This window comes from Meriones unguiculatus, chromosome 15, assembly GCF_030254825.1.
Source record: "Meriones unguiculatus strain TT.TT164.6M chromosome 15, Bangor_MerUng_6.1, whole genome shotgun sequence".
NCBI lineage: Eukaryota > Metazoa > Chordata > Mammalia > Rodentia > Muridae > Meriones > Meriones unguiculatus.
In genome coordinates, this window is record NC_083362.1 from 78142185 (window position 1) to 78383230 (window position 241046).

The window sequence follows — 241046 nt, forward strand, 5'->3', positions numbered from 1 at the left end:
CCAAGGGGAAGGTCTGTCCCTCCCTAATCCTTAGACATCCGCAACACACATCTCACTACTGATCCCAACGTTCTCTGACACATGAACTAAATCAGTTCGTGACCCTGAAGGGAGGATGGGCTTGTGGTCTGCACTGCTAGGCATGATCAGCAAGCAAGCAGTCTCCCTGGAGGTAACTGGGGGCTCCGGAAGAGGCTGGTCTCTCCCTCAGGTCCGCTTCACTCCAGGTCTCCAGGGAAACCGCTTCGGCCAACAGTATCCCTTAGTCCTCACAACAAGCCCTTACTCCTATTTCCAGGGAAACGAGACCTCAGCGTCCTGGTTGCCCCTGGTTGCCACAGCAACCCACATGGGCTTGTTTAGAGTGTGGTCTCCGTAATCAAGGCGGGGTAGCAACTGAAGCAAGTGAATTCAACAGGGCAGAACCAGGGCAGCGGCTCCACGGAGGGAACGCGGGTGTGGGGAGGCCGCAGAGGAAGGTACTGGGCGCTTGAGGCTCAAGGAGCAGACCCGCTGAGGCGTCCAGGCACTGCCTAGCTGAGGTTCTGTGCTCTTGGCCAAGATGAGTTCCACTTCCAGCAATCCCGATGATGGGGACACCGTGGAGCAGTCTCAGCTGGGGCTGGACACCGTGATCCAGGTCAGTGAAGTGGCTGCCCTCTGTGACCCCTGGAGAGCAGGTCCTGAGAACACTTTAGATAGGACGCTGCTGGAGTGCAGGTGCGCCTCCCAGGAGCAGGCTGTACCTGTGCGCATGCTCAGTGTGAACGCGCTTGCCAGAGATGAGCAGCCCAGAAGGCCAGAGCCGGCTCTGGAGCCCTGGGCTTGGAGCCGACCTACCAAAGGCAAAGCAACAGGGGCTCCACTGTTTCAGAGGCCAGGTATGGGAGCAGTTGGGTCTGAGATGGAAGAGGGCTTTCCGTTAAGGGATATCCCCAGTGCCTACGCTGCAAGCTGCAGAGGTTTCATTTCTATCTTTGCGGGACTTACCTGTAAAACAGTACCAATGCAATTAACTCTGCACCCCTCTCCCCATCACCGCCTCCCATTCCTCAAAGCCCACCTACTTACCAGTCTGCTGTCCTTCATCTAAGCCTCCACAGGATGCTTCCCTACACTGTCATCATCCAGCCACTCCAGCCAGGCAGTCCCCAACCCCTGGGGGGTCTCAGTGTACCCCAGATGGACCTTCTGACCCAGGGTGTTCATTAATCAAGCTCTCAGACCCTCAAAGCCATGCTTCAGGGGGTTGACGTGGTCCTAGGTAAACAATGCATCAGGTCCCCTGAAAGGGTTAAGCGCCCAGATGGTGCCAGGTGGCTAAATAACCTGGTAGCATCTTTGTAGGCACACACACCTGCCCACACAGGACAGACCGTGACACAAGCAGTACTAAAGTCGGTTGTCGTGGAGGAAATGGCTCAGTGGGTGGGGACAGTTGCCATCAAGTCTGATGACATGAGTTTGATCTCTGGGAGTCATATGGTGAGGGTCCAACTCCCTAAATTGGTCCTCTGACCTCCACACATACTATACGGCACACACACACCACAAACAAATAAATGTGCTTAAAAGAATAAGTTAGTTGATGCAACAAGACAAGAGAGTGTGGTGGGTGGGGACCCTCTGTGAGCTCTCTACCCAAAGGTGTCTCAGGCTGAGCTGTGAGCACAAGGTTCAAGAAGAGCATCAGCACACCACAGCTCACAAAACACAGGCCAGCCCCCATCTGAGCACACATCACCCTAAAAGGACATGATCAGCTCCTTGGAGGCCTGAGGGTGGAACTGGGAGACTGTGTGTTTGCCAGTGGACTTGAGGTAAAGGCCCAGAATGATGCAAACGTCTCTGGGGAAGGGTGCTGGGGGCCTCTGCATGCAGCTAACCCCACTGTCCCTGGGAAGCTGTCACCTGAAGGTCCTTCAGAGCCTGGTGAGGCTTTTCTGTCTGCCCAGCCGCACCTGCTATTTGCACAGCTCTGATTGAGATCTCTGTGCAATTACATGAGGTGAGCATGCACCAGGCAGGCGCCAGGAGATACCCAGATAGGCCTATCAGACTTGTGGCCAGACTCCAGGGTATATCCAGGTACCCCTCTGGATACATACAGGGAACTGTGGGACCCAGAGAAGGGGCAAGGCTTGAGTGAAAAAGCTACCTACATGGCCAAGAGCATAGGCTTTGACATCAATCTGCTCCCTCTGCCTGGAAGAGCTTTTCAGCATCCCTCTTCCATGGGCCAGATTTCCTTTCCCTTGCCTCATCTGCACACACACACACACACACACACACACACACCAGCCACTGCACAGTGTCCCACAGCACCCAGCCCCAAAGGCCTCTTGAGAGCTAAACCTGAGACAAGGACCAGGCTTGGAAGCCCTGAAAAGCTCGGAAGTCCCTGGAAGAGAACACATTGGCTCAGTGCGTTCAAAGACCCCCTAAAATTACACATGAAGGGGGGAGGCTTACTGTGCATCAGGAAGAGGAGCTTCCTGGATCCTGCAGACCCAGAACTGCAGACCCGAGGCAGAGGGGAAGCGGTATGGGGAGATCTTCCACTATTGACTTGGTTGCTTTTCAAGCTGTTTCTTTTGGGTTAAGTTCTAGTTTCTGGGAACTTGTCCATTATAAATTTTCATATTTGCTGGCAAAAGCTGTTGCTGTGGTTTGGGTGTGGTCTGAATGTGCCCCCAAAGGGTTCACGAGCTGGAAGTCCAGGGGGTAATGGTTATGAAGTGGAAGGCATTTAGGTCATGGGGCACTGGCCCCAGAAGGAATTGATCTGCTTCTCTCTGGCCCCCCATTTCCCTCCAGAATGAGTTGTTATTAAGAAAAAAAAAAGGCAGCAAAACTCCTGAGCTCTCTGACTCCTTCCTTCCATATGCTGTATGCTCTGTTCTCTCATATATTCATCTATCACAATGGCATCTGCCATGTTGGAATATAGCCAGACACCTTTCCAGTACCCAGAAGAGGCACTGTGTCCAGCACAGCCAAATGACCCTCATTTCTATACAAAGCCCAGCCTCACCATAGCAGCAGGACATGAAAAGGCAGTGGCTCATATGCTTCTGTCTTTTTAAGATCACGGGACCTGAAGCAGCGAGAGCAGCGAGCAGTGACCTCTGCCTCCCAGTAAGGTGTCCAGAACTCAAGACCTTCTGTGTAAGCCCAAGAAATGCTTGGACTAAGCCTGAGTGTCACCTGCTCCTTCAGCCCCTTGGCTGGTGGCACGCAGTTGTCATCTTAGTCAGGGTTCTACTGTTGTGATAAAACACCATGATCAGAAACAACTTGGGAAAGAAAGGGTTTATCTCATCTTTGAGTTTGTAGCCCATCATCCAGGGAAGTCGAGGAAGGAACCTGGAGGTGGGACTGATGCAGGGGCCGTGGGGAATGCTCCTTAATGGCTTGCTCGGCCTGCTTTCTTATTCAATCTAGGACCCTGCCCAGGGGTGACCCTGTCCTCAACACACGGCCTCCCCTTCAATCGTTAATCCAGACAGTATCCCACAGATTTGCATACAGGCCAATCTTATAAAGTCATTTAAGATTTCCTCTTCTGATGGCTGGAGAGATGGCTCAGTGGTTAAGAGAACTGTCTGCTCTTCCAGGGGTCCTGAGTTCAATTCCCAACAACCACATGGTGGCTCACAACCATTTATACTGGGATCTGATGCCCTCTTCTGGCATGGAGGTGTACACAAAGATAGAGCACTCATATATAAAAATAAGTAAATCTTTTTTTAAAAATATTTCCTCTTCCCAGGTGTGTCTAGGTTTATGTCAGTTGACAACAACAACAACCAGGGCAATTCCCTTATGTTGTTTTTATATTTAACCAGCTCACATATTTATTTTTCCTTTTCTTTTAACTTGTGGGTTTGTTCATCTGATTAGAAAAATGTGCATGTCTCACTGACGTTCAGCCTTTTTCAATTTTTAATTTGTAATAAGAATAAATAACATAATATTCACTGTTTTCCCCATTTTAAAGTGCAGTTCAGTAGTATTTGTACCATTCTCAGGCATTACCACCATCCAGCCCCAAAATGGTTTCATCTTCTCAAATTGTCATTGTCATTATCTACTAACTCTCCCAGCCCATGGCAGCCATCACCCTTCTATCCCTGTATATCTGATAGTTCTAGGAACCTCTCATGGATGGAACCTATCAGCTTATTTCACTTAGCATAGCAACCTCAAGGTCCTCCCATACTGTAGCGTGGCTAAGTCCTCCTGTGGATGGACTGTTCATCGCTCACCGGGTCATCTCTCCGTGGACCACTAAGCTGCTTCACCACTGTGAGCTGTGCTGCCATCAGCAGGGTGCAGGTCTATCCATCTGGGTCTCTGCTTTCACTTTTGTAGGGTCTGTTCTAGAAGGACTGTGGGATCTAGCTCGAATTCTACATGAATCCTTAAGGAACGGCCAGCTTAGTTTTCTACAGTGGCTCCACCATTTTACATTCCTGCTTTCTTCTGTGTTTAAAGCAAGATGTTAGCTGTAGGAACTGTTTTCACCCACTCAACATCGGATGACAACCAAGTCTTCAACCTTCTGGACCCACCTGTTCTAAGACCAGCTTCCCATGGTTAGTGCTAGGACTCAGCTCAGCCTCACAGCATAAAGCACTACAAACGCCATTATAGGCTGCCCTCTGTCCTCTGCCCTCTGCCCAGCCAGCTAAATCTGAGGTCCCCTCAAGCTTAGTAACCTGCCAGAACGGCTTGCAGCATTCAGGCACCTCTTTCCTGACTTAAAGAACTCATTCGGGAACATCTACAAAGGAGTGATGTCAGGTATGGGGAGGGACACAGAGCTGAAGCACCCTGTTGGGGTACATGCTTGTCCCAGCCCTGCATCTACACCAAGCCCCTCATTGGGGTTTTCATGGGGAACTCCTGAGTAAATATTACTAATTGTAAATATTACTGATTGTCCCCAGGGGCTTAAGTACTAGATCACCAGACATCTTGGGGGTGGGCAGAAAGATCCAGGGCTCTTCTTTTGCCTTTGTCATTCTGGAGCTCCCTGGAGACCCAGCCACCCCTCTCTCATTCCCATTCAAAGTCACTCCTTACTCCAAAGATCAAGGGTACATGATTCCAGGAGTGCAGGCCTACCAAGGACAGGAGCTGACAGTGGTCTGAGCATAGCCTGGCCATAGCGCCAATCACACACCCTTCAGGGAATGACACAGTGACTATCTGTCTCCAGGGCCACATGTCCAGACGCCAGTGTCACTGCACATCCTCTTCCCTGACCTTCTTTATCCATGGTCCAGAGACAGGCTCCAGCCTCCTCAGCAGAACACTCTAAGCCTTGACAAGGGCTTTGCAGGTTTTTTTTCCCCTGTCTAGCCCACCCCCTCTTTCTTCTTCCTCCTCTCTCCTTCCTCCTCCCTCCATGTTCTTTATCCTGGGCCTTTGCTGCACTGATTTGCTTGCCTACCATCTTCCCCAGGAAGACTGTGTGGGTGTCGGGACATAGGAGCAGACAAGACAGACAGCCTCCTCACCCAGCTGAGCGTTTCCTGCCATGAGTCATTTTGTAGTTAATGATTCACACCTTTGGCGGTTCCAGCAAGGCTTTCAATTACTTGCATTGGGAACCTGTCTGAGACTGCTTGTGTGCCAAGCATTGTGCTGTGGGGTGAATGAATGAGTTGCCCCCTTCGCCTCCATCCCTTTCTCCAGCATCTAGCCCATTCATGACTTCAGAAGCTTCTGCCCCAAGGGTAAGGCCCATATCCCAGCTTGGTAGGTACAGTAAGGGGGTGAGGGATATCAATCAAAGCAGCTGGAAAGGCAGCCTGTCAAACACAGTACCAGACATTACCAGGTACAGAGCCCAGCAGGCTTTCCAACCAAACCCTCTCCAGGAGGCCAAAGTGCTCTGAGCCTCCAATTGGGCCTGCTCCTGGCCAGGCCAGTTCACTGAAGGAGGGTCCAACCAGGTACATACGAGGCAGAGGACTATCCAGAGATCTGGAAATCCAGAAAATACCCCCACAAGTGTTTTGGGGCTCAGGATAGAGTCTCAGTCCTAAAACAGACTCTGTCAGCAGACCCAAACTCACCCAGCCCTGGCTTTCCCACACAGTGAGAGAAGGGCAGTTTCCAAGTCAAAGCAAGCTCAAACATCTACTCCTGGAGAGGAGATAGTGCTAAGAAGCCTCAACCCACCTTACCTGCCTCACACAGCGTCACAGGTTCTCTTCCTGTCCCTGAACCCAGCTTCAGCTTAGCCCTCCTGCTTGGTCAGGACCGGCAGCCCTCCTGCAGCGCTGGATAGAGCCACATGAGGGCACTGTTGGAACTCAGCAGCAGGCGTAGCCACCCCTGCACTGCACTGGGATTAGCTCGATGTATCTCTGTACCCCACCCAGCCCTGTCCTATCTGCTGCCTAGGTTGGAACCTGTGAGAGTATACAAGTTACACTGGGCTCTCCTGTTCGATGCCCTCTCCTTCAGAGATTTTCAGCAGAGGTTTGGGGGTCCTGCCCTGCTTGCTGCTGAGTTCTTTATTTAGAAGGCACCAGTGAGTCCTGCCTTTTTCCATGTCTGAAACATCCATGTTCCTTTGTTTGTTTGTTTGTTGTTTGTTTGTTTTTTTCAGTCCATTCTGCTCTCCCCTGGGAACCAGCACCTCGACTTTCCAGTCCACGAGTCTGTGGCTACAGTCATAAGCAAGAGCCAGTGAATAGCTCATGTGCTTTTTGCCGTTCCTGCTTACAGGCCTCCTTTATCTCCGTGCCCCGCCATGCCTGGAAGGGGAGTAGTGGGTTCACCTGCTGGGACCACTTTGGGTACCTGCCTGGCCCCAGCTGTGCGTCAACTCTTAGGCCAAGAAAGGGGGGGTGCTTGCATTCTCTACTCTGTTCCCACTGTTTGAAACAGCGCTGAGAAGCCCCCAAACCCTGCAAGAAGCCCCTTGCAGTGGACACACTTGACTCTTCTCTGCTCAACCTAGACAGCAGCCACGTCCCACAAGCTGGAAAAGGCCATGTACTCCGGAGTCTGGCCTTCAAGTGGTCTCCACCCTTCCTCACCAGCGCTTGTGCTCAGATGCTGCCTGGATTCCCATTCAGGGTGCTCCCCATCTCAGATCTGAAGGACCACGAGTAGAAGGGTTGTGCCTGTGGGGCAGGGTTGGGGGATAGGACAGCGCTCTGCGTTAGAGCCCATCCTTTCCTGGACATGGACCCACACTGGTGAATGGAGCCCCTGGGCTCTGTCTCCCCATCCGCAACAACCACTGCCCCCCTCCATGTATGGGTCAAGATCCAGAATGGGGGAGGATACATACCGCACCCCCAGAGCTCCCTGCTCCCGACAGTCTCCAGGCAAGGGCAAAAGTGCAGTGTGAGGTTCCCCAGCTCCAGAGCACAGAGGGGTCAGTTAACTTCAAGGAAGCCCTGAGCAGTTTCCATTCCCATGGGGCTAGGGCTGGTGGACAGACAACTGGTGCAAGGCCTCTCTCGGGCCCAGTCTCTCTCCTTTTCAGACTTGACCCCCACCCCTCTCTCAGCAACGGCCCCTGGGGCTCTGGAACCCAGGATGGCCTGTAATATCACCCACACTTCATACTTTCCCGGATGGGCAAGGTATGTCCGTGGTGTGTTGATGGCACCGTGGGGAACCCCCCTCAGTTCCCTTAGAAGGGAGCCCTGCTTTGACCCAGAGGGCGAGGTAAAGATGCCAGCCCCCTAGGTGGGCCTCCCTCCACACAACCGCAGAAGAGTGGGCTTCAAAGGTACCCGTTTGGAGTGAGATCTAGAGGCATGGGCTACTCACAGGGGCAGTGGACTCCTCCCTGGGGTCTTTGGCATACGTTGAGCTGAGAAACACATTGCGGGCTATAGGAAGAAACAAACATGGCCCAGCGCATCTGGGTCTTGGGTCTTTTAGGAAAGTGACCATGGAAGTCCCTTTTGCCCAGCTGTGGTGTCCTTCGCACAGTCTGAGGCTCCCTGTAAGAGGCTATCCAGGCTCCCCAATGCCCTGCTAGAACCTTCCCCCAGAGCCAGGCTAGATAGGAAAGATCCTGGCCCTAGAGGTGGTGACCCACCCAGGCTGGGGAGCCACGGGTGGCAGAGCCCGGGGGGAGGGGCAGACGCTGGAAACTCCCCCAACCCACTCCCCACTGACAGCAAACTTAAATATGGGGAAGGAGGCGGTCCCGGGTGGGATCCCAAGGGATGCAAGCCCGGGTCAGCACAGATCTTCTTGCACGGTTAGCAGAGCCCCGCACCCCTCCCCCACTCCATTTGCGTGGAGGCGGGGCGGCCCTCGCTTGCAATCCTCCCTTGCGCGCAGGGGACAGAGGCAGGAGGAGAGGGCCTGCTGCCAGGGACGCGCCCCTCCCGCTCCCCCTCTGCACCCCTCCTGCTCTGGCTGGGCGTCGACCCATCGCAGGCACCCGGCCACAGCTGGAACCTATTACGCCCCCAGCGCCTCTCGGGACGTCCCGGCTAATAAGTGACCCTCTGTAAACGTTAGGAATGAGTCAAGTCTGTGCTGCGCCGCTGCTTTCCCGTTAGCGGGTGGCGCCGCTGATGCTCCGGGGAGAGCAGGGAGGGGAGGCAGGGTCCTTCCGGCCTGGAGGGAACCTCTGAATGGAGCCAGCATCACGTCTTTAATCTGGGGCCCCAGGGTACTTAGTTTCCACCCCACTAGGCCTTAGTTTCCCCCTGTGCAAAACAGGAGGCTCAGGGCTGCAATGGCAGGAGCGGCCCTGGTGGTCTTAGCACCCGAGCCTTCCTGGCCAGAGGGAGGAAGTAGCAAGAAGGGCCTTGCTGCTCAACAGTGGAGCTGCTGCACCCAAGCAAGACTGTTTACCACCCACTCAGAGCAAGGCTGGGAGGTCCTTGGAGGAAAGTGAAGTGAGGGCACCTAACCAAGACCGCCTAGGGCAGTTGAGTGCAAAGCCTTGGAGAAAGCAAGCCTTTCCTCAGCCTGAGGGGCAGATAAACCAGGCCCCGCACTCACTCATGTGCAGCACCTGACCTTTGCAGGACTTCCAGGGACCAGGAAAGGCCCTGTCCAGGGCCATGCAGAATCTGGATATTGGGGTGACTGCAGTCTGGCTAGCTTAAGAGAGGAATCAGGAAGGCACAGTGGCGCATGCCTGTAATCTGGGAGGCAGAGGCAAGCAGATTTCTGTAAGTTGGAGGCCAGCCTGGTCTACAAAGTGAGTCCAGGACAACCAAGGCTACATGGAGAAACCCTGCACCCTCCCCCCTCATCCCCTCCAAAAAAGGAGGAATCAATATATTTAGGTGAAAGCCATGACTTATCTCTACGGAGACATTGAGGATTCAGAGTGGAAAGAGGCCTGGCTACAGTCAGGAGGGTAAGAAAGGTGGGTGCTTGGAGAAGCAGAGACCTGGAGTCAGAGCCAGGAGAGCTCCAGACTAGCAAAGGTCTTCAGTGACAGCTGGGAGATGGGAGACAGGATGGGACTCTAGATGGGAAAAGGATTTGGGGAATCCCACTGTGGAGGGGAGCAGGCAGAACCGCGGCTGTTGCCCTGGAAACCTCTGGGAGTGGGGCCCTGGCATCAGTCACAGGAGTTGTTAAGCCACTGCCTTCAATGCAAACATCCCTCATAGAGGGGGCAGGTGGCTCACTGTGGGCTGTTCTTAATCCTCTCCTATTGTCTGCCCTTTCCATCTCTGGACGTTTCCTGCTGACACGGAACAAGCCTGCCCACAGGACCTGACAAGGTCTTTATATCACGTCCATTCCTTCCCCCAAAACATGTGCCTCCCCCAACAAAATCCTGCAGAGAAGCTGAGACCCTAAAGACCAATGTCTAGGTAGGAAACGTAGGTAGATAAGAAGCCATTTCTGTGATGTGACATTCAGTTTTAGAGACTTTCAACCTGAATTTCCAAAGCCAGAGGCCTATAGCACTAAGCCTTGGGATCCTGAGACTTATGGCTCCAAGCTTTCAAAGTGAGATGCTCGTTGCTTTGGGTGCTTGAGGCAGAGGTCTGGTGCAGTGTCCTCAGTTCTAGGCACCCAGACTTTTTGCCTCTGAAACCCTCAGTAGCTTTTTTTATTTCTTCTGGGCCTTCCGGTCCCCATAGTCTATGCTCTGCCTGTGGCTCTCCACTGAGTTTCAGCTTCTTTGTCACCTTTCTTAATTTCTCAATTTCTGCCTGCAGTCCCTCTCTCTCTCGAACACTTCTGCTTTCACGCCCTGCATTATATAATAGTTCGGAGTGTCAGGTGTCAGGGCTCTTGGCTCCTGGTAACTCTTTGGGACCCTTTAATTCAGCTGCTTCTACTTTTTCTAAGACTCAGAAGCTCGGGTTTTGTCTACAATTCCTGCGGCCAGCCCAGGCTGCCTTACCCGTGACAAAAGCCACAAATGGACACATGGATTGTTCAAAGGAGCTTTTTATTGGGTCTGACGCTGCGACACCCAAGCGATGCACACAAGAGACGGCACTAACCGGAAAAGAGCCACCAGCGAGCTGCTTAGATAACTGGAATATGGCACCACACGTGCCAGCCACAGGCCTCACGCTGCTCCAGCCACAGGCCTCACGCTGCTCCAGCCACAGGCCTCACGCTGCTCTAGCTACAGGCCTCACGCTGCTCTAGCCACAGGCCTCCTCACGCTGCTCTAGCCACAGGCCTCCTCACGCTGCTCTAGCCACAGGCCTCCTCACGCTGCTCTAGCCACAGGCCTCACGCTGCTCTAGCCACAGGCCTCACGCTGCTCTAGCCACAGGCCTCCTCACGCTGCTCTAGCCACAGGCCTCCTCACGCTGCTCTAGCCACAGGCCTCACGCTGCTCTAGCTACAGGCCTCACGCTGCTCTAGCCACAGGCCTCCTCACGCTGCTCTAGCCACAGGCCTCCTCACGCTGCTCTAGCCACAGGCCTCCTCACGCTGCTCTAGCCACAGGCCTCACGCTGCTCCAGCCACAGGCCTCACGCTGCTCCAGCCACAGGCCTCACGCTGCTCTAGCCACAGGCCTCACGCTGCTCTAGCCACAGGCCTCACGCTGCTCTAGCCACAGGCCTCCTCACGCTGATCTAGCCACAGGCCTCACGCTGCTCTAGCCACAGGCCTCACGCTGCTCTAGCCACAGGCCTCACGCTGCTCTAGCCACAGGCCTCACGCTGCTCTAGCCACAGGCCTCACACTGCTCTAGCCACAGGCCTCATGCTGCTCTAGCCACAGGCTTTGTGTTGAGTCACTAGACAGTGCTCAGCCTTTAGAATGTGTGACAATACCCTTATAGTGAGCTTTGTCATCCGGAGTTCACAAGGCTGTCCTGTCCCAAGTGAAGTTTGCCTAAGTCAGAGCAGGTTATCTGGAAGAGCCAACGCTGGAGCAAGGCCCTGTAAAACAGGAATTGCAGCCCCAGCACCCCAGCTTGTGATATTCCCAGCAGGTCCTGGAGATGCTCACGGAATGTTCAAAGCAGCCGGGCCACCATGATAACAGTCCAGTTGGTTGCCAAAAATGGGGCTGGTAGTTTGTCGGGTCTCTGTTCAAGGCAGCCAGGCACAATGGAAGAGTGACTACTAGGGAAATCAAGTCTCCCAAACCCTAACAGCCAAGCTGGTTTGAAGGAAATCATGAGAGCACTTACAACAAAGACTCCATCATCGACATTGGCACTCATAACGTTGGAAGGGGCTTCTTCCCAGTCAGATCCCCTCAGGACAGCCCCCTGATCTGTCTCACCAGGTCCCCAGGATTTCATGCTCACTTTGAGTCTATGTGGTTTTCTCTCCTGACAGCTCACTAGCTCAGGACCCACCAGGAAAGCGCACCACTCTGGGGCAGCCTGAGGGAGACACCTCAGACCTGCTCACAGAACCTAGCCTGCCTCTGATGACCTATGTCATCTTTGGCCTGTCTTGCCCCCCAGGGCCCAACATACCTCTTACAATGGCTGCCCTCTAAGAACAGGGGGTAGATTCACTCCTTTTACACAGAGATTCTGTATTCCTCACCAGGCCTGTGATCACTGGGTGGGGTTTGGGAGCCTCCCCATCTCCACTGTGCAGATGAACCTAACTGGTCCAGGTGGGGCTGTGTGTCTTTCTGTGGACCTGCCTTCCAGGGAGGCTAACATGAAGAGCTGGGATTCAGCCCAGCCTGCTTAGAGTCAGAAAGGGCTAGGAGGTGAGCTGGGATGACCTCAGATAGCTATTTTCTTGATCTCCTCATTTCTGCCCGGGACTGGCACAATCCCCCTCCACAAGTGGGGAAACTAAGGCATGTGGCTTGAGTGAGCAGCCTGGCCCCACTCTGCCATCTCCAAGACTCTCTGCTATGTTGACGTGACTATACGGTGGCTCTGAGCATCGACAACAATGGCTTTGTGTGAGGGGCCTGCAGGAACCAGGGCTCTGGGATGGTTTTTGTTTCCAGAGATTGGAAGACACCATCCTGAGCCCCATGGCCAGCAGGGAGGACCGGGCGCTGACTGTGCGTGGAGAAGGCCAGCAGGCCTTGCCCACCCCTGTGCCAGCCCGCATCCGGGAGATTGTGTCAGGCAGCCTGGCTGAGGAGCCACTCTCAGGTGAGGCGGCTGAGGCTGTTCAGGTACCCAGTGTCCCCCACACATGCTTTACTTGGTAGGGGATTGTCCTGGCCATGAGTAGAGGGGTTTAAAGATGCTTACCAAAGACAATAAGGGTAATGGGGTGCTCAGTAAAAGGAGAGGGAGTGAATTTTTTCCTGGAAGCCCTCTCTCAGTTGTTTGGGTAGGGCCATGGCCTGATCTAATGCTCTGCCCACAGGGCTGGGGGAGCTGCCAGCTGCTGCAACCCATGCGCAGGAGGAGAGTGAGCTTCTGCAAGAGGAGCTGGCCAGGTTGGAGGAGCTGTTGGCCCAGGCAGAGGCCGAGCGGGAGGAGCTGGCCAGCAGGTGTCACATGGTCAGCCAGAGGGTAAGTGTGCCCCTGGTGCCTGACAGCCAGTGTGCATGGCCATGTTAGCAGTCACCTTCCAGGACTGGTGACCATAATCACACCCCAGTCTCTTAGGACACTGGGCAGCAGATGGAGAAACTGAGGCTAGAGGTGAGCAGGTGGAGCAGGAGATGCCACCCTCAGATGTATGTCCCTCATCATGTATGGCCCTAAGCGCCATGTGGAGAAGCCCAGTCAGGGATGACTGTAGCAGAAAGCCACCTGTAACAGTCTTTTAAAAACTACTTTATTGGGGGTGTTTAGGCTTCTACCTAACTTCCACCAACCCCCCCAACCTTAAGTAGGAGAGAGAAAAGGTTAGTGGGGAGGTGGGGCCCAGACCCCTTTACTTCTCCCTGCTAGTTAGGGCCACAGGGTTCTTTCAGGGCTCTGTACCAATCTCTGTCGACCGAAGACTCAGCCAGCAGCCTCCTCCACACCACTGTGCCCCAAGTGTTTCTCTCCATCTGCCTGGTCTAAACCACCACACTGTCTCTAGTCTCTGGTCTCTCCAAACTGCTACATGCCACATGCCAACACCAAATGCCACCACACGCACCCCCCTTTTCTTTCTTGGCTCTCGTACTTATACTCTGAGAGTCTTAGAACATGGCCCTCTCCTTGCTGCACATGGAAGGCCATCACCAGCTGGCAAAGATCACGCCTCATACGTGACAATTAACAGGTGTGAATAAACTATAGCCCAACTAAAATCCCACACCTGGGATTAAAACAAAAGACATACTTACATAACAAAACTGGGTTTACAAAAAACCCAAAACTTCTGTTATTGATGACCCACTGGTCCAGGGCTTTGCCAGTTATAATCACAAAGCCAGCTTCCAAACAGAGGGCAAAACCAGGCAGGACTGGCCCCAGACTCCAGGCAGAGCCTGTGGTGCCAGCCCCTGCCCCACATGTGATACTGCCTTCTCACATGTGATACTGCCTCTGGTCACCAGCCAGGCTGCAGGATGGGAGAATGGAAGGGTGACCTCCGAGGTCTTCAGCCAGAAGTTATTCGGGATGTCTGTGGGCTAGGAAATGCCTTCTCAATGAAGCTAGAGAAACTCAGGCAGAAATTTGAAGGTGTTTTCCAGGCCAGAGCACTTTTCATGCATTATCCTCTCCAAGTCATGAGAGTCTCAGAGGCAGAACTGGACACAACTGGTGTAAGATAAGGGAGAACAGTTCATGCAGTGGGGACCTCTGATCCCCCAGGTTCAACCCCCAGGCCATCTATGGACCCAGCCTGAGCTCTGTGGAGCGGCACAGATGAGGAAACTAAGGCTCAGCTGTGGCCAGTGTTCCTCTAAGGAAGTGGTTCTCAACCTGTGCACATCCCAAACCCCTCAGGGTCACAGATATTCTGTATATCATATTTATATTATGGTTCATAACAGTGGCAAAATTACAGTTATGAAGGAGCAACAAAATAATTTTATGGTCGGAGTCACCACATGAGGAACTGAACTAAAGGGTCACAGCATTGGGAAGGCTGAGAACCACTGCTCTAAGGTCATACAACCACGTCCTGGCCCACATCTGCTCTTCCTATGGCCTCCTGGCCTTGCTTTGCCTATATGAGGGTCCTAGAAGACTTCCTAATACGATCATACCATCCCTAAGGTGCCCACATTCTGGCTCTCTGATGCCCTTTCTGCCATTCTATCCTACATGGGAAATGCTGTTTTCTTTAGCCACCTCCCAAAGAATCCATCTAAGAAAGACCTGAGGAACCCTTACAATGGCTGAGGAGCTCCACAAGCCTGCTCTTCTGAGATCCTCTGCCATGGGGCATTCTGGGGCTAAGGATCTTCCTAGCACAGGGCGGGAGATGCTGGGAATGGACTACAGGGAATAGAAGCCGCAGAAGGCCTTCCAAAGATTAATGGACTAATAAGCTGTGAGTCAGAGCCCAGCTCACAGCCAGCTGGATGAGAGGGCCCAGAGACCCTGGCCCAACTTACTCCCCAGCACACAGGTGGGACAGGGTGAGGGTCTTGGTACCCAGAATGCCCTCCCCAGGTAGCACTGCAATCCTTTATCATTGGAGCCGACTGACCCCAACTGTCACATTGCTGGTGGCTGAGAAGCAGGTCCTTGGCCAATCAGACACTCCTGTATCCCATTCCCATTCCCCCTGTTTGTGCCTTCCTTATAAGACTTCCTCCTTCCCATAACTTCCTAGGCTCGGGTTCACATCCCCCACTGTAGTAATGGCTTAGTGGCTCTGAGCAGTAGGCCTTGGGTGTGTCTTTCTGAATTCCACATTGGCCCCAGCCTTCCTTCCTAACCCCTTGGGATAATGCTCTGTGTTGGTAACAAGGGGACTTGGCACCCATGGTATTATGCTCCTACCTGCTAAGGATGAGGGTTGAGAGGGGAGGTGCAGCTTGGGAAATAGGCCAGGCCAGAGGGGTCCAGATTCATGCCCCATGGAGACATGAAAGAGCCTGCTTTTCAGCTGTCTACCTTGCCTGGTTGTGACTGACATCTGGACGGCCCCAGCCACTGGGGCCACCAGGACCTCCGTTTACTAACCTGTAAACGAAGCATCTCCAGGGACCTCCAGATCCCTGCCTTCTGCTGGGATCACCACTCCCTTAACATTTCCAGGCCCAACAGAATCCAATCATTCACTCATCCAACATGCTTCCCCTTGGTCTCTTCTGTGGGCCACAGGAACTGGACAGAGAGGCGGGTGTGAACAGGATCCTGGGAGGCCCTGTATCCTACCTCTGCCCAGAGTGAGCTTTATGTCAAAGATGTCCCACCTGGCTGAGCAGGCTGAGGTGGACCCGGTGGGCTCACACTCCTTCCTAGCTGCAGGCCCGCCTGGATACCGCTGAGGCCCGGCTTCGGAAGTCAGAGATGGAGCATAGCATGGACTTGGAGGAGGCTCTTAGCCGGCTGGAGGCCTCACAGCAGAGGTGAGGCCCAGTGGGCAGGCTGTTGGGGTGCAGGGGGTGCAGGCATCATCCTGGAGAGGGCAGACCCCGCTATGCCTCACAGCCTTTGCCAAACGACCAATTCTGAGTTACCAGTGAAAACTGGTAGAGGGAGAGGACCCTGGGAAGGAAGGGTCAGTAGCAAGCAGAACTGGCTGCCATTCAGCTCTCCCTTATTTTCCATTGGAGACCACTCCCATTCCTCATATATAATTTCTCAGCTTTCGAGGCCAGGGTGAGTGAGAAGGGAGAGAAAAGGCAGTCTGCAGAGTGTCCCTGTGTCACAAGCCAGGGGACAATACAGACTTGAGAGCTCTCTCATCACTGTGGGGGAGTGGGGCTCTTCCTAGTCTCCTCAGTAGTGATTCCCCTGCATGCAGGAAGCAAAGATATCAGACAGGCTTGAAGCTGCAATGTCCCAGAGTTGGGGTCAGGACACTCAGAAGAGCCCATCTGCAAGTGAGAGCTGGCATCAGAGATAGCCTTGTCCTCTGCCCACACTCCTCAGCATATATTTCCATACCCTGGAAATGGGAGCAGCCATCATGCCTGGAGCATCTGAGGGGGAATCTGCTCACTGCCCCAGGGATAAGTTTGGGCCTATGGGCAGCCTGCCAAGGCACAGCCATTGCCAAGGGCTTCCTGACCCCACCCCCTGAGTGTGATGCCAGGATGTCTGGTCAGGGTGCTGCCTGGCCACCGCTGTTGGTGGGTTACCACAGCCAACCCTGTGCCATTGGCACACACCATACTGGGTACTCTTCTCTGGCTCTCCTTACCACCCTGACCACAACCCCAGAACTTTTGGCTTCTAGCCTCTCTGATGTCAACAGGCCCTTTTGTTCATACTTGGCAAGAATGCACCACACCCCAGTCCCAGAAACAGCCCTAGAGCCTCACTTGAACTGACCTCGCCATCACTAACATCCTGTGGTTGGCTTATCCTCTGGGAATCTGACAGAGGAAGAAAATGCTGAAAAGCATTTTTGAAAACCCATTTTGAGGAGAAGAAGAGCCCCCAGGGAAGTTTGATGCCTACAAAGCTCATCAGGATGGCTGGCATCTCCCACCTAGCTTTCAGAGGTGCCCAGCTCCTGCTGGCCTGCCCCTCCAAGGCTCCCTTAGAGCCTCCTATACCCTGCAAATTTCTTTTTCCTCTTGAAGGTAGAGGAGTGGGTAGTGGTGGGAAAAGTTTGGGAGAAGAGGATTCTCAGGAGGGAAGGATGATGCTGAGCTGGTCCTGGAGGAGTCCTCCTGATGTTGGCTCCACGTGGGTTCATTGCAGGGTGCTCAATGCTGCTTAGGAGCAGAGCTGGGCTGTGCACTGGAGTGGAGGTCAGGGGCCTTGGGCACCATTTAAACCCCTTGGTTTAGGCCCCTGGACTCTCTGTGCCTCTAAGAAGTCAGCACACATCAAGCTGTGGCTTTTGTCCATCTAGGAGCAAGGGCCTTTCCCAAGTGAACACTCTCCTGCGGGGACAACTGGAGCACATGCAAAAGGCCAATGACACACTGGCCAGGGAGCTGGCCATGACAACACACAACTTGCTCCGCCTACAGAGCAAGTTGGAGCTGCGGGAGGTATGTCACTAGTCTGAGAAAGAGGTGTCCACAGCCTGTCCCTACTTCTGCCTGTCTAATTCGGTGACTGCAGCTGGTGGTGGTGGTGGTAGGTGGGCAGCAGGGATCAGGAAGGGGGAAGCTGGCTTCATGCAATCCCTCCTGGTCGAGGCCTCACCATCCATTTTCCTTGGTCACAGCAGCCTATGACATGAGGGATACCTCCATCCCCTCTCCCTTTGAGGAAAGGAGAACAAGACTAGAGGGTTCTTGGGCCTTTGCTGGCTCCGATATGTGACACTGTTGGCCGCACTGAGAGGCTGATCAAAGGATCTGGGTTGCACAGCTGCTCTTAAGCTCCTGGCCAGAGACCACCAGTGACCCACAGACTTGCCCACTCAAGCATCATGGAATGATGTTACAAACCTTAGGAGAGGTCCAGCTCTGGTCTGCTGATATGTTGATGGATGTGGGAACTCACGAGAAGGATGTAGCCTCGGAGAGGTGACACTATACAAATGACGCTAAAGGAAGTCCCTTGACAGCCCTGCTTCAAAGGGGTCTGAATGCATACTCAAGTGTCCTTGCACACTGCAGTGGCAAGATTTGCCCCTCTGAAGCCACCTGAGGAATATGCTCTCCCCATATGAAGGCAGGAGTTAAGGGAGACCTCTGGGTCTGGGTCCACATATGTCCCTTCAAACAAATCCATCCCAGAGAGCTCACTGATGCTCTCTGGAAGGGCAGCCACAGCAGCCCCCTGCCATCTGCCCCCATACCTTCCTGCTTATCCTGCTTAAGGCTTAGCCATCCTCTGTCCTTCCTCATGACTGGACCATGTAACCTTTCAGTTTTAGCTGTTCCCATCTCTCCCTAATGCCAACAAGGTATCTGTGCCAATCTTGCACCATCTCTAGAGCCCAGAATCGTTCTGAGTTGCTGCCCTTCTTTACGCTGAGCTAGGCTACCTTCTTCAGACTCTTATCCTTCTCATCACTATCCCTTCCTACATCTACCTAATCACCTTGGACCCTTCCTCCTTGACTTAAATTACAAACATCAGGGTTTTCATCTTTAGGAGAGTGGATTGAGTCTTTTCTAAATATCCCACTCTCTGGTTGGCGTGTATCCCAAGCAGCTATTCTGTGCTTGGTGCCTCACATCCCACTACCTGCCATTGTCCAAAATCTGATCCCATTATTTCTGCTGACTCCTGATCTCGGTGCATTGTCTCCTTGTGCGGTTGGTGGTCTTTTTAATTCTTTAATAGGCAGCTGGTTGTCTTCCTTTGAACTTTGTGAGAATTCTCTAAAACCTGAGTGAATATAGCATTTTTCTAGAAAACATTTCAACTGCTTTTGATGGGCGCCTGGAGGCTCCACACTGCAGTAGGCTTTCAGTGTGAAAACTCAGACTGTGTGGGTTTAGATTGCAAACTGCAAGACGTTTTATCAAGGTTCCAGGCAAAGGGAAGAGTTGTTTCTTTTTGTTCATCTCTAATATTCTAGACAGGCACTTTATCTCCAAGATCCTGTGTGTGTGTGTGTGTGTCTGTGTGTGTAATGTAGTGTACTGTACACACCTGTATTATGATGTGAGTGGTATGTGTGAGCCTGTGTGTATGATATGGTGTATGGTCTGTGTAAGACTTGTATATGTGAAGGTATAAATGCACAGTGTATATGCGCATGTGTGGGGGTGGGGTATATGCGCATGTGTGGGGGTGGGGTATATGCGCATGTGTGGGGGTGGGGTATATGTGCATGTGGGAGTCTATTGTGAGTGATGGCCAGCTCAGGAGGAGCTGGAGGACCCTCTTCCCCCATGCCTTGTTGGTGTCTCACCTGTGGTCTCACATTCTGAGGGACCCCTGCTGGCCTGCAGCCCCTCCACAACCCACCTGGCCTCCAGCTCACGCAGGCTCCGTTCACTCTGCTGGGCCAGCTCAGCTTTCTGCTCTGCCCGCAGCAGGAGGCTTCTCCGCAGCTCTGCATTTGTGGCCTCCAGTTTCTGTGTCTCTGCCTCCCGAATGCCTGCCTTTGCTCTCAGCTCCTCCATTGCTGTCTCCAGAGCTACTTTCTCCCTGAGAGCAGGAGCAAAGGCAGAGAGGCAGCCTCAAGCCGTGCCTCAGGGGAGGAGCCCCTAAAGCCATCAGGACTTACTGGGGAGGATGATCAGGGGTGAGTGGGTATGGAGCAGTAGGAACAGGGCTGTGTCAGTGTGTGTGTGTGTGTGTGTGTGTGTGTGTGTGTGCTGGCCCTCAGAGGCTTCAAAGGTGGAAGGAGTTCAGGGAGGCACAGGAAGAAGAGCTGGCACTGTGTGACCCGCAGCCTCAGGCCCTAAGTAGCCGACTGAGATGAGGCGGCCACTGTCTGGGTGTGTAAGGATAGGTGAGGGTATGAGCGTATTAGTACAGTGTGTTGGAGTGCAGCGTTTGTATGGGTTGAATCTGTGTGAGTGTGGATATGCATGCCTGTGGCTGTATGTGAATGATGATGTATGAGGGCAGGATGAACGTATAAACATATGTTTGTGGTGTGTCAGAGGTCTTCTTGTTCATCCTCCTGACTGCTCATCTTTGATGTGTTGAGTGGAGCTTTGGGATGTCCACCATGCTTGAGAAGACCCCCACTTGGGCATTGCACAACTCCCCAGAGGAAGCCGAGGCTCCAGTTGCTCCTTTTAGAAAGGAATTGCATGGTGCTGGCTTCCTCACCTGTACCCGGTTCTGGCTGCATCCCTCCCTGCCCCCACTGTGCTAGCCAGCTCAGTCTTGTTAAGAAGAGAAGAAGGTCCAGAATCTCATGCTTCCGTGAGACAGATGCCAAGATGGCGATAGAAATGCCAAGAGCTTCTTGTCTCCCATGTTCTGAGCCCCACTGTTCCCTAAAGGCTTTGGGCACATGTTATGTATCACTCAGCAGTGTCACTTCACCATCACAAGCCTGCTTCTTCCTGCCTGGCCTTCTCTAGGGTTCTATGGGGGTGTTCTTTCTCACCTGGTCTCTTAGCATCTGCAAGGTACAGATCCAGCCCATCTTGTAGAACCCCCTATCATTACACCTCCCACAGCACTGAGGGGACAGAGGAGCAGCCCATCCCCCAGAGGACAGCACCAGTGTCTGGGATATCCTTGCCACTCTGGGGAGACCTCCTTCTCAGCAACCCTCCCCTCTGTGGGACAATACTGTGCCTCCTGGTAGGACTGGGAAACAGTCCTTCCCTGGCCAGCATGGCTTTGTCTCCGTGTGGGGTGGATAGGAGGCTTTGAGACCTACAAGGTGATACAGAGTTCACTTCCAGCCCGTGGGTGGGGTGGTAGGAGAGGAGGGGACATGGTTTGAATAAACACAACCTCTTGCCATCAGACCCGAAGGTTGGGCCTAAGAAAGCCTCGGGACATCCTCCCCGTGTGGAGACAGGCCAAGGCTCTGCAGACACACCTGGCTGAGCTTCGGGCATCCACAGAGAGGTAAGCAGAAATGCCTACCTAGTGGCACCTGAGTGGTAGGACGGGGTTCCTCCTGGGCTGCAGCCTTGCTGGCTCTTGCTGCCCTGTAGGGAGGTGGACAGTTGGGGAGGAGAGGAGGAGGTAGTGAAAAGATAGGAGAGCAGGGCATTGACACTTGTGCAAGAGAGTTTCAGAGTTCCTAGGGTTTCAGGGATCCGTCTAGTCCTTTCTGGTTGCCTCATGGGAATATGTCCTAAGCATTCCCAGTGGACCTCAACATAATTGCATCCCCATTTACACAGGAGGAAATAAAAGACCAGAAGCCAGTGTCTTATTCAGAACTGTCATTTCAGATCAGATCCATCACTGCTCACTCTTCCTTGACTTTATCCTTGCCATTCTATGACATATAAACCAATTTATAGCACACAGTAGGGCTTCTCCTGAAACTGTTCATTGTTCATGTAGCTTGCCTCTCCCTCAGAGATCTGACTTATGGCCTCCTGGGTCCCAAGCTCACAGCAGGGTCATGAGGCTCAGCAAAGGTACTACCTTTGTATTCCAGGAATCTCGCAGAAGTTCAGGCAGATATGACCCGGACCGCCCAGCGCTTGCATGTGGCCTGCCTAAGCCTTGACTCCCACCTGCAGCTGACAGCCAGCAGTGGGACCAGCGACCTGGAACAGAGGCTGAGGGAGCAGACCAGGGAAATGCTGCAGCTGCAGGGCCACTGGGCTGCTGAGAAGGTGGCACTACAAGCCAGGTGTGTCCTGGGCTGTGGCTGGTTAATGTAGGGAGGCCCAAAAGGCATAGGCTTGAAAGGAGTGTGGAGAGAGCTTTTCTAGGTGATTTCACCCAGCATTCTGACATGGACTACAGATCTGAGTTGGAGTGAGAGCATGAACCATGGCAACCAAGCTTGGAATGAGTGTTTTATTCCCAAGATGGTGGGAGTTATCAAAATTCTATAGCAGAGGAGGTGCGCCATCAGGACACACACTAAGGCGCACCCAGGGTATATCCTTGGCACTATAAGGTTGCCATCCAGGGAAGAGTCTTGATGGATCCACACTATCCACAGGGCCCCTCCTCATCACCCTGACCTCTCTCCAGACTTTCAGAGCAGACACTTCTTGTAGACAAGCTCTCCGAGCAGAAGGAACAAGGAGAGAAGGCCATCCTGACACTCAAGGCGGACATCCAGAGACTGGTTTGTGGGGTGGGAAATGAGGTGCTTTGCCATGGGTGCATGTCTGCTTGGCTCAGGGGTCTCTGCCCACAGAAATCCCGGCGCAGCGGTGGCCAGCTGGTGGTGGATGACCTGAGAGATGAGGTTGAAGTGCTGCACCATGTCCTGGCCAGCATCAAGGAGGTATTGCCTGGCCTGGTGTTTTTTCCGGATGCAGAACACCTGTGGGGACCCTGGTTCTAGCTGATCCTCATCCAGAAGGTCCTGTTTAATGGTGTCCCTGTACTTTCTCCTACTCTTTTTTTTTTTTTCTTTGTGACTTGAAGTTGGCCCAGTCAGATGCTGTGTGTCCAGAGTTGGCCTGGAGCAGCAGCATTGAAGCCAGGGAGGTACAGGGCCCACTGAGGAGCCGCCCACGTTCTGTGTCACCTCACCAGCGTATGTCCCCAACACGGACTGGCTCTCCAACCGACCTGGACCCCACCCTGCAGGCTGTGCAGGCAGCTGTAGAGCGGTGGCGGCAGCGGGAGCAGGTGTGAGACCACAGCCCGCAGGGGCACCAGAGCTACAAAGCTTGGCCAACTGGGATGCACTTATGCGGCTTCCACAGGCTGTCCTGGGAGTGTTGGTGGCCAGGTCTTCATGGGGCATTGAGTCCCACAGCCTAGGGAGGGGTTTCAGGTGTCAGGGGCCTTTCTGGGGAAACTGAGGTACTCTCACTGGCTGCTGATACTCACTGTGAGTTTTATTCCCCTGGCAGGAGCTGCGTCTGAAGCTGGAGTCCTCCCAAGAGGAAGCAGCCAGGCTCCGGGAGCAGCTGTCTGGGTACCGGCAAGAACTCCGGACCTCACAAAGGCTTTTGCAAGACAGGGCAAGGGAGCATGAGGCCCTCCTGGGACAGCAAGAGGCCCAAAGGCAGGAGGCACAGCACTGCCAGGCATCTATCCATCTCCTGGAAAGGTGATGGAAGCAGCAGGGCAGGGCAGGGCAGCACAGAGTAGTTATCTGCCATGAGGGAGCAGGAAAAGGTCACATCTCCAGATAAAGCCTTTTGGTGGCCAGGTGCCCTTTAATACGCATCCCCTTGCCTTGATTGAGTAGCTCCTCTCCCTTCTCTGTACCTAAAAGGCAAGACACTGTTTGCCCATACTCTAAGCTCTCTGCTGGGCCAGGCCTATATCCTATCCCCAAAAGCTCTGGCTTCATCCAGGCTCTGTTCTCCTACCACACCTGATCTAGGTTCCTCTCTAGGTGACCTTTCCTACTAGTGACCTTTCACCATGGCCAAAAGAACTCCTACTCCACCCACTCCCCACACACCCTGTGGGTTCCATGGCTCCTTTGCAGCTACCATGGAATTCTGGATACTTTCCACACATGACTCTTTGACCTGGGACTGGAGGGAATTAAGGCCACAGAGTGTATAGGGAATCTATGGGATCTACTGGATTCAGGCTGAGTAAGAGCCAGGTGTCAGTCATGGTTCTGGAAATCTTTCTGAATGATGTGCACAATGCCCCCAGGGAGCAGAGATAGCCATGTCCCCTTTTCCCCCTCATGCCATAGTTAGGGGACAGCCTACATACCCTTTACAGCTCCTCTGAGCAGCCTATAACATATTCTGGATCCTGAAGTACCCAAGATGAGTATGAACCAGTCCTCTCCTGGAGAAACACAGGAAAGGAGATACACAGAGGTGGACAGATCAGGGCAGCCTTGCACAGGGACAGAAATCCAAGGGCAGCAGTGAGAGCCTGAGGAGGCCAGTGGGAAGGCCAGGGTGAGTGGCAGAGTCTAAGTCTTAAGTGGGCCTGTTTGGTAGGCAGAGCCATGTCATAGAAGGACTATGCACATCTCCAAAAACAGAACACAAGAGGCCACATGGGAGACTGACTAGGGATGGCTGTGCACAGGGTAGGAGACATGTGCGGAAGCATCCGGAGCCCTGCGGCCACTGAATAGGGGCTTCAGGACCCACAGAGAGCGTAGACCCAAGTGTTCTAGGGTAGATCAGGTAGACACTGGACAGGGAGGTGTCCCTTCTATGGTGGAAGTTTGCAAGGATAGGGAGGGATTACTTATGTGGCAGAGAAGGATCTGCAAGGGCTACCCATGCCTGGCTGGTGTGGCAGAGAGCTGGGCCCTAAGTACCTGCAAGAGAAGGGGCAGGCTGGTCAAGCCAGACAGTGGCCGCCTCATCTCAGTCAGCTGCGGGTCACACAGAGCCAGCTCTTCTTCCTGTGCCTCCCTGAACTCCTTCCACCTTTGAAGCCTCTGAGGGCCAGCACACACACACACACACACACACACACACACACACACACACTGACACAGCCCTGTTCCTACTGCTCCATACCCACTCACCCCTGATCATCCTCCCCAGTAAGTCCTGATGGCTTTAGGGGCTCCTCCCCTGAGGCACGGCTTGAGGCTGCCTCTCTGCCTTTGCTCCTGCTCTCAGGGAGAAAGTAGCTCTGGAGACAGCAATGGAGGAGCTGAGAGCAAAGGCAGGCATTCGGGAGGCAGAGACACAGAAACTGGAGGCCACAAATGCAGAGCTGCGGAGAAGCCTCCTGCTGCGGGCAGAGCAGAAAGCTGAGCTGGCCCAGCAGAGTGAACGGAGCCTGCGTGAGCTGGAGGCCAGGTGGGTTGTGGAGGGGCTGCAGGCCAGCAGGGGTCCCTCAGAATGTGAGACCACAGGTGAGACACCAACAAGGCATGGGGGAAGAGGGTCCTCCAGCTCCTCCTGAGCTGGCCATCACATAACCCATATACCCACACCTATATTGGCACAATGCCTGGCCCTATGTACACAAACATTCTGGATGTATAACTCATCCAGGCATGTGGCCAGAAGCTGCTCTTCAAGTGGCACCATGCTGCTTGGGGGTTCCCTGGGCTTAAAGGGGTTTGTTAGAATTTTCCTGCATATAAGTTTTGTGGGCTCAGCTCTGAAGAGACTGCCCAATTGTGCCTTCTGATCTGGGGCTGCAGCCAGAGCCGCCTGGAGCAGCTGGAGGAGAAGGTCTCTGGGCTCAAGAAGGAGCTGGCCACATCCCGGGAGGCACTAAGCTCAATGCAGCTGCAGAAGGACATTGTGGAGACTGAGAGGGAGAGCCTGCATGGTGCCCTGGCCCAGGTATGTGCCCAGTACACGTGGTCCTTGCCTCTGGCCTTACTCTCATGGCATGAGCCACTACCAGGACTCCTAGTCACTGCCATTGTGCACCAGCCTCACTCCTGACCTTTGCCCTCCGAACCCTGATAGCTGGATCTGCTCCTAGAGTATCCCGGGCCAGTTACTAGCTCTAGTCAGAATCTTAATCCCACTGGGAAGATTCTGAAGCCTCTCCCAGGCACCAACTCTAGGTGACCACTATGCCTCACAGGCTGAATCTGGCAATGCTGATTTGGAATTGCTGGTGACACGGCTGAAGACTGAGGCAATGGAGCATCAGGACTCACTGGCCAAGATGGCTGCCCTTGTGGATGGGCTTTCCCAGGACAAAGGCAACCTAAACCATATGGTGCTTCAGGTAAATCGAGAGCCAAAGCCTCAGTTTTCTCAAGATGTCACTCAACCTTCTCTGTGGGCTAGTCCTATCCTCCATCTGTCAGATCTCCTTCCTAGGTTGACTGAGACCACCATCCCAAGAGTAGGTGCTCGAGGAGGGATGTAGGACCTAACTAACTGCTAGGTCCTGCTAGGCACGAAGCAGAGGCACAGCATCTGCACAGAAGGCCTACATGAGGTGGCTGGCTTATGAAGACTAGGGGTGTGTGGTCCACAGATTAAATGTCTTCCCACCTGCCCTGCAGCTGGAGCAGGAGCGGGACCAGCTTCGGGCGCAGCAGAAGATACAAGAGCAGGAGCAGGCTGGCATGAGAGAGCAGCTGGCACGGGCAGAGTCGCAGCTAGTGCTCATTCGGGCTGAGCGAAGAAGTCTGCAGGAGACTTGTGGGCACCTGGAACAAAAGCAGAAACAACTAGAAGGGCAGGTGGTCCTGCTTGGACAGGAAAGTGCCCAGCTCCGAGAGCAGGTGGGCCAGGTGAGATCAGGCTGTGGACAGTCACACATCCTGCCTTGCTGTTGGCCATTGTACCTCTGAAGGGGGTTGGAGAGATGGCTTGGTGGATAGAGCGTTGCTTGCACGAGCAGGAGGACGTGAATTGAAATTACCGGGATCTACAGGATGGAGGAGCCACCAGCAGCACATATGATTCCCTGTGGGAACTCCAGTGGGCGGGGACAAGGGGATAGAAAACTTTGGGTCAGGACTATCCCTCATGTTTGGGTTGGGGTTCTGCTTTAGTGAGATTTCTGGACTCTGGTGTCTGCTCAGTGTGTTCACAGTTGAACTCTCCTGATTCTTGCGTGGTTGTTTGGTTCCTGCCTTTTGGCTGTTGCATTTCTTTGGGTTTTGTTTTGTTTTGTGTGTATGTACACATGAACACACACAATGCATGTGCAGCATGTGAGGGTCAAAGGCGACCTTACAATGTCATTCCTCAGTTACTACTCATCTTTTGTTTTCTTTTTTCATTTTTTTTAAATAATTTTAAAGTGTTCAAGTATTTTGCCTGCATACATGTCTGTGCACCACATATGTGCATGTGCCTGTGGAGGCCAGAAGAGGGCATCCTAGAACTAGAGTTACAGTTGTCGGCTGCCATGAGGGTGCTGGGTTTTTAATGTGGGTTCTGGGATTGAGCTCAGAGCCTCATGCCTGCTTGGCAATCACTTTACCCACTGAGCTATCCTCTTCCTCCCCCCACACGCCTACTCCTCCGCCTTCTGGTGAAGAAGGTTCACCCAGTGTGGACTGAGTTGAAACAGTTTGGGTCTTTTACAGTGCGTCTTGTGTGGAAATGTCATACCTCCATTGATATTCATGCATCCTTGTCTCATGTAGGATAGCATGACCTTTCTCCTTTCTCGGGCCTCTATTCTTATCATTTTCCCCATTTTTGCTGAAGTATAATTACTGTGCAGTGTTGGCGAAGGGAAGGCCAATGAGTTTGATCATGGTGTGAACCTATGGATGACCGGTTAAAATAAAGAACGTTTGCCAGTCCAAAAGCCTCCCTCACACCCCATCCCAGTCTTGTCCAAATGCCTAAGGCCCCAGCAGCCTCTGGAGCACTGCTCTGGCTGTGTGGATCTCTTGTACCAAGTTGCTCCTCCCCCTCTCCCCACCAGTCTCTTAGACTCATCCACGTAGTTACATGTGCCATAGCACTTTGCTTTCACACGTAACTACATGCCACAGTAAAGATAAACACAGCTACTTCCTCACTCATGTGTCACCTGTGCTATGCAAGGCTCCTGTAATACACATGGCTCGTAAAAACCTTTGTATACCCACTTGTCACTATCTCGAGCAAAAACACACAAGTGAAATTGTGGGGGTCCTTGTGAAGGAATGTGGTGAATGCCACCATGGCCCTGTCATTTTGCCAGCTGTTCCTTGGCCTTCTCAGCACTTAATACTATGTTTTAATTTTTAAGCTGCTCTCTGTGCAATATTATACGTACTGAGGTTTTAAGTCATGTTTCCAAGGTAACTAGTGATGTCAGCATATTTTCATGCACCTGTTGAATTCATTCATGTCTCTCTCTCTCTCTTTTTTTTTTTTAGGTTTTTGTGTGTTTTGCAAATGTGGATTTTGCATTTTGATTGTGTCTGTGCAGGAATTTTTCATATGTCTGGATACAAGGACTTTGTCAGATGGATGCACTGTGAATGCCTTTTCCCAACTGGTGTCTTGTCTCCATTTTCTTCATAGTATTTTTGCAGAACATAAAACTTTAACTTTGGTGAATTTCTTTTACACTTAATCATTGCTCTGTTTTGTTGTGGTGGACTCCTTGTTTTTGTGAGACAGTAGCCTGAAACTCACTAATTAGCCCTGGCTGACCTCAAACTTGTAGCAATCCTCCTGCCTTAACCCCCCCAACTGCTGGGATTATATGCACAAACCACCATGCCAGGCTTTTCTAAAGTCTTACGCTCAGTATTTCCTAGACCTGCAGTTTCCCCAGCCAGAGGACAAAAAGTTAGCCTTCTGTGTTTTCAAGTGGCTTAATTAAGGCCTCCAATCCATTTCATAGCAGTTTCACATGGATCTCTATGTTACAAAGCAAGTTTTTGTGCACACAGAAGATCTGCTGAGGCAGACGCTCCCTCAGAAAGACTTTGAAATATAGAGTTCAGTTCGCCTCCAGGTGACTCTGCTGTCCACCAGAGTGTGAGAACCACGGTGTGCAGGGTGGAGTGGAAACTAGCGCTCGCTGTCTTTCACCCTAATCTTCGCTAGTCCGGGCCCTGTTTCACAGGGACTCTCATGTTTGGGTTGACTTGCCGAGTGAGTTACTTTCCTGTCACTGTGGCAAAACATCTGGCAGAGATTAATTGTGCTGGTTTGAGTGAGAATATCCCCCCAGGCCCATATATTTGAATTAGTTGTCAGGGAGTGGATCTGTTTGAAAGGATTAGGATTAGGAGGTGTGGCCTGGTTGGAGGACGTTCACCTTGGAGGTGGGCTTTGAGGTTTCAAAAGCCCACACTAGGCCCAGTCTCTCTCTCTCTTTCTCTCTCTCTCTCTCTCTCTCTCTCTCTCTCTCTCTCTCTCTCTCTCTGGATGAGAATGTATCCCTCAGGTACTTCTCTAGTACCATGAGTGCCACATGCTTCTGTCAATGATGATAACAGACTAAGCCTCTGAAACTGTAAGCAAGCTCCCTGTCAAATTCTTTTATAACAGGTGCCATGGTTATAATGTCTCCTGGTCATAATGAAGACTGTTCATTTGAGCTCATGGTTTCAAGGGGGTTCATGTCATGGTCGTTTGGCCCCATGTTTCTAGGCCAGCTTTGAGACAGAATTCTGTGGTGACATAAAACTGTGGAGGAGAAGGAGGAGGGGTGCTGGCAGTTCCCCTCACAGAGGACTAGAAGCAGGGAAAGAATGACAAGAAAGGGACAAGATACCACCAAGAGCCTGTTCCTAGTGACACTTCCTCTGGCTAGGTTCTGCCTCCTAATCTGTCACTCCTGAGCTTCGGTCTGTAGTCTTCAGTCCGTTGCTGACTCGGCTATGACTAGAGCCAAGCTCTCTGTGGACATTGGGGTATTCTTGGTAACTGTGAACCCCTTAGTATCTTCCCAGCCCAAACTACAAAAAGTAAATGTGGTGAGGACATAAGAGGCATCAAATGGCTGTTCCCTGCTCCAGGAGGTCAACTGCTCTAGACCCTTCTGCTTCTGCAACTCCCATGGGCTCCCGGAGGCCTTGTCTAGACCCTGGTGAGGTTACTGGTCGAAGCACTAGACTTCATTCATCTGTGCTGGATCTGTACCTCCTTACAATGTGTCCAGCTCCCTGAACACTTCACAGTACGGCAAGAGTTGCTTCTGAGATTGACAGTTGGCTCCTACCTCGAAACACCCATTTCCATCACACATCCACCAAGATTTCAGAGTGGTCGTCTCCTCTGGAAAGCGCACGCATGAACTTCATTATGTTGGTGCCACCTTTTCTGCTTCCACCTCCACGCCATTCTGTGTGACTCTCATCCTTCCCTGCCTCCCTTGTCCTCAGCAGCCTCATCCCATTTGCTCACTCTCCTTTCTTTGTCACATGGTCCCTCTTTCCTCCCCTAGGTTACATGCAAGAAACAGGCCCTAGAGAAACAGCTGGCACAGAGCCTGCAGGACCAGGAAACCCAGATGGACATTCTGCAAGACTCTCTCCAAGAGAAGAACTCGTTGTCTGAGGAGCGGGCTCAACTACTGGCTAAGCAGGAAGCCCTGGAGAGACATAGCAAGCTTGTGACTAAGGAGGCAGCTGATCTGAGGTACCAGTGCGCCCACTAGTCAGGGCACACCTCTCTTGATCCTGCCTTCAGACAGCCCATGGTGTTATGACTCCAGAAATGCTGCATAGACACAGTGGCCCCTGTCACGGCTGTTACACGTGGTATGGACTGTGTGGAGAGGAAACACTGTGCCTTTGACATGGTTCAGTATTAGATGAGGTGTGTGGGATCACTTTCCTGAAGACGGTGGTTGGGGTGGAGGGGCAACCCTGTCAGACCAGAAACCCAGCTCAGACCAGTAAAAAGAAGATATGCAATTTCTCCCTGAAAAATAGAAGTTCAGTGTGGAGCTCCAGGTTGGCTGTGACTGGAGATGCTACAACTCCAGGGACCCTTTTCCCTCCCTTCAGCTGCTCTAAGATTTTATTCCCAGGAAGACACCCACAGGTAGCAAGAGAGTGCATCTGACATTTCTGCCCAGTGGCTGTTCCCTATTGGAGGCAAGAACAATGGTAGCTTAGGCTGGTCCCATAGCCTCTGCAGAGACCCAGGCTGGCTGGTGCTTTCTCTCCCCAGAGCCCTCTCAGTCATGGAGGGTTTCCTGGAGGATTTCCTCCTGGAACTCCAGAAACTAGGCCCATGAGGAACTAGAAGGACTCAGATTTTCAACTTCTCAGAACTGACCTTTCTGAATAAAAACTGATGCAGATACCCAAATGGCAAGTTTTGGGGAGCCTTCCCATGTGGACAACAGCAGAGGGAGTCCTGAGCCCTGAAAACATATGCTTCCCTGAATATGAGCCTGGTCAGAGCTCTCCACAGGTGGGATCCTGCCCCTACTCTACCCTGGCTCCAGTCTTCACCTCTGGACCCAGAGCCACTGCACATGGCAGCCCTGAAGACCCACCAGACAGTGTACCACGATGGCCTGCTGAAGCCTTGGTGGCAGGGCTGCTGGGGCTTGCCTAAACCATGTCTCTCCATTCATGGAGGGCTGGCTGTCCACACAGTGAGATGGGCAAGTCTCCACCCACACGCCACACTGCAGCTGACCCACTCCCCCACACACCCATGTACCTTCACCTCAGAGCACCAGGCTTCCACTCCTGAGCTCAGTCAAAGTGGAATGCTCTCCAGCCTCCGTGGAAAAAGACACTGAACATACCCTAGGGTTCCCAGGCTGTGAGCAGACACCAGAGTGTCAGAGCCCATGGCCCCCAGGCAAAAGCAGGCCTACTTCTAGGAGGAGGCTTCAGGCATCTCAAAGGAAGGGTGTTCTCCACACACAGCTAAGAACACCTTGGCAGAGGGCATGTTCACCCGTGGGACAGGAATTTTGCAGTGTTAACAAGAGGGACGGGGTATGGTGTAGCGGACAGCGAGGTTTCTAGAGCTTGTAGCCTGGGTCTGTTCCCTCACACATCAGGGGGTCCTGGCAGGTGCTCTTCAAGGCAACACAGGAGCTGTGGTAAAACCTTCATTCTGGCCGAGGGCCATGGCCTCCCCCAGGGGTGGGCTTATTGGCAGCAAGCCAGGCGTTTTCAGTCACACGCATCCCCTTGGAAGTGGGCACTGTTGCGGGCTGCTGCACCTCGCTCCACGTGCTTTCCGAATGGTGACCTATGCACGCAAATCCGCCCAGGCCATCTTCCCACACCACCCGCAGCACTCCAGCTCCGCTGGTGGTTTTGTGGTGACTCCTCCCTCGCCGAGGGCATGATCCCACATAGGTCAGATGCACCACAATGTCTACTTTTCCCCTTTTCTTGGCATTCCAATCAAGTTCAGCTAGCACTGTGTAAAGCTGTGGTGAGCACCCTCTCCTGTCTGTCAGCTGTCTCCAGCGTCGGCACCTGGGTGAGGTCTTGCCAGGTCAAACTCAGCATGCTTATTTCCCCCAACCCAACCTCTCCCACTCCCTTGTGAACTCTAGGCATGGTTGTCTTTAAGTCTTTGTTAATCTGGTGTGTGATTACTGACACTGCCTGGCTGTAGTTCAAATCTCCCTGGCCCAGATCTCTCCTGGTAAGGTAAAGTACATTTCATGTGCTTTTGTCTATTTGATATTTTCTTTGTAACACTTATTTTTCTCATTTTTCTAACTTTGTTAATGATTGGCAGGAACTCTTTGCATATGATGGGTACTTACCCCTATATACTAAAAGCAGATTTTTTTCTTCCAATTCTACCCCTTGTCATCTTCTTCTTCTTCCTCTTCTTCTTCTTCTTCTTCTTCTTCTTCTTCTTCTTCTTCTTCTTCTTTTTCTTAAGTTAGCAGAGTGATGGGTTTCATTATCTGCTCTTTTGTTCCAAGTTGATTTATGGAATTTCTTCTGTGGAAAACTGCCCCTCCCTCCTTTAAGTGTATCCAGATCTGTTGGCCTCTTTATTATTATTATTTTTCCTTCTGGCTTTCATGTCAGGCTAAAGAAGATTAAAATATCCTCTGTGCTTGTTCTATTTTTGCAACTCTGAGTTATTATGCTATGACTTGTTTACTCTGTTTTGTTTCTGGTTTTTGTTTTTGTTTTTTTTTTAATTTGGCTGGAAATGTGTTTTGTGTAGGGTATGATTGATTCTTACATGTTCAAGCTAACGAGACACCTCAGGACCGTGTGGATGATGAGCCTGCTCTCTGATGCTTCTCCACAGGGCTGAGAGGAACTCTCTGGAGAACAGCCTGTTGGAGGCCCAACAGCTGGTGACACAGCTGCAGACCCAGCAGGAACAGCTAGAAGGAGAGACCCATGCCACTCAGCTCGCTCGCCAGGCCTTGCAAGGTGCTGCAGAGGGTGGACTTTCTGGCCCAAGTCACTGTTGGGAGGAACTCAGCCCCTATTGGTGTTGTTCTTGCTTCCTGCATCCTTAGAGGAAGACCCAAGGGCTTTGAACTTGTGTGCTTGTGAGTGATGTGCAGGAAGTTCCCTGCCCATCCTGCTTTGTTGCCAGCTGAGAGTTCAGACATGAGGTGCAGCCACAGGCTCGGTACCCACCCATTCTTGGTAGCCATGCCCCCACTCAACCCACCATGTGCTAGCAGAGCAAGCAGCTACCTCTTAAGTGGGTGATTTCAAGGGACAGAGGGCACTATGGTGACATAGCTGAAACTTCACAGTGGAGATGGAGCGGCTGAAAAGTGACTGGGAGGCCCGAGAGACAAAGCTGCTGTGGGAGCTGGGCCAACTGCGGCAGCAGGCTGCACAGCAGGAGCAGAAGGCACAGCTGGCCTTGGAGCGCCAGGCACTGGCCCACAGAGAGGACCTGGCACAGCTGCAGAGGGAGAAGGTCTGTCCCCAAGGGTCCACGGTCACTTCCCAGTGGTCTGCCATGTCCTCCCAACAAGCAGAGGTAGCAGAGCAGGGAGAGGGACCTGGCTGCTAGTCATAGTTTAGGAGGTCAGGGAAGATCTTGTGCAGTGTAGGGAGGGCAGCTGATGTGTCCTTCTCTTCACAGAAGGACCGGAGCCTGAGGATCCAGTGCCCTGGCTTCAGGGATAGATAGAGACCAAACAGAGTCTGATGCCTTTCAGAGCTGTACCAGTAGTCATAGGCCCTTAGAGGCTTTGTGTGTTATATCTTTTCTTCCACCATCCATCCACCTATTCATCTAGCCACACATTACCCATCCATATAGACATACCTCTATCTATCCATCCAGCCATCCAAACACACATCTATACATTCATCCCTTATCTATATGTATATTCATCTACCTGTTCATCCATCCATATATCTATATACTCATCCATCCATCTGCCCATGCCTCTGGACCAGTGCCACATGGTAGAGATTCAGGAGCAGCTATATTAGTCTGGGATGGCAGATGCTGAGACCCAGAGAGGCCCGTCCCAGCCTCTGCTTGGCAGATCTTGTAGAGAAGAAGGAAGGAGAACTGATGGCTAGGCCACCAACCCCTAGCTCTTTGGGGGTTAGGAGGCTTCACTCAGAGCCTCAAGTGCCTATCAGTCTCTCATTCCCGACCTCACACCCTGTCCTTTGCCTTGGCCAGGACACTCTCAGTTTATCCCTGGCAGAGGAGAAAGAGGTTGCTGTCCAGTGGATGGAACAACAGAAGGAGCTGGTGACAAAAAGCACAGCTGAAAGGGAGGCTCTGAAGGGGGAAATTCAGAGCCTGAAGCAGGAGCGGGATAAGAGCCTCCTCCAGCTGGAGCATGAGATGCAGCAGGTGATGATGGCATTGGAATTGGGATGCTTAGACAGTGCCCTCTCTTCTTGGTCCCAGCACTGAAGCCTCCCCCAAGCAGCTGTATCCTTTCCAGATTGATACAGCTTTGCAAATTACAGGAATCCTGGGGAACAGACATCTACCACCTACTCATCCGTCTATCTACATACCCATCCACTTATCCACATGCCACCCACCCACCCACATCTTTATACATCATCTAACCAGAAACCCCTCTGCACACACATACACATATCTACACATTTATGTGTTTTCTCACACATGCAGCCACCTGCTCATCCAACACATGAATGACCTCCCATTCACTTATCCATCTTCTGCTTGACTATACATCTCTCTATCCATGCTCACAGTCCTCTGCTCACACATGGCCATCCAGAAATAAACCCAGGTACCCATCCACACAGCCGACCATCCACCCGTTAACCTTCCAGCCGTCATTGCTCAGCTTACCTGTCTACCCACTGAGTCCTTCCAACTAGCCAAACGTCCAGCTATCTACCCATGTGCCCAACTATTCAACCATATGTCTGTCTGCTCACTCACCTGACCAGCTGAACACCCCATCATTTGCAGGGTCCAGCCACTAACTCTCACCCAACTTGATAACTGTTCCATCCCACAGGTCCAGGCACTGGATCTAAACGGTCACCCTTGAGCCCAGGCTTCTTCAAGGAACTGGGCCACACTAAAGAATCCACTGCTGAGTGAACTGAGCAAAAAGTTCACATATGCATGCCTGTCATCACAGTGAACAAGGACAATGGCCTCTTCGCACCAATTACAGATTGCAAGGAGAGGACATGGGTGGATGGAAGAGGCAGGGTTTGTCGTCAGAATGTGTTTCTGATTGACTGTCAACATTCTAGCGTACAAACTCTTACGAGCCTATTTGACTGGTAGGAAAGTGAGATGTACACATGTTGATCTCCTGCCCAAAGCTTCACAGTGTATGCTCTGGGCATGGGAGCCATGATTTTTAACTGCACGCCTCTCTGTGTCCTGTGATGGAGGAAGCTGAGGCCTTGCAAGAGGAGCATGGTGTCAGGAAGGAGGCAAGAGCCTGGGATGAGAGCATTCAGGAGGATTTGGGATGCATTTATCTGTGTGTCCACCAGAATCTGTGTGAGCAGAGGAGTCCTGAAGGTCCTACACATTTGGTTCAATTAATGGAAAGCAAGGGCTATTCCAACGCAGGAGTAAAATGAGGCAGTAGTGAGGCTGGAGTCAGGGAGGTTAAGTGAAAGGGTATGGTCTAATAATGTTTACTATAGCTTGTAATTAAAACAGTGGCATATCTAACCTGCTGTCACAACCAATAAAAGACACAGACACCTGATAGATTTTGGAATAGCCTTATCTCGCCTGGAGCAAGGCAGATATTAACCCTCTAAGCTATTCTCATCACTTCCCAGCCCCTTCCAGAACTACCTGTTTCAATCATTTCTATTGGGCTGCTTCCCATTCACAATTCCATAAATACTTGTTTCTTGTTCATCTGGGCCGCTTTCCTCCATCCACGCCAGCCATGTGCTTCTCTCTCCACCTGACCTGTGGTGGCATCTTGTTCCTTCCCCCTATTCTTCCTGTCTTCTTTCTTCCTATAATCCTCCTCCCCTGAAAACCCTCCAACTTCAGCCACACCTACCCCATTAGGCCTTTTAATCAGCCAATCAGGACAGAAAATCAGAAAGGACAGAAGCTGAAGCTGCAACTGTGGAGGATCTAAAGGCACTTGGGACATGGTAGCATCACTCCCATGGGTTTATGAGAAGAGGCTCAGTTGGAAGCAACATGTATGGGGCATAGGCAGTGGTCAAGGCCCCACACAGACCCTCACTGCCAGTGAGACCATCCACCAGGCCACACTGTCTACTCTCATCAGACTGCAGCTTCCTGGTTTCACAAACAGCCCTGAGAAAGGAGATTCGGTGAGAGAGGAGAAAAGGCTAAGAAGAAAGCTTCTGATGGTTTCCCTGGACCCGCAACATGACCACAATAATATTGTGCTTCAATGCTACGAAACAGAAAGCCAGGCATGTGGGCAGTGGTCACCACAGCAGCCAGAGGACTTTCCCTGGCCCTCTGCCTGCACTGCCTGCTGCCCCTTGTGTTAGGCTGTCAACTTGAAGAAGCGTGCTGGGTGGGGAAGATCGTTCATGCCGTTCCTCCTGTAGGAAACTGACTTCAGTCAGCTTTGGGAGACCCCAGGCCAGAAGAGAGAGTCTGCATGAACGGAGCCTCAAAGGCACAAGACAGCTGGCTACAAAGGGCCATTTCCCCTTCATTCTCCATTCTTGTGGTCTGCGGGGCCTCAACTTTGACCTGCTACTTTGCTGCAGTGAAAGCTGCTCTTTGTCCTTCATGAAGATTTGCCTAAAATTTCAACAAGTATTTTCCTGCTGTGCCCATCAGTGAGAACTTTAAGAAGCCTATGGGTGGTTGGAAGGTCCCAAGCCTCAAAGGTCTCATAGGCCAGGGGTGGCCAGGTTCCCAGCATGAGGCAAAACAAAGCAGGCATGGGTTCTGAGAGGAAAAGGATATGTGAGAAGCACAGTTTTTTTTTTTTTAATCGTTCAAAATATCGAGAGTGGGGGAAGGGGGCTTCCTGTCTCACCATCTCTCTTCCTCAGAGACTATTGTCATTCTTAAATTCCTCAACAAGGCAACCCATCCTAGCTGCCATGGGTTAGTGCAAACCCCAAAGGTTAGAGGTACAATGACTGGAAGCTAAGGGGGTGGGGGTGCTCCTCAGCTGCCCCTACTTATGACCAAAGTAGATACAAGTGTAGGAGGTGTTACAAACCTCAACTAGGGATTTGGTAGAAGGTCTGGAACACCAAGGAAGGTGCTGTGCTTGCTGCCATTGTTTTGTCTCAGACATCACAACCAGAACAAGCCAGAGAACCAGTTTGATTTCAGCTTCCAGTTCTCCCAGAGAACCAGTTTGGCTCATCACTCTCCTAGCCTGTCTGTGTTCACCAACCAAGGCTCTCCCTGAGCTGGTATCCAGGGCTCTTGGGGCTTCCCTGCCTGGCAAGATCAGTGATACTGCTGGGATGTGGGCCCCGCCCTGCCCCTCTGGGAGCTGGGCCTCCCTGAGTCACACCCTTAAAGAGACAGGTACCCTTGGGGTTTAGCACTGTTGGTGGCTTCTTCCTGATCACTGTGGGAAGCAACGCTGAGAATGATAGGGAGCTGTGCTACACTGGTCTGCCCGGTGAAGACCAGGATTCTGACCAGGGAAAGGTGGGAGCCACAGGAAGGTTTTCTGAGCACCTGAAGGGACGGTGTAGGATGAAGGGAGGATGTTGCCCAGTAAGAACTCAGGGTCACCCTCTGCCCAGTGGCAGGGGATGCCAATAAAAGCTGGTGAACCTGGCAGGAAACAACAGAAGCATTCTGTTGTGCCTCAGAGGGAGCCTGGCACCTTCGCCTAGCTCCCTTGCTCCCCAGTTCCTTCATGAGCACCCTGTCTTCTCATGTCCAGGCCCTGTCTCTGAAGGATGCTGAGAAAAGCCTGCTGAGCAAGGAGCTCTCTGGAGCTAACAGGGAGCTGGAACGGGCCCGGCAGGAGGCCCAGAGCCAGCAAGCACAAGCTGAGGTGAGACCTGTTAGGAAACGTGCGAATGTGAAGGTTACACGCGGGTCCACAAATCACACCACGAGATCGGTTTAATGGTTAGAAGGAGTTTAGTAGGAGGACAGGAGGAACAGAGAGGAATTTTAGAGCGAAGGAGAAAGAGAGCTGGGGGAACGGACTGCGTTGGATAAATTTGTAGTGAAATGGAAGCAGGAAAGTGGAGATCTCGGGGTGAATTTGGAGAGGAATAGGTACCCAGAAGCTCCAGCGTGCTCGGTAAACTAGCTGGGGTAACCTAATCCGGCCCAATGCACCAATGTTAGGAAACGTGCGAATGTGAAGGTTACACGCGGGTCCACAAATCACACCACGAGATCGGTTCCACGTGGGAGGTTTATTAGGGGAAGGGGGTTACAGAGAGGGAGATAGAGGGAGATAGAGGGAGAGGGAGAGAGAGAGAGAGAGAGGGGGGGGGGAAGAGGAAGAAGAGAGAGAGAAAGGGGAGGGCTCCAGTTCTCTTATAGGGTGACCCAGGGACATGCGCAGATAGTTTCAGGTGACCAGCAGGTGGTCTAGGTGTCTTCACAACTGCCTGCTAACCGGTCTATCAGGTCCCTTGGAGCTGGCCATAGAAGTGCCTGCTTACTGATCCCAACAAGCCCCATTGATAGTTCCTAGCCAAGGACCAGACCACTGCCTGAGCATGTATGGCCAAGCAAGTCCTGGCAGAGCCCCCAGAATAGCCCCTTTCTGTCTGGCCCTGGAAGTAGTGGCCATCTTTGTCTCTTCATGAGTTTTGGGTCCCCCGGTGACTCCCAAGTTTCCTGCTAGAAGAAGCTGCTGTCTCAACAGCAGGAATATCCTAGTGATTATGGCTGTCTCTGCCTGTCTCTGTCTGTGGTGGCTACAGGCACTGAGGCTCTTCTGGCCTGGTGCTCTAGGGAATCAGAGTTGATGAAGACTGACAGGTGGGCCAAGCTGGGCCACACACTGGGTAGCAAAAGCCAGGGGAGGTAGTCCCAGGGCAGACCCACCTTCTGATACACATTGCATGAGCCTTGCCAGCCTGTGCTCAAACTGGTTCTACTAAAGCCCAGTTGCGGGCAGTCATAGAACTATTCCTGCTTACTGTTGGAACAAGAAGCTGAGACTGTCCCTGTGGCCAGCCTTTGGCCCTTGGAGAGCTGTTCTTGCCGTGCACGCGGTCAGTGAGAGCAGAGCATCCACTGGAGTAGGAGCAGGTGTGTGGAGGTGGCAAGCTCTCGGGGAGGGTGCCCTGGAGATGCCGATGCTGATGCAAGGAGCCAAGGGCTGATCCCAGCGCTGTACAACAGGAAAAGTGTGTTAACTAGGTGTGACACTCCCCAACTCCACACGTACTCTGACTGCTCCCATCACAGCCTAAAGGAGTGTCCAGTCCCCGGGAGCCTCCCCTTGCTCCTGTCCCCCCTGCTCTGTCTCCTCTCACCCTTAGCCCCTCACAATGGCTGGACAGCACTTCGCTGGCACAGGCCTGGAGGGGTCCTCAGTCTCTGACTATGCTCTTCTCTGTAAGCTGCACCCTTAACCAGTCTCCACCCTCTGGGCAGGAAAGCATCCTGATACCCTGGCAGCTGCCATCTCCTGCTAACAGACCAGCCTCTGCAGGAGACAACCCTGGCTTCTAGAGCCCTTTCTCATGCTGGCCAAGTCTCCCCCTGGGCTAGGGACCAGGCCTTCCAGCCAGCACAACTCCTCAGGGAGCTCATTAAGGGTTCTTTTGCCACCTCAGCTTAGAAAATGGAAATTAAAACCCGCTGAGAGAGGGGAAGTTTGGCCAAGGAACCCCAGCTGTGGGGTGACATGGCACTGAGCCACTGATGGATGGGGGGGCTCCCTGGCCTGAGTCATCACTGCCTCCAGGAGCTGGTCCCCAAGATTCACAGGGAACCACAGCCTCACTGAGCAAGCAATTTTGGGCCATGTGGGCACAGAGCCACCAACTGGCCATCTTAGGTGACTCCTGCCAATTGAGGTAGAGAACAGGGCCCAAAGGCCAGAGCAAGAGGTGGGGCTGATGGGAGTCTGTATACAGCAATAACCCAGGAGGATGGCCTGCAGAATGGAGGTATGGGGCGAGTTCTCCACACCTGGTGCCTCTCTGAAGCACTGCAGGCTCTGGAGGGGCTCTGGAGCCACCCAGAAAAAGTGGAGAAGAGTCCTAACCAGGGGCTGCACTAGACCTCAGTAGATCAGTCTCAGGATGATCAGAGTAACATCTCTGTCTGTGGACGAGAAACCCAGGAGCTGGTGCCTAGAGGACCTCCATCTCCCTTGGGTGCTCAGCAGACCCCTGGGGAGAGAGAGATAGGCTGTGTCATAACACAGCAGCAGACCTTGGCTGTGCTGAGTCCACAGCACTTTTGCAACTGCAAAGCTAAGTGGTGGCAGCATTCTGCAGATGTGACTGGGGCACTAACGTTTACAGGGAGGTAGATGTCCCGGATTGCCACCCACCCACCGGAAAGGTCAGGAAACAGAGTGCCAGGTGGACAGGACATATATGGTCAGCAGTGCCCAGCCTCCTTCACCTCATCTCTCCACCGGGATTTCAGCCACCTCACCCCACACTGACCCAACACTGATCATAGTGGATGCTGCAGGACTCAGAGCTGGGACTTAGGATGCTCCACCTCCAGCAAGACCTGGGTGACCCAAGTGACCACAAAACTGCACTGGGGTGGAGGCTCAGCTCCAGAGCCATTGCTTGGCCTGGCAGCCCCACATGCTAGTGCCACTGAGGGCAGGACCTGTTCATTTGCTAAGCAGCTGTTCCTGCCCCACCGCTACATAAACATTCCTGGCTGAACAGGACTGTTAGGCAGAAAAGGACACACGAGCTCCCCAACCAGGCCCATTCACTTACCATAGCCTTCTTGCTTGGGAATCCCAGAAGAAGAACAAAGAGATAAGTGCGTGGGCTGCACAGCCCGAGCTCTCTTTCATGTGGAGAGCTTCTTGGGGCATCCTTCCCACATGCTTCATCTCTTGGGCTGGTAGTCAGGCCTCAGACCAGCCTCCCAGAAACCCAGTGTTCTCCACATCCCCAGGCTACCATCACCACCATGACCACAGAGCTGAGAAGCCTCCAGGCCCAGTTTGAGGAGGCCATCTCCACCCACCAGAGAGAAGCTGAAACTCTGAGGGAGAAGCTCCGGGAAATAGCGGCTGAGCGGAGCAGCGTGAGGAGAGAGGTGAAATGGGATCTAGAGGGCAGCGGGGGTGGGTACTGAGGGGATGAGAGAGCAGGAGACTACCCCAGGACCAGGAAGACTCAAACGACTGCCCCATTTGATTTGGCATCTCTCAGAGGGGTGAAATGGCACCTGGCTCCTGACATCTGGGGAAAGCTGGCCATGTCCTAACAGAAGAAGGTATTGTTTCTGGACCAAAGGGATAGGTGTGGTTGGCTTTAAGAGAACTAGACCCAAAGGAGCAAAGCCACTACTGAGAGAAAGCTGGGCTGCTGTAGTTTGCCACAGGTAGATGTTTGAGTCCCAGTCATGGCTACCACTGGTCCTGCCTCACCCCAGGAAGACCACAGAGCACCTCACTTGTGCTTCTGTTGGGGCAGTCAGAGGCTGGCTACCCAGGGAGGCTAGCCACGGATGATTGGTCAGAACCACACGGCCTAGGCTCCGGGGCCTCCTTCACTTCTACACAGTTCCAAGACTGAGAATCAGATGTAGGGAGCTGTCATTGTGCAGGGCTATGGCTTCCTCCCAATGCCTGCCTTCGAGGCCACTGTGGCACAGGAGTCACCTGACGAGCCTCTGGAGAGCCCTCAGGGAAGCTGAGTTTACAGTGCCCAGAGCAGAAAAGCAAGAGAAGTGGGATGGCGGTGGGATTTTCAGGGACAGTCATGGACCCTGATACTCACACAGAGGCTCCAGGAGCCATATGATCACAACAAGGTTGGGGACAGCCTTGGGCGGGGCCAGGAGAGGCCACAGCTAGGCCAGGCAGGGGCCCAGCAGGCCCAGCAGATGGGAAGGTGTTTCTGAGGAGTTCTGACAGGACTTGGGGGTGCCTGGGAGAAGGAAGGGCAGGAGGGTATGTGGATGCAGGATGGAGGGGGGTCAGCCAGAACCCAGGTGGGGCCTGTGGGGACAAAGCGGCCTCACAGCTCCTGGGCTGTGTGCCAAGGCTGGCAGGCAGGGCAGCTGGCCTGGTGTGGTGAGGAGAGGGGCTGGCTCTCCCTCCCCAAGCACACCCTGAGGGGCCGCCAAGAGCCCGGGAGAGGAAGAGAGCATGACTGAACATGACGGGCTGTTTATATTGGCCCCAAAAAGAAAGAGTTCCTTCCAACAGATTTCAAAGTCAGGCCTGGTCAGCGGCCACACGGAGAAGCAAAGTGTGATTTCAAAACTGGGGGCAGAAAGGGAAGAATCTAGGAAGATGAAGGGTGTGAGCCTCACAGCAAGGTCAAATTTCCAGTAAGGAATCCCTCCCCCAGAAAGCGATAAGGGGTGACAGGAGTCTGAAAATGTGGGGGGATAAAGTGGAGAAGAGAAATGATTGCAGAGAGAAGTGAGCAGAAGAGAGCCCCAGGTTGAGTCAGAATTTCCCCACTTTAGACTGGAAGAACTTGCAGGTTCTCACAGACCTTCTTGGGGTTCATACATGTGTACATATGCACACACTTGTAAACCTACATGTTGATGCCTCCCGCTTGTGTGCACATGTAAGATGGCACAGATCTATGAACACAGACACACACTAAGTGATATGTGCATATGTACACCCATGCATTCACACAGGTACACACATGTGCAGGGCTCACATAGGAAAGGACATACAGACACTGAAAAAGATAGACATGTATATGAATAACAAACACCTATCATACATGTGTAAGCAGACATTTGGGTATGCACCAAAGCACATGTGAATACCCTCACATATGCATGCATGCATATATGCACACAGGCCACCCCTCCCCTGCTTGCCTTGCTGCCCTCCTCCCTGCAGAGCTCTGGAGTTGCCTCCCTGCAGGAAATTTCAAAAGAGACTGTTTATACAACTTCTAGTAAAGAAATAATTATTATAATCACATTAAGCGATTTGGCTGTAAAATTCCTGCAAAGGGAATGGATGTCCTGAAGAGGCGGTGGGAGGGGGTGCTGGGCAGTGGGGGAGGAGGTGGCCTGGCAGCAGGGGGGCCCTTCCCCCATTTGTTTTGCTTATTTTCATCTCCCCTACTCCGGGAAATGAGCACAGCTCCTTTTATGATGGACAGGCCCTTTCTCTGGTCCTTGACCTTCTGGGTGGATTCTGCTGAGCTCAGCGGAAAATGCTCTGCACGGTTGTGGCTCCCACATGTGGGGGGTGGGCGGGGAGCGGTGAGGAGGCCCTGGCCCTTCCCAAAAACAGAACAACAATAACAGCGGGCGGACTCTGGAGCCAGGCCGGCCGGGGGCCTGGACAATGTCCCATGAAAACAGCCAGCAAAGAGGGGTTTGCTTTTGGCAAACCAGCCACTCAACATCACTGAGTTCTTGTGGCTTCCTCTCTCAGCATGTCCCTGCTGGCTTCCTCCACCTCCTCCCCAGGGACACTTGAGAGCCAGGATGGAGCCTTCAATGAGGCTTCTAGTCAGAGTTGTAGGTTGGGATTTGGAGGCCTGGGAGTTGAGAGTGACTGCCCCTTCCCCACCCCCTTCCATATAGTACCTGAGTGTCCAGAGATGCCTCATGTTCTAGGGAAGGAATCCAGAGCTGTTACCCCCTGGCAGTATGCAGGCAACATCCCTGTCTGTAGCATGGTGGGGTCCACCTTTGAGCCATGGGCCAGCCAGCAGGAGATGAGAACTTATACCCATGGCCGCTCGCTTTTCCTGGTCAGCCCACAGAGGTACCAAGTGTCCTCCCCCATGTTTGAGGATACCCATGCTCCTGTGGGTTGGCCTTCCTTAAAGACTCCTGCGGTGTTTATGGCCTCCTGCTTCCACAGCAGAGCAGCCTGCCTGAGAGGCCCTGAGTCTGCTGGAGAATCTGGAGGGCACTGGTGCTTGAGATCTGCCTCCCCACATCTCCCACACTGTTAGAAGAGGAGGCTGGAGGGGGTGGTTGAAGTCAGGACTGTATAGTCGCCGACCGGTTACATACATAGTTATCCAAACTGAGTCCTGCCTTAGTGGCTAGGAGGGGCTGTCAACAGTGGAAGCTGATTGGAAGTGTGGACAAAGCCATGCCCCGGCTGTTGACACCACCTCCCTACCCCTGCCACCCCAACCGCATCTCAGAGTTCTATAGAGTGATTATGGGACATAGCTAAGCCAACGGGGGGGGGGGGGTGTCGGGATAAAGGCTATCTGGGCTTCATTCCTCAGGGATTTGCTTTCTCTTTCACCCAGCCAAAGTCAGAATCTTCTGGCTCCTGGAGCAGCTGCCTGAACACCCGTAGTCCACAGTCCCCAACTGGTCACTAGAGCATATTTCTCCCTTAGGCTGAGGAGCTGCAGGCTCAGTTGAACATGGCTCATGAGAGGCTGGCTGAGCTGCATCAAGAGCTTCGGGACAGTGAGGAGAGCTGTGAGGGGCTACGCAGGGAGGCTTTGGAGGCTCGCCGGGCACTACACGATGAGGCTCAAGAGAAGGATATACTGCAACACTCCAACACCAAGCTGAGGGCCACCATCCACAGGGCTGAGCACGAGAAAGCCAGGTGTGACTTTAGAATAATATGGAGGAATTAGCCTATAAAGTAGCTATGGGGAAGCCTGCAGCCCTGCTATTCAACCAGGCCATAGTGAGAGGCAGGGCACGGAGCTAGCCTATGAGCTGGGACAGAGAGACAGTAAAGGCAACCTTTAACTGTCCAGATTTAAATGCCTACAATGAGTGCTAGCCTATGCAGGGAGACCACCTGTTCCTGTCAAGGAGTTCCCACCCAGCAGGCCCTACAAGCTAGGGAACCGAAGTCCCCATGGGTGGCTCCTAGGCTAGGCTGGGCATGGGGTCTCTGAGAGTGGGACAGAGAGTTAAGGAGGTGGTGGTGGGCTGAAGAGGATCTGAGAGGTGAAAGTGGACACGGTCTCACTTCTGGCCACTAAGACTCAGACTGTGAGCCAAAGGTAACAGGAGCCCCCTTCCCCCAGAGGTTATGTCTTAGGGCAGCATGTAGAGGAGAGCAGGTTCCCAGGGTGGTTCCAGGGAGCTCCGGGCCCAGGGTGCAGCCAGCCTGTGGCCTGCTTAGTTTTAAGAGGTCCAAGGAGGAGCAGGAGCAGAAGCTGCTGTTGCTTCAGGAGGCTCAAGTGACAGCTCAGAAGGAAACCCATGAGCTGAGGACCAGGCTGCAGGAGCTAGAACGGGCACAGGGGGATGCCCGCCGGAAACTCCAGGAGTGCCACAGGCAGGTGAGGGGGCCTCCGCCCACCCAGGCTGCCCCTGCCTGGTCCTCCTTCCCTGTTCCCACATCACAGCCATCCTGGGTACCAGTTTCTTACTCCTGCTCTTTTTGTGGCATGACACTGGCCAAAGCCACTTCCTTAGTGAGAGCCATAACTAACTCACAACTGCCTCCCATACTCCTCATCAGTACCCTCATGCAAAGTGGAGCCCCGGGTGTATGTCTGTGGAGTAGGAGAGGTTGGATCCCAAGCCCTCTGCCCAGAAATGAGGTCCCTTGAATATGGACAACTCCTAAAGGAAGGACGTGTGAGAAGAGGCAAGAATAATCAAAGCTGCTGGGTCCCTTAGCACCGCCTCCATGATCCCAGGTAAGAACACTGGAAGCTGAGAACCAGAGGAAGAGGCAGGAAGTGAGTGAGCTGCAAGCCCAGGTCTCTAGGGATGCACAGAAGCAGCGGAGGAACTTGCAGGAGACACTGGAGCTGCAGAGGCATGTAGCTGAGGCCCAGACTTCCCGTGATGGTGTCCAGAAAGAGGTAGGAAAGCTTTTTGTCCCTCTTAGTGGGGACCAGTGAGTTCTGGTCCAAACAGGGTCCAAGACAAAATCTGTGGGCACACCAATGTGGGAGGCAGGAGGCAGTGAATAGGGATCGTGGAAAGAGGCCAGAATGCCCATTTTCTCCTTTTATCCACTGTGCCTGTGATAACCTCACCATGAGTAGCAAGGGGTAGGTGAAAGGGATCTGAGGGCAAGGGGATTGGTTACAGCTGTAAACTCGTAATTTCCCCAGATTTGTTTTAGAAAAGAGCCAAATCTTACCCAGGTGTTGGGCAGAATTCTGGGCAGGAGCCAGATAGGGAAGCCTTAGGACACTGAGTTAATGCCTACTTGCCTGCCCACATCACACATGCCCAACCCCCCCCCCCCCAAATGTCCCCATGTCCTTCACTCACATAGCCCCTACACTGACACTGTTTAGACACAACCAAGACTGTAGTTCAGTGTACTAAAGGTATTGCATGCCACTGGGGACAGAGGGGCCTTTCTGAGCTCAGCAGTCCTTGGCTTTCAGACCCAAACTGCAGCCTAGCTGTCTTCAACACCAGTCATGCCTAGAATGTGGGGGCTTAGCTCCCAAGCCCATGTGACCCGGAATGACCTCAGCCCCACACCTCCTTCTGTGAATAAGGTTATTGTTATGCTGCAGCCACCCAGAAAGGGAGATGAGGCCAGGGCCCCTGCTCTGGCCCAGGGGAAGGAAGCAGGCTGCCCTTCCCTCTCCCCCACAGCCAGTACCTTCCCTGCTCATGCATGCACAAATATGTAGGGTACAGAGATTGTCCCATGGCAAGAAACATAACAAAGCAAACTTTGCTCATGAGCAAGCTCTGCAGAGGCAGATGATGGGGAGTAGCTGAGATGGTTCCTAGCAGGAGAGGGTAGCCAGTCTGTGGCCCTAACGAGCTGAGGCTTTGCAGATGCCATCAGAGCTCTCTGCCGCTGAAGGATACGCTAACATGCTGAGGGGCAGTCCCCACCTGACTTAGGTACACCCACCTGCCAAACACACTAGGAGGCAGATCTAGGGTCCCTTCCATCTATAACCTGTCTTGGGATGATCCTGAGAGTGTTCAAAGGATACACTGAACAGGGTTTTCCCCAACGGCCTGGCTGTACTTTTGGTCAGCCAGCCTAGATGTCAGAAACCTACCCTGGAGCCCCAACACCCTTCCTCCAGGTTGAAGAGCTACAGCATAAGTTGGCCGAAGTAGAGGCAGCGGGGGAGGTGCGAGCAAAGCAGCTGGAGGGGCATCTCTGTGAGAGTCAGAGGGCTGAGCAGACCCTGCGGGCAGAGCTACGCAGAATCACCAGGAAGTTACAACAGGCCAGCAGCCGGGCTGACAGCCTTCAGACCAGCCTGGATAGTGCCTGTAGCCGAGTTCGAACCCTGGAGCAGGAGCTGGCCCAGGCTGAGGGCACTAGGCGCGATGCGGAGGCACAGCTGGGCCAGCTGTGCTCCACGCTTCGCAGCGGCCTGGGGCTCTGGCATGTGGCCTCTCCAGAGCGGCCCCACTCTCCCATGACAGGTCAGTGTTTTCTGCTCTCTTCTGTTCCCAACCTGAGTCTCCCCACCTCTCCCTAGGCCTCACAGCCCACATAATAAAGAGGCTGGACCAGTCCTAACACCTCTGGCAGGAGCCGCAGAAAGAGAAGCTAGGGGTTACCTATGTGTCTGTCCCTACCCACGGTCCCTCAGCTCTCCCCTCCTGCAGGCAGCCCCCAGACTTGCCCTGGATGGCAAAGGGCCAGTTCACCTACTAGATCCTACTCTCCAGCCCGATGGCCCTCACCTGTACAGGGAGACCCTGACTCAGCAATCATAGACACAGCCTCTGTAAGGGATGCCCTGAGGGACTTGGTGCAAAAGCTTCAGGAAGCCCAGCAGGAGCGGGTAAGACGGGACTGGGGTCTTCCACACCCACATGGGCATATACCCCCAGGGACTCTGGGAGGCAGGGAGGGACTTCGTCACTCACTCCACTGCCGTTCACCTGTCTGGCCTTTCCCAGGCCTGCTGAGACCCTGGAAAGCACCTTGTGGTCAGTTTTCAGACTGCCCTGTGGTGATAAACACCAGGAGTGCCACCACCTCTCAAACCCAATTGCCTCGCATGGTGCAGGGCCACCCTGTTCTTCAGAGTAGGCAGCAAATGCCCTGGAGCTCGCCCTGCTGAGGCAATCCAGAGTCTGAGAGCACTGCAGTAGACACCTGGCCAGGACAGCTGAGTGCTCCCCACAATCTCTCATGTGGGGACACTCTCCCTATGGCTACTCACTGAAGCCCCTGGTCTTAGGACTCCACCAGGGACACATTGGCTGTCCCCTTAGGATTCCCTGGGTAACAGGTGAACTTGGAACAGGCAGATAATCACAGAGTCCACAGGGGTTGTCCACCTCTCCTCTTTGAGCTCCCTCTTCCCCCACTGCTAGACCTGGGGGCAGGTTTCTCAGTTCTAATCCTTAGCTGGTGTTCCAGCCTCCTATGGCACCCCTGGATGCTCCCCACGCTATGCCCATGCCCCAAATCTAGGTTCTTCGGCCCCTGCTCTTTCTCAAGCATGTCCTCCCAAGCTAGTGTGTAAGCTCAGCCACCCACCCTAGCTGGCCTTCCCTGTAGCTTGTGGTCCATCTCGTCTCACTATTCTGCCCCATATGCTATGGGCTAGAGCAGGAGCTGCCTGCCTGGTCTCCCAGCTCACCAGTAAATGTCTTGCCCCCTCCCTCTTGTCTGCCAGACCACCCTGCTGAGTTCCTTCTTTCTGCCTAGGACAACTCTCGCATCCAGGTGGACAGCTTGAGCATCCAGCTGAGCGAGGCAGAGAGTGAGCACGTCCGCCTCCAGAGCCTCGTCGTGCAGCTACGGAAGGACGTAGCAGAGGCGGAAAAAGGTGAATCTTCCTAGGAGGGAGCCCTTCCATGTCTCTTTCCTGACCACTTTTAGTGTACGGCCCTGGGAGGGCTCTGGGGTTGGCCTGGGGCTGTGCCCAATCCCCAGGATGGCTCGGTGCCACCTTTCTTTGTCTTCCCATTAGAGGGGTGGACTCCAGAGACCTCTGGGGCCTGCTGAACCTGGCCACCCCCACTTCCTGCAGTTCCACCTCGGGCCAACTGCAGCTGTTCCCTCTACTGGGCAGCCTCCCTTCCAGAAAGGCACATGACTCCCCTCAGAAAGGCCCTTTGCTTGGTTCTTCCCCAGTATTTTAAACTTACTCCCTCCACCCACCAACTAAAAAGGCAGTGTGGTGGGGGGAGGGCAGAGTCTAGAAAAGAAGGGAAAGATGATGGGCAGAGGAAACAGGGCAGATACAGGAAGCAGTGATCCAGGTCAGAGGTCAATGCCGGGACCACTCCCCCACTTCTACTGAGATGGGGAGCCTCTCCCATTCCTGTACCCAGGTGACACTGGTCTCTGCTCACTGAGTCTACTTGCAGCCTGTGAACTGGGAAGGGGCAGTTGCAAAGTGACAGTTACCCCATAGATCTGCCAATCTTGGGAGCCTCAAGCAACACTGCTTGCCCTGCAGGCCAGCGCAGGGCAGAGAGTGCAATGCACAGTGCCCAGGCAGCTCGGGTGCTGCAGAAGGAGGCACTCCAGCGGCTGGAGGCAGAGCACCTTGCGAGCACACGAGCCGCAGGCCAGGAGAGGCGGAGGCTGCAGGTAGGACTCCTGGAAGGTCGCTACAGACAAACTAGATAGTCATCAGAACCTGGGCCTTGGGCCCATCCCCCACAGGGTTATCTTTGAGGTGGTCCTCGACCTTATTTTACAGATTGGTGAAACTGAGAGCTGACAAGGGGCAGAGCTAGGGCTGGATTCCAGCCCTCCAGGTCCACCCACCCATCTGAGGCCCCACCGGCAGGCACAGAGAGGCCATGCCTACCTCTTAGATCCTCACAAGGCACTTCGCTGTTGCTTCTGGCCAGCTTTTCATTCTGTGTCACTCAGACATGAGAGGCTTTGCATGGGACCCATGTATATGTTCCTATGTTGGGTACTGTGGATAGCTGCTGGAGATTCAATTTTAGGTGAGGACATGGGGCCTAGAAGCCCTAGAGAGGGTGCAGCCAGGCTGTAGGACAGGACCTGGGTCTGGCCTCCCTCGGCCTTCTCAATATGGAACTCTACCACAGGCCACAGGTGAAGTAATTCAGGGGGTGCTGAGTTTCCCTTTGGCAGAGGCAGGACTCCAGAGGACAGCTGAGGCCTTCCCAAATGTTCCAGGCAGACCCAGATGTGCAGGGAAGAGCATGCCCATCTGGAAGTCCTCCCCTAAACATCAAGAAGACAGGGTCCCTTGTGCCTATTACTGGAAGGATAAGGTTTGCAGCCATGGGTGGGAATGGTGTGATGGGATAGAAACTGCAGGGCACTTGTCTCCCAAGTGTCCTCCAAGGAGGAAGCTGCATCCTGGGTACCACAGCTTCAACTGAAGAGGCAAATACCAAGTAAAACTGGTCATCAACCCCACCCAGGCCTTCTCTCTCTCTCTCTCTCTCTCTCTCTCTCTCTCTCTCCCTCTCTCCCTCTCTCCCTCTCTCCCTTTCTCTCCCTCTCCCCCTCTCCCCCTCTCCCCCTCTCCCTGTCTCCCCCTCTCTCTCCATGCTGGATCATGAGGGGAGTCTAGCTACCCACAGAGGCCTTCTGTGCACAGCAGTCACATGGGCAGGAGCCTCCTGCAGGGAATGGAAGGCAGAAGAGGCTATACTGCCTCCAGAAGCAGCTTCCCCACCTTCCTGGGAGGTCTGTGAGAAGAAAAGAGCTTCAGACAGACCCCTGTGAGCACAGCTGCTGTGGTGGTGCAAAAGGACTCAAGTGGCTTTGATGGACAGTGACAGGATTGGTGATGTACTCCGGAGGTGGGGAGATCTGAGAAGTCAGGGATGTCCTGCTGGCCTAGATCAGTTGTATTTTACATGTATGTTCACTAGCGTGTGCTTTCTGTCAACAAGCCAAGCACAGCTAAAAACAGCTTATCACTCTTGGGTTGTTCGTTTAAAAGTGGACTTTCTAACCCTTTACAAAGATGTGATTGCTATGCTGTCAATGTGATGGCTTTCCTGAGCTTCCTAGGCCAGGAGCTGTTCACTTCTACTGCGATTCTTTTGGTCACTATTTATTTATTTATTTATTTATTTAATGTAGATGAGTGTTTTGTCTGCATGTATATCTATAGACCAGAAGAGGAATCAGATCCCATACAGTTATAGACAGTTGTGTGCCTCCGTGTGGTTGCTGGGAACTGAACCCATGACCTCTGGAACAGCAGGTAGTGCTCTTAACTGCAGAGCCATCTTTCCAGCCCCTCTTTTTGTCACTATCAACTGTTTCTATGGCTCTTCAGCACAGGTTCAATGACACACTCCTCTGAATATAGTGTTCCCACACTAGTGTACACTGGAGAACTGCCTTGGTTCCAGCCAAATGCTTTGTCCTCAATCCTACCAGACCCAAGGCTGACAGCGGCCCCCGCTGCACCTCATTTGCCCAGATGAGCTTCTGCATTCTTGACCTTTATGTTCATTTCCAGTTGGTTCAGCCACCTAGCTTTGGTTTCTATCCATCTTTCCTTTTTCAGGGTGTTCTCTCCATGGATAGGCGCCATGGTGATGAGGTATGGCTTCCCCTCAGACTGCATCCATGCTTGTGTCTCTGAGCTTCCTTGAACTCATGCTGTCTTGTCCACGAGAAGACAGTTTGTTCTTTGTTTTCCTCCAGCCACAGTTCTCATGTGTTTCAGCTCAAAGGTGATCTTGAGGTCCTCCCACTGCTGGGCTAGGTCTACTTTTTAGGTCCTGGGGATCTTTGCCATTCTCCTTCCTGAACACTTGTGCCTATGTCTTTGTACAGAGGATATATCTGTTCCCAAATCTCCTCTAGATTAACCTCAGGGAGGCCACCCCCACTTGTGCACTGAGCTTCCATATGCATTCCTGCTGTAGACCCGGGTTTTCTGCCCTCTACCTTCCAGAGCCTGTACTTGGCCAATAGCTTCCCAGGATTTTGCCACTTGGGACCATGAGCTGATGATCTAAATTCCCTCTACTGTGTAGAAAGCTCATTCTCAGAGGCAACACTGCCATGGAGGGCCTCTCCTGGGGAGCACTGGCAGTGTCCCCATAAAACACCCTATGGAAGGCCCTCTAGGGTTGCTAGGGGTTTTCAGAGTCCAGTTCCTTGTCATTCTAAGACTGAGCTTCTGGCCGTGGGCCAAGTATCTCTTAGCTTCTAGGGCTCAGGATCCCAACTATGGGTCCTCTTGGGCTGACCCACAGGAGAGGGGTAGCTAGACAACCCAGTACAGCTCCTGCCCCTCCTCTGATCCCAGCTCCAAGCTCTTGCGTGACTAGAGGGGACTGCACAACGAGCTTCCCGTGTGGCTAGCCCAGTGACAGATTTGTAGCCTTCACATCCCTACAGCGTGCCGTGCTGTGACTTCACATGCTCTTAGCACAGCAGGGTGATGCAAGGGCCCCTCAAAACCTGAGTGATACGTGGTTTCAACAGTATGGAGGCATTCCAGATGACTTCATAGCACTGGTGAGGAAGACACCATGTGGCCCTCTTCCCCTGAAGGGGACCTGATTTCTCTTAGATGTCAGGCTTCCTGCTGCCTGTCTCAGATGCTCTGGGCAGATGTGACTGCCCTGCAGCTTTTCCTAGGGCTCTCTCCAAGGCGGATGACAGAAGGCTCGCTTGTCTTTAAAATTCAAAGCTCTTTCCGAGTCTGAGCATGGTGGTGAGCCCAGCATTCAAAAGGTAGAGACAGGAGAATTGCCACAAGTCCAAAGCTAGCCTGCTTCCGATAACAAGAGAGCCCTAGGCCAGCCAGGGCTACGCCAATTACCAAAATGCTACCTTGCCACGGTTCCTCTTACCACCCTCGCCTGCCCCTGCGAGCCCGCCTGCCTGCTGACCATGGCTCTTCCCACTTTAGAAACATCTCAGCCAGGGCTGGAATCTTGGCTACTCCAGAGGCTGATGCAGGGAGACTGAAAGGTCAAGGAAAATAAAAATGGCTGAAAATGTGGCTCAGTAGTAGAGCTTTTGCCTAGCATATGCAATGGCCTAGGTTCAACCTCCAGTACAAATATAAACAACAACAAAATCTTTCTTCACCATTCTCGTCTTAGTGCTTTGTCCTAAACTCAAGTCTCGTGATCCTGGGTCCTAAGCCCCTGTCTCAATTTGTTCCCCAAAATCGAGACCTCGGTCTCCCCTGCAGCCTGGGCTGTGATCATTGGAACTCTGGCCCCTGCCCTATCTCATCTTGAAAACAAAACTCTCTTTAATTAGAGGGCCTCAAACTTGACCCCCTTGAATGCCATTCTTTCATGATTTTTTTTTTTTTTTTTTTTACTTTGCATATCTTTGAAGAGGGAAACTCTGGTATTGCTGGAAGTTAGAGTCAGGGAAGGGCCAGTAAAACTTTATGTGCCCTATGCTGACATCTTAGGCCCAGGGGAAAGGCAGAAAGTGGTTCCAGTGTCCCCATGGTATGGGGAGCTATGAGGCTCAGCATCAGGGAAGCATCTCCCCTTCCAAGGACCCTTTCCTGGGAACAAAGAGACAAAGGCCTGGTTTCCTAATGACACTGCTGTAAGGGTGCCTTCTTCTCTGAGCTTGCCAGTGTGGGGTGCAGAGGGGCACAGTGGGCTACCTCATCTGTCTGAGCCAGAATTGATGGGCTCTGATGAGTTCCCCTTGGGTTCCCCTCCCAAGACAGCTCTTGGCTCTTCAGTCTCTCTGCTCTCCTCCAATCACTTCTCAGCTCAATGAAGATTTCACTTTGTTTTTACAGAAGTCTCCTAAAACCTATCAATATTATGCCATCTTTACCTCATAGTCCTAGCAAATGCCATGTGTTCCTGGCCAATGGAGGCCTGGGGACATGGCTACTCTTACTGACTTCCCGATGCCTCCTTGCTACAGCTGGGTTGTTGCCAGCCCCCACAGGGCTGGCCTGCTGCCCCTCCTGGTTCTGCCAAACCTAGGGCATATTCCAAAGCAAGCCTTGCATTTTATACAACTTCTTTCACTTTCAGGGGCTGACCCACCCCCACCCCCTTTGGTTCACATAAGCCAATGTGTTTGTCAAGAAAAAAGTTAATTAAAAACATATTTTTCTAATTAAATGGTAGGCTGTGCTATGCAAACAGTACAACTCTTGTTTGAGAGCAACTCCCTCCCGTTGCCAGGGCTACCCCAGGACCCAGCAGAACAACGGGGCACACAGGGCTGCCCTGAGAATCTAGAACAACAACAAGGCACACAGGGCCATCCTGGGACCCAACCGGAAAACCGGACACAAAGGTTATTCAGGGAACCCGGCAGAATGATGGACTATGCAGGGGGCCCAGCCATATGTACAGCCATGTCCATAGCATGGGGACATGTCAGCCACCCATCGCCAGTACACATGCATCTGCACAGGCTTCCAAGCAGAGGAACCAAGAGCTGTCCCCACGCATACACTCCTCACACCCCAGCGGAAGGTTACTAATGTTCCCTGTGGACTGGCATCAAGTCACAGCTGCAGAGTCCCAGCAGCGCCTGAAGAGTCCCTGGACTCCTGCCCAGCCCTCCCCTGGAGCGAGCCTACCCTGAACAGATCCGCTGGCTTTACCCAGCCCCTGCTCTCTCTCCTGCTGGCATAAGGAAGCCTCAGGACCAATCTCTAGGATCAAAGTCTGGGCGCACCTGGCCTGCCTTGGAGGCACACATTTGCAGGGCCTCACTTCGTGGACATGAGGCCATGGTTGCAGCTGCACTTCCTTAACGATGTCATATTTGTTTGGATTTATTTTCGCCAAGGGTATTCCATGCTATAAAAAGAGTTGCTGGGCTTCCTGTTCTTGTCTATCACTGAATGATAGCAACTGCCCAGGAGTTAGCCTCCCTGGAAAGGTCACCTACTCCACTCTACAGCTCCTGTCATGCCAAGTCCTCCAATCCTGGCCAGTCTTTATCTTTGGCCATTTCTCAGGTCAGTGTTTATTCTGGGAGTTAGGGATGCCAAGAACCTGTATGTACATATGTCTACTCAACCCCTGAGCCTCCGCTGGCTTACACATGGATGCAGATGTGTTACATGAATGCGTGTGCACTGTGGTTTTCTGCGTGGGGTGCATCTGCAGTCATACATCTCCATCCTTTAACCACTGATGGCTTTCGTTGTTGTTACTGTTCATGTTCTACTTAATGTCTGTTTTCAAATAGTCGGCTTTTATCTCTTCTTGAATTTTCATCTCATTTGTTCATTTCAGCTCTTGGTCTTTAAGAATAGTTTCTTCTTGTTGTCTTTTTGTTGTAGTTTTCAAATTTTTTTTAAAGTGGAAAAACTGAACTGTTGGTGTTTTCACTTTCCTTTTCAGTTTTCCCTAGATGTGATTTGGTATGTATCCTGCAGTAGTTTTTGTTTGTTTAAATGGCTGGTTGTTTGGGTTTTGTTTTTTTCAGAGTCATGTAGCACAGGCTAGCCTCGAACTCAGTACATAACTAAGGGCAACTTTGAACTTCTAATTTTCCTGCCTGCACCTTCTAAGTATATCATTTACAGGAAGACACCATCATGCCTAGTTTATGCAGTGCTGGGGATCAAACCTAGGACTTCATGCACTCTAGGCACACTACCAACTGAGCTACATCCCAGACCTCCTGAGGTTTTGAGTATCTGTTCTTACCCTTTCTTTCTTTTCCCTGGACTTCTTTTGTCACTTTTTGTTGCTGTGTGTCCCTTGTGCACATGCTTCCTGGAGAGGTTGGGCTCTAGCACAGAGGACAGCTGTATTTCCTACGTCAGTTGCACATGGACCTTTATTTCCATGTGAGCTTGCCAGTTGCTTATTGGCTGGGTGATTTTTGTTTGGTTTTATCTGTAGATGTTTGAGATGGGCTGACAACATTTTGAAGGAGAATATTGAAACCACGGTGGTTGGCATGACCAGCTAGGAGGGCTAGCACAAAGTACACAGCAGTGTGTGCAAACTTGACATTGAGTAGGGTCAGGTGGGCCCCTGGGGATCATTGACTGGCCAGCTTAGTGGGATAAATGAACTCTAGGTTCAGGAAGACAACCATGTCTCAACACATGTAGAGGAGTTGGAGAGATGGCTCAGGCATTAAAGCACTTGCTTTTTTCTTTCTTCAGAGAACCCAGGTATGTACGACATACCCACAGTACCCACAAGCTGCCTCAGAACACTCCGAGACTCCAATTCTAGGGGATCAAATCAATGCCTTTCCGGCCTTCACAGGCACCAGGCATACATGTGGTGCACACATATACATGCAGGCAAATAATCTTGCACATAAAATAAAAGTAAGTTTAAAAAAAACCAAGGGGGAGAATGATCATGGACAACATCCAACATCGACCTTTAGGCTCAAGTATGGACACATGCCCCTGCATACACACGTGCACAAGCCCATGTGCACATACACATACACACTCCTTAACACACCCCAAGTCATCAATTAAGGCCCTAGGGGCAGGTTTAGGGTGCTGGTAGCTTGTTCTGCCCTTCTTAGTGAAGCCAAAGAGCATTCAAAGAGTCTTCCATTCCTCTGCTGTTGCATCAACCACTACCCAGTACACAGCACATTATCCTTGACCGTGTTCTTGCCTATTACATCCACGCAGACATGCAGGCTCTCCTGGAGATGCCTTGACTCCCATACTTCCAGGTTCTCTCTCTCCTCCTTCCCGTTCCTCCACTCTCCACCCCCAGGGCCAAATAGACACCCTAAGTCAGGCCCTGGAGGAGAGCAACAGGCACAGACAGAGCCCTGCAGAGAAGGGGAGGCTGCTGGAACCCCTGCAGCAGGAGAGGGTCCCCAGGAAGACAGGGTGTACCTGTCACCAGGAGGCAGTGAGTGTGCGGGCCATGGCACAGCTCTGCATCTAAATACCTAATAAGTTCTTAGGCATAAAAAGGAGACCTAGGTAGATGCCAGAGGCAGGTGTAAAATCATGCAGTGACCCAGACAGTATCCAATTCCTAGGTGACAGGCAGGAAAACTGAGGTCGGAGGGGCACCACAGAGAGTCAGAGGGCTGACTTTCTTGCTGCACAGTGGGCACCTCCGGAAGGAGGGGTCATTAGCAGGTTAATAGTTTGGGGGAGGAAATAAGCTGAGCCCAAGACCGTCTCCAGCAGACTACCTGGCTCCAAGAAGCCAAGGAGCCCCCACCCCTGGCCCATGTCCATGTAGCTTCTCCCCTAACCAGGTTCTTCTACGGAGTCGTGGAGAGCAGGAAGCTGCAGCCACACTGCAGGCAGAGAGGCGTGCCTTAAAGGAGCAAGCAACTTCGCTGCGCATCGAGCGGACCCGCCTACAGGGGGAGCTGGCGGCACTGCGCACACGCCTTCTACAGGTATTTGTTTCGAGGCAGGAAAGATTCCTGGAGGTGTACAGGAGGGCTGCAAGAAGTGGGGAAGTCCCATTGGCGGCTAGAGAGCAGAAGCTGGGAAAAGAAGTGGTCCAGCCGGCTTCGTTGTCTACACTTGGCCTGGCGATGGTGTTAGTTCAGAGCCAGCCCCATAGCTTCCAAGCACCTTGAGAGACTTGACAAGGCACCCTACCTCGACTGTCTTTGAGGGAGGTGAAGCACCACCCCGGCCAGCTCTTCTTGGGCCCCTGGGACCTGTTCACAGTGGAAACAGCACCCGACTTTGAGGATGTCATGGGCTGTGTCAGGGGCAGCAGGTGAGGTGGCCAGTGTGTTCATAGCTCCTCCCCCCATCTTTTCTCATGGAAGAGTACCCACTGAGCTCGTGTAGGGCAGAGCAGACAGGCCATACAATGAGACCAGGCAGTGTTGCCATTGCTGTGGAGTGTCACTGCTCAGCATAGGTCAGGGTACAAGACAGAATCCATATAGCCTGGTGTCCAGTGTGCTACAAAGAAACAGGAAAGCGCAGGACACAGCCCATCTAAACTAGCTTAGCAGAGTACTGGGCTGTGACCACAGAATTCTGATACCCCCACTGCCCCCTCCAAGGTAGAAGATGCCAGAGCATTGAGTCCAAAAAAGCAATCAGGAGGGAGATGGCATGTGGGAGAGAGGAAGGGAGGATAGAATCTGCCAGGCTGGCTGACTGATAGCAGCAACCTGATCCCTCGGGATTTGGTCTCCCTATTTGCAAAGCAAGGCAGCAGGAACATTAGTATTGAGCATTAGGCATGAGATCCAAGACAGGCCGCCCCTCTCAAGGCCTCTTCACCCCCCACCCCAAGCCTGCCCAGAGCACAGGACCCAGCGGGTCAGGGCACTTACAAAAGCCACCAATCCACTTGTCTGTAAAAGGCTGCCCTCCCACCAAGGGAAAGCGGTATCAGCAGGATGTAGTCACCAGAATCTTGCTGCAGTTGCTGGAGGAAAGATGTACTGTCCCCACCCTGAGCAGGGGTGGGGAATAGGATCGTGCCTTCTTGGATGTTGCTGGGGCAAGGGAGGTGGCACTGCCTAGGGGCAACAGAACAAGCTGTGGGCACAATGCCAGCCTTGGATCCTGGGGGCCCAAGAGGGGGAGGGCAGGAACAGCTAATTAGTTCCAGGAGGTCAGCTGTTAGGGGCCCACAAACCCATAAACCCTTTATTAGTGTCTCAGGAGGGGAAACCCGGATGTGGACATTTATTTATTTTGGATTTCACTTTTCTCTTTATAACACGCATTTCTAGCAGTGTAACTAAATTTTTAAAGAAACAGGGTTCCCTTTTCAGTGTAGAGGACTCTTTTTTTCTCAGTCCTATGGAAGAAGGCTTTACAATTTATTTTTTTAAGACTCAGATCCTTACCCTATAACTTTGCCCACGCAAACAACTCACTATATCCCAAGGTCCCTGGGAGTCCTATGTGGGCTCCAGGTGGCAAAGGTAGGTCTGCCCAATACTGAAAGGGGAACCACATGGCATTGAACTCCAGCAGGCCAGCAGGCAGGCAGGCACAGCACTGAGCAGAGAGGCAGACTGGCTTAAGAGCAAGGCCTGGCTCTAGTCCTGCCTTGGTGATGGCCAGCCTGATGAGGCTGTGAAGCCAGGATCCCATAAGTTTCCGAGAGCACCTATATGGATAGGCAGGCTTCTGCTGTTCTCCAGAAGAGAGGATTCCTCATCAGTTGTGTCTTTCCAGAGGTTTCATATGCAGGGCATAAGGACCCCTGACCTTCTCATGGGAAATGGTTACGTCTCATATCCAACTTACAGGGCACAGGTGAGGGCTGTGTTCCAGGATGGATGCAAAGACAGCTATGCCACTTGGACACGGGCTTGTTGGCCTGTGACAGTGGCTTCAGCCAGATCCATGGCTTTGTAGAGGGAGAAGGTCCTGAGTATCTGGGGCTTTGGAGAGGGAGAAGGTCCTGTTCTTTTCAAAAGGCCATGGGAGTATCTGGGACTCAAGAGGCCTGAGGAACATTGGCAAAGGGTAGAGGTATTGGTCTTCAAATGCCCCCTCCCTTCCCAAGGATCGCTACAGGGACTTCTGCTGGTGCAAAAGACACATGCCCCCCCCAACTCCTACTGTGGCTGCAGATGCCAATAGACTTGAACAGGGGCTAGTACCCCTGACAGCTGCACCAGCTCTCAGGAGCCTTGGCATCCAGGGCACAAGTGCCCTTTATTCCACAGAGGGAAGTCTGGCCTGAGATTGCACCTCTGCCAGAAAGACCCTAAATCCCACTGAAGTTCCACTTCCCCCTCCCCGGCAGACAGAGCAGGAAACTCTGAGGAAGGAGGAGGACACAGCAATGCTGGGAACCAAGAAGGAGCGGCTGCTCCAGGTCCTGAGCAGCCTGCATCAGGAAGTAGATGGGACTCTGCGGCAGAGGCAGCAGCTGCAGGTGAGCTGAGCCAGTGCAGTCTCATTTTGTGAACTGAAAAGGCAGCTGGACAGGTCGCTGTCCATGAGGGGTGCCAAGCTGAGATGGAAGCAACAGCGCAGTCCACCGAAGAGTCCACTCAGAGTTCCAGAGTGATGTGGAGCCAGGACTGAGGGCAGTCTTTCAGGAGTGGTAGGGCTGCTGAGGCCCTGTGAGCCAGGCACGGCTCTGCAAAATGGCACAGGAAACAGGATAGAGGGGCTGGCAGGACAGGGCCATGCATGTCTCCTTGGCCCAGGCCTTGAAAGCAACCTGTGCTCCTTTGAGGCTTTAGTCTCCCCTTTCACCATGGGACACCGCTTCCTCCCCACCATTCCAGCTGGCTACCCTTAGGGAGGATGGATAATCATCAATATTCAGTGACCTCAAAGGGAACCTGTGATTCTGTTCACACAGACTTAAGGCCTACTCCAGGGGCTGTGGCTTGGGCTCCAGCCCAGCAAAACCCTTAGCAGGTGACCTGGACTCAAAACCTGTGGGCTGAACATGTATGCCAGTTCCAGGTCCACTGCTGGTTCTGGGCCAGGGCCAGCACCCCAGCAGAAAGCAGTGGGGTCAAGACAGGAAGTGCAGCCCCGAAGATAGGGTGGGGCATCCCACTGGACCTGACCCCAGGATCCCAGCAGCCCTCAATGCCTGTGTTCTCATTCCAGGCCCAGATGGCGGAACTGGAACAGGCCCACACCCAGAGACTCCAAGAGCTGGCTACCCAGCGCCAGCAGGGCCTGGCAGCTGAGGCTGACGGGCTCCATGAGTCCCAGCTGCAGGCCACACAAGCTCTGGAGTCCCGGGAGCAGATTCAGCAGCAGAGGGTGAAGGTCCTGGAAAGGCAGGTAGGCCCAGGAGCCCAGGTACTCTGAGCAGGGCTGCATAAGGAGAAAGAAGGGGCCTGTACCCATGGCACCCATGCAGACAACCACATGAACTTTATTGGGGGCCTTGGCTTTTAGCATGCTCTATATGTGTGCCTTTTTGCAGGAGCAGCTCCTTGGCTCATTTACAGCTCAGTGAGTAGTAGAACATGGTGCTGGGCCTCTACTGTCCTGTCCTGAGAGGATGATTAGGATAGCTCCTGTCAGAGGTAGCCACGAGACTGGCTGGTCACTGGGTGACACGCAGTCTGCCTGTCATGTGCAGTTAACAGTTAACACACTTATTCTTTGGGGTCGCAGGGCAAACATCAGCTCATGAGCAGCTCAGGGGGTTAGGAAGTGCATCTGAACTCGGAGCCCTGTGCATGTGCAGAGTGCACTCAAGAAAGTACTCACTCACGAGCTGAGCCTGCCACAGCTCAACTGCTGAGTCAAGAGAGCCTAGAGCCACTTCGGGTGGTGGTGCACGCCTTTAATCGGGGAGGGAGAGGCAGGCAGATCTTTGACTTTGAGGCCAGCCTGGTATACAGAGAGAGAGTTCCAGGACAGCCAGGGGTACACAGAGAAACCCTGTCTCAACAAACAAACAAACAAAACACCTTAGAAATGTTGACGCTCAAGATCCTTATTTTATGGGAAGAAGACACAGGCAGGTGAGGAGGCTGCCCAGTTACCCTCAATTTACTTTCCCTAACCCACTAGCAATGTTTATTTTTAACCCAGTCACTCGCATTTTTGCCCTCACCAGAAAAGGATCTGTTTCCTGTTTGTAGGATGCACACAGATGTTCAGAATGGCAGGCTTAAGCTGTTATCTGTCTGTCTGTCTACCTGCTGCTTCTATCTCATGCATGCTCCCTTGGGAGCCATAGATTGCAGCCTCCCCAAGCCCCTCCTGATACAACTCTCCACAACTCTGTTCTTGGGGGTTCCTGCCCACCTGCCTGAACCCCTACTCTGTCTCCAGGTGGCTAGCCCGAAGAAGCAGCTGGACCAGGAAGTGTGTCAGCAGCAGCAACAGGCCCACAGTGACTAGATCTTTTGAGCCAAGCAATGACCTCCACTGCAGTTTCCTCCCTAACCCCTGTGCTGGGTGGCCTGCACTGACCATCCAGGACAGCAGGCTCTGGGGGAAACGTGAAGGCCCTCCGCTACTGGAGAAACTGGTGGGGCCAAATTCAACAAACATCAGTGTGTAGTGAGAGGGCGTACAGTCAGCCACCAACCAAAGCACACTACTCCCTCCACAACTCTTCCCCGGCTGCCCAAGTCCCAACTCTGCGGACAGCAGCCTCCAGCTGGGCTGGACCACACTGCTCTTTAATCCTCCCTCCTGCTGCAGGAGCACGGATGTTGACCACCCCTCGGCCTGAACGGGGCCTGGGGCTCCATTTCCAGATTGGACCTGCCATTGGGCCAGGCTGGTGGCTGGGTCCTGACAGACCAGCTTCTTTGCCACAGGCTGCATTCCGTACCCTCAGCTCTGTAAACAGAGGGAAACACATGGAAAACATTTCCACCAGCAAGCGCCAAAAACACAATGTCCTGCAAGGCCAACCACCACACCCCACATCCAGAGGCCACAGAATCTTCCGCATCCAGGAACTGCAGTCCCGGCATGGTGGCAGGTGGCTGGAAATGACTCAGAGGCGAGTCCCGTGACTCGCTGGCCACAGGGGTGTTGTAGATCTGAAGCTGTTCCAGAATCTCCCATTTCCACACCAGAAAATGCTGAAAAATGCCAGGGGGAATCCTGCTCTGGTTGCTATAGAGACCAAGGCCACCATCTTACCAGAGCCTGTTCCTGCCTTACCTGTTGGCATCTATGCACCCTTCTATTCAGTGCTGGTCGGAGTGAGTTTTGTTTCTTCTCCAACCAGTCTCTTTGGCATTGGAAATGGCACTTTCCAGTGCCTCTTCGGCTGCCAGCCAGTCTGGTAAATTCTTGTCTGCACCACTAGGTGCACATTGCCCCATGGTTTGTGCTTCTGCCAGGACCTCCTGAAGCATCTTCAAGGACTCTGGCACGGGGCAGGAACGGCCAGAAGCTGCTGGAGCCCGTCCAATCGCAGTCATGTAGCTATGGCCAAGATATGTGACAGCCTGTCAGTTTACTTCAAGATCACCAGGGACTTAAAATCAGCCATCCCGGCAGACCTTTGGTTGAACTTGGTAACCGGATCCTGCACAATCAAGGTAGGCAGATAGGCTAGATCGAAGATGCCGATACAGTCAGGCTCTGAAAGGAAGAGCACACAGACCCATTGGCAACAGCTTCCCTGCACAAAGGACACGTTGGTGGTGGCATGGGTCCTGTGATACGTGCCCACCTACAGTTTCCAGTCCCAGAAACACTGAGCCTCGTGGAGGAGAGCCATGACCTGCCCCACTGGGGACTGGGAAACTGGGACTTGGTAGTTGGCCCTTACCTTGTTCCTTCCCTGGTCTGCAGTTCCCCTGTGGTGATGGTGTACTTCCCCTCAAGGACCTGAGCATGACACAGAAACTGGAGCTTTCCACAGGAGGCCAGGGAGTTCCTCCGTGGCTCATTCAAGAAGCCTTCCTCTTCCTGATGTTTCAGGGCTCACTGGTGTCCCGGGGACATCAAGGGGATTGAAGCTGCCAGCTGAGGCGGTGTCCTGTAAGCAGAGCACAGAGGGACACACTTCATCGGTGAGAGGTCCAGATACTTCTCAGCACCAAAATGAAAGACACTGTGATCTGACCAAGGTGCTTCCTGGTGACCCAGGGCCTTTTACACTGACTGCTCAGGAGAGCATTCAGAGTACAGAGAGGGCTTCTGAGATTGCCATGCTTTGAGTATTTTTACATCAGTGCAGGAGGTATTGTTTTTACTTATTCAACATAAAGGAATATATTTGTGTTGAAAAGGGATGTTTTCTAAAGAATATATTGCATTTCTCTAAACATTTTCTAAGGTGTGTGTACATTGGTATGTGTTATCTGGTGGTTTCTGCCCTGGGCAAAGTGGTGCTGGTTATGAAAGACCTTCCCAGCAGTTCTCTGAGACTACTGTTTGTGGGTGCAGAAACCTCACAGCTGGGCCAAGATTAGATAGGGAACTATTGACAGGCAGTGAACCAAATCCAGGACCCCACAGCTCACCCCATGCAGGCCTTGCCCCACTCCACTTGCCCAGTGGAGCTTCAGGCACAGACATGCAAAGAGAAGAGGACAGAAGGGCATCCCACAGCAGAGGATGCCAGGCTAAGGGAGGAGGCAGCTGGATGAACAGTTCAGTCCATGCAGATGGCGGGGGACCTGGGTTTCTGTCTCTTACCTTCCCCAGAGTTTGAGAGGAAAAGCTCTGATACCTCCCTGATAGAACAGCCTGGTCCTACTTCCAGCGGGGAGGTAGGCAGTTTCTTCTTTTGGACTGCCCCACATTTGGTTCTTGGACTGTATAAAGTCTGATGGGTCCCAAGACTTGTTGGGGAGATGCCAGCCTCAGATGGAATCTCTGCCCTGCTCCCTAGCTGGGCAATCTAAACAGGCTCTCTGGATGCCTGTGAGAATGTGAAAGTGGCCCTGAGGCCTGGTCCTGCAACAATGGAGTCCCAGACTTCCTCCTGGAGCCTGGAGCTGCACATACATTGTTAGACCACCCCGGACCTCATGTGTAGCCCCTCAGCTGGCACTCCACAGATGAGCCTCTCCATGCCCATTCCCTCCAGAGGTTGGGGAGCACACAATACACTAGGCGACAGACACACACATATTCACACATAGGACTCAGAATCAGGCATTGGCCAAGTTCTTTTTAGAGACAGAGCACAAAATCTGACAGACACATGCCATTGTGCAACTTCCAGTGAGGTCTATGGGACATGCTGAGGGTAGTAACATCCCTACTCCCTCTGACCAAGGGAGCTCTGGCCCAAACTCTTGGGTGCCCAGTCTGCAGCCACCAGCCTTGCCAGCCTTTCAGGTTACTGTTGCAAGAAGACAAATAGAATAGAAGGTCCTGGGCCCAGGGGGAGCTTGGAGTAAAGGCCAGACTAAGAGTTCAGATGTCACATTTAGAGATTGGCCAAAGCAGGAGGCAAGGGCTCCGTCTTGACTGTTGCTGGAGCGGGACACAACCAATGTGCACTGCTTATTTGAGATGTCTGAAACATTAACGTTTAAAAAATACATCCTGTGTCGTTTAACAATGGAGCTACATCTGAGAAACATCACTGGGCAACTTTGTCACCATAGAACACCATGGAATTTGCTATTCAAACTGTGATTGCTGCAGTACCCCTGGGTGATCCGCTCTTTGGAGACGATCTGGTATATGCGATCCGTGCCTGACCGAAAGATTGTTATACAAGAAAATAAAACCTCACAGGAGACATGTAAAGATCACACCACCACATGTGATCCAAACCCCGCTGCCACACAGGGGAAACCTGAGCAGTTCCTTTCTCCAGAACACACACTTAGGATGGTTGTAGTGGGCACGCCACTCCAAATACTGTTTCCCAAATGTTTTACTTGGCATGATGTCATCAGAGTTTTCCCAATGCCTTTAAAACACCCCAGAAGTAGGACTGTGGTTTCTCAGATCTGCATGCCCATCCTATGCCAGCAGCCTCAGTCTTCCAGAGACAGGAAAGAGTGGTCCCTGCAGAAGAGGACCCCCAAGGCACCTGGGAAACCCCCACTCCACATATGTATGTGTTCCCAGTCACCTCAGGTGGACTCAGAATTTTCCATGGAACAATTTCTGCATCACACACTACCCTCTCAAGTGGGTGGGAAAGTTCTGCCTGAGCCCCCACCTGCATTGGCCTTTTCTTGTTCAAAACAAAGCAAGTGGTAGGCGTTTGGGGAGGATATGTTGAGCTAATTGTCACCCCAAGGTCAATGGCAAAGGTCAGGGCATGGGTGTTGAGGTCAGCCAGCCTCATGTGTAGGTGCTGTGCAGGTATGGATGGCATCCCTCTCCTCCCTGGCACGGTGGACTGTCCAGTCTCACCTACAGGTGTGCTATGTGCGTCTCCTCAGGAGCTGGGCCCCACCTGCCCAGCCCTCTCAGGCCTCTCCAAGCCCATCCTGGAACAGTAGAGGGTGACTGGTGGTGGGGGCTTCTGTTTGTTCTGCGTGATGCAGAGTTGTTTGAGGAGAGCACGAGCTACTCTAGCTACCTCCAATGAACGTGAAGGAGGAAAAGGCAGGGGTGGGCTGCAGCCTCAGGCCTGCTGTGTGGGGCGGGCTGACTAGGCCAGTCAGCCAGGCAGAACAAGGGTAGTGTTCCCCATCTTGACCTTCATGGACCCCCTAAGGCCTGAACATCTGGTGGGTGGCTCTCTGGGGTTCCCCCATCTAAACAGGCACACACAGTCAGGCCCTAAATTAAAGTGTCACAAGCCTCTTGGGGAGCTCAAGTTTCCTGCTGCAGAACATGAGCCTGCTTGATAAAAAACGATTTTGGTTGTGATAAATGTGGATTTTCTGTGGTAGAGACAAAGGCGCCCTTGAGTCCAGGGGGGAACCTAAAACAGCACGCTGCTGAAAAGTATTTCCTGATAATATTTTTAGCACCTGAAAAAAAAAAAAAAGCTATTTTCCCTCTCTTTTTGCCTGTGAGTCTGTGTGTGTGTGTGTGTGTGTGTGTGTATGAAATGCAATACCCAGCAACAACAATAAGATTTGTTAGCCCCCTACCCCCAATCCTGTCTCCCAGGCTTCTCTGAAAATCTGCACAGGGCACCCAGTTGGAGATAGAGGTCAGCGCCACTACTCTTGATGGAAATCAGAAGACCCAGCCTGCTCCTGGACCTGCGCACAGAGGCCAGCTCGGAGGTGAGCCTCTGTCCTGGTACCCCACAGCTGACCAGGGGATTCTGGTGGAAAATGGTCAAGACCCCATGTCTCACCCACTACTTCACCCTACCTGGAAGGATAGTCTTCAATCAATGAATCTACTGAGCACTGCTGTGTACCTGACAGTGTGCCCAGTCCTGCGGCAACCCAGGAGTCCCCAGGAAGACATAAACCCAAATCCAGACATGGGCCTTTACTAGGACCCTCTAAGGCATGTGCCTGGGAGAAGGGTGGTAGTGATGAGGTGGAAACTGTGGCCAGGTGCTACAGGTAGAGCAAGGATGTTGCTGGAGACAACAGGATTGCATAGTAATGGGCTACGCTTGTTATCCCGTGGGCAGAAAGGCAAATCTGTATTCCCTCTAAGCTTCTGTCCTTAGAGCTGGAGCTGCACCTGCATTTCCATGTGGGAAAGCCAATGAGAGAGGAGAGGAGAGTTTTTTAGCAGGCCCTGTGCCCAACACAGGAGGCTAGAGGCTCCTGGGTCCCCAGCATGGTGACCATGCCTGCTGGCAGCTGTCCTGGAGGTTGTGCTGTAGGATGCCTTGTGAGGCCTGGTCCTGACCCCAGCCTGGTCTGCTCAATGAGGAGCGAACTTATCACAGAACATTCTTAAATCCCAGAGCCTGGCCATAGGGCTGATCTGTTTTGTTTTGTTTTATCTTTGTTTTCTGCTGTTTCCTGACTGTCCTGGAACTCACTCTGACCCCAAACTCAGAAATCCACCTGCCTTTGCCTCCTGAGTGCCAGGGTTAAGGGCATTCAATACCACGCCCGTCACCAAGGGCTGCTCTTCTATAGCTAACTGTGGAGCAGAACCTTTCACATCTCCAGCTGGTTTGCCCCTCTGCAAAGCAGTATCACTACACAGAGCTAGAGGAGTGGGCCAGGACAAGGCCAGCTAGGCACCAGGCGTAGGGTGGAGGGAAGTGCTCACTCTCAGGATTAGTACAAACGCAGATGACCGTCAGGGCCACCTCCTTAAGTCTGGTGCCTGACCCTGACACCGAGGCAACAGGGTTGGGAACATCACAGTGGTAAGGCTGCTCAGAACAGGATCTGTGTAAGCTGGAACACAGAGAACTATACCTTAAAAATAACATGCAATGTCCCTCCCTGAAATTGAAACAAAACACGTGCTTATTAGAGATTTGAAGAGATACAGAAAAACGCAAAGCCAGTGGTGGCTGCTGTTACTTCTGCAGCTTTTTTCTCCCTTCTCTTTGAGAGGTATCATCTTGTTTTGGGGATCCCAGATTTGGCTTATGGTCACATGTCACCCAACAGCAGGATCTGGGAGGAAGCAAGATGGTGGGGACTGAGGTCCCAAGAGTCCAACCCCTGTAGTGAACCAGAGGACATAGAAATGGACCAGATTGCACTCCCAAGGCAGGACGGCCACTTACAAAGCAGTTCTCAGGCCCAGCAAGAAGGGCTAGGGAACCACAGCAACTGATTTGGCCCCTCCTGCCATGCCCAGCGGCATTTATCAACTTGCCCCCAGGGTCTGGGTGACCAGCCTGCCCCACAGGTTTCCCTGACATTATCCAGCTGTGATGGGTGTCTGACGCTTTCAGAAAAAACCCTTACATGGAGAGAAAGCTGTGTACAGTCTTCAAGTCTCCCAGGCCCAAGGGTCACCCTCAATGAAGCCAGAGAAGGAACAGACCTGGGACAGGCTTCAGGGAGCACTGAAAAATTGGTGCCCTAGGCTAGGGCTGGGATGTGGCCACATGAGGTTCATCTAAGCATTGCAGGCAAAGTGGCCTCCACTGACATTCTATCAGAAAAAGCCAGATGCTCTGGCCTGACAGGAACCCCCCAGGGGACACACAGGAAGCCTGTCCAAAATCAGGCCTTAGGGCAACAAGTCAGCCTGGGAACTGCTGGGTTAGCCCAGGCGCCTCCTGCGGGCAGTTCCTAAACTGGTGACTGGAGAATCCAAGTCCTCACCTCATGAATGCCCGAACGCAAAGGAGCTATAGGGGCAATAATAGGGCCTTGAGGCTGGAGAAGAAGCCAACACAGTACCAGTTCGGCTTTAAGCGCCTGGGACAGAAGGGAATGGGAGATGCGTTCTCGCTCCCTCCCACCCGGAGGACCAGCAAGTTAAAAATGCCACTATTTGCATGACCCCGCCCCTCCCCGCCTCTCCCGGGTGGCCACTCCAGCTGGCTATTTAAACCCGGGTCCCGGAGGTGGGACCGCGGTCCCGATCGTGCCTCGCGCCTTCCCAAGCAAAGCTGGAGCCCAAGAGTGGGAGCCCAAGAGTGGGACTCTAGCTAGCGAGAGGGGACGGTGTCGGCCGTGCGGTGACTACAGCCACCTGCCAGAGCCCGGTGGTCCGCCCTCAGACCCGGCGATGCGCCGCGGAGTCGCCTGGGCGCTGCTGCTGGCCGCGGCCCTGGAGCTCGGGGCACGCGGGGTGCGCGCTGCGGTGGCCCTCGCCGACTTCTACCCGTTCGGCACGAAGCGCGGCGACGCCGTCACCCCGAAGCAGGACGACGGCGGCTCAGGGCTGCAGCCCCTCTCGGTGCCCTTCCCGTTCTTCGGCGCCGAGCACTCCGGACTCTACGTGAGTAACCCCGAGCTCGAGGGGGCTCTGGGGGGGGGCGCCTCTGCCCTCCGCCCCAACTCCCGCAGCCGCCACCGCCGGCAACTTGGCACCGCGGCAGCCAGAGGTGGAATGAGGACAGCCCTTCCTCCCTCCCGCGGCCAAGGCCGGACAGCCGCTGGCGGGAGAGGCGTGGGCAGGGCGGGGCGAGCAGCCGCCAAGGCACCTAGGCGACAGCCAGGCCAGCGGCGCGCGGCGCGCCCCTGAGACTCATGGCTGGACCTGTTCGGGACGTTGGCACAGTTCACCAGGCTACTGGCCCCCAGTGCCGAGTGGGCACCCTAGCTCCTGTTCCTTCACAGAGAGCGGTGTTGCAGTGGGCACGTGGCCTCTGGCCAGTTTGCCCAGTGGGGCATCTGGCTTGTGATGATGGTCTCAACCCTCTCTAGGCCACTTCAGCCTCACCCTCAGTTAACACCCAAGGCCCAGGGCCAGAAGGAATTCTGACGGTGATTTGCTTCCTTGCAGAAGACCTGCGCTGGGCAGGCTGGCAGCTAGGGGCAGTGTCGAGGGGTGTGCTCCTCTCCCCAGATCTTAGCCTGGAGGTTGGCCACCCAGACTCAAACCCTCTAAACAGGGCACCCAAAGGTAATTTTCCTCCACCCCAGACATGAGTACAGGTCTCAGTGGATGAATGGTCTGAGGGTCTGATGTTCCCAGTCTTCATGTTCCCAGGGTCTAATGCTGAGCCAATTACCCAAGGGCATGGTAGAGTGTTGTGCCAACCCGCCGCCTCCTGACCCACCCAAACCTGCTTCGAAAAGTCTGAGCCATTTTGGTCTACAGTTGAAACATCCAATGCCAATCACCACCATGCTCCATTTTGTCATTAGCGTCACCACCTCAGCTATCAATGCCACTGGCACAACCACCATTGCCTTAAGCACTGCTTCTTTTCTCCCTCCCCTCTTGAGCAGAGCCTCCATAGCAAGCCCCGTGGTCTGCACTGTCATTCCGCCCGAACACCACTATCCATGGGACCTGTCCACCACCAGCACCACCTCCAAAACCCTGCACCCCAAAGCTAGCTACAGCGTCATCCACACGGTCCGCCACTGCGGTGCTCCACAGCCTAGCGGCTGACCTCCCTGTACCCACTCAGAATGGCCTCCTCACCTTGGTGGCAGTGACTGGTGCCACTACCATGTACAGCAGAGAGAGGAGAGGCAGCCATCCCCGAAAATCCCTCTGTCCTGGCACTTGGCGAAGGGAAGACTCCTGGAAGTAAGTGGTAGACAGGAAGAGCTGTGCTCTGGGTCTGCCCAGCAGGAAGAGGCCTACACATCTCAGGAATGTGGAGGTTCATCCTAACAAGCTCTGTCAAAATGTTCTTTAAGCAGTCTGGCTAGGCTTGGATTTTCCACTCCCAGGTGAAAATGTTATTTTTCTTTAGAAAACACGGGCTGATGCAGACATGGTGCACATCTTGCCTTTCCCTTTGCTCAGTGGGAAAGGAACTGGCATTCTCAGAAAACCATGCCCATCCATCTGGCCTGAAACAGCACTTGGGGCATGTAGATAGGTGACTGTTGAGGCTAGATGGAGAAAAGGAGGCATTGGCTTCAGAGCAGGGCTGTCTGCCGAGTGTCCCCTGAACACCCAGGCTGAAAAGACCCTGAACACCCCTACTCTGGCCCTCAGCCAACTCCACATAGTAAGGTGTGGTGTCAGTGGCTCTCCCTGCCCCCACAGCTTGGGTAAGAGTGGGCTTGTTGAAGTACTAAGTGAAAGAATGAATGTCCCATTTTTCTGTGTCACCCCACATTCCAGTGACAGTCACAGGTACCCTGCATGAGACTGGTCCTCTTGAGTCTTCCTTAGGGAAGCACAGACATGTTCCCAGCATGACAGGGCCAGGAGTCTGTTAGGGTGGCACAGTGCCTGAGGTGTAAGCGTGGATCTTCAGCTGGGTACACAACCTGAGTTGGGTGAAGAGGTGAGCAGTGTGGAAAGCCAGTCCACCCATTCCTAGTGGCTTCTCCAGCCATGCTGAGCCTCATGCACTCTGACCTCCCCTGACCATCGAACCTGAGAAACTACTCACTATTCTGGTCTTTAGAAAAACTTAGAGGCCAGAATGTAGAGCCTGGGGTGAGAAAACAGCAAGGATTTAGGGGTCAGCAAGTGAGCCCATAGGCAGGGAGGACTGTTAATAGTCAGCTTGACTTGAACTTTTGCTGACCAGAGCACCAGTTCCCACACCGTCAAGGCAAGGCTTGATTACACACCATCAAATGAGCCTGAGCTGGCCTCCCTGACCTTAGGTAACAGTCCTGGCTCTGCCTTCAGACACTGGGCCCAGAGCACCTTCTTTTGTGTTTTCCCTCAGCATTCAGCTTGTCACTTTTGCCTGTTTTTCCTCTCCTGAGCCTCAGGTTAGCTCAGGCAAAGTAGACAGTGATTTTTCCCTCTGTCTGATGTCAGGTTCTACTTGTACTTGGGCCCGGGTCTCAACAGGTCTGTGGCAGCCAGACATCCGGTATGGTGAGGGCTAGACTTTGAGAAGTAGAACCAGGCTACAGTGAAAAGTGCAGGTAAGGAGACCAAACTTGGGATTCAGACTAGTAACCTGCAGACTTGAGAATCCAGCTTTGTCTTATCACTGTGCCCTCAGAGCAGGCCCCAAACTAAAGTCCTGTTACCTCCCTAGATTCTCAGAATCTGCAGTCAGTCACCATGGTCCAGTGGGATTCTGTGTCTCCTCCCCTTCCCACACTTGCCTAGATCTCTAAGAGGCCTTTCCTGAACAGGTCCCTCGCTGCCAAGTCCTGCCTCTTTACTTCTCTGAATGTGGCTCTGATGCTTGTCCTATGACTAAGATGTGAAACCCCTAAAGGCCCAGGAGCACAGGAGAGGGTGTTGTGTCAGGATGGACAGCACAGGCATCTCCAGCCTGGCTAGGGCAGGCATGACTCCTTGTTCTGATTTCCAAAAGCTCTCACAGCACTGTGATGATTGGGGCCTTTATTCTCTCTACTAAGGGTGTGAGGCTGGACTTTTTCTACCCGGCCTGGCAGGGTCTTCTTCTTAACTGAAGTACTTATACCATTTACATTTAATATGGCTACTTGTATGACTGGTTTATCCTCCTGCTTCACTATTTGCACGTGAAATTGATTGCTTTTCTCCTCCAGTAGCATTTAAAGTAACTTCCAGTACTAGTCAGTAGGGTACAGAGCTTCTAACTGAGCACCAGCTTGATTTCTCCATGTTCAATAAGGTAGGTAAGTTTTGTGTTCAACAATAGGGCCTTCCCTTCAGGTTATGAGCAGTAATCAACAGCCTTGGCTTTAGCCTGTAATGTTTGGGGGAGCATAAGGGACTGTTTTAGCCAATATTATCTCTCCAAATAGAGCTGTGCTCTTTCAAATACAGTGCCAGAACCTTATCTATTTCTCCATGCCACTTCATGATGTTGACATAGTTTCATATGTAATAAGCCCAAATTATACACTGTTAAGATTTTGCTGTAAACAGCCAATTATCATTTAAGGAGATTTTAAATGAGATGGCCTTTTCTGTTTACCCAAGTTTGCCATTTCCAGACTTCATTCCTTGTGTAGAAGTGGCTTCCCATTTCATACTCTTCCAGCAAGACTTCCTGTGACATTTTTTTTTTGTATATTCACTTACTTCACTTACATTATCTTATCTGAGAAATACACTGATTCACCTACAATTTGAAAACTATTTCTGCAGTGTGGATGTAGAATTCTAACTTGAACGCTCCATTTTTAAAGAAGGTGTTCCACTGGTTTTGCATTTGGACAGTTCCTAACAGGAAGTCTCCTGCCATTCTCATGGCCCCACTGGGTCTAATAAGTCTTCTTCCCTCAGGCAAAGTAGACAGTGATTTTTCCTGCTTCCAAGACTTCGCCTTTATCCCTGCTTTCCAGCGGTTTGATTCTCAGGTGTGTTATTGTAGCATTTTAAAAGTATTTCTTCCACTCAAGGTTCATAAAGACTTACAGCCTGTGATTATATAAGTTTTCGTGATATTTGAGAAACTTCTCAGCCCTCTACAAGCAATTCTTCTGTCGCTGTTGCTCTCATTTTAAGAGTCATTGTGCGCACATCATACTGTGTGCGACTTGCCCCAGAGCTCACAAAATGTTCTTCTGCTGCTGTTGTTAGTCCCTTTCCCCGGGACACTTATTTTCAGTATTTTTTTTTTTTTTTACATTTTATTGATTCTGGGAGAGGGCACGTATCATAGCACCCATATGAAGGCCAAAAGATAATTTGCAGGAGTTGTTTCTCTCCTTCCACTGTGTGGGTTCTGGGGAGAGAATTCAGGTTATCAGGTTTGGAGGTAAATAACCTTACCTGATACCCTATCTCACTGTCCTGGGTTGGAATAGTTCTTTTTCTTTCTCTTTTTATTTCTTTCTTTTTTGGTTTTTCTGTTTTATTTTTTCTTCCTTTTATTTAAAATAGATTCCTTTTCACAGAATAATAATTATATTGTCATTACAGATTCTCCTCTCTCTACTTCTCCCAGTTCCTTCCCCCCTCCCCTCCCATCCAGATCTACTCCCTTTCTGTCTCTCATTAGAAAACACACTTCTAAGAGATAATAGTAAAATATAACAAAGTAAAATATAATAAGATAAATAAAAAACTATCACATTGAAGTTGGACAAGACAAAGAAAAGAGCCCAAGAGAAGGCACAAGAACCAGAGACCCACTTCCTCACCCACACTCACCCATAAAAACACTAAAGTATAAGACATACTATATACACAGAGGACAGACGTAGACCGGTGCAGGCCCTCTAGTCTCTGAGCTCATGTGAGCTTTGATCATGCTGATTTAGATCATGCTGTTTCTTTGGTGTTCTCCATCTCCTAAGGCTCTTACACTCTTTCTGCCTATATTTCCATGGGGTTCCCTGAACTCTGAGGAGAGGGATTTGATGAAGACATCCCATTTAGCATGAGTGTTCCAAGGTTTTTGGTTTTTTTCTCTCTCTCTGTCTGTGCAATGTCTGGCTCTGGGTCTCTGTGTTTGTTCCCATCTGCTGCAGGAGGAGTCTTCTTTGGTGCTGGCTGAGCACCAGAGTCATTTTATCGCTATAATTTTAGGAGTCATTTTATCACTATAATTCTTTAGAACAATAGGATCTGGCTTTTACCCCAGGTCCCTGAGCTATCTAGTCTCTGGCTCTGGGTCACCCAAGCAACAGAAGTAGGCCTTAAATCAAATCAAATATTTATTGGTTACTCCTACAAAGTTTGTGCTACCATTGCCCTAGCGTGTCTTGCAGGCAGCACACCACTGTAGATCAAAGGGTTTGTGGCTGGCATGGTGTTCATGTTTCTCTTTTGGTAGCATACAAAGTACTTTCCTGTACTGTAGGAATGTAGGAATGAAAGCCCTATGTAGTCATCAGCTCAACTTCAATGGATTGTGTAGGCATTGTCTTCAGCAATGGGAACTTGCTATCAGTTTGTGAAAGCAACCTATAGTCTTGGCAACAGCCTGGGTTGTTTGGGGATTCCCCTGGGACCCTTTGGCCAACAACTCAATTAGATGTAACCCAATCCCAGTGTTGGAGGCTTCATTTTGTAACAAGAGATGGCCTGTTGGGACTCTGTTCCCCATAATTTGGAAATTTCATGTAGATCACCTTCATATATGTATATATTTTAGGAAGCATCTATTGTACTAGGTTTCCATACTGCCCCTCAAATGTCTGTTACTTGTAGCTTTCTCGAGCTTATATTCTTTTTTCCATCCCCTGTCTTCCTTCTCCCCTCCCCACCTGATCTTCCTGTTCCAGCACCCCTGCCCAAAGCCATCCACAATTATCTACTCTATTTCCCTTTTCTAAGGAGATCTATCTGTTCCCTCTAGTCTCTTACTCTCTGTATAGAGTTTAGCTTGGTAATCATTGCCTTAAAAGCTAATATCCACATACAAGCAAATGCAGACCATATTTGTCTTTCTGGGTGTAGAATACCTCATTCAGTATAATTTTTTTCTAATTTTATCCATTTGCCTACAAATTTCATGTTTGTTTGTTTTTTTTTAATGTCTGAGTAGTACTCTATTGTGTAAATGTGCCACAATTTCTTCATCTATTCATTTACCAAGGAACATCTAGGTTGTTCCTAGTTTCTGACTATTATGAACAGAGCATCAGTGAACATGGTTGAGCAAGCAGTAGGATAAAGCATCCTTTGGGTGCCCAAGAGTGGTACAGCAAGCTCTTGAGGTAGATTTATTTATGGGGTGTTTCTAATTATCGTGTTTTCAAATTCCCTGGCGGTCTGATCTGCTGTGGCCCAGCCTCCTATAATCCCATTCAGCATTGTACTTTTGTTTTTGTTTTTACTTCTTCGAACTAAACACAGGGTTTAAGCATGCTAGGGAAGTGTTCTATTACTTGGGTACATCCTAGCCCTTGGTGTTTTTTTCTCTCTCTTTTTTTAAAGATTTATTTATTTATTTATTTATATGAGTGGTCTGTCTTCCTGTATGTCTGCATACTAGAAGAGGACATCAGATCCCATTATAAATGATTGTGAGCCACCATGTGGTTTCTGGGAATTGAACTCGGGTCCTCTGGAAGAACAACTAGTGCTATTCACCACTGAGCCATCTCTCCAGACCAGCTCTTGGTTTTTCAAGACAGGGTCTCACTATATATCTCAGGCTACCTTTGAACTTGTAATCCTACTGTGTCAGCTGCCCCAATGCTAACATCACCAGCATGTGTCAATATGCCTGACTCAATGTATTTTTATTTTAGCTTTTTGCCTATTTGTATGTACACATTCACATGTGTGAGGGAGCATGCACACATACACACACACAGTATGTTGTGTGTAGACCAGAGTGAACCGTGGGTGTCTGTCTCAGCCCTTCTTCCCTTTGGTTTTTGAGACAAGGCCTCTCAGTAGCCTGGAGCCCACGAGTTCAGCTACACTGGCTGGCTAGGGAGCCCTAGCACTGGGACCAGGAGTGTGAGCTGCTGCACTCTGCCCTGTTATGGGTCCTAGTGGTCACACGCGTCATGCTTGGGCAGCGCACTTTACTAGCTGAGACATCTAGCCCTCAGCTGATTTAATCTTTTTAGCTAATACAAGTTTTACTTTAATTGTTCCTGCATCTTTTATTACTCTTTTCCTTCCACTGATGTTTTATATTTATAATAGTTGCTTTAGTATTAATTTTAGAAAATAATTTTAATGAAGTCCTTTGACTATATGCTTGCAAAAGAAACTAAAAAGAATGGTAGACAAATACTGAATTACGAATGTAGTTTTGTTTTTCACGGTTGTGTACATTTGTAACTCTGAAACTAATGAATGAATGAGTAAACACACAGAATGATGAATGATGTGAGTGTCCTAGTTTCTTTCTGTTACTGATGGAACACTGACAAAAGAACAACTTAGAAGAAAGGATTTATTTGGCTTATGCTTCCAAGACACAATCAATCATTAAGGCACATGAGGGCAAGAACCATGGAGAAATGCTGTTTGCTGGCCCACACACTCTCCAGCTTACTTGACTGCAGGCTTATGCTAACCAGCTTTCTTATACAACCCAGGACCATCTGCCTTGGTATGGTGCTGCCCACAACGATCTGGGCCCTCCTGCATCAATTAGAAATCAACACCGTTATCCACACAGATGGCCACAGACCTTTTGACCTAGGTAATTCCTCAGTGAAAGCTCTCCTCAACTCTGCGCTGTGTCAAGTTGACAATTAGAGCTAACTAGGACCATGAGTATCATTGTTAAAGATGACAACTGCAGATTTAGAGAGGAGGAGGCACAAAATAAATACGGCTTTGTGTTGGGTTTGAATTGGATAGATCGTTTTTAACTTACAGTACCTACATCTGTGTATTGTGATAATGGATTTAGATGCGGGTATATATGACATATACAATGCATTTACAGTCATGTCTGAAATAGTCCCCTTGCGGTGACAATAGAGCTGAAAATTCCCATCACTTTACTGGGAGTATTGTGCTGACTTAGCACAACACATTACTGGTGTGCTTATGGTGGTGAAAACGCTCTACACTGCTGTTCAAGCAAGTTAGGCTGCTTGGGCAGCAAGCCCCAGGAGTCTGGCCTTTACCTCCCCAGTGCCACCACACCCAGCTTTTTAAATGTGGCCTCTGAGGATAGAACTCGTGTCCTTATGCTTTTGAGGCAAGTCTGAGCCATCTTCCCTGCCTGATTGCCTGATCTGTGTTTGTGTTTGTGTGTGTGTGTGTGTGTGTGTGTGTGTTTGCACTTCTTTACAAAGCAGGGCAAGCTATTTGCACACTCAGCCTTCCATTGTTAAGTACACAGTGTATACAGCTACTACCCAGCCCCCTTGCACGTGTGACTCAGAATATGCCCAGGTCTCCTAAGGGCTCTGCCAGCCTGTCTGGGAGTATAAAGAGAAAGAATGGGGCAGCTTCTGGCAGAGCCCTGACTCTAAACTTCCACACCATGATCAGCCCAGCCTATATGTCCTCTGAGCTTGAAGAGAGCTTTTCAAGGGTCAGACATAGCCCCCCAGGCCCCTGAGACTGACCTTGGGCAAACACTATCTACTACCTGAACTGGACAGCAAGATAGGAAGTGGAGCAGGAAAAGGAGCCTTCGAGGCACACCGGGAGAAGAACTGGAGTGAGACCTCAGAGGAAGGAGTCCAGCTGGTAGGATGAGGGTCCAGTGCTGCGTGCGGAGGAGAGGCCACAAGCCCGGCCTGGAAAGTCTCCCTCTGACAGGGCAGCTGCAGCACTTCTGAGAGGCCATAAAGAGGCTCCTCTGCCTGCAGGCCAAAGGCCCCAGGTCTTAACTACCTGCAGGCCAAAGGCCCCAGGTCTTAAGAGAGTCCGGAAGGCAGCGCCCTAGCTAGCAATGGACACAAAATGGGGTTTGGACATAAGGCAAGGTACAGTTACTACCCACAGGCTGGGTATGTCCAGACAGTTGGGTTCTGGCTCTGCTGAACATGACACTGAAGAAGCACCTGGCCAGGTGTGCTGGAGGTAAAGCAATTGCTCCATTTACACAGGACAGTTCAGAGACATCTGGAGACAGAACCTAAGACAGCACCATTGTCACAGGCTTAGACCAAAGACAGGTTCTACACAATACTGGAAAGGGGCCTAAAGAAGACTCTCACTGCAGACAGAGGGCATGAGTGAGGATGCAGCCCTTCCAACCTGAGCACAGAACACAGCCCAAATGGCTCCTCCTCCTGGAATTTATCCTAATTGTTCCTGGTGACTCTCTTGTCCCTCCCACAACCACTTCTACAGGTCCATGATGCCAGCCCCTGTACCAAGGTGCTTTGCAGGGAGAGCCCTTCCCTCCAAGGCTAAGAATAAAGGATGCTCACACAACAGCCCTGCCCACCCACTGCCCAGGACATCAGCCCCCACGGTGCCTGTAGCAGGAATCTTAACTGCCCAGAAAGCTGCCAGGAAATGAAAGACATGCCTACAGTCGTCAAAACAAGTGTAAAAAGCCTGGAGTCAGGAGAGCTTTGTTATTTGGGTTAGGATAGAGAAGTCCAAGAGAGGAAAGAAGTCCAAGCTGGGAATCCAGGTGACACCCTCTTTGATCCAGTTTGCATAACTAGAGTGATGTCTCCTGTAGGCCAGAGCCCCTACCCAGAGGAGCCTCTGGCCTCAGTCTCCAGGGTGATTGGCTCAGGCTCAGGTCACATTGCACTAGATCTTGAGGCCATTTCCACATTCCTGACTTCAAACAAGTCGGAAATGCCAACAGACCTGCCTCTCTGCTTCCTCAGCCAGGGCTGCCTTCCTGCAGGGGCAGGAAGGGGGAAATGGTGTGGTGGGGGTGGAGTGACAGGAGAGTGTGAGCAGGCAGGCATGTAGGCAGCTCACTCCATCCAGGATGCTCCAGCCTCTTCCACCTCCTGCTGTGTTCATAGTCAGTGCTGCTTCCTGAGACCTCCCGACCTCCCAAGCAGGCGGGTGACCAGGAACCTTCCCAGGAATCTCAGCCTGCTCCTCCACAGCCTGCTCCTGGCAAGGCTAGCTACAGTCAAGGAGGGGAGGGCATCCTTGCAAAGCAGAGACCATCTAGACTCTTTCCTGTCCACTGCAGACTTTACCAGCAGTCATCCCAAAAAGACCTCATGGTACTCCTGTCACCCACCCTAGACTGTGACATCCAGGTGGCAGCCTTGTTTATCTCAACAACAGGTGCTCAGCCCGAAGAGAAGATGGTGTTCCTGAACTGGCCCAAGAACTGCAGGTCCCAGAGAAGACCTGGGAGTGGCCACAGGAAGGCCCTCATGCCTAACTTTTAGGGAAGGGCTGGGGAAAGCTGTAGCTACTGAGCCGAGGCCAGGCATGTGGCATCTTCAGCCTGCAGCCCCTTAGAGAACTGCTGTGCCTTTCCTCTTTGCCCAGGGTTGCAGGCTTCCGGGGGATCCAGCATCTCTGCAGGTTTCTAGCTGAGCCAGCACGGCCCCTCTGGGGACAACATCTGGGCTCCTGATTGGACTTCTGAGAAGGCAGTGGCTGAGCAGCTGACTGGAGGTCTCCTCTGAAGCCAGGACAAGGATCAAACAGTTATTCGTCTAGGAATGCCCGGCATCCACTGTCCCAGGAGCGTCAGTCAGGGACTCGGGTTTCATTCCTTCCCCTTGTTTTCCATGCTGTACTGCATGTTTCACAAAGTAGAATTGCAAATACAGAAGAATAATGATGAACTTGACATCTGAGGAGATGCAGCATCTGACAGGGCCTAACAGAGAGGGCAACTGATTACTCCCTAAACCTCTAGCCTGGGCCTTGCTGCTGCCCACCTCCATAGAGACTCATGGGTCCCATCTAGAGAAAGGAAGTCTGTGAAGCTCTGCCCAGGAAAGGGAGCATGCCAGCCTAGCATCTGGGCCCCAGTACCTGCTTTGCTGCGGTCCTGGCACTGCCCCTGCCCTGGCAGTGGGAACAGGGTTGGCTTGTTCTGCCTCCTTCCTGGACCCCCCAGTTCCGGGCCCACTCCTACCCAATCCTGAGAAGAAGAGCAGTAGTCTGGGGTAGAGCAGGCCAGAGGCCTTTTCTGTACACACGGCACACCTCACACTCTAAGGCAGGAAGGAAAACTCGGGGCCTTGAGTGGCCAAGTGAGTGAGTGGCTGTGGAGGGGGGCAGTGCAGCAGGATCCCACCCTGTAGGTGGCCCATCTCCGTCTATAGCCCAAGTGCAGACAAAGACACTGTCCCCCTCTCAGCAGAGTCACCTTTGCCACCTGAGACTTCTAAGCCTCACACCTTCTCTCTAAAATACGCAAAGGGATTCTTGACATGTATACCGAGAACAAGCAAATGTAATGCAGATCCTGGTGCTCTTTCCACCCAGAAGGGGCCCAGGGAGGCCCACTCTACCCTGCATACCCCTCCCCCCTCTGGGAAGCCCTCCCTGCCCAGGCCCTGCGTGTCCCTTTAGTGCTAGCAGCCTATCCTTGAGGCCTTTCCGCAGTCTCCATCCACAAAGGGGCAGCACTTTGGTTCATCCCTGCTCAGGATGGCCCTGTCTGCTCCGTGTCATTGCTGTGTGATTGTCAGAACAGATTAGGAGATGTTTATGTGTTTTACAGTGGTAGACACTGGTTGGTCTTAGTTTTGTCTTAAATTTTCCAGCTTTATTGAAGTAAAATTGACAAAAATACATGATATAAACACACACACACACACACAAATTCAAGTTTTATGCCATGCAGTGCACACTGGGAATGACTACCGTAGTAAAAATAATGTGCATCCCTTCACAGGTGCTACAGGTTGGAGATGATCTACTGTCAAGCAAATGATACTGTATTTCTAACGCAACCAACACCATTGGACTAGAGCACTTACATAACTAATGCCTAAGGGCTAAAACACCTTGCCAGCTGCCTCTGGCCACAGCTCACCCCAGTCTCCAAGTCTTATAGCCATAAGGCCACTCTCTGTCCCGTGAGTTTAATGTTTTCAGATTCCCTATGTGAGATCTTATGGTATTTTTCTTTTTGTACCTGGCTTATTTCACTTATCATGGTGTCATCCAGGCTCAGCCATGTTGTTTCAAATTATTCTCTCTTTTACAGCTGAGAAGTATTCCAGTGGTGGGGGGGGAGAGACAAAGGTGCATACATACATACGTATGTGTTCGTGGGTATGCATTCATGGGTGTGTGTGAGCACACACGGGTGGGTATACACTGTGTGGATGTGTGTGGATATAAGCGGGTGGTAAAGGCATGTGCTGATTAGCCTGATGACTTTGAGTTCAGTCCCAGATCACAGAAGAAGAGAACTGACTCCCACAAGTTGTCCACTGACCTCTACACATAGGCCATACATATATAGCCTCCCCCATCATACCCATAAATAACTAAATAAATGTTGAAAAGAAATAAGGTAGAGGGCAAGAGAGGGAGAAACCCAGTGTTCTGCTCTGGCCTCTGCAGGTATATATGCACACGTACATACATATGTACATGCACAAAGGAAAAACCAAGACCATTTTGAAAACATCCTCTAACAGACACTAAAACTCACCATGGCAGGCAAGGCTCAGGAGGCCTCAACCTAGCACAAAAAAAGCTGTAGTCAACTAAGGAATGCTGAAAGCAAGAGAAATAGTCTCCCCCAGGGAAGAGCATACCAGTTAGTTATTCAATACCAAAAGTCAGCCTGAAATCATACATAGACGTAACATTACACAGACTGAGCAGGCTGGATTTGAGTACCTAGGAATATTTATGTATGTACATATACACACATGTATGTAATAACAATGAAAAAGGGAGGCCGTTAATTTGAAAGGGAGCAAGGAGAGGTATATGGGAGGGCTTGGAAAGAGGAAAAGGAAGGGAGAAATGATAATAATTATGTTATGATCTCAAAAAATAAAAGAAATAACTAAAAAACAAACTTCTCATGAGGCCTCCATGCCCAGAAGTACCAGCGCAGAGTCCAAAAACTGAAAGAGCCTGACACGGGAGCTCGCCGTTTCTGCTCGGCTGCTGCCTGTGAACTCTGGAGCTCTGCCTGTCTCTGGATTACAGATACTCAGGGCCATACCCAACTATTATGTATGTGTACTAGGAGTTTCCTCCATCAATTTTTCAAACCTGTAATTTAAGGTGATGAAAGTTGGCTTAACAGTAAATTAATTGGTTTCTAATAAGTCATGCCTCATATTCCTAACAAAACCACAAGTTGATGACAATGAGTCATTTATCCCATTTACATGTCGCCAAATTCAAGACAATTACATACATGATGCTAGCAAGCAGCTGTCCATCCTGGTCATCATTATGTGACCCTCATAAGAGAGTTCTTCTGTCTGCACTTCTTTACTGAGTATTTGGGGAGAACACGGCCCAAGTTGATGACATACACATCGTGGGTTTGCTTAGGAGCCTGGCTTTTACAGTAAGGCTGCTCTTCATCCCCTAGAGGACAATATTTCATCTCTCAAGGCTGAGTTCTGCAAACATAATCCAAGGAAATGGCCTTGCCGATAGCCAACAGGGACTGGCTCCAGGCCATAGTGAATGCTCCCCTATCATGCTACCTCATTGACCCACATATTCTTGGCCAAACATTTGCCCAGAGGACGTTCTGACATGTCCCACCATGGTCATGAAGTGACCTATGTCCATTTGCCACTCTCTCATCTGCTGAGGCCCCATTAGGAATGCTGAGGTGTGAAGCCATTACATCCGCCTGATCACTGTGAAGTGATGTTTCCCTCTAGAAATCCTTATGTTTTATCTGATGATAACACAAGCAGGCCAGCTTTTCTTTGGTTGGCATTTAGATGGTTTATCTTCAAACTGGAGCCTTTAGTTCATTTTAACCTACTGTGTAGCTGACACAGGCATCTGCATCTCGTGCTGTTTGTTTCATCTGACTGACAGTTGATACCATCCATCTCCATCTCCTTGCTATTTGTTCTATCTGTTCCATCCTTACTCTTTTTCACCATGTTTTGAGTATTTTAACTACTCCATCTCACCTCTCTCAGTCAAGGATGTGCTGTTTCTGTGGTCTCAAAGATTCTGCAGCTGATACAATGCAACCTTCAACACATCAGAGGTCATGAACAGGACCCTTGGTACCTATACTCCCTCTGTGACCTGAGGAGACCTCAGTTTGATGCCTTTCCAAATCTGTATGTTTTTATTGTCTTGAGTTTTAATGTGTAGATTTTCTACACTGTTCCATTAGCTGTAAGGTGCCTTTGGGTCTTTGTCCACTTAGATTTATACTCTAACCTCTCCTTTCTTTCTTCTTATATCTCTGACTTTATGTATCCTGTCAACTTGAAGTTGGCCCAGTGTTTTTAAGTAGGGGCCTGTATTTCTATGTACTCGTTTATTACTGCTTGTGTAAATTAGCTTCACTTGGCTTTAGTGTTTCATCTGAGTTGAGATTTTTATGCTGGCACTGTTTTCTTTTGGCACAGTGAAAACTTAAAACTCTACTGTTCTCTAGCTTCCCTGAAAAGTCAGCAGAGACCCACAGCTCCAGGAATCCTGTGGAAGAGGGGAAGGAAGGATTGTAGAAGCCAGAAAGGTCAAGGACACCCACAAGAAAAGTCTCAGACTAAACTAACCTGGGCTCATAGGGCCTACAGACAACCAGGAGTCTGCATGGGACTGTCCTAGGCCCTCCACACATATGTTCCAGTAGATTTTAAAGATTTATTATTTATACAGTATTCTGTCTGCATGTGTGCCTGCAGGCCAGAAGAGGGCATCTCATTATAGATGGTTGTGAACCACCATGTGGTTGCTGGGGGTTGAACTCAGGACCTTTGGAAGAACAGCCAGTACTCTTAACCTCTGAGCCATCTCTCCAGCCCCTTGTAGCTTGGTCTTCTTGTGGGAGCAGGGGCTGTCTCTGACTCTTTTACCAGCTTGTGTGGCCTTTCCCTCATAATGACAGGAGGGGAGGTGCCTACTCTTCCTGCAACTTGATATGCCATGTTTGGTTGGCATCCGTGGGAGGTCTGCCTTTTCTGAAGAGAAGGAGTGGATGGGGCAGGGCAGAGGGGAGGTAGGGGGAGAGACTGGGAGGAGAGGAGGGAGGGGGAACTGCAGTCAGGATGTAAAACAAACAAACAAAATTATATTAAGCTTTTAAAAAAAAAAAAGTCAGCTGTGGTGGCCTGAGCTGCTCCTGACTGTTGTCCTTAACTTTCAGTTGGATTTCTACTTGTCTAGCACAGGTTCAGTGTGGCCGTATTCTGTTTTCCAGCTAGTTAGTCCCTGAGCTTACTGCAGGCTCAGCTCTATGTCCTTCATCTATCTTAGAAGACTGTCACACTGTCTCTTTTCTGCCTGTCCAGTCCTTTGCTCACTTTCTTATGTCTCTCACATTTATTCTAATCCCTCCATCTTGTCATCCCTGTTCTCAATTCCAGACAGTTTCTTAACCAACCTGCCTTTTGGTTCCAACTCACCACTTTTCTGTAATTGCATCAAATCCATTTTTAAATCTATCTTGTTAAGTTTGTTATATGTACTTGATTCCTCTTTTTTTTTTTTTTTTTGCCTTTGAGAAAACTTTTATAACTACCATCAAGATTTTTATACCTTTTCCTCCCAAATTTTTGTTGTAATAAATTTCAAGTCTTCAATTTTAGATATAAACAGTTCAGTAATACTAAAGTGCATTTAATTGCTGTGTTAATCATCGCCATTTGCCATGTCTTGCATGGCATGGGTCCTTTACAATCCTGACCAGGGACAGACAAGGGACTGAAGGAAGGACAGACCCATGGACACATGGACAGAGATCTGGAGTCATGTGGCTTGGGTTATCTGATGGAGACGCTGCAGCACCTGGAAGCTCAGCATGTCTATTGTATACAGTTGAACAGGGAGCTGAGGTTATTGTTCACCACCAAACGAGGAGGCAGGCTTAGCAGGACTGGTAGGAGCAGTCTCTGTAGGGGGGCAATCTTCAGGCTATAAGTATCTAGAGGTAGAATGCTATGTGGACATTTTCTGCAAAAACACTCAACATCTGTACTCAGACCCCAGGAAGGCTTTGCCTTGTCATGCCCATGCCATCTCTACACACTCACTGGGTGCTTTAGTTCCTCTCTGTAGCCATCATCCATCCAAATGCCTCTTTTTATCTTCCCAAACTGAAACCCTACTGATGAAGTAACAACTCACTATTGCTCCCTTCCCTTATCCCTGAAAACTACCAACTTCCTTCCACCTCTGTGGGTTTAATGATCCAGCAGCTTCATATAAATGAAGTCATTGAGCTTTTGTCTTTTTGTGACTGTTTTATTTCATTCTTCAGGATGCCATTAAGCATCACCCACACTATCCCATGCCAAAATATTTTCCCTTTAATAATACCCCATTCTTTGTATGATGTGCTACGTCATCTTGTTCACACATTCATTCATCAGTAGACTCAGGTTGTTCCCAATGTTTAGACAGCGCTAGTAATGCTGTATTACAAATTATGCATACAGTGCTAGTACAGACCTCCTCAGAATGAAGCCCAGAGCATGACCATCAACTCACACACCGTCGCCTAACACCCGATGAACTTTGGTTCTCAAGATGCTGGTCATGACCCCTTGCGAGTCACATATCAGATATTCTGCAAATCATACATTTACATTATGATTCATAACAGTAGCAAAATAACAGTTACGAAGTATCAACAAAATAATTTTATGATTGGGGATCACCACAACATGAGGAAATATATTAAAGAGACGCAGCATTAGGAAGATTCCGAACCACTGCCCTATGAGATCAGAGCTAGAGACAGTTTACCTGTCTGCTGTTTAAAAACAAAGCAAAACAAAACACCTTCACTGTGCATAAGCAACAGGAACTAATCAACAGTCCGGGAGGCTGAGAAGTCCAAGGCACCATTAGACTCTGTAACTGGCGAGGCCTGCCTTTCGGTTCCTAAGCAGGAGTCTTCTTGCTGTCTCCTCACACCGTGGAAGGCAGCCCTTGGGTCCCTTTCAACAGAGCATTGATTCCATTCATGAGAGCTCTACCCCCAACACTGCACTGTCTCCCAAAGACCCCACCTTTGACTTAAAGATTTTATCACATGGCAGGCAGTATTAGCCAAGTCTCATAGGTAAGAAAACCAGAACACAGAGAGGTAGGGCTAAATTGTCTCAGATTGCACACCTATCGATTTTCGGAGTTGGGCCAGAGCGTCCTGACTGCCTGGAGGCCCAAGCACACACTCCCCGACTTGGCCATCACAGCCTTTCCAAGCCATGCTGGGCCCTGAGCTTCCTGTGTACTATCCCCAGACTTGGCTCAGTGCAGGAACGCTGACCCACCTTCTCAAGGCTCCACGCTAGCCTGTGCCTTCAGTAGCACCAAGCCAGCGGTACAGTGCACAGATCAGAACCTGGCCTTGAGTGCCCGACCTGCATGAGGGGATAGAACAGGACCACACGGTCCTATTTCAGGGGCCAGGGGCTGTCAGCCAGCCTGGGCTGCCTGCCTGAGCGGGATCACTCTTTGAAGATGCTGGGGGCGGGGCATCTCAGATGCCCCTGGGATGTGACCATCTTCTGCCGTGCCTAGTCCATCACCTTCCTGGCTTTCTGCCTCACAGGTGAACAATAACGGGATCATCTCCTTCCTGAAGGAGGTTTCTCAGTTCACCCCCGTGGCCTTCCCCATCGCCAAAGACCGTTGTGTGGTAGCAGCCTTCTGGGCAGATGTGGACAACCGCCGTGCAGGTGATGTCTACTACCGGGAGGCCACTGACCCAGCCATGCTGCATAGAGCCACAGAGGACATCAGACGGTACTTTCCTGAGCTCCCGGACTTCTCTGCCACCTGGGTTTTTGTTGCCACCTGGTACCGTGTGACCTTCTTTGGAGGCAGCTCCTCATCCCCTGTGAGTCCAGGTGGCTGTGTGGCCTGGGAGGGAGGCTGTGTGGTTGAGACCCTGCCAAGGCAGGCCAGGTATAGATGGTCTGTACTCAAGAAGAACTCTGGGCTCGAGATGATGTCGCCTTTCTGAAATCACAGGGGCAGTATGGAGGAGGACAGAGCCTCATACTTCCTAGGCCTCAGTAAATCAGGGAAGCCCAGCACAGCCTTTCTCATGTGGGAGAGCTGCACAGGAACCATGGTGCTAAGAGGGTTCTTGTCGGAACGGCCTTGTTCTCTAACAGTCCCAGGGTGGGGCAGGGGCGGGGAGGGTCTGCTCTAGGTGGGATGTTTGGTCGGTTTTTATAGATTTGTTGTGTGCGTGTGCGTTTTCTATGCATGTATGCATGTGTGCATGTCTGTGTGTAGTGTATGTGTTTATGTATGTGCGGTGTATGCGAGTGTGGTGTATTTCTGTGTATGTGTGTGTATGTGCATGGTGTACACACGTGTATCTGCACGCTTGCATGCCTATATAGAGGCCAGAGGAAGATGCTGGCTGTCCTATTCTGTCACTTTCTTCCTTAGAGCATCTAGACAGGGTCTTTGAGCTTTGAGTTGGCTAGCAGCCAGCAAAACCAGAGCGATCCTCCTGCCTCCACCACCCCAGCACCAGAGTGGCAGGCTTATGTGCAGCCATGACCCAGTTTGTACTAATGCTAGATATTCAAATCAGGTCCTCACACTTGTGCAGCAAGTGCTCGTGCGGCTAGACCACCAGCCCAACCCTGGTTGTTGTTTTCTGGAGTAAGGAACCATGTGACCCAAGTTGGCTTCAGACTCGCTCTGCAGCTGTGGGTGACCTTCAGTTCCTGACACTCTTGCCTTAGCCTCCAGAGGGCTGGCTCTATAGTTATGCACTACCATACCTGGCTGTTCTGGCTCATGCCCTGACAGTGGTAATCAACCAGATGGAGTGGCTGAGCCCTTTGTGTCTTTGGTGAGTGTGATTGGCTTATGCTGCCCACCCACCTGGACAGATGTTTTCTAGCACTTACCATAGATGGGCCTATTCTACGCCACACAGAAAGAGGCCCAGGAATGCAAGTGGCCCTTCAGAGCTATTTATTCACACAATAGGGGCTTTTTAAAGGGCACCTTCTCAGTGGCAGGCGTTCTCCCAAGTGCTGGATGACAACCCTGGACAGGACCAACAAGACAAGCCCACACTGTGGGGCTTATCCAAGCCCTGGGAAAGACAGCAGGCATAGATAGGGACGTGCTCAGCAGTGCAGCCCAGCCGGTCAGCACCCGCTGAAGTGGCTCGTTAGCACCGTGTGGACAGAGGTGCTTTGTGCATCTCATCACCTACAGCCCCACCACTGGCCTTTGCTGACCATCTCCCTTCCTGGAGCCCACACAAGGCATCAGCATTTGTCTGCTTACTGTCTCTCCTGCCAAGCTTTAAATAAGACAATGATTTCCATTCAGCTTTTCATCGTTCCCAATGACTGAAACAAGCTTGGACTCTGAGATGGGCCCATGTACTACCAGGGCCTGAGGGCATGGACATTTAAGAGCCTACTGTGACACACATATCCCCAGAGTGGTCTCCTGACCTCTCAGAATATCCCACAGGTGTCCATCTGGAGGCGCCTGTTCCCTGCACCTCAGATAAGTACACTGACGTCTTCCTACTCTGCTAACCCTGCAGGCAAAACAAGGAATGCTACTTTTAAACTGAGATGTCTTTAGCTTCTATACATGTTGCATTTTTTTTCTAGTATTATTGCTACAGCATTATGTGGTAATTTACACCTTAAAACAATATTTCTTAATACTTTTGGTGCTTTTTTTATTGTTCTAAATTCTTCTAGATATAAAGAATATCAGCAGTCTTGTCTGCCAAATGTTACACCTTTTTTTTTCTACTGTCTGCCATTCATTTTGATATTACAACACTTTTCCTACTCAGAAGCGTTTTGTCTGTAAATGTATCGATCTCTCTTTTGGTCTTTGCTGTTAAACATCACAGAAGTCCTTCTCTGAGATGCAATGTGTATTGCCCTGTGTTTTCTTCTAGGACTTCCATGATTTTTGCTTTAAAACCACACTTGGTTTTGCTCTCTCAGTTTTCTATTTTTCCCCTAATCATTTCTTCATTCCAATCTGAAACACTCTGTCAGGGTACACTTCTCAGGGATGTTCATGGAGTAAAAGTCCACAAAAACCATAAAACCTAATACTAAAAGCTGCTTTTTCTCTTTGTGTTGGTTCTTACCACACAGACTTTGTGGCTTTGGCTAATAAGAGCTAGCACACAATCTGTGCATACCCCAGCCTCTACAGGAGTCTAAGGCCCTTGATGCTGGGGACAGTATCTGCTTCAGGTTCTGTCCCTTAACAGTGGGGTAGATGAGCATCAGGCTGTAAGGATAGACAAAACCATCATGGCTCTGCTTTGCTGTCTGTTGGGGGGGGGGCTTTGATGTGGGGCTGGAAGCGCTACTAGTTACAGCTAGCCCCCTCCTCTGGCAGGTCAACACATTCCAAACAGTGCTCATCACCGACGGCCGGTTCTCCTTCACCATCTTCAACTATGAGTCCATCTTGTGGACCACAGGCACACACGCCAGCAGCGGGGGTGATGCCAACGGCTTGGGAGGCATTGCAGCCCAGGTAGGCCAGGATAGAATTTGTGCCCAGTGCTAAGGGGGCCCTGCTCCTCCTGCCAAGGTGACATGGGCAGGAGAGATAGGCAGACTGTCACTGTAGCAGGTACCTGTTCTCTTCCATACCTATGCACAGACCAGTGTGTGGCAGCTACAGTGACTTTGTCCCTCAGGACTTTCAGCGCCCAAAACCACAAAATAGCCTTTGGTACCTTTGCCCCTTTCTTCTCCATAAAGGGCTTAGTTCCAAATGTGGCAGGAAGGCTCAGTCAGGCTGCACCCATCCCCTGCACTGTGTTCTTACACTCACCTCCTGACCCTAACTTTCTCCTTGGGTGGACCTTCTCTTTCTTTGGCCCCAAGTGAGGCCTAGGTGCTATGTGGTGAGTGCTGGAAGGTAGGAAGTCCAGCACCATGCTTGATGAAGAGACTGCTCAGGTCAGAAGACCCCTAACATTTGCAGTGTCCTCTGCTTGCAAGACCATCTCTCCACCATCCTTGACTTGGGCCGTCCTGAGAGAGGACTCGGTGACTGTAAGGGGACCTGCCTCCCTCTCTGCCCCACCCCCAGGCAGGTTTCAACGCAGGTGATGGGCACCGATACTTCAACATCCCTGGGTCGCGCACAGCAGACATGGCTGAGGTGGAGACCACCACCAACGTGGGCGTGCCCGGGCGCTGGGCGTTTAGAATCGATGATGCCCAGGTGCGCGTGGGGGGCTGCGGCCATACAAGTAAGAGGCTCAGGGAGGGGAGGGTTGAGGAGCCCTGTGGCAGTAGGGGCGGGTCACAGGGGCTAAAACATCCCCCTCCTCACTAAATCCCCACCTGCCCTCCCTGTCCCACAGCCCATCCTGTTCCATGCCTCGGGTGACCCTCTTGGGAAAGGGGCAGAGAGCAGGGTTTCCCCTTCCCACATTCCACCCCTGCCTTCATCTCTAGGATGAAGGGGGAACAGGAACCTCCATAGGCCTGGTGGTGGTGACAAGCCCTCACCATCTTATGGTCCTTCTGGTCTAGTAGCACAAGCAGGCAAGATGGCCCCAGTAGCACAGGCTGGCCAGGCACCCACTCAGGAACCCCATCTCAGGAACCCCATGTGGCCTCTAGAAGGTACCGCACCCTGAAACACCCTCCACCATGCAGAGGTGTCAAGGCACTGGCTGGCTAACTTGCCAATCAGATCACTTCATTACAAACCCTCCCAAACTTGGGTTAAAGATGGGTCCCTGCTGGGACCCACCCCACAAACTTGTTGCTCGTATGGATGAGGCCACAGAAAAGTGTGCTTTTCCCCGGCACTGAGTTCTCTAAAGAGAACTCCTTTGGGAGGCTGCACAGAGCAGGTGCACGTTGGAAGACCATCAGGTGAAGGGGAGATGAGACTGGGTGTACTCGGGATGTGCAAGGCTGGGGAGGAAGAAGCTGGAACCTGGCAGCTGCATGCTGAGATCCACCTGACTGTACAGAGCAGGCCAGCCTGGGAAGCCAAAGCTGAACCTGATGCCAGCCCCAGAGCAGCAAGTGGAGCAGTTAAGAGGGCAGAGTCCCGGGGCAGCCCCAGCCGGGGCCAGTAGTCAGCTCTGATACCAGGGCTCTGGACAGTTGCATCTGAGTGATCCAGCAGGAGCTGCTTTGCAGTAGGGGCTGGGAGGTTAGGTCCCTTGCCAAAGGCCAGAGTGTTAGGTTCTGGTGAGAAGCAAGGTGCACATATGGGCAAATCATGCTTTTCAAACTACCGCAGCTCAGGAGAGGACCAGCCAGTCCCAAAGCGCCTTTTCCCAGGCCTCTGAGAAAAGACATCACAGGAAACAGCTGTAGAGATGCCTTGTGCTCGTGGTAGTTGTAGGAACCGGGGACACAGCTATACGGCAAGCCAAGGGGAGTTGTGGACCATTACATAAACACAATCTTGCTCAAGAAGCAAGGGTGGGTGGTGCCTGAGAGTGGCCAGTGCTGTGTGTCTGGAAGTCTAACTCCTAAGCAAGCCCAGCTCCTTTCCTCGCCACAGCTACAATAGAGCAGCCAGATTTCAGCCAGGTGAGCACAGTGCTGCTGAACTTTCGGTCCTAGCTGACTGAAAGCTAAGCTCTCTCTGCAGAAGACACCCACAGTCTGAACAGTATGGTTGATCACTAGTCCTCCCTAGACTTCCCGGAGCCCTACTAGTAACAGGCGGTTGGAGTCCTTGAGACTTTCTGATCGCCAACTGATTTGTGACTAACCTCTTATTGTCGCTCAGCCTGACCTCAGAGAACTGGGTTTGGGGGTTGCTGAAGAAACCCCGGGAGGCCTCCTTAGGATGCCAGGCTGTGGTAACAAGCCAACCTAGAAAACAGGAGGGTGGCTGAGCAGCCCTGAGTGTCTAGAAGAGTCCATGGTAGAGGTAGAGGTGGAAAGGGTTAAAGAAACAAAAGGCACTATGCGTATAGGTGATTCGGGGGCCGGGGAGGGTCTGCCTCCACAGGAAGCCAGAGTCAGGACCTGGGACCCTAACGATCAGCAAGAGATCCTGGCAAGATTACCTGCCAGGCAAACTGGGCTCCAGCTCAAAGACCCAGAACTGAACACAAAGGTGCACTGTTACAATGCCGTGGTCACTAACGTGGCCCTTTGATGGGGGAGAGAGACACAGCCATTGCATGTGGCTCTCCTGCCCACACCCTAGATGCAGTGGCATGAGGCTGGGGCTCCTTCCTGTGTCCACAGCCTCTGTGTGCCTGGCCCTGCGCCCATGCCTCAATGGTGGCAAGTGCATTGATGACTGCGTCACGGGCAATCCCTCCTACACCTGCTCCTGTCTCGCTGGCTTCACAGGGCGAAAATGCCACCTGGGTGAGTCACTGGCACACGGGTGGGGACAAGGTGCCCACTGATTTCCCTGTCATTCCCCCACCCTTTGGCCATATACCAGGCTCATATACCAGGGAATACTGCTGGGCAGACAGTGGCTTTGAGGTCAAAGGTCTCTGTCCTCACGATGTAGAAACTGATGGAGGCCAAATGTTACAGTTATGTGGCAGTGAGCTTTGCTGCTGCTGCTGCTGCTGCTCGTCACTCTAAGTCAAGGCCTGTCTGGGTTTGGGGCTTAGTCTGTCCTTCACCCCTACCCAAAGCCCTGGCATTCCTTCGCAGTTCCCTCTACTGAGGCCCCAGCCTGCTCCATGTTTCAGATGTGAACGAGTGCGCTTCCCACCCATGTCAGAATGGTGGGACCTGCACCCACGGCGTCAACAGCTTCAGCTGCCAGTGCCCAGCCGGCTTCAAGGGACTCACCTGTGAATCAGGTAAGATGGCCCGCAGCTTGCTAGCTGCAAGACAGAATATGCATAGCTGGGTAAGAGTGAGACTGAGGACAGCAGGAGGGATTTGGCGCTAGTGTGGACAGCCCAGAGAGTTCTCTCATGAGGGAGTGCAGGAATCTGATGACAGGGGAGTGACCCTGTCCTACAGGGTCCTACAGTGTGGGCAGGAGCAAACATGGGTGACTATAGCAGACACAGACTCCCTGGCCCTGGCACTAGGTTAGGGATGAAGCCCTGGAATAGATGAGGGTCCAGGTCCTGAACTGGGCCAGGTTCAGAGTCTTCTGGGAGTGAGACAGTGGAGGATTTCTAGGGTAGGACAGGACAGCTTTGGGGCGGAGAGGGGCTCGGCACACACAGAGCACAGGCTTTCCACCGCACAGGCCACTGGCCTCTGAACCAACTGCTCCCCACAAGGCTCTCACAGTCTGAGAAAGTGCACAGTGGGGTCCTTTTGCATCTCCACTGCTGCTTCCAGACTACTGTAGCCCTTTGTCTGCACAGCCCAGCTCATCCAAAGCATTCGCCAACAGATTCAGCCTCCAGGTCTCAGCCGTTCCGCTGGTAGTCAGAGCCCTCCTCCTTTCCCTGCAGGGTCCCTTCCATCCTAGCCCCCACCCTCACCATGTGGTCTACTCCGGGGGCTCGGCCAAGGCAGCCCTTTAATGTCAAACACTGTAACTACCACTCCTGACCCAGCTTAGTCAAACAAGTGGCCCCTCCACCCCCTTCGTGTCCTGAATTAAGTGTAACCACATTATAAAAAACTACTAGAGCGTTGCAATGAGGCTTCTTAAACCCTTTCTACACATGATCCCTTTTTGCTTAAGATTTTTATGCAACCCCAGGTATACAGGTACATAAAACCACTATATAAATCAAACACTTACTGATGATATATCATAATGAAATTTTTCTTAAAATTATTTGATATACAGATAATTTTACCACTTATTATAGGTGAAAGCAGCCAGGAGTGGTGATGAATGCCTTTAAACCCAGTACTTGGGAGGCAGAGGCAACTGAATCTTTGTAAGTTCAAGGTCAGCCTGGTCTACATAGCGAGTTCCAAGCCATCCAAGGCTACATCCACAGTAAGATCCTGTCTCAGAAAAACAAATTAAAGGGGAGAAAAGGTGAAGGCAAATTTACATATTAATAAGATAAACATTCTTGTTTATTTTTATATAAGGAATTAAATCTTGGCCGAATATTTTATACTGAAGGACATGGGGTATTTTCAACACTTTCCAGAGTTGATGAATATTTTGATTTTATAAGCATCAGTGATAAGAATACTTCTTCACATTAATGCATAGTACAGAATGCTAGAAGTAAGTTTTGTGCCATCAGAAATTGCTGAAATCAGTCCTGCTCCAAAGCCAAAATTGGAGGAGTTTGAAACAGGCTTATGAAGTGCTTACCACTCAAGTGTAAGGATCTGAACTAGATTCTCAGAGCCCATCTCCAAAACCCAGGTGTGGCAGAGGGTTCTTTCATCATTTCCAGACAGATAAGAAGACCCCTAGGACTTACTGCCCAACTATCTTATCCTATACCAGCAACTTCCAGGCCTGTCTCAAAAAACAAGGCAAACAGGACCTGAGGAATGGCACCAGAGGTCAACCTCAGCCCCACTCACATGCAAGGGCACACACGTGTACATATGAACATAACACAAACCAGTTCAGCCATTTTTACTGAACTCTAGTTGACTCAAACAGCAATTTCAAAAATCAAGCTCTTGGGCCTGGTATGATGATCCTCTCCTTTAATCCCAGCACTCTGGGGCAGAGGCAGGAGGATCTCTGAAGTTCAAGGCCAGACTGGTCTACATAATGAGTCCCAGGTCACGGGGGAGGGAGGGGGGGCACGGAAAAGAAAACTATCAAGCTCTAATATCATACAGTTCAAAGATAATACTAATTTGATACTTAGCATGCTGAGGAATGACAGCGGGTAAACAGTAAAAGTCTTTGTTTCCATAAGACATTATGTTTGCATTAGAAAAGAAAACACCATATGTACAATAATGAAACTGTGATTCATACCGTCGTCAGAAATCTGAGCTGAGGTGTTTCAGACAGTGCCCACTGGCCTTGCCCAACATAACAGCACGTGCATGGCAAAGTGAGCTCATTGTGTTCAGATCTAAGGCAGCAGTGGAGCTGTAAGCCAACACAGCACACACGGCCAAAAACACGCCTCAGGTTCATTATGCATTGCATTTTGAATTTTAAGTTATTGTGCATTCAGAAGTATTTTACCATTGCAAATTTTTTCACAATATTCAATTTCAGTTATGCAACCACATACAGGATTTGCAATTCACAGTTTAAGAAGCTATGATTTAGGTCGAGTGTGTTCAAACGAGTCCTTGTCAAAACTTCACTCTAGAAAAGCAATCCTATCAAGATTCATGATTACAAAAAGCTACGGGTTTCAGTGTGCACACAGATTTGTACTTGAGAAAACTGTAGTTGAATGACAGTGAGAGGTCCATGTGCACACACGAAGGGACAAGTTTGTGGAAGAAATGAAGACACGATTGTAAATATCCACAGAGGTGGGACTCCCTGGGTTGCAGTGAGCCCTCGGCTTCCAGTGTGGACAGGGTACCTCGTTCTAGCCCAAACCAGAGCCTGGGTGGTTGCAACACATTCAGGCCAGAAGAGCTTTTCCTCAGGCAGAGGCTAGTCCCTACTTGCCTTCAGTGCACCGGCAGAGCCAGGTGTGGTAGCTGCTGTGGAGAGTCAGATGGTCTATTGCTCTGCCCACCTGCCAAAGCTCAGGGAGACCCCAAGAGTCATGGCCACAGGGGGCAGGAGCAGAGCTGGGCAGCAGCCGTTCCTTAGCCACTCACACAGAGTGGGAGCCCCAGGCTCCAGAAGCCCTCATTAGAAGTACAGCAGAAGCTGGTTTCATTCTCCCGACACTCTATCCAGCACGCATGCCCTTACTCTATGCCAAGTTTGCTGAAGTAGAACCAATTCATACAGAGTTTGGGGTACTGCTCTAGCCAGGTTCCCTCCCAGCTTGTCGCCCTCCAGAGACAACCAGGATCCCCTCTCATTGAGCCTAGATATGTTAAGAGTGAGGCTCGTTGCATGTCTTCAAGGACTCTGTCCATCAGCTCACTGTAGGAGACTGACTCCAATATCCTGTCTACCCCCGCCTTACTTGTAGCCCAGTCTCCATGTGAGGACAACTTGTGTCAAAATGGTGGCCAGTGCCAGGCAGTGAGCGGCTCTGCAGTATGTGTGTGTCCGGCTGGATACACTGGGGCCACCTGTGAGACAGGTGAATGACCTACACATGGGGGGAGGGGTGTTGTGGCTGGCAGGCCATGCTGGGAGGGCTCCCCTCTGGCCAGGTTCAGGGTGGTCATGGTCTAGCTTGAGCCAACTCCCCTATCTTTACTGCCCCCCAGATGTGGACGAATGCCGCTCTGACCCCTGCCTGAATGGAGGCTCGTGCGTTGACCTGGTTGGAAACTACAGCTGTGTTTGTGTGGAGCCCTTTGAGGGACCTCAATGTGAGACAGGTAGCTACCGCGCCATCCTCTACAATGATTTCTGCCCCTTGTCTCAGTCTTCTTCTTATCATCTGGTTCTTCCAGGGCCACTGACTGGGGAGAATAAGAAGCACGTAGCACGTAGGCAATATGCTATAGGAGGCTGGGCAGGCCTTCTCCTTTCTGGGTGTCAGTCTCCATCAGGATAGGTGACAACCTTCCCAAGTCCCTTTTCTTAGCTCAGAGGATTCAAATCCTTTTAGCACCTTCCCCTTTCTAGCACACAGCAGAAAGAGCTGTGGGGAGCAGAGAGAAAACTGGACTTTATGCTCTTTTCTACCCTATCTCACGTTTTAAATGTTGGCAGTGCCATGATATATCATTGACAAAGCCAACCAGACATGGCAAAGCACGGTATAAAAGTTCTGCTGAGTCTGATGTCCCAAAGCCTGGCCAGCTTTGTTTACAACTTTGGACATAGTTAAAACTGAGCAGTAAATGGGGTTTACAGTTTACCCACAAGGAAGAGCCAGAGGTGTGGACACTGTCAGATGCTACAACAGACAGGCCCGGTGGAAGGCCTGAGAGCAGGGAGTGATGCCCTCGCTTCTTGGCTATATCTAGGTCCCCACTGTGTGCTTCAATGACCTTGCCTGAGTAGTTACTGAAAGATCAGTGTGTTTCACTAAATTTGTATCAGAAAATAGGTAAGTGGTTTCAAAAAATTTTTGGTAAAGAAATTATGTTTTGTTCCAAACAAGAATGCAAGTGAAAATGAATAATAATAAAAAAAAAAAAACCAGGACTGATCAGGTACAGTGGCACATCTGTGGTTCCGGCTACTTCACAGGCTGAGGCAGGAGGATTACCTGAACCCAATAGTTAAAATGCCAGGACAACATAATGGGACTCTGTCTTTAAAAAAAAGGGAGGGGGAAGAAAAAACAAAATGGAGACTTCTACCTTCTGTAGTATAAGCTCATTAAACTTGTAAGTATAAACAATGAGTCTAATCACAAAAAATGAGAAGGAGATAGTTTGAAAAACAGATTATGTAACTGGCTGCTAGCTTCCTGCATTGGATGTTCCCCTTCACAAACCACAGCTAGAAACCCAGACCCAAAAAAAAATCTACAAAATTCCTGTCTTCAGACATTAAACCACATAGCACAGAGCTCTCAACCTAAGAGAAGGGGTCCAGAACAAACCTATCTTTGCCCCCAGATACTGCTTGGGGTACTCAAGGCCACTGAGTACCAGAATGGTACTCCAGAATGGCCAGTCCATCTGCACTGAAGATAGAAGTCCAGTTCAACAGCAGCTAAAATGGGGAGATGGGAGAGCAGAGCAGCTAGAGTTACTGGTGGAGGGAAGGAGCCTGGTGGCAGGAGACCCCTCTGTCTTGACTTGGCAGGTCTGGGTCAAGGAACCTACTAGACTGGGAAAGAACCTGATAGCTGTGTGCTGTGTGAATCAGAAACCCCAGCAGCTCCTAGGGCTCAAACAGGACTGACTTGGTGGAATCCAAGGAGCAGTGGAGATCAGGGAGACCATCCCCTGGGCCAAGGTTGAGAAGTGCCCGTTCTCAGCAAGACCTGCTTTGAGGAAGGAAGAAGTAGCCTGCTGGAGGACAACACTGGGCTGGGCTTGTCCCAGGAAGCTCGGGAGGAAATGTGGAAGGACCAAGCAGACCCCAAGTCTTAGCCCTATGCAGAACAAAATCCTGTACACTGGCACAGCATAACAGGAATCTGACAGATACCAACACCCAAATTACCCCACTGAAGGCATTAGGCATGAATTTAATATATAATGTTATACATATTAACATATAATTTTTAAAAAGTAAAATACAACCTATAGACAGATGAAAATTATCATATACAAATACTTAATCAGCTACTATAAATAGGCTGCATATCTTCAAAGCTGTTAAGAAGAAAAACATTGTGGGAAGAGGAAGATATTTTTAAAATTTAAAACAGTGAAAACTGAAATTTTAGAGTATAGCAAACAGGCAGTGGCAACAGCTGGTAAGACACTGAAGAAAGAAAGCCAATGAGCTGGAAGAGAAAACAGAAATGACGCGCAGCACAGAGAGAAAGACTGGAAGGAATAACTGAGCCCCAGGGCTGTGACATACAGTGGACATCTGGCATGTGACCCTGAAGTCCGAGAAGGAAGGCGGCGATTGGGATAGTTACACAAGCAGAAGTAATAGCCATACATTTTCCAAATGTAATGAAAATTACACCCAACATTTTCAAGAAACACATGAACATTTTCAAGAAACACACTGTGACCACTCCTCTAGGCACTAGAGAGAAAGAGCTCATCTTCAAAGTAGCTGCTGGGGTGTAGGGGAGCTCAAGAGCTGGCTCAGAGGCTCAGGGTTTAAGAGCTCTGGCTGCTCTTCTAGAGGACCCGAGTTCTACTCTCAGCACCCATATACTGGGACTAATAGCCAGCTGTATCTCCAGCTCCAGAGAATCTGACACCCTCTTCTGGACTCTGCCACCTGCAAAAATGTGCCATATACACACTCATAAATAAAAATAAGCCTTTAAAAAAATAAGCAAGCAGAAGGAAAGAACACCTCATAGCCAGAGATGCAAGAGCAGCAATAGACAGCCACTGCGAGCCACACAAGCCCAGAGGACTGCGGAGGGAGAGTGGTCTAGTGGCCCAGACCACACAGAACTACATTCCAGAACTAGGGAGAAATAAAGACCTGCACACACAAGCATTCAGCAGCATACCTTTCTCATGGAAGGTCTTAGAGAAGCTGGGTGGTGGTGGCAGGGGTGCAGGCCTTTAATCCCAGCACTTAGGAGGCAGAGGCAGGTGGATTTCTAGGTTGGAGGCCAGCCTTGTCTACAGATTGAGTTTCCAGGACAGCCAGGCATACAAAGAGAAACCCTGTCTCAAAAAAAAAAAAAAAACTTCCGACAGAAGAAAATGGTCCAAGACAAAAAATACAGATTACACAGAAAAACAAAATATGAGAAATGCACAATGTGTGAGTCAAAGTTCTAAATCTCTTTAAAAGTATGTTAGACAAATATTTTTAAAATGAAGCATTAACATAGGGTCATGACACATGGGGAATGCATGACACTACAGGGTGAAATTTTTTTGTCAGATAAATCTTTTTCTTAAGAATCAAGTGGTCTCTGTCACAACTACTAAGTCCCTTCATCGTGACCAGTTCACAGCTGAGCTCAATATGCTGTGTCAGAATTGCTCATGTTTTAAAAGAGCTGTGGCATGCAAGTGCCCCTTCTTACACATCACACACACATGTGCACATGTGCACATACGCAAAATATAAACTAAAAATATGAAACTCCAATAAGTTATAGATGCTTGGACCCCCCAAGTTGAGCACCTAATCTAAGCAATTTAAAACAATGCAATTTGTATCAACTCCCGTTAATGTTGAAAGGAGCAGATACAAATCCGACAAAATGTGTACGCAATTTTACAAAAAGTGATAAAGACACTAAAGATCTAAGTAACTGGACAGACATACATGTTCACGGAGATGACTCAACGGGGTAACTATGTCACTTAGTTCCAAATGGATTCATAGGTTTAATGTGATTTGAAGCAGAATCCCAGCGGGATGTTGTTGAACATATAGACTAGCTGGGTCTATAGTAATATGGGAAAGAAAAGGAACTTGAGTGGCCAAACAATTTCGAAAAAGAAGAATTTTGTGGGATCACACTACTAGATACTAAGACTTACTATAAAGGTATAGTGATGTAGTATGATTGGCAAAAAGGCGTCCACACAAATCAATGGGGCAGAAGAGAGAATCTGTAATTACGTTCAGGATGTCAAATCAAGTGCTGGCACATCCAAGGCGAGTGCCCTAGCGCTGAGCTGCGCCACAGCCCTCAGTTTTTCGGAGATGGAGTTTTGCTGTGTTACCCAGATTAGCCTTGAATTCTCCATTCTCCTGCCTCGGATTCCCAAGCACCTAGGACTATAGGCATATACCATCATGTTGGATATTCCCATTAACTTTCGAGAAAGATATAAATGCAATTCAGGAAAAAGGACACTCTTTCTACCAAATGGAATTGGGACAATTCAATATCCTCTTGTAAAAATGAACTACAAACCTCACAAAAATTAATTCAAAATAGACCATAAACATGGAAAAAATGCAAAACTCTAACACTTTTTGAAAAAACAAACAAACAAACAAAAACAAGAGGTAGGTGTTGCACTTGAGAAGCAAAGCAGGTAGATCTCTGAATTTGAGGCCAGCCTGGTCTACAGAGTAAATTCTAGGTCTACACAGAGAAACCCTGTCTTGAAAGCAAAACAAAAACAAAAATAGAAAATAAACTTTGTATCCTGCCCTTCATCAAAGTGTTTCTAAATAAGACAGCAAAAATATTACCTACACAAAAATAAAATTAGACTTCTTTGCCCACATTTAAAAGTTTTGCTCTGCTAAAGGCATAGTTAAAAGATTGGTAAGACAAGTTACAGACTGGAAGATGTTGGTACACTTCTATCTGACAAAGGACTTGATGCATGATGGATTCTCTAAACTCAAAGCAGTGAAATCCAGGCAAAACCCTGAAGACCTCTAAGCACGAAAGGTATTTGGAGGTACACGAGCAAATGAATATTCTGGACGTTACTTTTTGCTACTAGTGAAAATATAATCAAGGCAATATAGGACACCACCACAAGCAGTAGAGTGGCACAAAAATACCCACCTGGTATGAACACAGGGCAGCTGCGACTCACACAGAGTTTTAGCAAAATTTGAAAAGGCAGAAAAATTTAAAAGATGCTTTTTATGCTAATCAGAAATTTATAATATGACCCAGCAATCCTAATCCTAGGTATTAACCCTAAAGAAGTTTTTTTTTAAAGCTTATGCAAAAACTCATCTTTGTATATTTATAATCTCCAAAAACCTGTGACTTCACTTAAGTGAATGGATGGACAAGCTGGCACCTCCATATAGTGGTACCACTCAATCTCAAACAGGACCAGAGATTACTAATTTAACTGCTGTGGTTTTAAGTCACTGGAAAATCTTGACAGGAATGTTTGATCAACGAGGTACAGAACCTCTGGCTCAACTTCCACTGCTGAGTTTTGTGTCTCAAAAAAGTAGGGTGGATCAAGCCTGCTCCCACACGATAACCGGCTGACTTGAATCCCCTCAGCACTGGGAACACTGCAGGAACTCACAAGGAGGCCAGCTTCTCCAGTTTCATCAGCCATGCCTGCTCATGCCCCAGAATTGTCATCTTTCTGCTGCTAACCACTGCGGTCTTTCTTGCAGGAAGCTACCTGGTGCCTTCCCCCTGCCTCTCCAACCCCTGCCAGAATGGGGGCACCTGTGTGGACGCTGATCAGGGATACGTGTGCGAGTGCCCTGAAGGCTTCATGGGCTTGGACTGCACAGAGAGTGCGTTGGGGCTATGGGGGCTGTGTCCGGGGGCTGGGGCAGCAGGCTGGAAGCCTGCCTGTGGCAGCAGAGTTGGGGAGGGTCCTTCCTTGGGTTGTATGTGCAGGAAACTCCATGGGGGGGGGGAATGTGTGAGTATGTGTGTGCTCAGTAGTTTTGTGGAAGGGTGGCCAGGACTGGCCAGGGCTAGGAGAAAGGGGCTACATTCTTTCACCCATGGATGCTTCTCCTCTATCCCACACAAGAATACCCCCACCCCTATCCCCACACAGGAATCCCCAATGACTGTGAATGCCGGAATGGAGGCAGGTGCCTGGGTGCCAACACCACTCTCTGCCACTGTCCTCCAGGCTTCTTTGGGCTCCTCTGTGAATTTGGTAGGTTTCTTGCCTGGTCCCTGAACATCATTAGCAAGGTCATTGGGTCTGGGGGGAGGAGGACCGTCCTCAAGAAAACAAGGTCACCAGGAAGATGAGTGGACACTAAAGGAGCTTCTTTCTTCACAGAAGTCACAGCTACACCCTGCAACATGAACACACAGTGTCCAGATGGAGGCTACTGCATGGAGTATGGAGGGAGCTATCTTTGCGTCTGCCACACAGACCACAACATCAGCCACTGTGAGTGGCTAGGGCAGGCCACCAGGGACCCTGGACAGTGGTCTAGCAGGGGAAGGTGCAGGTGATGCTGCAGAGCCAGGGTTAGCTGAAGGGCCTGTGTGTGCAGGAGGCTCTGACCACACTTCACTTGTGTTGTTTCGGGCTCTCCTTCACTCCCTTAGGGAAAACATTTTGACAGAGATACAGCACCAAAAGCTATCTTCCATCGGGCCTTAATGTATACACAGTTACGAGTGACTGACTGATGCATTCACTGCTCTGTACCGTTAGCATAAAGTGATCAGTTAAGTCATGTGTTATTATATGCATGATAATGCTGGCAGTGCCACAGGACCTTGTTGGATCAGAAGCTTGAATATTTCTAAAATCAAGAACAGAAGAAACTCCAGGGTATGAGGCCTTAGGGCCATGGCGAGCAATCCAGATGCAAGCAAGGTGTATTTTAAGTGGCCTTGGTTTCAGCCAGAAAGCATGTCAAGGTGACCCTGGCAGGGCGCTTGGGCCAGGACAGCCATTTCCCTCTTCCTCCAGCTCTGCCATCTCCCTGCGACTCTGACCCTTGCTTTAATGGAGGTTCCTGTGACGCCCATGACGACTCCTACACGTGCGAGTGCCCACGAGGATTCCATGGCAGGCACTGCGAGAAAGGTGATGAGGGAGCTGCGGGAGGTGGAGCACCGGCCAGGGCGTGGTGGGATCTGGAGTGCAGCTCGGGGCGGGGACAGGGGCGGGGACAGGGGCGGTGCGTGCACCACCCAGTCTTTGCTGTCAGCACCGTGGAGAGCTCCCCGCAAGCCTGCAAGCCTGCAAGCCTGCAAGCCTGCAAGCCTGCAAGCCTGCAAGCCTGCAAGCCTGCAAAAGCCCACAGCTGTTTGCTCCTTCACTGTTTCATAAGATAATCATTCTTTCTGGGACCCACTTTAGGATCCTTGTTCCCACACATCTGGGGCAGCATGCGCCTTGCCATTTTTGACAGTTATTTCCGTCACTTGTTTTGGTCTGCATGCTTCAACAGGCTTCATTTTTCCCTCAATATTTTTCCAAATAGATTTTAGAATCATGATATTGAACTCTTTCTTTTCATTACAAATTTGCTAAATTTAGTTTAACATAGAGAATGCAGACATTTTCCATAAACCACCTAGAATTTAAGCATGCTTCCAAAATGTATTTCAGGGGTTCCCATCTCCACCAGTGCCAGCTGGGTCTATCCCTTTCTTGCAATAACACACACCCTCAGACCAGGCAGCTCAGGCACGCCCTTCACTGAAGACCTATGTAACCTGGCTCAGGGTTCTACGCATCCCACAGCCTTGCTGGTCAGGAGAGCCAAGACCACAGTGGATTTGCCTCCTCTCCTGCCATGTACCACATGCCCAGAAGCAGGTTTCTGACAGAGGTGTCTGAGACCCTCACAGCTTCCTCTGTCCCTGAAGCAGCGGAGAGGCTTGCTAAAGAGAAGGCCTTCTGTATGCTTATCACTGAAACCCCACACAGGGACCTTCCAGAATCAGCTCTGAGGGACTCTGAGGGAGACCTGTGCATTTGCTGAGATGGCATAGGAACGGAGGGACAGAGAGACAGTGGGCCCTGTAAGCCTGGCCTGGAGAGGCGTGTGGTATCTGGGTAGGATATCCGGTAGAGCTATGAACTCTGTGGCTGGAGGTCCAGAGAAGATTCTGGGAAGGGCCCTGTGTGGGCCTCAATTCTCCAGCAAGGAAAGAAATGGCAGACTCAGGGCCTATATAGACTGTGAGCTCCACCCACTCTTTGTTTAGGTCTGGCTGTTTTGGCTCCTGCTATGTTGGCCTTGGGGCACAGCTGAGAAGTAGGTGTGGCTTCAGGCCCACCCAGTACCAAAGGACTGAAAAGGCCGAGCATGGCAACAAGGATTCTGCACACCAGGAAACTGGCCCATGCTCACCATATCTGTCTGTCTCTCCACACAGCCCGGCCACACCTGTGCAGCTCAGGGCCCTGCCGGAATGGGGGTACATGCAAGGAGACAGGCAATGAGTACCACTGCGCCTGCCCTTACCGGTTCACTGGGAGACACTGTGAGATTGGTGCGGCCCCAGGGCATGGTGGGTGGTAATGGCCATGTTCTGAGCTAGGGCTGAGCCAGCGGGAACCCAGCTGGCCAAGCCCTGACCACCAGGCATCTGCCTCCCAGGAACACCTTTCATGGGACTTAGAGAGGTTGATATTCATGATGCTTGACTCTGATGGATGTCTTCTGCTTCCAGGAAAACCAGACTCCTGTGCCTCTGGCCCCTGTCACAATGGTGGCACTTGCTTCCACTACATTGGCAAATATAAATGTGACTGCCCTCCTGGCTTCTCTGGACGGCACTGTGAGATAGGTAAGATGGGAGCAGCTGGGATGCTCTCCTCAGCACATGTGAAAACTGGGTCAGTGGTGGGCCTGGGCAGAGTGGGAGGTGAGCTGAGTATGGGAAGCAGGACACCTCCATACAACACAGAGGACCTTGAAAGAAACATGGTAAAAAGGGCTTTCTGTGTCCTTGCAGCCCCCTCACCCTGCTTCCGGAGCCCATGTATGAATGGGGGTACCTGTGAGGATCTAGGAACAGATTTCTCCTGCCACTGCCAACCAGGGTATACAGGATACCGCTGTCAGGCAGGTGAGAGCCAGATGGGTGGGCTGGGAGGCATGACATCTCTTCCTGATCCTCCAAGAGATGAGCAGGGATGGTATCTTAGTTACCTTTCTACTGCTGTAACAAAGCACAATGACCAAGGCAACTTATGGAAGAGTTTATTGGGGGCCTACAGTTCAGAACATGAGTCTATGCAGTCATGGTGGAGAGCATGGTGGCAGGCAGACATGGTGCTGGAGCAGTAGCTGAGAGGTCACATCCTGATATACATGCACGAGGCAGAAAGAGAGCGCCAGCGGGGAATGGCATAGACTTCTGAAACCTCAAAGCCTGCCTCCAGTGACACACCTTCTCCAACAAGGCCATCGCTTCTAATTCTTCCCAAACAGCTCCACCACGTGGGGACCAAGTATTCAAATATATGAGCTTGTGGGGGCCATTCAAACCACTACAGAGGGGAAAGGAAAAATCAGTTTCTGAGGTGCCAGCCCCCAGAAGCCAAACACTGTCCTCTTGAGTGGGTGGTGTAGACACCCTGATCACATGTAAGAATAGAGAGTGGACCCAGTGGGTGTCCTGATGCTCACTCAGGACATGCTGATGCTCTCTTGCAGAGGTGGACTGTGGTCGCCCTGAGGAGGTGAAGCACGCTACCGTGCACTTCAATGGAACTCACGTGGGCTCAGTGGCCCTGTACACGTGTGACCCTGGCTTTGGCCTGAGTGGCCTCAGCCACATGCGTGTCTGCCAGCCACAAGGTGTCTGGAGCCAGCCTCCCCAGTGCATCGGTGATTCTGTGGGCCCCGAAGGGAAGGGTGGGTGGGGCCAATGTTCTCCTTTCACAGCGTGAGTGCCAGCCCCTCCCCCATCTCTCTGTGAACGGAAGCTATGTGACATGTGGTGACAGGGGTGATTGCTATCAGCTTTGTTCTGGGCTATTTCTATTTAGGACTTTTTTTGTCCTCCAAGCAACCAAAAGCAGGGTAAACAGCTGAAAACCCACACTATAGATAAAGCAGCTAACTTAATCCAAGGTTCAGGATCTTAAGGAAGCATATCTCAGTTCACCTCCCCTCTCCCCACTCCTTTCACACACACACACACACACACACACACACACACACATCGCTCAGACCTGTGGAATCAATGTTGCATTTAAACAAAACCCTGGCCCTCACATATGAGCTAGAGGAGTGCTGTTTCAGAGAGCATCTTCTCCAGGGCCCCAGCCATGGCTCTGTCCTGAAGACAGGGTCCTGTACCTGAAACCCATGGTGGCAAGTGCACACATCAAGCCTGGGCACACAGCTCTGTCATCAGGGACTGTGTAATCACAGCACAGCTCTCATGAAGCATACAGTTATGACACAACAATTACCATTTCCCAAGTGTCTCAAGAAGCCCATCCCACTCTGTGGCTCTGCCAAGATAAAGAGTTATGAAGAGAACCATCTGACTTCAGGCATCTATCCTCTCCTCCACTTCTGCCCACCTAAGCCCCCAGGGCTCCGGCATGGTACTCAGGGGAATGCCTCCCTTCTCAACAAGTTGCCAGGAATGGTGCCCTGGAGAGGAGGGGGCTCCCGCAAGAAAACTAGATCATGAAAAGCACAACCACCTCCAAAAGCAGTGATGGATATCCACAGATGTCTCTACCATTGAAGGCAGAGATACAGAAGATGGCCAAAGAGCTGACATACATTTTTATTGTACCACATATGGGACAGTATTCAAAAGTTAATATGGCATTAGCCTTATACAATAGAATCAGCAAACCATGCTGTAAAGACAAATAGAAAGGTGAGACTTTAAAACACAATAGTTGAAATAATTGACATCATTTATAAGTGGATATAGATGAAGAATGAGTCAATGAGTTGAAAGACAGTTGGGAGAGATTCCCTAGAAAGAAGAGGAACAGGTTGTGCACAAAAGAAAGTGTAGAGCCTGGAGCAGAGCAGCAGCACCACGCCTGAGACATAAGAATATCATGGGATAACAGAAGAACCTCTACTAGCTGGGAGACTGCCATGTGAAAGGATCACATTAGCACCAGACTTCACATCACAAACATCCGAGGGGAGAGTGAAGGTTTCTTTCAGATGCACTTGGGTGAGGATGAGACAGTCACCCTGGCTGAACTATGAAGGTAAACATCATGAGACCCGAAGAATCACACCCGTTAACCTGTCAGAGCTGAGGATCTAGAATTTCAGGCATCCCTCCCCACATGAGAAAGGCTGCTGGCACTTTTGTTTCAGGGCCAGAGACCAGGGAATTCAGACACACTCTGAGTCCTGTTGGGCAGGCACAATGGAGTGATAGCGAGAAGTGGAAATCACAAAGCAGGTCCTCATGTACCCACTGGTTCTCATCCGCAGGAGCCTGCCACAGGCATGTGAGACCAGGGGCAAGTCTGGAAATTAGACATCCTGTTCTTCTACAAGAATCCCAAGTTCAACAGGAGAGAGGCCTGCTTCAGGCCTCAAGGTCTTAAAACTAATCACCAAATGCCCTGCTCCCAGCAACAGTACCTGGCTCAGCACCAGCAGAGACAGGCCACTCAGCAGGCAGGAGGGCAGAGCTTTCTCATCCTGGGAAGGAAATATTCCACCTTGTATGTCTTTGTCTACACTATGCCTGTGGAACAAGAATTTATAACAGATAATCTAAAAAAGAGATTATTGAAACAGGACTACAGATGCCTCAGATACTGGAAGTCACAAGCAAGATAGGCCTTTTAAAATGCCACTATAAAAATATTCTATAGAATAAAAACAAAATGAATGAGATAATAAAAAAATTTAAATGACAAAATAGAAAATCTGAAATAAAATGCAACATTTAGATAATTATCAGGATAGGTTGGATTTCCAACAGAATAGACACATGGGGGAAATCACAGCATAACAAAATTACATACGTTGTAAATCAGAGAGAAAATGTAATTTTAAATGGACTACAAATTATTAAAAGTTAATTTTAAATGACTGAGATTATTTGATGAGAATAGTATTGCCTTAATTCCAAACTAGATAGACATTATAAAATTTGAGATTACAGGCTAATATTCCTGAGGACATAGATTTAAAAAAAGACAACTTTAAGGAACTATTACTAAATCAATCCCAGTATCATGTAAAGGAATAATGTTGTCACCAGCAAACAGGATTTACCTCAGGAGCACAGGTTGGCACAGCATCTGAAAGCCAATCTGTATCTACAGTATTAGCAAATGGGACAAACTATGTGATTCTCATTGGCCTCAGGAAAAAAATCACTTAGCAGAAACTAAAAATAGAAGATGTATTTCTTCAATCAGATTAAAGAGAATCTATGAAAAAACTACAGCTAACAAGCTTAATGGTGAAGACTGCCCATCGCTGGGATACTCACTCCACCACTGTCTTCCCACATTGCCCAGGAGGTCTGGACACTGCTAACAAAGGCATCAGGGAGGAAGGGAGGAGTGGAGGCGCCACCTGTAAGCACAGAAGACCCTGAGCATATTCCACAAGAGAAGCCGCTGACGTAACGCATGGGTGCATGAGATTACAGGAGATGAGGCCATCTGAACAACTCAGATCCCTTGGTCTCACCAGGAACATTTGGCAAAGGCAGTGGAATGGTTCTGTGTACAACAGCATCAGAACTGTAACTTCTGTGTGTGTGAGAGTTATAGGTAAAAGCTAAAACTAAAAACTGCAAAACAAAAGAAAAATAGTATATGTGGAAACATTCCTGACAGATAGAATAACTTCAGTATGTATTTGAAAAATATGACATTTGTTTCCAATCACCATTCACAGTCACTGACCCCAAGTGGATCAGAGACTCCAGTGTTATTTTTGTGGGGGAAATATAAGTACACATCTTTTTTACTTGAATACAGAAATATTCCTTAGGCCACAAAATTCTGAAAGATATAAGTGGGCAAATTAGGGTATATAAAAATTAGGACCTTAAAACTTAACCTTTGGGGGAAAGTAAAATGAAAGCTAGGACATGAGAGAGCATATGTGTGTGAGTATAGAGAGATCAGTAAGCATCCAGAGAGAGAGAACTAACTTCAAAACTACTTGGAGAACACCAATGAATAAGAATGAAAAGAATAAGCCCAATAGAGAAATAGGCAAACCAGATACATACACACTTTATGGAAGAGCTATATGAGACCAACAAACATGAAAGCGGCATTTTCACTTCACAGCAATCAGGGAAGTGCAAATGTGCAAATCCAACAGCGAGGCACATTTAACCTCATCTCAGAAGTCTGGAGATCTCTTGGTGAGAACACGGACAACAAGCTTTCTCCCCAGTTGCTAGGGGGACTGTAAGTTGCCAGAAGCACTTGGAAATGATTTGGCAATTTGCTTGTTGAGTTAACTGTAAGTGCAGCCTATGTCCCAACAGTCCCCTTTCCCGGTAAACTTAAGAAACCCGCCCGTCTACGCCAGGGTATGCAGAGATCCTCTACAGCAGCAGCTTTGTGGTTACAAAAAAAAAAAAAAATCTAATAAAAAAGGATGAAATATGGCAAAAGCAACAGAGCATTAAACAGCAGTGAAGATGGTGAACCACGGGAACCCACAGCAATAAGGAGGCCCCCTACGAAAGAAATGTTAAGTGCAAAAGAACACACTCTATGGCACACTGGAAATAAAGTTCAGAGGCGACAAAACAAAGCCATGTCTTATTTAGGCAACTCATGAAATTTTATAGACTAGTTTTAGGTCTGGGTATGGTGGCACATGTCTTTAATCTCAACACTCCAGAGAGAGGCAGGAGGATCTCTGAGTTCAAGGCCAGCCTAGTCTACAAAGGGAGTCATGGGCCAGGCATAGCTACATAGTGAAATCCTGTCTAAAAGGATGAATTTAAAAAGTGATTTTAAAGAGACAAGGAAATGATAGCCACGGATGTTGGGTGTGAAGTAGAGGAGAGGGACCTGTGAGCTGAAGGATAAATGTCACCCCAGCTCCTGGTCCCAGCACCATCAGTCAGCACCATTTGTTTGATTCTTTTTTAAGATAATTTTTATAGTTCTGTATTATTTATGTGTATGAGTGTTTTGCCTACATTTATGTATATATACCATGTGGGTGCCCAAGGAGGCAGAAAGAGGGTCTCACATCCTCTGAAACTGAAGTTACAGAGCTACCATGTGAGTGCTGGGAATCAAACCTAGGTTCCTCTGCAAGAGCAACAAATCCCCTTAACCAGTGAGACACCTCTCCAGCCCCCAACATTTCTTTTCTTAAGTGTGAAATTAGACCTTTCTCAAATTGAACATTCAAATTCAGGACCATAACTTCCAGTTTAAAAGAAGCATATGGTGAACCTTTTAAAGCTAGACATTCCCCCAAACATGCTAGTTTCATATGTGTGTGCTACATACAGAAACAGCAAGATCCTGCCAAACCTCAGAGTCTGTGAGAATTCAGTCCTTGAGAGGTTCGAGAGCAGCCCTAGTCATTTCACAGACAAGCCAGGCATGAGACCTCCAAAAATAACTTTGATTTGGCCTCTTTACATATCTAGGAGTACTGTAAACTTGTCCAGAGACTCAGAGCCACTTTCTACCATTTTCCTGTGATTGACAATGGCCACCTCGCTTTGTTCTTGGCATCTATCCTTAGAAGTAGATGAGTGCCGCTCTCAGCCATGCCTGCATGAAGGCTCCTGCCAGGACCTCACGGCTGGTTACCAGTGCCTCTGCAACCCGGGGTACGAAGGAGTCCACTGTGAGCTAGGTAAGATGTCTGCTGAAGGCACTCAGCGTACCAGCCATGGCCACCTTCTGCCACACCTTCACCTGGATAGAGCTCTCTCTAAATAAACATCCCATTTACCGCTTGTTCTTTTAGGCTATTCTGATGGTCAGGATAGATTTTAAAAAGCTCTCTGTTCCCTCTTGACCTGGGGGCTGAGAGCTCATTTGAAAATCACTGGAGTAGCATCAGACTCAGGCCTGGGAGTGAGTCAGAGAAGATGGGCAGGTCGCAGCCCTTGACACCTGGTGCTGCCAAGTTACTGGAGGGAGCAGAGGCCTGACCAATATATGTCAGGGTGAGACCTGCGTCCCTCATGCCTGAGTGGGGCTCAAAGCCCCAAAATAGAGACACTGGCTTCTGGAAAAGCAAAGTCCAAGAGCTGTTCCCATTTTTGATGCTAGGGAGCATCCAAGCATGAACAGAAGCAGTGACGAGGACATTAGGGTGCTTTGTTGGAAATGGGCAGCATACCATCCTGGAGGATGCAAGTGAGGGTGACAGAAGAAAGAATGTGGTCCAGAGCAGAGACCCCAGAGACTGAGGCCTCAGAGCCTTGCTGATCATTAGGGAGCAAACAGAATCCTGGGGGCCTCCCATGCAGGAGGCTCCCACATGAGCCAGGACCATCCTCTGTCCATGCAGAGACAGACGAGTGTCAAGCACAGCCCTGCAGAAACGGAGGCTCCTGCAGGGATCTGCCCAGGGCTTTCATCTGCCAGTGCCTGGAAGGTTTCACTGGAGTCCACTGTGAAACAGGTAGGATTCTTTTGGGTGGGTCCCACAGAACCAGGGCTGCTGGGATGTCGGGGGGGAAGCCAGGAGGCAAACTCGACAAAGCCACCCAGAGAGAAAACCCCCCAAGTCTGTGGTGACCTGGAGGGAGGAAGGAACTGGGTGGGTAGGTCCCTGAGAGCCCCTCCTACCCACAGGTGCACCATACCCCTCTCCTGGCCGTTGCTCCTTGCCTCCCCCTATCCCTTCTTCCTGCTGTCCTCTCCTCCCTCCCCCAGAGTCCCTCCCTGCAGCTCGGGCCAACCCTTTGGGTGTTCTCCAGAGGTGGATGCCTGTGCCTCCAGCCCCTGCCAGCACGGAGGCCGATGTGAGGACGGTGGTGGGGCCTACCTGTGCGTGTGTCCAGAGGGCTTCTTTGGCTACCACTGTGAGACAGGTAAGATCTCAGGCCCACCACTCGCTGAGGGCACTTCCATGCCTCTGATCTCCTTGGCACTTCTGTTTTCGACCTTCACCTTCTTCCACTTTCACTTCCGGGAATATATTCTCAGTCCATAGCTTCACATCTACCTTAACTGGCTCTGCTGTCCCTGGATGGGCTGAGCTTGCAACCCCAGAGCCCTGCACTCACTACCTTTTCATGGAGAATCCCTTCCCCTTATTAGCGCATGGTAGGTCCCTCAACCAGGCCTTTCCTGACAGTGGCGCTGGTAGCAGTTTATCCCTGCCCATCACTGCACCAGCACCAGAGTGCTCCTGGACAGCATTCTAGTCACTCTCTAGAACAGTCTTTGACTCAGTCTAAGACTGAGCCCCTCCTAAACGGCAGTACCAACCTAGAGCCAGGCCTGTTTGGGCCATACAGTGCCTGGCAGGCAGCACTTAGCTATGAAGAGCAGAGAAAGACAGCAGATGCCATGACACCTCCCCACTCCTCCCCCACCCACCTCACCTATGTATGCAACAAGAAGCCTAGATACAAGAAGACCCCACCTCCCTATCTTACTTCTATTTCCCCCCTCAGTGAGTGACCCCTGCTTCTCTAGCCCCTGTGGGGGTCGAGGCTACTGCTTGGCCAGCAACGGGTCCCACAGCTGTACCTGCAAAGTGGGCTACACAGGCAAAGACTGCACCAAAGGTGAGGGCCAGGAGATCCGGGAAGGAGGATGGAGGAGCAAAGGGGCCAGAAGGTAGGCCAGAGGCCAAGCGGGAAAGATGGGCAGACAGCTGCTGACCTAGGTCTCCTTCAGAACAGGGAGGGGGTGCCGACAGCCACATATGTGGAAATGCAAACCTCCAAGAAGGCTATGGCAGCCCAAGTGACACGGCTCCCTGCCAGCAATGCCCTGGGTTATCCAGGCCCCAGAACCAATCGAGGTGACTTGACTGGGAGCTACTCTCTCATGCTTAAAGACTAACCACCCCTCCCCTTACTTCCTCTGTGTTTGCTGACAACCGGAAGAGCTCCTCCCACCAACAGCTCTCAGGGTCGAGAGGGTGGAGGAGAGTGGGGTCTCCATCTCCTGGAGCCCGCCTGAGGGCACCACAGCCAGACAGGTGCTAGATGGCTATGCAGTCACCTATGCCTCCTCGGATGGGTCATCCCGGCGCACGGACTTTGTTGACCGTAGCCGCTCCTCTCACCAGCTGCGGGCCCTAGCAGCTGGCCATGCCTACAACATCTCAGTCTTCTCAGTCAAGAGAAACATCAACAACAAAAATGACATCAGCAGGCCTGTAGCACTGCTCACCCGCACCCGTGAGTCCCTGAAGGCAAGGCGGCCTGGCCACCAGTGCCTGGGAAAGGACCCTATTCCCTACCCGTGGTTCAACAGCCAGCTCTATGTGGGGGCTGACCTTCCTACACAGGGGGATACAGTAACTAGAAGGGTGGATCAGAACAGGGGTTGGGTAGAAAGTAGCAGGCACTGGGCTGGGCAGCAAGGGACAGGAGGTGTAACATCAGCTGAGCGGCCTGTTGCCCTGCAGGACCCCGCCCTATTGAAGACTTTGAGGTCACCAACATTTCAGCCAATGCCATTTCAGTACAGTGGGCTCTTCACAGGATTCAGCATGCCACTGTCAGCAGGGTTCGAGTGTCCGTCCTCTACCCTGAGGCCTCTGCGGTTCAGTCCACTGAGGTGGACAGGAGTGTAGACCGGCTCACATTTGGGTAAGAGGAGATGCTTCAGGAGCACAGGGGCCAGGGGGCCAGAGTGTCCTTTGTGTATCCGCACATCTGCCATCTGTCACCAGAGTGGGGCTGGGACCTGATCTGCCTCTCACGGAGATGGTCTGGACCACTGTCCTGGTCATTCAGAGTTAACCCCTAGATGTTCCTCTCCTCCCTGCCCACTTCTGGCAGAGACCTGCTGCCAGGAAGAAGATACACTGTGCAGCTGACCACCCTCAGTGGGCCTGGAGGAGCAGACTATCCCACTGAGAGCCAGGCCTCAGCACCGCTGAACGTGTGGACCCGTAAGTCGGCAGGCAGGATCTGCCTTCAGTCCTCTCTCACAAACAGCACCCTCTAGATCCAAGGCTTCCTTCCGGGCATCCTATCCTTTCCAAAGTGTCCTTATGCTGTAAACTCAGTCCTTGACCTCCCTGAGATCTCTTCACTTGAACAGAGGCCAGAGGGAGACATTGTCCAAGACTGCCTCAGCACCTGAATACACCAAGATGTTCCTCAGTATGCCCTCCGTGGAACACTTCAGAGTCCAAGGAGCAAGCTGGGTTGGTGACGCCCAGGGCTTTGGGACCATGGAACAAGCCCACTCTAGATACATGACTCGGTGTTACTGCCCTACCTGTTCTTTCTATTGTTTGCCTTGTGAGAAGGAAGCCCAAGAGCAGTGCAAGTTTATGAAGCGAGGATGACTAGTGGGGACAACTCTATGCCTCCCAGACTCATGACTGCCTGTCTGTGGCCCTCAGACACCTAGGGAGGCATGTTGGAGGCGTGACCTAACCTCTGCATACAGGTTCCCCATGCCACCTCCAGTATGACAGTGCCAGGGAAAACCAAGGCTGGTTTCAGATGTGGCTCCAGGTGCCTCTCAGATCTTAGGTGATGTTTTACCAGATGCCCTTTGGTCTGACTCTCCTCCTCCTCCTCTTCCTCTTCCTCCTCCTCCTCCTCTTCCTCCCCTTCCTCCTCTTCCTCCTCCTGTCCATTCATCATTCAGGGCCTTTGCCTCCAGCAAACCTGACTGCCTCTCGAGTCACAGCCACCTCTGCCCATGTGGTCTGGGACACCCCCACTCCAGGCGTCTCACTGGAAGCTTACGTCATCAATGTGACCACCAGCCAGAGCACCAAGAGCCGCTACATCCCCAATGGGAAGCTGGTGTCTTACACAGTGCGTGACCTGCTGCCAGGTCGGCGGTACCAGCTCTCAGTTACAGCTGTGCAGAGCACAGGGCAGGGCCAGCTACACAGTGAGCCTGCGCACCTCTACATCATCACCTGTGAGTTCCGAGACAGGAAGGGGCTGGGAGTTGTTCAAACCCACAGCTGCTGTTTGCTGCTCTTGGGGTGTGGTCTCCTTGCCCCACAAGAGGCAGCATAAACAATGGGCATGCACCATTCCTGGGAACAGAGACATGGGCATAAGAAAGGAGGCTTTCACCCATGAGTAAGGGAGGACAATTGACAGTGCGAGCAATCTAAAAATATATATTTTTGTCAAGCCTCATCTTACAGTTTTGCCATTCAGTCCCAGGCAGGCTTAGCAGCAAATGCAGGACCTCACCCTGAAAGAGCTACAAAGCACACAGCAAGGCAGAGGCCTAGGCCTGACCCAAAAGGAGCCACTGGGCATGAGCAGAGGAGAGAGGGCAAGAGAACGCAAGTGGCTTGGGAGGACAGGAAGAAATGCCTGGATGGACAAGGGCAAAGGCAAACGGCTGTGGTTTAAAAGTGCAGGTGCCACATTAAAGACCTCAGTATTCCCAGGGATGACAGGGCACTCTGCTGGAACCCACAAGTGTCCCATGTGCCCTTTATTACATTCTCAAACCTCGCATGAGGTGTTGTGTAGAAACTTTCAGCAGTGCAGGGAACAGAACACAGTGAGAAGACAATCAGAGGGTGCGCAAGGCCAGACAGAGGTTCTAAGAACAGGGCCAGTGCTCTCCAGGAGAGTGTGGTTCCAATCTCAGCCTTCCTGGGCCCCTTTTTTTCTCTTCCCATCCCATGAGGCTGCTTTGCGAATATGACAGTGAATGCAATGCTTATAAGCTATGCTAATTCTCAGACCCAACCCTGCCATGCTACCAGCAGGGTTCCAGGCATACCTGCCATGTAAAAAGAGAGACAGGGTCTCCCTATGAGCCTATCAGAGTCAGGATGGGGCAGACAAAGAAGAAAGGAAGTCACCTGACTTGAGAGGCTGAAGGTTACTTTAGGGTGACAAGGGCCTGGCAGTATGTTTGCCTAAAGCTGCACATCAGGCAAACTTGATTCACGGGGCTATGGTCCACAGCCTAGCCTCTGCTTAGCAAATGAGGGCTCTGCAAGGAAGTGTCAGGGACCTGGCCTTCCAGGCCAGTGTGTCTGTTGCAGCATAAATGCATGGCTTCTGCTCAGAAAGAATAAAGCAGCTGACACAGGCATCTTAGGTAACACGTCTGAGCAGGGCTGGGTATGAGCTGCCACTCCTCTGCAGTAGGGGCAGAGGCAGGAATACCAGACAGCCTAGTTGATGGCTACTCCCCTTTCTCCTTCCTTTTTTGCAGCCCCCAGAGATGGCACTGACAGACGCTGGTACCAGGGAGGACACCACCCACGGATGCTCAGAAATAGACCAGCCCCTGTGCGCCTGCCAGAGCTGCGCCTGCTCAATGACCACAGTGCCCCTGCAACACCAACTCAGCCACCCAGGTACAAACCCTAGACCCAGCCCTGGGGTCCCAGCCTGTGCTCAGTCCATGACCCTCCTACCCTGCCTGCAGGTTCTCAGAGCTAGTGGATGGAAGAGGAAGAGTCAGTGCCAGGTTTGGTGGCTTGCCCAGCAAATCAGTCACTGTGCGATCACGTGAGTATTGCAAAAACTTCCTGGCACCAGCTTGTTAGTCAACCCTGGTGGCCTCACTCACCTGCCCCTGGCATTAAAAAAAAAATGTTGAGGCCATTAAAAGTTGGGTTTAAAGACTGCACTGGCCAGCCTGTCCTGGCCCCACCAGCAACCTCGATCCTGACCATGTATGAGGTTTTAGACTTCCAGGGTAGGCAGGAAAGGCACCTGCCATCCACAGTGGGAGGGCTAACCTCATGGGATTCCCTAGCTCTATGGTGACTGAGAATATTCAAGGGTAAAGAGCAGACAACATGGGTAAGGAATGGGAAGCAAAGGTGCAGTGACAAGAGGGTGACACCAAGCCTAGCTTGTCAGAGAAGGGATGCCTGACAGTGGGCAGGCTGGGATGTGGAGTCCCAATGCAGGGATCATCAGACTTGCAGGCAAAGGGGCCAACAGAAAATGCCTAGGGACAGAGCTAAGTTTTGTAGGGATGGCTTGCAGCTGGGGCCAAGAGCCTAGCCTGCTGAAAATGCTGGAAAGGAAGAAAAGGCACGCCCTCCCTTCAGAGAGCAGGTCTGGGGGAAGGGAAAGAACATGAACCTGGGCAGGAGAGAGTGCCCTAAACCTCAGCTGTATAACAATGAGGCCCATTAGGATGCAGCTCTGGGAAAGCATGCCTTTCAGACAGGCAGTGAGAGTAAGGCTTAGCCTTCACTGGTGGACAGTGCTGGGGCCACAGTGCTTTTTGCCAGTGTATGAGATCAATGGGTGGGCTGGCAGGGAGGGACCTGGGCATGAAGCAAGGGCCATATGGTCACACTTGGCTTCTTCTAGAACCCACCACTCTGGTGCCACTCAAGAACACAGAGGAGACCCCTGAGCTCATCCACCTGGCCCTCCAGCTGCCCAAGAACAGCAGCAAGGACACAGACAGTAAGTCAAGTGTGTGGCGAGGGTGGGAGCTGGTGGTTCTTTATAGCTACCACAGCAGGAGATTGGGAGGTACAGGGTCTGCCCAAGGGGCAGATGAGCACCCAGCTGGGACATTTCATGAGTGAGAGAGGCCAGAGAACAGGACCCACCCAGGGTCTGCCTTGGAAAGACTGGCACACTCTGTCTCTTTCCAGCAGTCTCTCACACTTTGCCCCTCACCTACCCTGGGGATCCACTTCAGGCCACCCAGCCTCGCTCCTTCATAGAGGAGGTACTGAGTAACCAAGGTGAGAACCAGTAAAGAACGGGCACTGAGCAAGCCTGGCCTGAGAAATGCCACCAGCCCAAGTTTGGCAACATGTAGAGCGACTCATAGCCTAGACTGCTCTGGACAGGGGGTTTGTCCCCAGATAGCATCACATGTGTTTCCAGCAGCACTGGGCAAGCAGCCAGCAGCACAAATGATGCCCTTCAACTGTCAGACTCTTGCTTAGTCCTCCCTCTAATCCCTCTAGGGATTATAAATTAGAGTTTCTTAGAGTCCTTTCTCCTTCCAAGTCACACCAGAGACTTAGACTGTGTTCACCTAGCCCCACAGAAGACCACAGTACTTGGTGGAAGTGTAAGCCTCACCCAAAAAGCTGCCGTCAAGGACACCTGTTCATATTAAGGTCATTTACAGTGCCAGAGCGTTACCTGAGTGTTGGAGGTTAGTCTAATGCTAATTACTAGCCCTCAAGATTTGGTTACTGTCCTATGGATATACTCATCCTTGTTTGTGTAAACCTTCCTAAAACATTATACTTGATTGGTTCATTATGTGGCCTGTACCTGGGCAGGGCAGAATGGGGTGGGAGTGGCAAAGGCTCCTGGCTTTTGAGGAAGGAAGAATCACAAGAGACAGACAGAGGGACAGGAGGAGAAGAAGAAGTAGGACACCATGAGGGGTTAGCCTGGAGAAGAAATCACACGGACCTGGAGGAAGGATTCCAATAGTGGTGTAAAAAGCCCGGATGAAGAAGCAAGTACCATGGAAGGTAGACCAGATGAGGAGGATTAAGGGGGATGGCATTGGATGGGGGCTGGGAGTCAGATGATGAGGATATTGAGACAGTGTAAGGAAAGCATCTGCTGGGCCCAAGGTAAATAAGGCAATTCTAAATCTAACAGGTGTCCGTGTCTTACTATTTGTGATAGCAGGTTAAATAACGCCACCATGATAATCTTAGGGCAAATAATAACCAATATATAGCCCTACGCTTTTATTTATTTACAACAACACATGAGGAAGAAAAGTCCAGAGAAAAGGGTCAGATGACCTACAAGGAAACAAGAACAAGACTGGACACCAGATGACAATGGAGAGAGAACCCTGAACCTGGCATATTATATCCAGCTAAAGTATCCTTTACATGTGAGGGCTGATAAGATTTTTACAGGCACACATGTCCTTTGATGCTTGATCTGAGAAAGTACTTGTAGAATTAGGCAAAGTCAGCATGCAGAGAGCTAAGGACAATTGAAAGAAAGCCTTAGACTCCTTAGAGTCTAAACTACTTTAATTGGTAATTCACACCAAAGCCATTGACTTTAAACTGGATGTATTTGCTCACAAAAGGTAAAATGTTGGAACAAAAGAGATCCCAGAATGGATTCATGCCTGTGGACACCTGATTGACAGGTCAGGTGACTGACCTCTGGAATAAAACCATGTGTCTTACAGAGGACCCTTCCTGTTGTAATGTGTAATAAAATTATCCCTCCTGCCATCCACTCCAAGACTGAGGACTCAAAGACACAAAGTGCAGGATGGAGGTGGGCTGCAAGGAGAGTCCTTGCAGGGGGCGAGGAACTGCAAGGCAGAAACTTCCTGCCTGATTCTAGCGTGGGCTGGGCTCCAGAGTTACCAAAGGCAACAGAACTGACACACGGAGGCACACGGCATGTGACATCAACCAAAGATCACAACTAGTTTTGTACCTGAGGCCATTAAGGGTTCTTTTTCTCATTATATCACCAAAATTTGCCCCACTCCAGCCTTGGGCCAGTTCTGCAGCCAACTTGGATTTCTTTTAAGATGGAACCCAGAATGAATTCCTACCTTTCTTGTTTTTGGCTTTATGAAAGGGGATGCCTAATAGTTAAAGGGGCTGACATAACAGACTATCCAGAAGGAGGAGGAAGAGGAAGAGAGGAAAAAAGGAAAAAAGGAATATATTTTTATATTTTTCTTATGTTTAAATATAAAACTAATAAAGATAGTGAGTTTTCTGAGGGGAAAGCAGACACAGGGAACAGTAAATGGGTAGTTACTCAAGGTTTAAACCTTGTTTGATACTTTTGACTTTAGAACCAAGAAAATATTTATAAAACTAAAAAAAGTCAATAGCAAAAGCAGGAAATAGAAGCTAAAGACCGTGTTTGCTGTGCTATCTGCTTCATCCTCATGTCAGCAGATACACTGGTGCTGTCTGAGATAATGCTCTGTGCACTGCAGGAGAACAATGGTCACGTTCAAGTCTGAGATTTTAAGTCTGGAGAGAGAAAAATATGAGACTAAGAAGTTAAAACCCCCTTAGTGTTTATTTAGCTTTGAAATGGAAATATGATAGATGTGAGAACATTATAATGTTTAAAAATAAATCAGTATTTGGGCATCAGAGCTTAGAGTTTGCTAGGGACCAACTCAGGCTGCAGGCATGCAAATGAAAGAAAAAAGCAAAGCATTTATCCCTGCCTTGCCAGGGTGGAACATTTTCCTGAGTGCCCAAGGGATAGACGAGGCAGGAGAGACAAACATGTGGACTCTGGGGATATGACTACAGATAGGCCCATAACAAGTTTTAATGGCTGCTCAAGACATCAAGCCTAAGACCTTTTCCTGGATTGATCCAGCTGACATGATGAATAATGATTAGTCCTTGTGTCTTTCGAGTGTCAGTAGGGAATGTCACATGCCTCCTGGTGTGACTGAAGGGTGCATAAGCATATGTGCAAAAAAGTCCTGCAAAGGTCGTCCTTCTGATTAGAAAACATAAGAACTAGGGACCGAAGAACAAGTTAACACAGTAGGAAGCAACATGGCAGATCCAAGTGGAGGGATACACAGGACAAAGCGGACTCGTTTCCTCAAGGGCAGAGACTAATCGACTTGAGACGTCAAACAGATAATGTGTAAGCCCTTATGAACCCCAATTAGGTTGGGCCAGCTGTAAAAATACCCATTAGGATTGCCAAAGAGACTTGAATGTGGCCAGGGGTTCCTTAGTCTACTGAAGAACTCCTGCTATATGCAGACACTGAGCTGCTTTCCAGCTCTTGAGAGAAAAAATATTCTGAAAGAGTAAAGGCAGGCCAGCTGTCCCCAGGCAGTACCACTACTTGTTCCAAGGGGTGGCAAAACATGTGCTGAGGAGACAGACAAACAAGCTCAGATGGGAGCACAGTGGCCCTCAAATAGAGAACTAGTTTCAGGCAGTACTGCTTGAGCTGAGGTGGCAAAAGTCACTGGCTTACTTAGGTGCATGCAGTAGTTCTCAACCTTCCTAATGCTGAGACCCTTTCATACAGTTCCTTGTGTTGTGCTGACCTCCAACCATAGTTATTTTCATTGCTACTTCATAGCTGCAATTTTGCTACTGTTACAAATCATAACAAATATTTTTGTGTTTTATCTTTGTTTTCCAGTGGTCTTAGGTGACTCTTGTAAAAGGGTCCTTCAAACCCCAAAGGGGTCTCGACCTTTAGGTTGAAAGGGTGGCTGGGGCTTTGGGTTCTAAGTAGAAAATACCCCAATTGGGGCAAAGTCAGAAAAAAAAAGCAGAGGTTGGGGACACAGGCCAGTGGTGGTTTAGCACAGATACGGCACAGCTGCCTCTCCTCCCTCCCTTTCCAGCACCTCAGCAGAGCACAGCACAGACAGAAGGGTGCCCCGCTTCAGGCAGGGGTCCCATTAGACATTCATTCCTAACTTAAAGTGAGCGCTGTTTCTCACAGTAGTCAAAGCTTGGCCTCACATTCCTATAGTCTGCTAAAAGAAACTAAAAACGGAGCAATTGATGAGTATAATTTGTAAGAACAAGATGCAACTCTTGGGCACATACTTTTATCTTAGAAAAGTGTTAGTTTATGAGCCTGTCCAGAATTCACAGCTTCCAGAGCTAACACTCCCTGACACAATGCAGGTTGTGTCTGACTCTAGAAGCCTTATGTTTTAAAGGGGAAACTCTTAGGGAGAAAAGACAGTACATCTTTCATCAACATTTCTAACAGGGTCATGAGCACTAAGTTTTTATTTCCTAGCCCTGGCCTTTTTGCACACCTAACAGAGACCACCCTCAAGACCCAGCACTATTAGCCACAGTGTCTAGTGATGGGAGAAAGACAGGATTGCCACTGTTCTCCTTGTGTAGAAGCATCAGGGGATGCAGCCTGTAGTGCTGGCATGTTTCCCTGGGCCCTGAAGCTGAGAGTGCCTTCCTGTTTCTAGGTGCCCCTGGCAGCTGTTCAGAAGGTGCCTGTCAGAATGGAGGCACCTGTGTGCCAGGTGCCAATGCTCACAGCTGTGACTGCAAGCCTGGATTCAAAGGCAGACACTGTGAGCTTGGTAAGTCAGAGCTGGCTACTAAAAGGATACTGGCCTCACGGCAACTGCAATGCAATAATAGCCTGGGGTTTGGGCCTAGGGATGCTGAGCATTCAAGCTGGCTTTCCCCAAGGGCATCCAGTCTGTGAGGTAGCAAGGCAGGGGCCCAAACAAACTCAGGTAGAAAGGATGGGGGGGGCTCAGAGATGGACGATGAACCACAAGGGACAGAAGGCTTCCCGAAACACTGGTTGAAAGGCACTGCCCAGAACAGAGCCTAGGAAGTCAGGGGTGGTTGGTTGCAAGGCAACATTTTGGGGGACAGACTGATGGTGGGAGGATCATAGGCTCCTTAAGAACAAATTTGGATTGAGTATCAAAAGTGTTGGAAGCTCCCACAGAAACATAAAATAATCCTGAGGCCACATGATCCTTAAGGAAACCCAACCTACAGATAGTAATTACCCTGAGGCAAGGCCCCAAGCCCAGAAAGGAGCTGGCACAGATCCCCAGGATCACACAGGCTGCAGGGTTCTGTCCTGGGCGGGGGTCTTATTTGAGATGCAGAAAGAGCCTCCTCCTGAGAGCTGGCCTTTCTTTCTCCTTTGTGCCATAGCTTGTGAGAAAGTGCCCCGTCCCTGCACACGGCTGTTCTCTGAAACCAAGTCATTTCCTGTCTGGGAAGGAGATGTCTGCCACCACGTGTAAGTCAGCTCTGTCTCTGCCTTTGTGCCTGGTGATGTGTCTTTCCTACCTGAAAACAGATGGAGACTGCAGACACTGGCTTTGACCACTTCTGTCTAAACTATTTGCTCAGCCCACGCAGCTCAAGAGCAAATTAAAGAGAGTGCAGGCTGACTCCCACGCGTGGAAGCCCTCACACAATTCCTGACTCTCCTCCTTTCCTTAAAGCCCAGAAAGAAAGCAGCACGGGAGAACTTCAGTCCCAGCTCTACCATGAACCTACCTGGGCAAGTCACTCCTGCCTCCTAGTCCAGTTGGCCTAGGAGGAAGGACTACTTACCTCATCTCTTGAGACCCTGATGCTACAAGAATCACTGCGTCTCTCAGTGCCTGCTGTGTGCCAGGTTGTTCCAGGCACTCAGGGCCAGATGCTTATAAGGACGGCCTCCGAGAGACATGACTGCTACACAGTGTAGCAGTCCCTGGAAGCAGGGGCTGGCCACAAAAAGAGAGATGAAAGCTTAGGACGAGGAGACATGAGGGGATGAGGGGACAAGAGTAAGCTTTGTGGGAGAGGGACACTGAATAGATATCAGGTATAGGTATTACAAGGCTCTGCGGCAGCTTGTGTCCAATATGTCTGAGGAACAACAGAGGCCAGCAGAGCAGGAGATGATGTGAGAGCAGAGGAAAGAAGAGTTCCTGGGATCTTGGAGACCCTCAGATGCACTGTGGCATTTGTTCTTCATGAATTGTGGAGGTCCTGAAGGGCTCTGTATAACCACACTGCTTGGGCCACTTTGGATGCTCCTCGAAGGAGGAGGAAGCAGACAAAAGAATGTAGGGGAAATGGCAGAAATCTTATCCAAGCTTGATGCAAAGCTAGACTTAGTCAGTCAGAGAGGAATAGGTAAAAGGTTCTAGTCCTTATGGGTTTGGAGAGGCAGCTTTGACCACCATTCACCCTGGACCCACAATGGCAATGTGATGTTAGTCTGTACCAACATAATCCCCTGGCTTCCAGCTATTCTGGTTATACCAGAGCCTGCTTGTGTTAGATGCCCCTGCCACGTGAGGGCAACCCTTCATTCACCAAATTTTCTATCCTGTTCTTGTAATCTATGTGCATCTTTGAAAAGTTTTCCCTGTACCTAACATACAGGTGGGTCTCTGTTCTTGAGAGGCACTGCCCAGAGCAGAGCTTAGAAGTCAGGAACAGGGGCAGATTATTTGTTCCCTGGATTATTTACTTGTTTATTTTGAGATAGGGTTTCTCTTTATCTGTCCTGGAATTTGCTATGCAGGCCAGGCTGGCCTCGAACTCATAGAAAGCTCCCTGCTTCTGACTTCAGAGTGCTAGAATTAAAGGTATGCCACCACACTCAGCCATCTCTGGAATGTTAGTCTTCTACTTCTGGGATTTTAGCTTATGTCAAGTCTGGGCCATTATTCATGTCTTTTTTTGTTCTCCATTTCTCTTTCTCCCTTCTAGAGCTCAATTATGAATATATTTGACTAATATTGTCTCACAAGTCACTGTAGGTCTTTTTATTGTTTTGAAGCATTGTAAATGGTTTATCTGTAAATATGTCTATCTTCCTGTTGAGTAGTTTGTATTGCTATGTGTTCAATACCACCTACCTTTTCTTTTGAATTATCTAGTTTATTAATCCAGTTCAACAGATCCAATTTCAGATTCTTGTTGATGGTCATTTGATTAGCTTTTTGAGTTTTGTTGCTATCCTCTATGGGGCTTTTGTATTTGTTTTTTTTTTGGGGGGGGAGTGTTTTTTATTTAGGGGTCTTATGATTCTTTGAATGTCATAATTTATCAGATTTATGTTACTGGATGTAGATTTATTTTCAAGAAAGTTTTTTTGTGGTTTTGTTTTCTGCAAGGCAGGCTTTGATTACACTTGATCCTTTTGAGGACTTAGGGTGGCTTTAGAGTAGACATCAAGTAAGGCTAATTTCACCCCTTCTGTGGCACACAACGGGATCTTCCCACTCTTGTTCAGGTCTCGCCCAGCTTTTCAGGAGACTCCACCCTGTGCACACACAGCTCACCTTTCCTCACAGATATCCACACTGCTCCCCGTGGAGCCCTCTCTACTCCAGAACACTCCCCAAGTTCCAACTGCCTCTGCCTCTCCAACTGCAGCCTGCTTCCCCAACACTGTGACCACTGTCTGCTCTTAAAGAGCGCTCCAGGCTGAAGGACAGGGTGGCCACATGTTCATCACATTTCCCTCTTCTCAGGGCATGCAATTTTTCTTTAGGCTATTTTAATTTTTCTAGATTCTGAAACTAGTTGCTTCCTCTCTCTCATCTAGGTCTCTGGTAGTTGAAGCTGAAAGTTAATTCCAGGTCCTTTATTCCCTCACAGCCAGAAGCCCTCCAAAATGTCCTCCTAAACTTGTGCAAGCAGGAGCTTTGCTAACTCTCTGATTTTCTTTCCATTGGGTCAGACACAGAAATTCTAACATGCCCAAACACATTCCCATTCCTACTGAACGGTATGAGAAGGGTGGTATAAGTAGATCCCATTACGCATGAAACTTAGACTTGGAAACTAAAGAGGCTTGATAGCATAGCCTGATTAATAAATGGAATAATAAATCAATAAATGGAATGATTAATAAATGGAACCATCAGTCCTCCTGGTCCATACTACCTTCCTTTGAGGTTTGCAGTGCCAGACTTCATGACTGTGTTCTTGAAACATTCATAAAACAGAAGAGGTGAGTGTTCTAATTTGCTTTCTATTGCTGTTATAAAGAACATAACATGTTCTATATATATATGAAGAACATGTCCAGCCACAGTAATTTTACTGTGCCTTTCAACACCATGATTTTGTCAGTAACTCATGCAACTATACACTGAAACAAATATTTTATGTACACTGTACTCAGTAAAATTGATTTTTAAGCCCCTCGACTTTTTGTGTTGGACTTTACACACCCTCCATCAACATTAAGAAAATAGCGGTTTCTCTCTATGTCCATGTGCCTACTGCACCGCCTAGTGTGCAGTCTTATGATTCTTTGAATGTCACAGTTGGGCACCTCTCTTAACGCAGTGTCTGGCTTCACAGAGTTTTCTTGTGACAACAGGTATAAGAAGATCTACAAAGTTCACCAGGACATCTGCTTTAAAGAGCGCTGTGAGAGCACAAGCCTCAAGAAGCCCCAAACAGGTACATCCTGGGGCCAGGCTATGTCTTACAAGCAGTTCTGTGGGTAGGGGAGGGTAGTAGTGACAGGACTGGATCAAGCTAGGCTGTTGACCCAAAACTGCAGCCCATGTGTGGCCATACTCTGCTCAAAACTAGTGCCCACACATACACACATGGGCACACTGGCAGACCCAGCTTTGGCATGGTGGCTCCCAGTTCTTCAGAGAATGTGGTGCCCTGATAGGAAACCATAAGATGTTACTGACAGGCCCTTAACTGCAGGGTTAGAAAATCTTTTCACTTCTCATCTACTCACTCCCAGCCTTTCACCCAAGACTCAGAGTAGTCTCAAGAACCTGCTGGTTAGGATCTTACTGAAAGCTGAGAACATAATGTTCTCATGGTGAGAGCCCACCCTCATGTGTGTTCTCCATGAACCGACTGAAGCCACACACATCCTTGCTTTGCATGACCAAATCCGAGGAGAGGCTGCAGCATGCAGTCACCAGAAGTGCTGCTTGACCTAAGCATGTCACTATCTCCCACGGCAGCTCTTGCTTCCTTCCACAGTCTCCCCACAGTGCCAGGCTGCTTTCTGCTCATTCCAAAGCTACCACCTTCAGCTGGTGTGTGCACCTGGACCAGAAGGCCAGGCTCCCTGTCAGTCTGTGTGAGGGCTTTGCTGGGTTATATGTAAGGAACAGATAAGATTGACAGGACAGTCTTTCTCACCAAACTGGTTTTCTTAATTATTTCAGGAAACAAAGTAACAGCCAAACACTGAAGAAATCTTAAGGTACACTTTTCTTTGTACCAAGATCTGTTGAGAACCGTAGACACCATCACTCCTTGCACCTTGAGCACCGAGGTCCTTTATCAGACACTGATGGTGCAAACCCAGCACTGTGCTATTACAGATCCAACCAGGAAGGTTCCAGAATTCCCTGTCTGTAGCCTCCCAACAGACATAACATGGTCTGGCCTCACATATGAATCTGCTTTCAGTTGGAAATGAGGCTGTCTGGGGGAGGGGCAAACCACTCTCTCTCAAGGGAAATGCAGATCAGTTACAATGAGGCACAAGAAACACCTGGTCCCTTCAGGGCAGTGGGCCTGGGATCAAGGATCAAGGATGCCAAACATTCCTGGAGGTGCTGGGAAGGACCTACGGAAGTACCCCACGCCCTACGAACAGCATTCTACTGGTAGAATAGGGTGGGAGCCCTGTCATGTAACCTCCAGGTGATCCTAAATATTGCCTCTCACTGGGAGAGTTATAGTGATCTTAGAATTCCAAGCACTAATAACTTTGAAATGAAAGAAACTTTGCCTGTTTGATCCAGCATGCCCCATCCACCTCCCCATGCATGAACTTGAGATGTTAAAGGGCATTGGAATTTTTTTTCCACAACAGTCTGGAAAACACTGGGTCACACTGCAGAACCCCCTGTATAGCCTGAACTCAGCCCCACAATGACTTCTTATTGAAGGGACATCATTTAAAAATGACAGACTCGCTGGCTGGAGACAATTTACTTCTCTCCCTTAGAGGAGCCAGAACAGGACACATCTTTACAGTGGTGGAGAAGAGACATATCTGGAGACCTGCCACTTCAGGAGTGAATCACCTCATTCTTCTACACTATGGGACATGAAGGAGAAACGTCACCCAAAGACCTAAGAATAACCAAAAGCACTGGAGGTCCGGGTGAAGCTTGTCCTCAGAAGAAAATGCCCACAGCCACAGGCAGGGTGTTAGCACAGTCAGAGAACAGGGCATCTGAGGAGTGGGCTCTAACATGGGCCCAAGCAGCGGGGCCTGTGCATCTTGACCATTTCAGATGTGAAAACTCTGCTGGAAGAGCTGTTGACAACACTCAGATCCTGTCCGCTCCACAGTGTCGCCTTTTCACGTCAGCCTCCAACACTTGTGAGCAATGTAATTCTGGCAAAGGTCAAAGTCCACAAATTATTTGGTTAAAAAAAATATTTCTACAGCAATGGGTCACTTGAAATATTAATGCATCTTTTAAGAACTCACCCAGAGGGCTGGAGAGATGGCTCAGAGGTTAAGAACACTGGCTGTTCTTCCAAAGGTCCTGCGTTCAATTCCCAGCACCCATTGGGAACCATCTATATATATAGCTCACAACCATCTATAGTGAGATATAGTGCCCTCTTCTGGTGTGCAATCACATATGCAGGCAGAACACTGTATAAATAAATAAATTTATAGAAAAAAGAACTCACCCAGAAAGTCCGTTTTTATAAAAATAAAGGAGAATCCCCAGCTACTTATCACATACTGGCATATTAGAACATCTATTCTCAGAGCAGCAGGGAAAACAGACAGACAGGAAACTCATGCACTTGAGTAAAATGCCAAAACTCACCATCCACAGCTGCTCTGGGAAAAGACTTCTTGCCCACCAAGAAGGCAGCCGAGGACCAGCAGCCTATTGACTCAAATTTAAAGTCACAGGCTGAGAGCAACTGTCCTCCTCACAGAGGGGCAACCCTCCTTTGTATCACTGCCCTCCCCTCCCGGAATATATAAGAATGAATCCAGGTCTCCTGGGAGACAGTGCCTACTGCCACCACAGAGACACTGGGCAGAAAGAGGGGTGTGCCTCAGTTCGCTGGTTCAGAAGAACCGGCACATGCTGGTAACACTGCCCACCTCAAGAATTTCCAAAACCCAGGAAACCAAGGCCCAAAACCTAAAAGACAAGTTCCTGGTTGTAATTAGTCTCCCCTGAACGCTTCGTCCTCAGATTTCTAGAGGAGAGAGAGCCAGACTTGTATACCCGAGGACTCTTGTGAGGGAAACGTAGAGGCAGCTGTAATCTTAACCTGAGCTGTTTTCTGCAGCTGTGGTCAGTTCCTCTGTGAGCAGTGAGTGTACGAGTGACCTGGGTCAGCAGGCTCTTGGACAATGATGCTTCTGTGTCCAGAAACCCACCCCTAGATTCCAGAGCCAGAGAGGTGACCTCTTGAGCCCCCAAAACATGGAGAAGGAAAGGACTCAACTTTCACAAGAGGTTCAAGAAAGGCTGTGTGGAAGCAGATGAACTCTACCCTGCTCCTCTCCTCATATATACTGACCTAAAGAAGAAATGCTAATTACTACTACGATGGAATTGAGACGCTTGGTCTACAACTCAGGGGGTGGCAGGACAGACAGATATTCAGGCAGTATTTTGGGCTTTGAGGATGGAATGACCTCTCTGGCACCCACCCAACTTCGCTACTGTACGGCCAACATGGTCACAGATGTCGATAGCATGGTTGTATTCCAATAAAACTTCATTTACAAAAACAGGCAGTAGGCCATAGTTGGCAGGTGACCGGTTATGAGATGATCTAGACTTCAGCCTTCTGTAGAGAAAATCATCTCCTGACTGACAAGTCGTCATCAAGACATGAAAGACCCCTAAACTTTCATAGAAACAAAAAAAAGCAATCAAGATCCTTGCTCAGAAACCTAAAAGCACCATAAAGCAGTAAAGGCTACTCTGTTCAACTCTGAAGGCAACATATGGCACGCAAGCTCTAGGAAACAAGTATTCAAGGCTTCTTGTAATCCCTGCCTCAAGAGATGGCTGTGGGCCACCAAGACATACTTCACACAAGCCTCCACTTTCCATCTCACCTACAACATGCTCTAAGCAGCTGTCTTCTCCCTGCAGTGAGATCAGAATCAGAAAAGCCAACCACACCTTGATTCCTCAAGGGCAGAGCTGACTGGAGATCCAGCACCAAGAATTACATCCCGACCAGAGGCCTCCTGCCCTCCAGAGTTCATAAAAACACACTTTGAAGAATAACATTTTAGGTTTTATTTTCACTAAAACTTTCTGAGCCTATGTATTAAATAACTTTCCTTTTCAGGAAGGAGGCACAGTCATGTCAAAAACTCACTACTGTACTTTAGAAACACACTACCTTATCTCCAGAGACCAGGTCTACAAACATGTGTCAACTTCCACTGCAGCACTGAGACCTGTCACCACTCCTCCTCATAAGCTACAGCATTAGCAGTGAAAGGCTAGATGGAGTGGCACCACTGGGAAAGTGGATGAGACCTATACTATACCAATAACCTCAGAACCCTCACCCACCTGGCAGATGCCACCTTCCCACTGCCAGCTGGAGCCTTGTTTTCATACAAGAGCTAGCCTACTGATTGCTCAGTGCAGAGCAAGCACTCCAACGTGGACTAGCGAAAAAAATGTGCTGGTGCTGGGAATTAGTGTGTAACACTCCAAACACGCTGCCTCTGCTTTCTCACACACCTTTCTTAAGCAGATTAATTAAATCCTTCAAAGCAGGCACTGTCCACTTGGGAAATGTCACAATGCAGTCAGAAAATTTGACAAGGTGTAAAAATTTGTGTCAACGTGAAGAAGTGCTCCTGGGTGCTGGGCTCACCATTTGCTAATCAAAATTTAGGATGAGCGGGTACCTTATTAGAATTGCTCAGGTTTAGGGTTCTTGTCAGTTCTGATGGAGCCAAAGGCCAAACACCCTACATTCACTGGAGGTCACTTTGATGCCACAAAGTGGAAGAGTAAGCAGCAAAGAATGAGCATCACTGTTCTCAGTTTTGTCCATAGTCAAGATCAGCTAGAAAGCATTCCCCTTCTCCACTGCCTATGGGATGTCAGTGTAGACAGGATGGCTTGCTGCGCCCTGCTTTGTGTGGGGAGTCCAACAGGCAAGGACATGCCCTCGTCTTAGTCAGCCTCACATACCAGCCATGGTGGGGACTCCTGGGATGACTGCTTTTCTTTATGAACACCCTCCTCTTTGCAGTGGGGCTCCAGGTAAAACTAAGGCCTCCACACCTTGCTGCTGACTCCTCACAAAACACATCTCAGATCCAAAAGATCTCCACGTTAGACAGAAGTAACTATAAGTCCATTTGTAATCCCAATTTGCTGTAGGCACACTCCTGGGCCAGGTCTCTGAGCAGCTTCCTCAGCTGTGCCACTGCTCTGTGGACCTGCTCACTCACATGCAGTAAGATGTAGGACATTTTTTTCAGCTTCCCTGGCCTCTAGCCACACGTTCCCAAGGCCATGACACATAAAAATATCTCCAGAAATTGTCAGATGTCTTGAGGATCAAGGTCATTCCCAAGTAAGCATTTTTTTTTTTCAGTCTATACAGGAGATGCAGGCCCACACAGGGGTTTCACCTGAATGTTAAATGTCACCAATTGGGGGAAAAATACTACCAAACATACCTGATTTTGGTTCTACCACCAAAAAGCTTTCTGTATCACCAACCCTGAGCATTTTCCTGAGGAAACTTTCTAGGCCTCAGCCCTCTGACCCTTCTGAACCTTAACTCCATCAAACCAGACCTCTCCTCAGATATCACCTCATCCTAGACAGAGTGCTTCACATCGCTCCACACTCACCATGCTCCCCAGAGTGACATCTATGCCAGGCTATCTGAACGCTTCCTACAACAAACCAAAATCAGCTCTGGGGCCTGTCCTCCTCTCCATCATACAGAAGGCAAAGATGATGCCCACCTGAGACTACTCCCCAGACCCTCCAGTGCTGGTCTCCGAGAAGTTCACTCTAACAACACAGGCTACAGAGCCAAAGAGGCCTTGAAGTGGCTACTAGCCAGGAACCAACATGAAGGCCAACCTGCCCAAGCAGGAAGGGTCAGAAACTCACAGAGAAGTGTTTTGCTAGTCTGACGACTGCAAAACTGAAGAACACGTTACTAACCAACTGCCTTTCACTTTGCTATACATTGACCAAGTTAGAAGGCTGTGAAATGTCAGACTAAAAACACGGCTATTTTGTGGAAAACTTGCTACTTGTTTTAATAAAATAAAGTGCTATGACATAGTAGCCCTCATGTTAACATTCTCTTGATTTTATCTTTATTACTACAAAGAAATACAAAGTAGTTCCTGAGCCAGAAGGCACCTCTTTCTCTACATAGTTCTAGAATTAGCATCAACATATTTCAACAGAGGAAAAGACACCAAACTTGTTGTATCCCCTGGATTTTAACAGCTGAGTCCTTTAGGATAGAATAGGGCCTCCCACAGAATCCAACAGAGCACAACAAAGAATCCCTTATTTAGTTTGATGTATCTACATCTCCAGTAGATGATAAAATTGTTGTGTTTTTTTGTTTGTTTGTTTTTTCATCAAAAGTCCAGTGTCGGGACTAAAAGTGCTTGACAAGATCCAGGTGAAGCTCCCCAAACTTTGAGAGAGTAAGAATGACCTCTGGCATCCCTGCACCCTCTTCATCTCAGTCCTCCATCATAGCAGCTCTTCATCTTCTTCCTCCTCCTCCTCCTCCTCCTCCTCCTCCTCCTCCTCCTCCTCCTCCTCCTCCTCCTCCTCCTCCTCCTCCTCCTCCTCAGATGCATGGCTCTCAGACACCTCTTCTTCTCGATCCAACAGCTTTTTAAAAACTTCAAACTCCTCAGCAGAGGAACACGCTGTCTTGACCAAAAACTCAGCTTCAGAAACTCTGAGAATGATCTTTACTGAAGGATTAGGAATCTGTGTCTGTCCCTTTTTATCAGGGGTTTGGTACCGTCCAAGGCGCTCCAGGTAAATGTGTCTCTGCTTGATCTTGGTTATTGAGTACTGTAAAAAATCAGTCCTGACAATGTCCAGATGCTTAAGTCCCATCCTAAAATATGCATACTGGAAGATAAAAACATGTTTAGGAATCCATGTATAGAAGCCTAATGCCTATCATTCCAACTAAAAAACAAAACAAAACAAAACAAAACTAGTCCAAATCATTAAAAAAGAATTGCCTAGGGGGCCGGAGAGATGGCTCAGTGGTTTAAGAGTACTTGCTGCTCTTCCAGGGGTCCTGAGTTCAAGTCCGAGCAAAAACATGATGGCTTCCAACCATCTATAATGGGATTTGATGCCCTCTTCTGTCTAATGCCTCATCTGTCATGTAGGCATGTGTGCAAATAGAGCACTCATGCACATGAATAAATAAATCTTTAAAAAAAAAAAAAAAGAATTGCCTACTTAGTAGTGGTAGAACAGCCACTCTATAGTATCAACATTTGTGTCAAGTCTCACAGTTTTCACGGCATTTCCAAATTCAAGCTGAGAAAAATGCAGCAGAAAATAAAGGGGCGCAGAGGAATATACTTTTAAAGATTTATTTGTTTGTACATATGATGTGTTCTATTTGCACATATGTCTATGACAGAAGAGGGCATCAGATCTCCTTAGAGATGGTTGTGAGCCATCATGTGGGTACTGGGAATTGAACTCAGGACCTCTGGAAGAGCAGCCAGTAATCTTAACTGCTGAGCCATCTCTCCAGCCCAAATATACTTTTCTTTAAATAGGGAAATACAAATCATGAGTGTAGGAAAAATGAGACCCAAAGAAATCATATGATACCTAGAAATTTTAAAAAGTGTGTGAGCACACAGTTTTTATTTGAGTATGTCACAGCATGCTTGTGGCCAAAGGCCAGGCTGTCTGGCTCACAACCTCCAGGGATTCTCCTGTCCCTGCTTCCCATCTCCCCACAGAGCTGCTGGGGCATTGCACATCCAGTTTTTATGTGGGTTCTGAGGATCTGAACTCAGGTCCTCATGTTTGCACAAGTGTTTTTGTTTGTTTGTTTTTTCAGACAGCATTTCTCTGTGTAGCCCTGGCTGTCCTAGAACTCAGCATGTAGACCAGACTGGCCTCAGACTCAGAGATCTGCTAGCCTCTACCTGCTGACCGCTAAAATTAAAGGAGTGTTCCACCACCACGGAGACGCATAAGAGCTTTTGACCTTATCTGTCACATCTGTTACTAAAGTTTTAGGACAACTGTCACATTTGCCAAATCCAGGGTAGTAAAGTTTTAGTTTTCTCAAAATTAGTTATTTCAGAGTGCCTACTTGGACCTGGAATGAACCAGGCACTCACTGTCAAGGAAGTAGAGCTGAAGAACAGGTTTGTTTTAGAGAGGAGGGTAGAAAAACCAAGCAGTATTATTCTAGAAAAAGACTTTTTTTTTTTTTTTTTCACTCACAGGCTTCTTATTTACATAGCTGACTTTACTCAACTTAAAAACCTGAACTATTTGCCACCATGTACCTAATCACTTATTCTTACCTGGAATTTGTATTCTAGTTCACTGGGGTCCTCCTGAAAAACACTTGGGCACCTGTGTAAAATTTCAGTGATCTGCTGTACTGTGAACAAGCACTTCTCCTTGAGGACCTTCACAACACTGTCAATGTCCCGCTGACGCATGGTGAAAACCTCAGGGCAACTGTGAAGCACTCTCCTCAGTTTCCCTACAGAAGATTAAGAAAAGGAAAGCCCGTAACTTTAGGGTATTTCGGAAAGTCAAGGGCTAAACAACATTTGGGGGCTGGAAGATGAGTCAGTGGGTCAAGGCACCTGCTAGCAAGCCTGATAACTTGAGTTCAAGCCCCAAGACCCACATGGTAGAAATGGACAACTGACTTTAGAAGTCATCCTCAAGTGCCCCCATAACATGTATTATCACCAGACACACTTAGCAATACAGATACACACACACACACACCTGTGAGGGATGGGACAGATGAACACCACACACACACACACACACACACTTGAACGCACATCCTTTCCCTCCACAGGACTGCTCACTTCAGACATCTTCCATGACGCAGCATGGAAATGACTCTTCACAGATCCGACAGCCCTCCCCACATCCCTGTCTATTTCTAGTCTTCTATCAGAAGGTGCCAATTTCATATTTTAGGTCTCCTTTTGCTTTCCTAGTATAGAAAATGTCACAGGCAATTACCTGGGAGGGAAAAAAAAAAAAAACAGTAAGACAGTAGTTTCCTATACAGTGGGGCTCAGGGCTGCTGTTTCACTCTATAATAAAACAAACTAACAATTTCTAGACCTGCAAGCCTGACCTCAATGAAAAGGAATTTGGTAATAATAACCATGGCAAGGACAATATTCATGACATATGATTACAAGTAATCTGAGAGTGACCAAGTATTTTGTTATTGTTTGTTTTGTTACTGTTGTTGTTTGAGACAGAATCTCCTTGGTGGACCCGGAACCTATAGGCCCTAAAGATCCATATAGTACTGGGTTTAAAAGCATGCAGTACCATGCCTGGCCTCCAAGTGTTTTATTGTGTGTTACTTAGTAACTATATTCAGACAAATGGTATAAACAAGGGCTATCCCAGACAAGAGTAAATGGTTGTCCTATGAACAATTGTACCAATTTAATAACTGGAAACTTATAATCACTTAAGACTGTTAAGTAATTTTCCTAACAGTCTACTTGGTCACTGTCTTACTACCATGCAAAAAGGAATTCCCGAAGTGTAGGCTTTATTTTCACCTCTCAAGCTGTACTTTACATACTGAGCACTGTATGAGACAATTTGTCAAGAGGAATATAATTATCTCTTTGCTTATCTTCTAGAGAAGGGGGCCTGTAAAGATACCAAACATAGTAGGCTCTAAGCCTCCCCACTTTGGGGGTAAAATCTTACCAAGACAGTCAATAATGAATAGAATAAAAGTGGTCAGTGGGTAGAGATCACTGGAGATGCACATTTCCCTTCTCCAGAATGACAACTGCTGGAGGAGGAGGCCACTCTAACAGCTTTCCAGGAACCTGGAACCAACAGCTCTTAAATTTTTGTGGGGGATGTTTTTGCAGAGGTCACATATATGCGCACAAATATCACTACCTTTTGATCAACTCTAACACACCAAACACGGACTTTGTGTTCCCAATGTTCTGGAGCTAGAGACCCAATGAGCAGAACATATGGGGCCTTGTTCTTGCCTCCTGCGCTCAACTCCCCACATCCCTCTTACAATGCCATCTGCAAAGAGCGCATTGCACATCTCCTCGAAGACACTGTTCTCTCCTCAGAAAACTTTCCTACCTCATTTCACCTTACTAAGGTGTGTTTAGCTCATGCCTCCCAGCTATGAATGTAGCCTAACATATCTGTAGATGACAACATCATGTCACAATATCAAGAGACTGGATATCTGGCTAGGGTGGGCTAGTTTTTCTCCTCTGCTCCTCTCACACTACAAAGTATGCTGCTTCTTATACCTTCTCCAAGGCCAAGCTTCTGAAGGTAACTGGAACGCCTCCTCATTTGCATCGTAGACAGTTTCAGTAACTGGGGACTTTTCTTCAAGGCCATAAATACAGGCTCTGGGTTCAAACCCAAGAGCAGAAATTCTGAAATTATGTTCAGCAGCTGTTGGGGATGGACATTTGGCTGTATACTGAGCAAGGCATTAATATGGGCTTCATCAAAACCCATGTCCAGGAGGGAACGGCTGACCTTTTCAGGCTCCACACAAGTCCTCTGATCCTCATGAACACACTGAACAAAATGTGTCCTGCACTCTGGTTCCTGCACATGCTTTTTAGGCCTAACACTGGGCAGCTCTTGAAGGTTCCCTCCATTGGATACTGTAATCAGTTGTTTGCACAACAAAGAAGGACTCATCTTTTTTAGTTCTCTAAGACAAGGGGTCTGCCGAGCCAAACAGGTCCAGGAGAGGGCCATTAGATGGCGCCAGCTAGGAACCTGTAAGACAAGAGCCAAAACGAATCAGTTTCACTTCAAGATAAGATTACCGAGCCAAAATATTTGGCCCCGAAATTTTTGGGCAGAAGGAATCTGTCAGTTTGTATCCAGGAGCCCTCGGTGTCTGGGATTCGCACATAACAAACTAAACACAAAGCATCTGGTGCCCACCAGGCCGACTGCTCTCAAAACCCTCTCTAGCATCTGTCGGTAGTCCTGGCCTCGCTAGCCGATCGGCGCCACACTGGCCGAAACTCAGCAGAAGTCAGTCGCTTCTCTCAGGACCAGGCTGTATGCGCACCCACCACCCGGGGCCACTACTGCCACAAGATGCCCAGACCTGGCCTCCTAGAACCAGCGGCAGTACGTCCTGCACGGCCCTCTCACAGCTGCTGTAAGCCCGGGAGCTACAGAAACCTTACCTGCCTCCCTAGCGCAGCCATGGAGCCCAAGCAGCGAACGTAACTGCGACACCGGAAGAGGCGGTCCTTCCTGACTCACAATGTCCGGCCCCGATCTGTGTCCGCCGCACTCCCAACGACAGAGTTCCTTGGTTCCGTGCTTTTGATCCCAGAGGCTCCTGCCCGGCGCTTGCTGTTTGCAGATGCAGCTCTTCCCCTTAGCTGTGCATAGTCAGCTACGTGATCTCTACCCAGGAACTGGCAACACTACCCGGGTTTTAAAACTGCCCTTCAGGGTATAAGTAAAATAAAACTACCCCGAAGCTCACACCATCATTTTCTGTGTTAAACTACACTTAATGGGGCGGGGGTTAACTCGACAAAGCACGCGTTAACGATTCTACAAGGACAAATAACCTAACTTCGTAATTATGGTGTTAGGAAGCTGCAGAATCAAATTATTTTGATTATTTTTAGCCTTTTTGAAATTCATTCACTGTCCACCCCTGTTATAACCTAACAGCTTTGTGACTGTGAATGCCGTTAAAATATACTTAGCCCACTGGTTTTCATCAATCCAAAAGCTAATAGTATCATTAAATGACATCTAAAAACTGTAGTTTTTCCAGTTTTTGCTTTAACCTTCCTATCTGTGGGCCCCACCGATGTGTCTGCTAAATGCCTTGATTTATGGCTTTGTTCTGTAACTGATAACATCTCACCTAACTACCTCTACAGTGGAAAACTCTCTTGGAGAAATCAAAATCCATGTTCCTGGGCTCACCTTTGAGGTGAGTACTGGTTTTGGTAGACACTGTAATATAGCAATAAGTCCTCAAGACAGCCCAAATTTCTTCCTGAAATGTATGGATCCAGACAGAGATAAAAGTATTTGGTAAGTTTATTGTTTAAAAATCTGTTAGGGTCTGAAAGATGGCTCAGCAGTTAAGACACTTGGCACAGCATCTTGATGACCGGAGTTTGATCCTAGGAACCCGTCTGAAAGTAGAAGGCACAAACCCACTTCCCAAAACTGTCCTTTTTCCTTCATGGACACAAACACAATTTTAATCTGTGTTCAAACCAGAGGCCTTGAACCAGACCAATGAATGATTCATTTCAATGAACATTTGCAAGTAAAGCTGTTTGAGCAAAAGAAAAAAAAAATTTTTTGCAGCTTCCAATTCCACTGCAACAATGTTGGCTGGTTTTTTTTTGTTTGTTTGTTTGTTTTTTTAATTTATTTTCTTTTGGAGAGACGGTTACAAGGGTAGGGGAAGACTGGGAAATGAGTGGGGACTGGGGTGCATTGATGTGAAATTCCCAAAGAATCAATAAAAAATATTATTTTGGAGGAAAGATCTATGTTCAATATGAATACCTGGCCACACATCCCAAAAGAAGTAAGTTCTTTTAAAGGCTGAAGAGATGGCTCAGCAATTAACGCACAAGCATAAGAATTGCAATTCAGATCCCAACACCCAAATAAAAATCCAGGTGTGGTCCCATGCCTGCCTATAATCCCAACACTGAGAAGGAAAGAGACAGGAGGATCAGTGGAGCTTACAGAGTGCAGCCTAGCCAAAAAGAAATGTAGGTCTGGTTAGAGGGAGAAACCCTGCCTCAAAGGAAGTTACAGAGAACAACCAACTGTAACAAGTATGCACAGACACATACCACACACCATATACACACACATGCATGTGCGCACGCATGCACAAACACACCTGCCATTAAAAAAAAAAAAAAAAAAAAAGACATGGCTCAAGAAATAAAATCAGAGAAAAAAAATTACATAGCTCTAATTATACACATAACTTTTTCAGCCCAGAGGTCTGGTTTCCCATAAGGATGAAGCACCAGAATGTTCAAGACCAATTTGTATACGTTAAATTTGCATGTTAGACCTGTTTGGACAAAGAGCCTGGGAACCTGTTAGAAGGAGCAGTAAAGGAAAGGAAGGAAAGAAAAAAAAGAAAAAGAAAAAGAAAAAGCTGCATTCCAACAGCTGCCTAAATTCCACCATTTGTAAGTCATAAGCATATCTATTTCTTCCTGGCTTTTTGCCCATAAAAAAGGATATTACGTCAATAAGCACACCCACACTTGTGCTGCTGTGTTTGACACTGACCTAGTGCTATCTTTTGATGGAAGGACTGTATAAAAGGACAGGAAAATTGTAATCTGTGTAAAATAAATTGGTAACTTTTATCTTAATTTTCTTTCTAAATAAGTATCATTTAAGCCTATACACTTAACGACTAAGAAAATTCTATGCCACCCCAAGTTTTTAAAAACAATCTCGAATCTGAACAAACCAGCCAGGTCAGGAACACAGTGATACCTAGAACACAGGACTACTATGAAAATCTGGCAGCAACTTTAGTCTTCACAATACTCTGCATTCTTGAATCAGACTTGAAATCCCAAGAGGAAAAATTATCAGCTGCTGCCTCAGAACTTTAGTCTCAAGGGTTTTGGAATTTTTGTTTTGTTCGTTTTTGTTTTCCTGCAAAGAACACCCATAAGGCATCAGACTATAACCCAAAGCATTAATTATTTTTTTCTAATATAGAAATGGTTCTTGCTAAGCTGGATTTTATATCTTCAGCCTGCTACACTCCTGTCTGGAAAAAAAAAAAACAATTCTGCAATATCTTGTGTTTTGTGTGTACTAAAGACTACAAGAAAAAATGTTTCATTCTTGGAAACAAAGATAATCTGAAATCAAAAGCTAAAATGTCACTAACTTCTGGGGACTGGGCCTGGAAACCCTCACACACAGACACTGGTACAGCTGAAGCCCTTCACCTAGACAAAAAGGTACAGTTAGAGCCCTTCACACAGACAAAGTAGAGCTGAGAGGCCATTATAGGTTGATAGACAGTTGACAGGCCTGGGGCCCCATACTAAACCAGGACAGGTTTCTTTTTTAGCTGTCATGTAAGTAGGGTACAGAAATGGAAACACAAAATCAAGTATTTCTCATGTTCCATACAGTCCTAGCCAGTGTAACTGTTAACTAATTAACTAGCTTTAATGTGGAAAATGTTTAAGAAAATAAATAAATATTCTGGTCACTTTTATCTGGCCAGCTCTGTGGACTTCACACATTTATCCCATATAGCAAGTCAGTGGGAAAGAAACTGACACACACATATACCCACACACACAAAGAGAAAGAGCTGGACATGGTGGCACATCTTTAATCCTCCTACTAAGGAGACAAGGGCAGGCAGATCTCTGTGACTTTAAAGCAACCTGGTCTACATGGAAAGAAACTGACACACACACATACCCACACACACAAAGAGAAAGAGCTGGACATGGTGGCATATCTTTAATCCTCCTACTAAGGAGACAAGGGCAGGCAGATCTCTGTGACTTTAAAGCAACCTGGTCTACATGGTTGAGTTCCAGGCCAGCCAGTTACATCGTGAGAGCCTGTCTCAAAAAAAACACAAAGAACAAAACAACAAAAATAGAAAAGTAAAATACTTCTCATGTCTTTCTGAGGCTCACAACTTAAAGACCTTTAATAGTACAACATAATTGAACACTAGAATGATTTTTCAAGGTTATTAAAAAAAAATGAGTTACAAGTCTATTTCATAAACCTAAAAAAAAAAAAGTATTACAGGCTTTTGTTTTAGCACTTGCACAGGAATCTATAGAAGGGAAATTCATCCCAATTCTTGACAACTTCCTTTCTTCAAGTAGGAAACCCTGAAATCCATACAATTTCAAAAACTGAGAGGAGAATAGCAGGAGAGAGCTTGTGTTCAGCTGACTGGCAGAGAGGAATCCTCAGGATGCAAGCCTTGCTGGCTATCAGAAGCCTCCCTGGAAGCAGGAGGCCCACAGGAGCCCTTTGTTTGAGTCACTTCACTTGGACTGCTGTTCCCAAGCTTCAGATTTGCAGCGGACAGCAGGCCACCTTCTGAAGGATGAAGAAGAGAACACACTGCATACTAGCAGTAAAATTCTAAGATACTTCATTTATGAAAACAGAATGAAGGGCAAGTGGCTTCTGAAACCCAATGGGGATAGTCTGGAAGTACAGACTCTGCTAAGATTCTGGGGGTGGGAGTGCCAATCTCCAGCTTGGTCCCCAGGAGCTCTGACTTAGGACTAGGGAGCACTGTCTAAAGAGACATGCCCCCAACCCCCTATCTTGCCCCACAGCACCACAGTCAGGATCTGTACCCTTATCCTCAACCAGCTGACTCTTCAAACCATTGCCTTCCCATCCCTCCTGGCCAGGGCTACTATAAGCACTTGTCTTCCCTTTGAGGTCCATATCCACACTCTGAACCCAAGTGGCATCTAAGGGTCTCTGCCCAGTCAAGCCCCATATCTCAGGTCAGCCACAGACTCTATCTAGGATAGTGTGGCAGAAGAAGCCTCATCCAGGACAGACACCTGATCACCTTCCCATCCCAAAGACACCGAGGAAAGGAGGGAAGCTGAGGGTGGGGGTACTGAGACTTCTCACCTGGCTGGTTGGTCCGACACACCTCTTCCCAGGTGTAGTTAGCAAGGTTCACAGGCTGTGTCACCCAGGGGTCTATGATCAGATTCTCCAAAGTGGTCCGCTGCTCAGGGGAAGGCTGTAGCAGCCCACACAGAACACTCATAAGTTCTAGGGACATAAAGAACACAGGAGGATGCAGGCCAAAGTCAAATGGATCACATCTCAGATCTGTAGTTTTCAGGATATCCTGCCTCACAGAGCCTCCCACAAAGCAGCCAGGACTCCTGGAGCATTAAGGCATGGCCTGGTATGCACAAAGAATGCCTTATGAACCCATCATCTCTAAATTAGAGGTATGGAAGCTGAGCTCCAGCTCAATCAAAGCTCAGATAGCCTGCTTACAAGGTGTGCTGGCTATTTTTATATCAACTTGACAGAAACTAGAGTTGATTGGCCTGTGGGCATTTTCTTGATTGATACGAGAGGGCCCAGATCACTGTGGGTGGTGCTACCCACAGGATGGTGGTCTTGGCTACTATAAGAAAGCAGGCTGAGCAAGCCATGAGGAAAAAGTACCCCTCCATGATCTCTGCATCAGCCCCTGCCTCCAGGTTCCTGCCCTGCTTCAGTTCCTGCATGACTTCCCTCAGTGATGTGTACTTAAAGCTGAAATACTTTCCAAATGGGCATGATGTTTTACCAGCAGTGGAAATCCTAACTATGACACAGGGGTTCTGGCTGTGAGTGACTGAGGATGGACATAACATGCAAGGGAATGTGGTAGCCAGCTGAAGCACCCGGATCATTCTGTAGGGAGGCAGCTTGAACTCTTAACAGAAGCCCAACCTTAATCCGCATTTGGGTCCTGATATCCTCCCAATATGTGTATGTGTTGACCAGAGCCTCTCTGAGCCTCATCAGGAACCCAAACTAATAAGAATCCACAGAGCAGAACAGCCCATCACATAAACTGCAGAATTATGGGATCCACAACTTAGTAAAGCTCTAAAATCCTCTTTCAGCCTGGTATAGCTGAGCATGTCCTGCAAAGTATATGTTGGAGAAATCAACCCTAATGTGACAGTGCAGAACTACTTGGAGGTGCTTAGAGTTTGAGGAAGCTCTGGGTGGGGAAGACAGATGACTTGGTGTCTAAAAGGCAGAAAAGTCTAGGTTCCTTGTCTCCACTCTGAGGACACAAGGTGTCATCCACAAGCCAAAAAGAGGCCTCACTGAAAACTGAACCTGCCAGCACCTTTACTCTACTTTTCTGCTCCTGCAACAGAATGGAATGATCATCTGTTGTCTAGGGCCCTATCTGGGGTTCCTACAACAGACAGAGGCTTCTAACCTACACAGAGGCTAAGGCACAGACTGAAGATCTGCCACCACATGGGCTCTCCCAATAAGTGACTGCTGTGGGACCACAGGGTACCAGAGTGGAAGGGGACCCAGCTGACACCTGATATGTGCAAGCTCCATGAGCTCCACTAGGCTCCAGGCTCCCAAGGTGCCTGCTCCAAGCTTAGGAAGACTTTCCCGCCTCTGAGCCAAAGTCCACTTGACCCCTGGCCTTCATTACAGATACAAAGTACCATTGACTTCAACTTGCTGTTACATATGCTTGCAAGGCTCAAGGCATGACTGACATATTCCACCTGAGCTGCTGAGTGTCAAGTCTCCCCATGCACTGACACCACCCTCCTCCACAAATGGGGCCTCTGACTAAGGTAAGCGTCTGACCTCATAGATGCTACCACAGACAAGGTTACTGACTGCAAAGTATCACTTCCAAGAGGGCCTTGAAGATCCAAGGGACACTAATAAAAATTATCAAAATGTTTTTGAGTCACATTAAAATTATTATGCTCAGATCAAAATGTTAGAAGAATAAAAAAGAACACTAAAAGAGGTAAGCAGCATAAACAGAGAAGAGACAGAAACAAGTGTTGAGTTCTCAGGCAGTGGCATCATTCGCCACGTGGAGCTCATGCTTACCTTGGGAAACCAGGAACGGGGGATGAATAACTGCCTCCACAGTCTCCTCCACCTCACAGAAGGGATTCTCCTCAAAGATGAGTGTGTACAGAGTAACCCCCAGAGACCACATCTCTAGCTCTGGCCCTCTGTAGCTGTAAGGAAGATAGAGCATTTCAGAGCCTTTCTGCACTCAGTACAAAGTTCAATGAGACAGCCCCCCCCTACCCTGAGTACCACAGCCTTCCAAGCCCAGCCAGAAACTTGCATTCTCACAGCCCATGCAGAGACCCTCTATATGAGCCAGAAAAGGAGGGATTCCCAGAGGGTGGAAGATTGGAGGAGTGGGTAGCAAATCACTAAGGGCCACAGGCAGCATCAGAACAAGGTGGTGGTATGCTCTACAGAAAGACCATGTGGTGAGAGTAAGAGATACTTAAAGACAAATGGGGAGAAACACAGGACAAAGTGTAGTGACAGCTGAGGGGGTCAAAGAAATGAACAGTAGAACTGAGGGGTTTAACAGGAATAGGGTCAACTGGAAAAGCAAGCCTGGGGAAAGATGGGAGGTGTGGTTATCCTAACTTCACCCCTGTTACCAGCCACTCCAGGCAGGTTGCCTCTAACCAACCTAGAGTTTGCTGACCCCTAGAGTGATAGGATATAAAATAAGGATAAAGGAGGAATATTCTTAAAAAGATAGAATCTGGAATCAGAATTCAGGAAGCCCTTTGCCTGATGAGATGGGGGTGTGCAATGTGGAAGAATGAGACAAGGTCCCGACCAAGAGGCCCATAAGCAGGACCAGCACTTATACAACTGAAAAGGATGGGCAGGGAGCAGAAAGCACAGTGCAGACAGGAGACAGAGAAGACAGTGCAGCATACTGCTAAATACAGAAATGAAAGCTTCAGAGCCTGAGTGTGGAGCAGCAGACCAGGCACACAAAGCACATTATAGAGAGCCAATTTACATGCAGTTCCTCTTCAATACTGCCTACATTGCAGCCACTACAGGATGACACCAGAGCAGGACACTCACTGGGAACAGGGGTAACCAAATCATATCTGAAGATAAATTCTAACCCCTTAATTCTCTCTTACTACGGTGGCTCTGAACACACAAACTCCAAAACAGAAATTCTCACTGCCTTCTTCACTCTGGTGGTAGCACAAAGCCTAGTGAGGCTACACACGAGGGCTGGCCCACCATGGATATGGCTGCAGCAGGTTAGAGAGACCAAGCTCCAGGAGTCAGTGAGAGCTACTGAATATTCACTTTCTGACTATGACATGAAAAGTGCCCTGAGAAGACCCAAGCCTAGGTCCTTGTTGGAACCTCTGCAACCCCTTTGCTGAAGGTTTCTCATACAGGTATGGTGGTGCTCAAGCAGACACTCTGGACCTGATCAGGCCCAACGTGAAATCCAGCTTTGACCATGCCTATCTGATGACACTACACACTATTCTATAAAAACACATAGAACTAAACATTCTGTCCCTCTAACCACCCACTCTCTTCCTGAGACACATATTTATTTCACCAAAATTTGTGCAGGAAGAGGAGGGAAATATCACTGTGTGAATATGACTTAGGTCATTTTATACAGACACACTTCAGCTTGTATGTGGACAAGACCACAATCCCTGAACAAACAGTACAAAACACTCTCAGCAATTTCTACACAGGTCCTACACACATATGGACAATGAGCTTCATTTCAATTCTTTTTCTCAAATCCCAAGAAAAGAGGCCTTTTCAGATCAGGTTCCTGCTGCCCACAGGCTCCCCAACTACAGAGCAACAAACTCAGATTTCCACTGAGCTCAAAGCCTTAAAGAATTTGAGTCTCAACAGTTCCTTCATATCATTCCTCATGCTCTCACCCTTGCTAGTGGGCTTCTTGTATGGTCAGCCCAACAAGATCACTGAAATAATGATTACTGGAACTTGAGAGATACTTCCACAGTTAAAAGCATTGGCTGCTCTTTCAGAGGACCTGGGTTCTGTTTCTAGCATCCACATGGCAGCTAACAACTGTGTGTAATTCCAGTCCCAGGAGATCTGCCTTAGGCTTCTATTGCTGTGATAAAACACAACAACCAAAATCAACTTGTGGAGAGAAAGAATTTCTTAAAAATTTCAGGTTACAAACTATCACTGAGAAAAGTCAGGACAAGAACTCAAAAAAGAAACCTAGAAGCAGCAATTGAAACAGAACGGTCTTACGTACTTTTCTATTGCTATGATAAAACACCACGACAACTTATGAAAGAAAGCTTACAGTGTCTGAGGGTTAGAGTACCTGGTGACAAAGAGCTGAAGTCATACAACATGCTAAGAGCTCACATCATCCTAATCAGCAAGGAGACAGAGAGCACACTGTGAATGGTGCCAATTTTTCTGAAACCTCAAGTCTGCTGCTAGTGACACGTCTCCTCCAAAAACACCACACCTAATCCTTCCCAAACAGTTCCACCAACTGGGGACCAAGTATTCCAACATGAGATTATGAGGGCCATTCTTATTCAAACTCTTACAAGAGACACGGAGGAGTGTCTTTACTGGCTTGCTCAGACTGTTATAATACCTAGGACCAACTGCACAGGAGTAGAATCACCCAGCCCATCCAATCATTAACCAAGAAAGCCCACATGCTTGCTGGCCCACAGGAAAATCTAGTGGGAACATTTGATTAAGATTCCCTCTTCCCAAATGACTCCAGATAGTATCAGGCTAACCAGGACAAGATCCCCCACCCTTTTCTGGCCTCTACAGGCACTGAACATGCTACACAGACAAACATGCAGGCAAAACACCCATACACATAAAATAAAAATAAGTAAAATCTTGAAACAATGATTATTCGTGATATTCAGTAAATACAGCAAGTTACACAGGAGTCACTCAGAGAATTCCATCTTTTGATACCTTCCTCTTTATCTTTTATTTTTCTAGCTTTCTGTAAGATCAAACTCCAAACAATGAAAAGTTGAAATAGTAGAATGGACCTCCTATGTCCACTTTCCAGCTTCCTGCCTATTGTACATTTATTTCTCAGAACATTACTCTCATTACTCAATAAAAAAGAACAAACTAAAACCGTTTCTTTCTAAAATCACAGTCATGGGCCTTATGCAAGAGTCAAGAGGAGGGTAAACCACAGGAGTGTGTGATACATACGGATTTCCCATGAGAACTTCGGGCGCACAGTACTCAATTGTTCCACAAAAGGTATAAAATAGTTTGCCCCTCTCTAAGTAGGCAGCTGAGCCAAAATCTATCAGCTTAATTGTGAAGTCCTCGGAAATCACAATGTTCTCGTCCTTGATGTCTCTATGGATGATGCCTTGGGAGCGCAGGTATCCTACCGCAGACAACAGCTGGAATCAGAGGCCAGGGCAACACTTCAAAAATCATTTCAAGTAAAACACACATTTATAATACTACAAAGAAATAAAGAGATACTAGATAAAGAAAACAATAGCAAAATAAAATAAACATTCTCTAGTGCATTATTCTGGGCGCTGGAAAAGTGGTTTTGCATAGACAGGAGGCATAACAACTCTGGGAGTGCATCACTGTGGTTCACACAGGCCAGCAAGCAACACAACCTCATAGCTCACAATGTCTCTGTTACTACTGACTAAAGAAAGGGTGCCAGCAGACACTTGCCTCATGGCCATCTCAAAAGGAAAGACAGGCAGCCAAGTAGATATTTAGAAATGTGGGCCATTGAGGGATGAATGTTGGTCGCTATCACATGCAAAGCACCCATGCATAGGCACTGTGTGGACACCTCAGCTCACAGAACAGAAAAGTCCCTTCGGTAGCGTGCAGGCTACAATCTGAGGTCAAAGCAGGAGCAGATGCTCCTGATAAGGGCTCCGAGGCAGCTCCTCTGTATGGTGTGTTCACCGTCCTTCTCCACCCAGCACATCCACTACTATCTGGAGTAAGTGGCCCCTATCAGAAGTAGGATGTATAGCAGCACTCCACCTCTGGAAGGGAGGCGTCGTAACACCCACCTGCTCAGGTACTCTGTATGCCCCATGGTGGAGGTTTCCTAAGCAAGATTCCTGTTGCCTTTAGTTAAGACTACTTGCACCACAATTTATATACAAACTGGAGCAACCAAGCTAGTGATTTCATGGACATAATCATTTTGATCTTTGGAGAGACAGTTTTATACTTCCAAATGAAACGCTTTAAATCAGAAGGACAGATAATGGCATGTCAACTAACCTCAATCAATTAATAAGTATACATTATAAATACTTACCTATATTATTTACATATAGTTTTATAGAAACACACATGCATGCATGTACATATACATATTCACATGACATATATGCAATATGTGAACATTCATGAATATATGAACATGCATACATGTGTGACTGCATACAGACACATACATGTTAGAATCCAATCAGGAGACTTGTATCTTATTATGTAGCTCAGAGTGGCCTTGAATTCTCCCTCCTCCTGGGTCAGCCTCTGGAGTGCTGAAATTATAGGTATGTACTGCCACATTTAGTTTAAAAGCCATATTTTTTAATAAGACTGCAAAGTCTCACTACAACTAAACTGTATTGAACTCATCCTTCCTTTCTACAAGCCCCATCTGTGCCCTGTGTCCATATAGCTGGCCATGGTGCTGCTCCCTGGGGTAGCACTGCTGTCCACACCCATCATGACAGACAAGAAATATAAAAAGATAAACAGATTGATAAATAAATGGATGGGTGATAAAAATGGGAGAGAGGGAGGGAGGGAGGGAGAGAGAGAGAGAGAGAGAGAGAGAAAGAGAGAAAAGAGAAAGAAAGAGAGAAAAGAGAAAGAAAGAGAGAAAAGAGAAAGAAAGAGAGGAAGAGAAAGAAAGAAAGAAAGAAAGAAAGAAAGAAAGAAAGAAAGAAAGAAAGAAAGAAAGAAAGAAAGAAAGAGAAAGCGAAGACAAATACATAATCTTCTAACAGGTAGTATGATAGTGGGGTCATTCTTTTGACATACCACAATGACTGAAACACACATGTAGAAGCCTGAAAAACTTAAAGAAATCCAAGTAACTTTCATGAGTTCACAAATTTGAAGAAACTTTTATTAGGAATCACATCACTTTCAAGAAATAATCAAAGATCAAGTATAAATGATTCACAAATTTCTAGGAGCACCCAGGGAGGAACCACTGCCTTTTCAGTTACTCAAAACAAAGGTCACTGTCCCTTCCTGCTTTTCAGGTGCCTTCCAGATTTGCTCGTGACTTTTCTATTCCTACAAAAGTGATGAATACACACACACTTAAATACAAAAACAGATCAAGATGATCTTTGCAACATGGCATAGTTCAAACTGCAGTCTTCATGCTTCTATCTCTGATTTAATCCCAACAGCCTTTTCATGCAGTCACAATAGTGTTTTTATCTACACACTTTAAAAGGTTATGGCTAGGTAGGCTCTGTGGCGCAATGGATAGTGCATTGGACTTCTAAAGACCTGGAGAGGACAGAAGCTCCACAAGGATAGCAACAGAACCAAAATATCTGGGTACAGAGGTCTTTTCTAAGACTGATACTCCAACCAAGGGGCCATGCATAGAGATAACCTAGAAGCCCTGCTCAGATGTAGCCCATGGCAGCCCAGTATCCGAGGGGATTCCCTGGGAGTAAGGGGAACAGGAACTGTCTCTGACATGAACTCAGTGGCTGGCTCTTTGACCGCCTTCCCAGGATGGGGAGCAGCCTTACCAGGCTACAGAGGAAGACAATGCAGCCAGTCCTGATGAGACCTGATAGACTAGAGTCAGATGGTGGACTTGGACAGGGGCATAGGAGGAGAAGAGGGAGGGAGAGTGGGATTGGGAGGGGAGGAGGGAAGAGACTACAGCTGGGATACAAAGTGAATAAACTGTAATTAATTTAAAAAATAAAAATTTAATTTTAAAGAAGGTTATGGCTATGCACAAGGTCTCATGACTGGTGAGGACAGAAGTTCAGATCAAAGACATGGGGCTCACAGCCAGCATGCTGGCTTTGTTACTTAGTGTTTGTGACTGAAAACACTATATATATATATATATGAATAAACTTTATAACTAAAAATACATCTTTGCTGATAATGCCTCCCAACCTCATGTCCTCTGCTTCAATCACAGAACTCTTTTCAGTATAATCTTACCCCACAAACCCCAAGGCTGAAGGCCAACACTGTCTCACCGAGGAAACTGACTACATGCCACTAACCCTTGCAGCCACAGGGTTCAACTACCCAACCCCACATCCACCCCACAGAGCTCTGGCCCACTCTCACTTGTCGGAAGATGTAACTTGCCAGGGGCTCATCCAAGCAGGGATGGCGGTCAATGAAAGCAAAGAGGTCCAGGCCAGAGCCATGTTTTTCCATCACTAGCTGAAAGAACCCTTCGTTTTCAAATATATCCAGAACCTGAAAGAGACAAGGCTAGGTCTAGCTTTGTCTAGAAACATCTCCAACTTATAAATTAATGTTACAGAAGCAACATGAGGGTGACAGCACACAGAAAATCAACATCTACCTTGATTATGTTCTCATGTTCCACCTTGCACAGAATTGAGATCTCTAAAGTAACTTTTCCAAGTTTAGGATCCTCAATCCAACAATCGTCCAAAACTTTCTCTTTCTTAATAAACTTCACCACCACCTATACAAGAGAAAAGAGAAGGGTCCTCTACCATCTGTTAAACCCCCAAGACCCATGGCCATAAAAGGAGAAATGCAGCATGCCCTGCAACAAGAGAAAAGAAGGAGGCAGCAGCTTAACAGAAATGATGGTCATTTCTACCGGCCTATTAAGGGCAAGATGGGGTACATGGGGGTCCCTGGAAGTGCTCAGGAACCATAGCCAGTGCTGGAGAAAAAAGTCTCAGAAACCTTAGGGCAAGTGTTCTCACAACACTTCCTATCACCTCGAAGAGAATGAAATAAGCCTAAAAAATAGAGAAAATAAAGAAAACTGTAGGGGGTTGATCTGATTCTTTATTTTGATGCGAATTTCTGGCCCTCAAGATCTGGTTACTGTCTGGATACACCTATCCTTGTTGTGTAAACCTGCCTAAGAGATACCTGATTGGTTGATTAAAGGCCTAAAACCTGGGCACAGTAGAACAGGGTAGGCGTGGCTAAGGTTCCTGGGTTTTGGGAACTGGAGAATCACAGGAAACAGACAGACTAGAAGAGAGAAGGCAGAAGAACACTGTGATGGGTTAGCATGGAGGAAAAAAAAAAAAAAAAAACATGGTCTGGGAGGAAGGACTCCAAGGATAGTGTGGATGGAGAAAACACCAAGATGAAAAATATAAGCACTTATCTTGGGATTACAGATGGAAGATAGACCAGATGAGGATGGTTAAGGTGAATGGCACTGGATGGGGGCTGAGAGGTGGATGGTAAGGTTGTTGAGACAGTGTAGGTATACTATCTGCCCAGCCCAAGGTGTTCTAAGGATATCATAACATATAATAGGTGTCTGTGTATTACTTGATTGTGATAGCGGGTTAAATAATACCACCGCAACAATTACAGGGCTAATAATAAACATTATACACTCAACACCAATTTTTATTTAGAACACAAAACTGCCATCATTAGACAAGTGTTCAGCCCTGATACTGAAATTAACTAGGGAGCCCTTCAAGCCTGACATGTGTAGTACACATGAGAAACATCACATGGCAACAGCAAGTGGCATTCAATTATGAAGTGTAATAGGACAAAGTTCCATTGTAAAGAAAGAAAGACTGCATGTCATTCACCACAAAACAGGCTCGCCACTCAAGAGATAATGGTGGGGGTGGAAACAGAAGTAGCAGTCTGAAGTTTCTGCACTATGTAACTATCTCTCACTCTGATCGGGAGAGAAGGGACATGGTTTGGGCGAAGCAGACAGATTCAGAAGATAATAGAGAAGAAAGGCTACTATGACTTGCCCAGGAGAGATATGAGAGAACTCAGAAAGATAAGGCAGAAGCAAGCCAGTAGGATTCTGAGGAACTTAAGAGGGGCTCAATGCCCAGGAAGAGAGGTCAACAGCCAGCAGATACATAGTTTCAGACATCATACATAGATGCCTGATGCCCATCAACCTACACAGAGCAAGAAGACAAAAAAGGAAGGCAATCTCCAGGAGCTACCACACATTCCTAAAGTGAATTCAAAAAAATAAGGAAGAGGATTGATTAAAAACAAAAGAATAAGGTCTTTTAAAATAAAGCTTTAAACATCCAGATCCAGGTCTTACCAAGCATCCTGATGTTGATACCAACTCCTACCAACACAAACTCCTAAATATATCCTGGTAATTTTTGAAATACATATACATGTAAAAATATATAAAATTAATCTACCCTCCCAAAAAAATCAATGCAGTGAGTTCAGCAAATCTTCAGGGTACCAAGTGAAAGAATCATCAATTTTAGGGCTAGCAAGATGGCTCAGCAGGTAGCTTGCTGCCAAGTCTGATAACCTGAGTTCAGTTCCCAGAAGTCAGATAGTGAAAGTAGAAAACCAACTCTTCCAAGTTGTCCTCTGGCCTCCTCATACACTATATAGCATGCACTTATACATACATCATGCATGTACATACATACAATAATAATAAAAAAAATTGAGACAGGTCTAAGTAGGCCTGGCTGTCCTGGAACTCACTATGTAGACCAGGCTAGCCTTTAACTCACAGAGCTCTGCCTGCCTCTGCCTCCTGAGGGCTGGGATAAAAGGCATGTACAACCATACCAGGCTTATAATCAACAAATTTTAAATAAAAATAAATACAGCAGCTAACTGAAGCTAGCAGTTAGCTACATAACCAAGGATGGAATCCTTAAGCCTAAGAAAATCCATTAGTGTTATCATTGTATTTAAAAGGGAAGCAGATTAAGTCAGTAAGTGCTGGAAAGATATCATTCAACAGTTGACCACTCAAACTCATTCTGAAAAAGAAAAAAGAAAAAAAATCGGGGACCAGTGGGATGGCTCAGTGGGTAAAGGTGTCTGCCAACAAGCTTGACCAACTGAATTTGCTCCCCAGAACCCATATGGTGGAAAAACAGAACCAACTCCTTTAAGTGTTCTTTGATTCCATACATGCACACACACGCACAGACACAGACACACACACGCACAAATAAATGTAAAAAATTAGCCCATCCAGCTGGTCTAATAATAAAATACACTGTCTTCAAATAAAATGTGCTCACAGGGAAACTAAAGGTACCACAGTGACGGAGTGAAAGCCAGGATAATCAGTGCCATAACTGTCAAGTAACACTGTTCTAGGGCCCTAGCCAATGTGACAGGAAGAAGGATGAAAAGTGGACCAAAGACAGGAAAGTCAAAATGGCTAAGCTATAGGGGAAAATCCTAAAATATCCTCTGAAAAAATTATTAGAACCAGAGAGACTATGACACAGCAACTAAGATACAAATCTCTGGGGCATTCTAGCAACAGTGGCAAGAAAGCACTCTATGGCAATACTCCAGGGCCCTCGAGGAGCTGGCTGGTAGTTGTACACCTGGGGAGCCTAATGGTGTCCAAAGAAAGAAGTTGATGCTGCTTCTGAGTAGGGTGGTTGGTACTAAAACCACAACATGCCAGTGGGATTTGGGAGTAAAGGACAATGAGTTCCAAGGCTCAGGTAGATGAGGAATGCATAGGAATGACCCTAATTACTGAGGAGGGAGGCCAGTTGGAGGAATTCTGTGTACCTAAAAGAATGCCTGGCACCCCAAAGGCATGTGAGAACTATCACAAAAAATCTTTGGTAGACCCTGAGAGTATTTGTCAGATAGCTTGCTTCTTTGTTTGGTGGGGTCATTATTTTTCCAGATGAGGTCCTAAGTTTAGTTTTAAAACTGAGTTTGCATGCCCATGAGGCATCATGGCATGTGTACAGCAGAAGAATAATATAAACCTCATGCTCAGAAGAAGGGAGTTATTAACATAGTAATGAGCTTGACCAGAGCCCAAGAGCCTGCTGGGACTAAATATGAAACTCAACAGGGCTATTGTCTAGAGTTAAGCGTGTGTGATGCAGACACTCCTATATCTAGAAAGTACCCATATCCTGGTCCCTCCTCCTCCATTACAAGTCTCAGAGTCATAGATTGGGTACTTCCAGTAGGGTCATCCCCACATGAGCCCAAGCACCTCTTTGTTGTGCTCCTTCTCCACTGCAGTCCACACAAAGCCAAAGGCCCCGCTGCCAAGTGGGCTGATGGTACTATACTTCTGGGAGTACTCGCCCTCACAAGCTGCCAGCCCCTCCAGCTCTGCAGGTACTGGGGATTCCTCAAACCAAGGCTTGGCTTTGAGCATCTGTGGACACAAAGAAAGGTCTGGGACATCACAAGCCACCTCACCTTCATCAGTACAGCACCTGCACCCATGCTGTTCTTATCTCCTGGGCTCACAGTGAGCTGATCTGACAATCTCCAAGGAGCCCTCGGGCAGTATGCACGCATTAACCCAAACTGTTTATGTCCAAATGCATCCACATCCCACTGCACAAGGCATATATTCATTTAAAGTCCTACATTTGCTTTATAGTTACACAGGGCTCTAGAAGAGTGTTAAAAAGCCACAGGCAGAAACTCCACCCATTCCAGCCAAAAAGGCAGCAGAGCCAGCTGAGAAACCTGCAGCACAACAAAAAGTGAATAGAGAACTGAGCTGACCACAGATACCAACCTCACCAAAGCTAGATCCAGAGAGCTCAGATATGGAGTGGGTAGAACTAGGCAGACTGGCAAGGAGCAGGCGGGTTCGGTTAGCTGAGTCCTGGTGGCTGTGTAAGAGGTCCTTCACCAGCCAGCAACAGAACAGGGTCGCAGAGCCCTGCAGCTCCACGCGCTTCACTTCAAACTGTATACCTGTAGGGCAGGAAGGTGAGGATGTACAGAGCTCTGCTGATCCCTCCAATGACCTCATTAAACAATGCTATGATTTAAAAAACCACTTCCCCAGAACATACTTAGCCATAAGCCATCTCGGTGGTAGCAGCATCCAGAATAGATGCCCTCCTGGATCTCGTGCTGCAAGGTGGTGGCCCCAGGTGCCACAGGAGTGGAAGTGACCTGGGTACTCAACATGGGCTTCTCTGCTGATAGACGCATATCATCCGGACCAGGATCTGGACTAGGAGGGCCACAACTTGGGCCTTCTATGTCACTAGTTTTATAATGTTCAGAGGATACCAAAGAAATGTCAGACAGTTCTGTTCGATCAAGTCCTGTGCCTATCTCCTGGAACTGTTGGCCTTCACCAAGGTCAAAATAGGTGCTAGTCAGGAGCAACATCTCTCGGTCACCTAGAATATCTGAACTCTGTCTGTGCAGAACACCCACATCTAAATCTGAGCCCACCACTGACAGAGAAGGCGTCTCACTGAGTTCAGATGTAGTACAGGAACAATGTGATGGAGTGCGGTCTGTCTGGTCATTGAGAAAGAGCTCCCTGAGGTTCCAGGAACAAGAATTCACATCAGCCTCCTGGGCTTCCCCTGCCTCCAGGACACCAGGGAGGTCAGTGGCCAAAGCATAGCAGGCTGAGGAGCTGCCTAAGTGGCTAGCATGTAGGTCTTGGCTTCCCAGATCACAGAAGGGCACAGGGGCAGTGAAAGGAGGATATTCTGCTGGGACAAGCTCCATACAGGGAGTGCCCATAGTTCCCTCAAAGCTCGACTTGGATAACTGCTCCTTAATCAAGCAAGTCTGCAGCTCTTCTCGGTCATTTCTCACTCCTGGCCATGGTTCATCCAGAGTGGGTGTTCCAAGCAAGACACATGCCATTCCAGGGGGGCTGGGAGCCAAGTCCTGGCCTCGCTGCTGCAAGGTCTGCTCACTTCTATACTGTGAGCAGTTTGTCAGGAAGCTCCCTCCTGCTTGCTGCCCTGTGGTGTGGGGCTCAGGCATGGTGGCATCAGCCCAGGAGTTAGGACCGCTGGGGCTGCTGTCACCCATAATCTCCAAATGAGCTTCCTGATACAGACTGCATGTGTCCGCGCTGCAGCTTCTGTTCTTAGCTGGGACTAGAGGCTCAAAATTGTCACATGAAGCAGACTGTTTTGCATCCATTGGTTTGGACCTGCTTTCTTCTAAAAAACCCTTCCTGTAGCTCTCTGCTTCTGAAGGAATCTCCTTTCCCAAGACATGAATATGCTGGCCTGAAAGCAATAACTGCTCATCGTGGATTGGCAGGCTTCCTTTTGTGGTGTCTTCCTGGCCCTTGAGCAACAACCATTTCCTGTGGGTTAGTGGGCTTTCTTCTGAGATATTTTTCTGAACTTCAGATAATAAATGTTCATTAAAGACTGGAGAGGATATTTCTGGGGTAGCTGGCTTGTTCTGAGATAGTAACTGTCCACCATGGGCTAGCAGGTTTCTCTTTGGAATGTTTTGCTGGTCTGTGTGCAATGAATGCTCACTGTACACTGGGTTGCTGTCCACCCTGGAGACAGGAATTTGAATGACAGTCACTAGTGACAATGAGAGGTCATACTGACTTTCCCTCTATGAAAGACAAGTACAATGAATTTAGCATGGGAAATTTATGACAAAAAGTCCCAAATTTGTAACTAAATGAAAAAATAAAATATCTAAAATATTTTCATATAAATCTACATTTACCAAGGATGAATCAAAAAGCTACTAAAATGGATTTCAGAGTGTTTAATAAACTCACGACAGCAGACTATGACTGGGTCTCAACACCATTCAACACCTAGTTGCACAAAGATGAGGAGACTAGAGTAAGGACCAAGAAGGATGAGAGGAGCAGAGCCGAGGTGAGCACATTTAGTGTGAGCAAGCTGTGCAAGTAGGGAGGGGGCTGCTACATAGTCCAGGCAGAATGACCAACCTTGACCAGCCCTTCCTTCATTGTATCCACAAGCTTGCTGTATTGTATCTGCTCAGATCAATCATGTCTAAGGTCAAGCACCTGGTGATGAGATATACTACTGTGGTCTTGAAATGGAGATCAAATTACATGGCAGAAGTTCATGACAATAAGGGGAAAGGTCTATTTGAGGATGGTGCCACAGTGAAAGACGTTGTGGGTCGAGTTCTAAAGGTAAAGGCTTCCTGGAGAAGCAGGAATGAGATGAAGGTCTACAGAGAAGAGGCAAAAAAAACAGTCTACCCACTACTCTCTAGCCTCTCTGTCCATTCCTCCCATGTCACAGGATGAGTCTTGCATTCTCTAGGAACAGAGTACAGGGTCAACCAGAGGATGAAGGCTTAAGGGACGCATACCAGAAAAGCTTCATTGAGACTCTGCCAAGAGGTCTGGATAGTCCCTGGGCATGGTATCCATTCACCCTCTTGGAATCTCCAAATGCTGCTGGATGCTGGTGGTTCACCTGCTCCTATACCCTATTTACCCCAAACCCTGACAAATAGCTCTGGGATTTTAGAGACAGAGTAGAAGACCAGTCACATTCCATCACTTACATTACCTATGAGCTGACTATTACCTAACTGGGTGTTTAGTAAACTTGGAGCTCCCCGTCAAGGCACTTACCCCAGGGAGGACTGAGATGACGGAGAAGGAAGTATCCGGCATCCAGTTTCCAATCGTGTCTCAATCTTAGGGGAAACTTGTTTTCCTACCAGCTTCAGGGTCTCATCTTGTGATAACACGTGGTCACAGGCCAACGCCACATCTACCCTAGGATCTGACAGCAAAATCAAGAGTGTTTTCTATTCCCAACCACTGTGTTAAAATATACCTGTATCAAAACCTCAAATAATCTGACAGCCACACTTAACATGTACATCAGTACACCAATAGCTTCGCTTTCTACTAGCATTGATCCCTCATATTTGCTTCTGTTTTATCATTTTTCTCCCCTCCCTAGATTAGAGATCCTGCCCACTCCACATCACCTAGATTTACAGGCCCCAGCACTGCACAGGAATTCCCAAGAGATCAAGACACTTGAATCTGCAGAGCATCTGCAGGTCCCACTCTCTCAGTATCCTGAGACAAGAGATCTTTTGGGACAGAAAGCTTACACTATCTCTACAAACTAGTCTCTAAAGACCTTAAACTATGGGATATATGTGTGTGTATATATATATACACACAACAGCTATGTTACATAATTTAGAAACAGTTATGATAAGCTACAACAATTCAATCTTATACTACATGAAACTACATAAATGTATTGTTATTGAGGCACCTTCTTGTTTCTAGATAGGCTTGAGAGAGGGTTTCTCTGTGTAGCCTTGGCTGTCCTGGACTCACTTTGTAAACCAGGCCTCGAACTCCAGGAGATCAGCCTGCCTTTGCCTCCCAGAATGCTGGGATTACAGGCATGAGCCACCATGTCCAGCTCCAGATAGGGTCTTTCTATGTATTCCAGGCTGACCTCATATAACTACATGGCCTCAAATAACTGCAACCCTCCAACTTGGGATTACACATATACCTGGTTATAAATTCTCTTTAAATAGACAGGACTTAGGCCAGTTATTTGTATCTAACATACACACAAGTGATTCAGTCTTGGAGGACTTCCTAATTCCCTTCTAGCTGACAATATATTTGTTAAAAAAAAAAAAAAAAAAAAAAAAAAGACAGAAACAAACAAACAAGCCATAACCGTCCCATCTCCTAGGAAGGAAAAACGAGAAGCCTGTACAAGACAGCCTCAAATTAAGACAGAGCTTCTCAGACCTCTGTCCCCTCTTCTGGAAAGGTCACCAGTAGCTTCTTCTCCGTTCATCTCTATCACAGTGCCACCAACCTCTAAGGGGCTACAAAGCCACAGAAATGCTGTGGTGGAGGAGGCTATGCCTTACCCTGGGCCCCACCGGCCAGTTCCCAGTCCTGCTGGGCTTTGGAGTTCATCTTCCCACGCCCACTCTTGCTGCCAATGTCCAGGCAGTTGACCAGATCTGGCAGCTGTACAGAACTGTCATAAGCAAGGTCCATGTAGTGGTAGAAACCAGGAATCAGAAAAGTGATGTTCTAGGAAGCAAAGCAGTGACATTTCAGAACCTTCTAGGATCCATTCTGATCCACTGAACTCATCCTCTTTGGAAAAAGTGAAAATAGCAGCAATGTGAACAGTTCAGTCCTCAGAATGAAAAAGATCTGGATCACACGCATTTGACTAATCTACAGGTCCTCTTGCATTTGACATATAATTTACTTTTTTTCTTTATTTTTAGTAAAAAAGAAAAACCTAATACACTCTAAGGCAAGTTATACAAATACCTTTATGTCATCCAAGCAGACATCTGGCATTTGACTTCACATTTACCTAGAGCAGAGACCATGCTCACTGGGCTTAACTAACCAGGCCAAGCTAACATCTTAAAGCTTTTAGTCCAAGAACACTGATGTGCACCCATCAGGGGCCATATTAGCACACTAAGAACAGAAGATGTTACTTCTGAACATGTATGTGGCCCCATGCCTAAACAGCTGCCTGTGCCACAAGAATCCAAGCAACTCTAACCTCGATGAAGGTCAAGAATCTATACCTATGAAGCAAGCTGAAAGGCTCAATGCCTGTAATACTCTTGCAGAAAGCATCATCCAGGGATTCTGTTAGCTGCCGTTTAATCATATATAACTCGATTGAACTAAACTTTTCAGTTAGTTACTCTTTAGGGTTTTATTGAAAAGCAGAATAACCTCTTTTTAGAGCCTTGTGGGAGAATACTCTAACCACCTGTCATACATAGTCTCATGTTACCCAGCAGAAATGACAGGGAGAGATAAAGGCCTCTGCCTTAGAGGCAGTCCCCAAGTGGTCAAGGTGGCAAGTCAAGGGCCACAAGCATTTGCACTAGGGACCAGGTGAGCCTGGTGGGCTCTCAAAAGGTGTCAAAGCAGAGGAGGGGTATGCAGATGGCAAAAGCTGGCAGGGGTAGCTCCCAAGGCTGCTCTAGCATAGGGAGCTATGTATCCTCGCACAGAGCTCACACCACTGGGATCCATCTCTAGATAAGAGGTGGTGGGGGCTGTGAGGCATGACTTGTGAGGCTGAGGTAAGCCTTAAAAGGTAGGATGTTCCCATGAATGTCCAAACAACATCCAAGCCAAGAATGTCAGCCATCAAGCTTGCCCAGGGTTACCACACTCTGCTAGTGGATCGACCCAGTTGGCACCATGTAAAGCAAAATGGCCTTTCCATACTAAGGCTGGGCCAACAGTCTGATTCGTGGCCAAAGTGCATGACTTGCAGTGTGTTAAACATTGTCTGTGGAGGCTTGGACAAAGCTATGATGAGACTGCACCCTGCAGGTCGGGGTGAGGATAAAGGGGAAGCTAGGGCCTAAATTCTGCTGAGTAAGATGCCTACGCAAACCCAGACCCAGGAAGGGAAGTTTCAGAACCCCTTCTCTCCCACTGCCAAACACCAACCATGCTCAGGACATGTGAACAAGCAGTATCTACAGTGTGACCAAAACCTAGTTTAATAATGGGCAAGACCAGAGGCAGCTGGGTGACAACAGAGATCCCAAGCACAGGACCATCCTTTTCAGGAATGATCCAGGAGACAACCAGTCCAAAAGTAGCCCCTACTGTGGGGCCCATGAAGATGAGATGATTGCTTGTTGAGTGGAATGGATATAGCCTGTAAGTGTTACAACTTATCAGGCTCAGGTCCTATGACACATGCACAACAGTTTCCTCAGAGTACTGAGGAACTGGGAAACTACCTTGCCCAGGAGCTCGGTCTTTCCATAACCAAACAACATTAGTGCAAAGCTGTGGTTGACGCCATAAATTGTGCCGTCAGGCAGGAGGGTGATGAGGCCACTGATGGTGCAGAACACCCACACAGATGCCTGGTAACCTGGTTCAGAGGTAGCCTCACTGTCAGCTGCAGCCTCTCCACTGGGCTTGGATTTCAGCTTCAGACTGAGCGGGAAGGTGGTGCCGTCTCTGGCTCTCCCAACAGACCTTTGAATCTTGAGACTCTGAAAGACAGGACAGCCCACCTCAGGATTATAGCAGTACTATGTGGGCTCAGTCCTGAGCTGTGACATTTCAAATCCCAGCTCCACTCACTTAACTATGCTAGGAACATCTCTCATCCATGGCATTCTATCCCCTAGCCCCACCCTGGCCCAAGAATTCAGAACCTTGCAAAGCAGCAGTAGGTGGGGAGGACCAGGGTCCAGACCAAATACATAATGAAAGGACCACGGTACTTTAAGGTTTTATTGAAACACAGAATAACCTCTTTTTAGAGCCTTGTAGAATACTCTAACCACCTGTCACACAGTATCATTCCTAGCAAAGATGGACCCAGTCTCATCCCAAGCAGGCATCTGTACCAAACTACAGCCTGCTGGCATCCACAGGCGACAGCCATATCCTTAGCTCAAAGTATGAAAGGGTAAGAAAGAAAGCTGTCATGTTTCTCCAGCACCTCATAGTCTCAGCGAATGCAGGGTCTATCTATGAGAGTAGTTATGACAATTAGGGTCATCATGACAGTCTAGAACCACCTTCAAGACAGGCCTCTGAGCATGCCCACAGGAGGTTATTTTGACTGCAGTGACTGAGGTAGGAAGACCCACCCACTGTGGCAGCACCATTTCCTGGCTGGGAACCTGGACTGTACAAGTGGAGAAAGGAAGCTGAGCAACAGCGTGCAGCCATCACTCTCTGCTCCCTGATAATGATGCAATGTGACCAGCTTCTCCATACTCCTGATGCCTTAGATTGTGCCCTCAAGCCAAAATAAACCCTTTCTGTAACTTGCTTTTGTCAGAGTATTTTCTTTTCATAGCAATAGCAGTAGCCATGACTCCATACTTAGTCTTTTGTCCTTCCAATCTAGAGGCATTGGTTTCCTGCTGTCACTCTGAGGGACCATCCCATCTATCTTCTCAGCTCTTCCCCCAACACACAACCATTATATACTATCCTTACATTATATACTATCAGCTTCTTTTATTTGGAAGGCATGTAATTTTCCAATAAAGACTTTGAATACAGCCAGGCATGTGGTGTACACTGTAATCCTAGTACTTGAATGGCAGTGACACATGGAATCTGTAAGTTTGGGGCCAGGCTAATCTACACAGAGTTCCAGGACAGCAAGGACTACATAGAGAAAACGTGTCTCAAATAAAGTAAAATAAAATAAAATACAAACAACTAATACAGTATTCTTAACCAGGATGAATCAGGTTTCAGGTAAGAGCCTGGATCTAAAAAAAAAAAAAAACAAAACTTTTTTTTTCCTCATTGTTTCAGGGACCATCCTGGAAGACATGAGAAGTTAGGGACCTTGTTGGATGCCTCGTGGCTCATCTACTCTGACCTGAAAATAGTGAGTACCCAGTCTATGAGTACTGAGTAATGAAAATTCAAGACCCACCTACCTCAGAGGAACTGCTGACCAGGACCCACTTCTGCCAATCCCACCTAACCCCAAGACCCACGAGCGCAGCAATGAAAGAACACGAGTTAGTTCCCTTGTATAGTTTCCATCTGTTCCCAGGGGAGATGGTGACTTGTTTTGGGCTAAGAACATACTTCCAGTGTCTTCTCTTACCATCTCTAGGACACCTGCCTCAGAAAATTAGAAGTCTGCCTAAGAGCTAGACTATAGGACTGCTGTATAGGACTGTTACCAACCAATGCCCTGCCAATCCGTTAGCTACTTCCTCAGAGTAGAACAGAGAATGCAGAAAAAAGATGGGAGCAGGGCTGCATGTCATGAACAAGAAAATTTGACACATATAAGCCAGCATAGAGGATCGAGTTTAGAGAACCACATCTGGGGAATATTCTGTATGGCTTCTCTTTTAAAAACAAACAAAAAGCAAGCAGACTGTGATGACGCATGCCTGTAATCCCAGCACTCAGGGAGGCAGAAGCAGGCAGATCTCTGTGAGTTTGAGGCCAACCTAGTCTACACAGTAAGTCCAGGACAGCCAAGGCCTCACAGAGAATTCTACCTGTCTCAAAAAAACAAACAAACAAACAAACAGACAAAAAAAAAGAAAAACTTACTTCTCTTACAAAGCTCTGTTGGCAGTGCTGTTGGTTGGCACTCTTAATCCCAGGGTCATGGGTTCAAGCCCCACATTGACGCCAAATATGTTGTAGAATGGATATTAGACTCTAGAGAACTTCCCTACCCTAACTAGTTCCCAAATAATTGAGACAGAGACCTTTTGCATTTATAAAAGCTTTAAAGCACCATAGCTGAGCAGATATCAACCCTCTGAGCTATTTTGCTATTTCCCAGCTACACACCTCAAGTTACCTGCCATAGTTGTTCCTGCCTGGGCTGCTTCTGTTCCATCAGGACAGTTTTCATGGCCACATGCTCATGATCCATACTGCCCATGGCTGCTTCCTTCTCTCTAGCTTCCTTTCCTGCTTCTCTCTCCTGCCTCATGGCCCATCTCACCCCAAGCCCAGGAACTGAAGCTCTGCCTACTTCTTGTCTGCCCAGCTATAGGCTATCGGCAACTTTATCCGTGAGCAAAGTTTATACAACATCACCTGATGTATGTAAGAATGTGCTCTTATGGATAGCAACAAGATCTGGGAGCCAGTATTTTGAATCTGAATACACTGCACCAGACTAACCCCCAACATTGGTCAAAACAGCTGTCCAGTCAGTCCATTTCCAAAGGCACAGAAATGACAGCTGGTAAAGCCCTCAGGTCCCTGAATGGAGGCCACACACTAGCTGAAAAATGGGAACCCTAAAAATTCAACATGAGTCAAGCTTCCACCATACCCCAATCTCTCATCTCCCGTCTGAGATATGGCTGTCCACCTCCAGGAGGTGATGCCTGATTAACAAATACCTAATGCCGTTCAAGCATAATTTCTAAATGCGTCTTTGAGGGTGTCTCCAGGCATGTCTGTGATTCTGAGTGGTCTGAATAAAAAAAGTCATGCTCAATGTGGGCAGCACCATACAGTCAGCTCAAGGTCTGAAGAGAAAATGGGGGAAGGACTAATGGGAACCTCTGTTTTGAGATGCCTCGTGTCAGAACTCCAGGCTCTCTGGGCTTTGAACTCTAGGACTTCCCTCAGAGGCCCTCCAGGTTCTCAGACCTTCAACCTTGGGTGAGGGACACCCAAGGCATACACCAGGGTCCCCAGGTTGGTATAATAGCCTCATAATTACAAGCATCAGTTTCCCCAAACTCATCATGTGTCTCTGTACAAAACCCTATCTGTTCTGTTTGGAGAACTCTATCAGGGTACAAGGTTTCCCTACAGATCAGCCCATCCTCTGGGACCATGGAAAGAGAGGGCTGAGGAGACAAGGCTAGTCAGCCAAGAGACCACTCAGACTCTAGACCTTGGTTGAGCCACAAAGTTCAGAGAATTAAAGCTAGAGCTTGTCCTGGACAAGAATGATCCTGAAGTCAAGTTACAGGGTCTAGTCTAAGAACCCAAGACGCAACACCCAGTGCAGATGGTTGAGAACCTACCTTTGGGATGTGTTGGCCAGGAGGAGGGAGCTGCATGTATGGAATCAAGTCTGTGACATACTGCCCAACTACATCCTTTGAAGATGTGAACCCATGGAGATGAGCAAAGAGACTGTCACATGATGTGATAGTTCCCTGGGGGGAAAAAAAGCAATGGTCCTGACAGAAGCTTCTCACACTTCTTTAAAATTCACTGAAGGTTATGCTCTAGTGTTTATAAACTAAATGCAAGAACAATGTTACAACTTCTGCAACCAAAATGCAAGAGGCATGTCATGGGCTTTCACAGGAACAATAACATTTTCTCAAGTACTCTCCAAAAGCCCACACCAGAATCTTCAGTAACAACATCCCAGTTCATGCTCAAGTACTATTCTAAAAATGTGACATCTTTAAGCTTAAGAACAATCCTAAATAGCTAATCCTAAGAAAACTTGTGACATCTGTGACTGGACTCCTTGCCCAAGCATGCAGTTAGTAAGGGCCATAGCCAAGACAAACTTCCAGTTAGCTCTGGTACTTCCTTCCTGAAGTTATGAAAGGAAGAGAGAGCACTGTGTTAACAGAAGATAGCTGAGGTTTTAAAATACACTCACATCACTCTGGAAGGCAACCCAGGCCGAGACCCTCTCCACAGGCTCCAGAACTACCACACAGCACAAGCCACCATCTTGTTGCAACCTCTTTATCCACACAGAGACTGGAATCTTCTCACCGCTTCGGCTGACAATGTCCACCTGCAGACACACATTTACTGAACCAGGGTGCACAGCATCTGCAGTGTGGACCCTGCAACTAGCATGGGAAAGTGCTTCAGGAGAGACCTTCCCCTGTGCATTAATGCTTCAGTGCAGTTAAGCTCCACCCACCTTTCAGAAATCTACCACAGTATAAATGAGGTTGTAGTCCTTGGCACTACCATCGAGTGATTTTTTTTTTTTTTATCAAGAGAGTTTTCATAGTCAATGTGAATGGCTAATCTTTGATTGCCACACTTGACTGAGAAACATCTAGCAAACTCTTGAAGCACACACAGGGTTTATCTATGATGGTACTTGAAGAGAGGACTGGTGTGAGTCAATGGACCAAGAAGGCCAAAGAGGCTGAGTATATGTGGAAAAGAAAAGCAGCACAGAAGAAAAACCTCACATGCACACTCAGCTATATTTTTGCTTTGTACTGGTACGTTTTGTTGCTTTTATTTGTTTTAAAACAGGTTCTCATGCATGAAAGGCTAACCTCAAGCCCCCTACATAGCCCAAGCTGGCCTTCAAATTCTTGTCTCCTATGTAGTGGGATTATAGGTATAAATTATCTGGCTTTTATGACTTGAGTGTGTGCTTTTTGCTATTACTATCATTCATGGACACTGAACTCCAGAGTAGTCACCCTTGAATAGTGCACACTTGCATCAGCAACTTTCCAGGGGGCTTCATCCTCCAGACTGAGGTTGCAACATCAGTGCCTGTGGTTCTGAGGCATTTGGATTCCTAAACTGAGTAGTGATTGGTTCCACTGATTCTTCAGCCTGCTTAGTTACTATAGAACTATCCAACTTCCAACCATGCGAATAAATTTATTCAGATACATAGTTGATTTTGTGCTTCTAAAAAACTGACCAATATACTCAGCTTCACAGTAAAGATAGCAGAAAAAAAAAAGGTAGTATCTTAAGGAAATAAGCACCAAAAGCTGAGAGACAGCTCAGTCGTTAAAAGAACTTGCTGCTCTTCCAAAGGATCTGAGTTCAGTGCCACATTAGGCAACTCAAAATTGCCTATAACCCTAGATCCAGGGGCTACCACACCTTACTCTGGCTTCCCTGGATTCCCATATATATGTGTACATATACATACACATACACATAAACAAAAATAAGTATTTTTAAAAGGAAAACAAAATAAAGAGGCATGAACATGTGCTGAAGGCTATAATTATTTTCTTAGTAGTAATCAGCTTCTTAATCCAGTAATTTGTTGATACAACTGTCTGTCCAAGTTCTTGTGCCTGGGGCTCAGGCCTCAGCATTCAGTAATTCAACTCACCTGCCAATGTCCCAGATATACCCAGCAGCCTAGGAGGGAGAAACAAAACTCTCCAAACAAAACACTCCCATCCCACCACCAAACACACAGTAAATAAATAGAATGTGTGGATTTAAAGGTAAGAATCAGGTTCAATAACACAATTATATCATTTTGGAGGACTTAGGAGATGGTTCAGCAGCTAAAGTACTTGCCATACAAACCTGAGAACCTGTGTCAGGATCCTCAAAGACTCACTTAAATGCTGGGTAAGAGTGGAGGCCCATCTGTAAGTCTATCCTCAGAAGCCGGTCTAGACCCCAGAGCAAGCCAGCCACCAAGACTAGCTATTAGAGAGAAACCTGGGTCTAACTGAGAGGCCTGCCTCAATGCATAAGGTGGGAGAGGGATGAAGGATGGTCCCTGACACCAAACTCAAAGCTGCCACATGCATGCACACACACATTAAAAATAAAATAAAATTTTAAAATGGGGGGAAATTATATCACTTTCCTAGGACTCTCACATGATATCTGCAGTATTATTTTTAAATGTAGTCCAAGCCTCAACCTTTACCAAAACATGGTGCTCTCCAAAGACAGCAAAGAATCACAGCCATTATATATAATCTCTTTTCTCATCTGAGGTAGAGAAATAGTACCATGTAATGGAAGTTTTAGTTTCTTAAAAACTGTTATGTTATGGAAAAATGTTTTTGTTTTAATCCCAAGTGTGGGATTTTAGTTTGGGCTTTATTTTGTCCACAGCTGATAACTGCTTTGTGTGGGGCATGGTCTTTGACAGCTGGTAATGGCATGCCTCGTGGGGCATGGAAAAGGGCGTGATCTAGAGCCCTGAGGATATAAATATGAGAACCCAGAAAGAGAAAGTGTGGCGGGAAGTGGAGGCATGTGGCGAGTGGCAGTTTGGAGAGACCAGAGCCAGATGGCGTGGCAGTTTGAAGACAGAAAGAAACATTTCAACACAGCAATTTGGAAGAGAATTCTTGCTGCTTTTGCTGTTCATGAAGAACTGGTATATCCCCAAAAGAACATAGCCAGGCAAAGTAAAGGGGTCTCTGCCCCCTCTCCCCACTAACCTTTTCTCTCCTACCTAGGGTTGGGGGGTTGGAAGAGAGAAGCATTAAGGAACCCCCAAAAAATAGAGCTTAAAAATGAGCACAACAATACCAAGACCAAGTTTCAGTGAAGATGCTAACGTTGCAGGTGCTGCCAACCTCATGGCAGAACAGGTCAAAGTCAGAACTGAGGCAGAGAAATGGAGGCCTTCCCTTTATATGCTACTCTTGACTTAAAGGCAGGGAAAGCATCCCTCTAACCCTCCAACTCAGCCCTATGCATGCACTCATTCAAACCTATGCATGAGCACATACTCACTCACCACTGTGCCGAATACCACTGCAGCATGGCCATCAGCCTCTACATGTTCCTCGCTGAGGGCTTCCACCACTTCGGAATCGGACTTGAGGAAGAACTGTGCAAGCTTCTGGCCAATCAGGTCATGACTGCTATACCCTAGGAGGCTGCAGGCTTTGTCATTGGCAACCAGAATCTGCAGAGTACACACATATCACCAGCAATTCCTCAGGCCCCTAGAAACAACCAAGGAGAAAACAACACAGGAAGCAACAAGGAGGCCCAAGACCTGCCCTTTCCCAGTACTGCCTCTAGGATAGCAGTTTTCAACCTGTGAGTTGAGACCCCTTTGGTAAGCCTCTATCTCCAAAATATTTACATTATGACTCATATAACAGAGGCAAAATTACAAAGTAGGAATAAAAATGATTTTATGTTTGGGGATCACCGCAACATGAGGAACCACATTAAAGGGCTGTTGCAGCACTAGGAAGGTTGAGAACTGTAGCACCTTCCCATCAGGGGCTCAGATAATGATGCTCACACTATGCACCTCAGGCATCTTCACCTCACAGATACAGCCAATCACAACTAACTATACCCAGGACCTTCTACCAGTCAAAACAAGCACATGCTAAGCAAGAATAGGAAGCTAGAAAATGGCTGGAGGGATAGCTCAGCAGATAAAGGTGCTTACCATCAAACCTAACAACTTGACTTCAGTCCCTGGAACCCACAAGGTAGGAGAAAACTGACTCTCATAGGTTATCCTAATCTGCACATTCACACTGTAACACACATGTGCCAAAACACACACAGACATGTGGTATGACCAATTAACCTAAAAGGCTACAATGAAAATGTAGAGATTTGTATCACACTCCACTCCTGCCTAACAGTCTCAGCTCCTATAGAGATGAATCAACACGATACAAACACATTTCATTCAGGCACTGAATGTCACTTACATTTAAGCATAACAAAGCATGCACCGCATCCTTTCTATCAAACCTGTCCTAAAAGGATAAATTCTTATCTCTTTGTAATCATATGGGTAAAACCATCTATTTTTCTAATTACACTTAAAACACAAATTCTTCTATTGAAGGGACCACATTTGACAACTTCAAATCCACAGCCATGCTGGGCCTCAAACTGCAGCAAATACCTCTGTGGTCTTGGCATCCACGGTAAAGACAGCCTTGTTGGGGTTGCACACAGGGGTCGAGAGCAGGGGTGCAGAGCACCCTGTAGCCAGGCCACGCAGCAAGGAGCAGCAGGATGTACTGCCCAGTGGCCCAGCTGCAGGGTCGGCATGCTCAAGTGCAGCAGTGCAGTGCAGTTTGCTTGTGCAGATGTTTTGGGCAGCCAAGGATGAAAGACAGTAAGAGCTCCACCTGTCCTCTGTGAGGAAAGGAAGGACAGAAAGTATTAGATCTCAAATGGCTGCCAGAACAGGCCTCTAAAACAGGCAGAGTACACAGCCTACACAGGTCTCAAGCACTTGTTTAACCCACAGTGCTAACACACAAGCTGTCACTGAATGAGCCTTTCCAAAATAGCCAATGGGCCCTCAGCGGCATGGATCAATATTCTCCAAGAAGTTCAGACAGCTCAAGATAAACATTCTGTGTATGTCATAATCTTAAGGCCTTGCCCTTCAATCCCAGAAAGTTCTTGCTTACAATGTCTCCTCTCAAATATCAGTCACCTCTAGCCACTGGCCTGGCCACTTGTTCCTGGGAAATGTCATACAATTCAAAGACTACCTGTTGCCCACCCCTCTGCCTGCTTCCTCCCATGTGCTTTTTCCCCACCACTTAAAGGAGATGTTCACAGGCTTCCAATGGCTCCAAAATGCTCAATTAGTGAACCCCAAATCTTCAAACCACTCCACCTACTTACTAGAAGCACTGAGCTCCTCTTCAACTACCACCTCCAGCCAGACCCCTATTTAAGCACCTGAGTGGCTTTCCCTTCCCCACCTCTCACCACCAACTGACCCACCCCACCCATTCCTTGGTACCTTTACTACCCTGGAAAGACAGTATTTTGGCCCACACACCTGTATCTAGCTCCAATCATCTCCAAGACTCAACTCCCCGTGCCTCCCACTCTGGCTTCCATTCTTCCTAACCACACACATATAACCTGAGTCTTCACCACTCTCCTGTCCCATCCTTTCTCCTTTTCTCTATGTCTATCATCTAAATCAAGACTTCCTCAGGACATGGCCTTGGCTTAACCTTCCAAGGCCACTCACTTAACCCAGTAGTGACCATGCCAGTGACCTCCTCACACCTTTACTTCTTGCCCCTGTTCCCTGGGCAGATGCCTGTGGTATCCTCTTGAAACCAATCTACCATAGCAACACTGACACACAGAACCTGGCCAATGCCAGGGGATGCAGCCTCCTGGGAAGCTGTGGCCTCTGCCTTGCTTTCGGCAGCACCACTGGCCCTCTCCCAGGATCCACTGTTCACACTGTCCCAAGATACAAACACCAGCTGGGCCTCAATATGTGATGCCCCAGCAAGCTGCTCTATGACCTCAAGACAGGATCCTAACTCTTCCCCGTGCTCTGCCTCTTGCTCCTGGACACCGCTGTCATCCTAAAGGATTTCCCTGCTGTCTAGATCCTCCTCAATTTCAAGCACACACCTTGCTGTTCCTCAGTCCTCCCCACCCACAACCCCACCACTCTGTCACACAACATTAGACAGGCTTTTTCCTCCTGGCTATGACCTAGGACCAGGGGCATAGCCCAGTACCTTGGAAGACACCTCTGAAAACATAAACCATCTTTTGGTTCTGGACAAAAGGACTCCCAGGGAAGGAAACTGCAACTCTGTTTTCAGTTCACAAGATTGATGCCCACAACATCACAAGGTGATTACCAGAGAGTGCTATCCGGCTCTGGCAGAGTCTAGAAAGCCCATTCTTCCTGCTCAGATGTCTGTGGGCTATGGAGAGTGGCTTGCTGGGCTCAGAGGAGTCCTGGGTAGCTAGGCCTTCCTGAGCAGGAGGACTCTCAGACAAGCATCTCCAGTCATCAGCAGAAACAGGTGAACCTCTGTCCTCCATGGAGAGCAGGCCAACTGTTCACCACACACCTGCCTCCAGCAGCCTCCACCTGAAAAACAGAGTGTGCAATTAACGTCTACAGTACAGAACACAAAAGCAGTCCAGCCAGCCTAAGTCCTGGCATCCTGGATCAGGGCCTATAGTGAGTGCAGTGAAGTCAAGTCTGTGCCACACAAAGCTTTCTTAGAGAAATACACAAAAATCATGGGAAAACAAGAAGGTAAGTCAGAAAGACCCTAAAAATGCAGTAGGAGGGGCCACAAGAGAAAGCAGGAAATGCAGGTCCACATGTGTGGAAATGCTCCCAAGTCAAGGTCTTTACAGATGCCATAAGAACCAGCCACACACACAGAGCATACAACAAAAGCAAGACCACATTCAGTGAAAAGTCAGGTCAGCACATGTGTTGTTTTCACACTTTATTTTGATGTAAGTGTAGACTCAAATACAGATATTAAGAAAAAAAACACAGAAGAATCTTGTCATCCTTAACTGAGTTTCTGAGTGACAACAAATTTCATTTGAGCTAACAACATTAGAGCTACAACACAGTGTCACTAGGAAACTAACCTTACTATCACAGGTGTTGACCCACCCTCCTAGGTGAATGCTGAGTTCCTGCAGCTTTGACCCAAGTGCTCAGTCCCAATGACTTCACATAGTGAGTGGCTCCATGCATCTGATTGGCAAGCATGTCAACCCTAGCTCCCCATGCTAAAGGCTACTCACAGTCAGCCAGCCACTAAAAAGAAAGTATTCTCTGCCAGGAGCAGGCAAGTTGTAAGCACCTGTTATAATTAACAAGTCATGAACTTGATTATACCTTGGTCACAAGTTGATCTCAATGCAGTGTCTGATAGACTCACAAATCTATGGGCCTTAGCCAAAAGCTCCTGAGCATAGCAAGGCAGGGCCCCTTACATAGAAAAAAACAAAATGCTGGCATCACAACATTCCATGAGCTACACAAAGTAAGTAAAGGGACAATAGGACAAAGTCAATTTCAGAAGCAGACCAACAAATATAAACCTGACATACATGGGAAATTCATGAGGTCTCCCCCAGCACAACTACACTGAATAGATAACAGGCCTTCAAGTTGTCCTCTAACCCCACCTTGTGCTTCTACATATATACATGTATACACATACACACCTTATGCATATATAATAACAAAATTAAAATACAAATAAAGTGAACTTTGATCCTCCAAAAAAAAAAAAAGAAAGAAAGAAAGAAAAAGCCAAGGCTAGGAATGAGGTCTGAGCAACCCATGTATTTTATAATAACGAGCACTCACCAAGAAAGCCATTCTATACATCTCTGAGACGAAAGGACGGGAACTTCCAAAAGGTAAATATGACATGAACTGAAATCAGAGGCAAGGTATCCAACCCCTAAAACAGGAGAGGGAGTCTACTGTGGCCCCAACGCTGTAAAACCATTATGTCCTAGTAATTTCAGAATCAAGGACTGTGAAACACAGATAGGCCCAAAGTTTTTCAAAATTACCATCTTCAAACCAACTGAGAAGAAAAGCCACCTTCCTGAGAAGCTACACTGCAGAGACTAATCTAGAGAAATCCACATAAACAACAAAATACACAAGGATAATTCCAGGCAGCATGGCTGACAACGGTAAAGGTTGGCAAACTAGTCAGGTGGAAAGGCAAGTAGGCAAAAAGTAGAGAGAAGGGAAGGAAGGAAAGAGGGCAAACAGGCAAAAGGAAAATAAAACTTAAATACTCATCAAGAAGAAAGCTCTGGTATAAACAGCAGTGAAAACAAAGAAATTATATACAAGAACCAATTTTAGCAGTATAAGGATTATAAAAACCTTCCAGTTACAAAAGGTTATGCACAACAAGATTTCTTTCTTATAATATTTTTAAAAATTCAATACCCTGCTTAAAATATAGACATATAGGATAAGACTTCAACAAGACTGGAAACCCATACTTCAGGCAAACAGTTCCCTTGAATCTGGCAGAACACTAACATTAGGAGAAAAAAACAGAACAGCCTCTTACTTAATTAGGTAGTGGGTTTAAATGTGTTCGTTTTAATTTTTTAAATTTTTTATGTATATGTGTCTGTGTATCTATAGGCATTCAGGGTATATATATTGTGCACTCAGGAGCCTAAAGAACTCAAAAGAGGCATCCTACTCCCCGGAACTGTAATTATAGACAGCTGAGTCACTATGTACGTGCCATGAACTGAACCCAGGTCTTATATAAAACAGTAAGTGCTCATAACTGCTAGCCATCTCTACAGCCCTCACTTTATTTTCATTATGTTGGGTTTTTTGTTGTTGTTTTGGTTTGTTTTGAGTTGTTTTGTTTTGAGACAGGGTTTCTCTGTGTAGCCTTGGCTGTCTCTGCCTCTCTCAGTGCTGGGACTGAAGGCATGTGCTACCACACCCAGCTATTTTCATTATGATGCATGATTTTAAAACTTATTTTTATTACATTTGTTTGTGTGTGTGTGTGTGTGTGAGAGAGAGAGAGGGAGAGAGCGAGCCCTGGTAGAGATCAGAAAACAACTTTCAATTTTCTGTTTTCAGCTGTCAGTTCTCTCTTCCTACCATTTGGGTCCCAGGAATCAAATTCAAATTGTCAGACCTTGGCAGGAAGTGCCTTTCCCCAATGAGCCATATTGCTGGGCCCAAAGTGTAGGGCTTTGTTTCCTTTTGTTTTCTGAGGAAAGGTTTCCAGAGGCGTTGGAAGTACTGGGAAGACAGGAAGGAGCCATCAGCCTGACAATTGTTATTTCTGTGTGGAGGTGGGTGACAATTAAGCCCAAAGCTAGCCAAACCCTCCAACACTGACTGATAATGTATGACTATTTGCCTTCATTATTTTTTGTGTTATATACATATGTGCTTGATATGAGATCCTCGAAAGCAAAAGCTCAATATTAAATAAAAGATGAATAGCTACATAGTGTCTAAGGCTATATGACACCACCTTGTCTCAAACAAAAAGGTGTGTACTAGATACAAGTCTTTAGACTATAGGACTTTCCTTCAAATAGCAGCATCAATGTCAAAGATGTACATCTTCTCTAGGTATCCGAATGCACTGATCACTGCTACAGCAAACAATGATGCAATTACTCTGTGCTTTTCTACTTTCAGAACCAAACTATAAACAAAGCTCAGGACATTTAACTGTGGCTTCTAAATACACTGCCAATGCCATAAAACCTGACGTTTTTTAGAAGCTGTATAACTTCAGAATACATTGTTATGAAATCTTAATTTATATATTAAAAAAATACCACATCAAACTAAATTGTCAATGCTACCAATTTTTACTATAAAATACATAAGGAGGCTGGAGATGGCTCTGCAGTTAAGAGCACTGGCTGTTCTTTCAGAGGATATGGGTTCAATTCCCAGCGCCCATATGGCAGCTCACACCTGACTGTAGCTCCAATTCCAGGAAATTTGGCACTTTCACAGACATTTATGCAGGTGAAACACCAATGCACCAAAAAAAATAAGAAAAAAGTAATACAGAAACTGGGGAAGATGGCTCTTTGTATTAAAAGCTCTAGCGATAGTTGGGTGTGATGGTGCACGCCTTTAATCTCAGCACTTGGGAGGCAGAGGCAGGTGGATCTCTGTGAGTTCGAGGCCAACCTGATGTACAGAGTGAGTCCAGGACAGCCAGGGCTACACACAGAGAAAACCTGTCTCTGTGGGAAAAACACACACACATACACACACTAAACAACAACCTCTTGCCATGCAAATATGAAGACCTGAGTTTAAATCTTCACCCACATGAAAAGCCAGGCATGGCTGCACATACCTGCAACCCCAGAATTAGGGGGTTAAGACAAGCGAGTCCCCAGAGCTCACTGGCCCGCTAGTCTAATCTAAAACGAAAGCTAGTTCGGTCGGGGACTTTCGGGCGCTGGCGGCTCCGGTGCGCGGGTCAAACGGCCGGAACCCGCCACCACCCCGGGCCGGGGACGGGCGGAGGGAGTGCGGGCGCGTGAGCCAAGTGCCAAGGCCGCCTCCACGTCTACGCGGGAGCGAGCCTCACCGCTACCCGGAGCTCTTTCGAACGCAGGTGTCTCACCTGAGGCAGGCGGCCGTGTGCTGGATTCACAACGGGAAGATCCGCGCGCGTCTAGCCCACAGACCAATCGCAGAACGACTTACGCAGAGTGACAGGAGACAGGAACCAACCAGACACCTCGACAGGCGGGCCTCAGGGAAAGCGAGCGGCGGAGCGCGCGCAAACGGTTGCTAGGGACGCATCGGACTCCCCCCTACAGCGCCTCCAAGGAGCCAAAAAAAGGCCGGTCTTTCCGTTTTCCTCCCCCGACCCCCGCACCAGCGACTGTAGTTTACTCCTACCGCGGAACCGAGGACAGTGAGCGATGCGCAGGCCGCCTTTCGACGGCCACATTTCAAGGTGAGGACGGTGAACCGAAACGGATGACTCGGTAGAGTTCGCCGTGGGCTAGAGGCGGCGAACGTGCGCCCCGGAGCCGGGCCGCGCCCCCCACTCCCGCCTTCCCCCAGCATCCGCGGAAGGCGGCCCGTGGAACCAGAACAAACTGGTCTCCCTAGCCTACCGACCCATCTGCAGAGACACAGCAGCGAGGATGCAAGTCTAACCTGCCTCACCTGTGGCCTGCAGAGCTCTCCTGGCCGCAGTCTCTCCGAAGTGGGCACGGTGACTTGAGCGAACCCGCAAGCTCGAAGTATCTCCCATGCTGCCTAATACCTTACTGGGATGTTCGCTTTCACCGTACTCGCTCAGACTCCACTCATTGATCAAACACCTAACTCAGTTGGAGTTGGGGGAGCTGGAGAGCCTGCTGGAACTACAAGTCCCATGAAGCACTGCGTCCGCGCAAGCGTGTCAGCTCGCGCTGCTATGCTTGGTTCCATTGGCTGGTTGACTGAGTCTGAAGTTCCGATTGGCCCATGGCCTGAGGCGACAGATTCCGGAAAGGGGAAGAGCAGCCAATATGGCGGCGGAGCGCGGCGAGGGGCAGCAACAGTCGCAAGAGATGATGGAGGGTGAGCGGCCCCTGCGGGCGACCGGGAAGCGGCGAGCTGGGGGCTGGGCGAGCACGGCCTCTGGCGGGATCGGAACTCGGACTCCAGTCTCCGGCCACAGCCACGGAGCTCTGACAGCTGCTAAACGGGCTGGACAGGGCGGGGGAGGCTCGGAGTCCGGGAGCCCCGACCCGGGGGCGGCAGCGGCCAGAAGAACCAGAGCCCCGGGAACAACGTGGCGCGAGCCCGCCCAGGGATTGGGGACGGATGAGGAAGCCGCGGCTATAGGAACCTAGTCTTAAAGCTCCGAGATTGACAGGCGAGGGGCCGGGGGACAGTCCTCTGTAAACTCATTGGGAAACTGAGGCTTCAGGCGTGGGTACCTGCAAAGTCTACAGTTTGTTCACGCGGCGCGGTTGGAAAAGAGTCTGCTCTGGAAGAGAATGGGTTGTGGCAGAGGGATGGGTAACAAGGCGCTCCAGAGATTGGGTTTACAAGACAGCGTCTTATTTTCTAGGGGTTCAAGTCTCAAAAGGACTAAATTCAACTTTCTTCCCTTTTTCACTCTGTTGGATTATGTTATATACATATATAAATATATAGCTTTTGTCCACAGTTGTGTAGCTACATAAGTATTACATGTGTGCTTATATATTATATGTATAGTATGTGTGCACTTACTCTATGTATATACATATGTGTGTACATATATATATATGTGTGTGTGTGTGTGTACTTACCTTACTCATTGTAGCCTCAAGTGAGTCTTAAATTCCTTTGAAAGACTCCTATTTCGATGAGAATTGCTCACTTCTGGAAGGTCACTCACTTCTCTGAGAAGAGTCCTAGGGAAGAGCAAGGGATGGGGGTTGTGGAAGAAAAGACTAGCGAATTTGAAGAGTGGTGAATGCTTCCCTGAATTGGGCCTTGAAAAATCACTAGATGTCACCCAGACTGGGACAGGTTGGGAGGACTAGCCAGAGAAAGGAAACCCAGTCAAAAGCAGAGGAGTATGGAAAAGTGACCTAAATTAACAGTCATATGCAGTGGGGATTGGAAAGAGCCAGCAAGGCTGCTCAGAAAAGCTCTTGGAGAGCTAGAGGTCGGGTTTTTTGTTTGTTCCATTGGTTTGGGTTTTTTTGTTTGATTGTTTGGTTTTTGGTTCTTTGAGACAAGGTTTCTTTATGTACCCTTGGCTGTCCTGGCCTCACTTTGTAGACCAGGCTGGCCTTAATCCACCTGCCTCTGCCTCGCCAAGTGCTGGGATTACAGGTGTACTCAGCCTGTTTTAACTCTTGAATCTTTCCTAAGCAAGGAAATGCTTCTTCCCATCCTCCTTTTCCTTCCTCCAGTGCACCCTTCTCCCTTCTTTCTCTGTTTCTCTGTAAAGAGCAAATACAAAAGCCAGGCTTTTCTCTCTTCCACTCCCACACATGTCATTACCAGCTGACATTTATGTTTCTACAGCCCTGCATCTTTTTAGAGGGTTTGTTGTTGTTGTTGTTGTTGTTTGGTTGTTTTGTTTGGGGAGGTTGTTTGTTTTTGGCTTAGTTTGGTTTTGCTTTGTTTTTTAAGGTAAGCTGTCAGTATGTAGCCTTGGCTGTCCTGAAGTTTGCAGTGTATACCAGGCTGACCTAGAACTCTTAGAGATCCACCCGCATCAATCTGCCAGAGTGCTAGCATTAAAGGCATGCGCCACCATGCCCAGTGACCTCCACATTTTGACACCTTCTCTATCACTGTAATACCTTAATTCAAACTTTCCTCCTCTTAACAAATTTCATTGTCTTTTTACTAGCTTATCATACCCATAGCTACACGGTCACATTCTTGCACATTGTCCCAGGCTCCAGAACCTCTCTGCTACCCTGAGGATAGAGGCACAGGTTGCAACTACTGTCCCTTCAGTCTTCTGGCTCCTCCTGAGGGAGGTGCAGACTGTAATAGTTCAGAACCTAGTTTCCCTAATCCTTGATCACAGACTATCCTGGGCTTCTTGGCTTAATACATTCTCCTACATGTCATACACATGAGACATTCTTGTGCCCTTTCTCATTCAGTCCTGACAAGGGGAATTGCTCCACTAACTCTTTTCTACAGATATGAATATTGTGGTTTATAAAAAATCATTTTCCAAAGCAACATTTCATTGTTGCTTTATTCATAATTCAGAATCTGTTTATTTACTCAAAAAGCTTTGCATTACCAACACTCTGTCCTGTTATCATTTAACATCAGCAGTTTACCTGGGATATTTGGCACTATTGACACATTCTCATTTTCATTAGAGCTCCTCCCTGCCCACAGTCTGATTTTAGTTAGTCTTGATTTCTTTCAGAATGTGGGCCTGTAAATTGAGCCAGTTATCTTGGCCAATGAATAGTGAGACATCAATGAAGGTATGTGACAAAAGGGTCACAGTGGTCCCCTCTTGTGGACATAAGGTCAAATGTGAGCGCTGCCTGGAATGTACCTCACTAAGTGGTGCTATTAGTGTTCCTGATTGCAGATGATCCAGGTTTCAGAACACTTGACAATTCTTTACAAGCTCTTGGAGGAGAAGAACAGCATGTTCATTGTGTCTATGTGGTCTACCGTTTCCTGCCTCTATAACTTAGTGTTTGGATGTAGAAAACATTCAAGTGTTCATAAACTGAATTCAACTGTTTTAGAAAGAAGCCTTGCTTACTTACAACTGGTGTTAATCTCTTCTATGTTCCTCAAATTGTCACATGAAGTGAATTCTCACTGACGTGTGTGGGTTCAGTTGACAGGCGGGTTGAATCTGAAGAATCAGGTGATGAGGAAGGGAAGAAGCACGGCGCTGGCATCGTGACAGACCTCAGTGAGCAAAGCCTGAAGGATGGAGTAACACGAGGGGCAGAGGACCCAGAAGGTACTAGGCTTAGTTAACCTTGGACTCACCAAATAGGGGGAAGGGTTCTGTTGAAGACTGCTGCTTCTTTGTACACAATGTCTCCTCACGGCAGTAGTTATGTTCCTCAAATGTCCTCAGGAGACTGGGCAAGTAGGCATGCTGGCAAAGGGCAGCCTGCTCTCTAGAGTGCTGCCTCAGCAAATGATTAATTTACATTTATGAGTACGGTGGATCCATTTCTGCTGAAGGGACAGTAGTACTACTGATGGTATTGGAATTAGTGTATCACCTAGAACAGAACCAGAAAATGATTTTTTAGTCCTTTACTCAAAAAGCAAATTTTGAAGAGAACATGGTGGATGAATGCTATGCTTCTATATCCTGCCACAATGATGAGAAATTGCTTCTGATCCAACCTCATTTCTTTTCTTTGAGACAGGATATCACTGTGTAGTCCTGCTTGGTCTTCAAACCATTATATAGAAAAGGCTGGCCTAGAACTAACATCTGCCTACCTCTGCCTCCTGAATGCTAGGATTAAGGGTATGTACTACCATGCCTACATCCATTTCAACATTTATATAGGCCTGAGAATCACCTTATCACAAGCAGAGATGTTAGGATAATCCCTTCATTTGGAACTGAACAGCTTCCTGTGGGAGTTTTAGACCCTCCTCAGTAATAGTCTATGCTTATGTGTTTGCTTAGAAATATAGTTTACATGGAAAAGAATGAAAGAAAACATGAACACAGAAAAATGTCCCAGCTGAATTGTTAGGTTTGTGGGGGCATATAAATTTCTAAGTAGTATGCATTTTAAAATGTTTTTTAGTTTTAAAATGAGTATTTAGTTTTTCCTGCTTAAAAAGAAAATACATTAGCATTGCTTAGAATCTCTTTTTAACAGCAGGCTTGAGAGAAAATTCTGCCTCTTACATTTTTCCAGATCTGTGTGGATTTTTCAGGTATTCATAATTATGCATTACCTTTATAAAAATAAATTTGTAAAAACATAGCTACTTTTTAAAATAGCATTGTGCGCTGTGTGCCAGCAAAGATGATTGGTAACTATGGTAACCAAATTTTAAGGCAAAAGGAGATTACCACAAAAGTACCCGCCAGTTAGTTTAGAACTTCAGAGCTGGTATCTGGAGGTGATGTGGGTGGATAAAGCAAATGGGCTCTGTCCTCATTGTTGGCAGTTACGAAGGGCTGAGATCTGTGCCACTGAAATGGAGGCAACCTACAAGACTTGGAAGTTAGAGCAGCACGGTCCTGAGCTTTGTATTCTGGCTAGCAATGTGATTGTGAGGGGTCATTCATTGTAAGAAGACTCTAATGTATGCTAGGTGAAGAGAGCCCTATGCTGGCCAGAGATCCCCACTGCAAAGCAGGCCAGTTGGGCTAGAGCCCAGCTTAAAGTCCACATTCTTACCTCCAGATGACTAGAACATGTAATAATTCTGTGGGGCCATGTATTTCTAGTCCTTGGAGAAACTAGAACTGTTCTTACTTATTTTTACCTAAGTCTCAGCAAAACACATCAAACATGTCAGCTATTACTTTCTTGTATTTCTCAACTTTGTGTGTATGTGTGCATGTTCACGCTTGTGAAGTGTGTATGTGCAGGCATATGTTTGAGTGTGTGCAAGTAGATGCCAGAAGACAGTCTCAGGTATTGTTTGTTCCTTATGCACTGTTTACTTTGTCTTTTACTGGCCTGGAAATTGCCATTTAGGCTAGACTGACTGCAGTAAGCCAGTATGGTTTGACTTCTCAAGTACCAGGATTACAAATGCACCACCGTGCTCAGAGATCTAACCCATGTCCTGTGCTTCTACAAACACTTCACTAAGCTATCTCCCAGCTTTCCTGGCCACCACTCCTTTTTTTTTTTTTTAACTAGGTATTGAACCCAGGGCCTTAAGTACTCTGCAGCTGAGCTATGTCTTCAGCCCTATAGTCTTAAAAAAAATACCACTTTGTTGCATTCAGAAGTAAGTTCCACTTGGTAACCTTGTTCTGGGTTAAGCTAGTATTTCAAGTAGGGACAGGAACATCCCAAAGGGAACTTTGGACTGTGGACTGAGGAGCCTAGGGTAGCCCAGTTCCAACTTCTAGTGCAATGCTCTACCGCTTCATACCTACTTGTAATTTTACAATGTCTGACTTGGACACTAGTGACCTGGCTACCTTGCCTTAGTTGTAATGTGTCTCCTGCCACAGCTTCCTGAGTTCATGACAGTGAATTACTGCTGTCTTTTGAGGATAAGGAGATCTTGTAATGTCTTCTTGGTCTTGTCTAGTTCCTTTTATTTAGCACCAGATTGGTTGGTATCCAATTGTGTTGGTATCTAATAAATTATGGGTAAACTATAGAAAAACAACATTTTAATTGGATACTGTTGATTGTTGTAGAAAAGACATCATGGAAAGTCAGTGAAGTGAATTCAGGCTTGTAGGGCCAATTTGTCTTTGTTAAGCTGGGCCCCTGCCGCATGATCCTCTCTGAGACCTCCAATGAAGAAACATGCTGACCAGCACATAGTCTACTAATGTTTGGGGAAGCTAGACAGGGGCTGATGTGTAAAGATGTGTGGCATGTCAAGGATGTACAAACTGGCTCCACTGCAGATGTAAGTACTTGTTTGCTCTAAGGAAAATAAAGAGGAAGAAGAAGGGCCTAGAAAAAAATAGTAAACAGTGATAAGAAGTTCAAGGAAATGGAGGAGAGAAAGAAAGAGAGCATTCTGGGATAGAACAAAGAGTTTAGACTCAAAAGAAGCACTCAAAAAAGCAGTCTCCTTCCTATAGAAAGTTTCAAGATAAAAAGGGTCTTAAGAGAAACACCATCTGTGAAGCTAGGTATAGTGGTACATATCTGTCATCCCAGCATCTGAAAATCTGAAACAGGATTAAAAATTCAAGGCCAAGGGCTGGAGGGATAGCTTAGTTTAAAACTGTATGCACTTCTGTGCCCACCCCAGCTCTGAATAATGACACAGAGACTTATATTTATTTATAATAGCTTTTGCCCTTCTCATTCTTGTTCCCTACTAGCTCTTATAACTTAAATTAACCCATTTATATTCATCTCTGTTCTGACACATAGTTCATTACCTCGCAGTCTCTAGTCCTGGCACTTGCTTCTTCCTTCATGTCTGGCTGGCAAATTCTCCTGCACATACTTCTTTCCCAGAGTTCCAATCTCTGCCTGGAAGTCCTGCCTCTCTCTCCTGCCTTTGCTATAGGCCATTCAGTTCTTTATTCAAGCAATCAAAAGGTGATGGAGAACAATGCTTACAAAATACTAAGGCAGGAGATGCTTCATAAAAACAACAATATCAAAGTTTGGCCTGTATCAGCTGTATCAATTGGGTACAAAAATCAACCTTTGAATAACATGAGGACAGTTTTTACACAGTGCATAAAAAGATCACCCTAACACTTAGCAGTTAACAGCACTGGCTGCTTGTCCAGAGGACATGAGTTCAATTCCACATGTCGGCACACAACCATCTTGTGACTAGTTCCAGGGAGATAATGGAATTACAGGCCTCTACTGGCCTTGCAAGTGATGGAGAGATATACATGCAGACAAAGCATCCATGTGCATAAATAAACAAAAAAGTTCAAGGCCAGCCTAGGCTACACAATTGATCTAAAATGGGGGGTTGTAATTGGGGGAGCAGGAATCCAATTAAAATAGATAGCTTTATTTGGATCAATAAGATCACTGGGAAAAGTGGGTAACACTTTGATGGTAGGAAAAATGCTGTTACCCTCAAAGTGTTATAGGGAATGTGTGCACATATATTTGCATTTCTATGTGTCATAGTTCTTTCAGCATCATACTTAATCAGGTTCTGATGAAATTAAAACAAGGAACCATTCATATGAAGCTCTCCCCTGCAGCAGGAAGCAATTTATATCTGGCTCTCAAGGGTGGATAGTCTCATGAAATCCAAATAGACTTCTCTGCTGGAATAAGTTCACCAGGCTTCCAGTTGAGACGTACACTTAAATTATTTAATGAAGCTCTTTGAGCCTGTCTGTTGAGCTCTGCTTCATTTTGTTTCCCTCTCTTCAGAGAAGCATCTGTAGATGCTGGGCTACTTTCCAAAGCAATAAAAGTCACATCCCAAAACATGTAATATGCCCCGCATTATCTCTATTCAAGCGGCTTGATTTATTGCCCCAAACAAGAGGGAAAGAATACATGGGTAGATAGGCTGCTTGGCACACTCCCCAGACTCCAAGGGGACGTGCTTCCCAGCAGTGACGAGGCTTGAGTAGGTTCACCAAGACTCAGGCAAGCTGTCCCTCTCCTCTTTCCCACCAGATCAAGCTGCATGGGATTTTTGTGAGAGGTTCAGAAGCATGCATGTACACTTGGAGATTTTGCTGTCGCCCTTTTCCTCTCTAGTGTCCCCTGCTTTATAAAACTTCTTTAGCCCTAGGGCGAAGTGGCAACCCTTTATTAAGACCTGTGGCCACTGACTCTTACAAACAGAATTGTTTCTTCTTTCTTTCTTTGTAGAGGAACATGAGCTGACAGTGGATATGGAAACCATCAGCCTAGATGGAGATGCAGAGGTAATGCTGCCTGCCTGGCCCAGCCTCAGGGGCCGTGGTTACAGATGATGGTCCTAACCATTAACTTATCTTTTTTTTTTCTTTTTGGTAAGGGGGAAATTGGTTTTTTATTTTGTTTTTGTTTTTTCCTTTTTCTCTTTTTTGGGAGTTTTTTGATTGTTGTTTTTTATTTTTATTTTTGGGGGTTTTGATTGGCTTTTAGATTTTTCAAGACAGGGTTTCTCTGTAGCCTTGGCTGTTCTGGACTCACTTTGTAGACCAGGCTCACCTCGAACTCACAGAGATCCGCCTAACTCTGCCTCCCCAAATGCTGGGATTACAGGTGTGTGCCATCATGTCTGGCTCATTAGCTTATCTTCCTCTCCCTCCCCCGCCTTTTTTTTTTTTTTTTTTTTCAAGACTGGGTTTCTCTGTGTAGCCTTGGCTGTCCTGGACTCACTTTGTAGACCAGGCTAGACTCACAAAGATCTGCCTGTCTCTGCCTCCCAGGGTGCTGGGATTAGAGGAGTGTACCACCATGCCCGAGTTAGCATATCTTTTATAAAGGTGACAAATTAGTGACATCTAAGCCTCCCTTGATTGGGTTGGTTTCATGTATTTTAACTATTTTTAATACCAGTGGTTGAAATCTATTTCTGTGTAACCAAATGAAATGTTTTTGACTCACAAGTTACTTGAGTCCAGTGATCATGTTGATGGTGGGGTCCTCACAACCCCCAGTTATGGAAAACTCTGTGTGTGCATGTTTAAGTGTGTTTGTGTCCAGTTGCTAAGGGATTTAATTCAGACTGACAACTAGATTAGTTTTACGTAAAACTAATACACTAAATCATAGCTAAACAACAACAACAAAAAGCTAAACCTGGTGACCTTCCCTGTGTCTTTATCACTGTCATATGCCAGTCACAATGGATCTGCTTAGCATCACATCATCTGCCCTGCTCCCCACTTGAGAATCTCCTGAACAGCTTCTGGCCAGGTCTCCAAAAACTCTGGCAGATCTGAGCATGATTCCTCTGTGTTTCAGGATGTTGATCTGAATCATTATCGAATTGGAAAGATTGAAGGTTTTGAGGTGCTGAAGAAAGTGAAGGTGAGAGGGATCTGTCCTTGCACACAAGGTGACTTGGTAACATTTACTTGGGGAATATACACAATTCTTGTTCCTGTCCTATGGGTGGTACTGGCCTATATTTTCATATCTCTGTTATGAATGGGGCAGGTGTTTTCCTGCATTTGGGTAGCTCAAGCCTGACTGGGTTCTGAGGCTGCCTCAGTGAGCACTTGCAGAGTCTTTCATCTCACTGCAGTTAAGTTTGCTTCTCAAGTCCTGGCAATTGAAGAAGCCCTTATTCAGTTCCTCCCTCCCCAGACAGCTATGTTCAAGTATGGGGTCAACCTGGCTTCCCTTTAGGCCTATGCCTGTCCTCAATACAGGAGGTTAATTCCAGCTTCTCACTCTTAACTCACCTGCCTCCTGAAGGCCAACATAAAACAGCCCCTGAGAGGTGGCCCTGTGTTGCTTTACTAATGCCAATCCTCCTCTTGCCCTCCAGTCACTCTGTCTTCGTCAAAACTTAATTAAATGTATTGAAAACCTGGAGGAACTACAGAGTCTTCGAGAACTGGATCTCTATGATAATCAGATCAAGAAGATTGAGAATCTTGAGGCGTTGACAGAATTGGAGTGAGTATGGGGACCTAGAAGAGATGGGACAAGTTGGGTGGCCAGTTTCCCCAGAACCTACCCACCCTGGCCATAAGCTTCAGGGGCTGGTCTGTACCAGGTCCTGCTGATGCTAGGGCTCTAAGAGAGAGCAATAGCTTCATAGATGCCATTAGCATTGAAGGCTTGTTGTATTCGGTTTTTAATATTTACTATTAATATATCTTTTTGTAAAGGTGTAGTTAATCCTAAACAGCTATAACCAAATCACCACACAGAGACTAGGATTTATTTAGTTAACCTAGAACACAATGCTGGGCAATAGTTACTCTATCCTAAACCTCCAAGCCTGCATAGTTCCTGCCATTCAGATTCACTCATTATACTTGCTTTTAGTGGTATCTTAGGTCTGGTTCATTTCTCCATGTTGTTCCAAGACCTCTCTTCCAGCTTCTGCTGTCCCTGCTTCTGCTCCTCTTCTCCCTCCTATCCCTTCCTCTCCTCCAGCTCCTCCCCTCTCCCTTCTACTTCTTCCTCTCCTCTGGCTCTTCTTCCTTCCTCTCCCCCCACTCTGAACCAGGATGTCCCACCCTATCCTCCCCATTGCTCAACATTGTGGCTGGTTGTTTTAATTGACAAATTAGAGAACAAATGGTGGCATGTTTACACAAACTTGAGACAGGTGATGCTTAGAAAAAGTATCACAATGCAATGTCCAGATTGAAACCAGATAGTTGGGGAGAGAAATCCAAATTTGAATTAACAAGGGTAAGGTGTATACATTCCAAAAGAACATTATACCAACAAAGGCTGGAACTGGGCATCTGGCTGGGTTCCATTCAATAATGATGTCAGAATTAGAGAGAGAGGAGCTTTAATCCATAATCCCCTTTTTAAAGCAAAAGTGTCAGCAACATTTCTGACAAAAAGAGTCAGCTTTACCTAGTTGCAGCCTTAGCTGGACTTTGGTCATTTGTTGGTGCTGGGTTTTGTTTTGGTTTTTTGAAATAGAATCTCATGGAGCCCAGGCTCAGCTGAATTCTCTGTAGCTGAGAATGATCCTGAATTTTGATCCTCATGTCTCCACCTTGATATTACTGGCCTTCCAGACATGCATCACCATGCCCAGCTGTCCAACACTGCTCAGGTTGAGTTTGTACAAGGCATGGTACTAGCTTCTGCCCTGGACACAGGCACCTGGTTTCTGCTCTTAAGTAAGGCCATAAGAGACAGTGTTTATAGCCTACAAGTTGCTTTTACTGCCTTCCCAAGTTCCAGGCAACCCCATGATCACATAGGACAGCTCCAGGGTGAGCCACTCAATGAGTGGTGGGGGCGTGGTCAGATCTCTGTATACCTTGGGGGCAGATACGCTCTAAGTGGGATTCCAACTCTTACACGGTCTGTTCATTCAAGAAATATTTTGTTTCTTTCCAGGGTTCTAGATATTTCTTTTAATCTGCTGAGGAACATTGAAGGGATTGACAAACTGACACGGCTGAAAAAACTCTTCTTGGTCAACAATAAAATCAATAAAATTGAGAATATAAGCAGCTTACATCAACTGCAAATGCTGGAGCTGGGATCTAACCGGATCCGGGTAGGTACAGGTTACACTATGTCTTGGGAACAGCCCACTGAGCAGTCTGGCTCTTCAGTGGTATATACAGAGTGTGTACTTGGCTGAGTTTTTCTTATGTTCATAGTATTTGAAGCAGAGAAATATTTGTTAAGGAAAAATGCTAACTGTAAGCCAGTATTAATAAGAACCATGCTCATACCAACTGGTCTAATCTGGTAGTTAGCTTTCATTGGCTCTTTATCTATATCATAGTCCTGTGCCAAGCCTGTCCACAAAGTAAGCAGCCAAGCTTTCTTTTTAAACCTGTTCATAGTGGGTTTCCTCCATCTGCATATAAGATGTTTCCCAGGGTGGTCACTTGCAGTGATCTGTCATGTGATAAGCAAGTATCTTGCTGTTGAAATGCCCTGGAATACTGGGCTGGCCCTTCATCCCCTAAACATGTCCTCTGGCAGGATTTGGTTTATTGTTCAATATCCATTTGACTTTGAAAACATAGATCAGAATGGAAATGAGAGACTGGCTTATTTGTATGTTTGTTTGTTTGTTTGTTTGTTTGAGTCTGCATTGCCTTGGCTATAGGAACTCACTCTGTAGACCAGGCCGGCTTTGAACTCAGAGATCTACCTGCCTCGGCCTCCTAAGTACTGGGATTAAAGGCATGCACCACCACTGCCCAAGAGGCCTTTTTTCCCATTAATTATTTAATAACTTTACTACCTGATTGAACCCCCCACTTTCACTCCCCATCCCCCCCACTTCTCAGGGAAGGGGAACTCCCCACCCCCCATGGTAACAGCCCACACTGACACATCAAATCGAAGCAGTATTAAGTGCATTCTATCCCACTGAAGCCAGGCAAGGCGGCCCAGCTAGGGGAAAGGGATCCAAAGGCAGGCGACAGAGTCAGAGACAGCCCCCACTCTAATTGTTAGGAGAACCACATGAAGAACAAGCTGCACATCTGCTAAATATGTGTAGGTGGCCTGTTCAATCTCTCTGAGCCCTCATGGGCCCAGGTTAGTTGACTATATAGTCCTTAAAGTATCTTTGACACACACACACACACCCCCAGCTCCCTCAATCCTTCCTCCTACTTTTCCACAAGTCTTCTAGAGCTCTGCCTGTTGTTTGGCTGTGAGTCTGCATCTGTTTTCATCAGCTGCTGGGTGGAAGCTCTTAGAAGACAATTATGCTAGGCTACTGTCTATAACCATAGCAGAGTATCATTAATAGTGTCAGGAATTGGCTTTCTCCCATAGACTGAGTCTCTAGTTGGGCCAGTCATTGGTTGACCCATTCCTTCAATCTCTCCTCCATTTTTATCCCTACACTTCTTGAAGTCAGGACAAATTTTGGGTCAAAGGTTTTATGGGTGGGTTGATGTCCCCCTCCTTCCACTAGAAGTCCCACCTGACTACAGGAGGTGTCAACTTGAGGCTCCTTATCCCCTGCTGCTAGGAATCTCAGCTAGGAACACCCTCTATAGACTTCCTGAGAGCCTCCCCCATCCCAGAGATGCCCTTCCCCATGGATTTCCTTTTTCTTTCCCAGTCCTCCTCCTCCCCACTCCCCTAACTCTACCCACACCTGATCCCCACCCCCAATCCCCTTCCATCCTCTCTTCCATCCAGTTCCCTCCCTCTGTCTACTTCAGATAATTGTATTTCCCCTTCTGAGTGAAATTCAAGCATCCTCCTATAGGCCCTCCTTGTTACTAAAAAAAAAAAAAAAAAAAAACTGATGTAGGAGAACACAGAAACAAAGTCTTTTTGAGACAAGGTCTTACTGACTATGTAGGCCAGACTGGCCTGAAACTCACAGAGATCTCCCAGTTCTGGGATTAAAGACATGTACCCCCACACCCAGTACAACAAAACCAATCCTTTACCACTTGACTTATAACTACAGGGAAAAGTGCCTTGTATCTGACAGAGGAACTTCAAAGGTCCATATAGGTAAGAGGATCTTCCAGGCAGAGGAAGGAGGCTTCCCCATGGGCAGATAAGAGGGATTAGTAAATTATAAAGCTGAGCCTAATTTCAACATCATTGTGTCATTGTGCTGTGCCTGTCCTCACCCTCGTTGGTTAGTGGCTGAGGAAGGTATTTACATGGATGTGTCTGCCCACCCCATGTTTGGAGTACCCTTCATTTGGTGTTTGGAAGTACTGTACCACATTGGTTCTCTAAGAACCGTAAGGGTACAAAGCTAGGGCTAGAAAAAGCTAGGGCCTGCAGCAAGAAAAAGCACAGGAAGAGGAATGCACAGTCTCAAAGGCTAGGTAGGATGGAGTGCCACAAGAGCTAGAAAAATCAGCTAGCTTCTGAGATTTCAGATAATCCCAGAGCTCTTTGAAAGCATGAGGGTTGCTGGGGCGGTGGTGGCGCGGGCCTTGGGAGGCAGAGGCAGGTGATCTCTGGTCTGCAGAGCAAGTTCCAGAATAGCCAGAGGCTACACAGAGAAACCCTGTCTCAGTAAAGAAAAGAGAAAGAGAAAGGGATAAAGCATGTGGGGTTGGGAGTGAGCCCAGGAAAAAAAGAAAGTGTGAGGGTTGGAAGTGAGCCCAGGAATCAGTCTTCAGTCGTCATCATGTTCCTCCTTTTTATCCAAGAGAGTTCATTGAAAACTTCGCAGAGTGCGGACATCGCAGAGCTGAAGCTTTAGACTGCCTTGGGCTAGGCCCCTCATTTGGTACAGGTTTCCAGACCGCAGAGAACATTTACCTTGATGTTTCATCTGTTTCACAGGCAATTGAAAATATTGACACATTAACCAACTTGGAGAGTTTGTTTCTGGGGAAAAACAAAATTACAAAACTTCAGAACCTGGATGCACTTACCAACCTGACAGTCCTCAGTATGCAGGTACTGGACCTCATCAGCTCCCAGCTTCTCATTCCCACAGGGCTGACCCCACCACACACAGCCTGGTTGTATTCCCTTTTATGTTCATGGTCTACACTGTTTCACAATTAGTAGATGACTCAAGCATTAGAAGCCACAAACTGTATATACACATACCCTATAAACTAAAATTCTGGGTTTTTTTTGTTTTTTTTTTTTGTTCTTTTTATATAATTTAGTTTTACTGTTAAGAATTTTACTTTTGAGAGCTGGAGTAATGGCTCAGTGGGGAAGAGCACCAGCTGTTCTTGCAGAGGATCCAGGTTCAAGGCCCACAGGTTCATGGCAGCTCACAAGCTGTCTGTAATCTATTCCCAGGGAATCTGAGCCTTCCTTCTGGCTTCCACAGGCACCAGTCACATATATGGTGGTGCACAGAAAAAATGTATGTTCAGGCAAAACACCCATATACACAAAATTTAATTTAAAAAAAAAAATTTACATCCCTGGGGCTAGAGAGGTGGCTCGGAAGTTAGGAGCACTGGCTGCTGTCTCATAATACAGGTTCAGTTCCCAGCACTCAACTCACAAATATCTGTAACCCTCTTCTGGCCTCTGAGGGTACCAGGCAAGTATGTGATATACAGACATACTTGTAGACAAATGTTTATGCACATAAAATAGTAATGAAAGACTCTCATTCCTTCCATATTAATTTCGGCATCTTCAGAAGGAGAGCTTACCCAGTCCTCAAACGTGTCTGTTCAGTGGTAGAAATGGAGAGATTTGTCAAGGTTGCACAGAGAGTGCAGGCCCTGTTCAGCACTTTCTAACAGATTCATACATTCACACTAACTTTTTTTGGGGGGGGGACTAGGTCTCATTATGAAGCTTTGGCTAGCCAAGAGCTTACTGTGAATCAGGCGAATCTCTAACTCACAAGAGATCCAACTGTCTCTGTCTCCTGCATACTGGGATTAATGGCATGCACCACTATCTATGCCTGGCTCGTGTCAAATTATTTTGCTGCTGTTTTTTAAGGTTTTGTTTTTATTGCAGGGTGGGAGGTCGGGTTCAGTTTGGCGGCAGTTAGTAGAATCAGACCTTGAGGGTCAAGAGAGATGTGACTGGGTATCCCTGGGATGCCTGTTTGTTTGGCAGGACCCACCAACAGCCTCAGAAAACCTCTTAGACTCTGAGTAAAATAGATGCTTCATAGACTGCTCTGGAAGAGACACTCTTGAACTGACTGAATTGTAAAATACCCTAAAAGAAATGAAAACTGGTTTGTTTCAAAAAAAAAAATGTTAGGATAGGGAGATGACTCAGTAAGTAAAGGTACTTGTTCCCAAGCCTCATGAGCTCAGTTCAACTCCCCAGGTCCCATACAGTAGAGAGAACCGACTTCCTGAAAGTTGTTTTTTAATTGAAATATACATATATAATATTTATGTGTATGTATCATGATATATATATTATATTTTTTAAAATATAATTTGAAGAGAGCTGAAGAGGTGGCTCAGTAGTTGAGAGCACTAGCTGCTTTCCAGAGAAACTCGGCCTCAGCATCCATGTAGCATCTCTAACACCCTCTTCTGGCCTCAATAATCAGGCATGTACATGGTGCACTGACATACATGTAGACAGAACACCCGTACATGAAAGACGTTTTCATTATACTTCTGACATTTTTAAATTGTTAAATTAATTCAGTAATCCAGTGAGATGGCAGAGCAAGTAGACTATTGCTCCAAAACTGACCACCTGAGCTCAATCCCATGTGATAGAAGGAGCAAACTAACTCCTACAAGTTTTCCCCAACCTCCTTGTATCCACTATATCATGGGCATGTACACATACACACACAAGGTTTACTTTAATTACTTCAAGTAAACCTTATGAAGATATAGCTTTAAAAAAAGTGAGATTTTCATATAAAAGATCCTGAATGTCCAGATAGGAATTTCAACCAAGAGAGATGTTAAGTCTTCTCTAATTCCTATTAAGAACATTAAATTTTTTTATTTTATGTGTGTGGATGCTTTGCCTGCATATATGTCAGTGCACCACATATATACCTAGTGCCCTTGGAGGCCAGAAAAAGGCGCTGGATTCCCCAGGACTGGAGTTACAGATAATTATGAGCAGCCATGTGGGTTCTAGGAATGAGCCGAAGTCCTCTGGAAGGACAGCCAGTGCTCTTAATTACTGAGCTATTTTCACCCCATCCCCATCAAAATACAGTTTATGTAAAATACCTTTTCTTAGGAGTCTTCAGGATAAAGAAGCTTCATTTGTGAAACCATTCTATTTCTAACCTGTGTAGCTGACAGCTTTTTTTTTTTTTTTTTTTTTACTCTTTTAACATTTGTATGTATGTGGCATGAATATCTGTGTATTCATGCACATGTGTGTGCATGCATGTGGAGGTTGAAGCTTGAAGTTGGGAGTCATCCCTTGACAAGGGAACCCACCTCACTCATAAAAGGGTCTTTCAGGCAAACCCAGAGCTAACTGACATGGCTGCTTTTGCTGGCCAGCTTGTTTTGGAGAACTCTAGTCTCGGGCCTTCCAGGTTTGGAATTAGAAGCAAGTCACCACACTCACCTGGTATTAGTATGGATTCTGGGAGTCTAAACTCTGGGCATCCTCAAGCTTGAGTGGCAAATGTTTTAACCACTGAACCATCTCAGCCCCAAGGCTGACATCTAACTCTCTTTTACAGAGCAACCGGCTAACCAAGATAGAGGGTTTACAGAGCTTGGTGAACCTGCGGGAGCTGTACCTCAGCCACAATGGCATTGAGGTCATCGAAGGCCTGGAGAACAACGTAAGAGCCCCTTGGTCTGTTTGAGGGAGATAAAGGGAGGGAGAGAGGAGGGGGGGTGCTGGTATCCACTGCCCTCCAGGCCCGGCCTCAGGTGGGCATACCGCCTGCAGGATGTGCGCTAAGGGCCCTCTGTCCCAATAAGTCAAAGGGCCAATGTGTTGTGTCATGGCTGCCTGTGCATTTTCAAGGATCACAGGCACTCTCTAGGGAAGCTCACTGCACATCTGCCCTGTACTCTAGGCCTTTGGGTGCTTTGAGAAATCTTTATCTGCCTCTGCCTCACACAGATAGCTAACACAAGTATCCCTAGCTCTATCCTTCCCATTTCTCCTGAGCTTAGTGCCTTGCCTCAGTCCCACCCCCAGCATGCAAAGGCTACAGGGTGAGCTTGGCTAGGCTGCTTAGAAGAAAGAGCATGGCTCCTGCTTCCCTGCCCCTCTCCCTGAGTCCAGTGTGCATATGGTCTCCTCCTCCCAACTGCCTCTCACCTTCCTCCTCTACTCCTCCCACCCATCTCCAGCCTCCCATCAAGAAGAGCCTCTCATATAGGTTGCCTTTGGCCCCACCTGTTTTTCCTCCAAGCATGATTCAACACAAATAAAATATATTTTACTTGTTCAGTTTTACTGGGGTTGTTTTGTTTTGTTTATGGGGAACATTTTTGTTTATTTGCTTGCTTGCTTGCTTGCTTGGTTTTGTTAAATTGACAGCAAATATACCAAGATTGGGTGAGGCTTTTGTTCTTGGAAGCATCATTCTTCAGATCTCATCATAGGTTCCTTTGCCCTCTGTACCCCATCCAGGCCTGAGTTACAGCAGTGATATCATTCTGGAGGAAAACCAGTGTTTTGGGTTTTAGCATCATGTGTTGGAAAAACTAAAATTTGCCTGTGCAACAGTTTGGTGCTTTCCACTAAGTTAAATTAAGAGTTTAGTCAGCTTGTGAAGCCAGGAGTGGTAGCACACACTTATAACCACAGCACCTGAATGGTGAACAAAGAAGAATCAGAAGTTGAAGGCTGAACCTGACTACATAGTGAGCTCAAGGCTAGCCTGGGCAGCATGAGACCCTGCCTCAGTCACATGTACAATTAAACCAGCTTCTGAACTTCTGTAGAAGGGGAGATGGGGGCAGCCGCTGGAGCAAGGAGACCTGGGAAAGCCTTGAGGGGCTGGGTAGATCACACACTGAGAGCACCAATACCCTTGCTTCCCACAGGTAGCAGCCCCCACTAAGAGACCAGCACATCTGTATTGTAGTTCCCTTGTGGTACAGGGCTGTCTTCAAGCAAACAGGAAAGAAGCATGGGTGTAGAATACTACCTAAGACATGTAATATCTCCATCTTGGTTAAACTTCATGTCACTCCTGGGTCTCAAAAACAAAAGAGAAAAATACTGTTAACATTTACTATGGTCAAATGTGACAGTCTTTCAGATTTTATTTTAACTAATGATAAAATATTTACCTAATGTTGTCCCAAGTTTTATTCTCTCTCTCTGTTTAGGGAGGGTTGTTTGTTTTTTGGTTTTTGAGCTGGTGTTTTTCTATGTAGCCCTCCATGTCCTGAAACAACTCTGTAGACCAGGCTGCCTCAAACTCAGAGAATCACCTGCCTCTGCCTCCTCAGTGCTGGCATCAAAGATGTGTACCACCATGCCCAGCCCAAGTTTTATCTCCTAATCAGGAATTTACTTTCATGGTGGGAGAAGAAGAAATGCTTTTTCCCAAGTGGCACATACATTGTCACTGCCCACTTGTCAGATGCTCATTCTTCAACATCCCAAGGCATCTGTCTAATGTATCTGACTCCTTAGCTTTTTCCCTTCCGTCTAACATGTTTGTTCTAGCTTTTGACCTGGGTGTTACTAGGTATCATGGGAAGCTATGACCTGTGCTGTGGGAAAACGGTCCCACCCTCCCTGTTTGGTTTGGTTTTTGGTTTGTTTATTTGTTGAGACAGAGTGTATCTGTGTAGCCCTGGCTATCCTGGCTTCCCTTTGTAGACCAGGCTGGCCTCAAAAAGATCCACCTCCCTCTGCCTTCCCAGCACTGGAATTAAAGGCATGCACCCCCACACCTGGCTTTGTTTTGTTTTTTAATTAAACAAAAGTAAGGTCTTGCTAGCACTCAAATCCTCCTCACACAGAAGGTGTACAACTGCATCTCAGGTTAGATTAGGGCCAATCCTGTTGTTCAGTATATACCATCAGCCGTCTTTGCTCCAAGCCTTTGTACTTGGACTTCTCTTTTGCTAGTTTGCAGTCTTGCACACAGTTTGAACACCACAGGACCATCACAAAGTGCCGGGGGATGTTGCCATTGGTGGGTGTGGTCTGTCCCTTTAGTCCCTTTGTACATACAGTTGTCTTGTGGCCCTTTTGACTCTGAAGCCCTCTGAATTGCTGTTGGGTAGGAACACTACCGCTTAGTGCATGGGAACAGAAGTGACTAAGGATAAGAGGGTGAGAAGGAGATGCCTCTCCATGTATATGACACGTCACAAGGGCAGTAACATGATGAAGGTGACATTTGTACGTGTGTACATCTGGACTCAGTGCTTCTGGCATATGTGCCTCTGCTGGTGTGATGTTTGTTGTGTCAGGTGTGGGGGCAGTATGATGGAAATATGAAACCATCAAGGAACTCGGAAGCCACAGATGTAATATTTTTTACAATAGCTATGTAAAATAGCTATGTAGCTACTGGCTATGTTTGAAATTTTTATCTTTTTTAATTTCCATTAAAACTTGGAAAGACTTGGAATCAAGACACCAGGAATGCAAAGACACCAGAAAACAGGGATCATGAGTCTAAAGTGCTGGGAGGTCCTGAGGGCAGAAGAGGAAGGACTGTTATCTGGTTCCCAGCCAGTGCAAGGGAAAAAATTCCAATGGTTTGGTTTGTTAAAACATATTGGCCAGCACTGTGAGCTACAGGAGACTTAACTTTCACCATGAAATTGTTCTTCTGTTGAATCTTGAAACTAGAAACTTTAAAACAGTTACCAAAGCTGAGCTGATGTGTTTCAGGCGACATTTGACACGTTTTAGAGCACATAAAACACAATGCTGTGAGCAGAGTGGTGGTGCCACACACCTTTAATCCCAGCACTCAGAACACAGAAGTGGGCTTCTGTGACTTCAAGATCTTCCAGATCTGTGACTTCAAGCCCAGCCTGGTCTACAGAGCTAGTCCCATGACAATCAGGGCTACACAGAAAAACCCTATCTCAAAAAACTGAAAGAAAAAAAAAAAACCACAATGCTGTGTCCTGCAGGATGCATGGTATCCACAGACACCACCATTAGTTGCTAAGGTTCCCTTTTCCCTTGTTGCCATCATTTCTCAGCCCAACAGACAACAACATCGGCCCTTCTTAACTACCTAGGCCCTAGGTAGTTTTGTCTGAGATAAGACCTTTTGTGGTACTCCCACCCCCACTGTGTGCCTGGCGTGTCTTATCCTCACTTAGTCCTCACTGAAGAGAAGCTGTAGGGTGATTCCACTGTAGAGCACTATGTATTTCTTCATGGTGAACACCAAAGACACACCGCAGCGATTGTCGTTTCTTCCTCAGCTCGGGGTCACTGCTCTTCCCAGATCATAAGAACAGGAGCAAGGGTCTCACTGGGGTCCCCAGTGGTTATGGGGGCTTCACACTGAAGCAAATTTCAGAGACTGAAAGCTTCATGAAGCTTTGAGCAGAAACACTGAATCAGGTCCACCTGGAGAAGCTGTAGGTATCAGCCTGGAGTATCAAAGCCAAGCCAAGGCAGAGGGTGGTTCACCTGAAGCCTTCAGCTCAGCTCCACACTGTTGCATGTGGTTGCACGCTGCTGTGGAACTTCAGTAATCCAGAAAAAAAAAAAATATTTTCTTATTTTAGAACAAACTCACCATGTTGGACATTGCATCAAATAGAATAAAAAAGATTGAAAATATCAGTCATCTAACAGAACTGCAAGAATTCTGGGTAAGTTTTAAACTTAGTGGGATTGGTAGCTATCTCTTTGGCTCAGTGAGTCCCATTGAGCAAAACGTGACTCATTGCAAGTCTGCCAGTCCTGGAAGCCCTGATGCTCGGTGAACTATGTGTGCATGTGTTCTGGGGTCACACTCAAGTTGTTAACAAGTGTTTTTCTCTCCTGATCCATTTTATCTACCATTCTCACCTGTAAAAGGAACTTTTATTTGCCTGCTACAGTTGTTGTTTAGGAGGATTACTGCATCCTGCTAACCTGGGCCTGGAAGCTTCTCGCCTCCATACAATTTAACCTCGGCCTAGAACATTTTCAGTCTCTGAAAATTACTGCTTAATAAGCTCACCCTTTCCTGTTCTTACTGAGTTCTGGGCTGGCTGGTTCAATTCCATTGTTCTGGCTCAAACTCCTTTCCCAGCTGACTTACTCACTTTGGCTTCTCTCTCAGTCCCCTAATTGCTCTGCTTGGCCTCAAACTCCAGCAGTCTGCTCTATCTCCTGGCTCCTTAGTCTCGGGCTCATTCAGTCTTCACCTGAGTGCTCTCTCTGCAACCTGTCTCTATGTTACTGTCCCAGTAAAACTGCCTTCTCTCTCTCTCTCTCTCTCTCTCTCTCTCTCTCTCTCTCTCTCCTGTGAGAGTTGGGCATATTCTATTCTGTCAAATCTTTCTCTGATTTGTCACTGTTTCTGCCAGTCAATAAACATCAAACATGGGTGCTTCCTTCTACAAACTAACTTTACCTTCATTGTTTGGGTTTAAAGGCATGAAACACCATGCCTGGACCTAAGCTTTTCTTTACCTGAAACTTGCTCTATACAATGCTGATCTTGAACTCAAATCTGCTTGTTTCTGTCTCCCAGATTAAAGGCATGTCTCTAGTCCAGCCAGATCACATAGACCTAGAAGATCTTTGGATGTGATCTCTTGCCAGAGCAGCCATGTTCTGTTAAAATTCCTCTACACTCACCTTCACATTTTTTTAGTACAGAATTACAGATATACAATTTTTTTTTTTTTTTTTTTTAGTGAGGTCTCTATGTAGCCCTGACTGTTGTGGAACTCTCTACATAGGACAGGCTTACATCACAGAGATTCACCTGCCTCCACCTCCCAAGTGCTGGGATCAAAGGCATGTGCCACCACGTAAGACTGAGCTTTTTAAATCTGTAAATTTATAGTTTTTGTGCAATCTAGGCAAGTTTTGTTTTTTCTCTAAAATTGTTCTAGTCTCTACCAACCCTTAGTTTCTTCTAAATATATAAATATACGTGTATTAGTCCTTTGGTGATTAGATCAACATCTGTTGCTCATCTCTCCCACTCCTGTCCTCAGGCTTTGCTCTGGTCTGAGCCTCAGTTTATGTGCTTTCAGTTTCTCTATCTTCAAGCTATTGTTTATCCTTCTTCAAAATCTTGCTCATTAATTAACTACTTACATTTATAAAGATTTATTTGTTTATTTTTATGTCTTTATAGTACATATGTGTATGAATGTATGCCTGTGCCTTTGTGTGGGACAGAGGCAAGAAGAGGGTATCTGTGCCCTTCTCTGTCATCCCCTGCCTATTTACATGAGGCAGTTTCTCCCTGAACCTGGGTCTGACATTTTCTCACTCAGCTAGGCTAGAAACTAACAGCCTGGTGATCCCCCTCTCTCCTCCTCCTTTGGAGCTGGGATTACATGCACATGCAGGATACCTGGATTGTTACATAGGATACCATCTCCATTATTATGCAGCAAACACTTTAACTGCTGAGCCACATCTCCAGCCCTAGTTACTTCTCTTGACAAGATAACTGACAAAGACAACTTAAGAGGAAAAGGATTAATTTTGCTCACAGTTTAAAAGAGCACAGTCTGTCATGGCAGAGTTGATGGGAGCAGGAGCATGCACCTAGACTGGCCCCTTCCAGAGAGAGGGTCTGATGACACTGCTTTTCACTGTCTGTGCAGCCCAAGATCCCAGCCCCAAGGGGTGATGCTACCCACATTCAGGGTAGGCCCCCTTCCTTTGGGAATCCCCTCAGACATCCCCAGAGGTATAGCTCCTTACTGATTCTAAATCTAATCACACTGACAGTGAAGTTGACCAAAGTGCCTATGCAATGAATTTTTGTTCTAGTTGTACTTTCAGCCTTTGAGAACATGTTGTTAAGAACATGTTTTATGTTTCTTTGTCATTCTTTCTCTACATGACTAGTAACTCCTTGTATGCTAGGTATTATGAAACTAAACAGTTGCATATATACTGTACTTGAAGTGTTACACTGTTACAGTCTGGACTTAAGAGGAATGGCACAGGTCTCTCAGGGGTCCATTCCTGACCCTTCCCCTACCAAGCCAGCAAAGCAAACATGCTGAACAAAATCTAGATCAGGGAAGGAGAACCTCTGGCAGCAGCCTGCTTGCTGCTGTCCCTACTATTGACGCCAGACATTACCTACTTATATTACCAGCAAATGATTGGATCAGTTGCTTCTCTTTGTATTTTCCTGTGCTGGCCTCGCCCCACACATTCTCAATCAGTGATAAGCAGTAGCTGCTGGCACAGAGGCTGTGTAGCCCACCCTGGCACCATGCACGCTTGCCAGCTCTCAGACACCTCCCACACACATCTACTGCCTCTTCCCTGCAAATAGTTCACTCTCTCTGACACTGCTTTTTCTGTCTACATTACTGGTAATACTAGGATCCCTGTAGATGATTTTTCTAATGACCTAACATCTCAGTCCCTTGATTGACTTCCATATCATTTGTAGCCTTTTCCATGAACTTCAAGCTCATTGGCCTGATTTCATCCTAAGTCTCACCTTGGCCTAACTCCTTCCCCTGCATTGTCCTCTCTCAGCTCCCCTTTACAGCTAGCCCTTGTCTAGCCTGGCTGTAGCAGTGGACCCTTATCTACTGAAGTGGACCCAGAGATGAAAGGGCAGGAAAGGGAGCTCATGATCTCAGGCTTGAACTTGCTCTGTTTAGGTGATAACAGGTAGGGATTTTTCTTCCTGAGCCTGCTGCAATTAAGAATGCAGCCACCAGCATGACCTGACAGCCAACATCCATTCCAGTGGGTCAGTGACCATACTGCTTTTTATATGTCTCTTTGAATTCCATTCTGCCAGTGGACACATTCTATATCCAACATCCTTTCCATTCCTCATCTTTCTCCCACTTCTAATCAAATATATTTAATTCCTGTACATTTCTCAAAACATACAGCAAACTGCTGGCCTCAATTCTCCTATCACCCTAAGTCTTTGGTTGTCTTTGCTTGTTCCTCTGCTGTTTTGCACCCACAAGAGTGCTCTAGCATTGAGTCTTCATTTTCCTTTCTCCTTGGCAGCCCTATCCAGTCTTACAGTTTTAAATGTCACCGCTCTGCTCCTGGTAGCCAAACTTCTCTAGCTCAGAGCCTTTCTTGGATCTAGCTGTCTGCTCATGTGTTGAGCCATCATCCAAATAGGACAAGTCCAAGCCTGAGATCATGGGTTGTACTCACAGTCCCTCCATTTGGCTCAACCTCAGGGGACAATGACTATCCTTCCAGATCCTCATACCAGGGTCTTGACATCCTCCTATACTTCCCCTTTCCTGTGTGCCAGATCCACTCCAACATCTAAATTCTTGCTTCTACCTTCAAAATACATCTAAAACCCTGCATTTCCCCACCTCTGCTGCTGCCACCTGGCCCAAACCACCAACTTCTTTCCCTGTACTGTTTAGGTCATCTTCTGACTTGGAGCCCTATTTGTACTCTCCAGATAAAATTCTTGTGTTTGCTTTGGCTACACATGTACTAAATTGAACAATACAGAAATTACCGTGGCCTCTGTGCAAGGATGAAACACAAATGTGTGAAGCACTCCATATGTTTATTGTATATAGGTTAATAAAAAGACAGAAACCAGAGAGAAACATAGAGGCCCTTCTAGAAAACCTGTATTGGATTCCCATCCCATTTAGGAATAAAAGCCAAATTTCTACAAAGCCCCATGATTCTCCACGGTGCCTCTCACTGTTGTATTGCAGATCCCCTCCCTGTCTTTCCCTATGGACATCATCACTCTGTCAAATCCCAGCATTCTTCAGAGCTTCACACAGGATAGGGCCTCATGAATCATCAGCGAAAGAGTAGCAACACTTCCAAGACCTATACTTACTAGATGCTTCAAACCCAGGAATGGTGCCTTGCCACAACCTGAGGACAGTAGAATCTCAGGGCAAGTGCCTGAGAGGCTCTTAATTCTAAGGCCTTGAGATGCCCCCTCCACTGCATTCTCACCCAGGGACCTTTCACCCTGACTGCAGGCCTCCACTTCCCTTCTGCTTCACATGTAGATTGTCCATGTCCTAATGTGTGTCATTTTAGCTTCTGCTCTCCCCATCTCTGGCCATGGTAAATTCTCAGACTAGAGAGGTCTCTTCCCCATGGGTGGTGCCTCTACTTCCTGTAGCAGCTTGGTGCAGGCCCTGCAGCTTGGAGTGTCTACAGACATGACTTCTGACTCTGTGGGCAAAATGGGACTGTAGTCAAAGTCCCAAAGTGTGAAGCTAGACTGGCTACTCAGTTTGGACTGTTGACATGGTTGCTTGCTCTGCCGTTTAGTTTCTGTCTTCAAGCCATTAAGTGCACTGGACTGCATCTAGCCTGGGTGACATGAGTAGCCAATTGTGCACACCCCTAATGGCTGCAGTTACTGGCATCATGTTGGTACCAATTCAGCCATGCTATTTACACCACAGAAAGTAGTAATCATGTGTCTTCTCTGTTCTGTAGAACAAGCTGTTGATTAAACATTTGCTAGCATTCCTTGGGCCCACACCTTTGTGGCTGTTCTGAAAAGGTGCCCTTTCCAAACCTCTGCCATAGTACTTAGTCAAACTGGAAACTGGGTTTGGACAGTTTTACCTGGCACTACAGGTTCTCACCCAAGGTAGCTTTTGTCTCAAAAATTGATCCCATCATTAGACAGTGTGGAAGTCAACCAGCTCCAGGCTCATGTAGATGCCTCTTTTGATTAGGGAGAGCACTCTTCTGCCAGGCTCACCTCTTCTAGATGGGCTGGCAGAGATGAGACTGTGAATCCCACAGCTCAGGCCCCAACCCACTGCAGGATCTGGTGTTCCTCATGAGGTGTTGGCAGTGTTGGTCAGCCATGGGTGGCCTTTGTGTACAGGAGCTAGCTAGCAGTGGAAACATCTTCAAAAATGTAGCACAGAGGTGATCTCAGAGTCATGCTTGGAGTAGAGCAGCTTCCGGTCAGCTGTTATGGTCAGCACAGTCTCAGCCTAGACAGCAGTTGGTGAGATCAGATGTATAGGAAGAGTACCCAAAGCAGCTTCAGACCTGCTTGAGGGCTATGAGGTGGTCAGACAATACTGCTTCAGCTCTTCTCTAACAAACTTAGTGTAGATTGAGGCCTGTCACAACAGTGTGACCCAAGTGAGTGTGTGAACAGGTATCATTTTTCACAGTGCTGCTAAAATGCAGCCAAGAAATACCAAGTGGTAATTGAGGGATTGGATAAGAAAGACCGTAGAGAGTTTTAATGACCCCTGTCTCATATTTGGGGATCCCGGGACATAGGGGCCAGAGCCCATCTCCAAAGGCTTTTTCCACGTGTTCCCTCAGATGAATGACAATCTTCTGGAGAGCTGGAGTGACCTTGATGAGCTGAAGGGTGCCAGGAACCTGGAGACCGTGTACCTGGAGCGCAATCCCCTGCAGAAGGACCCACAGTACCGGCGGAAGATCATGCTGGCCCTACCCTCCGTTCGGCAGATCGATGCCACATTCGTCAGGTTCTGAGTCCTTCCTCTTCACCTGGTCCCTCTTTTCAAAAGAACTTCCCAGCCACGGTTTTTTAATCTACCTATTGCTCCTGAAGTTGTCACTATACCAACAGTCACAACCCAATGGCAATAATAAGGCACTGGTGGTACCTGGCCTGTGATGCCATACGCCATTTGGAGATGCCAACACTATTAAATCTTGCCACGTGGTCTTCCTGGTGAATTGATGATGGTTATTGTAGCCATGGAGAGAATGCAGGACATTTCACAGTCATTTGTTCTTCCTGTCTGTCTGTGTCCTTAGATTGGTGGGCATTCTGGGCTGCCCTAGCAGGCCTTCAAGTCAGTTTTCAGGTCTTAAGTAATCATGACCCACAACAGCACACTTGATAGTCTTTCAGACCAATTTTGGAAAGAAAAAAATATTTTCTTGGCCAATTTTGAAAAGAAAAAAAATTATATTTTAAAAAGTTGAGTAAAAGATGATCCAGTCTCCAAAGCTGTAATCCTTAAGTCCTTCTGCCATGAGTAATGACTGAGCATGCTGGGTGCTGTATGACCTTGTTCCCACTTGGTAAAAGCTGAACTATGGAGAACTTCACTCCATATTGCCCAGCTAATGTTGAATGTGCATAACTAAGCTCTTGTTACATGGCCTCCTATTCTCACCCATAATCCTCTGGCCTTATTTAGATGAAATTTCTGTGAGCAAACTCCTAGCGTGTGAATCTAATGCTGAAAGAGCATTGTTATCCATCTGCGCTTCACATTTCCTCTTTCACCCAGTAAGGACTAAATATGGTCACCAAAGACCCCTCAGCTTCCAGGGTTCTAGTTCTATACTGTCCAAAATGGGACCACTAACCGCCTCATGTGACAATTACTGTTCATACCTGAGTCCATTGGATTCATTCTGTCTCTTCATTTGTGCTTACACTTAATCTGCTCAGAGGCTACATCCCATGAAAGGCATCCCATTTCCATCACAGAAGATTCTAGAAAGCACTGATCTCAGCTTTGTTCCATATCAGGAGATAGCCTGCCCTGAGCTGTGAGGCATGTGCCCAGGTGTCCAAGGTAACCAGTTGGCCAACTGCCTGGGAGTTTGTAATGTCAGAATGGTTATATGGGATTTAACAACCATTTTCTGATTCTAATTCTCACCAAAATAAACTGTATGATCTGACTCTGTGCAGCATCTCCCTGTCAAGAAATAAGCTCTGAACAAGGAATGTTGGGTGGAGCAGCATGCAGCCCATAGAACACTGTGCCATAGTCCTGGGATTGTGCCAGGCACCATTGATGTCTGAGAACAAGAGATGACATTTTAGACACCCAAGAACTAAAATGTAGGTGTCCTTACTGCAGTACCTCACAGGAGCCCCCCCCCATGGGCGTGGCTTCTATAGAGTATGCAGAGAGAAGTGATAAGAGAGGGAGTGGCAGGCACCAAAGCCAGCAGAGCACTCCCAAGGATGTATCTATAGCAGTCCTTTGTGAGAAAATCCTAACAGTTACATGGAATAGGCAGAGGAAAGCATCTCCAAGTAAATTTAAATTCTGGAATTAGGAAGAAATGACAAAAGTTATTCCTCAAAACAGTTCTAAGTCCCAGGAAGAACCTCCAGAGTCTAGAACTAGCTGGAAGCTCCCAGTTATGTTGAATAGAAAATGCCCCTGCTAAAAATCTTGACAAATACAGTACAAAAATGAAAACACTGCTTTTACATAGGAATATAAATACAGAAGGCTTGAATAAAAGATCAGCAAGTCAGAGAATATTGCTTCTTGGCAAAAAAGGTTTTGTCTCAGGAATGCAAGGATGTTTTAAAAGTAGGCAGGACTGGACCTCGGATGCAGGCCTGTAATCCCAGCTGCTCGGGGGGCTGAGAGAGGATGAGAGTTTAAGGCATGCCTTGGCTATAGAGGGAAATCAAGGCCAGCCTGGGCAATCGAATGAAGCCCTCTCTCAAAATAAAAAGTAACAATGGGCTGGGAGTACAGCTCAAGAATAGAATACCTGCCGAGCATGTAGGAGACCCTGGGCTCAGTCCCTAATATTAGGGGGAAGGAAAGGAAACAGAAACAGAGTTTATATAAATCACCACTTAGTGTATTATTATTACTGTTATTAAATACATCGTGTGTGTGTGTGTGTGTGTGTCTGTGTGTCTGTGTGTGTGTGTGTGGTGTAGGTACATATACACCATGGTGCACCGTGTGAACCTCAAAGGACAGATTTGTTGAGTTGGTTCTGGGAAATGAACTCAGGTTGTCAGGTTTGTGCGGTAAGCATGTTTCACCTGTTGACTCACCTCGCTGGCTCTGTATCCTGGATTTCAACATCTTTATTCCTTTATAAAGAAAAAGATGTCTTTAAGATTGTAGAATCCGATAGACTTGAGCTGTGGAGAAAGGCCAATGGGTAAGAAAGCTTGCTCTGCAAACCTGAGAACCTGAGTTCAAATCCCCATCACCCACATTAAAAAGAAAATTAAAAAAAAAAAAAAAAAAAGCCTGGCTTTTGGCCGAGCTTGCAATGCTAGAACCCTAGAAGACGTTAGCTCAATCGTAGAGTATGTGTTTAGCATATAAAGGCCCTGGCTCCATTGCTTGTGGTTAGGAGATTATTAAGGGTGAAGACACTTCCCCACTGAGTTACACACTGTTATTTTTATTGTCTCTGTGCTAAAATCCCTTGAAGAAACAGCATAAGGAAGGAAGGATTTTAGTCTGGTCACGGCTCAGTGAATATAGTGTCAGCAGGAGCAGCTTCCCACTGCAACAGTGAGAAGTGACATCTACAGTCAAGAGGCAAAGACCCAGTCAACTGGGATTGCCTCTCAGTGATCCACTTCCAGCTAAGTTCTGTGTCACAAAGGTTCCACAGCCTTCCCAAGTAGCACCGCCAACTGAGGACTAAGTATTTAAATGTATAAGCCTCTGGATACATTTCCCCTCCACCAGTAAAACACACACACACGTGCGCACACACTAACGCTACCATGCTGTATTTCATCAGATCTGAACACTGTAAATTTCAAGATATTGATACTTTATGAGCAATTAAAACACCCTGCCAGTTAGTTATACCATTAAATCTACAATTAATTGTACAACATATGCTCAGTCAGAGATGTTGAAATGTGAAAAGTAAAGCAAATTGCATAAACACCAGTTCTAGAAACTGCAAACAGTCACTGAAATGGACATCTTTTTTTCAGAAACTAAGCAAGTAGATATTGATACAAGGTATGTTTCCAGCAGGCAGAAAGATTTGTTCTTCAGATGAAGTTATTGGTGAACCATGCTAACATTTGGATAGAAATTACATTGACTTCCTCTCTAAAGAAGATTTTCTAAATATGAGACTAGAACCCTAACTTAGGAAGGAAAAGCAGTGAGAAGTATTAGCTGCCTGATTAAAGGGCCACTCTTACCAAAAGGCATATTAAAAACAATCAAGTTACCTATATGTGAAAGAACATGATTTAACATATAGAATACCCACAGTCCACAAAAAAAAAAAAAAAAAAAAAAAAAAGGCCATCTAGATACCTTAACTGGTAAAGGCACTGGCCACCAATCCTGCCCATCAGAGTTCTATCTTCAGAGTCACATGGTGGGAGGAAAGAACCAACTCCTGTGAGTTGTCCTCTGACCTCCATATGTCGTCTGGCATGCACACACAAAGAAGTGTGAATTTTTTTTAATAAAAAGAAAAAAGTCAGAAAGCTGGATTTTTCATCAGAAGAGACAAATGCATAGTATGTGGCTCTTAATAATCAATGAAGGGTAATTAAAGCCAACTATCAGCCTGCGGGTGTAGCTTAGTGGTAGAGCACTTGCCTAGCATATGGGAGCACCACAAAATAATGAAACAAACCCCCACAATAATAGAACCATTCCTGACTGCAGTCTGAAATGCTTGTCAGTGGGGACTAAGTAACTCAGAGGTTGTAGAGATTCAGGGAATGAGTACTTTGTCCCCTCGATGAGATCTGGGGAGCTCACAGCATCCTGGGCCTACAGCAGCCCTTCACTGTGCTAAGGTCTTCCTCCACTCAGCCATTCAGCACCACTCTTCAACTTTGCCTTGCAGAAATAATCAGACATGTACACAAAGACTTCAGGCCTATTGCTCAGTAGAGCCAACTTGAGCCCCCAAACACCCACTTCCAACCTCTGAGACCTGGTGTAGCAGGAGAGGGGGTTTCAGTTTGGTTTGGGATTAAAGTTTGAGACATTGGGGAGGTGTGACACTGGGAGATGGCTTGTTACATGAAAGGATGACTGAAGACAAAGAGAACCCCTAAATCACCCTTCCCCTGAAACTGGAGAGGGCTGCTCCCAGGCCCCAGGGTAGAATGGGGCCTGGCGACGCCCCGACCTCAGTCCAGTGGCAGACTCAGACTTGGCACCTCCAGAACTGGGATGTGGATTGTTGTTGTTTTTGGTTGGTTGGTTGGTTGGTTGGTTGGTTGGTTGGTTGGTATGGTTTGCGTTTTTCAAAACAGGATTTCTCTGTGTAGCCCTTGACAGTCCTGGAACATGCTGTGTAGACCAGGCTGAAATCCACCTGCCTCTGCCCCCTGAGTGCTGGTATTAAAGGTGTGTACCACCGTGTCTAGCTTGGGATTTTTCTTGTTTGTTTTGTTTTTTTAGATTTATTTATTTATTATTTATATAGTAACTCTTCCTGCATGTATTCCTATACACCAGAAGAGGGCACCAGATCGCTTTATAGATGGTTGTGAGCCACCATGTGGGTGCTGGGAATTGAGCTCAGGACCTTTGGAAGAGTAGACAGTGCTCTTAACCACTGAGCCATCTCTCCAGCTCCACCCTCCTTTTTTTGGGGAGGGAGGTGTTTTAAGATGGAAGATTTTTGCTAATATTTGTTAGATTAGCAGTAGGAAACAGTTTACTATATAAAAGTGAACTCTTATTTCCCCGGCGTTCTGCCTGTGGGCTCTGGATTTTTTGATGTCTAATCAAAGCATGACTGGTTATTAAAACAACGCTTGCTTCTGTCTGTGGCAAGACTGAGTACTATGTCCCTTCAAAGTTGTTCCCCAAGAACACAGCATACCAGGAGGCCTCTTCTGGGAGGACTAGGCCCACAGGTAAGTTCCCCGCTGACTTGCCCTCCAGAAATGACCTCTTTTCTCTCCCAGTTCCTCTTCTACATCACTCTCCAACTAGAGGGTAGAAGGCTCCTGTTCCTGTGGTAGTCTATGTTGATCCCTGTCTGCACCCTCCTATTCGGAGCCCATAGGACATGTTCACTGCTTCTCCTTTTCAGCCCTAGTTATCTCAGACCCACCCGCCAGCTCTTTCTAGCCCCATCCAGTTCAGCTCTGCTAGGATGGAGCTGTGGAGGGGCATAAGGAACCTGTTCTCGGGGATCTGTAGTAGGGTCCTGCTTTCTGCCAGGTGATGACCACATGCCCACTTACGTTCGCATTCAGAGTACAGAAGAGCTGGACAGAGGGTTAGAGGTGATCTGGGGCTTCTACCTTGTTTCCCTGCCCCTGCCCCTGGGCACCAAGCCTGGAGAGGATGTTTTAAGAAAGGGAATTGGTAGGGACACCCTAGGCAGGTGCCAGCCCAAGTGTGTTGGTGTAACATAGGCTGGGTCTGGCCCAGCAGGTTACAACACTCATGGACAGAGAAAGGTATCACTGGGCCTTGACCTCTGTGGGATGTGGCCTGAGAGACATCAGAATAATCTAGGGACAGCAGGCTGGAGAGGTAGCAGAGCTAGACTTAGGAAAGCCATCTTGAGTTAGGTGTGGGATCCTGTGACCCAAATGCTAGGACCCAGCCCCAGCTCCCAGCTGAAAAGGAAACATCATAAGGCCCAGGGCCCTGTGACCAACCTACCTAGACATTGCCACCTCTTTCCCCCACAGATACCCAGCATCTGAGCAGGGTTGGGTCAGGGCTCACTCTCTTGCTATGCATTTCTTTTAATTTTATGTGAGTGTTTTTCCTCCATCTCAGTATACTACTTTGCTCTTGGAAGCCAGAAGAGGGCATTGGTCCTCTGGTACTGAGTGAGAGATGGTTGTGTGTGCTTGGAACAGAATACTGGTCCTCTGCAAGAGAAGCAAGTGTTTCTAACCACTGGGCCACCTCTCCAGCCCCTGGACTTACGGTTACATAAACCCATAGAAAAAGTTACAGCCAAGTAAAGCTGGTGTCAAAGAGTAGGGGCTTGATTCCTCCTAGCACCTGGGATCTAACAAGATACTTGTACTAATTCCTTCCTTTCCTCCTGCAAAAAAAGTAATACAGCTTGGGGGGGGGGGTTAACTTATATGGGATTGTGTAGCATACACACAGAAAATTAGCCCAGGGAAGCTAGTGAAATGGCTTAGTGGGTTAGGACACTCTCCACCAACCAAACCCAATGACCTGAGTTCAGTCCTTGGAGAACCAGATGGTTGCAGAACAGTGACTCTTACAAGTTACCCTTCACATATATGTGATGGCATGTGCACATGGGTCTGTGTGCACACACAGTCTTACACAAATAAATATAACTTTTAAATTAAAAACCAGCCCGGGATGAGATGAGAATCCTTTCAGATGTTTTGCATGCAGATATACCTGAGGGCTTTCTTGCCATCAGTTCCTGTAGTGCGCAGTGACTGCCAGCAGCATGCCCTAATTGCTATCAAAAGCAGAGACTGGAACGTCCCAGCACTCAAGAGGCCGAAGCAAGGTGGTTGCACATAGTTTGAAATTACCCCAGGCTACATAGCAAAACCAGTCTCAAAAACAACAGCAACAACAAAAAACCTACATAGCGGGCATGGTGGTGCATACCTCTAATCCCAAAATTAATTGGGCAGAGGCAGGTGGTTTTCTGAGTTTGAAGCTAACCTGGCTACAGAAGTTCCAGGATAGTCAGGGCTACACAGAGAAACCCTGTCTCAAAAAACAAAAACAGTACAAGAGCAGAGATTTAGGATTGGAGAGCCTTGGAGATTGACTGTTTTCTTGTGATGGTCCTCTACTGTTGACCAACCAGTGAAAGAGTAAGGTTGCAGCAGGCTGAGGAGGTGTGATCATGTGCTTTCAGCTTACCCCAGTGGTTCAAGCTACACATGCCTTCTGGGACTTGCTGAGATCCACTGCTCCCTCACCCCCACCTCTCTGGTCCTCCTCCCTTTGTACTGTCCATGTGCTTTCCTGTTTCCTGAAAGACTTGATTGCATTCATGTTCAGAGTCCATCTCTGAGTCTGGTCTCCATGGCGTATTCAGGGCCTACTGCACACCAGGATCTGCTGCCCACAGGGGCTTCACCTTCTTTTCAAGGACACATCACAGGACCCAGAATGGAGGCTTCCTGGGGGCAGGGGAGCTGCCAAGGGCTGAAGTTACTGAGAGGGTTTAGAGTCTTGAGTCTGAATTCCTTAGATCTGAGAAGGTGTCTCCCTGCTTGCAAGGAGAAACAAGGAGACAGGGAGTGGCCCAAAACCAAGGAGGAGAAGAGCTGTGACAACTTTCCATTTAGAGAGCCCTTTCACAGGAGGCCCTGCAAAAGTGCACATGCCTGTTGAGGTCAGGCTGAACCTTGCCCTGAGTAACTCCGTATTGTGTAAAACAGTGGCTTTACACACTGACTACCCTGTGAGACTGTTTATAAGCAGCTTTGTACTCCATATTGAAGATGGAAGATGACTGTTCAACACCATTCACGTGGCACAGACAGATAGTGACTATCCTTGGAGTAGAAAGGGTGCTCCGTCATGGTGGATTGGGGCTATGGGAGCACATGGGCATATTAAGGTCATATCAGGAAAATCAGGCCCAAGAACTTACTGGGCACCCCAGGATAAGGAAAGTAACTCCTCCATCTGACCCCATGAGAAGTAAACATGTAGCAGTCGGGTGGTGGCAGTCCCCTCTGATCTGTCTCCTCACCACTCGGCATACATCAAGAACTGACTGACAGGCAAAGGTCCCCGCACTCTCCGAGGCTTCAGATTGTGTTTCCACTGTTGATGCAGCCTACTCAAATTGCCATCCACCCATCCTCCTGTTTATCTGGTACTGCTGTCCATCACTCAGCTTGTTCCTTTGTCTGGACCAAGTCTTTCAGAGGCAAAAGGACTCAGGCCTGCTGCTTTACTCTCAAATCTGTGACCCACAGTGTCCTGACTCACAGCCACCATCCATTTCTCCAACTTTTCCAGTTCTGTTTAATTATCAGAGACTTGTGTCCCTGACAGTTCCCTGGCTTTGGCTTCTCAGGCCTGTTTGGAAACTCTGAAACTCCTTGCATCTTCAACCCTTTACAGCCATCCCATAATCTACAAATATACATATAAAGAGTTATATTTACTGTGTGATGTATAATATATAAGAGTAAGTAAGGGCTGGAGAGATGGCTCAGTGGTTAAGAGCACTGGCTGCTCTTTCAAAGGACCTGAGTTCAATTCCCAGCACCCACATGGTGGCTCATAACCATCTATACTGAGATCTGATGTCTTCCTCTGGCATCCATGTGTACATCAGATGAAGCACTTGTTCGTAAATAAATAAAAACTAAAAAATCTTAAAAGAAAATAGTAAATAAGATTACAACAAAAGAACCTGTGTTGCACTGTCAAGGAAAGCGGGAGTGTTTGGCGAATTGCTGCTGTTGAAAATGCTGTACTGAATTTGTTGTCAATAAAATGTGACATTGTGGAAAACAAACTATGTTCCTAACCTCATCCTTGCAGCAGTGTGTGAGCTCACCCTCAGGAAGGGGTAAAGCCCTTCCCCTTTTCTCAGTGCTGGGACCCCTGTGGATCTTCACTTCAACCCCACAGAAACAGGGCTGCCTGATGGGACACCTGTGTCTGGTCCTATAACTACCATCTCCCTGGGCATTCCTGTGGCAGACAGAACTGCTGCCACTGGAATCTCTAAGCAAATAAGATGCCTAAGGTACATCCAATTTGCATGTTGGGTGTGTGAAGGAAAAATGGGCTGACTGTTTGCAGGCTCAGAGTTCCACACCCTCTTTTCAAACAGGCAGATCCTGCCCAGAGACTTTTTCTGAGACCACACCCCAGTGGCCAGCTGTACTGAGTACCTCTCTTGTCTGCTTCCAGCCCCTTTACCCTGGGAGGCAAAGGCAGGTGAGTGGCTGCCACAGCTCTGGCAGGGCCCTAGGGTCAGGGCTGGCCCTGATTTTGCTCCTGCGGGAACCAGGCATGTGCTGATGAGCTGGCTATGAACTCTGCAGTCTCCTCTGGAAGCCACTGTGCCAGGTAGGCTGAGTGTTGTCCTGGATGCTTGGGCCACAGGGAGGGTAGAAGGGAGATGGACTCACTGGGGTTCCACCCTCTGAAGTGGGAGCGGCAGCATTGGGGCTTGCTCTCCAGCCGCAGAGGCCTGGCACAGTTCTGCTCTAAGCCCTAGAGATGCAGTGACAATATTCAGTGTAACTACCATAACTCTCTACTGTAAGGAGTCAGCATTCCACCTGCCCATAACAGATTTTGTCTGGGGTCTTTAGTTGAGACTCCTCTGTCATTGCACTCAGTCCTACCCATCAGGAGACATACACTCCAGAGCTTTTGTATAAGAACACCTGTGGTTTTCATTCCCTCCTGGGGTCCCCACACTGTAATGCTGAGTCCTGGCAGGAGCTGGAGGTTTGGGCTTATGTATACATTCCAGGACCCTGTGTCCTTCCCCTTTCTGCCCACCTGAAAATTAGCCCTGCTCCCACCTACCTCCTTCCCAGACCATGTGTCACAGGCTGGCATGGAGACTCCATAGAACTCCCCAAATGACTGTGCTTTTCCTTGCTGGAGAGACTGGGGTCCTGGAAGTAGGTCCTCTAGAATTACAGCAAAAGCGGATGGCCCTAAAGGGTACTGTCTATCCTCCATGACCCAAATGGCCCTCCTCTATAGGTGAAGGAAGGAAAAGGGAGGGTCTGTATGGCAACCTCATACATACTGTGACATTGCCTTACACAGAGTGAAAGCACTCAGGACCAAAGAGGGCTCGGCACTTACTGGATGAATGAATAGGAGGGTGGGTGGGTGGGTGGGTGGATGCTACACTAGGCTCCTGGATACTCCATTCAGTGGCTGGCTCTTTCCTGGACCTAATATCCCAGAGTGTGGGGATTCTCACATGCCCACATTAGGACAGTACTGTCTGACCTTGACAGAGCCTTTGCCTATTTCTCTGCACCAGTCTCCTTACCTATAGAACAAGCTTGCCACAGGCTCTGCCACAGTGTCAGGGCTGGCTCTCACTGGTGTCCTCTCTAACCACTCATGCTCTGGCTACCCTGGCCTTGGTGTGGTGCAGGAGTGAGATGCTGCGGCGGCAAACCCGGGAAGAAGACAGCATGGTGCTGATCGACATGGCCTCCCCGGAAGCAGGGAATGACTGCTCTTACGGAAGCACAGCCCAAGCCTCAGAGGTACCCTCAACCGTAGGGATGGTGTTCAGCATGAAACCACCCTTCTTCCTCCCTAGACTCTGGACCATGAGGGTCCTGTGTGCTGTGTGATTTGGGAGCTCTCTCATCTCAGTCACGACCTGTATTCTTGCTCTTGTCCTAGAGCACTTGAAAAGTGGGTACAACATCCAGATGCAACCCCCAGCCCTGGATCACAGGGGAAAGGTGCCACACCATCAGGTCACCACTCACCTCCCTCAAACTTGGAGGGACAGTCTGAGATCCTATTAGACAGGAGGCTTGGGGGAAGGGAGAGAAGACAGATAAGACCAAGGTCCTGGGTTTGGTCCTTCTCTGCCAGAACCCCTGTGAAAGGAGGAAACTGGGACCACATACATATTTTCTGGATGTGGGGAATGGTGAAGTATGGTGAGTCACCCATGAATTCTGGTGCACGCAAAGGCCTGCAAATACTGGAAGGCAGATAGCAGATGCGCAGGGTGGCCACACCCTGGATGTTTTGCTGCTTCCCTGCTTTCTCTTCTAGAAATGGAATGGTGCTTGTGACCAATCTTTCTTCTGTTCTGCATCTAACAATTTGTCGGAAAAGCGACTCATGAAGGGGCCTACTCCTGCTAGGAGAAAGAGCTTTGTAGTCAGGGTCATGTCCTGGCTGGGATGGGCCGTGGAGCTAATAGAAAGTGGAGGGGAAGGTTAAGAGCATGCCTGGGGCTACCTTAAGGTTAGCATTAGAGTGGGAAACAGAAGTTAGGCTTGATACAGGGGTTAGTCCCTATGAGACAGTTAGAGGCCTTCTACAAAGGCAGGTAGTTCCAGAGGGAGAACATCTTGGTCTGCCTAGCTTCCTTTAGCCTCAGCTGAGCTTCTTCAATACCAGAAGACATTGGTCTCCTGAACAAAACCAAGGAGCCCTTAGTGCCTATGGAAAACAGAGTCCCTATAGGTACCATTTTGCCCCTCTGTATCATGAAATGAGGCCCCCAAAAGGGGAACACAAAGCCTTGCTTTCCAGAGGGAAAAAGAATGTAAGCAAAGCAAGGATTCTATACCCTGATTGAACTGACTTGTCCTCAAGAGCACACAAGAACAGTGTGGCTTCCCTTCCAGGTGTGGAGACTGGTAAGGGCATTCAGTGCAGGCCTGAGCATGGTTTTTGCCACATGCTGGGTAGAGCACTCAAAGACCAATGGAGGCTGGTGGGGAAGATAAGGATGGTGAGAGCCAGACACTAGCCTACCATTCTAGTTCTGCCTTCCCTTCCCCTCTACAGCTCCCAACTTTTTTCTGCATGCTCCTCTGTTAGCAGGGTGGTCTGGGGCAGGGCCAGAGCTAGACTGGGAGACAGGGATGAGTGGGAAAGCTGAGGAGGAAATGTCAAAGGGGGAAGAAAAAATGAGAAAGGAGGGCAGGAAGAATTAGGGAAGGTGGAGATGGTACAAGTTGGAAACAGGAGGGGCAAAGTGGAACATGGAAAGAGGTAGAAGGAGGGACAAGAAGCAACTAGGAAGGGGGCGGGGTGGGAGTGACTCATACTGATGGTTGGGTGCTGAAGGCTTTCTTCCTTCCTCCAGGCAGATAAACAGCAGGTGGTCCCCAGCAGAGTTGGGAGCTATGCCAAACCCCCAATTGGTAAGCCATCTGTACTCTGTTGGTCCTGGGGTGGGGTCATAAATGAGGTGCCTGGCAGCAGGAAGCCAACAGGCTTGGATCAGCTCAATAACCAGGCCTCTAGTGATAGTCCAGTGTTCTGGGGACAACTGTAGTGCTGGAGTTGAGGTGAGAGCCGCCTGCTGAGCAAGTGGTACACTGGGAGATAACAGGAAAGGAAGGTCCCCCTGACAGGAGAGCAGAGAGAGGAAAACCCCATAGTGACTGCTCCAGCCTTCCTCATTTTCAGCCACAAGTTTTTTGGTTTTTTTTGTTGTTGTTGTTGTTTTTTTTTTTTTTTTTCTTGCATTCACATCTTTCTACCTTTAAGTGTTCTCAGATCCACTTCTCCCACCATGCCCCTAGCCCATGGCTCCCACTTGCCCAAAGCCACCTTCATGTCCTGCTGGGACCTACAGCAGTTCTCTGTGGGGTCCTGGGCCCACACACTCCCCAGCAGCTCCAAAGGGACAGTAGACGGCTCTAACCTCACATGCCTTAGCATGACTATTACAAAAATGCAAAGCAGAAAGTAGCATGTTCTGACAAAGGTATGTGGGCATTAGCACACACATACCACTAGAGAGGCTGTAATAAGGCACACACAACACTGAGCTTCCACAGGAGCTGCGCCCAGATCCTCAGGGACCCACGTTCTCTCTGAACGTGGTCAAAGGAGGCAAATGTTAATGCTCTTGGCTTTATTTAGGCAGGTTTTTTTTTTAAACAGCTTTGTTAATAAGTAATTTACATACCACAAAGTTCACCTATTCTCTTCTTTTTTCTGTTTTGAATGGGGAATAAGAATAATTATTATGTATAAGCTTTTGTGTAGACATATGTTTTTGTTTTTATTTTTTTGTGTGTGGGGGTTTCCTTTGTTTTCTTATCTTTTCTTTGAGAAAGAGTTTCTCTGCATAGCCTTGGCTGTCCTGGACTCATGTTGCAGACCAGGCTAGCCTTGAACTCATGGAGATCTGCCTGCCTCTGCCTCCTGGAGTGCTGGGATTAGAGGTATGCACCACCATGCCCTGCTGTATGGACATGTTTTAATTTTTCTTGACTAGATAGTTTCAGGTAGAATTGCTATGTCATAAGGTAACCCAATGTTTAACCTTTTGTATAAATGCCGAACTTTTTCAAAGATAGCTTCCTGTTTCCCATAATACCACAGTGTGTGAGGTCACACTCTTAGCACAGCACAGCCCCTACTAATGCCTCTACTTGGCATGTGAAATATTATTAAAGTAGAAGAAACTCAAAGTGATAGAATTGGTATTATAAAGGACTCAACAATAAGCTGAGTGTGGTGGTGTACACCTGTAATCCCAGCACTTGGGGAGGCAGAGGGGGGGGGTGGATTTCTGTGAGTTTGAGGTCTGCCTTGTCTACAAAGCAAGTCAAAGACAGCTGAGGCTACACAAAGAAACCCTGTCTCGAAAAACAAACAAACAAACAAACAAAAGGACTCAACAATAGATTTGCTTAGGGGACAGTAAGCCACACAAGTAGAATTTAGCTAAAAGAATATATCCTCCTAACTACCCCAAAAGATAAGTACTATGCTTACCAGGCCTATTAGAGATAAGCAAAGTTTAGAATACAAGGGTGTAAATGTTTACTCACCTGGATTGAGCAGCCATTAGACCCTGGTTCCGATACCAAAGACATGCCTCTACAGGGCAGCTCAAGGGAGGCACTGCAGGATCATAGCTGTAATTAAGTTCTAGTCTGCCATTGAGTCCTGTATTCTTAACAGAGGAAACATAACAATTCTATCAGGTGGACGAGATGACCCTGGGTAACACCTATTCAAAAGAGAACCACACTGCTGTGTTTAAATAAGTCCCCATCTGCCGAAGTAGTCACACTTACAGTCTTCCCTGTCTCTGTTTAAATTGTTTGAAGCATAACTTGTGGCCAGGACCAGAAAGAGCTGTAAGGATGACAGAGTATGCAAAGTGCATAAGCCTGGGGTGTGTATAAACTAAGAAAGCAGAATGCTTTCTTAGTTGGGGGTCAATTCTTGTTTTGGCATTAGCCCCAGTCACCCAGGTACCTCAGTAAAAAAACTGTCCTTCATCTCTAAGTGTGCTGGTGGTTCCTCACTGGGACAGCATATTCTGACATTATTGCTATAGATGGGTTTGTATTTTCCTAATGACTGTCTTTTCTTGTGCCAATTAGGCATTTTATATCTTCTTTAGAGAAATTCTCTTCAAAATCTTTGCCCTTTTTAAATTGGTTGTTCTTTTTTCTTTGTGTGTGTGTGGTGTGTGTGTGTGTGTGTATAAGAGCCTTTTTAATTCTGGGTATGCTCCTTATTAGAAACATGTTATGCAAAAGTTTTCTCCTATTCTCTGGGTTGCCTTCACCTTTTGGATGGCATCCACTGATGAAATTTGTCTTATCAATTTTTCTCTTATTGTTATACTTTTTTTTTTTATCCAAGAAATCACACCTAACCAGGTTTCTTTAGGAGTTTGGGACATAGACTGTGGGAACCAAGCTACAGAAGGGATCCTAGGAGGACACACCCAGTCCCTCCCCAGCCTCAGTTCCTGATCTGCATTGCACACAAGCCTGCTCTCCAGCCCTATCTACAACCAAGGAGCCGGCTGGGCAAGAGCACTGGAGAAGCCAATGGCTCTCACTTCCTATCACAACCCCTGTGCCCCAGTTGAGAACCCAGCAACCCTGCCCTGGGCCTGCATTCCATTAGCCTGAGCTCTCTGCCTCTGTCCCCATTGATCCTTGCAGATTTTGTTCTTGTTTGGGAAGAAGACCTTAGTAGGAACCAAGAGAACCCTACCCAGGACAAAGCAGACACACATGAGGTCTGGCGGGAGACCTTTCTGGAAAATCTTCGTATGGCTGGCCTGAATATAGATCAGGTACATGGTGGTAAGAAGAGAGCTATGCGGGTTCTGTGTTTTCTCATAACCTGACTTTATTCTACAAGTCTGAGGGCCTCCCAGCCAAAAATATGATGCAAACTAAGCCCCAGAGTTCCTCTGGATACCCAACCTTTAGGGAGCTCCCTGTGGCTAGGGAACCACTGACCCCAGGCCAGCAGGAATATAGATCCATCATAACACACTAGGCTCACTCATCACAGAGACTAAAGCCTTCAGGAAAGTCGACAAAACTGCCTCCATCTTTGCCACCCATTTTCTATCTCCACTTTTGTCAGTGTGTGTCATTTGCAGTCATTGTTGGTGTTCATAGGATTTAGCAGATTCAAAGGTCCCTTTTGTGTTTTATGTAATAGTACCACTTAGAATGAATGAGCAGGAGAAATGGAATAGTCATGTAAGCCCTGAGTGAACACTGCAGTGGGCAACGGGGGAATCTCAGGATGGAGGGGTGTGCATGCCCTTAATTGCCAGATCTTTATATACATATTTTTGATACTCTTCATCCCAACCACCTCCTTCTGTCCCCAGAAGCATTGTTGTCATCATGGTCCCCGACCTTAAGATTCAGTTGTGAAACTTCTGTTAATCATATCACTCAGCACTTGAGCTTGGTTTTGTCTGTTTGACAATAGGGTCTTGCTTTTTCCATTTTATGTGGCCCTGTGAAACTCTCCTGAACAGCAGGCACTGTCTACCTTGCTGTGGGCTTGTAGGAGTTTCTTTATTTCTACTTGAGAACCCCAGTGACAGCTAGCTTTTGTTAGTCATCTTAGAATTGCTGCTAAACTGCATTTCTCCAGGAGCAGAGTTGATGACCAAGTGAAGCCTTTTCTTAAAAGGTGGCCCAATTTACACTGTCTTCTGGGTATGAGCTAGCACCCCCTTGCTCTGAATATTTTCAATATTTTCACATGTCATTGTTAGACTTTTCCATTCTCTCTTCTTTTTAAGATTTACTTATTTTTTTTAATGTGTATTTTGTTTTGCCTACATGCATACATGCATGTCTGTGCACCACATGCCCGGTGCCTACTGAATTTGGAAGAGGGAGTCAAATACCCTAGGACTGAAGTTCCAGATGGCTGTGAGCTGCCATCTGGGGGGTGGGAACTAAACCCAGGTCCTCTGCAAAAATAGCCAGTGCTCTAACTGCTGAGCCATCTCTCCAGCCCTAATTTTTCCATTTTTTTCTATTTTCATCAGTCAGCTGCTATACAGCCTTGGCTGTCCTGGACTCACTTTGTAGACCAGGCTCACCTCCAACTCACAGAGATCTGTCTACATCTGCCTCCCCAAGTGCTGGGATTACAGGCGTGTGCCACCACGCCTGGCTTTTTATCTAATTTCTAAAGAGGTTTTGCATATTTATGAGCCATTTGTATTTCCATTAAGCTTCTCCTTGACTTATGATAGGGGCACCTGCTCCCAGCCATAGCCCAGTTGAATCCAGTACCTATACCTGGGTATAATCTAAAATGCATCAAATGTTTAATCCTGGTGCTCAGGAGGCAGAGGCAAGGGCAGGAAGATCTCTCTGAGTTCAAGGCCAGCCTGATCTACAAAGCAAGCCCAGGACAGCCAGGGCTCTTGTTACACAGAGAAGCCCTGTCTCAAAAAACAAAGAAACAAACAAAATGAATTAAATGCACCTATTTGTCCAAATACCCCACCTGAGCCACCAGTCCACTCTACAGTGCAGCTGCTCCCTTGGGAGTAGAGGCTGGGCCAGGAGCTGTGCTCACAGCTGCTTCCCAGCATCATCAGAGAGGGCAGGACCACACTGCACACAAGAAAATACCAAAAGCCAAAGCTGGTGTGCACATATGCGTCTTATTAGCACCCTGTCGTAAAATAAGAAGGACTCCAAACCAGAGCCATCTAAGTTTGGAAGCAACTGTAAGGCCAACGCTTTTTGTATCACTTGTTCCTTTATGTTGGGTCATTTCCCTGTTTCTACTCAGTTGTGTAGGAACTCCTTGTTTGTTCTGGACATGTAGATTGCTTGTCACACATGTCACTGTTGATACAAGTTCCGTTTTTTTAAACTGTGGACAGGGCTGCTTTTGCCTGTCTTAGTCACTGTTCTACTGCTGTGAAAAGACAGCAAGGGAGCTCAAACAAGGGAGAATATGTAATTAGGGGCTGCTTACAGTTTCAGAGTTAGTTCATTACCATCATGGTAGAGGAGTTTGGTGGCATTCATGGTGCTGGAGCAGTAGGCTGAGAGCCACATCCTGGTCTGAAGGCAGAGAGAGAGAGAGAGACAGACAGACAGACTAGGCTTGGCATGGACTTTTGGCACCTAAAAACTCACTTTCAGTGACACACTTCCTCCAATAAGGCTGTACAGTCTAATCCTTTCAAAGAGTTCTACTCCCTGGTGACTAAGCATTCAAATATATGAGACTATGGGGGTCTAAGGGAGCCATTCTTATTCAAACCACCACAACCTCTGACCCTGTGCATTCTGTAACTTTTACACACACACACACACACACACACACACACACCATGCCTCCATCCATCCATCTATTCATCACTCATTATTCATCTACCCAACCACTAGCTCTCCAAATACTATCAGCCTTGAGACTACTCAGTTCTTAGCTCTCAGCCTGTCACAGCCATCCAAGGGTGCCCCAAATGGCAAGGTTCAGTTTGCCTCCATAAGAAGGATGTAGTTTCTACACAGGCATTTGGGGGAACCCCAGATGGCTGTGATGTGCAGCAAGGGCTGAGAACTCTGGAAAGGTCTTTGAAAGATAAGTCCATACTCCGCAGAGGCTCTTGTTCATAAGATCAAAAGTCTCAGCCCTCTCAAGGCTCTGGGCATGTCTTACCTCAGGGCAGCATGGACACTCAGTGTTGCAGGATTTGGGGAAAAGATGTCAAATTAACACATGTCTCTAAACAAGGACAACAGTGACCAGCTCAACAAATGGCTCAAACTAGTCCATCTTGATAAGTAAATGAGTTTATTAAATTACCTATAGAGTACTGGATGTACCCAAGTCACAACCTTCCTAACAGACTCCTAGTCTATATAGCTGTAAGTCTATAGCAGAATTAATATAAATCTGGGCTTATAGTGCTATCTAGCACCAAAACAGCAACAGACAAAAGCAAGCTTTATGTGTACTTTGTCTTCGTCTTTGTCATGGAGTCTGCTGGTCTCAGTAAACAGTGTCTAGGCATGAGGATGGCTTGTTTTGCTGTAGCCTGACATATAGCATAATGGAGGCTAGTAGTACCCACCTATCTGTGCACACAGGGGTGTACAGGCTTTTTAGGTATGTGGAGAGCAATGTGAATGTCCAGAGGTTTGTAGAAGGCTGAAGCAGCCACTGAGCATTGCTTGGCAAAGCTGAACTTGCTGACCCCCTTTTTAAACCAGAAGATGGGCTAGGTCAGTACAGTCTCTGAGAAGCAAAAAATGGGTCCCCAAACTTTGGGGGTAGGGCTGGCTTGGTTGTTATTGCCATAGAAGAGGATGCAGGTAGCATGGGCCCCAGATATAGGCTCTCTGCTGTCAGCACAAGCTTTCTGAGGCCTCGCAAATGAGCATTCCTACTGAGATGGTGTACAGCCATTGGCTGCCCATCAGCACCAGTGCTATGGCATTGTTAGCCCTCTCCTGAGTGTAAGTAGACACAGGGCACGCAGCAACACCCTCAGGCCCTCACAGAAGCCCCTGGTGTCCACAGCGTGATGTCCAGGATGAGGCCACTGCAGTACATTACATCCTCCTCAATGCACCCTGGGCTGTCCTCTGCTACTATGCAGAAGACCTGCGCCTGAAGCTGCCTCTGCAGGTATGGGGGAACTGGGCCAGAGGAAGAGACTGGGAGTCCCCACCCAGGTCAATAGCTGATTGATACCTATGTGCTGGGCTTACTGTCCAAAACCATCATTCCTTAGAGATGGGGACCTTTAGTTCCCTCCTAGCCAATGTCACATGGAGTCTTAGAACACCCATTGGGTGAGCAGGAAACATGACAGGCTCGGGAATCAGGGAGGTCCTGGCAGGGTAACCACGGCTATAAGCTGGCTGCCTTCCCTGCAGGATCAGAACCTACAGGGCCATCTGCTGAGGTAGCTCCAGCTTTGTGTGCTCAGGGTGAAGGACAGCAGGCTCTTGGAGCCCTCAGGATGACTCGCTTCAACTGCTCACAGTGGGGTTTACCTGTGTGGTGTGAGGGTGGACAGGGCACACTGTGTACTCTTATTCCCTAGTGGCATGAGCAGCTCTGGTCCTCAACATAACAGGCCAAGCAACTCTCAGAGCCTGAGGCTCCAGAGAGGGGAAGGGTCCACAGCGGAGGCCCGAGGTGGGAAGGGTGCAGCAGGGTGAATCAGTAAGAGATGCTATTTCTCAGTGCTTCACTCTTTGACTGCAATCCTGTTTGCAGATTTGGTCACTCTCTTTTCCAGCTGTGAAGATCTTCTGAATAATTTTCCTTGCAGGAGCTACCCAACCAGGCCTCCAACTGGTCAGCCACTCTTCTGGAGTGGCTGGGTATCCCCAATATCCTGCTGGAGGAAGTGCCTGACACGCCCCCGGAGTGCTACTCCTGCCACTTCAAAGCAAGCAAGCTGCAATGGTATGGTAGTGCAGCCCTGCTGAGCCCAGCAGGACACCCTCCTGTGGGACCAGCCCCCACTAAGAACTAGGATGGTTGTGTGAATGAGGCTGTGAATGAATTAACTGAACGTCATGCTTTCTCCCAAATGCTCTCCTCACCTGGGATTTTCAGAGAATACCATCTAAATCCCAGGTGAACAAGCCTACTGAGTCCTGTGTTGGTAAGTGACCCACATTAGTCATGCTAGGGTGGCTGTGCTGTGGGACAAACATGCCCCAGATTCTAGGAATGGACACACGAGGCCCAAGTCATGATACATTTCTGTTGCTATAACAAAATACCCAAAGATTGGTGGTATTCTGTTGAGAAAAGAAGTTTGGAAGCAGGGGACATGGCTCAACAGGTCAAAACACTTGTCTTACAAGCCTGAGTTCAATCCCTGGAACCTACCAAAAAAGCCAGATGTGATGGTGCACATCTGCAATCCCCAAACTCCTATGGTGAGATGGAGAAAAAGACAGAAGAATTGTATTGACGCTCACAGGCCAGCTAACCTAGAGCATATGTGCAGCAGAAACTGTAGACACCTCAACAAGGTCTCTTGGTGCTGGGACGTCTACACATGCGCTGTGGAATGCGCACACAGCATATAAACTCAACATATGTGCACACACAAAGACGAAACAGGAAATGGGGTCTGATAGGGAGCAATTACTTCCAACCCCAACCCGCTCTTTCCTCTCACTGTATGAAACAAACTGTTCTTTAAAAGAAGAAGCTCAGGCTGGAGAGATGGCTCAGAGGTTAAGAGAGCTGGGCTGCTCCTCCAGAGGTCCTGAGTTCAATTCCCAGCAACCACATGGTGGCTCACAAACATCTATAATGAGATCTGATGCCCTCTTCTGGTGGTCAGGCAGTACTCTGTATACTAATAAATAAATCTTTAAAAAAGAGGAGGTTTTTGTAGCTTGCAAGTTAGGAGGCTGATAGTCCCGGATTGGTAGCCTCAGCTGGTCAGCCCCTAGCTAGATATAGCAGTCATAACACAGTGAGACAGAGACAGAATGGGAGCTAGCAAGACCCAGAAGAGCAGACGAAGCTGTCTTCCTTCAATAACTGAATCTTTCCTGAGATCAGAATTAGCTCCCTTTAAGAGCAGATACCACATGACCTCATGCCTTGGGCTGCTCCTAACCCTAAATCTGAGTCTCACTATGTAGCTTTGACTGTCTTGGAACTCGATATGTAGACCAGGCTGGCCTTGAACTCACAAGTGTTGAGATTATAGGTGTGCACCACCATGCTTGGCTTGGCCTCCCTCTTACAGGTCCCACCACTTTGACACTTCATAGCCCGTAAACTTCTATGAGACACACTCAGACCATGTCTCCTCCTGTATCTTGCCTTCTGTGCAGCAAAAATCCCCAGACTCTCTAATCTCTAAACTTTTCTCACCTCTACAGGTTCCTTGGGAGTGACAATCAGGACACCTTCTTCACCAGCACCAAAAGGCACCAGATTGTGAGTGGAGTATGTCCACTGCATACCCTAATCTGACCAGGCTCAGAGAGGCCTGACATATCCCAACCACCAACCCTGAGGTCTTCATGGCCACCATAAAGCTCCAAGAGGGCTGAAGCCTCAGAGACTGACCCTGATCTTGCTACATAGAGTGAGGATATGGCCTGGAGGCCGGACAGTGGGGGCAGGGCATGTCCAGACTACCCTGGATCAAGAAAAAAGCCAGCTCCCTATCCAGTACCCCTCTACAATGCTGGGGCCCAGCACAATCCAGGTTTATGGACTTGTGGGAGCTAGGCTACCACAATCTTAGGCACAGGTGAGGTGGTCCTCCTGGCTGGCCAGAACAGACAAGGAAGAGGTCTCAGTATACCCTAGCCAGTCTGTCAAAACCAGGCTACAGGGGCAGGTCTGAGGCATTAGTACATCGGCTTTCAACCTGTAGGTTTGACTAGTGGGGGTCGCACAACCCTTTCACAGAGGTCGCCTAAGACCATTGGAAACCATAGATATTTGTATTATGATTTTAGAACAGTAGCAAAATTACAGCTACAAAGTAGCAACAAAAATAACTTTATGGTTGGGGATCAGCACACCACAAGGAACTGTATTAAAGGGTCGTAGCACTAGGAAGGGTGAGAACTGCTGACCTGGGGGGTCTGCTCTGACAGCATGTGGCCAGGCAGGGTCTAGACAGGGCGCTGCTAACAGTAGCCTCCAAGCCACAGGTTTCCCACCCAAGACAGTTATCCTAACAAAGATGCCCCTACTGGCACAGGCTTCCATGCATGACTATGTCCAGGTTCCAACCGAGGCTGGCTGAGTTTGTAAGACTGGAGAATGACTGACTGCTAATCCCTATCAGTGTGGTCATGAATGTGTGGTTAGGACACAGGACCTGGGTTTCATGACCTTGGGGACACTCCATCAAGATCATTATCTGGAGGTGGGAACTGTAGGTAGGTCATCCAAGGTTTCAGGACCAAGTTGGGTCTCCCTGCTGTGCCATCACATGACCTGTGATGGGTACCATCTTCCACCCATCCTGCAGCTGTTTGAAATCTTGGCCAAGACTCGCTATGGCCACAAGAAGAAAGGCTTGTTTGGGATTGACCAGCTGCTGGCGGAGGGTGTCTTCAATGCAGCCTTCCCCCTGCATGATGTGAGTCTCGGGGATGGGCTCTGAACTAGGGTGGGCTGTGAGTTCCCCCATCCCCCAGTGCTACTGTCCATCATATCCACAGGAAGCAAAGGAATCTCATCCTCCATGACTGTCACCCTGGTGTCAGGAATATCAAATATTCCTTGTAAAGTGTAGAAGCCTTGTAAAGTGTAGAAGTTGGTGTTGGAGGCTGAAGGTTCAGCTTGGCTTCCTGACCCTGCTGGCAGGGGCGGGGCAGCAAATATACTAGGCTCCCACTCCAAGTACTAAGGCTGGGTTCCTCAGGCAGTGTCTCTCCCTAGGGAAGACAGTGAGATAGGGAAGAGAGAGAAGACACCCTTCTCTGTACCCAGAAGCTTGGCAGCCTGGGGCAGTGGCAGAGAGACATTTACCACAACAGCTGCCTGGTGGTGCCCTGACACCCATATTACCATCCCGGATGTAGCCCACAGGTAGGTCAGGATATTGTTTGTGCCCCAGCTTCTCTGCGGCCTTCCACCACACAGGAAAGGCCTGCAGACCAAAATTTCAAAAGGTATTGAGTCAGGCAGCCCATGAGGCCCTGAGGACAGTCCTGCTTGCAGGCACCCCCCGACACCACACACGCACGCACGCACGCACGCACGCACATGCGCGCGCCCACACACACAGATACTTGTCTTGGAATGGTATCGCTCTTCCTGTCAGCTGAGTTTGGGACCTCATGGTTTGGCTCATAGCTCGGGTACCATACAGCATATATGGCAGGCCTCCAAGACCCCAAAGAGTTGTTTGTTAACCTGTACCCCAGCTACTGTCCTGGCCAGATCTTTCTGATTTATCCCTTCACTGGACACTCAGCAGACCCAGGGATAAAGGGAGCTCAACCTGCATTTCCCTTGAGACCCTTCTTGGTCCATCCTTCCTTGGGGTCTTTGCTGTTTGCCTACATTGGATGGTGGAATTGCGGGTCTGGGTCGGCGCTGAAGTTCCCATACCTAGAAGTGTGTCCTGAGGGATGACTGGCGGCAGATCTAAGCTCATCAATAAGAAGCCCCAATGGCTTCTTATTCTAGGGCCCATTCTCTGCAACCCCAGAGAGCTCACAGGTCCTGGGGCTCACCCAGCGCCAAGTCTTATTCCAGCACTGGGCTCGCTGGGGCAAATGGAGCAAGTACCAGCCACTGGACCATGTGCGCAAGTACTTCGGTGAGAAGGTGGCTCTCTACTTCGCCTGGCTTGGTGAGTCTTGTCTCGCTGCTTGGTCCTTGTGTTATAACAGTCTGCCCTCTGGGACAGTTCTACCATCAGGCCATGCTCCCCCAATGATACAACAGATACTAGGCACTGCACTGGGAGCCTCTTAGTTTGTGGGGTCCCTCTTGACTGCCAGCTAGATTCCATACACCCAAACTCTATTCCAAGTCTTCTCTTCTCAGCCAGGCTGGCACCTTCAGAGACTATCTGCCCTCCCTGGGCTCTGCCTCTTGCCCTTCCATCCTCATCCTGGGATTGCCTTTCCTGATGTCCAGTATGGCCATGCTGGAGGATTTCAGGGTGGAGTAGGGGGAGAAGGACTCTTCATCTAGGCTCCAGAGAGGGAACATTTTATAGGTGTCTTCCTGGCCTCACAGGGTCTGTAGGGACCAGGACACTGGCTGGGGTCTGGGCTGACCCCATAGGAAATAGGCAGATGCGCGCTTGGTGGATGTGGAGTACCTCAGGGTACCTGGATATGGTCCATTGAGATGGGGGTGCGGGTGAGTCCAGAATGACCCACACCTTCACTGGGGCTTGGACTGCATGAATCCTGTGCCTCTCAGAAAGACACAGTGAGAAGTTGGTTGGAGGTATGTAAGTGCTAGAGGACAATATCAGGAGATAAAAGGCCCTGTGGGATGGAGTCAGGGGGCCACTGGTACTTAGCCAACAAGGTGAGAAAGTGCAGAGTTGAGGGCAGATGCTCAGAGTCAAGGGCAGTGGCCAGGAGAGACCCCCCGAGTCTCTCAGTATCCTTCCGGAGATTCTGGTTCCCACTGGGAACTATCCCAGGAAGCTAATACATCCCCTGTGCACACCCAATTTCCAACAGCTGGACTCTTGGCATCCCTTCTGCAGGGTTTTACACTGGTTGGCTTCTGCCTGCGGCAGTGGTGGGTACAGTGGTGTTCCTGGTGGGCTGTTTCCTGGTGTTCTCAGATGTACCAACGTAAGTGCCCTCTCAACTCCCAAGCCTTCCTGTGTCTCATGAGGGTGTGTGGCTATGGGATTCCCAAGCACTGGGCCCCATGTGGAGCTGGGGTGGAGGTGTGTGATGAACACAGCCTGCTCTTCTGAGGACACATCTAGAAGATGACAGAGATGTCCCAGGCTGACCCAGGTGGACAGAGATGCCCCAGTACTGACACTCCCATTTTGTCCTTAGAATAGCACAGACTTTTCCTATAATGACTGACTGGCTTTGTGTTTTACTTAAATGTGTATCTGAAAGTACAAAGAATTACCTTTCATTGTTATTGTCGAATTTATTTAAAAAAAAAACTACTGCTTTTTAAAGATGTGCTGATGGGGTTGAAGATGTAGCTCAATTGAGAGTGCATGCCTAGCTTGCGGGAGGCCTTGGCTTTAGTCCCTAGCACCAGATGTGGTGGTGCACACCTGCAATCCCAGAACTTAGGAGATGGAGACAGGAGAAGAGGAAATTCAAAGGGTCCTCAGCTACATAGCAAGTTCAAACCCAGCCTGGAATACGTGAGACCTTGTCTCAAAAATAAACCAGTAACCAGAAGTTCTAGGACTGGAAGAGCAGTGGTTGAAGGTGAGGAGTGGGACTGACTTGGAAGGGGGTACAGCCCTTCAGCTCCTGGAACCACATCCATGCCCCACAGGCAGGAGCTGTGCGACAGTTCGGATGGCTTTGACATGTGCCCACTCTGCTCTGACTGTTCTTTTTGGCTGCTCTCCAGTGCCTGCACCCTGGCCCAGGTATGGTAAGAGAGCTGGGGTCAGGGCATCAAGAGATGGCAGCCCCTATAGGTCCTGGCCTTGTGGAGGCAGAACCCTCAGTGAGCTCTGTCAGCTCTGTTGCCCCTAACCTGACATTCAGGTATATGTCTCACAAATGACTATCAAGAGTGTCACAAAGTAGCTCTTACTGCTATTAGTATTAGATATGGCTGTCTTGGTTTGCTTTTTATTGTTGTCATAAAACACCATGACCAAGCCCATCGCTGTGGTGCATGCCTGTAATTCCAGTACTCTGGGAGGCAGAGGCAGAGGCAGAGGCAGAGGCAGGCATATTTCTGTGAGTTCAAGGTTAGGGCAGCCTCTACAAAGCGAGTCCAGAACAGCCAAGGCTACACAGAGAAACCCTGTCTTGAAAAAACAAAACAAAACAAACAAACAAAAAACCGTACTGTGACCAAAAGCAGCTTGGGGAAGAAACGATTTATTTGGTTTACATGTTCTGATTACAGCCTATAATAAAGGGAAGTAAGAACAGGAATTCAAGGCAGGAACCTGGAGGCAGGAACTGAAGCAGAAATCATGGAGGAATACTGCATCCTGGCTTGTTCACAGGCTCCTGCCCAGCCTGCTCTCCCTCTCCCTCTCTCCCTTTTATGTTTTGTTTGGGTTTCTCTGTGTCCTGGAACTTACTCTGAAGACTAGGCTGGCCTTGAACTGAGATCTGCCTGCCTCTGCCTCCCAAGTGCTGGGACTAAAGGTGTGTGCCACCACATGTGGCTACACTTGCTTTCTGATACCTCCCAGAACCACCTGCCCAGGGTCGGCGCTGTCCACTGGGCCTTCTCATGTCAATCATTAATCAAGAAAACACCTCACAGACTTCCCTGTAGGACAATCTGATGGAGATATTTTCTCAATTGAAGATTTTTCTTTCCAGATAACCCTAGCTTGTGTCAAGTTGGCAAAAAAAACAAGCAAACAAACAAAAACTAAGCAACACAAACAACTAACCAAGTGATAAACTGGAAACCTACTCCCAGGTCTTTTAGACATGGCATCTCCTGAAGCTCTTAGATACTTGCAGAACCAAGAATGCAGACTTCTGAGCAGGAGTGCCTCTAGCCTAGGAGACCTGGGCCGCAGGTCTGTACAGCCCACGTGGCTCAGCCAGCGTGGTCCTGGGTGTGCTTCTTTCCCAACACATATCTGATATCCGTGGTGCTCAGGGTGAACTCACAGTTTCTTTGCATCTATCCCGGTAATCCTCCCAGGTATGTCTTAAGATGGACACTTAAGAGGTAGAGAATTGAGGCTGGAGATATCTCAGTAGATAAGAGCACTGGCTGCTCTTGCAGAGGATCCAGGTTCAATTCCCAGCACCCACGTGGCAGCTCACTACTGTCTATCATGGGATCTGACACTCACATACATATATACATACATATGGTAGAGAATCAGAAATTCAAGATCACCCTCAGTTACATAGCAGGTTCGAGACCAGCTAGAGATACATGAGACCCTTTCTCAAACAAACAAAAAAACAAATAAACCCAAAAGAATTACAGAAAAACTGTTGCCTTTGGCAGAGGATCAGTGATGGGGTGAAGTCAAGGAGTAGGGTTTACAACAATATTTCTAGAAGCTACAAATCCCAAAGCTAGATACTGGCTGTTGGAGCTGCTCTCTCTGGCTCCTGGGTATTTCTAGTCTATGGCTGCCTCCTTCTGTTCCTCCTGCTTCTGCCTTTGTAGTGATCTCCCATCTACAGCACTTTCCTCTGGAGATCTTTACCTACTTCAAAGGGCCAGAAGGTGGTCCCGCATGCCTTTAATCCCAGTACTCAGGTAGCAAAGGATCTCTGAGTTTGAAGCCAGCCTGGTCCACAGAGTGAGTTCCAGGACAGCCACGGTTTACACAGAGAAACCCTGTCTCCAACCCTATCCCTGTAACAGTAACTTTTATTCTCCTGATTTAATTGTCATCTCTGAAGTTTATTGCCCCTGTCAGCTAACCTAAGCCTAGAATGTTTTCAGCCTGTAAGACTTATTGCTGAATAAGCTCACTTTTTCTTGTTCTTTCTGAGCTCTGACTGGCTGGTTCAATTTAGCTGTTCTGGCTCAAATTTTTCTCTAAACTGAGTGATTCAAACTGGCTTCTCTCAGGCTGGGGTGGTAGCACACCCCTTTAATCCCACTACTTGAAAGGCAGAGGCAGGTGGATCTCTGTGAGTTCAAGGCCAGCCTGCACTATAAAAGTGAGTTCAGGAGAGTTCAGGAGAGCCAAGGCTACACAGAGAAACCCTGTCTTGGAAAAAAAAAAAGACTCAAGCAAACTGGCTTCTCTCATCTTCTGACTGAATCACTCAGCTTGGCCTCATACTAACTTTGGCAATATGTTCTAATCTTCTGGCTCTTTCTCTTTCTCTGTCTCATTCTGTCTTCACCTGTGTCTAATTTGTTCTTTCTTTGTAACCTATCTCTGTACAACTGTTCTGGTAAAACTGTCTGCTCTCTCTTTCTACACTGCTCTTAAATAGCCTTTCTTTCTTGTGCTGTTCTTGTGATAGCTGGGCATAGCCTATTCTGTCAAATCTTTCTCTGATTATCACTTTGACTGCCACTCAATTAGAAATCACTTTCAAATATGGGTGCTTCCTTCTACAATCTAACTTTACCTTCATTGTTTGAGATTAAATGTGTGTACCACCACACCTAGACCTAAGCTTTTCTTTACCTAAAACTTGCTCTATACCAAGATATCCCTGAACTCAGAGATCTACTTGCCTCTGTCTCCTGGGATTAAAGACGTGTTTCACTACTGCCCATAGCGACTATATTTCAGCCATATCATGTCAATATTATATCAAGGGTTCCAGGGACACAACTTCTGAGAGTCACAATCCAACCCACTACAGTGCCCCCCGTAAGCCTCCACACTTCCTGTCTACCCAGCATTCTCCAGTTCCACTGACTCTAAAAAACTAAACTCTTCTCTCAATGTGCTCAGCTCAGATGAATCCAAGTCAGGCACGAGTGAGGCAAGGTGAGGGAGACTGAGCAATGGACTTGACAATGTGGCTTAAATGGTAGAGTTCTTATCGAGCATTCATGAGACCCTGGGTTTGAACACCCTCCACCCCCACGTGAACAAAGGTGGTAGTGTACACCTGACATGCCAGAATTTTGGGGATGGTAAGAGGTTCAGGAGTTGGGTTTGTTTTTGTCTTTTGAGACAGGGGTTCTGTGTGTGTGTGTGTGTGTGTGTGTGTGTGTGTGTGTGTGTAGCCTTGGCTGTACTGGACTTACTTTGTAGACCAGGCTGTCTTTGAACTCACAGAGATCTGCCTGCCTCTGAGTCCCCAAGCACTGGGATTACAGGTGTGTATCACCATGCCTGGTTTTGATGAACACCATCGTATCCTTAATCCAAAAAAAAAGAAAAAAAGGAAAGAGCTGGGTGCAGTGGTGCACGCCTGTGATATCAGCACTCAGGGAGGCAAAGGCAGGAGGATTTCTGTGAGTTTAAGGGCAACTTGGTCTACAAAGTGAGTTCAGGACAGCCAAGGCTATCCAGAGAAACCCCGTCTCAAAAACACAAAACAAAACAAACAGATTCCCAAGACTGGGTGAAACTGTTCTTTCAGCTGCTGTATAGAATCCCCCTCCCTGAGGCTCTGACTTGTGAAAGGACTGCCAGTTCCTGGGAAGACCTGGGTACCTTTTCTCCTCCAGGCGGGGCGGCTCTTTGACCACGGTGGCACTGTTTTCTTCAGTTTGTTCATGGCCCTGTGGGCAGTGCTGCTTCTGGAGTACTGGAAGCGGAAAAATGCCACATTGGCCTACCGCTGGGACTGCTCTGACTATGAGGACATTGAGGTGAGTGAGCTGGGCTGGGTGGCGTCTGGCAAGGGTCACGGCCCACTGAGCATGGCTCCCTTTCAGGAGAGGCCTAGGCCCCAGTTCGCTGCAACGGCCCCTATGACAGCCCTGAATCCCATCACTGGTGAAGATGAGCCCTACTTTCCTGAGAAGTGTCGTGTACGCCGCATGCTGGCTGGCTCTGTGGTGCTCCTGATGATGGTATGGGGTTCCTGCCATACTGTTTTTGTCCTCTGCCTCTATCTTCCTGAGCTACAGGGGTATCTCCTCCAAAACCCCTCACCATCCTCCAAAAAGGCCCTGTGCTCTGTGCCTCAGGGAAGGACCTGAGCCCAGAGCTAAGCTGTGGGTTCTCATAGGGGTGTGTATGAGTATGTACCATGAGGGGTTATAGAAGAGCTCCCCCGTGTGTAGCCCAGGGCACACATTCAACAAGGGAATGGATTCCAAGAATGAACAGGGGCCCACTAATCCCTTGATACTGGCCAAAGACTACTTAGAAGGACCACCGCCCTTCCCAGGCACCATGGGTCCAAAGCAGGGAGCTGAGGAGGCAGGTGGATGGGATAAAGTTCTCCAACACTGCGTGTACAGAAACATACAGTAACTACCTGGCATCCTGACCTCCCTCCTAGTCCCTCTGGAGAACCAGTGGAACAGCTGTGGACCCAGAGGCCTGTGTGGGCCTATGGCCTGAGGCTGTGGGTGCTGAGGCCACAGCAGGGAGCTCAGGACCTCTCTGGTCCTGCAGGTGGCTGTGGTGATTATGTGCCTTGTGTCTATCATCCTGTACCGGGCTGTTATGGCTGTAATTGTGTCCAAGTCAGACAACACCTTTCTCTCAGCCTGGGTGAGTCTCTGCTGAACCCCTCCCCAGCCCAACAACCTGTCCTTCGGTGCCTGCTCTGATCACCCCTTCTCTATCAGGCTCCACGAATTGCCAGCTTCACAGGGTCAGTGGTGAACCTTGTCTTCATCCTCATCCTCTCCAAGGCCTATGTGGTCCTGGCCCAGGTCCTGACAAGATGGGGTGAGCACAGACCAACATGGATTCTTATTCCCAAAAGAGGCATCTGAGCCTTCTACCAGAGATCTCCTTAAAATGGCATTGGCAGGGCCTTCGGGAAAGGAAGGCATTCAGCCAGGGGCCCCTGCTTCTCCAACCTCCCTCACCAGATCCCTCAAGCTTGTGCAGTCTTCAGGGTGAGACCAGACCCTCGAGAATAGGGACTCAGGCCTCTGTCAGGTTGGCTAGGGGTGGTGGCTGAGCTGTGACAAGCTCAGATGTAAACATTTATAACCCCAAATGTTTACCAAGTGCCTGTATGGCCTCTATACCTGACCCCAGAAGCAAGATGTCACTGTGTCTGCACTTCCATCTCTGCTCTGTCTTTGTTTTGACTTTCCCTAAGAGCAAATGCTGAGGGGCCTAACCACCCATCCCGCATGGCCTTGTCTATACTAGCCCTGGCCAAGGCCCTGATGGAGCAAGCTCAGAGTACAAGGACAATGGATGGGAAGGGAATAAAGTCCTAGGAGAGTTCTCCAGGAAGGTCTGGGGGAGTTCTTACCTGGAAGGGAGCATATATAGCCTTGTTCCAGGAGAATGAAGCTGGAGCTGGGATAGGCATCCCCACACTTGCAGGGCTTATGGTCCCCTTTTCCTCTAATTGACCTTTTATGTTTCCAAATTGGCCTTGGCAAGTTTTTGCACTGTAACTCAGCCCTCGTTCAGCCTTGAGCAGGAGACTACCTTGTCCCTGATACCCCATGCCCCCAATACCCCAACTTATTTGCACACACTCTAAAAAAGTATTTATTTAATGTATGTATTTGTGTGCTCATGAGTCACGGCTCCTGTGGGCCATGGCACATGTGTGAAGTCAGAGGACAATATGTGAGGGTTATTTCTCCCCTTCCATGTGAGCTCGGAGGGTGGAGCTCACATTGTTCCTCAGATGGTCATCAGGCTTGGCAGCAAGCACCTTTATTCATGGCCCACCTCACTGGCCCTGTACACACTATTTTGATGAGGGTACAAATGTTTTAGTTTTTTGTCAACTATTCTACGTATACTTAATTGTATTAGCTACTTTTTTTTTTTTTTTTGCTATAACTGACTAAAATACCAGAAAAAAAATGACTTAAGGGAATTATTTATTACTGATACAGTTTTAGAGGTGCCAGTCCTTCATGGAAGGGAGGGTATGGTGCCCAGGAAGCAAGGAGGAGAATGTAGGAAAGGGTCAGGTGAGACACAGCCCCAAGGACACCTGCTTTTCCATGTGGGCCTCAACTGCCACCAACTCCCAATAGTATTACCAGCATATTATTAATCCATCAAGAGATGGCCCCATTGATGAGGTCAGAGTTCTCTTGAACTAATACATTCCAGGAACACCGTCACTGACAGACAATAGATGTGCTTTAATAATACCCTAGACATCTTCCAGGCTAGTCAGGTAGACAATCAAGATTTATCACCACTCTAATCAACGTGTTTTAGTATAATTTTGAAATCAGAGACTTAGGACTGCTATACATTGACCCCCCCCTTCTTTAATGAATTTCTTTAAACTATCTGGACAACATTACTTCTTCCTAACCCTGGATGGTGGGGTGGCTTCACGGGAAGGGGCAGTGCACTGGACACTGGCTGATATCCCTGCGGACTGAGTGAAAGCCTATACGCACAGAGATGCACCGGACACAGACTGCATTTGAGGACGCCTTCACCCTCAAGGTGTTCATCTTCCAGTTTGTCAACTTCTATGCTTCACCTGTATACATCGCCTTCTTCAAGGGTAGGTAGGTGGCCACCCTCCCAATGGACGTGTCACTTCTGCCTTGCAGCTCAGCTTTGCTCCCTCTGTCTGCTGTGCTCAGCAGCAGGTGGAGCTAGGTAGCCAGGGCAAAGCACTGAGCAAGAATGATTTCCACTGGGCTTGGAGGGGACAAGTCTGTGCCTCTCTCAGCCTCAGGCCTCATGGGTGGGAAAGGGGTTGGGGGAGACAACCGGAACCTAGTCCTTCACAGCCTCACAACTTGGATCCTGCCAGGTTTGTGGGATACCCAGGCAACTACCACACCTTGTTTGGAGTCCGAAACGAGGAGGTGAGTGTGCTGAGCCAGGGATTGGGGGCTAGGCTCCCTCTGTACCCACGGATGCCTTAGTTTGCTGCCATTCTTCCTTCCACCATTGTCTAAGCCAGAGACAAAGCTTACAGCTGCTTTCCAGGACTCCAGGGCTCTTGACCACATTGGCCTGAGGTCCTGATTTAGGACCACTGTCTAGAGAATACACACACCACAGGGCTTAGCCTTTCTCTAAGTCAATTCACACGTAAGAGGCATGTGAGCCCTTAGGATGACCCTATGAACCACATCATTGCCAAGGTCTCTGCTGACTGAGGACACTGAGGCAGTGCCCCACAGCCTCACTGTCTGGGGTTCTCCCATGGCTGACCTTTTCCATGAGCCCTAAAGCGCTCTGCTTGCCTTTGGGATCTGGGGATTGGGAGAGCCTGGCTCAGACATGCAGTGACCTTTGCAGAGGATTGTAAAAGTAACTTTTATCCGCCTGGTTCAGCTGCTGACTGGGAGGCTTACTGCCTGTCTGTGGCTGGTGTGCCGTATTAGGTAGCTCTCAGCTCTTAGTGAGATAGCCAGCCGAGACTGGCTTAGGCGAGAAAGGGCTACCACTTGCTCTTGTGTTGACTATTGTTCAGGACTCTGTGGGTTCAGGAATGGCTGGGTCCCTCAGCACTGGCTGAGTGCTCAAGTAAGGTTTTCCCACCTGGTGAGGATGATGTTCCACAGTGTGGTCGTGCTCCCCTTGCAAGGCACACATGGGTCCCTGGGTCTGACTCTTCACTGACGAATGTCTTAGGTCTTCCCTGGAGCCTGTAGCTACAGTCAGCTGAGATCCTACAGGGCATAAACTATAGCCACTCAGTAGTTGTTCCCATATATAACTGAAGTGATGTGGAGAGGGCTGATCCCGGTAATTCTCAAGGTACTCCACACATGTCCTATAGGGAGGTGGGGGCAGAGACGCCTCTTTGAGGCGGAGAAAGTGAGGTGACTATGTGCCTGGTCCCTCCCCCGGCTAAACTGGAGTTGTGCTGCTGCAGTGTCCAGCTGGAGGCTGTCTCATCGAGCTGGCACAGGAACTCCTGGTCATCATGGTGGGCAAGCAGGTCATCAACAACGTGCAGGAGGTCCTTGTCCCGTGAGTCCCCCCACCGCGTCCTTGGAATGCTGGGAGAATAAAGGGGAGGCAGGATCTGCCATACCCCTGGACTTCTGTTGTCCTATTGCAGAGCTCCACAATACCCTCCTCCCCCATCTGTTGTTGTGTCTGGGGTGTTGGGAAGCCCGTACCACCCATGGACAGTTCTGTCAGGGGAGACCACACAAAGGCCAGCACATACTCGCTACTTGCATGAGAAGGATAAGCAAGGAGAGGCCCTGGCCCTCAGGCTTGACCCCTAGATTCATGCCAGTTTCAGGTTCCACTAGCTAGAACTATGGGCCCTCTCACAGGCTGGAGTTCTCCAAAGTCTGCCCAGGGACAGTCTCCTACCTGAGGCCACATGAACCCGGATCCCCACTACCATCCCAGAAAGGCAGTGTTGGCCCTGACACCACAACCACAGTAGTCCCTCCCTGGATGCATCCTGACTTCTCTGGCATTCAACGGGACCAGGAAGCACAGAGTATAGCTCAGTGTCTAGCAGGTGTAGGTAGTGTGAGGAAGCCAACAGACACCTGTGCCCCTATACAGTCTGATAAATGCGACATGCTCTGTGCATGATACCTCACAACCTCTGTCAAAGCCACATACACACAGGACTGATACACCCCTCCCAAGTGTGATATAGCCATCACAGCTCTGGCCCCAGTATGATGAATACCTGGCCCCATCGTTCTACTTTCCTAGGACTTAGCTGTCACCCTCAGTAGCCTCCTTCGTAGCCTTGCTGTGGTTCCAACTTCCAAAGGCTCCAGGATTTCTTGAAGACACAGCAGGGGACGAGAAGAGAGCTATAGCGTGTGTCCCTATAGAGGGCTCAGGGCATCGGATGAGTTTGACCTGCAAGAACCACAGCCCTTTGCCCAACCTGGACCCAGAGAGCAACAGCCCACCCTGGCTGAGTGTCCTCTCAGACTAGCCCAGCCATCAGCTGGATGTGGGGGCATCTATGTTGCTCTACACTTTCTACCTGCAGAAAGCTGAAAGGCTGCTGGCAGAAATTGTATTCCAGGAGGAAGAAGGCTGGCATGGGGACCCACCCAGCACGTTGGGAGGCTGACTATGAGTTGCTGCCGTGTGAGGGGCTGTTTCATGAATACCTTGAAATGGGTAAGACCCACATTGTAACCACTCTGCCCCTGGCCTACCCTGAAATGCAACAGGCTACTGGGGAGGGGGATGGGTGGTGGGAGTTAGGCCTGCAGGGAAGAGATGGGTAGCAGCAGAGCCAGGGTGGGTGGGAAGGTTTGGGGAAGCCTGGACGCTGAGGCTGTGTATTAGGGAAAGCAGGTCCAGGGGCAGAGCCAAGGTACTCTGCCATGTGAGGGTAGGTATACCTGGGCCATGCCAGCCTGGAGAACTGATTTTCTCCAGCAGTTTCCTCAGTTGTGAAAGTGCCAAGTGGTAGCTCATACCTATGGCTTGAAGGGTGTGGCAGTTGTAAGGGCAGGGTTCTGTCTGACTAACACCAGGAGATCTGGCAGTCATAATCTTAGCACACTGCCTCAGCAGAACACATGACTGAACTGACTGGCAACCAAAGCATAACCAGTAACAGTTGCAGCATGGTTAACACTGTGGCAGGTTACAGGGAGCAAGTTGATACTATGCATCCTCATGTCCTGCAACTGAAGACCTCCCTATCAATTTTACCGAAGACCTTTGCTACTCCTGGAGATAGTTACAAACCCAGAGGCAGGTTTTGCTCTCCTTCCTGCCATTAAAAATCCCTGACTTAAGGTGTACTGGGTGGCCAAGGCCATCCAGCACAAAGATCAGAGAAGTGTACATCAGTTTCCCAGGGCCAGTCAGAGAGATGGGCAGTGGCCCTTGCATTGAATACAATCAGAGGGGAAGAAACGGGGTGAAATCAATCAATCGCCTGGTGCCCTAGGGTGCAAGCTGGGAGTCCCTTCCCCATCCCGCCACCGGGTGGTTGGAGAGGGTCACCAGCTCCAGCCAGCTCCACTCTGTAGTGCTGCAGTTTGGGTTCGTCACCATCTTCGTGGCCGCCTGCCCGCTGGCGCCGCTTTTTGCCCTGCTCAACAACTGGGTGGAGATCCGCCTGGACGCGCGCAAGTTCGTGTGCGAGTACCGGCGTCCGGTGGCCGAGCGCGCCCAGGACATCGGCATCTGGTTTCACATCCTAGCGGGCCTCACACACCTCGCGGTCATCAGCAATGTAAGTGCCCTGGCCCAGTACTGGCCGGGTGGTGGTGCTGCTGACCCTGTGCTCACCCCGCGCCCCACAGGCCTTCCTGCTGGCCTTCTCCTCTGACTTCCTGCCGCGTGCCTACTACCGCTGGACGTGCGCCGCTGACCTGCGTGGCTTCCTCAATTTCACGCTGGCGCACGCGCCACCCACCTTCACCGCTGAGCACAACCGCACTTGCAGGTGAGCTGGCGTTAGATTGCAGAATTTGCTTTTCGTGCTATTGACTCATTTCTCTCCCGAGGCCCCCTCCCCCCAGACGTAGGTTTTGGTAGGTTTCTTTTTTTTTTTTTTTTTCAAGATGGTCTCTCAAGTATGTAGGGCACCAAAGATGCAGAGGAGAAGAAATGAAAAGGCTGATTCTAGATGGACCACTTGCCAGCTAGTGTAACCTGAGGGTGCTACCCTGAGTCTTGTGTCTCCTGCAGATACCGGGCTTTCCGGGATGAGGAGGGACACTATTCCCCGACTTACTGGACTCTCCTCGCCATTCGCCTGGCTTTTGTCATCGTGTTTGAGGTATCCAAGTCTTCTGAAAGCTCTTCCAATGACTCCCATCCCCCCTCCCCCCCCCCCCCCGGCCCCTGACTTGCTTGGCCTAACCTAAGCTTGTGACGTAGGAGGGGTTAGTGTGACCAGAAGAACTCCCACTCTTTTTCCCTGAGCAAATCAAAATTCTATGTGTCTTACTTACCCTCGCTGGGCTGGCTTCTGTCCCTGGCTCATGGGCTAGCCACTGAATGTTTTGCAGATTGCAAGGTGCCATGGGGAACTCTGAAAGGCTGGTCTCTGGTCTAGGCCTCTGTCCCTCTCCTCCCCTGCATGCTAACTCCAGTTCCAACCCCCTGGGCAGCCTGCCTGGCCCCCTGAAGGCTAGTCTGGGTTTTTGCTTTAACAAGGGTTGGGGATGGGGCTTCTATCCCCCAGCACGTGGTGTTCTCCATTGGCCGGTTTCTGGACCTCCTGGTTCCTGATGTCCCAGAGTCTGTGGAGATCAAGGTGAAGCGGGAATACTACTTAGCTAAACAGGCACTGGCTGAGAATGAGGTGAGTACCCAAGCCCAACCTGTTTGCCTCACAGCCATGCTCCCCACACTCAAGTCACATGGCTAAGCACGGCTCAGTTTCCACCTAGTCAATCCTAGCAGCACAAGTGGGTGAAGGGCTTTATAGTCACTTCTGTAGTCAATGTGACAACTCACTTTCTTCAAAACAGGCTCTCCTTGGAGCAACAGGCGTGAAGGATGACCAGTCTCCAAGCTCAGAGCCCAGTCTGGGCCCTCCAACCTAGGGTCTTGGGACCGGTGACCTCCTACCCTTCTCTGAGGTCACATTAGGGATTACCGGAGGCTGACACACTTGCTTGGAAGACTGTTGGAAGATGCTCCAGGTTACAGTACCATGTGTGTCCTTAGAGACCATGGCTTTGTTCCTGGCTCCAGCTCAACTTGTCCTCCACCCTTGGCTGCCACAGTCCTCTGCTCACACATTCTGCTTTGTCACTAACCCTGCAAGATGTCCCAAGACTCCACGGGAGCAGCAGTGTTTAAAGATACATCTATTAGCCTTAGGGGGCTATCCCTTACTGCCATTCCAAAGTCCCATGAGCCAATGATTCATATCCCTGTATCTCAAAGGCAAAAGGGCTGTCTGAAATGTTGGCTTCTGTGGCTCTCATTTTTGCTGACTGTTGTACTCAGAGAGCATCTGTCCTTCCTTCACCTCCGCCATGACTTTCCTGTTCCTAAACCAAGGGCTGTCTTCTGTATGTATTCCTGATTCCTAGTGATAAGGAAGTGGCTTCACATATGGCTCCCAACCCATTCCAAGGCATAACCCTTCTGCCAAATGAGCAAGTTAGACTCTGGGGTCCCGGCCTTCTCAGGGCTCTGATTATTTATTTTGCAGCATTCCTTGTGGTAGTATAGGGTCAGATCACCCCTCCAGGTCCACCCCAACTACCTTTCCTCACATGGTCACTACCAGGCACACCTGGCTCTCAGACCTGATAGCACATCCTAGGCCACGGGAGGACGTCCCCTTACCTCTTCTTTCAAACCTAATCACCCAAAGCCTATCTCATGAGTTCTCTCCTATCTCGGCCTCTTTACCCAGATAGATGAAGAGCCTCTGTAGCACTCTTAGTGCTGGGCCAGACTCAGCACACAGTAAGCAGTGAAGGGGGAAGGCTGTGGATAAAGCCTTACCCTTATAGTGGAAACAGAAACAAAAAGATTTATGTGACATATTCCCTCCTGCCCCAACCTTTTTTTATTTATTTTTCCTCTTCTATGTTTACATACAATTGCTTCTCAAACTGGGTTAGTTGTTGCCTTGTTAGCTGGGTTAACTGATGGTTAACTGCCATTTCCTAACTTGGCTGCCCACTCATGATGGGATATGGGCCTTTCCTCCACTTCTGTCATTCAGCCATGCTAGAATAAAGGTCTGAAAGTAACTGCTTATCTGTGCTTATTTCCGTAGGGTTGTTAGGACTGCTGACAAGAGAGACGTGCAGTTTTAGAAGAGGGTGTGAAGCATGCACACTCCCTTTGAAAACCGTTTTCCAAACTGTGCCCTCAGCCATCCACCCTCTCCTTAACTGTGGCAACTCCTGGCCTCAGACTTGGCTATGCTTACTCTTGGACTGAGGCTGCACATTGAAGCTGTTGCATGGCCACTAGGCAAACTAGCCAGTTCAATGACTGAATTTGCTAGGTAAAGCCTTTATTACATGACCTACACGTACTTAAACTGCTTGTTTTTGCTGCTGTAATCTTTAAAAGCTATTACTCTATGTAGGTAAATGTGGGAATGTGTCAAAGCTAATATATGCAAGTCAAGGAACAGCTTTGTGGAGCCAGTTCGTCCTTCCCCTGTGGGTTCCAAGGACTCAATTCGGGTCAGCCTGTGCAGTGTAGCGGTTCCAGTGAGCGGTCCCTTATAGGCTTTGGCATTTGAATGCTTCATCCTCATTTGGTGATGCTACTTGGGGAAACTTAGTTGGCACAGCCTTGCCAGAAGTTTTTTGTTTCTAGATAGTGATTCTCTGTAGCCTTTATTGTCCTGGACTTGCTTTTGTAGGCCAGGCTGCATAGAGATCCGCCTGCCTCTGCCTTCTAGAGTGCTGGGATTGCAGGCATGTGCCAGTGTCTGGTGTCTTGCTAAAAGTTTTAACTAGGGGTCTGTGAGCCATTCCAGATGGTGCTCTCTACTTCATATATATGATTAGAGATGTGAGCTTTCATCCTCCTGTTACAAGGTCTCACTATTACAGACTTTTAATAGACTGGAATCATAAGTTAAAATAAACTTTATTTAAGTTGCCTTGTGTTTTACCACAGCAACAGAAAAGTAACTACTACACATAGCAAGCACTTTTACCTGTTAATCCATTTCACTGGAAATGTATTTCAAGACACTGTTTTTCTCTGTGTAGCCTTGGCTGTCCTAGAATTCGCTCTGTAGACCAAGCTGGCCTTGAACTCACAGAAATCTGCTTGCCTCTGCCTCCTGAGTGCTAGGATTGAAGGCTTGCACCACCGCCTGGCCTGTCTTGAAAACATTAAAGTAAACTTGCCAAAACAGACAAAACCCTTGCTTTTACCCGACGGAGGTTCATGTAGGCACACTGCTGAAAGCAGCACAGGGTAGCGAGCCATAGCCTCCCACTGACCTTCACTGGACACCAGGGCTTATCTACAATATAGGAGTGTATCGGCTGCTGGGACATGAAAGCAGACCCATTGTGGGGCACTGTTTTGGTTTGGAACCATTCTGCAGGTGCGCCTCGCTGCAGGCTGCATCCTGCGATAGTGATGTTGGATATCAGCCTTCTCAGCAACAGAGATGCTATGCTGGTCCCTTGTTTCTTTAGCCCCTTTAAACAGGATCACATGGGGACTGGAGTAGCCCTTCCTACTCAATTACCCTTGCTTTGCCTCCATCCGGTTCCTTTTCAGCTCACCACAGCCTGCAATCAGAAACCTGGCCCCAGACCCAACCTCAGCCTGGGTGCTAGGAGCCTGTCACAGCAATGTCAACGGAAACCTCACAAAACCGTGCAGATGTTGCAGGTTTTG

The 241046-nt window shown here is 48.4% G+C and overlaps 6 protein-coding genes and 1 non-coding gene across 12 annotated transcripts; 5 read left to right on the forward strand and 2 right to left on the reverse strand.

The window, feature by feature from the left end:
* Positions 1–490: 490 nt before the first annotated feature.
* Positions 491–63621, forward strand: Crocc2 (ciliary rootlet coiled-coil, rootletin family member 2). The gene is made up of 32 exons (XM_060368904.1): positions 491–640; positions 12409–12559; positions 12780–12928; positions 15776–15882; positions 17340–17481; positions 20829–20932; positions 21477–21674; positions 22025–22121; positions 22194–22283; positions 22427–22633; positions 22861–23060; positions 24562–24744; positions 25095–25239; positions 25490–25636; positions 25920–26150; positions 29765–29958; positions 32572–32699; positions 33035–33204; positions 33928–34104; positions 37616–37729; positions 40798–40941; positions 44196–44413; positions 44945–45104; positions 45468–45635; positions 46839–47187; positions 47374–47552; positions 48428–48548; positions 49185–49318; positions 56888–57034; positions 59371–59502; positions 60195–60374; positions 61380–63621. Exons 1-32 carry the CDS (start codon positions 563–565, stop codon positions 61446–61448), a joined length of 5013 nt encoding a protein of 1670 aa, XP_060224887.1. The 5' UTR covers positions 491–562; the 3' UTR covers positions 61449–63621.
* A 4842-nt stretch (positions 63622–68463) lies between these two features.
* On the forward strand, positions 68464–131677 carry Sned1 (sushi, nidogen and EGF like domains 1). Of its 4 annotated transcripts, XM_060368905.1 has the most exons (32): positions 68464–68819; positions 86458–86745; positions 89259–89399; positions 89964–90126; positions 92102–92227; positions 92566–92679; positions 95884–95997; positions 96128–96241; positions 101529–101654; positions 101927–102031; positions 102161–102274; positions 102806–102922; positions 104224–104340; positions 104521–104637; positions 104806–104919; positions 105510–105683; positions 110535–110648; positions 111312–111425; positions 111724–111837; positions 112426–112539; positions 112864–113160; positions 113391–113574; positions 113767–113879; positions 114590–114871; positions 116141–116285; positions 116357–116439; positions 117259–117357; positions 121847–121963; positions 122559–122646; positions 125743–125825; positions 126563–126600; positions 127219–131677. In XM_060368905.1, the coding sequence occupies exons 1-31, from the start codon at positions 68607–68609 to the stop codon at positions 126586–126588; spliced, it is 4230 nt and encodes a 1409-aa protein (XP_060224888.1). In that variant the 5' UTR covers positions 68464–68606; the 3' UTR covers positions 126589–126600; positions 127219–131677. The 4 variants fall into 4 exon arrangements, with proteins under 4 accessions (XP_060224888.1, XP_021487724.1, XP_060224889.1 ...); XM_021632049.2 differs by having other exon boundaries at positions 126563–131677; XM_060368906.1 differs by lacking the exon at positions 105510–105683 and having other exon boundaries at positions 126563–131677.
* Positions 131678–131681: 4 nt separating this feature from the next.
* Positions 131682–136921, reverse strand: Mterf4 (mitochondrial transcription termination factor 4). The gene is made up of 4 exons (XM_021632048.2): positions 136816–136921; positions 135907–136393; positions 133930–134114; positions 131682–132493 (listed from the first exon to the last, which is right to left on the reverse strand). The coding sequence occupies exons 1-4, from the start codon at positions 136834–136836 to the stop codon at positions 132101–132103; spliced, it is 1086 nt and encodes a 361-aa protein (XP_021487723.1). The 5' UTR covers positions 136837–136921; the 3' UTR covers positions 131682–132100.
* A 3381-nt stretch (positions 136922–140302) lies between these two features.
* Pask (PAS domain containing serine/threonine kinase) lies at positions 140303–175050 on the reverse strand. Of its 2 annotated transcripts, none has more exons than XM_060368908.1 (18): positions 174847–175050; positions 170015–170250; positions 168286–168521; positions 167143–167313; positions 164314–164454; positions 163718–163852; positions 159962–160222; positions 158090–158258; positions 156804–156957; positions 154255–155729; positions 153972–154153; positions 153432–153599; positions 149802–149927; positions 149558–149692; positions 146429–146628; positions 143267–143400; positions 141290–141436; positions 140303–140734 (listed from the first exon to the last, which is right to left on the reverse strand). In XM_060368908.1, exons 2-18 carry the CDS (start codon positions 170199–170201, stop codon positions 140577–140579), a joined length of 4179 nt encoding a protein of 1392 aa, XP_060224891.1. In that variant the 5' UTR covers positions 170202–170250; positions 174847–175050; the 3' UTR covers positions 140303–140576. The 2 variants fall into 2 exon arrangements, with proteins under 2 accessions (XP_060224891.1, XP_021487696.1); XM_021632021.2 differs by lacking the exon at positions 174847–175050 and adding an exon at positions 174293–174379.
* Positions 175051–175113: 63 nt separating this feature from the next.
* Ppp1r7 (protein phosphatase 1 regulatory subunit 7) lies at positions 175114–202583 on the forward strand. Of its 2 annotated transcripts, XM_021632047.2 has the most exons (10): positions 175114–175245; positions 177992–178120; positions 182643–182698; positions 183726–183791; positions 184255–184385; positions 185802–185964; positions 188697–188813; positions 191518–191622; positions 195512–195598; positions 201237–202583. In XM_021632047.2, exons 1-10 carry the CDS (start codon positions 175194–175196, stop codon positions 201411–201413), a joined length of 1083 nt encoding a protein of 360 aa, XP_021487722.1. In that variant the 5' UTR covers positions 175114–175193; the 3' UTR covers positions 201414–202583. The 2 variants fall into 2 exon arrangements, with proteins under 2 accessions (XP_021487722.1, XP_060224892.1); XM_060368909.1 differs by lacking the exon at positions 195512–195598.
* LOC132648191 (U6 spliceosomal RNA) lies at positions 199377–199478 on the forward strand. The gene has a single exon (XR_009586566.1). It is a non-coding gene; the product is annotated as a U6 spliceosomal RNA (small nuclear RNA).
* Positions 202584–210480: 7897 nt separating the features above from the next.
* Positions 210481–239422, forward strand: Ano7 (anoctamin 7). The gene is made up of 24 exons (XM_021632023.2): positions 210481–210670; positions 211728–211842; positions 213414–213471; positions 216250–216383; positions 220112–220219; positions 220872–221008; positions 222454–222511; positions 223563–223673; positions 224729–224894; positions 225771–225861; positions 226541–226637; positions 230351–230494; positions 230561–230698; positions 231249–231347; positions 231425–231527; positions 233194–233305; positions 233557–233611; positions 234631–234728; positions 235729–235862; positions 236729–236934; positions 237005–237147; positions 237393–237483; positions 237892–238011; positions 238181–239422. Exons 1-24 carry the CDS (start codon positions 210633–210635, stop codon positions 238253–238255), a joined length of 2631 nt encoding a protein of 876 aa, XP_021487698.1. The 5' UTR covers positions 210481–210632; the 3' UTR covers positions 238256–239422.
* Positions 239423–241046: the final 1624 nt, after the last annotated feature.

Bases quoted from the DNA above. Each gene is read 5' to 3' on its own strand.
- Pask (XM_060368908.1), bottom strand. From the start codon at position 170,201: ATGGAGGACAGAGGTTCACCTGTTTCTGCTGATGACTGGAGATGCTTG. The intron at 149,693-149,801 runs GTAGATGTTGAT...TGTCTCTTTCAG, and splicing joins AACATGAGAACATAATCAAG to GTTCTGGATATATTTGAAAA. The intron at 140,735-141,289 runs GTGAGAAGTCTC...TTCATCCTTCAG, and splicing joins GTGTCGGACCAACCAGCCAG to AAGGTGGCCTGCTGTCCGCT.
- Mterf4 (XM_021632048.2), bottom strand. From the start codon at position 136,836: ATGGCTGCGCTAGGGAGGCAG. The intron at 136,394-136,815 runs GTAAGGTTTCTG...CTTGTCTTACAG, and splicing joins TGGCTGCGCTAGGGAGGCAG to GTTCCTAGCTGGCGCCATCT. The intron at 134,115-135,906 runs GTATAAGAAGCA...AATCTTCTGTAG, and splicing joins GAAGCTTGGCCTTGGAGAAG to GGAAACTGAGGAGAGTGCTT.
- Ano7 (XM_021632023.2), top strand. From the start codon at position 210,633: ATGAACTCTGCAGTCTCCTCTGGAAGCCACTGTGCCAG. The intron at 230,699-231,248 runs GTATGGGGTTCC...CTGGTCCTGCAG, and splicing joins CTGTGGTGCTCCTGATGATG to GTGGCTGTGGTGATTATGTG. The intron at 235,863-236,728 runs GTAAGACCCACA...TCCACTCTGTAG, and splicing joins TCATGAATACCTTGAAATGG to TGCTGCAGTTTGGGTTCGTC.
- Ppp1r7 (XM_021632047.2), top strand. From the start codon at position 175,194: ATGGCGGCGGAGCGCGGCGAGGGGCAGCAACAGTCGCAAGAGATGATG. The intron at 182,699-183,725 runs GTAATGCTGCCT...TCTGTGTTTCAG, and splicing joins GCCTAGATGGAGATGCAGAG to GATGTTGATCTGAATCATTA. The intron at 191,623-195,511 runs GTAAGAGCCCCT...TTCTTATTTTAG, and splicing joins TCGAAGGCCTGGAGAACAAC to AACAAACTCACCATGTTGGA.
- Sned1 (XM_021632049.2), top strand. From the start codon at position 68,607: ATGCGCCGCGGAGTCGCCTGGGCGCTGCTGCTGGCCGCGGCCCTGGAG. The intron at 104,638-104,805 runs GTAAGATGGGAG...GTGTCCTTGCAG, and splicing joins TGGACGGCACTGTGAGATAG to CCCCCTCACCCTGCTTCCGG. The intron at 110,649-111,311 runs GTAAGATGTCTG...CTGTCCATGCAG, and splicing joins AGGAGTCCACTGTGAGCTAG to AGACAGACGAGTGTCAAGCA.
- Crocc2 (XM_060368904.1), top strand. From the start codon at position 563: ATGAGTTCCACTTCCAGCAATCCCGATGATGGGGACACCGTGGAGCAG. The intron at 20,933-21,476 runs GTAAGCAGAAAT...TTTGTATTCCAG, and splicing joins CTTCGGGCATCCACAGAGAG to GAATCTCGCAGAAGTTCAGG. The intron at 25,637-25,919 runs GTAAATCGAGAG...CCTGCCCTGCAG, and splicing joins TAAACCATATGGTGCTTCAG to CTGGAGCAGGAGCGGGACCA.